Source organism: Lepidochelys kempii, chromosome 4 (genome assembly GCF_965140265.1).
Source record: "Lepidochelys kempii isolate rLepKem1 chromosome 4, rLepKem1.hap2, whole genome shotgun sequence".
Classification (NCBI taxonomy): Eukaryota; Metazoa; Chordata; order Testudines; family Cheloniidae; genus Lepidochelys; species Lepidochelys kempii.
The window spans coordinates 73,741,861-74,030,218 of record NC_133259.1 but is presented as its reverse complement, the minus strand read 5'-3'; the positions used below and the strand labels follow the sequence as shown (position 1 = coordinate 74,030,218).

The 288,358-nt window shown below is 41.8% G+C and overlaps 4 protein-coding genes and 1 long non-coding RNA gene across 17 annotated transcripts; 2 read left to right on the top strand and 3 right to left on the bottom strand.

The window, feature by feature from the left end:
• Positions 1–31,535: 31,535 nt before the first annotated feature.
• On the bottom strand, positions 31,536–41,707 carry SPCS3 (signal peptidase complex subunit 3). Its single transcript, XM_073341685.1, has 5 exons — positions 41,337–41,707; positions 39,447–39,520; positions 35,948–36,024; positions 34,670–34,785; positions 31,536–34,135 (listed from the first exon to the last, which is right to left on the bottom strand). Exons 1-5 carry the CDS (start codon positions 41,477–41,479, stop codon positions 34,003–34,005), a joined length of 543 nt encoding a protein of 180 aa, XP_073197786.1. The 5' UTR covers positions 41,480–41,707; the 3' UTR covers positions 31,536–34,002.
• Positions 41,708–57,484: 15,777 nt separating this feature from the next.
• On the bottom strand, positions 57,485–151,119 carry LOC140910539 (uncharacterized). Its single transcript, XR_012158638.1, has 3 exons — positions 150,823–151,119; positions 59,773–60,155; positions 57,485–58,032 (listed from the first exon to the last, which is right to left on the bottom strand). It is a non-coding gene; the product is annotated as an uncharacterized lncRNA (long non-coding RNA).
• ASB5 (ankyrin repeat and SOCS box containing 5) lies at positions 70,286–130,153 on the top strand. 3 transcript variants are annotated; one of them, XM_073341668.1, is made up of 7 exons: positions 70,286–70,515; positions 111,418–111,497; positions 113,347–113,454; positions 114,775–114,925; positions 115,060–115,194; positions 124,154–124,345; positions 126,463–130,153. In XM_073341668.1, exons 1-7 carry the CDS (start codon positions 70,320–70,322, stop codon positions 126,588–126,590), a joined length of 990 nt encoding a protein of 329 aa, XP_073197769.1. In that variant the 5' UTR covers positions 70,286–70,319; the 3' UTR covers positions 126,591–130,153. The 3 variants fall into 3 exon arrangements, with proteins under 3 accessions (XP_073197769.1, XP_073197770.1, XP_073197771.1); XM_073341669.1 differs by lacking the exon at positions 70,286–70,515 and adding an exon at positions 91,257–91,466; XM_073341670.1 differs by lacking the exon at positions 70,286–70,515 and adding an exon at positions 102,739–102,870.
• Positions 151,120–151,143: 24 nt separating the features above from the next.
• SPATA4 (spermatogenesis associated 4) lies at positions 151,144–161,274 on the top strand. The gene is made up of 6 exons (XM_073341684.1): positions 151,144–151,282; positions 151,377–151,875; positions 152,162–152,280; positions 154,865–155,082; positions 157,601–157,714; positions 159,436–161,274. Exons 1-6 carry the CDS (start codon positions 151,182–151,184, stop codon positions 159,531–159,533), a joined length of 1,149 nt encoding a protein of 382 aa, XP_073197785.1. The 5' UTR covers positions 151,144–151,181; the 3' UTR covers positions 159,534–161,274.
• Positions 160,186–283,052, bottom strand: WDR17 (WD repeat domain 17). 11 transcript variants are annotated; one of them, XM_073341676.1, is made up of 31 exons: positions 283,031–283,052; positions 281,106–281,254; positions 235,687–235,815; positions 227,309–227,492; positions 224,867–225,097; positions 213,974–214,225; positions 213,128–213,250; positions 211,214–211,401; positions 208,334–208,502; positions 206,404–206,495; positions 204,936–205,018; positions 203,694–203,780; positions 193,063–193,227; positions 190,150–190,352; positions 189,851–190,000; positions 189,627–189,757; positions 188,068–188,193; positions 184,388–184,543; positions 183,225–183,289; positions 182,365–182,497; positions 180,305–180,393; positions 177,543–177,642; positions 176,273–176,412; positions 172,875–172,895; positions 171,255–171,366; positions 170,029–170,170; positions 169,823–169,925; positions 164,993–165,094; positions 163,660–163,758; positions 163,255–163,438; positions 160,186–161,932 (listed from the first exon to the last, which is right to left on the bottom strand). In XM_073341676.1, the coding sequence occupies exons 2-31, from the start codon at positions 281,112–281,114 to the stop codon at positions 161,813–161,815; spliced, it is 3,888 nt and encodes a 1,295-aa protein (XP_073197777.1). In that variant the 5' UTR covers positions 281,115–281,254; positions 283,031–283,052; the 3' UTR covers positions 160,186–161,812. The 11 variants fall into 11 exon arrangements, with proteins under 11 accessions (XP_073197777.1, XP_073197776.1, XP_073197780.1 ...); XM_073341675.1 differs by lacking the exon at positions 283,031–283,052 and adding an exon at positions 282,829–282,922; XM_073341679.1 differs by lacking the exons at positions 235,687–235,815; positions 283,031–283,052 and adding an exon at positions 282,829–282,922.
• Between the last annotated feature and the right edge of the window lie 5,306 nt (positions 283,053–288,358).

Below are 288,358 nucleotides of genomic sequence, written 5' to 3'. Positions count from 1 at the left end.
TCATAAACAGCTTTGAACAGAACAATCTGATAATTAGGGTCTTTTTGCACAAACATTCTTAGCAGAGTTCAGCAGGTTTCTAACGGATACCACCATTCCTCCATACAACAATCAAATTCCGAGCAACCAAATTAGAGTACATTATCAATTGCTTGAGATAAATGAGAGAGTAAATTGATTCCCACTTTGACACCACAGTCTGTCAGTTGTGCACATATATATTAGACGTCATAATTTAGCTCTTGTATTTTGACCTTATTTGCCAGGATGAGGATACCACCTCAAAAGTTAGAAGACTTTTCAAAGTTTACTAGCATGGAAAAAATATCTTTCATTCAAAAGAAATTCTCTGGCACTGTTGAGTTGTTCAGAAGGGGACAAAGGGGACACCGGGGAGAATTTACCAAAATGTACATAAAACCTCACATTATTTCATATTTTACCTGAAGTCCTATGGCATTTGGGTCACCTAATGAGTTCTGAATACCAAACAACATACATATGAAGGTGATCAGCTGCAACATCAGTAATTAATAAAAAAGTTTAAAAGTTACTAAACTAAATACCACCATACGAATGTGATTCGGCCATAAGAGATCAAACACCTATAAAGACAGGTTTCAGAGTAGCAGCCGTGTTAGTCTGTATTCGCAAAAAGAAAAGGAGTACTAGTGGCACCTTAGAGACTAACCAATTTATTTGAGAATAAGCTTTCGTGCATCCGATGAAATGAGCTGTAGCTCACGAAAGCTTATGTTCAAATAAATTGGTTAGTCTCTAAGGTGCCACTAGTACTCCTTTTCTTTCTGTAAACACCTATAAAGGCATCAACAGAAATGGCACATCTATGATTTCCAACTGCAAAACCTGGATTTGCAAATGCAAATGATACGACAGACCTAAGCATACCCATTTTGCACACACAGATGGACATCTGGAGGAGAGAATACTGAGGCCCCATATCTGGCAGGGACAGGAATTGGGCAGGCCCTGTCTATACGCAGACAGACACATCAACTGATGCCGTGACAGCCTCTTCTGAATCTGTGAGCAGTGATAGCCAATGGACTGGAGTGGGGAGCTGGGGAAACAGGAGCTGTTGCTGCAGGGTGTGTGTGGGGCAGGATCAGCACTTCCTCCTCCCCCTCCCAAAAAAAAAACCCCACAATATTTTCGCCAGCTGCCCATGCTTCTATCCCTTTGGTGAGAAAGTTACAGCCGTTTACTCTGATTTACAACTTACATTTCCATCTACATCCTCTCTGAAATTTGGTCTTCGCTACAGATATATATTTCTTATCTTTTTCTAATCCTTCCCACCCAGAGAGACTGTACTTTTAAGTTGCCTCCACTGTATTTGCTTAGTCACTCCTTCAATATCTCTGTGAAGCTCCTTATTCTCCCCATTCCTGCTTTTTAGCATTACTCCTTGGGGCTTCATTTGTGCCTGTTCACCCTTGGCCTCAGTCACTGGGTGCTTCTCATCCCTTCCCTCCACGCAGTACTATCTCTGCAACTAGATCCAGACTTCACTTTTGAGTGAACATGCATGTGTGCAAAGTATATTTTCGCATCTTTAAACATTGAAAGCTACAGGTTTTAATTGTCAATTCAAGTGTAAATGCCACCTGCCCATTGTGACCACATCTCTATGTGCCAGGGTGGCATTCAGATCTGGAAAAGATTCCCTAGAGCACCCTCAAACATAACGGGAAGGGAAAAGGGGGAGAGTTTTCAAGCCACCGCCAGAATCCAGCTGCTGAAGAAATGGAGCCAGGTATCTGAGCAGGAGTCCCTGTGGTTGACCCACTAAGCAAAGTGTGAGTATATAACAGAACCAATCTCCAGGCAAACCAAGGAGCACAGCTGGACCTAACAGAAACGATCTAATTGGCTGCAGGACTCTGCAGTCAGATATTTAAGCTCAGTAGCATCAGCAGGCTAGTGCTCAACACATTCTAGCCTGTAGCTGCACTTGGTTCTATCCCTGCCTCTGACCTTGCTCCTCTCCTGCTCCCCGCTCCTTACTGATCTCTGACTCCCAGCTCAGGCCCCGGCTCCACCTGCTGACTAGGATTCCGGCTAACCCTTCAGCTTAGGCTTTGGTCTCGGACTCTCAGCTACGACCGTTGGTTCACACCTGGACCTCCACATCTGGATTCAGCTCCAACTGATGGGCCGGATTCTTGCTCCAAACAGTAGGCTACACTGCGCACGGCTTGGCTGAGCAGCCCAAAAGAATGAACAAGGGCAGGTAGTAGCTGGACTGCCCTTCAGACAGATTCCACAGAGGCAGTGGTGCTGGACACTGAGGGAATCCTCCAGACTCTACAGGCCCAACTTACATCCTTGCAAATACAAACTGCAGCCCTACAGGCTCAAGCCATCCCCTGACTGCAGCAGCCACCCCTGCTTCTAGGGAGCTGGGGATTCCAATGCTAGTTAAATTTGATGAGGACCATAACAAGTTCATGAAACCACAGAACAAGTGCTGGCGTGTGTTCATGCTTTGGCCCCAGTCATTCTCCACTGATCAGGGCCAAATAGGACTTACTAGTCTGCTAACTGGGGAGGCTGAGGGAACCAGGTCCTCGAGCAATACCTACATTGCTTTCTCAATTATAATCAAGATGACTGGGCCATCGTCCTACCATATGCAGAGTTTGCATACATACAGGCATCCCCACAACACAGCCCATTCTACGCAAACTACATTTTTCACCCTCTACTTTGTTTGGCTGCACCTCTAGACTCTCAAGTCCCTGACACAGCAGACCTAGGTGTCCACCTTCACTGGGTCTACCAAGAGCTTACCAAACACTTTGAAGCCTCTCAGGAGGCATATAAACATCATACTGACTGAAAGCGCCAAGCCACGCTGACCCTGTAGGAGATAAGACTTGGTTATCCTTCACACACTTCAAAATCCACGCCTCTGAGCCAAATTGGACTATCAGTATCTGGGCAGAACAAATTAGCCCTGTAACAAATTAGGCTTTACTTCCTGGAATCCTTGAAAGCCCACCCAGTTTTCCACATGTCCCTCTGAAAGCTTACATGGAGAACCACTTTCCCAGCTGCTCCATTCCACCACCACCCCCCGTAGATGTCCAGGGCCAAGAGTAGGAGGAGGTCCAGGAAATTCTAGACTTCAAGTTTGAGGCAACTATTATCTGGTGGAGTGGGAGGGCTACGGACTGGAAGAGCAACGAGAGTCAGTCGAAAACATCCATGACCCAGAACTCATATGGGCCTCCCATTAGAAATACCTCCTGAAACCAGGTCCTATGGCTTTCACGAGGTAGCCTTAAAGCGGGAGTACTGTCACAAACCAGCCTGCAGCACAGCCAGTCTCCTGGCCACCCAGCAAACACAGGGGCCCTTACAGAAGCTATCTGACTGTGCCACCTGATTGGCTGCAGGAGTCTTCAAGCTGATTCTTAAGCTCAGTAGCAGCAGCAGGCCAGTTGCTGTTCAACACATTCTAGCCTACAGCTGCATTTCTTCCTGTCCCTGCCTTCACTGTCTCTAGCCTTGCTCCAGCTCCAGCTCCTTCCTGATTGGATTAGGATTTTGGTTAACGCTTTGGCTTTGATTTCTGACTCCCAGCTGCAATCCTCAGCTTGATTCCTGGATCTGCCATATCTGGATTCAGCTTTTACTGGTAGGCCAATCTCTTGCTCCAACCTAGGGTGACCAGGTATCCAGTTTTCGACTGAAACACCCGGCCAAAAAGGGACCCTGGCAGCTCCAGTCAGCACCGCCAACTGGGCCCTTAAAAACCCAGTTGGCGGTGCTGTGGGGCTAAGGCAGGCTAATCCCTACCTGTCCTGGGGCACCGCGCTGTGCTGCGCCCCAGAAGCGGACAGGAGGTTTGGCTCCTAGGTGGGGGGCCCATGGGGCACCACACGCTGCCTGAGCACAGGCTCTGCACTCCCATTGGCTTCCAGTGGTGCCTGTGGCCAAGAGCAAGATGTGCCATGGAGACTCCTGTCTTGCCTTGGAGCCGGACCTGCTGGCCGCTTCCAGGGCATAGCACAGAGACAGGACAGGCAGGCAGCCTGCCTTAGCCCTGTGGCACCACAGACCAGGAGCCTCCCCAAGGTAAGCCCATGCCCCAATGCCAAACCCATGCCCATGCCCTGGCCCAGAGCCCCCTCCTGTACCCCAAATCTCTGACCTCAGAGCCCTTATCCCCCCTGCACCCCTGCCCCAGCCCAGAGCCCTCTCCCACACCTTGAACCCCTCATCCCTAGCCCCACCCCAGAATCCTCACCTCCTCCTGCACCCCAACCCCCTCATCCCCAGCCCCACCCCAGAGCCAGCATCCCAAGCCCAGAGCCCATACCCCCTCCTGCACCCCAACCCTGAGACTCCCCAAAAAATATGAGTTTGCTACTGCTTCCAGCAAAGGGACTGGGAATAAAGGCCTTTAGATTGAGAGAGCCTCCATTCCTGATAATCTATCCAGATGTTTATCATACTCAATCCATTAGAGTAAGGATACAAGGACACAGTGGAATTTATAAGTTTTTTAGATGGCAGAGTAGTATCATATACGCCAAGAGGAGGTGGAATTGCAAGCAGCAGTTGCATTAGAAAGGGATGATTTGGCAAGACATGGGCAAGATTTGATGACACCAGAACCATTTTGAACAAATCCTGTGTGAATTCCAGTCCCACATGAACCTGTGATCTCTGCCCAAGTGCCACATTCATTTTTCATTTCACAAGTTCAAATTTCCTGTCCTAAAATGGGAAAACAACAACAAAAAATCCAAAATTTCACACAAAAATCAAATTAAAAAAAAGTTTTAGGTTGAAACATTTTGATAATTCCAATTTTGACTTATTGAATAAAAATGAAACAGGTCATTTTGAAACAGAAAACCAAAGTGTTTCAAAAAAGGTTTTGGTATTATATTATCAAAATGTTTTTCCTCTTCCCGCCTCCCAAGTTTTCCCCTTTCAAAGCAAACTTTTGTTAAATTGGACACCTTTGCAAAACATTTGGCTTTAAACAAACCTGCATTTTCTGGCAGAAAAATATTCTATCAGAAAATTTCCCACCTCCTCCAATAAATCACACTGTAGATAGCAAGTGTTTACACACATGCACGCTTAGTTTCATTAGTTTCAAGGTGAAAACCATCACAACTCATTAATATGAAATGAACCCTTCTGAGACCAGAACTCATAATGCATATCAGCCAAGATTCCTGAACTAAACAAAGTGCCAAGAATCCAAATGCAGTCTGTGAGAAAGCAAGCATTACTCTACTCAGCTAAAGGGTCATTATACTGACACTAACCTTAGGAATTATTGGATGACCTAGTCATGGTTGCACTAATCCACTGTATCCTGCTGCAGTTATTTAATAAACAATGGATATGCATCTATATGTGGGGATGAGGAAGAGTAAAGGAACATGTGTAATAGCAAGAAGATCACAGAAGAAGAATCTAAAACCAAAAAACAAATTCAACATGAAGAATAGAAAAATGGATGCAAGTATGCAATATACCCATCCTTGTAAATACTGCAACATTTTCAGCAAGCAAATAAACTAGAAAATAATGGCAGCTATTTTGTATTATGTAGCTGTTACAGGGGATTCTTGGTATATGTTGGGGTTGCGTTCCTGAAAAGGGTGATGGATACTGAGGAATTTTCTCCCATAAGAAATAATTAATTGCCACTCTTCTTCCTGTCTCCCCTCCACCCCACCTCCTCCCACCCAGTTCTGCCCCCTCCTCCGAGTGCGCCCTATCCCCGCTCCTCTCCCTCCCTCCCAGTGCCTCCTGAACGCCAGCGGAAGCACCCAAAGAAAAGTTATGCAAAAGGTGAAGTGACGGATATGCGGATTGGGACCGCCGTGAATTGGAACATGTTCCCTATTGATGAGCGATGGGTATGTGAAACAACGGATAAGGGGGTGATATATACTGGGGACCCCCTGTATAGCTTTATGAATTTTTACGGTATAATATTCAGAAAGTAACAGCATTCATATCTAGTTATGGCTCTTCATGGGTTGAGTCTGATTTACAAAAGAAGTTAATCTAAAGTATGGTTCGGAGAACTTGAAAAGATTCTCAGTGGACTTGTATTAAAGTATTAGTTTGCATTGTTAAAAAACAACCAATCCTTAGTACATGGTGTCAAAAATTACTCTCTGCTGTAAAAAGCCAAGGATTGACCATACTTGAGGTTTGAACTTACTTTACTGGACTACAGCTTAAGGGCTTTGCTAGACATAGTTAAAAGAGCACCGATACACTCATTTTCACACTAATTTGTGGGGCTCTGTATGCTTCTCCTATTTAGTGGATTAACAGACAAGTTTGGCCTAGTAGTGCTCTCAGTGCATCATAAACACTAAATCACTACTGAAATTTAAAATATAGATTTTAAAAAAAAGTTTCAACTGCCAGATAAATGTTCCTTTAACATGATAGCTATCAATTTTATTGGAAAATAAAAAAGCCTCTGTACATTCATCTAACAAAAAGAAGGACCAGTAGCAGATAGGTGGTTCTTTTCACCCATTGAGATCATACATTTTCATTTTCCAGTACAAAGAATCTGTGTTCACTTCAGCATCTTTCTCACCGATGATGGAGTGAATACTTAGCTAGATTAGTTCCAGAGTGTAAGTACAAAGAAGAGCACTAGCAAACAGCGTGTGCAGCTGGTTATGCACCCTGCCTAGGAAAATTCATTTACCAGGATAGACTAGAGTTATATTGTTCCAAAACATCACTCTTATTACAAAAGTGCAGAAAAATTTAAAAACAAAAATTAATTAGTTTATCACTTCACAGAGAACACTGTTCTTTTAGCCATTATGTTCTAGTTGGATATCAGACTTTATGTTCAGAGTTGGACATTATACTGTGCAGTATCATCATGCTGAAGAGAGTTTAACCTTTTGAAGGCCTGAGCCTTAGAGGTACTGAGCACCTTCTGCAAGACACTGCTGAAGTCTCAACTCATGTTGAAGTCAATGGGAGGGAGATGAGGACACGTAGTGCTAAGCAGAAGGTGCTCAGCACTTAAAATCAGGCTCTGGAAAAAAATGTGAATTAGACTTTGAAGCAAATGGGAGTACAAAACTTAAGTGACATGGACATTGGTTTGTCTTAACGTAAAAACAAACCTTTGTTCTGGATACTATACTATTTCTTAAACAATTTGGCTCTTAAAACATTATTTTGGGTTTTCCTTCAGAAGGAAAGTCTGCTAAGGTAGGAAATCTATAAAATGCAGGCTCTAGTTATGACTCATTACTATTGTTTCCTCTAACTTTTCTCACCATCTCATCCTGCGCTATTTCCCCTGTTCTCATGAATGAAACGCACTAATGGAAATGTCAATGTTTTTAAAATATCTATTGGTAACATTCTGAGAAATATAATGAAATAATTTCAAACTGCACCGTCCAGCTAGAATGAAATGCAATTTTGTGTTCCTTCACCCCAACAATGTGGGAAGAGGGGAAGCTTGCTTTCTTGTATAACATAAGCTCAGTTAAACTGTGTGAGCATTTGATTTCAGTGGTGGTACATAAACAAATACACAGCATTCTGTAAAGTTAATTTGTCTCACAATACCATTACATTAAAAAGGAAATGACATTTAAATACTCTATTGTGCAATTTGTGGTCCTTCTTTCTTGAAATTCCAAGGCATCATTCCAGCCCTAATTTCTCCTGTTCTGTCTCTGTAGTTTAAGTTCAGTGGGGGAAAGTACGTGATCTTAAATACCATGGAGTCTCATCTTCAGGATTAGTGTGAGTTACAGTCTGTGTGTACATCTAGGGGACATTTGACCCCAGATTTTGTGCAATAGCCAGGCACTCTGGAAAAATGAAAACTGAAAGCTTATTTTTCCTCTACAGTCCACACTATGTTGTGTTCTTCACTTGTTATGTCTATGGAGCTCCTTTTGATATCAGTTAAAGTTCTGTGTGAAAACAAGTGCAGAAAGTATGCTACAGGACCTGAGCATCTCCTACAATTTGTTCCTTTATGGACTTTAACGAGAATGGACTCAGCACGTCATACCATAGCATCAGGCCCACAGATTCCTTCCTTTACTAAGTTTATGCCATAATTTTAAACAAACTCAGCACTGTCTTTCAACATAGCATCACTCCTCTACTGAGAGGTAGCAAGATGTTATGGCCGTGCTGGTTGGCTTTTCACTGGGAAAGAAATAGTGACAGAGTCTGGGTATAGTCTGAATGCAACTTGTTGTATACACCCAGTCCTTGAACGGAAGTGGTTACAAATAGCACACAGGCAAATCCCTCTTTCAGGAATTTCAGCCCAAACACCAGTTCCCAGGGAGTCACCCTGACTCAAGAATTCACTTGAGTCAGAAAGATTAAGGCAGAAAGCAAACTCCTCTGCTGTTCGTTACATGTGCACCAAAGAAAAATACATCAGAAAACCACCACCACAGCAGCATTTTCTTAATGAAATAATCTTGCTCACACACTAAGAAAGAGAACTTGTAAGACCATGAGTGTAACAGCACCATCTGGTGACATGACATAAGAACAGGTTATCAAGGGAAATATTCTAAAGCACAAACTTGTTTTTACCAAAGAAAATTACATGGTATGCTCAAAGTTTTAGGACTTTTTTTTCCTGAAGACAGATCATCTTAAATTATTCATGTAACTTAGTAGCGGTAAAGTGTTCCATTTTTTACTCTTGGATTAGATTAGTTTCAGAATTTGCCGTTGGTACTTTTTTTAAGTTACTGAGCAACTAGCATTTGGAACAGCATGGAACAGCTCCAGTTCTGCTACAGCAAGCACTCCCACATCAGACGAGCTGGGGGCAAGTATTTGGCAAGGGGCAAATCTAAGGCAGACTGAAAATACATGCATTCTTTTCCTCTTTTGTTTAACATTCCAGGAGTTGAGTTCAGAATTCTGTGTTGATAAACACCACTTAAACACTCAGAAGGCAACGTAAGGAAGTCAGTTAAGGTGAGGGAGGCTTCAGGGTCAGGTCTTTAATACATAAAACATTGTGTGCGCATACATTTATTTAATCTACTTTTCTGCTGTATGTATGACAGCTGCCATCTTGTCCAACACCTGGATTTAAAGCAGGGACTCCTAGAGTTGTGAGAGTTTCTACAGCTTGAGATAGAGAGCCAGCCTCTGCAGCTAAGAGTCATAACAGACCCACATCCTCTGTACATTCAAGACAACAACATTAACCATTGGGTTACATGCTTCCCTTGGACAGGAGCAGCTTATCCCAAACATCTGAGGCCCACATGCTCTGTGGATTGAGCAGAGAGGGGGTCACCTAACGCACAATGGCCAGTGGGTTATTCATTCAAATCTCCACGACTTCAGTGAGGCTATGGGATCCAAATGAGAGAAGGAGAGAGAAATGGTAAACATTTAATAATGTAAAAGGCTTGATGTTAATTTCTCAATGTTAAAGGTTTAACCAGAATAATTTGAGAATATTCACGAATGAAATCTGAAGTTTACTAGGATCTGAACAACACTATTGCAACACAAAACAAGATTAAAGCAGTGGTTCTCAAACTTTTGTACTGGTGACCCCTTTCACATAGCAAGCCTCTGAGTACGACCCCCCCCCTTAAAAATTAAAAACACTTGTGTATATATTTAACACCATTATAAATGCTGGAGGCAAAGTGGGGTTTGGGGTGGAGGCTGACAGCTCGTGACCCCCCATATAATAAACTTGCAACCCCGAGGGGTCCCGACCCCCAGTTTGAGAACCCCTAGCTTAAAGCTATTTGTCTGAAACAAAGTGAAAGATACTGTGATCCATCAGCACTGTATGAAACTGAAATGAATGTCAAGAGCAATTCCAGGCCTATTTTACTGTGTGTGCCTATAACAAACATTACCATAAATTAAGGTAGGGTCTTTCTGTACGGTCTATCACAGTTTACTTGAACTAATTGGTTTGCAGGGCTTCCATCATCTGGCTTGCCAACCATTCTTGACTGCAGGCAATCTTGAAATATTGTTCTGTTCCATGTGTACTCTTCTTTCTTGATACCCTGTGCACATTGCAAGCAGAGAAGAGTGTTAAATTTCAGTATTACTCTAGGGTTGCTTGCCTTGTCTTCAACCTTTGGCTCAAACCACAGAGAGTAACATTTTGGTCGAACTCCTTGCAATCTTCACTGCTGTGTGCGGTCTGGTTAAAGGGATGCATTCTATTTTTCAGAACATTCAGGACTCCCTTAAGATAATGCAGAGACATGTACAGACTAAGTTACTCTGTAGACTTGTCAAGCAAGTACCACTGACAGTTTTGCGATAGTCATAATCTGCTACATGCAGTTTTCAACAGACAGTAATTAGTCATGTCATTTTATATACTGTAAAAAGCCTCTCTATTTATTATAAGGAGGAAATGGTGCTTTATCAGTATGTTCTACTCTACTTCTCCTCCTCCCCATCACATACAGAACTCCGCCCTTGTAAGCATAAACTACCGAGCCAAGTTGTCATGTGTGTAAGGTCTCTTCCCAATTTGTCACATTTCTAGCATGTCATGCCCTTACATTGTACCTCTACTTAGCACATTTTCCAAACGTGAACTAATTAAGTTATTGGTTTTATGAGGCATCCAGTATGTTCAAGTGTTTTCTGATGTGTGGAACTAATCTTAGTCCGTCCCTGCAATTTTGACTAAAATTCAAGAATACTTCCTCAGTGGTTAAATGGGTCTGAAAAAGGTTGATGTAGCACTAATGTTAGCACCCTCTCCCCACTCCCAAACACACACAATGTTCTCATACTAGTTGTTTCGTGTTCGCTTACTTTTGTCCTTGATTATTTGTATTGTGCTATTTGAAGATTAAGTAGCAGCCGCTTGTATTCTATTTCACACATGCATTTAACCAGCAAGCTATGAATGGTTTTAAGGCAACCTTCAATACCCATTGGCCTATCCAAAGAGCAAAAGAGAGATTGGTGTTGGCCTAATAAAACTAAATAAGCCATTCTTGTTAGGAAAACTGCTCTCTCAAGAGACTGCCCCAAAGTTAGCAGTGAGTGATATTTTTCAGATGAATAGTTTATTCACTGAAAAATGTAGTTTCAGTCAACCTCAAGCTATTCTCATACTTGACACAAATTTGGTAAAAATAAATCAGGAGGTGTGGCAGGGGAAGTTAGGCACTATTTACAAAATGTTCAGAGGGGATGGTGGCAGGTCCCTTATAACCTTTAGCCTGTTGGTTAGGGCACTCACCAATTACGTGAGACACCTGGTTCAATTTCCCCCTCTGCCTGATGTGAGGAAGGGTGTAAAAACATTTTAATAGTCATTCATATACATATATATGTGTGCGTGCATATATATGAATGACTATTGAAGAAGTTTATATATATATATTTATATGAACGAAGACTTTCTAGGCCAGTTGCAAGGGTACTCACCTTCGAGGTGGGAAATCCAAGTTCCCGTCCCTGCTTGGATGACTATACAGTGGAACAGCTTCAACAGGACAAACTGAGACACCCACAGCAGAATATTCCAGAACATAGTGGCTAGGACACTCTGCAGCAACTCGGGAGACCTGCACTCAAATCCCATCTCCACATCAGGCAGAGGGTGAATTGAGCCCAGAGCTCCCTCAACCCAGGTGTGTGGCCTATCCACTGGGATAAAGGTTATACCGTCTATTCTGGCTGCTTTGTACACCTAGCCCTTCATTTACTTTGCTTTTTAAATATGGAAGTGCGCAGGAACTAAATGATTCCTTTTTTGGGCCAAACAAAATATTTCATTGGATTCAAAAAACTCTTTTCTGGTTGACTTTTCTTGATTCATTTAAATTTTTCAGAGTTTTCTAAGTCAATTTGGGTCAAGCTGTTTTTTTTTTAAACTGCCAGCAAACAAAACACACACAAAAAAAATCAGTTCCTTACCCAAAGTATCCTCAAACATCCTAGTATAACACTGTTTCACCTTTATTAGGAGACCACATCAGTAAAGCACTCAGTCTTTGCCAGTTCCTTGAGTGGTTGTTCAAGGAAAGTTTCATTGTAATACTTCACATTTGTATAACACCTTCCGTCCAAGAATCTCAAAGTCAAATAATTGAATTCATTAAAATTTGTAAATTAAAGTAAGTTTCAGAACACCTCTGCACTGTTGCTATATTATTTAAAATCTGTGCCTCAATTTCACCATCTGTAACTTGTTCAGAGGAAGTCTTGGTAGAGCCAGGAACAAAACCCCAGTCTCCTGACTTCAGCCCTGGGTTTTAGCCTTCCTTTAAGATCATCCTTCCTCTCATAAACAGATTTGTGGCAAAATTTTGGGATTAAAGTAAACTGTGCTCTTCTAAATATCACTCCAAGTTTACAGTATGACAAAGGCAAATGTGAGGATGTCACGGATTAAACCAAAATGCTTATGTCTATTTCTCACCAGCCACACAGGCACCATTTATCAAAAATCTCTTTGGTAAAAGTAATACCATGAATATGAATAGCAATGGAACCCAGCCACAAAGTTCAGTGCCAGGTCAGACCAAGCCCAAAATCTGGGGTTGTTTGGATCTAGGCTTTTGCTTTGGACCTCTCTGGGTGTTATTTTCACATTGCTGCATTTTAATGTCTTCCAGGTGTTCACATGTACTAGTCAGACAGTAAATCACCTTAGTGTAAAAAAAAAAAAAAAAAAAAAACTATGATGAGAAAACTTAATCAGTGTTTTAATCCAAATTCTCTCAGGTAAAGAGATTACTGATATTATAAAACTAACACTGTATTTGAATTTAAAATGAAGGCTTTCTCTGTTGTTTGTAAAGTGAAAAGGAACACTTCTTGAGCTCAATTGTTTTCTAAAGTGAAGGAGTGACACCTGCTGGTAATATTTATGTGAACTGGCAAAAAGGTCTCAAAACAAATTTTATGTAGTACATCAAACGGTTTCCACTGTCTTTTCAGGGCAAAACATAGGGTCTTTCATATTTATATGGCTCCCCAGCAACTTGTTTTAACAACGGACTTACATCAAAAATAGTTTCTTAGTTTAGGTATTAACCTCAAAATCCCCCACAAAATTGTTGTGCAGAGAAGGTTGAAACCAAACGATATTACATGAAAGCCAACCACCACCAAAAATGCTTACCACTTGTGCATTCTACATATGAAAAACAGATTAGTGCAAACAGCAGATATAAGCTATAAAAATGTGTGCCCTTTAACCTAAAGTTTTTAAAAACTGAGCTTTTTTCCCCCCCTTCTATTTTAAAGATTTTGTAGTCAGGCTAATAGAATATCATGAAAATATAATTGCTAATTGGAATAATACAATGACAGGAGGACCCTTCAAAAAAATTCTGAGCTGGCAAACCCAATTAGTGAACATATAAATGAATAGTTGGCTCCCTCTGAAGTGAGCCAATAATAGCTGCACCTGCTGATTCAAGTGCCAAATTTCAGTCCAATATCTTTATTATGAAGATAATTGTACAGCACCCCAATTTCCTGGATAAAGGGTACATCATTAATTATAAATTTTATTTATGAAACACTTTTTATCAAAGATCTCAGGGTGTATACAGATATCTCATAATAAAAACAGTAAGAGTCACCCTCAAATTACAGCAAGAAGAAAAGATATGCAGAAAAATGGGGGAATAGAAAGGATTCTGAACATGGCAGTAACAGATTAAAACACTACTAGATACTGTTCTAATCAGAAAACAGATGCACAGGCTTTAAAAATAAAACAAATTAAGTTTGTTAGCAATAAAGTTATTATTGGAATTAGTAATAAAGCATTATTAAAAGCCTAAGTGGATATTAAACTACAAAACAACATTTGCACAGCCCTCCAGCCATAGTCTGATCTTTAAATCCAAGCTAAAGTCATTAAATTGTTCCATTTTTTACATTTCCTCTACCATAGCAACATTGCTGGGAGCTTCACACTGAATTAAGATCATTATTTCAAGTGCTGATTTTTGGCTTCCTGATCAACTAAAGGAAAGAAATTATTTCTAACCCTCTATGGAATCCTTTCTGAGTACTAAGAAAGGTTGCTCTGCTGAATTTGATATAAAAAACTTGCAGCTCTGAAACAGCTGGAGCAGATCAGGAAGACATCCAAGATGGCAGAGTCATGCAGTCTGCAAAACTCAAAACTCTGGCTACTAAGGAATTTCCTTAAACTAGAGATAACTGGGAAAACATTTTTTAAATGAAATGGTGTTTGGGGGTTTTGGTTGTTACAAAATACAGATTAACCTTTTTCCTGCAAAATTTTGACAGTTTAGACAAACCTTTCTCAGGTCCTAGGATGGAATCTCTGGATTTGACCAGAGAGAGAGACCACAGAGTAGCCAATATCCCAGTGGTAACAGCACTCACCTGGAATGTGGGAGACAGGCTCAAGTCTCTGCTCTGAATCAGGAAAAGCAGGAATTTATTCAATATTGATTGGGCCAGAGAGAGAAAGGAAGAGAATGCTCTTCCTGATTCTCTCTCTAGCCCGGTGAGCAGAGACTTGAACCTGGGTCATCCACCTCCCAGATAAATGTCCTAGCCACTGGGCTATTGTTTATCCTGAGTTAGCACTCCCTTGTTTTTGTGAAAATATTTGAAAGGGCTCAGGTTTGGCCAAATGCAGAACAAAAATTAATTCTGAAAAACTGAAAAATTTTGTGATCCGGGATTCCTGGTTTCTGGACAGCCCAGTCTTAAAACTTGACTACAATTACAGATAAGACTTCAGAAGTCAAAATACCTCTCCAATCTTCCTTGGTCCCCATAACTGGAAGAGCAGATGGATTTCAAGATCACCTAACTGCTACAGACCAAGAGTGGCATCATACAAATCAGCTCAGACAGACAACAAGACATCCATTTGCAATTCCTGAAAACCAAGGTCTCTACAGTAGGGAATTTTAGCAAAATACTTCAACTGGTGATACCACCAGTACAGCTGAAGAAGCGATACCAGTGTAGAGAACATGAGCACTTTATGGCTCTGAGAAACCACCAAAAGTTGCCAAAGCCTTGTGCACACAGGAGTTCCCACCAGTGTATGAGGCAGTAGGAATTTCTTGCTAAAATTCTCTGGTGTTGACATCATTAGAAGATAAAGCTGATGGGAAAATATTGGAAACAGAAGTCACACATACAATATAGAACTCCAAGGACTCCTTGAAGGATAGCAAATCGTGAGCCAATAAGCTTGTTTCCCAAATGGATCCCAAAATGAAAAGGAAATGGGAATACATGAAAAACAGACCCCATCAGGAACCAAGTGCCAGTGTTAGAGCTCATCTTCACCCTCAGCTTTCAATCACCACATAACTTTAAAGACAAGCAATTCATTTTATGGGCTGCCATAAGAGTAGGTGTGTGCATGCACACTCTTACTTACTCAAATGGAGAAAAACAGCCATTTTTTTTCCACGACTTTCTTCACCTCTTATAGCATTTCCATCCAGCAAGAGAACTACTTAACGATCAGAGTACTAGATATATTACCTAAAGTCAGCAACCCTGAAGATTTTTAAAGGAACAAAGACCTTTGTTTGAAACCCCTGAAATCAGCAAAGACTCAAAGGCAACATTGACTGTTTAATTACATACTAGCAATAATTTAAGTGGCAATACTATTTAATAAGAAAAAAAAATAAATATCCTAGTTATTATCATAGCTTTAGCTTCAATGATAAATATATTAACAGGGAACATCTTTAATAATTTTATGATAACTTAACCTTTGGTGGGCCTAACTGTGAGCAGTCTAGGCTTTTCCATGTAGGCTGTGGGACTGTGCACGAATTAAAAAGGGCCTGTACAAAATACCACATCTTTTTCAGATGGATACAGTTCATGAACATTCTTAGTACCCGTTTTTCCTTATGTTCTCAATGTTCCCTATTCTTGACTCTTGTATGTGACAAAAGATGGCTAAATAGGATTAAACTCAGGTTCTACTCACACTCCAGGACACATCCTGCCTTAGGCTCTGATCCGCCAAGGTGAAGTGAATGAAGCTATGTGCAGGGGGAAGGATCTGCCCAAACACAACAGGTTGCAGGATAAGAACACTGCCAATTAATGAACACAGCCAGTTTAAAGTGTGTAAACATAAAATTGACCGTGCCACAGTTTGAATATTACAATATGCCGATTTCATACTGCTTGGGGAAAAAAATCCCTCACTGGTGAGTATAACAAGGATATAAAAGAGGAGAAGACAGGGTGAGAGTTTGATACATCCTCATTCTGAGTCAGCCTAGAAATAGTATAGACCAGATACAATGCCAATGGAAGTCAACAGAAAGACTCCCACTGATTTCGATGAACACTGGATCAGACCCTAAACTCCTATTTCTGTACAGTTACTGTAGGTCTTATGATGACAGTAAAACATTGGTCTAGTCATTAAAGTTAACTGTGGCTATTTAATAACCAGTCTTCTTCTTTTGCCCTCAACAGGATATTTCATACAGTTTTAATGTGTTTAAATTCAACTGTTCCAGTTACTTAGTCATTGAGAAAACGGATTGATTACTCAATAGCTTATCTGTTGAGAGTACCCTAGGAAGCAACAATATACATAAAAGAGCCTACTTAGAAGGGGCATTAACCAAACTGAAAATGCCCAGCTCATCTCCTTGGCATTCTTTAAAATTCTGTACACAGAATATTACAATTAACAACAGTGCATGAAAATGTATGAAAAGTGCTCTTTTCTTAAGAAAGAGAAAGTGGGCTTTGCACTAAGACAAGAAATAGCTAGAAGTATCAGAATCTACTAATTTAAAAAATAATTGAGTGGGCCAGTATCTGCTCCATCCTAAACAGAGAAGAGCTATATTATGTATATGTATATTATATTACACTGATCTTACAATAGGGGCTACTTTAGTCATTGTGGATAAAGAGAGATTAAACTACTAAATTTGCCAGGGGATGGAGACCTAAGTGGGATACTGGGAGGAAACACAAGGAGGAGGGTGCAACAGGGGAAGCCTCCTGAGTCATACTGAGAAAGTAGGGCAATCAGCTAGTTATCTTAGGTGCCTGTACATGAATGCAAGAAGCCTGGGAAACAAGAAGGAAGAATTGGAAGTCCTGCCACAGTCAAGAAACTATGATGTGATTGGAATAACAGACTTGGTGGGGTAACTCACATGACTGGAGCACTATCATGGATGGATATAAAAACTGTTCAGGAAGGACAGGCAGGAGAAAAAGGGTGGAGGAGTTTCACAGTATGTAAGAGAACAGTACTATTGCTCAGAGCTCCAGTATGAAACTGGAGAAAGGTCTGGAGAGTCTTTGGGTTAAGTTTAGAGGCAAGAGCAACAAGGGTGATGTTCTGGTGAGTGTCTGCTATATACCACCAGACCAGAAGGATAAGATAGACAAGGTGTTCTTTGGATAACTAACAGCAGTTTCCAGCTCACAGGCCTTGGTTTCTCATGGGGGACTTCGATAACCCTGACATCTGCTGGGAGAGCAATACAGCAGTGCACAGACAATCTAGGAAGTTTTTGAAGACAGTGTTGGGGACAACTTCCTGGTGCAAGTGCTGGAGGAACCAACTAAGAGCCCTGCTCCTCTTGACCTGCTGCTCACAAACAGGGAAGAATTGGTAGGGGAAGTAGAAGTGGGTGGCAACCTGGGCAGCAGTGATCACAAGATGGTAGAGTTCAGGATCCTGACAAAAGGAAGAAAGGAGAGCAGCAGAGTACGGACCCTGGACTTCAGAAAAGCATATTTTGGCTCCCTCAGAGAACTGATGGGCAGGATCCCCTGGGAGTCTAATATGAGGGGGAAAGGAGTCCAGGAGAGCTGGCTGTATTTTAAAGAAGCCTTACTGACGGCACAAGAACAAACCATCCCGATGTACAAAAAGAATAGAAAATATGGCAGGTGACAAGCTTGGTTTAACAGAGAACTCTTTAGTGAGCTTAAACACAAAAAGGTGGCTTACAAGAAGTGGAAACTTGGACAGATGACTAGGGAGGCATATAAAAAAGCAGAAGTACTCAATGGTTTTCTTGCCTTGGTCTTCACAGACAAGGTCAGCTCCCAGACTGCTGCACTGGGCAGCACAGTGTGGGGAGGTGGGGAGCAGGCCTCAGTGGTGAAAGTACAGGTTAAGGACTATTTAGAAAGCTGGACATGCACAAGTCCATGGGGCCAGATGCAATGCATCCGAGGGTGCTGAGGGAGTTGGCTGATGTGGTTGCAGAGCCATTGGCCATTATCTTTGAAAACTCTTGGCGATCGGGGGAGGTCCTGGACTATTGGAAAAAGGCAAATATAGTGCCTAACTTAAAAAAAAAAAAAGGAAAGAAGGAGAATCCAGGCAATTACACACCGGTCAGCCTCACCTCAGTCCCTGGAAAAAATCCTCAAGGAATCCATTTTGAAGCACTGGAGGAGAGGAAGTGATCAGGAACAGTCAACATGAATTCATCAAGGGCAAGTCATGCCTGACCATGATGAGATAACTGGCTCTTCTATGATGGGATCTTCTATGAAGAGATAACTGGCTCTGTGGATATGGGGACAGCAGTGCAAGTGATATACCTGGACTTTAGCAAAGCCTTTGATACAGTCTCCCACAGTATTCTTGCCAGCAGGTTAAACAAGTATGGATTGGATGAATGGACTACAAGGTGGATAGAAAACTGGCTAGATCATCAGGTAGCGATCAACGGCTCAATGTCTAGTTGGCAGCTGGTATCAAATGGAGTGCCCCAGGGGTCAGTCCTGGTGCCAGTTTTGTTCAACATATTCATTAATGATCTGGATGATGGGATGGATTGCACCCTCAGCAAGCTTGCAGATAACACCAAGATGGGTGGAGAGGTAGATACGTTGGAGGGTAGGAATAAGGTCCAGAGAGACCTAAACAAATTGGAGGATTGGGCCAAAAGAAAGCTGATGAGGTTCAAAAAGGACAAGTTCAGAGACCTGCACTTAGAACAGAAGAATCCCATGCAAAGCTACAGGCTGGGGAGCGACTGGCAAAGCAGCAATTTTGCAGAAAAGGACCTGGGGATTACAGTGGATGAGAAGCTGGATATGAGCCAGTGTGCCCTTGTTGCCAAGAAGGCTCAGGGCATATTGGGCTGCATTAGTAGGAGCATTGCCAGCAGATTGAGGGAAGCGATTATTCCCCTCTATTTGGCACTGGTGAGGCCACAACTGGAGTTTTGCATTCAGTTTTGGGGACCCCCCCACTACAGAAAGGATGTGGACAAATTGGAGAGAGTACAGCAGAGGGGCACATGACTTATGAGGAGGCTGAAGGAACTGGGCTTATTTAGTCTGAAAAGGGGGATTTGATAGCAGCCTTCAACTCCATGAAGCAGGGCTTTGGAGCTGTGCTTTGGTTCCGTTCCAGCTCCAGGCAAAAACCTGCAGGTCCACTGCTCTGGAGCTGCTCTGTGCAGGCTCCAGCTCTGTGCTCCGCTCCAAAGCCCTGCCATGAAGGGAGATTCCAAAGAGGATGGAGCCCGGCTGTTCTCAGTGGTGGCAGATGACAGAACAAGGAGTAATGGTCTCAAGTTGCAGTGGGGGAGGTCTAGGTTGGATATTAGGAAAAACTACAATATTTCACTAGGAGGGTTGTGAAGCACTGGAATGGGTTACCTAGGGAGGTGGTAGAATCTCCATCCATAGAGGTTTTTGAGGCCTGGCTTGACAAAGCCCTAGCTAGGATGATTTAGAATCATAGAATATCAGGGTTGGAAGGGACCTCAGGAGATCATCTAGTCCAACCCCCTGCTCAAAGCAGGGCCAATCCCCAATTAAATCATCCCAGCCAGGGCTTTGTCAAGCCTGACCTTAAAAACTTCTAAGGAAGGAGATTCTACCACCTCCCTAGCATTCCAGTGTTTCACCACCCTCCTAGTGAAAAAGTTTTTCCTAATATCCAACCTAAACCGCCCCCACTGCAACTTGAGACCATTACTCCTTGTCCTGTCCTCTTCTGCCGCTGAGAATAGTCTAGAACCATCCTCTCTGGAACCACCTCTCAGGTAGTTGAAAGCAGCTATCAGATCCCCCCTCATTCTTCTCTTCTGCAGACTAAACAATCCCAGTTCCCTCAGCCTCTCCTCGTAAGTCATGTGTTCCAGACCCCTAATCATTTTTGTTGCCCTTCGCTGGACTCTCTCCAATTTATCCACATCCTTCTTGTAGTGTGGGGCCCAAAACTGGACACAGTACTCCAGATGAGGCCTCACCAATGTCGAATAGAGGGGGACGATCACATCCCTCGATCTGCTCGCTATGCCCCTACTTATACATCCCAAAATGCCATTGGCCTTCTTGGCAACAAGGGCACACTGCTGACTCATATCCAGCTTCTCGTCCACTGTCACCCCAGGTCCTTTTCCGCAGAACTGCTGCCTAGCCAATCGGTCCCTAGTCTGTAGCTGTGCATTGGGTTCTTCCGTCCTAAGTGCAGGACCCTGCAGTTATCCTTACTGAACCTCACCAGATTTCTTTTGGCCCAATCCTCCAATTTGTCTAGGTCCCTCTGTATCCTATCCCTGCCCTCCAGCGTATCTACCACTCCTCCCAGTTTAGTATCATCTGCAAATTTGCTGAGAGTGCAATCCACACCATCCTCCAGATCTTTTATGAAGATATTGAACAAAACCGGCCCCAGGACCGACCCCTGGGGCACTCCACTTGACACCGGCTGCCAACTAGACATGGAGCCATTGATCACTAGTTGCGATTGGTCCTGCTTTGAGCAGGTTGTTGGACTAGATGACCTCCTGAGGTCTCTTCCAACTCTAATCTTCTATGATCTCTGGTTTTCTAGCACACTGTGTTAATATCTGGATATGGAGGCATCTCCTAATAAATCTGATGAGCAATTGAGATTTTAGTAATTACAGCCATTTTAAAAATTCTCTCTTTCTTGGAGGAAGACAGTATTGCTGTGTTAAAAAGAAATTAGATAAAATGCCTCCCAGTTTCCAGAAAAACATGCTTAAACCTTCAGTTCCATCCTTATGAAATAAAGGCTTCTCTGATGTCTAGCAGCTACTGAACACAGGTAGTAAAAGTCTTGACTTTCCATTCCAAAGTTCATGGCTTCTCATCCAGGATATATTTGATTTTCAAAAAAGTGGAAGAGCCTCCAAGTATTTAGCTTTAAAATATTTTATTACACACTAATGTGCTGTTGCCTAGAAGTCAGCAATTCCAAAGACCAGCACCTAGGCAGAGATTCCCTTCTTGCATGTTAAAAAATTTATCAGAGCTCATGTACAACAATATTTTGAAATAAACAACAATAGACAAATCTTCCCCTGGGATTTGTGAGAAGAATTTAAAGTTATACATTAGATGAATTACCATTATGTACATTTTTTTTGGTGCATCTTCAGTCAGAGCAGTTGATCTTGGAAACAACTAAAACCACTTCTTCTACACCAACAAGAAGTTTCAGCTTAAGTTCAACTGTAAGCTGACAACGTTATCTCATCTAGGGCCCAAGCCTGCCCCCACAAAACAGTATTTTGAGTTTTTAAAGTCAGACGTATGTTTTCAAAAATATGTAATGACACAAAAAGAGTAGTTTTCAGAGTAGCAGCTGTGTTAGTCTGTACTTGCAAAAAGAAAAGGAGTACTTGTGGCACCTTAGAGATCACGAAAGCTTATGCTCAAATAAATGTGTTAGTCTCTAAGGTACCACAAGTACTCCTTTTCTTTTTACGAAAAGAGTAGTGATCAAAACGCAATAAGACATTTGTAAATGGTAATGTATAGGAGGAAATTTCTACAACGCAAACACATTGTTTGCAGAGCCTAAAAATACCACAGTATTATGAAGAATATACAATTTGAAGCAGATATAACTGATGAACTACTTTTAAGGGACCTTCCAAAAATCTCCAGGGCTGAGAGGCTGATGACAAAAACCATTATCACTCTTTTCAAATCTTGCATCATTCCCTTGAGGGAAGAATATTGCTTATTAATAGTCAAAATGCATCATGACTGCATTCCTTAAAAGAATAATTCAGAGCAATGTAGCTCATATTGACCAATATAATCTATCTAGACAAAGAAATACTGTCACTAGTTTTAGCAAACCAGCTATCTCTGACTAGTGAAAATTAGCAGTGAGAAGACTAATCTATCTTTATTTCAGGGGAAGTCACACCTTCATATATTTTTCAGACACTAATTGTCAATCATATTAAACAAAGTCAGCCATATTTTAGTATTAGGAGAGAAAGCATTAGGGTTCTTTTAGAGGACATTTTTGTTGTACTAGAGAGCCTTACTTTTGGATATCAATTTGCAATCTCTATCTGCTGTGGTCACAGGCTGCTGCGGCAAGAGAGGACTGGGGGGAGTCCGCTCTCCCTCCTCAGCCCTGGGGCAGCCTGCACCCCAAACCCTTCATCCCTGGCTCCAACCTAGAGCTTGCACCCCCAACCAGAGCCCTCAACCCCCACACCCAAACTCTCTCACCTAGCCCTGAGCCCCCTCCCACACGCAGTGGCATGTCCCCCTTCTGGCTCCTACATATAGGGGCAGCCAAGGGGCTCCACACACTGCCCCCACCCCAAGCGCCACCCCCGCAGATCCCACTGGCAGGGAACCACGGCCAATGGGAGCTGCACGGGCAGTGCCTGTGGACAGGGCAGCATGCAGAGCTGCCTGGCTGCACCACCATGTAGGAGCAGGAACATGCTGCTGTTTCTGGGAGCTGCTTGAGGTAAGCATTGCCTGGAGCCTGCACCCCAACCCCCTGCCCCAGCCCTGATCCCCCCCCCGTGATCCCCCCGCCCTCCTAACCCCTCGGTCCCAGCCTGAAGCATCCTCCTGCACCCCAACCCCTCATCCCCAGCCCCACCCCAGAGCCCACACTCCCTGCTACACCCCAACCCCCAATTTCATGAGCATTTATGGCCTGCTGTACAATTTCTATATCCAGATGTGGCCCTTGCGCCAAAAAGTTTGCCCACCCGTTATAGACTGTATTTTCCTTCACTTGCTAACAAAAATTAATTCCGATCTATATTTAAGATAATGCATGAGGGACAGCAATCATGTTTGCAGTATGTATGGAGCTGCAATTATATATGCAAAATAAGGATGAACCTATCTACTGGAAGACAACATTGGATTAAAAAACAGAAGGAAGTTTATGGAAACTATGAGGTATATGTATATAGATTTCCTGGTTACTAAACAATAAAAATCAACCAACTATCACTTTAGGCTCTAAAAATACTGCAGTTATCAGTTGTCCAAGATGATATTAGTATTTATATTCATAGCAATTACATGGATATGAAGAAGAGTTTATTATACAGAATTTAACTACTCTTAAATATTAAGTTGTTAAAGACAGACAACACCAAATATGTTTATATAAATGTATAAAGTATAAAGTATTTATAAATGTATAAAGTAAGCTCTTCCTTTGTGTTATTGACATTATACTCTGTTCTCTACTGTTTGTAACATGCAGCTCTTTGTTTATCTGATGGCAATAAAATGATAAAAATTTGAAATATCTTCTTCCAAACAGTACAGAATGGTCAGTTCCTTCAGTTGAATTTGCCCTTATTGCGTTTCCCAAAAGTTTACCTGTCAATTCAGGTTTCCCAAATAAGCAAGTATTCACACCGAACCAAATCCAGAGAAAAGGAGATTTGTTTCAACTCTTGTTCATTTGAATACAATGTTCAGTGGCTGAAATTCTATTTACGAAGCATGTGCCACATGGAGGACAAAAAATTGTATTTCTATTGTATGTCAAGAGCTCAACCCTACAAATATTTATTAGTGGGTACAGTGATTACTAGGCTGCATAGTCTCATTGATTTCAAAACCCATAATGTTTTATTGGTCTGGTCCAAATCTCTGTGAACTGACCCAAAACTTTTGGTTTCCTAAAGCTTTTGGATACCAAGCACCTTTTCAACCCGTACAGGATAAATTTTCTATCTCAAAATCTCAGGGAATTTACATTCAGCTCTTCCGGCCTTCAATTAGCCCCACCAACTTAATGCTGTCAGGCTATGAACATTATCTGCAGATTCCAGCCTAGGGCTTCAATCCTTCAAGCACTTAATCCACATGCTTAAATCTAAGCATGTGACCACTCATTGAAGGCAGTGAAAACTATTCACATGCTTAAGATTAAGTATATGCATTAGCGACTGCAGGATCATGGCTTATAGTTGGTGCCTTGACTTCTTTTGTCAGTGCAACATTGCTTTTTAGGTGTAAGAAGCTTTTTCAGCAAAGCACCCAGAAGAGCAGTTTTGGTCTGTTCAAGTTTACTGATCCTGTAGTTTGTCTGTATAAATTTGGAGTCCACGGTGGCTATAGTTACCTGTAAATTATACAATTTGTGGTCCAAACAATCCTTCAATATTTGCAAAAAAATAAGGAATCCCATACAGAGGTTCCACATAAGATATAAAGTGTTATTCGGGGGGGCCGAGGGAGGGGGAGGGGTCTGGACTGTGCATTAGATTGGAGGATTTTGCTCTAACTGTATATTTGCATTCAGTTTATGGTATTCCAATAAAAGATATCAAGGGGAAGGCAATTATTCACATGTTGGCACTTCCATTTGTAATGATACCCTTAGATTCTGAGAGTCATCTACTTTTAAGAGCAACAAAAATGTTTTCAGGCCCAATTTCCAGAAATGATGAGCACCTGCAGTTCCAACTGATTTCAGTTAGAGATTTGAGTGCACAGCACTCTTGAAAGTTTTGCATTTAGCTTTCTAGTCCAAACCAAGTTTTAAAGCCATTTTATTAAAACACCACAATTCAAGGTGTGTTACCCTCACAAAACATATATAATCCAAGTCATGTGTATAGATTATGAAGAATACACACACACAGATAAATGTAAATTAGGAGTAACAAGCTCACAAAATGTACTATAGAATGTAATGAGCTCAAGATCAACTCAAATGACTTGATATGAATAGGTCATTCTTAACCATGCATACAAGTTCAAGCAATTTTACTTAATACACTGAGGAACATTCTAACCACTGAAATCAATACTAATAAAAAGGAAATGTCAGAAAACATCAACAATACAAGCACTAATAGTTGTTTACTCAGTGCTTTATCATTTTTATCCTCTACTTGTATAGTGCAACCTAGCTGCAAATAGTCACACATACATGAATCCAATGGAAGTGGGATTCACCCCTTAACATTTGCAAAGTTCTTTGAAGAAATTAACTGCAAGACTGGACCAATAAATCCTAACACCTTTCTTTCACGAGAAGAACAAGTCTATCCAAACTGAGACTAGCCTTTAAAAAGCAGCCCTAACAATCTCAGGACAGTTAGAGGAACTCTCTTCCCTAAAAACTCCTGGTGAGACAGTGGCTCAGGTCATCATCCCTCTCCTACTCCATTTGGGGTGACAGACCTGATTATTTAGAATGGCTGCAATGAAACAAAAATCACTTCTCGTCCTGAGACAGGGTAGAAATCCAGAAGCTAGGCAGTCCCACCAAGTAGCCAAAGCCCAGCAGGAAACGTGAAGGCAAGTTTGTCAGCCTATTTTATTGGAGTGCAGGGTTAGGCAAATCATTTAGTTTCCCCTTTGTAAAATGAGAATAGTCAGTGGTGGCTGATGCCCATAGGGCTTAGACTGCCAGTACCAGAGCCCTTCTGCAGTCCCCTGGAAAGTAACCAGCTCTTCAAAGCAACACACATACACAGGATACTAGTTGGAGAATGTCATGGGGCAGCAATTCTATATGGGATAAGGGAGGCTGGGGGGGAGGAAGGGGAAGGAGGGCTATGAAAAAACCAACAACCTCTCACCCACATTTTCCCCTCTCAGAATTAAAAACTGGAAACTTTTCTTCCATTCTGCCCTTACTGTAAATAGTATTCATCCCTTCGCAACCCCTTTGCTGTTTTTTCCTATTCCCAACCTCATCCTCTCCAAATTTACCTGTTGCTCCCTTCCCCAGTCTTCCACGCTGTCTTACACTCCCACCAGTTAATAGCATTCCCCCCCAGTAGTCAGCCATGACAGCCCAGCCCAACCCACCTTTCCCAGTTCCCTCCAACCCAACTCCTACCTAAACAGGAGTGCTTTCCCATTCAAACCCCCTATTTCCATTCATCTATCCTGGCAGGCTCAGAACCCCAACACACATCCCCTTTCCTAATCTATCCATAGCTCAGAAACACCTCACTCAGGTCCTAGACCCTCTCCTTTCTGACATACCTACATTCAGAGCCACCAACGCATCTAGGCTCACAACTCCCCCCTGTTGCTAGGCTTGAATAAGCAGATACCATAAGGAAGAAATGCGGCTGGCGTCCCTATGACCAACACCACTGGAACTAACCTGGGATTATCATCCTGTATCTGAGCCTCCTTCTTCCTGTGGAAACTACAGCCAACCCCTCTTCATGTAATAATCTGAGCGCACAGAGGACTACTTCCCGTTGCTTGCGGGGGACTGCCTGGTCCCTAGTGGCAGCAAGCGGTATTACACGCTGCAGTACAACAGCCACGCTGCAGATACTACTACAGTGATTCTTATTGCGGCCACCTGCGGAGGCGGCATTATTGGCAGAGTTTAGCACTTTCCACCTCTAGCAACCAGCCAGCCTCTGGAGATAACGAGAGTTACCTTTCCTTCTAAAGGCACGTGGAGATCCTTCCATGAAAAGTGTAATGTAAGTTCTAATTAGTATTAACCAAATCATTTTGGGTTTAATTTTATAAACCAGTCTTCGCTTTGCCCGACACAAAATACAAAGCATGCTCTCTCGTTGTCAAAGTTCCCTACTGGTGTAATATTAGGAGTTGTAATAACTGAGCCTGTTTTTACTTGGCTGCCTGCTTTCTTTTATCTACTTAGACCGATGCCACAAACACTTACACGGGTGCTTTAAATCAGGCGTGTAAAGTTAAGAATGCCTGTGTTTGCAGAATCAGAGTATTTATTACTATTTAGGCATGTTTGTTGTGTAAATAGTTGCAAATAAAATATCTCCTGATTCTTTAGTAAAACTAGAAGTGTACAAACAAGAGAGGAAACACTTTAATCATTTAATGGACTTTCTAAAAATCTCTTTCATAAACTGATTTTCAGTGATGTAGGGGAGCACTGTTACATGTGATGGAAGCTTGCTTCCTCCAAACCTGAATTTTGTGCCTAAATTGTTCTAACACCACTAGAAGTGCTTCCATGAAATTTATTTTTAGAACATTGCAACTGAGAATTATTTTTAAAGGAGTAACATTACTTTGCAGGGCTTCCAACCCAAATATTTTAGCAACCTGCTCAGATGAAGCTGGTTACAAACAAATGTAATATCAACAAATTTATTATCATGGTCTATAATGAATATTGTGAAAAGAGGAAACAGACAGAACAGTTAAAAGTAAAGTAGGTTTTTAAAGTGTTTTCAATTTCAATAACCCAGGGTGTTAATGAGATAATTAAAGTTGTTTGGGGCTTTTTCAGTACATGAATTTTAAGCTGATCTTGTCTTTCAGCCACATACCACTTTTCACCAGTTTGACCGCACACTTTTAATAGTAAACAGGAATAACAGTAAACAGCCTGCATTTCTCAGCTCCAACACAAGAGTGTATCTTCCAATTCTTCATAAAAATTATATTAAATACATCAGAGGTTTCTTGCATCAAATTTATTTGAAGACAAGTATTCAAAGTTTTTGTGGAATGTTAAGTATACCACAAATGTTAGAAAAAGTATCTTTATGTATAACATCAGTACCTAAAGGAGCAGATTAAAACCCAAAGGAAGCAATACATGTAGGGATCCAGTCATATGTTCAGATACTCAATGCTTACTTTTTCATGCATCAGTAGAGGTGGGAGGACTAGATGTATGTGTTCCCCTGAATTTTTTTTAAATAAATGGTTATTTCATAATACCACTAAAAACACCCAACTTTATGTAGAACTTTCCATTTTTAATATGCTTTAGTCACAATAACTAAGGAGTCTTGACCCTGACCCAGTGAGATAAGAAACAAGTAGATGACCTGATACAGTACTCTACCCTGCAGCAGAGGACCTATGAACATGCCACTTTAAACACGAGTGAGAAGTGTCCTTCTTCTAAAGGTATCCCGCACTTGCAGTGAGAATGAAACCAAACGCTCCATGCCATGTACTTCAGCATGACTGCAAAAACAAATTGGCTCTCTCTCTCTCTCTCCTCTTAAGGCTCTTCAGTCCCCTTCTCCTAAGGATATGGTGCTTTCATTAGAGAAATTCCAGGACCTTCTTACACTGGGCAAAACTTCTAGAGTTAAGATCTTTTCTTCATATTCGATGGATATTATTTGTCTTTATTAGAAGACTGGAATATCCAATTTTTTTGTAAGAAGTTATGTTTGTGTACATTTGTTTGATAGCAGCTCTTTTCCTGTTTAATAAAAGCACTTCACACAGAGGCTTTAATGAGCAACCTTCAATCTGATTGAGAGAGGCTCTGATTATCAAAGGCATCCTAACAAATGTAGGTGGTTCTCAGTTGAACGCCAAACCATGGGAAATAAACTGTAAGCAGGAATTCTGGGAAATAATCTATCCATAAAGGAGACCGCAAGCTCCAGCTGTAGTGCAAGTTTCATTACCCCAGAGAGCAGGTATAATCAGGAGCAAGAATTGCCATTGACTAGAGTTTATAGTTTAATTTTTCTCTTTTGCACGTAGTGCCCCCCCCCTTTTTTTTTAAAAATGTATTCTAATTTTTGTAATAAAAATTGACTATGCCAACCTCTCTGAAAAGTGCATGCAGCTGGAAAATTGAGAACACATTTGCACTGCACAAAATGGAAAATGGAGGAAAAGAATGACTAGTGTAAGGATTTAATTGTGGAAGTGTTTAGTTACCAAGTTATTGCCTAATTATTAAAAAATGGAATTTATTTATAAAAGGTTCATAAACGATTATTCAACATTATAGCTATGAGTTGTTTGCATCACTGATAGGTATAAGCACATCAGTAGAAAGTGTTACAGATTATGTTGCAACCTGGCCCAGTCCTATCTCTGGGCAAACACCAGTCTATTGTAAACAGCCCCAAATCCTGGGCCCCATGTTCTCCTAAACCCCTATGTCTGAGTAGTGACTGATCCCTGGGGCTAGCTCTGGGTCTCCCAGGCACATGCAGGTTCAGGCCCCATGTTTGAGCTCTTTCTTGGGCAATGGGACCCTGAAGTACAGCCACCTTACACCCTGCAAAAAGTGCCTCAGCCTTCCAAAGGCCCCACTTACTTAAGCATATTCCCCCAGAGCTGACCTGGCTGTGGGAGCTCTGGTACCTTGATTAAACTCTTCAGGGATGTGTGTTTGGGGCATGAGAATCCAAGCTCAGGCTTCCCCACCCTTTTGCTTCTATGTAAAGTCATTCAAAGTCAATGTTTCAGCAAGAAAGAGTAATTCAGAGTTAATTGCCCAGTCACATCTTCTCTGACAGTCTTTCCACCAGGTGTCAAATCACAGCCTCAAAATATCTGCTTTCACCCACAAGAGATCACACCCCATGAAGGTTACAATACAAAGCAGAGAGTGTGAAACCCATCGTTTCAGGTACTGACATGGAGTTGACAATGACAGACCGATCCCCAGTCTGTCAGATAATTATAAGCAACTTCTGACTTGCTGAAATCTGTAACTGATAACATAGTGACTTTTATACATGGTTAAGTATCTATTTATAAATAAACAGTGACCTGAGTGCTCATATAATAAAAAAAAAAAAAAAAGAGGAAGACTTGGTAGTTCCCAAAAAATTCACATTGTAAATTACATATACAATTAAGACTTGCAAAGCACTGTATCAGCAAAAGATGGTCAAGCCTCACAAGTTGTATATTTTCTACCACTCACCCTTCTTTAGTGCATGACCAGTAGGAGGCTTTGTGAAAAATGTGTATCAAGATAGTATCTGAACAGAGAAAACAGGTGCCTGGAGGACAAGTGGAGAAAGCAGTAGGGTAAATTTTTCAAAAGTGACTTAAGGCTCCTAAATCACTTAGATTTTTGCAAATTTTACCCTCAAGTCTATTCTCCAGGACCATATCACTTTAGGGAAAAGTCAGTGGAAGGTGATGAAAGGACATGGCATTCAATGGAAGAGCGGCAGTATGACACTAAGTAGCCACTGTGACAGTTTTCTGAATGTCCTTTTTGTATTACTTTAGTGCCTAGGAGCTCTAGTCATAGACCAGGATGCCATTGGGCTAGGCACTGTACAAACAGATCAAAGACCAATCCCTGCCCCAACGAGATTACAACCCTAATGTAAGACAAGACTTGCAATTTCTATTTTGTTTGTTTCAAGACGGATAGCGTAAAAAGTAATTTAAATTCTTATCTGTTCATTTGATTCTTGTGACCTGGTTGAAACAGCACAGACTGCTGGGTTTTCCTCTTCCTCAGTATATACCGGGCAAGCTATACCAAAGTAGAATGGATTCTTCTGGCTCCAGACTCATCTCTCTACTATATGTTCTGATGGAACCCAGGTGAGAATTTCTATACCCTGTAACTAGATCATGGCTGGGTCTCGACTGCAGTGCCTTCCTCCTGTATGGATACATGTGCTATTTCAACCAGGCCACAAATCAAGTTAACAGATAAAGGCATAAAATTTGCACCAGTCTCGACACCAATTAGTAGATTTGGTAAATCAGTCCCTGTAAAAATAATGGCATAATAGAGACCAAAGATAGAGGCTAGATAAAGTACTGGAGAAGAAAAGCCAGGAATATGCCAAAACTGGAGAGAATGGGAAAGAACAATTTCTGAGATGAGGCGCTTCAGTAACAGATCACTGGTCTGAGCATCCTGCAGCAGCTGCTGCCGTAACTTTCAAATGGTGTGCTTTATATACTTGTATAAAGTACTTCTAAATGGTAATCTTGTAGAGTTCCTCCAGAGGCACAACTCCACTCCAAACAAGAGACCTGGTAGAATATACTTTGATCCTTTTCAGGGAAGGAACTACAGCTAACTTGAAGCTTTCTGAATGCAAGCTCTTAACCACTTTGCCAGGAAGCCTTAAGTCTCTCCTTAACATCTTGGAAAATTATGACCTATATAGTAATCTAGATATGACAAGACTTTTCTTTCCTGCAATTCAAGTTAGGAAAGAAACTGAAATGGGAAGCTTCCTGTTTAAGCTGAAATTCTGAAGCCATTTTAGGAAAGAAGCTCAGATACATAGAAAGGACAGATTATCCTTTAGGAAGGCCAGGAGAATAGACCAATTTATCAATTTGATTTTTTTTGTTGTGTGTGTAAATGTTAATCTTAGTTAACAAATGGCAGAAGCAGAGACCAAGTGATATTCCTTTACCACCAAAAAAGGGCAAAATATTTTCATATAATTGAGACAACATAATTGAAATTCGTATACATTGCTTTAACTTCATTAACATCTATCAATTTTAGCAATTACAAGATTCTGTATCAACAAGGTAAGATTCTTTATACTTAGGAATACTGTTAAAACAGTTTATTAAGATGCATTTTTAAAAATGCTCACAGTACAAAATTTGTATTTTAGCGACCCAAACTGTGAGGTGTTTCTCTCTGCAGCAAAGCAGACAAGAGCAAACACATTAAGTGTACAGAAATCAGGCTGGTAGAACCCCACTAACAATCCCTCCAAAGAAACACGTGAATACAAAGATATATTGTATAGTTGAGCGCAGAGCTACAGATCAGCTGCTTTACACTGTATGGTCAAGCTTTTCAAGAGCAACAATTTTGTCAGTACCCAACCTAAGATATCTTGAAAAGGCCTGATGTTTGGAAATGGGAAGTGCTGAGCACCCACCCTCTGAAAAAACTGGGCTCTTTAAAGTGTCACAAGTTGAACACACAAAAAGGAGGAATCCAAAAATCAAGGCACTTTTAAATCTTGTCCTATGTAGATTCTTATGCAGATTTCTTTTATCACATAGTCCAGTGCCCTTTTAAATAATGCTATTAATTATATGCATTGAGGTGTGATCCACTTTCTACCCTTCTCACAAGAGGAAGAAGCCACACAACAGGAAAAGCCAGTAACAGCGCAGACACTAAGTTGCCATTTAGAGTGACCAGATAGCAAGTATGAAAAATCAGGACTGGGGGTGGGGAGGTAATAGGTGCCTATATAAGACAATGCCCTGAATATCAGGATTGTCCATACAAAAAATCAGAACACCTGGTCACCCTATTGCCACTCCACATGGATGACCTAGGATTCACAGAATTAGAGCAAGAATTTTCTGCACATACTAACGGTATGTGGGTGGCAGGCTATGCTGTTATCCCTCCTCACAAGGAACAGGATGCAGGGAGGAAAAGGTGGCCCCATACAAACAGTTTGAAAGCCTTTTTTAAAAAAAAGTTGGAGTCAACTCACAACATAGGTTTGCCATAGAGTATCTGATCAATGGCCAATCTACTGTCCTGTCTCTGATAATTACTGCTATCAGATACTTTAGGGGGAAGGAGAAATATATTTCATAGTGGACAATTATGGAATAATCTGCCCAAAAAATGATATTCCTTGCTGAACCCAAGTATCCCATGCAGTTTTATATTATCTTATCTAGTAAAATTGACTATGATTTTATATCTATATAAATGTTTAATCCTTTTAAAAATTCTGCTAAGCTGTTGACCTCAGCTCTTGGGATAATGAACTTCACAGACTTACTATGAATTGTACAAGATAATATTTCCTTTGATCAGGTTTTTAATTTGTAGCCTTCCAATTTCACTGAATGTCTCCTTGTGCTTGTACTGTGAAAAAGTGAAGGACAGTGGCCCCTTTACCTTCTGTACACAATTCATTTTGTATACTATTCTACATCCTATTTGTCTCATTGCTAAGTAGTCCCAATCTTTTTAATTTATTCCCATGAAAGTCTAATTTTTATTTTCACACTTTTACTATATTTTAATTTTATTTGTCTATAATACTGAAAGTCAAGAATTCCAAATATTTTACAAGAAAATCATATATTTTGTATATATTTTTTTTAAACACATTTTTATTTTGTATACTGCACAACACATCCTAAATGCTTTAAGATGATCTTCTGACTTTAATTAATCCAAAATTATTTATTTGTACAAGTGTGAAAAAAATGCACACTTGGTTAATATTAAGCTTTTTCAAATAAGCAAAAAAAATTCCAATTTATATGCGAGAGGTATTTTTCCACTGTTTTATCCTGCTTATGATTTCTACTGGTATCTATGTTGTAAACAGCTCTTAAAAGATGTGCGTGTTTTTTTTAAACACAAAACACATACTCTTGTTAAATCAATGGCACACTCTTGTTAAATCAATGAATATTACATAAATCTTTCAAATAAGGATTTCTATTCAACCAATATCAAATTTGAGCTGGAACAGTACTAAAATACTCCTGATTGATGGCTCATGGAAAATGAACAACAATTTCTACAGAGTGGCTTTTTATGCTACTACAAAGAAACAATCTACCCTAATTCAGCATTCAGCTGAAGAATACAATACAATAGCCACAGTGCCTATGAACCTGCAAGTACTACATTTTTGGCTACAACACTGAAATTTGTGCATGGCGCTTCAGAGGGATTACATAAAGAACTTTTATAATAAATTTTAAAATAATCAGACTATGTTCTGGGTTTAAATGTTTATTTATAAGAAACATATTTTTCTACCCACATGGCCAACAAAAAAAGTTAGTTTTACAAAAATTTTAAACCATCCGTTTACCTTTCCCGTAAGTTTCAGCATCAGTGTTTTATTTAAAATTAAAAAAAAAAAGTCTAAATTTCAGCTTTTTTTTCCTGCTCAATTAGAGCCAAAGAAATCAAGTACCTTTGACTGGAGAGCTGCAGGGGATAGGAGAAGAAAGTGATAAAATTTATTCATAATATACAAGTATAAAAATACGTTGCTTAGGATTCAGTATAATAATTTAATAACTTTTTGCTGTTTCATAAGTATCTGGGAATGGAACAGATACATGTCCTGATCCTGCCACAAGAGGTAGAATGCCAGCATTTGGTACAACGTTCCAGGAGAGAGTCAAAGTGACGTTTCTGTTTCCCCTGTAAAATCAAAATAGATCATCAGAAGAAATACTCAGCTTATAAAGACATAAGTTACCTTGAATATGAATACTTTTCTGTGAGCCAGAAATAATGGGCATTTTAAATTTACACAGTTTGCATTGGTTTACAGTATCTGCACAAACCTACTGCATGGAATATGACCTAGAGTCCAGATACCTTTCCTGCAAAGTATTTGAGGGTTCTCCACACCTTGCAGGACATGACCCTAGCTCTGCAGGCACAGGCTGAAACCTGGCAGCCAAGTGCTTCTGGCAGCCACTTGCTTTTCAGCCCAGTGAATTGGGGGGTAGACAGTGGAGGTCTGGATCTCTACCACATAGCACATCTCATCAGCTGATTTATGAAGATGTAATAGTCTTGAAACAATTATAAAATTTAAAAGAATAAATATTCTAAAATTGTTAAATATTCATATTCCCCCCACCTACCTCTCTCCCACTCCTACCTCAGCAACACACAAATATCCAGAGTACAGAAGAGCTACACTATAAAGAAATGTAATTTACTCACTTGAGACCATTTCCATCATCAAAGAAAAAGTATTTTGATTTCATGTCTTTTAGTAACAGCTTTGGACTATCTCCTCTCAAAATGATCTTGTCCCAAAGGACAACCTGGTTCAGGGCCTACAATTAAAATTAATCACTGAGTTAACACAATTAAGTATATCTGATCACTGGAAATTACAAAGCATTACCGATTCAGGAAACAAATTGCAGAGCATAAACTTTGTTTATGGATTCCAAGTGTAATAGAACTATGTCTCACAAGAACAGAGGTTTGCCACTAAAATATTTAAATATGGTAGAGATAACAGACCTGACAGAACCTTATTTTAAGGATAGCAGATTTTAAAGACATACCAGGAGAAAGTATGATGGATTCTAGTGTTTAATTGTAATTACAACTGCAAAAGTAAAAGTGATTTCAAACTATATAACTTTTATTTGGACATTGTCTCAAGAATGAAAGACTTGAGTTGTACTGAAGTCAAATCCTATCATTTTGTACAAATTTTTCAGTGTTTTTTATGAAATATTACTGTATTCAGATTTGTAAGTATAATTCCAAAAGAATAACTGCACCTCAGTAAGGTGTCCTGAATTCGTAAGAGGTTTTATGTATCTCTTCTGAATTACTTACTCAGTAATGATGATCTGCCATATTGGGGTTGACACCAGACAAAATTCCGAGTTTCTGATACAATTTGAACAAGGGACTAAAGTATATCATTATAATGTACCAATTTATAAGAGTTGGCTGTTTATAAACTGAACTTATGAAATATAAAACAATATAGACTCTTAAAGCCTAACTAATGAAACAGAGAATTCTAAAAATTGATTCAGAAGTGCAGTTGTGCTACCAGCATAGATGGAATATTATTTTATTTAAATAGTCATTAAAAACAGATTAGGTAGTGACGTAGTCTTGAGAATGAATTTTAAAAATCATTTTAGGAAAATTGTGACCTCTCTACAGTGGCAAAATAGCTGTACCAGTTGAAACAGTTGAGAACAGCAGTTTTAAGTGACAATGGCGCCAAAGGGCTATGTATCGAAAGTTGTATGGCATTTTAGCTACATCACTATTTCAGAAAGTCATGAGATGTAACATTTGCAATTCTTACTATTAAATATCAGCAAAAGCAAAAGTCAAAGATTGCAGGAATAAGTCAAAGTAATGTGAAATTTTTGTACCATAATCTTTCATAGGATGATTACAGCATGTTAAATAGCAGCTACACCAAATAATTTTAATTGTTTAAATTTTCTATTTCATACTTACATTGTTTTTTGTTGAATATTCTGCAGATAAATACAGAAATAACTGTTTAACATTCCAATCAAATATAGTTTGCAGATGTGAGCAAGTTAAGGAAAATGGTATACCAATTTTATTTTTAAACGATATTTCTACCATATTCCAACATAGATCATCTCATAATCCAAGTACAATATAATTATAATGTTTAAGATATTTTCCTACATTTCAACATAACTGACGTTATCTGATCTACACGGCATACTACTTAAAGGGTGTTCTAACAGGAACTAATTTTTCTTTTAGTCAATATGAAAAAAATTAAAGGTTATCAGTATCTCTTTAAAAGCATAAGAAATAGTTTTTTGAACGCATCTAAGAGTAAGGCTACATTTTAGTCATTGGTATTTTTAGTAAAAGTCATGAACAGGTCACAGGCAGTAAACCAAAATTCACGGCCCGTGACCAGCCCATGACTTGTACTATACTCCTGACTAAATCTTGGGAGTGCTGCGGGTGCTCATGGGGGGAGGCCCAGGCCCCCGCCCCAGGTGCTGGGGTGTGTGTGGGGGGGGAACAGACCGGAGGCACTGTGAGTGCTGCCGGGGGGGGGCGCAGGTGCTCTGGAGGGGTGATCCAGGGGGGCATGGTCAGTGCTCAGGCGGGAGCAGCCCAGGACTCCTGCTGGTACTGGTGGGAAGGGGTTTGGTGGAGCTGGTAGGCTCCCTACTTGGCTTCCCAGAAGCACCGACATGTCCCTCCTTAAACTCCTAGCTTCGCAGTTCCCATTGGCTGGGAACCACCACCAATGGGAGCTACAGGGGCAGTGCCTGCGTGAAGAGGCAGCACATGGAGCTAAGAGCCGAGGGAGGGATGCGTTGCCGTTCCAGGGAGCCCCCCAAAGGTAAGCACCTCCCAGAGCCCTCACCCCCTCCCACGCCCCAACCCCCAACCCTGAGACCCCCAACCCAGAAGTCTCCTGCTACTCCTGGGGGTTGAGTGGGTGGCTCAGACTGCCCCACCAGCAGCCAGTGCGACTGGCCCTGGGGCTGCCTCAGCTGCTCTGGCAGCCCGCTTCAAAAGTCATGGAAGCCTCCATGACAAACTTGCAGCCTTATCTAAGAGTGCTGTATTTGACACTGCAACTTAGTAACATCTCAGAATTTAAATATTACCCCACCCTAGTTGCCCCACTGAAAAACATTTCCTACATAGGAGAGGAAAGATTAAGAGTCCTTTACGAAATGATGTTCTTTAATATAGTATCACCTTGCTACTCTGTTGACAAGACCAATTTAAAGTATATGAATAACCAAAAGTAATTAAAAAAATACTAAGGATTGGTTTTAAATACACAAAGGAATCTCAGAACTGCAACTTAGTGGAGCCAAAACATAAATAAAATATCTGTTAGTTTCAAAGAAACATACCTTGTCTGCCCTGTCTTCCCAAGAGTTAAACATTTCAGAGGTGTTTGAATATCTTGGAAGTTGCTATATTTCAACTATAGTTTTAAATTATTTTATATTAAGGGTATTATTATAGATAGGTTTAGTAGCACCTCTTATTGTTAAGCTTGTTTGATACTTCCAATCATAATACCCTGTTTTCAGTTGCAAAGTCAGACTTTCCTTGTAATGACTGTTCCCAGCTGCTCTGGGCCAGGCACCAGAACTTAGAGCAGGGAACCTGTCTCTCCTGTGCCCCTCCTGCTGGCCCAAAGACAAGAAAGGAAGAGAAAACTGTCTGATTCAAATGCAGAAGGGACAAAAGCTAGACCAGGAGAAAGGGAAAGAAAGACTGGGACAAGGAGTCTGCTGAGACTAGTACTAGAAGGGATTGGGGGGAGAAACTGCGACTGGTTGGGCAAAACAACTGGGAGCTGGTCAGGGAAATGGAAGGGACTCAAACACTTGGCTTGGGGGTTGACAACTGAGATCAGATGAGAAGTTGGGGAAGAGAGTGGGACTAGGGGCGAGGTAGAGGGGAGACAGCTCTTGCAAGGAGCTGGGGCACAGAGGGAGAACTGGGATTGGCTGGGCAAAAAAAGAGTGGGATAAGGAGCCAGAAGGGGAGAGAGGAGAGGAGAGACTAGAAACCATTAAGAAAGTGAAGGGGAAAATAAAAGAAACACAAGAGACAGGCAATCAAAGATAGAGAGAAAGGGGAGAAAGTAAGATGGGGAGAAAAACAGAAGACAGAAGTTGATATAATTGTGTATACTGCTCAATAAATTATTTCCAGTGAGTGATGATAAATGCAACTGATATTTAATATTTTGGTCCTTTATTTACTATGTCTGCCCTTGATCTTTACTGCCACCCATATTATAGGTCCTTAACTTTGTAATCCAGGCTTTCCTAACAGAATGAATTTGAAACCCGTGTCATAGATCTTTAAGTATTCATAAAATATACATTACATAAGCAATCCCTATGATTAACTACTTCTCTCCTTACCGACCTACACCCATACCATGGCTCTCCATGTTAAGCAATATCACTCGCAACATTTGTCGTGACAATGCTACAGCAAGAATGATTGAGATCATCAGGGCTAACCCTGAGCCTACCACTATACACAGATGACTTCAACCACCTAAGAGCATCCTTGTCATTGAGGCAACCATTGTGGGCCTATCTGTCCTGCCCAGACTTCTCTGCGACATTGATGTTTGTGAAGAATGGGCTGCAGTTGATGTCAGATACCAGTCTCTTGACCCAACCACGTGCATACCCAGCTTTATTTGCCACGTTGCTCATGGGCCCTTCTGACCTGATTTCAAACAGGCCAGGGTAAATGGGCAGCCAGCCTTCACACCTGGGACCAACAGAGAATCCTAAATGCGGCTGTGGCTAAACACGTCACACATTATTGATGACTACACTCTGATTAGATTTAATGGTGGTTTGAGGACTCTGAACTTTGCTGATGAGGTTGCCACAAACCGTCTTGGCAATCTCCTCATCCGATAAGAACTACAGTAGAACCTCAGCGTTACGAACACCAGAGTTATGAACTGACCTGTCAATCACACACCTCATTTGGAACCAGAAGTACACAATCAGGCAGCAGCAGAGACCAAAAAAAAGCAAATCAGTACAGTACCGTTAAATGTAAACTACTTTAAATAAAAAAAGCAAAGCAGCATTTTTCTTCTGCATAGTAAAGTTTCAAAGCTGTGCTGAGTCAATGTTCAGTTGTAAACTTTTGAAAGAACAACCATAACATTTTGTTCAAAGTTATGAACATTTCAGAGTGACAAACACCTCAGGTTGTTCGAAATGTTTGTAACTCTGAGCTTCTGCCGTATTTCTCGCCTCACCCAATACATTCTCTAATTCCATTTACTTTAAAGCTGGGTATGCACGTGGCTTTCCTCAAACTTTTTACTTTCTTAAGGTCTTCTGGTTTAAATGTTGGAGGACTGGTTTCATACATTACAATCATAACAACTATGGAAGTGGTGTCAACAATATAGCAAAATTTATATTTTAAGCATTAGTGTTTTTATAAAGGATATCTGCAGTAACATCAAATGTAACAAATCCTAGATCACTTCTTTCTCTAGGCCCAGTGAAGTCTTCCACATTTTTTCTATAAATAAATAAATAAAAAGCAAGAACACAAAATTAGCATAGTTTGCATTACTTGTTTTAAGTCAATGAACATTCTTATTGGTTTTCTTTGTACACTTTCTACCATTTTGATTGATTGATACACCCATTTATTGTATCTTGTCTTAATCAGATGGTAAGCACTTCAGGTCAAGAACACTGTTTTACTGTTTGTACACTTCCTAGCACAATGGAGCCCGTATCCTGATTGGATCATTTAGGTACTACTAGAATTCAAACAATAAATAAGAGTAATAATTTATGGACTTTTTCCTGCCTACGGAGACATGGGAAGCTCAACTGTGCTTCATTTGATTTTAGTCAAGCATATGTAACCATCACCAACTAGTCAATACCAATTTGAACATCTGCAGCAGCAAAGTCAGTCATTCTGGTAGTAACTACTATTTTCAGTCATACCACCTGATTTGACATCACAAAGAGCCCCTCAGCCCATCTACATTAACCACCTGTTAACCCTGATTTCATATTTGTGCTGCACACACACATTGTAAAGTTCTCCCTTGGCACGTACAATCCTCAAACAAAAAAATACTACATTGGTTGAAAGTTTATGCTCTCTCCACAATATTAAGTCATCATGCCATAATTTAGTTGACAATGGATAAACCTCGCCACCAAAACTTCAGGAGCGTTGAACCTGACATTAACATGTGCTGCAGACTGAAACGGAGTTTACTCAAATCTCCAGGCATAAAAACAGAAAACTCAGGTCCCTGAGCTTTAAAAAACAAAAAATTAAGTCTGCCACATTGATTAGTGCCTTCCTTACTTCAAAAAGAAAGAAGCTAAGAAAGCCCAAAGTTTTGTTTTGAAGGCTGACTACAGACTGTTCCTTCCCTTCACACAAACTAACATCTTCACATTATATGCACCTATATGACAGGTGCATAGAGTCACTGTCAATCTGTTACAGGAAGAATCCACACATTAAACTGGGGTTTGGCTGAAAGAAACCATCAAAAAAAGATGCGAGTAGAGAGATCCTCATTATGCTGCTCCAATTCAATTCTGACTGGGTTACTAGTTCGGTTTTAAAAAATGTGGCTTACAGAGATGAAGGATGTTTAGAGACATTTAAAGTCAGTCAATACCTATTCTTATATAGCCAATCACACTTTTTTACAAGACACCAATTAAAGAAGGGAAGGTGGCATGTTGAAAAAGGTCTAGCATTAAGTCTGACAGAAGCCAATCAAGGAATCTGAATTCAAGAGAGAATATTCCCCCTTGTCAATATGTCTTGCCTTCATATAAAGCAGGAGTCTTGGTGTGTGTGATTGCGTGCAATTTATGCACTGCAACAGCCTTCACACAGAGAACTGGCAGAGAGGAGGAGGAGGAAGGACACCACTGCAGCAGAGTTGACTGTCGTGGGGTTCCCTCATTGGCCCAGCCAGGGGGGAGAGAGAGCGCAGGAAGGAAACGGAAGAGGCAGACACTGACTGTACTTATTCTAGGCCCAAGCTACAGAGAGGAGAAGGGGGGAGGTGCGGGGGGCACTGATGGCAAACGATCTGTTTAACGGCTCCCTAAAACAAATCAGGACAGGCAGCCCCCCTAGATTCCCATACCCCAGCCCCCTCGTGTACAGGTGCTGGGTGCGGCCACAGCCACCTGTCTATCGCCCCGGACAGGGGGCGCCGGCTGCTCCCCCTCCCCGCAGGGAGAGTTTGGCTCCGTGCCTCAGCAGCCCCGGGGCCCCGTGTGCGCGCAGACCCCGGCACCGGGCTCGGGACCGGCAGGGAAGGGGAGGTGCCCGGGGCCGCACTCACAGCATGACCCGGGAGACGGCGATGCGGACGGGCACGCTGCGCTCCTTGAAGGCGGTGGTGATGAAGCAGCCGAAGGTCAGCGCCGCCATGACGCTCAGGGAGAAGGCGAAGAGCGAGTTGGCCCGGGACAACACCGTGTTCATCTCTCCGCCCGGCCCCGCCGCTCAGCCACGCAGGCCCCGGCCGCTCGGCCCCTCCCTGCCGCAGCCCCTCGGGCGGACACCGCCGGCAACTGGGGCAGGCGGCGGCGGCGGGTTTCTGCGGGGCCAGGAGCAGCTGCAGCCACCGCCTCCGCGCGTGAGCCCCCGGCACCAGCAGAGAGGAGAGGCCGGGCCGGATGCGCCTGAGCCCGCCCAGCCAGTGGGGAGGAGCCGCGCGACCCGCGCCGGCGCCCTGCCGGGGAGGCGGGACATCCGGCTGCCCCTCACCCGGCCTCCCCTGCGCGTGCCCGCAACCGACAGCGCGCCCCGCTGCCCCCCGCCGCCTGGGAGCCCCGGGCTGGCACCCACCCTCCAGCTCCACGCCGTGCTCTGCTTTCGCTCGCCAGCCCTCGAGCTTTAGAGGCGAGCCTCCTTGAATATGTGTATTATTAATGACCAGCCTCTCAGTCCCTTGGGTTTGGGATTTTCTCTCTCTGTCAATCTCTCTTGTGTCACAGTGATGGCAGAGCCCTTTCTCTGTTCACTGCGCTTTGGGTGTCTGTTACCAACTCCAGTTACACATGCTGATTGTGTTCTGGAGAGTCTGCGAGCATTGCACGTTTCCTTGTGCTCCTAAGGAAGTCTGCTAGGCCTGGCTTGCAGTAGGAAAAAAATACTTGTAGCTGGCAGCAGGTGTCAGCACCAGTTCAGCAATATTTAAATCAAACTCCCTGGGTAGAGCAGGAAAAATGGGTCTTCAACACCCTAAGCCCTGGTCTACGCTAGGACTTTAGGTCGAATTTAGCAGCGTTAAATCGATGTAAACCTGCACCCGTCCACACGATGAAGCCCTTTATTTCAACTTAAAGGGCTCTTAAAATTGATATCCTTCCTCCACCCCCCTGACAAGTGGATTAGCGCTGAAATCGACCTTGCCGGGTCGAATTTGGGGTACTGTGGACACAATTCGACGGTATTGGCCTCTGGGAGCTATCCCAGAGTGCTCCATTGTGACCGCTCCGGACAGCACTCTCAACTCAGATGCACTGGCCAGGTAGACAGGAAAAGAACCGCGAACTTTTGAATCTCATTTCCTGTTTGGCCAGCGTGGCAACCTGCAGAGGTGACCATGATGGAGTCCCAGAATTGCAAAAGAGCTCCAGCATGGACTGAACAGGAGGTACGGGATCTGATCGCTGTATGAGGAGAGGAATCCGTGCTATCAGAACTCCGTTCCAGTTTTTGAAATGCCAAAACCTTTGTCAAAATCTCCCAGGGCATGAAGGACAGAGGCCATAACAGGGAGCCGAAGCAATGCCGCGTGAAACTTAAGGAGCTGAGGCAAACCTACCAGAGAGGCGAATGGCCGCTCCAGGTCAGAGCCCCAAACATGCTGCTTCTATGATGAGCTGCATGCCATTTTAGGGGGTTCAGCCACCACTACCCCAGCCGTGTTGTTTAACTCCTTCAATGGAGATGGAGGCAACACGGAAGCAGGTTTTGCGGACGAAGAAGAAGAGGAGGAGGAGGAGGAGGTTGTAGATAGCTCACAGCAAGCAAGGGGAGAAACCGGTTTTCCCAACAGCCAGAAACTGTTTCTCACCCTGGACCTGGAGCCAGTACCCCCCGAACCCATCCTGGACCCGGCAGGCGGAGAAGGGCCCTCTGGTGAATGTAGCTTTTAAAATACTATACATGGTTTAAAAGCAAGCATGTGAAAGGATTAATTTGCCCTGGCATTTGCAGCTCTCCTGGATTAACTCCCAAAGCCTTTGCAAAAGGTTTCTGGGAAGGGCAGCCTTATTGCGTCCTCCATGGTAGGACACTTTACCACTCCAGGCCAGTAACACGTACTCGGGAATCATTGTACAACAAAGCACTGCAGTGTATGTTTGCTGGCGTTCAAACAACATCTGTTCTTTATCTCTCTGTGTTATCCTCAGGAGAGTGAGATATCATTCATGGTCACCTAGTTGAAATAGGGTGCTTTTCTTCAGGGGACACTCAGAGGAGCCCGTTCCTGCTGGGCTGTTTGCCTGTGGCTGAACAGAAATGTTCCCCGCTGTAAGCCACGGGGAGGGGAGGGTTGAGGGGGTAGCCACGCGGTGGGGGGAGGCAAAATGCAACCTTGTAACGAAAGCACATGTGCTATGTATGTAATGTTAACAGCAAGGTTTACCCTGAAAGAGTGTAGCCACTGTTTTATAAAATGTGTCTTTTTAAATACCGCTGTCCTTTTTTTTTCTCCACCAGCTGCATGTGTTTCAATGATCACAGGATCTTCTCCTTCCCAGAGGCTAGTGAAGATTAGAGAGAAAAAAAAACGTTCTCTGAGCTCATGCTGTCCTCCCACACTGACAGAGCACAGACGAATGCGTGGAGGCAAATAATGTCAGAGTGCAGGAAAGCACAAAATGACCGGGAGGAGAGGTGGCGGGCTGAAGAGAGTAAGTGGCAGGCAGAAGACAGGGCTGAAGCTCAAATGTGGCGGCAGCGTGATGAGAGGAGGCAGAATTCAATGCTGAGGCTGCTGGAGGATCAAACCAGTATGCTCCAGTGTATGGTTGAGCTGCAGCAAAGGCAGCTGGAGCACAGACTGCCACTACAGCCCCTGTGTAACCAACCGCCCTCCTCCCCAAATTCCATAGCCTCCACACCCAGGGACGCCCAAGAACGCAGTGGGGGGGCCTCCGGCCAACCAGCCACTCCATCACAGAGGATTGCCCAAAAAACAGAAGGCTGGCATTCAATAAATTTTAAAATTGTAAACTTTTAAAGTGCTGTGTGGCATTTTCCTTCCCTCCTCCACCACCCCTCCTGGGCTACCTTGGTAGTCATCCCCCTATTTGTGTGATGAATGAATAAAGAATGCATGAATGTGAAGCAACAATGACTTTATTGCCTCTGCAAGCGGTGATCAAAGGGAGGAGGGGAGGGTGGTTAGCTTACAGGGAAGTAGAGTGAACCAAGGGGCGGGGGATTTCATCAAGGAGAAACAAACAAAACTTTCACGCCGTAGCCTGGCCAGTCATGAAACTGGTTTTCAAAGCTTCTCTGATGCGTACCGCGCCCTCCTGTGCTCTTCTAACCGCCCTGGTGTCTGGCTGCACGTAACCAGCAGCCAGGCGATTTGCCTCAACCTCCCACCCCGCCATAAACGTCTCCCCCTTACTCTCACAGATATTGTGGAGCACACAGCAAGCAGTAATAACAGTGGGAATATTGGTTTTGCTGAGGTCTAAGCGAGTCAGTAAACTGCGCCAGCGCGCCTTTAAACGTCCAAATGCACATTTACCACCATTCTGCACTTGTTCAGCCTGTAGTTGAACAGCTCCTGACTACTGTCCAGGCTGCCTGTGTACACCTTCATGAGCCATGGCATTAAGGGGTAGGCTGGGTCTCCAAGGATAACTATAGGCATTTCAACATCCCCAACAGTTATTTTCTGGTCTGGGAATAAAGTCCCTTCCTGCAGCTTTTGAAACAGATCAGAGTTCCTGAAGATGCGAGCGTCATGTACCTTTCCCGGCCATCCCACTTTGATATTGGTGAAACGTCCCTTGTGATCCACCAGAGCTTGCAGCACTACTGAAAATTACCCCTTGCAGTTTATGTACTCGCCGGCTTGGTGCTCCGGTGCCAAGATAGGGATATGGGTTCCGTCTATGGCCCCACCACAGTTAGGGAATCCCATTGCAGCAAAGCCATCCACTATGACCTGCACATTTCCCAGGGTCACTACCCTTGATATCAGCAGATCTTTGATTGCGTGGGCTACTTGCATCACAGCAGCCCCCACAGTAGATTTGCCCACTCCAAATTGATTCCCGACTGACCGGTAGCTGTCTGGCGTTGCAAGCTTCCACAGGGCTATCGCCACTCGCTTCTCAACTGTGAGGGCTGCTCTCATCTTGGTATTCATGCGCTTTAGGGCAGGGGAAAGCAAGTCACAAAGTTCCATGAAAGTGCTCTTACGCATGTGAAAGTTTCGCAGCCCCTGGGAATCGTCCCAGACCTGCAACACTATGCGGTTCCACCAGTCTGTGCTTGTTTTCCGAGCCCAGAATCGGTGTTCCACAGCATGAACCTGCCCCATTAGCACCATGATGCACTCATTGGCAGGGCCCATGCTTTCAGAGAAATCTGTGTCCATGTCCTGATCACTCTCATGACCGCGCTGACGTCGCCTCCTCGCCCGGTATCACTCTGCCAGGTTCTGGTGCTGCATATATTGCTGGGTAATGCGTGTGGTGTTTAATGTGCTCCTAACTGCCAAAGTGAGCTGAGCGGCCTCCATGCTTGCCTTGGTATGGGGTCCGCACAGAAAAAAGGTGCGGAACGATTGTCTGCCATTGCTCTGACGGAGGGAGGGGCGACTGACGACATGGCTTACAGGGTTGGCTTACAGGGAATTAAAATCAACAAAGGGGGTGGCTTTACATCAATGAGTATTTCAGGCAGGACTTCACGGAGGGTTCCAATAAGAAATGGTGCACCTAAGTAATTGTTCTTATTGGAACAAGCAGGTTGGTCTGGCCTCTGATTGATACATGGCTAGATTTACCTCGCTGCAACTTCTCTGTGAGTGACTGCAGTGTGACCTAGAGGAATGAGTCCCCTAGACGGGGGATGGGGGGGGAGTAAATGAATACAAAACAAATCTGGTCTATTTCTTGTTTTGATCCACTCCATCTATCTTTTACATCTTTGGCTGGCAGCAGACGGTGCAGAAGGACTGCAAGCCATCCACATCTCATGGCTGCTCGGCAGAAGACGGTGCAGTAGGACTGCTAGCCATCCTCATCTCTTGCCTGCCTGGCAGAAGATAGTACAGTAGGTCTGGTAGCAATCCGTATCGCCTGCCTGCTCACCATAAGATGGTTCAATAGGACTGACTGCAGGATTAAAGAGAATGATCTGGTCAAGTCACTCCAGATTTAGTCCCTGCGCGCATGTCTGCCCAGGCGTGGACATGACGGACATGACGATGACAGCTACCAGTCCTATTGTACCATCTGCTGCCACAAGGCAATGGGTTGATGCTGCTGTGTAGCAATGCAGTACCACGTCTGCCAGCACCCAGGAGACATACGGTGACGGTTACCTGAGCGGGCTCCATGCTTGTCGTGGTATGGCGTCTGCATGGGTAACTCAAGAAAAAAGGCACGAAACGATTGTCTGCTGCTGGTTTCACGGAGGGAGGGAGGAAACGGGGGCCTGACGATATGTACCCAGAACCACCCGCGACAATGTTTTAGCCCCATCAGGCATTGGGATCTCAACCCAGAATTCCAATGGGGAGCAGAGACTGTGGGAACTGTGGGATAGCTACCCACAGTGCAACACTCCGGAAGTCGACTCTAGCCTCGGTACTGTGGAAGCACTCCGCCGAGTTAATGCACTTAATGCACTTAGAGCATTTTCTGTGGGGACACAAACACTCGAATATATAAAACTGATTTCTAAAAAAACGACTTCTATAAATTTGACCTAATTTCGTAGTGTAGACATACCCTAAGAATACAAGTTAAGACTTTGTGTAGGTCGGCTTCTAGTGTGGTGGCTCTGTAGCAGTCAGGCTTGCTGGTTTTGATTTGTCCTTTGATTTGCTATTGTTTTGGTCTATTGTCCTGAGCACAGTTTGATTTGGGTGAGTATTTGTGCCATACTGACAGGTTTCAGAGTAAAATGAAAAGGAGTACTTGTGGTACCTTAGAGATGAACAAATTTATTTGAGCATAAGCATTCGTGAGCTACAGCTCACTTCAGAGTGGTAGCCATGTTAATCTGTATCAGCAAAAAAAAACGAGGAGTACTTATGGCACTTTAGAGACTAACAAATTTATTTGGACATAAGCTTTCGTGAGCTAAAACCGACTTCATCGGATGCATGCAGTGGGAAATACAGTAGGAAGATATATATACCCAGAGAACATGAAAAAATGGGGGTTGCCATACCAACTGTAACAAGACTAATCAATTAAGGTGGGCTATTATCAACAGGAGGAAAAAAAACTTTTGTAGTGATAATCAGGATGGTCCATTTCAAACAGTTGACAAGAAGGTGTGAGTAACAGTAGGGGAAAAATAGCATGGGGAAATAGTTTTTACTTTGTGTAATGACCCATCCACTCCCAGTCTTTATTCAAGCCTAATTTAATGGTGTCCAGTTTGCAAATTAGTTCCAATTCTGCAGTTTCTCGTTGGAGTCTGTTTTTGATTTTTTTTTTTTGTTGGAGAATTGCGACTTTTAGGTCTGAAATTGAGTGACCAGGGAGGCCGGCAGTGCCCCTCTGCCATATACATTGGCCAAACTGGACAATCTCTACGCAAAAGAATAAATGGACATGTCATAAATATAAAGGGAAGGGTAAACCCCTTTGAAATCCCTCCTGGCCAGGGGAAAGCTCCTCTCACCTGTAAAGGGTTAAGAAGCTAAAGGTAACCTCGCTGGCACCTGACCAAAATGACCAATGAGGAGACAAGATACTTTCAAAAGCTGGGAGGAGGGAGAGAAACAAAGGGTCTGTGTCTGTCTGTATGCTGCTCTTGCCAGGGACAGAACAGGAATGGAGTCTCAGAACTTTTAGTAAGTAATCTAGCTAGGTATGTGTTAGATTATGATTTCTTTAAATGGCTGAGAAAAGAATTGTGCTGAATAGAATAACTATTTCTGTCTGTGTATCTTTTTTGTAACTTAAGGTTTTGCCTAGAGGGGTTCTCTATGTTTTTGAATCTAATTACCCTGTAAGATATCTACCATCCTGATTGTACAGGGGGGATTTCTTTATTTCTATTTACTTCTATTTTTATTAAAAGTCTTCTTGTAAAAACTGAATGCTTTTTCATTGTTCTCAGATCCAAGGGTTTGGGTCTGTGGTCACCTATGCAAATTGGTGAGGCTTTTTATCCAACATTTCCCAGGAAAGCGGGAGGTGCAAGTGTTGGGAGGATTGTTCATTGTTCTTAAGATCCAAGGGTCTGGGTCTGTAGTCACCTAGGCAAATTGGTGAGGCTTTTTACCAAACCTTGTCCAGGAAGTGGGGTAAAGGGTTTTGGGAAGTATTTTGGGGGGAAAGACGCGTCCAAACAGCTCTTCCCCAGTAACCAGTATTAGTTTGGTGGTGGTAGCGGCCACTCCAAGGACAACGGGTGTAATATTTTGTACCTTGGGGAAGTTTTGACCTAAGCTGGTAAAGATAAGCTGAGGAGGTTTTTTCATGCAGGTCCCCACATCTGTACCCTAGAGTTCAGAGTGGGGGAGGAACCTTGACAGGACACAAATCAGATGTCAAGAATTATAACATTCAAAAACCAGTCAGAGAACACTTCAATCTCTCTGGTCAACTGTTTGAAAGATGACCTTCCAAATGTGAACAGAAGCAATGCTGTCCTGTGTGTGTAGACAGACAGCTTCAGTGGCTCTGCTGCTGCTTATAGCTAAGGTTACGATTTAATCTCGCATATTTTTAATAAAAGTCATGGGCGATAAACAAAAATTCACATGTGATCTGTCCATGACTTTTACTAAAAATACCCCTGACTAAATCTTGGGGCAGCTGCTGCTGCAGCAGGCTGCTGCTGCGGAGGAAGGGGCAGAGCCAGCGGCACCAGCTGCCCAAGGCCACCGGAGCAGCAGCTGCCGGGGGCCGCCTCAGGGGCCACTAAAGCTCTGGCTACTCCAGCCCCCCCAGGTACCACTGCCGGGAGCCACCGGGGCCAGCCGCACCAGCCGGTGGATGCTGGGGCCAGCTGCTTGGGCGGCCGGTGCGGCTGGCTGCAGAGCCGCCCAAGTGGCTGGCTGCAGAGCCACTCCAGCAGCAGCTTGAGTGGCCCTGGGGTCAGCCACACTGGTCGCTGCAGAAGTCACGGAAAGTCACAGAATCCGTGACTTCTGCGACCTCCGTGACAAACAGGAAGCCCTACTTATAGCTTTCACACTAAACATCAGTGAAACCAACAAGACAATGGTCAAATTCACTGCTGCTATTTAGAACCCTATGGGTAGAAATGAAATAGTCAAGTATAATATCACATTTTCCTTTGCTGTTGTTTAGGAATACTATGAGCAGCTGGAGAAAAGGACTCCAGAACAGAAGCTGTGGAAAGGGTAAAGTACAGTAGAACCTCAAAGTTAGGAAATCAGGATTACAAACTGACCTATCAACTACACACCTCATTTAGAACCAGAAGTACTCAATCAGCAGTAGAGACAGATTACAAAAAATCAAATAGAGTACACTACTAAAAAATAAAGGGAAAGTTTTAAAAAATTGACAAGCTTCGGAAACTGTTTCTGTGCTTGTTTTATTTAAATTAAGATGGTTAGCTAAGCATTTTTCTTCTGCCTAGTGAAGTTTCAAATCTGTATTAAGTCAATGTTCAATTGTAAACTTTTGAAAGAACAGCCATAACGTTTTGTTCAGAGTTATGAACAACCTCCATTCTGAAGTGTTCGTAATTCTGAGGTTCTACTGTAGTGAAATCATTCCTAGCAGCAGTTAAGCTACTGCTGGGCAGGCAGATGGCCATGTGGAGTCCTCTCTGTGGGCTGAATAGGGAATTCTCTGCTTCCTACCTCCTTCTCAGCCCCACTTTGTTACTCAGTGTGGAGCTGGAGAATGTAGGAAATAATAGGAGAGCACCTATTTAGCTGGAAGGGAAATTGTGGCAGTGGTCGGCCTCCCTATCCTTATGAAGAAAAGCTCAATCTACTCAAAGGAGGGAGGCAGAGCAGGCAGCTGGTGACATATTCAGAGGTAAAGAAGATACTCTGGAAAGAGATACTGGGTATGGGAGAACTGATCTATTTGGGAGGGGAGCATGGGAGCACAGGTTTTCACCAGGGCTAATATGCTTAGTCCTGTGGCCAGTAAGTGTTGGGAATTTTTTTTTAAATTCCTGATTTACAATGTATATAAAATTAACTTGACCAAAATTGGTTCTAAATATGCTTTGGAGCCAAAGACAGCACATTTTTAGCATCAAGCTAATTTGCTTTTGCCCACTACATGGCATACAAAGCCTTATAAGGTAAAGTGCTTTTGTACGTCACTGGTTTAGCTGAGACCTTCACACTTCATTGTGCTTTGCATTCCATGGCAAGAAGCCTGACTCACTGATCTACCTCGCTGTGGTTGTATCTCAGTCTCTGAGTCAATTCTTTGTTCTCTGTCACAGTGTATTTTTAGGTCTCTTGTCAAAGTACCAATAGCTTTTAACTAGAGATTGTCATTCCTTTTCTCAAGCCAGGATATGTTTTGCTGAGTCTGTCATCACTTAACTGATACTTCTTAGGGGAGGGATTTTAAAGAAAAACATTAATAGTAGGATAGCTACCCTGCCATGTGACTGTGGTATAATCTTTTAAGTCTAACTCATGTCATGTAATTAAGGCCAGGAAATAAAAATGAGCCGATTACCAGCACCAATCATAACTTCTGACACCACACAATAAAGGTAACTAAATATTTGGCAAAAATGGGTAAATGTAGTCACCTTTTCCTCTGTCACTCTGGAAGATAACATGACTGAGAATTGGAAGATAGCTCCATACTTTCCTGCAAGCACGTGGTATTGAAGAGTGTCAAGGTTCCTTCCCCACTCTGAACTCTAGGGTACAGATGTGGGGACCTGCATGAAAAAAACCCCTAAGCTTATTTTTACCAGCTTAGGTTAAAACTTCCCCAAGGTACAAACTATTTTACCTTTTGCCCTTGGACTTTATTGCTGCCACCACCAAGAGTCTAACAAATATAGAACAGGGAAAGAGTCTGCTTGGAAACGTCTTTCCCCCCCAAACCCTACACCCCCTTTCCTGGGGAAGGCTTGATAAAAATCCTCACCAATTTACATAAGTGAACACAGACCCAAATGCTTGGATCTTAAGAACAATGAAAAAGCATTCAGTTTCTGAAAAGAAGGATTTTAATAGAAGTAAAAAGTAAAAAAGAATCACCTCTGTAAAATCAGGAGGGTAAATACCTTACAGGGTAATTAGATTCAAAACATAGAGAATCTCTCTAGGCAAAACCTTCAGCCATTTAAACAAAACAGAATCTAACGCATATCTAGCTAGATTACTTACTAAGTTCTAAGACTCCATTCCTTTCTGTTCCCGGCAAAAGCATCACACAGACAGACAGAGAGAGACTTTGTTTCTCCCCACCTCCAGCTTTGAAAGTATCTTGTCTCCTCATTGGTCATTTTGGTCAGGTGCCAGCGAGGTTATCCTAGCTTCTTAACCCTTTACAGGTGAAAGGGTTTTTCCTCTGGCCAGGAGGAATTTTAAAGATGTTTACCCTTCCCTTTATATTTATGACAAAGAGAAATCAGAGAGATTGAAATCCTGCCCTCTCCTACATGTGGTAGATCTAACAGAATTATTGGAAATGTACAATAAATTCCAATAGGATCATGAAGGACTGCAAATTACTAGACAAAGTTATTTAAAAAGTTAAAAATAATTTGAACCAAGCAAAAATGTTACTTTACATTAAACCATATACAAGATGATACCATTGTCAATTATCTAAAGACCTACTAAGTAAAACTGGATAAGTTAAGGATTGATGGAGGTCCAAAAGATTTTAATAAGGCCAGCAAATGTGAGAAAATAGTTGTGGAGGTCATGGCTTGGCTTCAAAATGCCAGAGTAGTTAGTATCAGTTTGGGTTGCACGCCAAAGTTTTTGGCAGCCCTGACTTGAAACAGAAAATATAAAACTCTTCACCTTCAACTCTCCTTTTGGTAGATTGATATACCTCATGCAAAAGCAAAGCAACATATCCTTAATCTTCCAGAATCTGGAAAGGGTGGAAGTAATAGTTGACAATCTGTTGATTTTTGGGAAGAAAATAATTAACACAATGAGAATATGTAATGTTCTGTAGTTTGACAAAGAAAATAACCTTAAATTGAACAGTAACAAATGTCAGATAGAGCTGCATAAATTTAGATCACAAGGATGGACTAAGTGACAGAGGAGTTTGAAAGGACCCATGAAAGGTGGAGGCAATTGCATAAACGGAAAGACCTGCAAAACAAGGAGAGCTTACAGAGATTTATGGACATGATAACCAAAATAAGCAAATTCACCCCTAATTTGTCACAATTCATGGCTTCACTCAAAATAATGCTTGACAGGATAGAATGTCACCAGGATGATTAGCAAGCATTAAGACATTTTAAAAAGTTGACATAGGTGTACAAGTATCAAAATATTTAGAGATTCAGAATGATCTGAAGATCTAGGTAGGTTAGGAATTGTCCCTCTGCAGATGGAATTGCAAGTACTCAAATATAAAACAATACCCCTGTATGGAGCTCCTTATTGTGGACATTGTTCCAAGACCATCTATAAATAGTGAACACAAGTACCTGTAGGAAGAGGAGTTTAAAGTAAATAGGATGTCATTTATTTTATGTTTATACAGTGTCCAGCACAATAGGGTCCCAAATTTGATTGGGATCGCTTGGCAGTACGGTAATACAGTACAAATATGAGACTCAAATATTACTCATTTTTTTTTAAAACAAATTAACAGGTTCAAGTGAGAAACAAATTACTTAACCTTATAACAGTTTAAAAGAACAGTCCTGATGGATGAGCCGCAGAAAAAAATCCACATACTTTTGAGCTTAAAAATGTACAATTTGAAAATCAGACCATGAAGGGTTTAATCTCAAGTTAAATCTACTCTAGAGAAATGTACTTTATTCAATACTATTTGCTCCCTCTAAAACAAGTGATCAAACACAACGTGTTCCAAAATTTAACAGGTGTACTAATACCACTTGGCTAAGACTGCGTTAGTGGATTTAGGTACTGTTTTAGTCTGAACTGTTTGTTTTAGTTCTAGTGTTGATGCACACTAGCTGAAACCATTCTAGTCTTTTCACTACTATCTCAGTACACTGGTAGCTTTTTAAAAATCTCCTAGAATATATTACTTTTGGGAGTTGTGCTGCAATAACTATCCAGAGAGCGATGGTTTAGTTGAGTGCCTGGGCCATACCTGCAAAGGTTCTTAACATAACTGAGAATGGTTGGTGTGGATACACTTAACCATTTGCTTAACCTGTTTAAATACAAACAGTTCAATTTAACGAATCCAGTTTTCTAGCACAGATAAAAGTTCAGTGCCTATGTTATACGATCTTATTGTAAATGAGTAGATAGAGTTGTTAAGTAGACCAAACACATTCATGTGATGACGTTGCTGATAGCAGGGACTGTTTGATATTAGACAAACAGTTATGATGGAATCTGTCACCATGTGACTGGCAGTTATCCATTGCGTATAGTGTGAAGTGGTGGTACTTTAAAAATACTGTAAAGTGGTATATAAGAACTGGAGAAGTATGAAATCTAGAACTTGATGCCTGCAAATGTATTTCAGTTAATTTTTATTATTTTGAAAGTTCATTAAATGAGAGAACATTTTAATAACTCTTAGAAATGCCATAGGATATCTAAATCCTCTATGACAGTAACACTATTGTCTGGGAATATAGTTATTTAAGTCAGAACTATGTTGTTTTTATCTTCAGGGATGAGCATCTACATCTTAAAGCTAAGAAAATTAGCAAAAGTATTTTTAACAACAAGCAGGAACTGCATAAAAAGTCAAGTGACTTAAACTGACTGAAATTCAATTTGATCTGTAAGTGAAAAAGTAATTTTAAATTATTTCTCACAAATGAAAACTGGGTTGGACAAAGACTTACTACTGAGGGAATTCTGCACCAAAAAATAAAAATTCTGAGCACATTTTAAAATTCTGCAAGTTTTATTTGTCAATAAATGAATGTGGAGGTTCCAGCATGGCAGTGGGGAGCACAGGCCACTGGCTGCACAGAGATGGGAGATCACCCTGCTGCTTCCCCGCTCCCACCGGGACAGGGACTTTGGCAGGGAGGCTGCACCTAACGCTGACACAGCGCAAGGGCGGGCCTGCCCCAGAAACACCTCTCCTGCTCCTCCGTGCCAGGTGCACCAAATTTGGGTGGGCAGGCAGACTCAGCCAAGCAGAATCCAAGAGTGGAGGGACTTAATGAGGGGGGATCCAGGTGTGAGGGTTCTGTGTGGGGCAGTCTGGGTGCAGGCAGCTCAGTGGGAGATCTGTATGCACAGGGCTCTTTGGTGGATTCCAGGTGCAGGTGAAGTGGTTGGGGCTCAGTGCGGGAGTCTGGGTGTGGGGGAATAAGGCTCAGCAGAGAGGGTCTGGGTATGGGGGCTCATCAGGGTGGGCCAGGTGCAGAGGTAATGGGACTCTGCAGGGGGGTCAAAATGAAGTGGTTGGAGCTCTGGGTGTGGGGGGATGGGGCTCAGCAGAGAGGGTTTGGGTGTGGGGAGCTCAGCTGGGGGGTTCTGGGTGCAGCTGTCTGGGTCTTAGTGGGGTGGGAGGTCTGGATGCAGGGAGCTCGTCGGGGTGGTCCAGGTGCAGGGGGCTCTCATCAGGCCTGCTTAATGGGGAAGTCCCTGCTGCTGCTGCCACTGAAGGGATGCCAGCTGCAGAGCTAGTGAGCTGAGCGGCACCCTCCCTCATCCGAGCAGCTCTGCGTTCACACAAATGGGGGTGGGAGGGCAGTGGTACTTCACCTCTCTTTGTTTGGGGGGCAATATCCTCCCTGTCTCCTCAAACTATGCCCATGGGTGTCCCCAGCATTAGGTTGTCAGGTGTCCTGTTTTCAACTGGAACGTCTGGTCAAAAAGGGACCCTGGCAGCTCTGGGCTGTTAAACATCCAGTTGGCAATGGAGGGATGAAGAGGGGACCTGCAGGAGCTCTCTCTGTGGAGCTCAGGGGCGGTGCGAACCCCGGTGGATCCCAGCGGAGGAGCTGGGAAAGGCATTCGGCTGCAGGCTCAGGCCAGCAGGGTTAACCCTGGGCAACTGCTGCCCTGATGGCCTGGGGCTCCCTGCAGAGCTGGCATTGTGGCCTTTAGAAAGTGCCTTCAGCCCTCTTCCGTGTCTGGCCTGCTGCTTCCCGGCCAGTGGGAGCAGAAAGAGGGGGTGGCCAAGCTCCTCCCAGGCTGCATGCAGCCTGCGTCAGAGGAGGGGGCCAGGGCAGGCTTGTCTCTGGACCTTGTGACCAGCAGGTAAGGGGCTGTGGGGTTGTCAGTCTCCTCCTGGGGATGAATGGGCTGTGTAGAAGCATGGGGCTAAAGTTGGGCTGCTGTCCCCGGGAATGGGTCCGAGCAGAGTCGGAGGGAGGCCCCAGCCAACAGCTGGGCTGGGGGGGACGAAGGAGAGGGGCTGGGGGTCACTACAAATGGCAGGAGGAGTAGAAGGGGGTCTGCAGCAGCTCTCTCCCTGGAGTTGCTGTGATATGGAATACACTGGGGGTGCAGCGAGCCAGGGGCATATGTGTGTGTGTCACTTGCGTGGAATTCTCTCCCTCTCCCCCACCCCTTGCATTCCAGAGAACAGGAAAAACTTTTGTCCTCAGTGTTCTGGCCCAGCCATGTATCCAGGATTCATGGCAGATAGAGCAGCATTTGAGGCCAGAAAATACCAGGGCAGCGCTGGTGTGACTTCTATTTAAGGGTCCGCCTGACATCAGTGCCTCCTGGAGCCCCCGCAAACCCACCAACAAGAGCTGCCCAGAGCCTGCACCCCAAGCCCATTTCTGTGCCCCCATCCCCTGTCTCAGCTCAGAACCCACTCCTGCACCCGAACTCCCTCCCGGAGTCCACACCCCCTTCCACATCCCAACGCCCTCCCAAGCCCGGTGAAAATGAGTGAGTGAGCGGGGAGTGAGGGGAGAGCGAGCGATGGAGGGAGGGGGGATGGAGTGAGCAGAGGCAGGCAAACAAGCACAGACTGGTGGGACCGCATTGTGTTGCAGGTATGGGATGATTCCCAGTGGCTGTGAAACTTTCTCATGCGTTAAGGCCACTTTCCTGGAACTCTGTGAGTTGCTTTCCCCCACCCTGAAGCACAGGAATACCAAGATGAGAGCCACCCTGACAGTTGAGAAGCGAGTGGTGATAGCCCTGTAGAAGCTTGCAACACCTGACTGCTACCGCTCAGTCAGGAATCAATTTGGAGTGGGCAAGTCTACTGTGGGGGCTGCTATGATCCAAGTAGCCAATGCAGTCATTGACGTTCTGTTATCAAGGCCAGTGACTCTTGGAAATGTGCAGGTCATACTGGATGGCTTTGCTGCAATGGGGTTCCCTAACTGTGGCGGGGCGATAAACAGAACGCATATCCCCATCTTGGCACCGGACCACCTTGCCAACCAGTACGTGAACCGCAAGGGGTACTTCTCAATGGTGCTGCAAGCAATGGTGGATCACAAGAGATGTTTCACTGACATCAACATGGGATGGATGGGAAAGGTGCATGACGCTCACATATTTAGGAACTCTGGGCTGTTTGAACAGCTGCAAGAAGGGACTTACTTTCCAGACCAGAAAATTACCGTTGGGGATGTTGAAATGCCAATAGTTATCCTTGGGGACCCAGCCTACCCCTTGCTCCCATGGCTCATGAAGCCTTACACAGGCAGCCTGGACAGTAGTAAGGAGCAGTTCAACTATAGGCTGAGCAAGTGCAGAACGGTGGTAGAATGTGCCTTTGGACATTTAAAAGCTCGCTGGCGCTGTTTGTTGACTAGGTCACAGCTCAGCGCAAGCAACATTCCCATTGTTATTGCTGCTTGCTGTGTGCTCCATAATATCTGTGAGAGTAAAGAGGAGACGTTTATGGCGGGGTGGGAGGTTGAGGCAAATTGCTTGGCATCCGATTTTGAGCAGCCAGACACCAGGGTGATTAGAAGAGCACAGCAAGGCGCGCTGCGCATCAGAGAGTCTTTGAAAACCAGTTTCATGACTGGCCGGGCTTTGGTGGGATAGTTGTGTGTGTTTCTCCTTTATGCAAACCCGCCCCCTTTTTTAATTTTAATTCCCTGTAAGCTGACCCCCTCCCCACTTCGAAATAAAGTAACTATTGTTTTGAAACCATGCATTTTTTCTTTATTAATTTTTTAAAAAAAGAGAGAATGGACAAGGTAGACTGGGTGCGGTGGGGGAGGAGGGAAGGACAAGACCACATTGTTTATTGCAGCCACACTAAAAATCAAACTGTTTGAATGGGAGTTTTCTGTTGCTTGGGCCATCCTCTGGAGTGGAGTGGCTGGGTGCCCAGAGCCTCCCCTCCCCGCGTTCTTGGGCGTCTGGGTGAGGCGGATATGGAACTTGGGGAGGAGGGCATGCGGTTATACAGTGGATGCAGCGGGAGTCTGTGTTCTTGTTGGCTTTCCTGCAGCTCCAACAGATGCTTCATCATGTCAGTTTGCTCCCACAATAGCTGCTTTATCATGTCTGTTTGCTCCCCCATTAGCCTCAGCATCGCATGTTTCCTCCACTCTTTGCACTCACTTAATTCATTCCTGGCCTCTGCCACTGAATGCATGAAGCTGTGCTCTATCAGTGTGGGAGGACTGCATGAGCTTGGAAAACATGTCATCGCGAGTGCATTTTTTTTGCCTTCTAATCTGTGATAACCTCAGGGAGAGAGATGATAGGGGGAGCGTAGAAACATTTGCACCTGAGGGGAGATAAAAAGGGAGAGTAAAATTTAAGATGATACATTTCTGAGAACAAAAGGGAGACTCTTTCACAGTGAATCAAGCAATTCACAGCACATGTGCTTTAGGTACAAGGTCGCATTTTGCCTTTTATATTGAGCGCCTGCTGCTATGGTGACACATCACACATGGCTGGGCAACAGAATTCGGTTTCCAGGCAGCCATGGTAAGCCTTTTGGTACATAGGGTTGGCTTCTTACACCTTCATAACATGTGGGAATGTTCTCAAACTGCAGCACCCTCCTTTCCCAGAACAAGCAAAAAACCTTTCCCAAAACCGCAGCCCCTCCTTTTAAATGTGAAACCCAACCCATCTGGGTTTCACATTTAAAAGGAGGGGCTGCGGTTTTCGGGTGGATATGCAGCACACACCTACCCCCACCCCACCGCGTGGCTATTCTCTGGGATGATCCCTTTTAGCCAACCGCAAACAGCCCAGCATGAATGGGGTCCTTTCACTGTTCCCTTACAAACATTTCCCCATTTCAACCAGGTGACCATGAATGATATCACTCTACTGAGGCTAACACAGAAAGATATAGACCAAATGTTGCTTGAATGTGACCAAAACTGAGGACCATTCACTGCCATGCTTTGTGCTGCAATGATTCCAGAATACTTGCTACTGGCTTGGCGTGGTAAAGTGTCCTACCGTGGAGGATGAAATAAGGCAGCCCTCCCCAGAAACCTTCTGCAAAGGCTTTCAGAGTACCGCCATATCAAGGTTCCTTCTCCACTCTGAACTCTAGGGTACAGACGTGGGGACCTACATGAAAACCTCCTAAGCTTACTTTTACCAACTTAGGTTAAAACTTCCCCAAGGTACAAACTATTTAACCCTTTGCCCTTGGACTTCCACTGCCACCACCAAACGTTTATCTGGGTTTATTTATTAGGAAAGCGTTGTTTGGAAACCTCTTTCCCCTCCAAATCCTCCCAACCCTTGCACCCCACTTCCTAGGGAAAGTTTGGTAAAAATCCTCACCAATTTGCATAGGTGACCACAGACCCAAACCCTTGGATCTTAAGAACAATGAAAAAGCATTCAGTTTCTGAAAAGAAGGATTTTAATAGAAGTAAAAAGTAAAAAAGAATCACCTCTGTAAAATCAGGAGGGTAAATACCTTACAGGGTAATTAGATTCAAAATACAGAAAATCCCTCTAGGCAAAACCTTAAGTTACAAAAAGATACACAGACAGGAATATCCATTCTATTCAGCACATCTTATTTTCTCAGCCATTTAAAGAAAACATAATCTAACACATATCTAGCTAGATTACTTACTAAATTCTAAGACTCCATTCCTGTTCTGTCCCCGGCAAAAGCATCACACAGACAGACACAGACCCTTTGTTTTTCTCCCTCCTTCCAGCTTTTGAAAGTATCTTGTCTCCTCATTGGTCATTTTGGTCAGGTGCCAGTGAGGTTATCCTATCTTCTTAACCCTTTACAGGTGAAAGAATTTTCCTCTGGCCAGGAGAGATTTTAAAGGTGTTTACCCTTCCCTTTGTATTTATGACATGCCAGGAGAGCTTCATGGAGATGTCCCTGGAGGATTCCCATTCCATCCCCAGACATATGAACAGAATTTTCCAGTAGCTGTACTGGCCGTGAATGCATCTCAATTCTTCAGGGCAAATCAAACATTAAACCCTATTGCTTTTAAACCTTGTACTATAGTTACAAATGTGCACTCACCAGAGGTGCCTTCTCCAGCTTCAGAGTCGGGGATCCCACCTTAGGAGGGTATTGGCTCCAGCGTGACGAAAAGGTCCTGGCTGTCAGGGAGAATGGATTCACCGCTTGCCTGCTGAGCATTCTCCTCCCCCTCCTCTTCCTCATCCACAAAATCCTCCTCCCTGTTGCATGAGACTCCCCCCTTGCAGGTGTCCATAGACAGTGGTGGGTAGTGGTAGGGTCCCCCACAGAGTGCCATGCAGCTGATCATAGAAGTGGCATGTATGGGGCTCTGACCCAGAGCGACCGTTTACCTCCTTTGTCTTTTGGTAGGCTTGCCTGAGCTCCTTAACTTTCAGGTGGTACTGCTGTGTGTCCCTGTTGTAGCTTCTGTCCAACATGCCCTGTGAGATTTTGAAAAATATATTTGTATTTTTTCTTTTTGATCAAAGTTTGGCCTGCACAGATGCTTCTCCCCATACAGCAATCAGATCCAGTGTCTCCCTTTTGGTTCATGCTGGAGCTCATTTGCAATTCTGAGGGACTGCATGGTCACCTGTGCTGCTGAGTTTGCCGCACTGACCAAATAGGAAATGAAATTCAAAAGTTCCCGGGGCTTTTCCTGTGTACCTGGCTAGTGCATCGGAGTTCATAGTGCTGTCCAGAGCGGTCACAATGGAGCACTCTGGGATAGCTCTTGGAGGCCAATTTCGTTGATTTGCATCTGCACTACCCCAAATTCAACCCAGCAAGGTCGATTTTAGCGCTACTCCCCTCATTGGGGAGGAGTACAGAAGTCGATTTTAAGAGCCCTTTAGGTCGACGGAACGGGGTTGGTTGCGTGGACTCAGTCATTTTTAAATCGACCTAACGCGGCTAAATTCGACTTAACCCCATAGTGTAGACCAGACCTTCATGAGTGGGGAGAGCAATCAACAAAGTCTTTTATTCACTGATGTTCCACAGTGGCTTGTCTGGTGTCTATGGGCCTTCTTTTGTTAGAGAGGAGAGGACACTAATTGTGATAAGCTAGTATTTCATACTTGGTAATGCTTCTCTCCTAGGGTTGCCAACTTTCTAATGGCCCAAAATCAAACACCCCTGCCCTGTGGCTCTGCCCCTGCCCTGCCCCTTCTCCAAGGCCCTGCTCTCGCTTGCTCCATCCCCCCTCCCTCCATCACTTGCTCTCCCCCACCCTCACTCATTTTCACCGGGCTGGGGCAAGCGGTTGGGGTTCGAGCTCCAACTGGGAGTGTGGGGTCAGGGATGAGGGGTTCAGGGTGCGTCAGAGGGCTCCGGGCTGGGTCAGAGGGTTGGGGTGTGGGGGGTGAGTACTCCTGCTGGGGGTGCAGGCTCTGGGGTGGGGCCAGAGTGAGGAGTTTGGAGTGCAAGATGGGGCTCTGGGCTGGGTCTGAGGGGTTTGGAGTGCGAGAGGGGGTGCGGACTCCAGATGGGGGTGTGGGCTCTGGGGTGGGGCCTGGGATGAGGGGTTTAGGGAGAAGGAGGGGACTCTGGGCTGGAGGTTGGGTTGAGGGGAGGGCTCCAGCTGGGGGCTCTGGGGTGGGGGTGGGGATGAAGGGTTTGGGGTGCATGAGGGGACTCCAGGCTGGGGCAGGATTGGGGTGCAGGGGGGGTGAGGGTTCTGGATGGGGCTGTGGGCTCTGGGGTGGGGCCAGGGATGTTGGATTTGGGGTGTAGGAGGAGGCTCAGGGTTGGGACAGGAGGTTGCATTTGTGGGGTTCCATCAGTGCTTACTGTGACTTCCGGGAAATGGCCGCCAGGTCCTGGAAGCCCCTAGACTCAGGGCAGCCAGGGAGGCTCCGTGCGCTGCCCTTGTGCCTGCAGGTGCTGCCCCCGTAGCTCCCATTGGTCGCAGTTCCCGGCCAATGTGAGCTGTGGAGCTGGCACTGGGGTGGGGGCAGTGCGCGGAGCCCCCCTGGCCGCCCATGCGCTTTGGGGCCGCAAGGATCGGGTAGCTGCTTCCGGGAGCTGCGTGGAGCCAGGGCAGGCAGGGAGCTTGCCTTAGCCCCAGGCCTCTGCTGTGCTGCCAAATGGATTTTGAACAGAAACCATACGTCTGGCAACCCTATTCTCTCCTGATTGTGAGGTTTACAGTTTTAGAGCAAACACTTCTATAGGTACAGAGCAAACACTTAAACACTAGCTTATAACATAGGGAACAGATGTTATAAATAAGAGTAATACATGCAGCAACCTACAAGCATTTCACAAAGTCTGCAGACATTTTTATAAATCTAATACCTATTTTAACAATACTAACACATAGGTGAGCCAAACTGGTTTCCAGATACGTATTTGTCAGTTTCAGAGTAACAGCCGTGTTAGTTTGTATTCGCAAAAAGAACAGGAGTACTTGTGGCACTCTGAAGTGAGCTGTAGCTCACGAAAGCTTATGCTCAAATAAATTGGTTAGTCTCTAAGGTGCCACAGGTACTCCTGTATTTGTCAGTGTTCAATGAAGCCGACAGGCCTTGGCATGAGCTGGCAACTGGTCTGGCCCAGGGAACAAGAAGAGGTGACTGTTTAAGAGAGAGAGAAAAAAAAACTTATTATGGAAAATGGCAATATATTCAACTCATGTTGTTGTTCTTCACTTAAATTTAGTATCAACTGGAAAAAAGACATTTTAAAGCAATAGAGGATGATGGAAGTTATTTTCTCAAAGCTGTAATACATAGGTGCAAATGCAATTTTTAAAAGAATGTATCTAAAAGTAATATATTCAAGAGAAGAAAAGGAGTACTTGTGGCACCTTAGAGACTAACCAATTTATTTGAGCATGAGCTTTCGTGAGCTACAGCTCACTTCATCGGATGCGTACTGTGGAAACTGCAGAAGACATTATATACACAGAGACCATGAAACAATACCTCCTCCCACCCCACTCTCCTGCTGGTAATAGCTTATCTAAAGTGATCACTCTCCTTACAATGTGTATGATAATCAAGTTGGGCCATTTCCAGCACAAATCCAGGTCTTCTCACCCCCCCCCCCCCCACACAAACTCACTCTTCTGCTGGTAATAGCTCATCCAAAGTGACCACTCTCTTTACTATGTGTATGAAAATCAAGGTGGGCCATTTCCAGCACAAATCCAGGTTTTCTCACCCCCCCCACAAAACACACACACACAAACTCACTCTCCTGCTGGTACTAGCTTATCCAAAGTGACCACTCTCCCTACAATAAGAAAAGGAGTACTTGTGGCACCTTAGAGACTAACCGATTTATTTGAGCATGAGCTTTCGTGAGCTACAGCTCACTTCATCGGATGCATGCCGTGGAAACACATGAAGTGAGCTGTAGCTCACGAAAGCTCATGCTCAAATAAATTGGTTAGTCTCTAAGGTGCCACAAGTACTCCTTTTCTTTTTGCGAATATCTCCCTACAATGTGCACGATAATCAAGGTGGGTCATTTCCAGCACAAATCCAGGTCTTCTCACCCCCCCCCCCACACACACAAACTCACTCTTCTGCTCGTAATAGCTCATCCAAACTGACCACTCTCCTTACAATGTGTAGGATAATCAAGGTGGGCCATTCCCAGCATAAATCCAAGTTTAACAAGAACGTCTGGGGAGGGGAGGAGGGTAGGAAAAAACAAGGGGAAATAGGCTACCTTGCATAATGACTTAGCCACTCCCAGTCTCTATTTAAGCCTAAATTAATAGTATCCAATTTGCAAATGAATTCCAATCCAGCAGTTTCTCGCTGGAGTCTGGATTTGAAGTTTTTTTGTTGTAAGATAGCGACCTTCATGTCTGTAATTGCGTGACCAGAGAGATTGAAGTGTTCTCCGACTGGTTTATGAATGTTATAATTCTTGACACCTGATTTGTGTCCATTTATTCTTTTACATAGAGACTGTCCAGTTTGACCAATGTAAATGGCAGAGGGGCATTGCTGGCACCTGATGGCATATATCACATTGGTGGATGTGAAGGTGAACGAGCCTCTGATAGTGTGGCTGATGTTATTAGGCCCTGTGATGGTGTCCCCTGAATAGATATGTGGGCACAGTTGGCAACGGGCTTTGTTGCAAGGATAGTTCCTGGGTTAGTGGTTCTGTTGTGTGGTATGTGGTTGTTGGTGAGTATTTGCTTCAGGTTGGGGGGCTGTCTGTAGGCAAGGACTGGCCCGTCTCCCAAGATTTGTGAGGGTGTTGGGTCATCCTTCAGGATAGGTTGTAGATCCTTAATAATGCGTTGGAGGGCTTTTAGTTGGGGGCTGAATGTGACGGCTAGTGGCGTTCTGTTATTTTCTTTGTTAGGCCTGTCCTGTAGTAGGTGACTTCTGGAAACTCTTCTGGCTCTATCAATCTGTTTCTTCACTTCCGCAGGTGATACATATCTTGTAGGTGTTTGTCTCTGTCTGAGGGGTTGGAGCAAATGCGGTTGTATCGCAGAGCTTGGCTGTAGACGATGGATCGTGTGGTGTGGTCAGGGTGAAAGCTGGAGGCATGTAGGTAGGAATAGCGGTCAGTAGGTTTCCGGTATAGGGTGGTGTTTATGTGACCATTGTTTATTAGCACTGTAGTGTCCAGGAAGTGGATCTCTTGTGTGGACTGGACCAGGCTGAGGTTGATGGTGGGATGGAAATTGTTGAAATCATGGTGGAATTCCTCAAGGGCTTCTTTTCCATGTGTCCAGATGATGAAGATGTCATCAATATAGCGCAAGTAGAGTAGGGGTGTTAGGGGACGAGAGCTGAGGAAGCGTTGTTCTAAGTCAGCCATAAAAATGTTGGCATACTGTGGGGCCATGCGGGTACCCATAGCAGTGCCGCTGTTCTGAAGGTATACATTGTCCCCAAATGTAAAATAGTTATGGGTGAGGACAAAGTCACAAAGTTCAGCCACCAGGTTAGCCGTGACATTATCGGGGATACTGTTCTTGATGGCTTGTAGTCCATCTTTGTGTGGAATGTTGGTGTAGAGGGCTTCTACATCCATAGTGGCCAGGATGGTGTCATCAGGAAGATCACCGATGGATTGTAGTTTCCTCAGGAAGTCAGTGGTGTCTCGAAGGTAGCTGGGAGTGCTGGTAGCGTAGGGCCTGAGGAGGGAGTCTACATAGCCAGACAATCCTGCTGTCAGGGTGCCAATGCCTGAGATGATGGGGTGCCCAGGATTTCCAGGTTTATGGATCTTGGGTAGTAGATAGAATATCCCAGGTCGGGGTTTCAGGGGTGTGTCTGTGCGGATTTGATCTTGTGCTTTTTCAGGAAGTTTCTTGAGCAAATGCTGTAGTTGCTTTTGGTAACTCTCAGAAGAATCAGAGGGTAATGGCTTGTAGAAAGTGGTGTTGGAGAGCTGCCAAGCAGGTTCATATTCCAACCAATTCATGATGACAACAGCACCTCCTTTGTCAGCCTTTTTGATTATGATGTCAGAGTTGTTTCTGAGGCTGTGGATGGCATTGTGTGAGAAAACCTGGATTTGTGCTGGAAATGGCCCACCTTGATTATCATACACATTGTAAAGAGAGTGGTCACTTTGGATGGGCTATTACCAGCAGAAGAGTGAGTTTGTGGGGGGGGGGGTGAGAAGACCTGGATTTGTGCTGGAAATGGCCCAACTTGATTATCATACACATTGTAAGGAGAGTGATCACTTTAGATAAGCTATTACCAGCAGGAGAGTGGGGTGGGAGGAGGTATTGTTTCATGGTCTCTGTGTATATAATGTCTTCTGCAGTTTCCACAGTATGCATCCGATGAAATGAGCTGTAGCTCACGAAAGCTTATGCTCAAATAAATTGGTTAGTCTCTGAGGTGCCACAAGTACTCCTTTTCTTTTTGCGAATTCAGACTAACACGGCTGTTACTCTGAAACCTGTCAATATTCAATAGAAACACTTAAAAACAAAATATAGCAAAAGAGGAAATAGCTGCAAGAAAAATTCTTGCAATGAGCTAAGCTGCTTTTGCTGAGACTTTCACAAAAAATTCAGTCTGAGGCAGCATGGAAAATTCCAGCATGGAAAATTCCAAGCCAACAGTTTAAATTTGGAAAAGTTACAAACACCTGTAAACAGGGTGTTATAATGGAAAGTGTTAGGCAACTTTAACTATAGATGTCACTACTAGCTCCATCTATAGTTAATAGCTATTGTGGTTGGATTTTTGCTTATTAACAGAATACTCTGGTTTTTTGTAGAGCTTGAAATTAGGGAGAAGCTGGGATGATAGAGAGTACACCTGGGGTGCAACTGTATAGAGTAAACTGAAAAGCTCCACCAGGAGGAAAACAATCCTCTTCATCAGCAAATTGTGCTTCTTCGTTGTTCTGAATGGAGAATTGGAAAAACAGAAGTGCTTCAGACCATTGAACTGTGTAAGTACTGATAAGTAAGGCTACGTTTTAGTCATGGGTATTTTTAGTAAAAGTCATGGACAGGTCACGGCTGTAAACAAAAATTCATGGGCCCGTGACCTGTCCATGACTTTTACCAAAAATACCTTCCCTGACTAAAACTTGGGTGGGGGACTGCAGGTGCTCAGGGGGTGGGGTGGGGGGAGGGTTTGGTGGTGGCGCGGGTGCTGGGGGAGATGACCCAGGACCCTCACTGGTGCTGGGGGAGAGGGGGTGTTTGATGTGGTTGGCGGGGCTTCCTACCTGGCTTTGCATCCCTACAGCTCCTAGGCAGCGGAGGCAGGGGTCAGGGCTGGGGCTCTGCTGCTCCCGCCACAAGTGCCAGCTGCCGCAGCTCCCATTAAATAGTAACCACAGCCAATGGGAGCTGTGGGGGCGGGGCCTGCAGATGCAGGCAGCATGGGGCACGGAGAACCCCCCCGGCCCCTCCACCGCCTAGGAGCTGCAGGGGGGCCATGCCAGTGGGCGCTGGGGAGCCCCCCACCCCAAGTTAAGTGCCCCCAACCTCTTGCCCCTAGCACTGAGCCCCCTCCCACTCACCCAAGCTGCTGAGCCAGCACCAGCCACTGCAGAAGTCATGGAGGTCATGGAAAGTCACGGAATCCATGACTTCCATGATAGACTCGCAGCCTTACTGATAAGTACTGATTATCTGATTGAATACATTCTTTATAACACCATGAAAAGGTGAGGAAGAGAGTATGAAACATCAAACACTGGATGTATGATTAAGGAAAATATAATTTCTGTTTCTTAATGATTGAAGCGGAAATTGGCAGCTGTGGTTAGGAACATAGTGCACATTTATCCCTATGGAAAACATGTCACTTCAATTCAGTGTCAGATAACAATATGCCAAATATAAAGAGGGATTTTCATCTGGCAGTTTCCCAAATACTCACCGACACTTCTCACTATACTATTAGGAAAGCAATATTTATGCTAGCTGGTTGCTGAAATATTTATGAACAAACTTTAAGAAGAAACTGAAGTATATTTTCAGAGTATAATTTTCTAGATAAAATGCATTATTTGTACATTGCTTTCTCTAATTATTCCTGTGATTTTGCATACATTCAAATTTCTTCAGAAAAAAACATAAAACTTTGCTCTCTTTAAGATAAAATTAAAAGCCCAAGCAGAGAAAGGGCTTGACATTTATTCTCAAACAGACATTCTCCTCCCGCCCCTCTTCCCACAGAGGTTTCTTCACACATTAGATTTCAGAACAGGGTTGCCAGGTGTCTGGTTTTCAACCAGAAAACCCGGTCAAAAAGGGACCCTGGCAGCTCTGGTCAGAACCGCTGACCGGGCCATTAAAAGTCTGGTTAGCGGCACAGCACGGCTAGCAGGCTCCCTGCCTGGCTCTGCACAGCTCCCGGGAAGTGGCCGGCATGTCCCTCTGGCTTGGGGGCAGCCACTGGGGCTCCATGTGCTGCCCCCACCCAGAGCGCTGGCTCCATAGATCCCATTGGCTGGGAACTGTGGCGCTTAAACTGTGGCCAATGGGAGCTATGGGTGGTGGCGCCTGGGGGCAGCACACGGAACCTCCTGGCCATGCCTCCGCCTAGGAGCCGGAGAGACATGTTGCCACTTCCCAGGAGCTGCCTGAGGTCTGTGATGCCTGGAGCCTGCACCCAGAAACCCCTCCCTTGTCCCAACCTCCTGCCTCAGCCCTGAGCCCCCTGCCGCACCCAAACTCCCTCCCGGAGTCTGCACCCCACACCCGCTCCCATGCCCCAACCCCTTTCCCCAGCTCAGAACCTCCTCCCACACCCTAATCCCCTGCCCCAGGCCTGAGCCCCCTCCCGCAGTCTGAATCCCTTGGCCTCAGCCTGGAGCCCCTCTCACATACCCTGAACCCGTAATTTCTGGCCCCATCCCAGAGCCCGGACCCCAGCCCAGAGCCCATATCCCTTCCATTCCCCAACCCCCTGCCTCAACCTGGAGCCCCCTCCTGCACCCCACTCCCCTCATCCCAGGCCCCACAACTGAGCCCACACCCCCAGCTGAAGCCCTTGCCCCCTTCCAAGCCCCAAACCCCTGCCCCAGCCTGGAGCCCCCTCCCAGGCTCTGAACCCCTCGGCCACAACCTACAGCCCCCTCCTGCACCTCAAACTCCTCATCCCTGACCCCACCCCAGAGCCCGCACCCCCAAATGGAGCCCTCACTTCCTCCCACACCCCAACACCCTGCCCCAGCCCCAGTGAAAATGAGCAAGTGAGCGAGGGTGGGGGAGAGCGAGCAATGGTGGCGGGGGATGGAGTGAGCATGGGTGGGGCCTCCGAGAAGGAGCAGGACATGGGCAGGGCCTTGGGAAAGGGGCTGGGCAAATGCATTTGGTTTTCTGCCATTAGAAAGTTGGCAACCCTTTTTCAGAAGCCATTGCACTTTTCACTTTAACAACTTAGTCCGGCAGCTAGGTGGTATGGTAGATACATTATTTTGCCATTTTTCCTCTGGAAATATGCATTGACATTCTATTTTGAGTTTCATCTGAAAATGTGTTTGGTGGTTCTGCCTAAGAGCCTGATCCAAAGGTCACTGAAGTCAGTGGGCATCTTTACATTGAATTGAGTGGGCTATGGATTACGCCATTAGTCTCTCCTCCACATTTGCCACCATTCTAAAATTCATATAGAATTCTGTATGATTTTTAATTGTTGTGCAAAAGAGCCAGGAATGGAATAGAAAGGTGTTTCAGTTTTAAGATTAATATAGCTTGGCAGATCATATGGGGAAGTTCACACGTACTACAGTGTGACAGATTCCAGTCAGTGGTATTAGTCTCTCCATATTATGTGCATCAAATTAGAGCAAATTAAAGGAGTAACCTGACCTGATATATTTAACAAAAGGCCTCTGTTAAAATTTCTGAAAGAGTAGGAAGTTACAGTATATATTTGGGTTGATAATTTCATACCACATTTAAAGATATTAATTCATTTTTTTATTAAAAAATTTACAAAGAGAAAGTAGGGTGAGATCCTCAGCTGTTCTGTCCTCGTATGTTATTTTTGCATTGTGTCTCTTATAGAAGAATCTTGAGCTATCCTGCTGATCTTCAGTTTGTCTCACATTGTGAAGTCATTGCTTCCTCGTGAGCAGTTACTCACAGTAATGGAACTGCTGATCAGTGTGAGTAATGGGTTTACAGTATATGAGCAAATCAGTTATCTTTGAAGAATGTAAGGAATGTGTTCAAAATAGGTCAAGATGTAAGTCTGCCACATCACAGATATAAAATAACATGGCACAGCATAATAAAAATGTGTATCGTAGACATCAGAGATAGAAGAGACTTATTAGCTCATCTAGTTTCTCTCTTTGCCAGTGCAGGATCATTCCCTATAGTATATTTACTGGGTTTTTTTCCTGTGAATTTTTAAATATTCTGTGCAACAGATCTAACTGTAAAAGCAATATAGAATTTGTTTCTCCTGTCAGCTGTTTATTATTTCAGTTAAATTATGTAAACCATACATACTAGATGCATAGCAGGTACTTTGGAGCAGCATGTCACTATTCCTGACATTCCTGAATTAAAGAGCCACTAAACTGGTATGGCCCAAATTTATTCTACTTTTCATTTTCTTATCTGTTTGCAAAGCCCATATATTTCAGAAAAAATGCTTTACTGATAGGATATTAGAAAAACTTATGGCAGCAGTCCTATATCCTAGAAACCTAACAATAACAAATAAATGTACATTAGGAACAGAGAGAACATATCTGGAGGAAAATTGATTTCATATTCAAGGTTACAAAGAGCTTTTGTTGGCAACACTGAGTAACAAACGAGTCTTAAAATAATGCTTTTGACAGTGTTTTTTAAGTAAAAATAGAAAAAACTAGACAAATAAAAATGCAAAATCTGGAATGAAATAGACCTTTTAAATGGAAGAATCTTGGAAACTGTCACTGTCAGAAACTCTGTGGATATTCCGCTCCAGTTGAATACCATCAGGTCAGCACGAGCTGTAGTGAACTTAATACTATGTACAGTATAAATAATCCTCATATTTTGAGCAGCAAGCATCATGACCAGCTGATATTTTCTTTCCTCAGGACCAGCTGTTCCTGGCACTGAGGAGTGCCTGACTGGAGCCACATGATCTTATCAACACATTTGAGAATTGTACCGAAACACTGACAAACACTCTGGTGCAGCAATGACTGTCATAGAGGAAAGTCGCCCTTTTGCCCAGCAACTATCCAATGTCTACTTTACTATACTTTCACTTTTTTGTTTTAAACTTTTTGTGAAAATCAGCCTTGCCATCCTCAGTCACTTCTACATTGTAAAAGGGAACCGTAAAGAGGCAGCAAGGATAGCTGATGAATTTTATGGAATTCCTCAAGGGCAAGGTATGTGTGTACTTATTACTGTATCTTAGTTTATTGCCATTGGTTTATTCTTGTTGTAGTTAATCATTTAACTGCTCATGTGATTTTAAAAAATATTTCCATTAAGCCAAGTTGTGTGTGATTTTTCCCCCCAATATAAGATAGCTCGTATTACAACAGTGTTAGTTTGTTTATATTGGGCCATATTCTTCCATCCTTACCTTAACTAGAATTTTTCTCTGTGAAAAGCTCCACACGTTATGAGTATGGGTAGCAGAATCTGTTCTACTATGGTCAGAAAATCTAATTGTTAGCTCTCTTTATATGTTTGATATAGTTTATAACAAAAAATGTATAAGAAGGAAAACTCCAGAGCAATGACTTTCTAATATCTATTAGAAAACATAGTTTATAAATTGTAGATTAATGTGAGGTACTGTATAAATCTGAATTATTATAGGCAGCTCTGCTAGTGACTCCTATAGTTAAGGTTGCCTAACACTTCCCATTACAAGACCCTACTTTCAGTTGCATACATACTCCTAAACTTTAACTATTGAGCTGAAATTTCCTATGCCAGGTATCTGACCCAGGAAGTTTTTTAGAACAATTCAACAAAATCAGTTCATACATTTCTGAGAACAAAAATATGTTGCTTTGCCCATGTTAAAATTATTACAACCATTTCTTTGAGACACTCTAGAATCTTCATGCTTTAGAATACAGACTTGAAATTTGGCAGGAAGGTCACCCAGGTGTCAGAGATGGGCTTTTTAGCATCCTCATAGAAATCCACCCACATTTGGCCAAGTTGTAAGCCTCTGAAAATTGCAGTGTGAATGTGCTCAAGCAAACATTTGTTAGTTTGGCAGCATTATTCTCCAAAGAGTCCATCTGTACTAAGCAGGTTCTATCTCCACAGTCTATGTGCCCACCAGACTGCATCTGCAGCATCCCCACAGAGTGAATGACCATGCTCCTGCTCAGCTCAGGACTTCAGAGATGATGTGTCCCTGCAATTGCTCCTATATCTGTCTGGGGTCACTCCAAGCACTCATGTAGCATGGAGGGAAAGGAAGTATGCTGAATTGAATGCAGTGGGGTGAGGAGCTTGTGAGGGACTGAAACAGGAGCTGGGTGAGAGAGGAGGACTGGGTCAGGCTGGAGTGAATAGGGGTAGAAGGAATCAGGCTTGGAGGAATAGGGTAAGAATAGTTAACTGTCATAGCAGACTCCCCTACAGAATCTGGAATTGAACTCAAGAGTCCTGAGTCTTATTGTTCCTTTGCTATCAGCAAACATCTGTGAAATCCACTGCCAAAATACGGGTTGCATCTTCCTATATGGCTGGTCCATATAGGATAATGATTTACTATTGCTGAAAGTGACTGTTAGCTCAAATGGCAAAGAGGTCTGTGCTGATCTAAAGGTCCCAATTCTGCAAGTGACCCATTGGGCGGGGTGTGGGGGGGTGTCAGTATGGTTCCACGTGATGGACTTTCTATTTTTCAGTTTATTTTTTTATATGTCACTAGTTGATGGACCCAAAAAAAGGCCTCAAAGAACATGTATATTTAAGGTGAAGGGTAATGATGTCCTTAATTCACATTGTTGCACTGAGCAGTTATTTTATATAACATTGTTTTTTGTTCAGAACAATATGTCGTCCTTAACTTTGGATTTCTTAGCTCTTGTCTGCAACACAACTTTAACGGTGATTTTGGGTTAATTTAAAAAAATAATTATTCCCAGGAGGTTAGTGGGGGAGAATGTGACTGAATTCTGTAATTTAAGTTTAGTGATGTTAAATTTGGTGAAAGTGGATTTGTTTTAATGAAAGGAGATAGATAGTGAGGGGCTGTGGTAAACAGAGCAGGTCTCTTGTTAAAAAAATGGAAGGTAGTCTCTGAGTTAAAAATAACAAATGTGTAACATATGTTGCTTTGGGACTTCTGAGCTTCATCTGGGTGCTCAGCATCAGAGTTTCAAAAATATAAACATGCATGTATAAATTACAGTAGTCACAGACTGAACAAATTTCTATTTCTAGAAGTCAAATGTGAATAAGAAATTAAAAATACTTTTTCTTTTCTGAGTCATCCATTTCAAATAGCAAAGTTAATGTCCTAAAATAAGATTTAAGTTCTGTTCCCAGTGAAGTCAATGGTAAAACTCTCATTTCAAAAAATGGCTTCAATGAGAGAAGGATCAGGTCTATTATAAAGTTCCCATTAACTGGATTATTCTTTAACTTTGGCCCTGATCTTCCAAACATTCACATGCTTATTTTGTTCTCATAGTTGTCCCATTGAATTCAATGGGACTGCTCAGGTATGTAGCACTAACTAGTTAAGTGTTTGCAGGGCCAAGGCCTATAAGTTTAGATGATTATGCCTAGTTTTCCCCTTCTTCATGGTGAAGTGTACCCAAGGTTGGTTATTTTTCAGGGCAAAAATGTGTAAAGTCATGATTCTAGTTACAAAAGAAAATGAAAAGTCATAGCACACAAAGTTTTATCCCATTTTAAAATCTCATATTCCACCAAATTGACATAATTGAGCCACTTTTGTATGAAAATAATCATGGAAAAAGTATTGCTCATTAGTGGACTGCCATGACTTTTTTCAGGAAAGACATGGGTGTCACTAATATGCAACCTTGGTTATCGTGTGTGTAGATATTGTTGCTCCTTTGGCCTCAGCAGTTGCCAGTATTTGGGACCTTGCAGGATTACTTCTAAGAGCAGAAATGATGATAGAAGTCACGTATATTCTTGGTGAAATCCTGTTTATTTACAAAGAATATATATACAGTCCTGTTTTCCTGAACACAGTACAAGCAAACAGCAGCAACAGCAGTCAGCCTCTCCAGTCAGTTTTGTGCCCTGAGGAGTTCTGTCTCTCTGCATCTTCTCAGGGCCATACTTAGGCCTAGTCTACACTAGAAAGTTAGGTAGAAGGAAGCCGCCTCATGTCGACTTGTTAATGTATGTGTCTACACTACCAGGTCCTTTACACCGACCTAAATTGCCTCTAATGTCGACTTCTATAATCCACCTCTGCAAGAGACATAGTGCTTAATTCGATTTTCATGGGTCAACTGCAAGGTAGTGCAGATGCAGTGTTGTGTAATTCAACTTAATTGGTCTCCAGGTGATGTCCCATGATGCTCATCTGTGAAAGCCCTGGAGGTCATTCTCAACTCTGCTGCACTGCAGCCAGGTACACAGGAAACAGTTCTTAAAGTATAGGCCTATACAGGCAGGCCTGCATATCTATATCCTAACACCAGTTTGAGCACAGCTGATCCTGGAGACTACATGCCCCAAACTCGCTCCAGCCTGGTCTGCACAGGAGGTGGTGGATCTCATCACTGTGTGCGGATAGAGCTCTGATCCCGCAGAAGAAACGCTGACATCTATGTAAAGATTGCTCGTGGAATGGAGGAGAAGGGCTACACGAGGGACACACAGCAGTGCCGTGTGAAAATAAAAGAACTTTGCCAAGAGTACCAGAAGGCAAGGGAGGCGAACAGTCATTCTGGTGACTGAACCCCCCACATGCTGGTTCTACAATGAGCTGCATGCAATTCTTGAGGATGACCCTACCAGCAACCCCCAGAAGCAAAGTGGACACCTCACAGGTGTTTCAGTCTAGGGACAACAAGGAGGACATTATGGTGGATGAGGAGGAGAATCGGAGACGGGTGAGCGATGGATCCATTCTCCCCGAGAGCAAGGAAATATTTTTAACCCTGGAGCCCTGTGGGTCACAGGACATCATGGTGGCCGACCGTGATGCTGGGGAAGGCACCTCTGGTGAGAAAACAGTTACAATCAAAGTCCAGTTAAACTTTAGCAGGCACACACATTCGGTGGTATTGCATGTTTACTGCAGAAAAAGCAAGGTGCTGTGGTTCTTTGCTTACAAGAGGCTGCTCCAGCTATGCAGAGGGTGGCCCCTGGAAAAGACTGTTTTTGTGGACTGGGATAGCCCAGGAATCCTCCATGGCTATCTCTAGGAAACTTTCATAGAGATACTCTGCAATCCTTTGCAGATGGTTTCTGGGCAGGGCAGTCTTATTTCTTCCACCATGGTAGGACACTTTCCCACACAACTCCTGAATTAATTCTGCGGGCATTCTTGTGGTACACAGCATAGCATCGTAAGTGTCTATACCCAGACACTTGCAGCATCTCCTTCCTTTCCGCCTCTGTTACCCTCAGGAGACTGATATCACATAAGGTCGCCAAGGGGAAATAAGGGAAGTTCTCATTAAAAGTGCTCTTAAAAGAAAAAAAGGACATGTAGACCCACCCCACACCCACACATTCCGGATCACCAAACCACGCGGCTACTTATGTGCCTTTACTGTGCTCTGCATGGGTTGGCAAGTAGTTTAAAATGGATGATAGGGAACTGGGGCCCCACATGAGAGATTCCACAATTTGGGAGTGAAAACGTTCCCCCCAGCCCTGTTCATAAACAACTTCCCGTGGTGCTGTGGGGAAGGGCCATTGTTTGACTAGCTACCTCTACTCCCGACATGAGCCTGCCGTAAACTTCATTAAAAGTGTGCTCACCCAGGACCCGGGGGGGCTTATTCACCAGGGCCGGAGCAGCAAAACGGCACAGTGAACAGTTATGGACTCTGATTATGTTATGGCTTGCACCTAGAGTAATAAGGGATTTTTTTTTTATGAAAATGGCCTTGCTATGGAAACATTTTATTCATGTACAATGGCACCTTTATTTTTTCCCATGACTGACAGCTGGAAATGTGTCCTTCGGCATGTCATCAACACCTGAAAGCAGACTTTCGCTGATTAGAAGGAGGAGAAAAAGAAAGCGGGAGGACATGTTCACCGAGCTAATGAATGTCTCCAGGATAGCTGACACAGAGCTGAGAGCATGGAGGATTTCACTGTCCGAGAAGTTAGACATGGACATGGAGAGCAGGAAAGCTTCCAATGAGCAAAAGCATGTGGCACAGGATAAGATGCTTAGGATTATGAAGGACCAAGAAGACATGTTGAGGCGTCTGGTTGAACTGCAGGAACAGAAGCAGGCAGTAGAGTCCCTCTGCAGATCCTGGTGGACAGCCAGCCAGTTTTCTTGCTAGTGGTGGGAATTTAGATTGTGTGTCCAAGATAGGTTCCTTCTTTTTGGAACATATCACATTTCTTTGGGTTCTGTTTTAGATTGGCAGTCTTAAACTTATCACTAAGACTATGATTTTTACTCTGAGGTCATGGAAATCATAGAATCCGTGACTTCCAGTGACCTCCGTGACTTCAGCCTGCCTTGGCCAGGAGCTGCGGGGTACCCTAGCTGCCTGGTGGGGGTACCCTGGAGCTCACAGGTGGGAGGGGAACCTTGGAGCTCCGAGCGGGTCCCCACAACTGCCTGGCTGCGCTCCCATTTTCTCATGGATATTTTTAGTAAAAGTCACAGACAGGTTACAGGCTTCAGTGAATTTTTCTTTATTGCCTGTGACCTGTCCATGACTTTTACTAAAAATATCTGTGACAAAATCTTAGCCTTATCACAGATCGTTTGTAAATGTATCCATTCCTGTTCAAAGGTTTTAGCATGCACCACGATATTATATAGGTCAGCGTTTCTCAAACTGGGGTCCACGGGCGCTGCTGATCAACTCTTCCCCCTCCCTCCCAGCGCCTCCTTCACGCTAAGGAACAGCTGTTCCCCAGGGTAAAGGAGGCACTGGGAGGGAGGGGGAGGCGCGGAGACCCTGGGTCCATGCCACTCCCGGAAGCGATCACCATGTCCCTACGGCCCTGCGGGGGGATGGGGTGGGACAGGGGGTCTCCGTGTGCTGCCCCCCTCCTGAGTGCCGACTCCGCAGTGCCCATTGGCCGGGAACTGCAACCAATGGGAGCTGCAGGGGCCGTGCCTGTGGGCAGGGGCAGCGCGTGGAGACGCCTTGGCCCCCCCGCCCAGGAGCCAGTGCCAGAAGGATGTGCCCGTCACTTTTGGGAGCTGCCCAAGGTAAGCACAGCCTCCCTCACCCCCTCCCGCATCCCAACCCCCTGTCCCAGCCTGGTGAAAGTGAGGGTGGGGGAGAGGGAGCGATGGAGGGAGGGGGAATGGAGTGAGCAGGGACATGGCCTTGGGGAAGGGGGTGGGCCAAGGGCTGAGGCTGGGGGTTGGGAGTCCCCAATTTTTTTTTAATCAAAATGGGGGTCCTCAGGTTGCTAAAGTTTGAGAACTGCTGATCTAGGTACAGGGCGCTGGAACAGGAGGGCCAGTTGGGGCCATGGACCTCCCACTTTTGAAAGTTATAGAGCCTGGCCTGTCCACATTTCAGGGCAGGCGCCAGACCCTTTCCCCTCCTCTTCCACCCAAGCTGAAAGCTGGAGCCAGGCCAAGGTAAGAGCCGCCTGGGGAGCCTGGGCAGCTGTGCGGAGCTCTAGACCTTCCAGCCCATCTGGGCAGGGGGTGGGGGGTCCAAGAGCAACCCCTGGCTTGTGTTCCTGCCCACTGGGGTGCGCTGCCCAGGACAGGTGTAAGGTCCGGGGCTCCCCACAGTGGCCCAGGCCCCCTGGGCAGCTCTTACCTCGGCCCAGCTGCTGCTCTTCAGCCCCCTGAGTCCCTGCCACCGCCGGAGCTAGGCTGAGGTGAGAGCTGCCCCGGACCCTTCACCTACCATGGGCGGGGACATGGGTCAGGGGCTGCTCTTGGGCCTCCCACCCAGGGCAGGTGGAGGGTCTGAGGCTCCCCACAGCAGGCTGGGTGTGTGTTACTCCAGCCAGGCTCTGGCTTCTTGCCTGGCTAGGGGGCAGGGGGAGCTGGGGTGGGGTCACAGAGGGGCTGGGCCTCATGCCCCTCCCCTGTTTATGAAGGGTCCGGCGCCCTTGGCTAAGTATAATAATATACAATGCAATACCTTAGCCAAAAGCCTCTCAAATGTGTCTGCTGCATGACACAAGTCAAAAGCCATAATTTTAAGTGGTCACAGGCCTTGTCCTTGTGCGAAAGCAGTATTTTCCCTGTGCTTTGGATCCACTTCCACTTACTAGTATCACTTTTAAGATCCAGTGTGGAAAACCAGACTGAACCTACTACAGCATCCAAGGTATCATCCATTCACTGTAATGGATAAAGAATACTTCATTTAGTTTTCTATAGTCCATACAGAATCTAGTGCTGCCATCTCTTTCTTAACCAGAACTATGGGTAAGGCCCAAGGACTAGTTGAAGGGTCAATTATGCCTTCCTGATAAATTTCTACAGTGGCTGGTAAAGCCCTTTCCCTTTTTGCAGTTGGTTAACAATGAGGTGGCTGTTTAATGGGCTCGTTTCCCGAAGCAGCAGTCTTACGTTGGACCAGTGCAGTACACCCTATATCTCTGCTGGATAGGGAGAACAACTCCTGATTCCTATCCAGAAAGTCTCTTACACAGTTTTGCTGCAACCAGGGAACCCCTGATCCTAGACAACTGAACTTCTCATCAGACTTTGTCATGTGGACCATTACCTTAGGCAGTGGCTTCTATTGTTTTCAGCTGTGTCATTAGTTAAAGGGGCTCAACTGTTCCTTTATTTAGCCAGAACAAAGGGTAGCTAGCACACCCACTGACTTTAACCAGGTCTGTGATTTGTAGATCAAAGACCTGCTCCATGGCAGCCATTAGCACCTTCCTGCATTACACTATGTTTTCATTTAACTATTTGCTAATATTGTTCTTGAAATTATCCCAGAATATACATTCTTTATTTTTCTGTACTCAAAAACATTTTAATAGTTTGTGTTTTCTTATGATTCCTTCATCAGTTATATAAGATGTTGACAAAGTACTTTGTCAATTTAATTGTTAAATATCCCACTGCTCGTTAGCAAATAAAATGATAAGGCTTTGCATCACAATCATTTAGACTACATTTTAAAGATGTAACCAGAAAAACAAAGCAATTTATGGCAGCATGCAAATGAACTAAAGTTTGCTGAATGCTGACTAGCCTGGTCATCTACAAAAAAAAAAAGTATTAAACCCCAATCCTGAAAGTGACTGTCTGAGGGCACATTGTTGCATTCTTGTAGATCCCTGTTGACTTCACTGAAGTACATAAGAGCTCAGGTGCTCAGTACCTATGAAAATTTAGCTAACAGTTATTTCTATTATTGTAGCGTGTTACGAATTATACCTGATAGGACACGCACACAACTGCTGCGAATTACACCTGGTAGGACACACACACAAATGCTATGAATTACACCTGGTAGGACACGCACACAAATGCTACGAATTATACCTGATAGGTCACGCACAGTTCGAATCTAGGCTGAGGCACATAAACAAAGTCCACAACTGCAGAGTTCCCAAAGATACTAAGTTTATGACGATCGATCCTGGTGCCCTGCTGCTAGCCAGGAGGGGACCCCGAATACAGATTATACAAAGGTTATATACCTTTTAGCAAAGCATGTTGCCCTCGTGCATCGGAAGCCTTAGCCAATAGACAAACCCTTCCCTTATCTACCACCTATCCCTGCTTGGTGCATTCCTCGTGCTAAACTAGTATGTTAATTTACACAGCATGGTCCTAAAGCGATGCATCAGTAACTTTTATTATAAGGATGGGAGGCCTCACATCAAAGGCCAGGAGACAGGGAGTTAGGGACAGACAAAGAACAGATACCGGGAGTCAAGGCAGGCTGGAGACAAGGAGGAGGATTTTCACAGGAATGCAGTATCTAAGGAACACTCCTCCTGGTGCATGATGTGCTTGCTTTTAGACAATGGTGGGCCCCAAACCAAAATGGAGTCACATGTGCTAACTTTTCCTTAACAAGTGCCTACAGTGCAGTGCTAGAAACTGTCTGGATATAAAGTAACAGAATGTCCTTCCTTTAAGAGCTCATAAGCTAAGAATAAAGCAAGAAATGACAACTGGGGAAAGAGAAATAAATTATGCGATTGATGTAGAGCTGAGCATAATTTTTGGACAAACAGTTTGCAAAAAATACAAATTCGGGTTGACAAAATATTTGCAAATAGTTGAATTTGGAAAATAGTTTCAGCTGAAAAATCAAAAGAAATTCTAAAATTTTGAAATGTAGCTAGATTTAATGATTTTTAAAGGGATAAAAAACACCATATTTCATTTTAGGTTAAACAAAATGTTTCATTTTATTTGTGTTTTTCATTTTGCCAAGAAAAACAAACAAATAAACAAAATCCATTCTGGGTCAACCCAAAACATTTCCCCCCCAATTTTTTGGTTAAGGTTGGGTTTGATAACTATAGCTGAAGTTAGAAGCAGCATAGCTATCTGTTAAGGGAAAACTGAAGCCATATTTTTACTATTTCCTTAGACTACTACAGAAGAGGTCACTTAATTAGAATATATAAGCAATATTAATAGCTGTAAATGTTTGAAAACTCACCAGTGAATATAAATTCAGCAGCTGTGAACTGTGTGGTGGGACGGGGAGAGGCTTCTACTTTTATAATGATTGCATCAGGAAATAGGCTCATGATTACAGCTGATTGAACTTGGAATTTCTGTTTCATGGGAAATTTCAAAATATCAAAATTTGTTTTCATCCCAGATCTGAACAAAACCATAATATTTTCAAGTTACTAACAAAATGGAAATTCCAAAAATGCTAGGTTAGGAAAACTTCATTTCAGAAACATTTTGAAAATTATTGTATTTTATTTTTTACATTTCACAACATGCCATTAGTAGTGTATATTATGACCTGACATCATTTCATAATGTCATGATATGACATGTACTACTACTGATGACATGGAATAATGTAAAGATAATAAGACTAAATACAAGTTTAAATAAATTTCAAAATGAAATTTTATTTTGAAACAAGATTTTGAAATTTTTCTGAAATGAAATTTTCCTAAATTAAAAGTTATTTTTTTGTCTCATCAGAAATTTTTTGCCAAAATTGATGAGTTTTGTGAAAAAATTGTATTGATTCAAAATAGCATTTTCTGAGGCAAAACCGCTTTGATGAAAAATCTCTTACCATCTGTACTCATGACATACTGGGGCAGAAAGGAATCAGTAACTTGTATCAGTTGCAGATACAAGTTATAGTAGGTTTCAGAGTAACAGCCATGTTAGTCTGTATCCACAAAAAGAACAGGAGTACTTGTGGCACCTTAGAGACTAACAAATTTATTTGAGCATAAGCTTTCGTGGGCTAAAACCCACTTCATCTCTAAGGTGCCACAAGTACTTGTGTTCTTTTTAAGTTAAAGTAGGAGATTTCCACAGTTATTTTTCGGTTCACGCTATATTTTTTCTGGCTGTGGGTTCTTTGATTTCTCTTTTGGAGTTCTTTGCAGGTTAGTTTTTACATTAAACTAGGTGCCCCTAAAATGTTAATGCACTGCAGAATTTTGGGTTGAAAATGTATGACTATCTTGTGAAAGCGGATTAATTGAAGGGTGCTGTTCACATGTAATCTCCAAGAGATTTGTGATCCAAGCACTCACCAGTACCTCTCTGCATAACAGAAGCCTAACAATGAAAATTTAAAAGTTGACATTCTACTGAGATGAATGGAGTTTATTCATACATTTCAGAGCGATTGCATCAGGCTCTGCATAATCAGGTAGACTAGGCTGAATCAGTTTACACTCAGTTCACGTTTTTAAGGTTTTCTTCGTAAACCTAAGTGCCAAGGAGGCAAAGTTAGAACATCCTTGAGACTGCTCTGATTTAAACTGGGAGCCGCCCCCCCCCAGCTCTTCTCAGGATCATAAGAATGCAAAAGTAGTTTTAAGGTATGTTCGCACCTTTCCTTCCCCTATGGTCATAAATCAGAAATAATGTTGTTCATTTTTGGAGATGCACTGTCTGGAAAGGTTGACTGCTTTTAAACCATAGTGAATGATTAAACAGAGTAATGTTTTCCTACTACCCTATTCTAACAATTTGCAACTGATAACATCATTTAGCAACAGATGGTAGGGGAGAAAAATAAGCACAAGGCATCTTCTCAACTCACATTCCACACAGATCATAATTCTATTAATAAAAGCCATATAACACCTTTACTAGCTTCCTAGATACAATAGTCATTTGGTAATGAAAGGAATGTTGTATGGAATACCTATTTATCACACTGCTCAGTGTAAGGCACCAACATTTGGCATTTTGTTTTTCTTTGATTATATATAGTTAGTAGTGTCAAAGTATTTAATGTAGATTAGGAATCGATAATTTGCTGAACAATGAGGCTCTTAGGGGCTGCTCCCTTTTACAAATCTGATACCAGATTGAGTAAAACATTGAAATAGAGATATTTCATAATGGAGTTCATCGCCCTCTCTGGACACTGCTAAATCACTCCTGCCAGAGAAGACTGGCACTCAAAAACACTTCTTAAGAGAGCAATCTGGTTCTGGAGTGAACCAGATTGCGCCAAGTATCAAACATTTAACAAAACAAAACTTTCCTGGGGAAGATACTCCAGACCACCCTAAAAGGGCTTCCCACACCACAATCCATTTCAAAGTATATAAGTTCAACACTCTGCTATATGATCAATATTCTCTTTATATAATGAGAACAAAGTACAAACCTTTCTATGGATTTAGGTCTTATCTTCACTACACTACTGAGTTGACCTATGTTAGGTCGACTTACAGATACCGCAGTAATTACTGCAGTTTTTCATGTCCACACTGCCTTCCTTCTGTCAGTAATACATGTAGGGTTGCCAGGTGTCTGGTTTTCAACTGGAAAGCTGGGTTGAAAAGGGACCCTAGCGGCTCCAGTCAGCATGGCTGACCAGGTCATTAAAAATCCAGTTGGCGGGGCTGGCAGGCTCCCTACCTGCCTCTGCATGGCTCCTGGAAGCAGCGATATGTCCATCAGCTCCTAGGTGGAGGGACAGCCAGGGGGGCTCCACGCGCTGTCCCCACTATGAGCACCAGCTCTGCAGCTCCCAATGGCTGGGAACTGCAGCCATTGACATTGAGCTGTGGAGGCAGTATGCACTGTGCAGCGCTGCCTGGTCCCTCTGCCTAGGAGCTGAGGGACATGTCATCGCTTCCAGGGAGCCTCCCGAGGTAAGTGCTGCCCAGAGCCCGTTTCCAGCACCCTCTCCCGCATTCCAACCCTCTGCCCGAGCCCGGAGCCCCCTCCCACACCCAAACTCCCTCCTGATGCCCGCACCCCCTCCAGCACTGCCACCTTGCCCCAGCTCTGAGCCCTCTCCCCCACCCTGCACCCCAACTCCCTGCCCCAGTCCTGAGGCTCCTCCTGCAGCCCGCACCCAAACCTCTTGCCCCAGCCCGGAGCCCCCTCCAGCACCCAAACTTTCTCCCAGAGCCCACAGACCACACCTCCCCTGTATCCCCAACCCTCTGCCTCAGCCCAGAGCCCCCTCCCACACTTCAAACCCCTCGGCTCTATCCCCCCTTTCCGAAGCCCCCTCCAACACCCCAAAACCCTCATCCCCAGACCTGCCCCAGAGACTGCACCCCAACCTCCTGCCCCAGCCTGGAGCCCCCTCCTGCACCCTAAACCCCTAATTTCTGGCCTCAACCCAGATGATGGTGGGGATGGACAAGGCAGGGGTGGGGCCTCAGAGAAGGGGTGGGAAGGTGTGGGGCCTTGGGACAGGAGTGGGGCAGTGATGTTCATTTAGTGCAATTAGAAAGTTGGCAACCCTAAGTGCATGTACTCACCAGGAGAGTTTGCTGACAGCTTTCAGTGCCTGGCAGCCAGGCTCCCAGCTGGGAGCTCCATGAGGAGCTGAGAGCCCGGGTGCTCAGAACCAGGCAGGTGGGAGCTCTGTGCCAAGATGAGAGCCAAGGCTCTCAGCGCCAGGCAGGACGCAGAGCTGACAGGCGATGTAAATAGTGCTGTGTCTATACAGACACTGTGTCACCCTACCTACATTGACCTAGGTGCTACACCTCTCGTGGAGGTGGAGTTATTAGGTTGGTGTAGTGGGGGAATTACAGCGGTGGGAGCAATATAGTGTCAACACTTACAGAGTAAGTAAGTAAGTGACGTAAGCTGCCTTACATCGACCTAACTCCGTAGTGTAGACCTCTTATATGGACAATTAAAATCAATGTATGCAGCAGCTCCTATGGGAGCACATGAATAACCCCATTATTTCAAATGGTTTACTTGCATGCTTAAGTGCTTTGCTGGATCTGGGTGTAAGGGAGAAAGTTTCTGAGAGACCACCTTGATAAAACATTGGTAGCACATTACTGTGAAGATGAGATTTTTAAACAGTTGTTGCATATATTTAGAAGCCTTGTGATTGAGGCCCATATGTCCAGGATTTACTGTACAGTTGAAAGGATTTCTGATTTTACCCCTTTTAATCTGAATATGATACTTAAAGAAAGAATATCACTTTTCTGACAGCAGAACATTTTTATTTATAGGAATTTTCAGTTTGTCCTGAGAAGCTACTGCTACCTTATTTAGCCACTTTTAGCATCCGACATCCATGTAAATAATCTAGTGCTAAATAAGATTTTTTAAAATTAAACTATATCAAACACTCACAGATTTGTCTTGTCTTTTCCGATTCTTACTCATTTGATTCAGTACTGGGAGAGAACAGTAAATGCAATCTGTATGGTACTAGGAATTTAGGAATGATATTTTCAAATAAGCCATCGTATACCATATATGTTTAAATGTGTAACAGTCAAAGCAAAGCTTTTTTTTTTCTCTGAAAACCCTGCTCCTTGCAGGTTACGATTTTTAATGTAAAATGCATAGTTAGTTAGTTTCTTGTTTTACTACAATTTGGAAGTAATTCACTAATTCATTGACAGATTTGATCACTGGGTTATTTCTATACATACAACCCAGCCTGACAGCATTTGCGTCAAACTGTGATGCATTCATGTATTGGGATTTTAATTTTCTCCCATACAATAAAAAGTTTAAATGTATGCCAATTGTCCAAACTTTAAATCTCATGTATTACTACATGCTTAAAAGAAAATTTCAGAAATTTTCTAAATTACAGAACCCACACTCTTGCTTTACCAACAATGACAAAGGCCTGTTAAAATAAAACATTCCAGTTATATACTGGAAAAACCCACTTGTTCTACAGAAACAACCATGTATTTGTCATTATGAAAGGAGTTACAGAAAGCAAAAGAGAAAAAAAATTCTTTACCATTGATTTCACTAGGAAAAGCTCATGTTGTGTGTTTATTTAAATATATGGTGTAGTTTTTACAAAATCTATTTTTGCTAATTTTCTAGGCAGATGGGGTGTCAGAAATTTTTATAAAATATTTATAATCAGCATTTTAATTTTTGGGCTTTAATGAAATTCTTCCCTCTAAGCAGCAGACTGAGGCCCTAGTCACTTTGTCTTCATCCAGTATCACAAAGGGGCCCTAAACTAACTGATCTGAACACTTGAGCTTTCCCCTGTTTCAACTAGAGAGATCTTTGGCTTCTATGTTATCCCTTTCCTGGACAGTCTTGTAGTTAAGGTACTTGGAGATCTAAGTTTAATTTCTAGACTTCCTTCCCATAGACTTCCTTTGTTGCCCTGGAAATATCACTTACTTTCTTTGTGCCTTGGTTATCCATATGCAAAGTAGAAATAACAATACTTCCCTACCTCACCAGGATGTTGTGAGGATAAAATCACTAATATACCTAGGCTTAGTGTAATGCCATTGAGGTCACCCCAGCACAGCACGAGTGGTCAGGCATGGCACTGCAGGTGAGCAACTGGCTCAGTTTCCCCTCACCCATGGTATAAATGAGTCCAAGCAAGCTTTTCTACTATTAAAGAGCGCCCTCTTTGGAGGGTCTCATTTATTTGTCAGAAAAGTATAATATGAAAACAAATAAAATCTTCAGTAAGCCACTCCATCGCAAATTCTCTGCCCTGGATTAATCAATCTTAGGACTTGCCCTGAAGCACCGTCAGGCTGAATTCCCTGCCTGGAGCTTGGGCCTCTGTGGGGCATTTGGTTGTATGCCACTCTTCCCTTGACAGTGCATTCCTCTTTGCTCTGCCAGTCCGTCATACATCCCTAGGAGGTCCCATGCTCAGTTCTCCTGAGCTGCTCTGGTCCCTTGCCTGGGAACGCTTTCTCTCTGGGCCCATTCCTTCTCCCTATGAGCCTCTCTTCTCCAGGGAGACACCAATGGGAGTAACTTCCTCTCTCTCCTCAGGAGCTTCCTCTGTTCTGGGGCTTCCTGACTGAAGGTGCTCCTTACTGCATGAAGTATCGCTCAGCTATAGGTGGATCTGAATTGGCTCATTCTCCTTAGCAGAGCCTGCCACAGGTAGACTGGGTGCTTGATTCCCTCAGGGGTCAGCCCACAAGATACTCAGACACAATGGTCATGAAGGCCATATAAATACCTAGATAAATAAGTTTGGGAAAAGAGGGCATAGCCGGTACACCCTATGTCCAATAGATCCCCAAAAGCCTGAAGGCTGTCTGTCATGTACTAGCCACATGGGCCAGTGCCCAATGACCCCAGGATCAGGGGATCTCACTCCTTCGCTAGGCACAATGCTGGTGGTATGTAAATTCAATGCGTCATTGCTATTAAGAAGGAAAAATGATCTTTTGGGAGTTGAGAAATCTAGGTTCCATTCCCAACTGTGCCTCAAATTTTCTGTGTGACCACAGGCAAGACTCAGTGTCTCCTTGCCTCAGTTTTTCTACTAAAATTGGGTTAATACTTACCTTGCATGGATGCTATGAGGCATAATTCTTGAATATCTATAAAGCACTCAGATTTTGCAAGGAGTATACCATAAATGTTCAAAGTATTTTAAATTATATGTGCATTGATCTTAATAGCTTGTCTAAAGGATTCTATTTAGAAAGCTCACTTTATTTCAATGTCATTTGTTCATTTGGAGTTAGAATAAGGCAACAATTAGCATGCTAGAAACTTACTTTTTTCCAGCATGTACCAAGGCACAAAACTTTACAGAATTCATCCTTTGTTATTTTTATTAAAAACAGTAAAAAATCCCATTTTCCTAGAAAGTTATACCCAAACAAAATTTCAGTTTTTAAACACTTGTTGAAGCTTGTCTTAAATACTTCTTTCAAACTGGAATGCTTTCCCAACTGAAATGGATGGGAAATAATTTCTTTACAACTTCACAGCTGTTGACAGGAACACAGCTGCATCCATAAAATAAACATATGAGTTTTCTGCTTCCATGGAAATGTTTAAACTTGCACTGGCATTTCTTTTCCATAACAATCTATATAAAAAAAAAAAGCTTGATATAAGAAGCCTTCATTTTTTTCTAATAGTTTCACGTTTGGGTTAAGAAAATGAAATGAAGCCAACATTTTGAGAGGAATATGAGCCAGGGAATTATATCATGTTTACAAGTTAGATAAGGAAAATCAATACTGTCAAAATTCCACACCTATGAATAACATCCTCTAGTCAATTTCCATACTGACATGTTTCAGTCTCTGTCCCTTCCCCTAGATTCTTTTGCTCTGATGGTTACAGCATCACTGTCATAGACAACCCTGCCATAAAAATAATTAGTTAATTGCTTGTCCATCACAACAGCTGAATATATAGTACTCATAAATGGATTTTTAATTAAATACTTTTGTTAAAGGATTTCAAAGATGTTTAAGGGTCTTTTATATGGCATTCTTCAGAGTAGTATATAAGCACCTCACAAACATTAATGAATTAATCTTCACAACTGCCCTATGAGAAAGGGAAATATTATTCCTGTTTTAAAGATAGAGAAACTGAGAAGGGATTGCACAAGATCACACAAGAAGTGTGTGCAGAGTTGGAAATGAAACCCAGGTGGCCTGGGTCCCAGTGATTAACCACAATTTCATCTCTCCTCTATACACGTACCACCTGTGTGCTTTTCTTTTATGTTTCCAACTGAAAACTTTAGACTACTAGTCATTTCCCCTTTTTTAATTTTATTTTTGAAAAGAGTTTGATGCCAGTCTCGAAAGATCCATTTCAGAACTTCAATATGGCTGTTGCCCATAAGCAAAACAGTTATATGCTAACCCATTTGGTCTTGTGTCAAGTTTCGTCAAGGATACTGTGTGAGATGAACTCTGTATCCTATAAAGCAATAAGGAGAATATTTGCATCTCTTTGTGTGTTATATTCTTATGTCCTCCAGAGGATCTAAAATATGTGGATAAAGTTGGTAGAAAATAATGACAGTCATATCAATTAACTAATCAATTATCTATGGGAAAGGAGATATCCCTCTCAGCATCCCTGCTTTTTGAGCCATCCTGCCTCCCTTCCAACATAATTTCTTCCTGCTTCTTTGCCCAAATTCTTTGGGAGGGAGAGCAGGTGCTTCTCTGACTTCCCCTAAGTCAACTCCTCTGAAGCAGCAGCAGCTGCCTGCCATGTTCTATCTGTAGACAGTGTCTGTGGACTTCCTTGCCGCTGCTACTGCTAGCCACACCCTCTGCTGCTGATGACATAGATAACATAGCAGAGGGTTAGAACATCTATGGAAAACAAGCTAACCTGAATTCCTTCTAAGCTACCAAATCTACTTGCTCAACCACCCTGAGAAGCTAGCCAACCTCATTCTCAGCTGATAAATGCACTCAATACTTCCCCAAAAGCACATAAGACAGGACTTCCTTCCTAACCAACAGCCCCCCTCAACAACAGCCTCCCATCCCAGATGACAAATTCACCTGCAGGTCCCCTCTTCCTCCCAAAAGCACCTGTCAAAAGTGATTGTGAAAGCGAGAAAAGCCCCGAAGTCATGAAATATGGGGAAATTATTGACTTTCTTTCTCGTGTATAATTCAGTTAGTTGTTGAAGAATATTGACAATTTAACAAGAAACTTTATGAATATTAAAATTAAATTTATAATGCACCCACCCTCCATCAAGTGTAGGGCTTTGTTCTGGCTTTTATAGTCAAAGCCCTGGTCTGTGGGATGTGGAGGTATGTCCTTCTTTGTGTGCGGTCCCTTAGGCACTCTGGCTCATTCAGTCAGAGCACCTTTAGGGGAAAACACCTGTGCAGAGGCTGCAACATCTTTGAGAGAATGAAGCACCTACACTCCTCTGCACTACCTTTGTTCTGCTGGCTAGCATGGGAGGAATAGTCCCTCTCACTTCCAGTTCCTTTGGGGTCCTTGTGTACTAAGAATGCGAGGCTCAAGGTTGCGCATACCTCTAGTGCAAATGTGCAAGGCCCCTTGGGTAGATCCATTAAGGGATTTAGGCATTTACTCACTTCAGGGACCTAATTCAAAAATGTAGGTCCTCAAAATCTCTGCTTGGCTGGTGCATAAATTCTCCAAGTGCCTATGTTTCTGTCAGTACAATCCCTTAGATGCCTAAATATCTACTCGTAGACATGCGTGAAGCTGCCTGAGTCCTGGTGCCTGATCTCTAACCCACGGCTAACCCCTGGTTGGATCCACAAACTAAACATTCCCCCTGTACCTTGCCAGTGGGATGGGTGTGCTCAGAGGCCACATGCTGGATTGGGCCTCATACAAAATAATGATAATGCTGCCCCTTTTTACCGAATAGTCCAGTGGTTAGAGCAGTCACCCAGGATGATGTGGGAGACGTGCACTCAAATCCCTCCTCTGCTTGATGAGGAACAGGGCATTAAACCTTGGTATCTCCCCTCACTAGTGAGTGCCCTAACCACCAGACTATAGTCAGTCTTATTCCACGCTCTCTTGGCCAATGACTATTTAAATATTTTATACAAAACAGAACAACTTCATCGGGGGGGAAGAGAAAGAGAGACACCTACCACAGAATGTTCTATAATCCCATGATTAGGACATTTTCCTAGGAGGTGAGAGACCTGGGTTCAAATCCCCGCTCCTCATCAGGCAAAAGAGAGATTTGAACCCACACCTCCCATATTGGAGGTCAGGGCTGTAACCACAGGGCTATGGGCGGAGAGGATTACCCCCACCTTGGTCTTTTGTGAAAATGGCTGATCTGGCTTAGGCACCTTAGACCAGGAGAAGGTTCACAGCTTTGAATCCCAAACAGAGGGAGGCATCTCTAGTACATGCGTAACTCCTTTTGGGAGGTAGGACTTTGGCTCCCCCCCTTTGCATTTCCTATTAGGGTTGCCAATTTTGGTTGGATGTATTCATCACATGACATAATTTTAAATTAAAGGTTAATCTTTAATTCTGGGAGTCCTGAACGGTTAGCAATCCAATTTCCTGTTGGGTGACTAAGGCAGCCAGGGATGTGCTAGGGGGAGGCTTGCGGGGGCCACCCCAAAATTTTCTTTAGCTCTCCCATAGCAGCCACTGCTCACCAGCAGCCCAGCTCTGAAGGCAGTGCCGCCACCAGCAACAGTGTAGGAGTAAGCCTGGGTGGGGACTGGGTGCCCAAATCAGGTGGAGGGTCCGGGGCTCCGCACAGCGGTCCAAACTGACCCACTCCTCAGTCCCCTTTGTGGATCTATCCCTTGTGCCCTCTGCCATATCTAGCCCTTACTCTCTTGTACCAACTACCTTTAATCTAGCCCTTAATTTTTATTTTTTTTAGAAGTTCTGTTTGAGGTGAATATAGGGAAAAGAGGCAAAAATTAAATTTGATTTCTAAACTCAATTTAATTTCAAGACAGATAAGAACAGCTCATTGAGTGGTGGGACAGTCGCATAAACTTTAATTTACACACATCTTATGTTTCTACATTTGATATAGAACTCTGATGTGCTAACTTGCTTATTTTTATTTCTGTGAATTTATGTGTGAACTGGGTATAATTCCAACATCTCAGCAGTGTTTTGAGGCTTAATTGATTAATATTTGTAAAGTACCTTGAGAATCACAAATAAAAGACAGAATATTAATGCAAAGTAGTAGTGTTATTTTAAAAGTGTTGATGAATGGGCTAGTCTGTACATTAATAAAACAAGACCGTGAGAAAAGTTGGGTTTTTTTAAACAGTATGTCAACATATTACTACTGTAATAAGATCACTGCTCTGGTTAATCCACACTGTTATTTTATCAGGGATCAGTTGCGTCCTTTTCCTTGTCCATGCAGATTTGTTTCCAGCATTACAAGCCAGTACGCATAAAGAAGTCTTTATCCAAGTTTGTTGTCCTTGTTACTATTTATACTGTTGTCAAAAACTAGTGACTCAGGACTCCTTGAAATGATTATAACCTTACTTTCATATCTGGATACAACCTGCAAAGTAATCAATTACATCGTTTCTGTTGCCATATGAAAGCATTTGTTTATTCAGGAAGTGTTTTCTAGTTTATGGCTGCACAATACTGTGCTCTACATACACAATTAGTGTTGCATTTGTTGGATAATTCCCAAGTTCTACGTAAATTCTTTACCAACTGCAGAGCTGTAGGTGACAGAAGCCAGTCATGAGGCAGTATTTATTACTGAGGGGGGTGGGTTCACTGTTTAAGGCTGTCATTTATCAGAACCATAATTCTTTTATTAACATACTCATAATTTTTTTCTAATTTGAGCTGCTTAGTATGCAAACCTCATATTAAAGCATGAACTGTGTTGTGTTTTAAGAATCAGTTGCTTTTCTGGTCTAATAAAAAAAAACACCACCTTTCCATTTAAATCATGTAAATAGTTAAGGTTCATGTTGTAGCTAAGCTGATTCTTTTTCCATTTTAAAAATAGAAAATGCTAGAGCTTTCCTTCCCTTCCCCCACTGTGCACTCACTGTGGATTTCAGTGTTGTAGCCTTCTACAGTAAGTACAACAAGATCCTCTGTGAAAATCTGAAAGGGGAAAAAAAGTAGCTACAAATCCATCCGTGGATGTTCCTCTGACTAGAGCATCTGCACTAATGATACACAGACTTTGCAGGAGAAAAAAATAACAAATTATGATCACAAGTACTGCTATTCAGAGGAGCTGCACTAACCAGAATCTCCTAAAAAGAAGCCTAGAAAGTATAGGGGAGTGTCCTGCAAAACGAAAAGCTTGCTGGGGTATTCTGACCAGCCAAGGTTAGTATAGCAGCCATTTCACAAGCTGACAGTGCATTAGAATATACCAAGTTGACCCAGTTTTGCAGTGTACTAACTTTAAACTGAATTTTTTTAGTAATCAGATTTGTAATGTAAAGGCATGCTTATATTAATTACCAGTAGTGTATTACACTTGCATGAGTTTCTACAGAGATAATGCAGCTATAATTTTTGATTGTACATTTTGTAATGTAAACTCATCCACTGTACGTTTTCTTGTTTATATGCCTTAGTTGTGGCGCAAGTGTTCAAGGCTTAATGCAAATTGTTGCGGGGAAGCAAAAGTCAATGTAACTAAATACTGAGGGCTGACTGTTTACAAGAGATCAGATAATGGAAAGGGATAAGTAACTACATGTAAAGAGAGGCTTGGAGTAACTAAAAGATAGGAAATTTTGGAGATTAAAGATACCGAAGAGAGTATGTTAATTTTAGGAATTTACCACAGATTGTCTGTTCAAATGTAACAAGATGCTGAATACTAAAATTAAAAGAAAAATTGTGAAAAGAAAAAAATAGAATGCAGAGGCACTTAAAATTACCTGGACATACATTGGGACATTTTGAGAAAGGATATTTTAATCAATAAGCTTGAGGGCATGATGGGAATATTATCGAACTGCTTTGTTACATGATAGTTAAAGCAGATATTAGAAAAATAAAACACTTATCAGAGCCTGAACTAACATATATGATTGGAGGCATAAACATGGTAGAGTATTTTTTTAAAATACTAATAATACTCTAATTAGGATCAAAGTGAGGGAAAAAAGGAGACTAAGGACATCAAAATTTAGCAGCGTTGATTTTAGAAAAAAAAATCAGCAAGTGTTTGATAGAACAAAATATGTTAAAAAAACAGAGAAAAAAGACATAAAGGGAAAATGGAAAGTATTGACAGTTAATTTACACCTTGAAGGGGATGTCAACTACATTTGGCATTATATATATATAACACATATATATATATCTATAACACAGTTGTGAAGTGGAGCAAAAGGTAAGAAGAATACTTAAAATAGTGTTATGGTGATAACTTTCACTACTGTCAATATTGAGAATTAAGATATATTCAAGAATACAAGTAGCAGCTACTATACTTTCCCTAAATCCTAAAGAAAGCTTTCTAATTTATTTAAGGGCAACAGTATACTAATAAATAAATAAAATAAATAATAATTATTAACAATAAGCATTTACTAATAATATACCCATTGGTGGTACATATGTAGAAACCTGGAAAAGGGAATTCAATGCTCCTGATAGATATTTTGGACTAAGGTATATAAACACTGTCAGGGCAGTTCAGGGCAAATGTACCTGTATTCCCCCTCTGTGGTTCAACAAGGGCACCCATTCTAGTCTCCTCAGCCATCACCTCTCTGGAGTAGAGTCAGAGATCTGCGACTCTCTGCCTCCTGACCAGAGTGTTTTCAGGTTGCACTGGCCTCTGACTATATCATGACATCCTCCAGCAAGGCACGCTGCCTGCATCTGCATTATGCTTTCTCTTCAGAGACTAATAATGTATAATTCCCAACAGTTATAAGTTACCACACAGTCTTCCTAAGTGAACACTTTTATTCTTAAAGGTAAAAGAATTAGACAGAAAACAGTAAAAACAATAAAAGAACCTACTCACATGTGAATAACCTAACCAGAGACCAGACCCTAACTCCAAGAAGGGCTCTGGTTGGTGATTAGGGATTTTTCCTGTGGTCCCCAGTTCATAACAGCTTTCTCTCAGGACTAGCTCCCCCATGAGTTACTGTATCCCTCCTTTATCAGGTTTGCGCCTTTGAAGAGATCATGAATAGGTAATCAGCCAGACCATTAGGTTTCTCTTCAAGGAGCAGCTTCAAAAGGATGGCTCCGGAAGTGAGTAATTTCCATTCCCTTCTTCCGAAGTATTTCTTAGGAACCCCACTCAACTGAAAGTTCCGTCTTCTCTGCTCCACTATTTTAAAGAGTCCTTTGAAGCACATAATACTTCCTAGTGTTTACATTTGTCCTGTCTCTCCCTTAAAAGAAGTTACATACCATCGTAAGAACATAACATAAGAACAGCCATACTGGGTCAGACCAAAGGTCTAGCTCAGTATCTTGTCTCTCGACAGTGGCCTATGCCAGGTGCCCCAGACCTAATGAACAGAACAAGAAATCATCAAGTGATTCATTCCCTGTCTCCCAATCTCAGTTTCTGGCAAACAGAGATTAGGGACACCATCTCTGCCCCATCCTGGCTAATAGCCATTGATGGTACTATCCTCCATTAATTTATCATCTAGTTCTTTTTGGCCTTCACAACATCCTCTGGCAAAGAGTTCCACAGGTTGACTGTGCGTTGTGTGAAGAAATACTTACTTTGTTTGTTTTAAACCTGCTGCCTATTAATTTCATTTGGTGACCCCTAGTTCTTGTGTTATGAGAAAATGTAAAAAAACACACTTCCTTATTTACTTTCTCCACACCAGTCATGATTTTATAGACCTCTTTCATATCCCCACTTAGTTGTCTGTTTTCAAAGCTGAAAAGTCCCAGTTTTATTAATCTCTCTTCATACAGAAGCCGTTCCATACCCCTAATAATTTTTGTTGCCCTTTTCTGAACCCTTTCCAATTCCAATGTATCTTTTTTCAGATGGGGCGACCACATCTGCACGCAGTATTCAAGATGTGGGCATACCATGGATTTTCATAGAGGCAATATAATATTTTCTGTTTATTATCTATCCCTTTCTTAATGATTCCCAACATTCTGTTCACTTTTTTGACTGCCACTGCACACTGAGTGGATGTTTTCAGAGAACTATCCACAATGACTCCATCTTTTTCTTGAGTGGTAACAGCTAATTCAGACCCCATCATTTTATACGTATAGTTGGGATTATGTTTTCCAATGTGTATTACTTTGCATTTACATTGAATTTATCTACATTGAATTTCATCTGCCATTTTGTTGCCCAGTCACCCAGTTTTGAGAGATCCTTTTGTAGCTCTTCGCAGTCTGCCTGGGACTTAACTATCTTGAGTAGTTCTGTATCATCTGCAAATTTTGCCACCTGTTTACCCCTTTTTCCAGATCATTGATGAATATGTTGAATAGGACTGGTCCCAGTACAGATCCCTGGGGGACACCACTGTTTACCTCTCTCCATTCTGAAAACTGACCATTTATTCCTACCTTTTGTTTCATATCTTTTAACCAGTTACCAATCCATGAGAGGATCTTCCTCTTATCCCATGACAGCTTACTTTGCTTAAGAGCCTTTGGTGAGGGACCTTGTCAAAGGCTTTCTGAAAATCTAAGTACACTATGTCCACTGGATCCCCCTTGTCTACATGCTTGTTGACCCCCTCAAAGAATTCTAGTAGATTGGTGAGGCATGACTTCCCTTTACAAAAACCAAGTTGACTCTTCCCCAGCAAATTACCTTCATCTATGTGTCTGACAGTTGTGTTCTTTATAATAGTTTCAACCACTTTGCCCGGTACTGAAGTCAGGCTTACCGGACTGTAATTGCCAGGATCACTTCTGGAACCATTTTTAAAAATTGGTGTCACATTACCTATTCTCCAGTCATTTGGTACAGAAGCGGATTTAAATGATAGGTTAGAGACTACAGTTAATTGTTCTGCAATTTCACATTTGAGTTTCTTCAGAAGTCTTGGGTGAATGCCATCTGATCCTGGTGACTTATTACTGTTCAGTTTATCAATTTGTTCCAAAACCTCCTCTAATGACACCTCAATCTGGGACAGTTCCTCAGATTTGTCACCTAAAAAGAATGTCTCAGGTTTGGGAATCTCCCTCACATCCTCAGTCATGAAGACCGATGCTAAGAATTCATTTAGTTTCTCCGCAATGGTCTTATCGTCCTTGAGTGTTCCTTTAGCATCTTGATCGTCCAGTGGCCTCACTCGTTGTTTAGCAGGCTTCCTGCTTCTGATGTACTTAAAAAATTTTTTTGCTATTACTTTTTGAATCTTTGGCTCGCTGTTCTTCAAATTCTTTCTTGGCCTTCCTAATTATATTTTTACACTTCATTTGCCAGAGTTTATGCTCCTCTCTATTTTCCACACTAGGATTTAACTTCCACTTTTTAAAGGATGTTTTTCTGTGTCTCATTGCTTCTTTTACTTTGTTGTTTAGCCACGGTGGCACTTTCTGGGTTCTCTTACTATGTTTTTTTATTTGGGGTATACATTTAAATTGAGCCTCTATTATGGTGTCTTTAAAAAGTTTCCATGTAGCTTGCAGGGATTTCACTTTTGGTGCAGTACCTTTTAATTTCTGTTTAAAAGTAACCCCATTTTTGTGTAGTTCCCCTTTCTGAAATTAATTGCTACAGTGTTGGGCTGCTGTGGTGTTTTCCCCACCATAGGGATGTTAAATTTAATTATATTATAGTCACTATTACCAAGCGGTCCAGCTATATCACCTCTTGGTACAGTTTGGTTAATTTAAGATTTTTACTTCATTTGATTCTATGTTTTTTTTCCACATATAGTGCCCCCACCAGCATGACCTGTTCTGTCCTTCCAATATATTTTGTACCCTGGTATTACTGTGTCCCATTGATTATCCTCATTGCACCAAGTTTCTGTGATGCCTACTATATCAATATTCTCATTTAATATGAGGAACTCTACTTCATCCATCTTATTATTTAGACTTCTAGCATTGGTATATAAGCACTTTAAAAACTTGTCACTTTTTAGCTATCTGCCATTATATAGCATTGAATTATCCCATGATAATATTTAAACACTTGCATTTTAATACAATGATGTCCTAAGAGTTTTATGATGCTGACAGACCAGCTCAGGCCAGAGCCATAGGCCAATTCACTTGTGTGTGAATATCAAAGAAGTTAAATGTATTAGTATATGTTCAGGCGAATTCACTTGTGTGTTAATAGAGATCAAAGGAGATGTTAATTGTATTGTTTTTACTTATCTATTCCTATTATAATGGCAGACATTTACATTATGTATATCCCTGTGACTAACTAACTCATCGAATGCAAATAAAGAAGAGTGCTAAATTCAAAGCAATTGGCATTGTGTCGGTACAGACACTTGTCAGATTGTTGTCTATGAAAAGAAGCTACAAGTACTGATTCAAAGAGAGATCATTTATCTCTGGACTGTTTGGATTCTAATGGGTAGAATAACTGAACAAGAAAACTGAGATCCCCAGTTATTCTTGGTAGCCCTGAGAAGACTTTTGGGAAACTTGCAAATTACTACATCTCTGCTATCATTTTGGACTTACAAACTTTGACTCACCTGTTATTATATTTTACCTTCTTTAATCTCTCAATAACTCTCATTCTTTTTTCTTAGCTAATAAACTTATACTATAAATTTACCATAGAATTGGCTGCCAGCATTGACACTGGTGTAAGATCTGGAGTATCAGTTGATCGGGGTAAGTTACTGGTGTCTTGAGACTGGGAGAAACCTGATCTGCGTGATTTTTTGGTTTATGTGACCATTATCACTAAGTTCAGTTTGTCTGGGTGGCAAGATACGCTGGAGAGGCTATGGGGACTGTCTGTGACTCCATGGTAAGACTGGTATAGGGATCTAGGTTTTCACATTTGTTACTGGCTTGGTGAAATCTAATATTAGAATTTACCATCAGTTTGGGGTGGCTGCTCTTGTTTTCTGACAGTCTGCCCTGAGATAGGCACTCACAGTTATGAGCCACTCCAGACAGCGTGACATCTTTAACTTAATTCAATAAGATTTGTCCAGGATATTTCCATACCTGTCACAAACACATCAGAAAAAGCATCTATTTATTTATTACATCTGATAATGCTGCAACAGATTATACACAGATTTATCTCCCACCAAGTAGATGATTATAGGAGGAACTGGTAAGGCTGCTTTTACATAAGGTTGTCTGACACTTGCCATTATGAAACCCTGTTTCAGTTGCTCATAACTTTGCCAAACTTTAACCATTTGGGCTGAAATTTCCCATGTTGGGCATCTGCCTCAAGGTGTCTTATTTATGAAAATTTCAGCAAAAATGGTTCAGCAGATTAAGAATGAGGTTAGCAAAAATATATTTTATAAAAATTTTTTGCAACAATTTAGTTACCCACATGGTTTGGAGCGGGGACTTAAAATTTTGCAAGGGGGGGGGTGTATCTTTTGCAATCACTGTGAAAATTCACCCAAACTTGGCCAAGTTATGGCTTTGAAAAATTGCAGTTTGCACATAGCCAGTAGACACTAGTTATAGTTTGGCAGCTAAATATTCTGAAGATTTCATTTACACTGAGCATGATCCATACCCTCACAGTTTATATGAGGGACTGTGCATGTGCCATCCCCATAGAGTGAATGCTCCAACCTAGGGTTACAGGGACCGATCATGACTTTCCCAACAATTGCTTCTCCAGGCCACTGTAGAATGGACACTGGAACTGAGAGCAGGACCACTGCCCTTTGTTACTCTTTTGCTGGTGCCCAGGTAGTGAGGGAAAAGAAGGAAGATGCAAGCACAGTGGAATTCATAGGGGTGAGGAACTGGGAAGAAGGAGAGTTTGCAAGAGCCAGAGGTTGGGTGGAAGCAGAGGAGGAGGGTGCAGGACCCAGTGGAGTTGTTTGGATAGGAGCAGAGACCAGGGGGTTGGGGGCTGGGTAGTATATAGCTGCAGGGGGGGAGATGGCCAGGATCCAGGAGATGTGGAGTATATAGGAACAGAAGGGGAGGGAGCCAGAGTGGGGATTGGATAAGAGCAAAGTGGCAAGGGGGCAGGAACCACAATGGGAGAGTGGATAGGAGGAGAGGGAGACAGAGACAGATAGGTGGCTGGGGCCGAAGGGTCTATAACCATGAGTACACACTCCCTTCCAGAACCTGAAATTGAACCTAGGAGTCTTCAGTCTCAACTTGCCTCTGCTATCAGCAAATAGCTTTGAAACTCACAGGCAAAGTGTGTTTCTCTTCCCCCTCCAATGACTGGTCCGCATAGAAGATAACAGCCTACTACTACTACTACCATATTGCTAGCAGTGATTCCATTAGCTTAAGGTCTGTAATGTGGATCTAAAGGTCCCAATCCTACTGATGACGCAAGTTGGGGGTCAGTATGCTTCCAGAAGATGGAATTTCTTTATTTTCCAGGTTTTTAAAAATAGATGACATTAAAAAAATCTACTGTTAAAAATATGTTAAGGTTGCAAAGCCAAGCACTCAAAAGTTAGGAATGCCAGTATTAAGGTTGCCTGTATAACATTAATTTGACCCCTTTGTGCATGTACACTCTAACACAGTGTTTAATTGCATGATCACATATTTTCCCCACAGGATGCCTACCTCATTCAGTGCATAGGATGGATGGTGCTCTAGGAACAAATCAGGACAGTGTAGTAAAAGAGGCTGTAGTCTGTAGTCTTGCCTCATTTGTTGAAGAATTTGGAACGTTCATAAAGAATGAAGAAGGGCTTTGTAGGAAGAGAAAGGATGGTTAAGGATGTTGAATGCCATCCTGCCGAATTGGATTCTATCCCTGCCTCTGCCACAGTAATCCTAGGCAAGTCACTTAAAGCAGTATTTTCACAGCTGGCCACTAACTGTGTGTTCCTCATTTTCTGGGTGCCCAATAAGCTATACCTGGGTCCAGATTTGCCAAAGTGCTATTGAAACTGGTTTGAGCTGTGTGATGAATATATAAAGTGCAATATAATACTAAGTACTCTGAAAAAAATCAGACCATAGGTATCTCAGGTGGGGCTCTTAAAATTAGTGGACACTTTTGGCAATTTTGGCCTTAATCTCTCTCTGCCTCACTTCCCCACCTGTAAAATAGGGAAAATAATACCATCGATTCTCTCAGGGTTATTAAATTTGTTAATGATTGCGAAGGATTTGGATATTATGGAGAGAGCACCATAGAAACACCAGGGGGAAAATAAATATTTCTGTATTCAGTGAAGGTGTGTATTAAATAAAACCTGGGCCACAGATGGAATGTGGAGGATTGAAAAAAACAACGACCTATTCACTGAATGAAGCAGGGTTCTTGTGGAAAAAATAGTACAGTATGTGATGATGCAATTAAAGACTGTATCTCAATGCACATGCACAGTAGAACCGCATTAAGAAATGCACTGGCATTTTCTAACTTTTGGTTGTTAGCATTGGCCTAACAGTTTGGATCCAAAAGCGGAAGGGCTTTTTTCTCTTGTTCAGTTTGGATAGGCGTGGTGTCTTGAAAAAACAGTAGTTCTAGGGAGATTTCATACTAAAATAGCAGAAGTCTTACAAGAATAACTAATCTCATGAGAATTCCACCATTCTAGATTATCTGATCTTGTGAGATTTCCACCATTCAGTGCCAACATCTTGTATGAACAGCACAGTCAGATCCATACTTGAAACAGCCCTAATTTGGTCTTCATCCTGAACCCCAAACATTAGCTCAAACTAACTGAGAGCGAAATACTACTTCTTTGGCCCATCTTTAGATAAGGATTGTGAAGGAATCCTTAGTGTTTGGGTGCTGGATGGTCTTGGTGGCCTGTGATATACAGGAGGTCAGACCAGATGACCTGCCGGTCCCTTCTGGCCTTAAACACTTGGCTATGGCTAAGACGGACTACTTTTTAGATTGTAAGCTCTCTGGAGCAGAGATTGCTGTTTACTATATTTGTACTGAACCTAGCACCATGGGGCTGCGACCTGATCCTTTAGTAATGACATCACTACAAATTATAATAATGGTAAAGCAAAGTGTTTTACTTGGAAGATGTCCCTGTGACTTTCCTTTGAACCTCTGTTTCCCCCTGTACTTTCTCAATCCATTCTGCCCTTCCCCCAACAAATCCCCTGGATTGCCCCACAATGCTCAGCTAATGGAGTCCAGCAGACATGAGCCCCAAAGACATTTCATATCTTACGAGCTCTGATCACAGACAGTAAACTTTGAAATCAACCAAATCAAAACCCTGTACACCAACATCCTTTAAGTTTGGGGAAGTTCAGACACAGATTTTGATACTTCAACCCATCTCTGTGATGGAATATTGCATTCTCCAGGTTAGGTATGGCCTTTGAGGAATGGGCAAGAAGCAGAGAAAGTTGCAGGCTGTCTATCCAGTCTTAATCTCTTAAGGGCAAAACACAGAAACATGGTTTGGTTTGGATGAGGAAATTTTATCTGGAGTGTGTGGATAGTCTACATCAGGATTAAGAGTAATCCATTGTATTGCCAGCACTAGGAAGGACCAGCAGGTACTGGTGGGGAAGAAAGGGTAGTCTTGGTGGTTTAGGCACAGAGTTGGAGGTCAGGAGATCTATATTCTATTTTTGGCTTTGACACAGTCCTCTGGTTTGATTTTGGACAAACTGGTTAATCTCTCTATGCCTATCTCTTTAACTGTTGTTTAAAAATGTGTATAATAATGCAGGTTATTGTGAGTTTTGTGGTCCATGCTTGTAAATGACTGAGATACTCTAACAGATGGCACTAAGGGCCGAATCATGGCCTGGGATTGGTGCCGCCTTATGTCCTATCTGGGCTGCTCACACCACAGGGAGGAGCAAAGCCTCAGTGATGAGACTACTCCCCCTCCCATTCATGTGGGCAGGCAGACGTGGGGAGTGGAAAGAACCTTGCTGCCTCTTACCCAGGGATTGTGGTAAATTCATGATCTAGCCCAATGGTTTTCAACTTGTGGGCTACGGATGGCTCTGTCTAAGAGGTCTGCAAAGGTTGTCATTACCATAGAACAGTGATTTTCAACCTGTGATCTGTGGAACCTTGGGGTTCCGCAGTCTATGTCTAAGATTTCCAAAGGGGTCTGCACTTCCATTTGAATTTTTTAGGGGTCCACAAATGAAAAAAGGTTTAAAACCACGTGGCTAGCCCTACCATGAAAATATTTTTATGAGGAATCCAACAAATATTTTGAAGAAAATCATAGGTGGTGACTTTCCTGGTCTCATGCTAAAATTTTGCCATGTGCATTAAAGCAGCATCCTGTTTAACATGAGAACCCTGCATACGGGAACCCATAAGCCAAATATGAAAATTTTAGATATCACATTTTAATAAACCATAAAACAGAATAATAGAATATATTTAACTGCAATGACTGGAAGTGAGAGCCTGACACAAAGCCTGTTGAAGTCAACTGAAAGGCTTCCATTGATTTCAGTGGGCTTTGGATCAGGCCTTACATTAGAGTAAGTTGTGATGATTTATTTCACAGTGCTTCTGCCATTAGCTTTTGAATGGCTTCAGAACTGCCACTTTTTTCATAAAACCAAATCCCATTTTTCCTCCAACTACCTTTTGTTCACTAACATTTTAGACCAAGATTGCTTGCTACAGCAGAATCCACTGAAAAAATACATTTGTTTCTCCTTACATTCATTATTAGATTATAAATGCTCCTTGGCAAAAATGTGTCTTCTGGTGTGTCTGGACAGTGCCTCGCACATTGTAGGTACCACCTGATTGCTGATAATCATAATGATAATTTTTGAAAAATGCCACACTGGGTAACCTGAATATTTTTCAAGCTTTGGTATGTGAAAAAGAAAAGGTTCAAATCAGTTTCCTTAAAAAGTCAACCTGCTTTGTTCATTCAAAGTTGGAAAAAAAATACTAAATGTAGCTCTACATTCAATTTAACAACCTAATAATTAAGAACCTCTACCAGTCAGTAGTGAGCTGCAAGAAGATAGCCAGAAAGAGGGGCATGAGTGGGGAGAGACAAAATCCTGTTTTTCTTACTGATGAGAACAACATTTGCTTGTGCTAGCTCACAAACTAGCAGCAATTTTCTTATTTGCTTTTAAAAGTATTAATTCAATATAACAAAGTAGCCTGTGTGATCACTGCCTTTATCTTCACTCACTAGGCTATATATTTATAATGATTTGAGTGGATATCTGTAAAATAATTTATTATTCATAAGTTCATCTCATTCCACAAGGTAAAAGATGGGTAATTAAGGCTTGATCCTACAGTCCTTATTCAGGCAAAGTTTCCACTGATTTCATTCGAAGTTTCACTGGTGTAGAGGTTGCAGGATCAGGGCCAATAGAAACAATTAATATTCCCAATATGTTAACATTTTTATATAGTTATATTAAATGGCAGTTGCTGCTTTTTAGTAAGAAAAAAAGTTGGTGGCCGCATAAGCTGATGCCTTCAGAACTGTGTTTACGCCATAGGTTTTAGAGGTGAAAGTTCATATTACAAGGAGCTGCTGATCTCCTTGCAAACATGGCTGACGTGTATTAAGAATAGGCCCCAGCTAGGGGGGACGGATTTTTATTTTCACACTGAAAGAAATGAGTAGAATTTATAATTGCAACTGGCTGGAAGTGCCATGGGGAGATGGAGATTTAGGTACTGTATGAAATTTTTAAATAATTCTTTGTTCTTGTCTGTTAATAATATGAATTCTTTTTTACTCTATTTCTCTCTCATGTTTACAGAACAGTGTAGACTGCTGTTCCCTGTAAATTATATACCAGATGGCTTGGAACTAGTGCTGTTTCTAAATATAGAGAGAGGTAGCTTGTGTTTAGCATCAAAAAAAGACCACAACAGTAGAGACCTGATAGATCAACAGGTTTTGAATAGGATCTATTTGCTAATATTGCTCTTAGACAGCATTATGAATTAGTACATTTATTCGTGTTCTTAACACTTTCGAGATAACAGAAATTGCAAAACTGGAAATCAGCAGAAAGCAATGAGTTAAATAAGTTAGAATGTTGCTTTTTAAAGACATCTTTTTATATTTTATTTGGAAGGCCCAATTTTACTGGGCTGATAGTGATTTGGAGGTTGATTCTGTCCCCATTGTACTTAAAGACAAAACTCCTATTGACTTCAATGGAAGCAGAAGCAAATTCTTGAAAAGTGGAAACATTTTTCTAAACTTAATTTGCACAGAATATTTCTGCAGTAATTTTAATATCTGTACACTGTTTATAATGCAAGCAATCACATAACTAAGCACTCTATATTTAATGGGTTTAGCAGAAGCCATCAGCTGCTGGATTTCACTGTTCTTGTGGGCAGCAACCGAGGGAAGGTCTAGGTGCAAAATAGAACTTGGAATGCAATCTAGTATCATTTGATTCTCACATGTCACTGAAGTAATGACATTAGCAGGCATTCTGCTGAGCAATCCAAGAGGGCACATGTGAAGGAGGGAGGTGAGGGAAACAAAGATGGGGTAAACATGGATTGCAGAAAGAGATTCTGCCTGCATATCCATATTCTGCTTTTTGTCCAGCTGTAAATATAAAATATCCATAGCACCAGCAGTCAATCTGAAATCTCTTAGAAGATTTTTAATCTGTTTCTATGTTTTGGGCAACGTACAGTTTTGTCTGATTTTTTTCTACAGTACTGCAGTACTTCTTACTTCATTCTTTCATCTTATATTGGCAATGGAATAGGCCACCCAAAGAGAGCAGAGAATTTTCTTAAATGAAAATATAAGCCCAGACTTTTGAAAGCAGCCTCTAAATGCGGGCTTCTGATTTTTCTTGCACAATCATTTGCAGCCACAAGAAGAGAACTTTTACTTACTACCTCATTTGTGGGTGTAACCGTTGTTTGAGATCTTGACTCACTTTAGTGTTAGTTATTTATTCTACAAAAGATAAATATTGGCCAAAGATTTTCAAAAGTGATGGTAATTTTGTGTACCCTGTTTTAAATACCTTATAAGAGCTTGAGTTTGAGGGGGTGAACAGTGAGCACTTTCTGAAAATCAGAACTCTTCAAGATGTCTCCAGTTGGTTACTGAAACGTTAAAGCACCTAAAATCACTAGTCATCTTTTTTAACTCTTGGCTATTGTCACTAAAAATAAGAATTGCAAAATGTGTTTAACCTTCAATTAAATTATACAGAGAAAGGATATGTATCACCAATTATAGCAAATCATCCAAAATGAATAACAGATTATGGCTGTCTTAATAGGAAAATAGGAACTGCCATAGTGGCTCAGACCTGTGGTCCATCTGATCCAACATCCTGTCTCAGGCAGTGGCTAGCACCACATACTCCAAAAGAAGGTGCAAGAAGCTTCATAGTATGTTGACGTTGGATAGGGAAGTCCCCTCCTAATTCCTGTGAGTTCAAGATAGGTTTAAGACCTGAAGCATGAGGTTTTATATCACTTGTAAAACTTTGTTTTTTAGTATTTATTAATATAACTCAATATTCTTGCTATCCATTTAAAAATTCAATTTCTTTTTGAATCTTGCTGAATTCTTGGTCTCAGTGATATCATTCAGCAGAGAGTTCCACAGTCTAATCATGTGTTGGATGAAAAAATATTTCCTTTTATCAGTTGTGAATTATCCACCCTTCAGTTTCATTGGATGTTCCCTTGCTCTTATGTTATGAGAGGAAAACAGCAACTCCGGATCTGCCTTCTCTATACCACTCATTTCATATGATTCTGTCATGTCTCCTCTTATTTACCTTCTTTCTAAAATAAGCAATCTCAGTCTTTTCAATCTCTCTTCATAGGAGCTTTTCCAGGGCTGTAATCATTCTCATCACACATCACTAAACTCCCTCTAAGCTGCAATATCCTTTTGAGATGAGGTGTTTCCAAGTATTGCACACCACTGATTTATATAGAATCATAGAATATCAGGGTTGGAAGGGACCTCAGGAGGTCATCTAGTCCAACCCCCTGCTCAGAGCAGGACCAATCCCCAATTAAATCATCCCAGCCAGGGCTTTGTCAAGCCTGACCTTAAAAACCTCTAAGGAAGGAGATTCCACCACCTCCCTAGGTAACGCATTCCAGTGTTTCACCACCCTCTTAGTGAAAAAGTTTTTCCTAATGTCCAACCTAAACCTCCCCCACTGCAACTTGAGACCATTACTCCTCGTTCTGTCATCTGCTACCATTGAGAACAGTCTAGAGCCATCCTCTTTGGAACCCCCTTTCAGGTAGTTGAAAGCAGCTATCAAATCCCCCCTCATTCTTCTCTTCTGCAGACTAAACATCCCAAGTTCCCTCAGCCTCTCCTCATAACTATTGTGTTCCAGTCCCCTAATCATTTTTGTTGCCCTCCGTGGGACTCTTTCCAATTTTTCCACATCCTTCTTATAGTGTGGGGCCCAAAACTGGACACAGTACTCCAGATAAGGCCTCACCAATGTCCAATAGAAGGGAACGATCATGTCCCTCGATCTGCTGGCAATGCCTCTACTTATACATCCCAAAATGCCATTGGCCTTCTTGGCAACAAGGGCACACTGTTGACTCCTATCCAGCTTCTCGTCCACTGTCACCCCTAGGTCCTTTTCCGCAGAACTGCTGCCGAGCCATTCGGTCCCTAGTCTGTAGCGGGGCATGGGACTCTTCCATCCTAAGTGCAGGACTCTGAACTTGTCCTTGTTGAACCTCATCAGATTTCTTTTGGCCCAATCCTCTCATTTGTCTAGGGCCCTCTGTATCCTATCCCTGCCCTCCAGCGTATCTACCACTCCTCCCAGTTTAGTGTCGTCTGCAAATGTGCTGAGGGTACAATCCACACCATCCTCCAGATCATTTATGAAGATATTGAACAAAACCGGCCCCAGGACCGAACCTTGGGACACTCCGCTTGATACCGGCTGCCGACTAGACATGGAGCCATTGATCACTACCCGTTGAGCCCGACAATCTAGCCAGCTTTCTACCCACCTTATAGTGCATTCATCCAGCCCATACTTCTTTAACTTGCTGGCAAGAATACTGGGGGAGAAAAAGAAAAGGAGTACCCGTGGCACCCCAGAGACCAACCAACCCACTTGAGCACAAGGTCTCGTGAGCTACAGCTGAAGCTCACGAAAGCCTACGCTCAAATAAACTGGCCAGTCTCCAAGGTGCCACAAGTACTCCTTTTCTTTTTGCGAATACAGACTAACATGGCTGTTACTCTGAAACCTGTCATTATGTGGGAGACAGTGTCAAAAGCTTTGCTAAAGTCAAGGAACAACATGTCCACTGTTTTCCCTTCATCCACAGAACCAGTTATCTCGTCATAGAAGGCAATTAGATTAGTCAGACATGACTTGCCCTTGGTGAATCCATGCTGACTGTTCCTGATCACTTTCCTCTCCTCTAAGTGCTTCACAATTGATTCCTTGAGGACCTGCTCCATGATTTTTCCGGGGACTGAGGCGAGACCAAATAGCATCATATTTTTCATATTATTCTCCATTCCCATTCCTGATGTATCCTCATACTTTGTTGGCTTTTCCCCCCACTACAACTGCAGATATGTCTACACTATGGACCTTACAGCAACATAGCTGTACTGCTGCAGTTGTGCTGCTGTAAGGTCTCCTGTATAGCCACTCTATGACAGTGGGAGAGAGCTCTCCCACCAGCATAATTAAACCACTCCCAACGAGCGGCGGTAGCTATGTCAGCATCTTCCACTGACACAGCACTGTCCAAACTCATGTTGGTCGGGGGAGGGGGAGGTGTCACATCCCTGACTGACGAAAGTTTTGCCAACAAAAGTGCTAGTGTAGACAAAGCCCAGTCTTAATTGAGCAGTCCACACTAATACCCAAGTGTTTTCCTGAGTTGATACAGTTAACTTAGAACCCAGTAAGATATATCAGCAGCTTGTATTTTTTCCTCTAATGGGTATTACTTTGCATATTATCAACATTCAATTTCATATGTTATCATGTTGCCAATTCACTAAGCTTGGGTAAAGCCCTCTGAAATTTCTCAAAGTCCTTTCTGGACTTGACTTTGTTAAAGCTTGATCTACACTAGAAAATTAGTTCAGTTTAACTACATCCATCAGAAGTCTGAAAAATCCACACCTCTGAGCGGTGTAGTTAAGTCCCTGTGTAGACAGTGATAGGTCAACAGAAGAATTTGTTTGTTGACCTAGCTATTGCCTCTCAGGGAGGTGGATTACCTATGCTGACAGAAGAATCCCTTGTGTTAGCATAGGTAGTGTCTACACTGAAGCGGTACAGTGGCACAGCTGTGCTACTGTAGCGTTTTAAGTGTAGACAAGCCCAAAGTAATTTTGTTAATGCTAATTTTTCCAGATCTCTGCTCATGCCTTTTTACAGATCATTAATGTATATATTAAACACCAATCCTAGAACAGAATCTTGAGACACCCCTGCTGTTAACCTTTTGCCATGTTGAAAGTTGACAATTTATTTCTACTTTTTTTTTCCCTCTCTCTTAGCCAGTTCTTGATCCACGGTAATGCATTTCCTCTTACCCCATGACTACACTGTTTCTTAATAACCTCCTTTGAGGGACCTTGTCAAAGGTCAATTGAAAGCCTAAATACATTATGTCAACAGCTTCACTTTTATCCACTACGTTATTGACACATTCAAAGAATCCTAACAGACTGGTAAGGCAACATATTCCTTTGCAACTGTTAAGTAGTTACATAAAAAGTAAAAATGGGCAGATAATTTGTAGAAGCTTCCCATTTTAAGACAGACAACATTAACTATTCAGCTTGATGAAAAGTATGTCTGCAATATATCTGATGCTGTACAATAATATTACAAAACCTTGTGTCTAGAACTTCTTGTTCTCCTTTCTCATACAATTAATTCCAATAACAAGTTTACCACTTAGAAACAAGATGATCAGAGGGAGAATAAAAAAGGAAAAAGTGTTTTGGGGGAGAGGCTGTAAACTTTTTCTACAGGCTGTAAACTTTCTATGGTTTCAACACAATATAACAACAATCACCAAACAAATCAATAGCATAGTTCAACAGGTTGAACTGAAGTTCCATTGCAATTCACATTGATTGCAATACTCTCTGGGTAGTCACAGCATCTACTCAATAAAAATCAATCAATCAAGGGATTGTTATTAAATGACAAAGACATGGTGGTCTATCTGACCCCATGTGCTGAACATACTGCTTTTGTGGTATTCCTGCATCAGTGAGTCTAGGCAGTAAGAAAATGGGACTGAGAATCAAACCTAAATTTCCTGCAAAATGTTGCAAATTATGACCAAATCCTAAATCCTGCACCCACCCCACACAATTAGGCAGACACTTACAACTCCCCATGTTGTAAGTGTCTGCAGTGTTGCTGCAGGCCAGTAGGAACATGAGCATTCTGCGGCTCTCCTAAGCTGAGGCATTCTCATAGAAAGAACAGGAGTACTTGTGGCACCTTAGAGACTAACAAATTTATTTGACCATAAGTTTTTAGCTCAAAATAAATTTGTTAGTCTCTAAGGTGCCACAAGTACTCCTGTCCTTTTTGCGGATACAGACTAACATGGCTGCTATTCTGAAACTCTCACAGAAGTGAGCTGCAGAGGATCCACAAAAAGGCGTAGGAGGATTTCTACAGAGCCCCTCAAATCTTGACTCCCTACATTGGGGTAGCCAACCTAAGCCTGAGAAGGAGCCAAAATTTACTAATGTACATTGCCAAAGAGCCACAGTAATATGTCAGTAGCCCCCCATCAGCTCCCCCTTCCCGCTCCCAGTGCCTCCCGCCCACCGGCGGCCCCACCAATCAGCACCTCCCCCTCCCTCCCCGCACCTCCGATCAGCTGTTTCATGGCATGCAGGAGGCGAGGGAGAGAGGGGAGAAGAGGAGGAGTGAAGGCATGGCAGGCTCAGCGGAGGGAGCGGGAAGGGGTGGAGTGGGGTCAGGGCCTGTGGCAGAGCCAGGGGTTGAGCAGTGAGCATCCCCCGGCACATTGGAAAGTTGGCGCCTGTAGCTCCAGCCCCGGAGTCGGTGTCTATTGTTATACCAATAAAATAAAACCCAGCAGGATCTTATTAAAGGGGAAAAGGCAAAATGCCACATTTATTGTGAATACAGAAAGAATCATAGTAAGCAGCTAGTTATAGCTATAACATTCCATTCAATTTCATATTTATTCACACATTCATTCATGCATACACACACACAGGTTCTGCAAGGTTGTTATCATAGTTACCAGGCTTAGAGTTGCTCATGCCAAGTCACTGACCAGGTGGCCTGGACATGAGGAGGGAGCAGGACCTTGTCAGATGCTCATCTGATGCTCCTGGAAGTTGGTTTGCAGAATCAGACCCCAAAGTTCTCACTTTCTAGAGTCCACTTTTATAGGAATTTCTTCCTATGCCAGTCTATGGGAATTGCTTCATCATGCTGTTGCAGAATCAATCAGCAGATGGCACATTCCTGACAGCTCCGTGCTGCCAGATGTTATCTTGTTCTTTGGTTCTCCCATCCTTGAGACTGTTGGGTGGATTCCAGTCTGCCCTCTGGTGGGAGAGGGGGGTCCTCTGGTTGTTTCCACTTGACGCCTTCTTCAGCCAATGGACACTGGATTCTTAGGCTGGCACCTCCCTGATCATTCAGTTATTATCCACACCAAGCATCCATTCACATACATCCTCTATCTCTATTTTAATCACAATTGTTAATAAAGCGAGATGAACACAACAAAAGGGCAGGGAGTCTCTGGGTGCTTTTTCTGTTGTTACAGAGTATTGCTTTGAGTCTCTCTCTGTGTGAGTAGTTGTTGCTTTGAGAACAGACTCTGTCTTAGAATGTACTAACATAATTAGCAGCTTGCAAGTTTCACACAGAGAGGGAGAGAAACAGTACCAAAAACCAAGAGATCTCTTAATTAGTAATACCCTGGAATTTAAACTATGGGGAATCAAATTCATTTGTGATTTTAATACAGAACTTCTTTAATATGATCCAACACTATACAAGGAGCCGCATATTAACTTCTGAAGAGCTGCATGTGGCTCCGGAGCCACAGGTTGGCTACCCCTGCCCTACACAAAGAAACAGAACTGAACCAGTTCTGCTGCTAGGGCCCTCTGTGGCTGTGGAAGTGAGGGCTGGATTTACCCCTAAATCAGTGGTCTGCCTTTCTTCAATAAGAATATGAGCACCATTTTCACAGAACCCTCAAACTGTGCATCATCTCCAAGTTACACATAAAAAAGGTAAAGTGAGTTCTCAATTACTCCTTCCCATTTAGAAACCAAGAGGCAAATGCCACCTCTTTCTCTTCAGCCACAAAAGGCATAAGATACAGTGGAACTGGTTTACTTGTGCTGGATGAGGAAAACGAGTAGTTTTGAGAAGGGATTCTCATTGCCTGTATACTGGAGAGCCCATGCAGTAGAGTTGAACCCTGTAGAACAGGGTCACAACAGCACTGGGCACACTCTGGGCTTCAGTAGAAGAAACAAAGGGGTTCTGTGTCCTGGAGCGGAAGCTAGGATTTTCTTTCCAAGCCCCGTAAAATATCCTTGCATCAAGAAGCACATCTGCTTGGATTTGTTCCATGGGGAAGGATTTAGCCCTAAAAATCTATTTCTACCATGGGAATTCTCTGTAAGGGACTTACATGTAGATTTCACGTGGGAAGTGGGGGTTAGATGCTTCAGATTGGTCTTATCAACCATAGACATTTTAATGTTAATTTTTGTTTTAAAACAGCGTTTCCTTCTTTTCAGGACTGTTTCAGAAGGTGTGTGTGGTCCCCATTTTAACTTCAAATATTCAATCCAATATGTCTATGTTTCCTGTTGAAGCTGGTAGATTTTGATATGCCTATACAACATTTTGTAGAAAATATAAAAGGCTCTGGTAGACAAATACCATGAATATTGCTGAAATTGTTAAAATGCATTAATAAAAAATACCACGTAGAACGCTTTCTCTTTCATACTGCAGAATTACTCAGCCTAGATGTTTACAATTAGCAATGTAGCATGTTTGCTCTTTTTAGTGTCCAGGAAAGAATACATGTATTTAAGACACTTCATCCAAAAAGAGAATAATTCATTTCATAGAACCTTTGACTTTATTTTCAGCATAACCACTTCTGCTTTGTTCTGTGCATTCTAAGATCAGTCTAATTCCTGTAATTTTTTCAATAAATATTATTATTCTGTAGGTTCTTGGGCAGATCGTTCACCACTGCATGAGGCAGCTAGTCAAGGACGTCTCCTTTCTCTAAAAACTTTACTGTCACAGGTAATACCCAAGTGGTTCTTAAAACAATTTTCCTTTTTTATCTTATTTAATGACAACCTAACAAAAGGTAAATTTAACATGATTATTTTGTTACCCTCTCCATGTGAATAATGCAGAAGTATTTTCATTTGGGAGCTTTTGATGCTGTAAAATTTAAAGACATTTCAAGATATTTTCCCACTGGTTTTAAAAGCATTTTCTAAAATATATTTGTTGTGAAGCCTTGGTAGATTAAACCTATGAAAACTGTTTCCTTGCAAATGTTGCTTGTTTATGGTTGCTATTTATTTGTTTTTGTAAAAAAGAGCAGTAAAGCACTTGTTTCGGAGAATTAAGGAAGAATAGTGCCTTAGAGGCACATTGCATCCTGGGGTTACTCCTTATGTGGCACAATTTATACACCAGCCTTTACTCTCTGCTGTGCCTACAGGCACGTAACCCTTATCCTCAGCTCATGTAAATCAGCATAGTTGCACAGACTTCCCTCCTCAGCTCATATAAACTGATGTTGATCCATTGACTTCAATACAGCTATGCCAATTTACACCAGCTGAATATCTAGCCCTTCTGTGGGAGAAAGGATTAGTATATTCTAAACAAAGAAATCATCCTGTCTACTGATCAGGAGAAGGACTTGGGAGTTCTTCAGAAAAATTCATTGAAAATAGCCCAGTGCACAGCAGCAATAAAAAAAAAAAAAAAAAAAAAAAGACACACTGAATATTATTTTGTAACAGCAGAGGGATAAAGTAAAATCAGGAGTTTTACTGTTAGTGTAACAGCAAACCTGCTACTTGGCAGTTAAGTACTATAATATGGTATCAAATAAGAGCCCTTTCTGGAACACTGGTAAACGGTATTACAGAAAGTATATTGTGTAAGCCAATGTAATAATTTGCTGATGATGCAAAGCTGGCCTCAGTGTAGCATTGTCAACACAAGAGTGGATTGGAATATTATACAGGAAGATCCAAATGACTTTGAAGACTGGAGTAAAAGAAATGGGATGAAATTCAATAGTACAAAGTGCAAGATCATGCACCTAAGATCTAATCATAAGAATTTCTGCCTCTAATTGGGGGGCTTATCATTTGGAAGTAATGCAGGAGAGAGACCTGGGTGTGGGAGTCGACCACAGGATGACTATGAGCCACCAAGGTGATGCAGCTATGAAAAAGACAAATGCAATTCTTGGATGTATCAGATGAGGCATTTCTAGTAGAAACAGAGAAGTTTTAATGCTATTGTACAAGGCACTGTAAGATCTCATTGTACAATTCTGGTCACCCATATTCAAGAAAGATAAATTCACACTGTAACAGGTGCAGAGAAGAACTACTAGGATGATCAAGGGACTAGGGGGGCTATTTTATGTCAGGAGACTGGAAGCGCTTGGTTTGCTAAGCCTAGCAAAAAGAAGAGGCAATATAATTGCTTTCTATAAACGTAACAGGCGGGCGAATAATTTAAGCTAAAGGACACTAGCACCTTCTCCTCTCCCCGTTTTGTAAATAGTTCTCCTTTCTTTTTCTTTTATCAAAATGCCTGAAAATTGAAACAAAAATTTTCAGGGTGAAACAAAACAAAACATTTTGTTTCAACATTACTGAAATGAAACATTTTTGAGTCAAAACTAAATTACTTTTTGATTCACTGAAAAATTTTAAAAATGTCATTTTTGGTTCAACCTGAAGCTAAACATTTTTTTTTAAAATTGCCAGTGAACTGAAAAAATCCATTATTCACCCAGCTCGAATAAACTGTGGTGCTTACAACTAACAATGATGAAGACTTAACATCTTTGAATAGCTTTTGTCTTACCTTTGTGTGTTGTTCCTATCCTGTTTAGGGTTACAATGTGGATACTCTGACAATTGACCAAGTCACTCCACTGCATGAAGCCTGCCTGGGAGATCATGTAGGGTGTGCAAGAATCCTTCTTGAAGCAGGGGCAAATGTAAGTATCTTTTTCATATGTAAAGTACTGCAGTAACCTTGTCTAATTGAAAGGGATTTATTCCTTGATTTTTCATCCAAAGGTCTCCACATTCTCCCTGCTCTGCACTATATTGGTTTCCTTTGTTAACAACAGTAGGTTTGCCTTTTATGTTTTTTTTAAGTAACAGTTGATTATTTTAAAAGTCTTTGCTGACTGACAGCAAAGGAGACTGATGGGATCGTTGCATAATGGAGGAGAGAGAAGACAGCAGAAGTAGAGGGAAGAGAGAAAAGATCACATAAAATGTGTGGGTAAGATTAGACACCACACAGAAGATGGGCAGAAGAGAGAACAGAAAATAGATGAGAAAAAGGAGAAAAACAGGGGAGAAAGCAAGAGTGAAATTGGACATAAAATTGAGGAACTGTGGCCAACGTAAGCATTATAAATTGAATGTATATTTATTATTTCTATAGAACCCACAAATTTATTGTTTCTACAGAACCCATACATGTTTCTCCAAAAATTGAGAAAAAGACATGTTTAGAGATCTTATATTCTAATTATGAGACAAGACACAACAAGGGAGAGCAACAAACAAACAAACAAACAAACAGTGAGGGGAACAGGGAAAAGGGAGCACAAGATTTACAAATAAAAGCGTATGCAATTACAGTATTTAGGTATGCTTCTGCATTTCTCAAAAGTACCATGCTATTTCTACACACACACACAACTATACAGTAGTAAAGCTTCCAGAGAAATTCCCTCTCCTTAAAATGGGGACTAGCACATGAGGAACATTTTAAAGAGAGTCCCCTATACCTAAACATTTTAAAAAATACTTATCAATTTAATTTTTTTAAATTGAGTTTTTTGGGAGTGGAGTAGAACGCTAGTTCTTCATGGTTATAGGCTAATTTTAGAGCTTGTGGAGCGCCAAGAAAGAATCATATGATCATAGAGATTGGGGAGTGCTAATGGAAATTTCCATAATGAAAAGAAAACTTTAGAACTTAGAAGTCAATGAGAACTGCTGAGTACTCAGCACTTTTGAAAATCAGGCCACTTATTTAGATTTAGTATTATGGTCAGTTATGTTTTCTAGGATATAGTTTAGCATGTATAATGGTACGTTTATTTCAACAAATAACAAGGGGTGGGGTTGGAAGATAAGAACTGTACAGAAGTTGAGTGCAATAAAGCAATGTTATGGTAAATAGTGTAAATTTGTTGATGCATCACGCATATTTCAACTATACCTTATTCTAAAACACTATCAGTTAAGAATGCATCCCTTACTTCATTGCCATCTTAGACATATCTTTTCTATTCTAGGTAAATGCTACAACAATTGATGGAGTGACCCCGTTATTTAATGCATGTTCAAGAGGTAGTGCGTCTTGTGCAGAGCTTTTGTTGGAGTATGGTGCCAAAGCTCAGTGGGAGTCATGTCTCCCTTCACCGACTCATGAAGCAGCCAGTAGAGGTAAAAAACTAGCTTCTGAGCATACATAAAACAGTTGACAAATTATATTACATAGTGTTAAGAAATGTATCAGGTTTCGTAAATGGAACGTCTAACTGAAGAGGCAAGCAAACTATTTCATACTCCGTTGGCAGGTCACAGCGAATGTCTGGAAGTGCTGATCTCCTGGGGCATAGATGTTGACCAAGACATTCCTCATCTGGGAACATCTCTATATGTAGCTTGTGTTTCACAGCAGATCCATTGCATTCGAAAACTCCTTTATGCAGGTACAAGTTTATTTACTTAAAATATTAATATATTCTTATACTGCCCACTTTTACAATAAGATGTACTCAGCTAAACAAAACTAGGCTTTTGTCAAGGCTAATTCCCAACTGTGGCACTTCGAGTGCAGAAGGTGAGGACCTGCAAGAATCTAAAAGTTAATACTGGCCACTCCAGGCTTGTATTAAACTTCCAAGGTTACAGCTTTTCTCTGACCTTGGATTGTTAGATGCTGTCACCACCCAAGTGCAAAACCCCTTTGAGAACTCAGGAAGGCACGCTTGGGTATTCCTTCCTATGGGGTACCCTCAAGCCCTTTTACCCTGCCCTCTGGGGAAGAGCTCAGAAGAAAAACAAAGGAAATCAGCTGTTGCCACCAGCTAAATAAATAATATGTGCATAAACCTCTTAGGACACAAAAATCCAATTCTGTTCTTAAAAAAGATCAATTTTATTAATAAAAAAAGAAGAAAATACATCTGGGACTTAGACTTTTCCTAGATTTAAAAAACAACAACTACAAGCATCACAAATAGTCTTCTTGAGGTCCAGCTTAAAGGTTACGAGCAAAACAAAAATACCTGGGGTTAGCACAAAGGAGTCCACAAGCCATAAAGAAATAAAAGGAATAAACCTAATTGCGTCTTCCTAGACATTTCCTGATCTACTTAATATCTGGAGTTTTAGATGAGGACAGTTTCTAGGTATGATACTGATACATTTTCATACCTGGCCCAAGGTTTTCACAGCGTAACTGCTCCCTTTCTGTCTCATAGCAGTGAGACTTTTTAACCCTTTACAGGTAAAGCAAGTAAAGAGCAGCTATAAGCTGCTAACTGGCTATAAACTTAGTTTATAGCTAACTGGCTGGCTGGGTGTCCTTAAAAGGGAACTACCCTCTTTCCCCTTCATTTATTACAGCTTCTTGTTACAGGACTCTAATTTTAACTTTATGCTCAGACATATTTTTTGTTAGGGGAAACCTTTTGGTTGTTGATTTACAGTATGTGGGGTTGTCAAGGTTCCTCCCCCACTCTGAACTCTAGGGTACAGATGTGGGGACCTGCATGAAAAACCTCCTAAGCTTATCTTTACCAGCTTAGGTCAAAACTTCCCCAAGGTACAAAATATTCCACCCGTTGTCCTTGGACTGGCCGCTACCACCACCAAACTAATACTGGTTACTGGGGAAGAGCTGTTTGGACGCGTCCTTCCCCCCAAAATACTTCCCAAAACCTTGCACCCCACTTCCTGGACAAGGTTTGGTAAAAAGCCTCACCAATTTGCCTAGGTGACTACAGACCCAGACCCTTGGATCTTAAGAACAATGAACAATCCTCCCAACACTTGCACCCCCCCTTTCCTGGGAAATGTTGGATAAAAAGCCTCACCAATTTGCATAGGTGACCACAAACCCAAACCCTTGGATCTGAGAACAATGAAAAAGCATTCAGTGTTTTACAAGAAGACTTTTAATAAAAAATAGAAGTAAATAGAAATAAAGAAATCCCCCCTGTAAAATCAGGATGGTATATATCTTACAGGGTAATTAGATTCAAAAACATAGAGAACCCCTCTAGGCAAAACCTTAAGTTACAAAAAAGATACACAGACAGAAATAGTTATTCTATTCAGCACAATTCTTTTCTCAGCCATTTAAAGAAATCATAATCTAACACATACCTAGCTAGATTACTTACTAAAAGTTCTAAGACTCCATTCCTGTTCTGTCCCCGGCCAAGACGACTACAGACAGACCCTTTGTTCCTCTCCCTCCTCCCAGCTTTTGAAAGTATCTTGTCTCCTCATTGGTCATTTTGGTCAGGTGCCAGCGAGGTTACCTTTAGCTTCTTAACCCTTTACAGGTGAGAGGAGCTTTCCCCTGGCCAGGAGGGATTTCAAAGGGGTTTACCCTTCCCTTTATATTTATGACACGCCCCCCAAATCTCAGCTAGGGTGAAACACTGGCTGGGATTTCTTCCTGGAGCTCTAGGAAAAACAGAGTTAATAAGACACATGCATCTCTAAATATACTACCAAGTACATAAAGACTAACAATATTTTCCACATCTCAAGGACGATTTTAACCAGTTGATTCTGGGAAACTTTCACGGGAGAGTGCATCAGCCACTTTGTTAGAAGCTCCTGAGATGTGTTGGATGTCGAAATCAAAATCTTGGAGAGCTAAACTCCACCGAAGAAGTTTTTTGTTAGTTTCTTTGACGGTGTGAAGCCACTTTAGTGCAGCATGGTCGGTTTGCAGGTGGAAACGCCGTCCCCAAACATATGGGCGTAGCTTTTCCAGAGCGTAGACAATGGCATAACATTCTTTTTCAGTGACTGACCAGTTGCTTTCCCTCTCAGACAGTTTTTTGCTGAGAAACACTACAGGGTGGAATTCTTGATCAGGTCCTTTCTGCATTAAAACTGCTCCCACACCACGCTCGGATGCATCTGTGGTTACTAGGAACGGTTTGTCAAAGTCTGGGGCCCTTAGTACAGGGTCAGACATGAGTGTCGCTTTAAGCTTGTTAAAGGCCTTCTGACACTTTCCGGTCCACTGAACAGCATTTGGCTGTTTCTTTTTGGTTAGGTCTGTCAGTGGGGCAGCGATTTGGCTGTAGTGCGGTACAAATCGTCTGTAATAACCGGCCAAGCCTAAGAAGGATTGAACCTGTTTCTTTGACTTTGGGACAGGCCACTTTTGGATAGCATCCACTTTGGCCTGTAGGGGGCTGATAGTTCCTTGACCCACCTGGTGTCCAAGGTAAGTCACTCTGTTTAGGCCTATTTGACACTTCTTAGCCTTAACAGTTAGTCCTGCCTCCCTTATGCGCTCAAGGACTTTTTGTAGATGTTCCAGGTGGTCTGCCCAGGAATCCGAAAATATGGCCACATCGTCAAGGTAGGCGACTGCATATTCTCCTAATCCCGCTAGGAGACCATCTACAAGTCTTTGGAAAGTGGCGGGTGCATTTCGCAGCCCGAAAGGGAGTACATTAAATTCATACAGCCCGAGATGTGTGATGAAGGCTGACCTTTCCTTGGCAGATTCATCTAGCGGTACCTGCCAGTACCCCTTGGTTAAGTCCAAGGTAGAGATGAACTGGGCCCTTCCCAGTTTCTCTAATAGTTCATCTGTGCGTGGCATGGGATAGTTGTCTGGGCGAGTTACAGCATTTAGCTTACGGTAGTCCACGCAAAAACGTATTTCCCCATCTGGTTTGGGAACTAGAACCACTGGAGATGCCCATGCACTTTCAGAGGGGCGGATTACACCCATCTGTAACATATCCTGGATCTCCCGTTCTATAGCAGTTTTAGCTTGAGGAGACACCCGGTAAGGTTGGACCCTAATTGGGTGAGCATTACCTGTGTCAATGGAGTGGTATGCCCGTTCAGTCAGTCCTGGGGTGGCTGAGAACGTTGGCGCGTAGCTAGTGCACAGCTCCTGGATCTGCTGTCGCTGCATACGCCCAAGGGTCATGGAGAGGTTCACCTCTTCCACACCACCAGCACATTTCCCTTCGTAGTAGACACCTTCAGGCCACTCAGCGTCGTCTCCTCCCTGGGCTGTAAACTGACAAACCTTTAATTCTCTGGAATAAAAGGGCTTTAGAGAATTAATATGATACACCTTAGGCTTTCGGTTGGAGGTGGGGAATGCTATGAGATAATTAACAGCTCCCAGGCGCTCCTGGACCACGAATGGCCCTTCCCACGATGCTTCCATTTTATGGGCCTGGAGCGCCTTTAAGACCATGACCTGGTCTCCTACTTTGAAGGAACGCTCTCTGGCATGTTTATCATACCAGGCTTTTTGCTCTTTTTGAGCATCCTGTAAGTTTTCTCTAGCAAGGGCTAAAGAGGTTCGGAGGGTGTTTTGTAGGTTGGTTACAAAGTCCAGAATGTTAGTTCCTGGAGAAGATGTAAATCCCTCCCATTGCTGCTTCACCAACTGCAATGGCCCCTTAACCTCACGGCCATATACAAGTTCAAATGGGGAAAACCCTAAACTGGGATGTGGTACAGCTCTGTAGGCAAAGAGCAACTGCTGCAATACTAGGTCCCAATCATTGGAGTGCTCATTTACAAATTTACGTATCATGGCCCCCAAAGTTCCATTAAACTTCTCCACCATGCCATTTGTTTGATGATGGTAAGGAGTGGCAACCAAGTGATTTACCCCATGAGCTTCCCAAAGGTTTTTCATAGTTCCTGCCAGGAAATTAGTCCCTGCACCTGTGAGGATGTCGGAGGGCCAACCTACCCTGGCAAAAATGTCTGCTAGTGCCTGGCACACACTTTTAGCCCTGGTGTTGCTTAGAGCTACTGCTTCCGGCCATCGGGTGGCAAAATCCATGAAAGTCAGTATGTACTGCTTTCCTCTGGGTGTCTTTTTCGGAAAAGGACCCAGAATATCCACAGCTACTCGCTGAAATGGAACTTCAATGATGGGGAGTGGCTGGAGAGGAGCTTTGACCTGGTCTTGGGGTTTTCCCACTCTTTGGCACACCTCACAAGACTGGACATAGGTAGAAACATCCTTGCCCATTCCCTCCCAGTGGAATGACCCCCCCAAACGGTCTTTGGTCCTGTTCACCCCAGCATGGCCACTAGGGTGATCATGGGCTAAGCTCAAGAGCTTGGCCCGGTATTTAGTTGGAACTACCAACTGTCTCTGAGGATGCCAGTCTTCCTGGTGTCCCCCAGAAAGAGTTTCCTTGTATAAAAGTCCTCTTTCTACAACAAACCTGGATCGATTAGAAGAGCTGAGAGGCGGTGGGTTGCTCCGTGCCGCCGTCCAAGCTCTCTGGAGGCTTTCATCTGCTTCCTGTTCGGTCTGGAACTGTTCCCTTGATGCTGGAGACATCAGTTCCTCATGGGATTGTGGACCTAGGCTTGGTCCCTCTGGAAGCGATATAGGGGATGGAGCTGTTTCTGTTGACTGTGAACCGCTCTCCGCTGGTGTACTATGTTGGGATTCAGGCTCCGGCTGAGCCTCTTGTGTAGGGTTATCGGCTGCTGCCAGTTCAGGTTCGGTGGGGCCCTCTGGTGTTGAGGTTGCAAGTACTGGATTCAGTGCTGACACGGGGTCTGGTGTTGGTTGTTCGGCTGGTTCCGGTTCTGGGACTGGTTCCGTCTGGGTCTCTGGGACTGGATCCACTACTGCTGTTGCAGACATTGGCCTGGGGTCCAGGTCCATCACCTCTGACTGGGTCCTGATAGAAGTTTCCGGAACAGAGCTAGGCCTCACGGCTTGTTTAGCCTGGTTGCGGGTGACCATTCCCACCCTCTTGGCCTGCTTCACATGATTGGCCAAGTCTTCCCCCAACAGCATGGGGATGGGATAATCATCATAGACTGCAAAAGTCCACATTCCTGACCAGCCCTTGTACTGGACAGGCAACTTGGCTGTAGGCAAATTGAAAGAGTTGGACTTGAAGGGTTGAATCGTCACTTGGATCTCCGGGTTGATTAAATTGGGGTCCACTAAGGAAGCATGGATAGCTGACACTTGTGCTCCGGTGTCCCTCCACGCGGTGACCTTCTTCCCACCCACACTCACAGTTTCCCTCCGCTCCAAGGGTATCTGGGAGGTATCTGGGCCTGTGGACCTCTGGTGTGATTCCGGTGCAATGAACTGTAATCTGTTGGGGTTCTTGGGGCAGTTGGCCTTTACATGCCCCAGCTCGTTACACTTAAAACATCGTCCAGCTGACGGGTCACTGGGGCGAGGAGGGTTGCTGGAGAACGGGGTGGTGGGACGATAAGGGGTCTGGAGGGTTCTTTGGGAGGTAGGTGGGGCTTTGGGCGGCCCCCGGTAATAGGGTGTGGTCTGGGGTGGTCCCTTCTGGTCTCCGCTCCAACTGCGACCAGTTTTCTTCTTCTCTGCCACCTCCACCCATCTGGCTCCAATCTCTCCTGCCTCAATTACAGTTTTGGGTTTCCCATCTAGGATGTATCTTTCTATTTCCTCAGGAACACCCTCTAAGAATTGTTCCATTTGCATTAGGAAGGGCAAATTTACTGGAGATTCAACACTTGCTCCTGATATCCAGGCATCCCAATGTTTTACAATGTGGTAGGCATGTCGGGTAAATGACATGTCTGGTTTCCACCTTAGGGCTCTGAACCTCCGACGAGACTGCTCGGGTGTTATCCCCATTCTGACTCTCGCCTTGGATTTAAACAGTTCATACTTGTTCATGTGTTCTTTAGGCATTTCAGCTGCCACCTCAGCTAAGGGTCCACTGAGCTGTGGCCTCAGCTCTACCATGTATTGGTCAGTAGAGATGTTGTACCCAAGGCAGGCCCTTTCGAAGTTTTCTAAGAAGGCCTCAGTATCATCACCTGCCTTGTAGGTGGGGAACTTTCTGGGATGGGAAGTGGTACCTGGAGAAGGATTGCTAGGGTTTGTTGGTATATTCTGCTGGGCCTTTATCCTCTCCATCTCCTCCACATGCTTCCTCTCTTTTTCCCTCTCCTCCTCCACATGCTTCCTTGCCTCCATTTCCCTCTTGTGGGCAGCCTCTTGGTGTTGTTCTGCCTCCCTTTCTTGTTCCTTCTTCAGCTGCATGAGTTCTATCTGTCTTTCATGTTCCCTTTGTTTTTCCTCAGCCTGAAATTTGGCTAATTCCAGCTGTAGTCGAGCTGAGGATTTGGCCATTCTAACCTCTCTGTTTTTAACTAACTTTACACCCGAGGTTTAGAAATAAACAAACAAAACTTGGCTGTAAAATTTTGCTGTGCTGGAATAGAATACCTATTCTCTGATAGTGATTGTCAGCCTACAGAAAAAGACAATTCCCTTGTCTCTGCTCTGGGCCCAAATTAAAGCAAAAACCCTCCAACTACTTGGAAACCTGCTTACCCAGCCCAAAGAAGAAAAAAATTTCTTTTCAAACCTGTGCTCCTTGTAAAACAAAAAAAAAAAAAATCAAAATCCTAAAAAAAACCCTGCCACTTTTGTCTCCAGGCAAATGGGTAGAGCACACACCCCCTATTTACTTTTAGGAAGAAAAGAAAAAAAAAAAAAACCTCTGGGTTGGAAGACTGTGAATTTCCCTGCAGGAGTTAAGTACCCTGCCTCCAGGCAAAGAAAACCTGCAATTCACAAGATAATCCCCTTTTGTCTCTGCTTGGCCACAAAGCAGAGAGAAACCAAGCTGCTTTCAGTTTCAAAGCTGCCTTCTGGACTTCCTAAAAATTCCTTTTTAAAATCTGTATTTCTAGTTCAAAAAATCTCAACTGGATCTGAAAATGATTTCAGGTTAATCCCACCACTGTGCCACCATGTCAAGGTTCCTCCCCCACTCTGAACTCTAGGGTACAGATGTGGGGACCTGCATGAAAAACCTCCTAAGCTTATCTTTACCAGCTTAGGTAAAAACTTCCCCAAGGTACAAAATATTACCCCCGTTATCCTTGGAATGGCCGCTACCACCACCAAACTAATACTGGTTACTGGGGAAGAGCTGTTTGGACGCGTCCTTCCCCCCAAAATACTTCCCAAAACCTTGCACCCCACTTCCTGGACAAGGTTTGGTAAAAAGCCTCACCAATTTGCCTAGGTGACTACAGACCCAGACCCTTGGATCTTAAGAACAATGAACAATCCTCCCAACACTTGCACCCCCCCTTTCCTGGGAAATGTTGGATAAAAAGCCTCACCAATTTGCATAGGTGACCACAAACCCAAACCCTTGGATCTGAGAACAATGAAAAAGCATTCAGTGTTTTACAAGAAGACTTTTAATAAAAAATAGAAGTAAATAGAAATAAAGAAATCCCCCCTGTAAAATCAGGATGGTATATATCTTACAGGGTAATTAGATTCAAAAACATAGAGAACCCCTCTAGGCAAAACCTTAAGTTACAAAAAAGATACACAGACAGAAATAGTTATTCTATTCAGCACAATTCTTTTCTCAGCCATTTAAAGAAATCATAATCTAACACATACCTAGCTAGATTACTTACTAAAAGTTCTAAGACTCCATTCCTGTTCTGTCCCCGGCCAAGACGACTACAGACAGACCCTTTGTTCCTCTCCCTCCTCCCAGCTTTTGAAAGTATCTTGTCTCCTCATTGGTCATTTTGGTCAGGTGCCAGCGAGGTTACCTTTAGCTTCTTAACCCTTTACAGGTGAGAGGAGCTTTCCCCTGGCCAGGAGGGATTTCAAAGGGGTTTACCCTTCCCTTTATATTTATGACAGGGGTTGAAGAAAGAAAACATCCACCTTGAGTGGTCTGATATCAAGCATTTTCAGCACCACTAGCCACTTTCTTCTTTTCACTCAATAGTAAAAATAAAGTTAGTAAAGTTAAATAGCTCCCAAATTAGCTTGGATAAAAGTAATCCCCGCCACTGGAGGTTTTAAAGAACAGGTTAGACAAACACCTATCAGGGATAGTCTAAGTATACTTGGTCCTGCCTCAGATTAGGGAGCTGGACTAAATGATCTCTCAATGTCCCTTTGAGCTCTACATGTCTTATGATTCTATGAAAGTGAGAGTTTAAAGTGGGTATAGAGCCATAAGATGCCATTGCCCTTTCAGCAATGTTTTTCAGCAGTTTGTGTACCTCTCTTTTTATCCTTAAAGCCCCTTCTCTATACCAGTATATCTGCTTACAAAGCACAGAGGCTGAGCTCGAGAGGGAAGAGGAGAGTTAAAAGGAATTTGATTCTAAAAGCCATAGAATGTTTTTTAAACCAGTTAAATATAAGGGGTTGTGTGACCCATCCTGGACCCAACCCAGCAGCTCACGTTGACCACTGAGTGCTTAGAACTTTTGAAATTCTGACCATTTGTTTAGATATATATATTTATAAATTTAGGAATGTAACTTCAGACGCTTATTTTTAAAAACCTTGTTCCAGATTTTAAAGCATTACCTTTTATAACTGACAACATTAATTCATCTATTTGTCTCTGTCTCTCCAATATATGTATATAGGAGCTAATGTACAGAAAGGAAAGTATTTGGACACTCCACTACATGCAGCGGCTCAGCAACCCAGTACAGAGATAGTAAATTTGCTTCTTGAATTTGGGGCAGACATTAATGCCAAGAATACAGATTTTGAACGGCCCATAGATTTAGCTGCCCCAAGCAGTTTGGTGGAGAGAATGTTGCTTCTGCATGAAGGTAAGTGGGACAAATATACTTTTGTTCATCATTCTATACATAGTTTTTGTTTTTGGACAAACTTGAATCAGTAAAAGCTGTCTGATAATGGGTTTAAAAATGATTGTTTACACTCAGTTAAAAATTCTACCTGCAGCTTTGTAAAGTATCGAAAAGATTTTTAAATAGGACAGTTTTTCAGATGGTGACATAAGTGGACAGAGCACTATTGAATTTATATCAGCTGAAGATGTGGCCTCCTCGGTTTAACAGGTGATAACAGAAACCAACAAAAACTAGTAGCTTCAACGTATGGCTAACATGCAGCTTATTTTAAAGAAAAACTTGGATTTTTTAAATTTCCTTTTTAAAAAATAGTTCATGGAAATGGAAAGATGTGTCGCATTCAATTGTTTAGAGAATGGGAAGAGGAACAATTCTATTACTGAGTAAGCAGTACTGCGTTAGATTTTTTTTTAAAATCAGAATAATTTTTGAGTCATACAGTCACAAAAATATTACTTTAATAAATTGTTATGTAGCTTTAAAACCACCGAATTATTACTCTTAAAGACTATGCATCTGAGAGAGACTTTCTGGAATCAGGCCCTATATTTTTTTCTTCAAAACTGTCCTGTGGGAAATATTTTTTAGATTAAAGTCTTGTACTCTAACTTTCTTTATGGAGTAAATATTTATAGTTGAATTTAACTGCCTGAGAAAGAAGAGTTGATATATACAACCTTGTCTTTATTTAAGCTGTTAAGTAAAACATAATCACCAAAAATACTACTTTAAATAGATGTTAAAGGTCTGCTTTGGAACCACAAAACTGAGGGAAGACATCAGTGATAATCTAACATGAGCCTCCAGCTCTGACACATCATCATAATAATAATGTCTCAGAGCCAGATTCTGCCTGGCCTTTATATGTGGAGAACAGTGGAAAAGAGGGTAGAAGTAGCCTCACCTTTCCTCCCCACGTAGCCTGTGTGATGGCCAGGTAGAATTCCTATCCTTGCACATAGGGTTGCTCCCCTTATGCTCTGTCATAGATACATAGATTCCAACTCCAGAAGGAACCACTGATCAGCTAGTCTGACAGGCAATAGAACTTCCCCAAAATAATTCTTTTGAACTGGAGCATATCTTATTTTTAAAAAAATCTAATCTTGATTTAAAAATTTATTAGTGATGAGGAATCCACCGTAACCCTTGGTAAATTGTGTCATTGGTTAATTACCCTCACTGTAAAACAAAACAAAACGAAACAAAAAAGCCTTTCTTCCAGTCTGGATTTGTTTAGCTTCAACTTCCAGCCATTGGATCTTGTTATGTCTTTCTCTGCTGGACTGAAGAGCCCATTACCAACTATTTGTTCCCCATGTAGATACTTAGACTGTGAGCAAATCAACCCCTCAACCTTTTTTTCATAACACAGTACTCTAAAGGAGTAGCTAGCTCTATAAGCGAAAACTGATACATTTTTAATGGTGACCATTGAGGGAGCTGTGCGTCCCTGGCACTAATTCAATCCAGTATCACCATCTGAAGGCTGTTGGTCTAGTTTTTAGTAGTCAGATGTCCTTAACACACACTAATCACAGCCAGCAGCATTTCCGGAAACCTCAGCAAAGAGGCCAAAACTGAATGGGCATGAAAGGTGAACTTCCCTTTAACTCCTGAAAGTGGTCCCTACAGGGAAGGACTGAAATATATTGATGGTGAAACTTGCATTTGTGTAGCATATATTGTACCTATACTATAAATAAAAAGAATTTCAATCTCTGGAGTTGTCAGCAGAGGATCTTTCATGAACACAATTTTTTAAAATTAAAAATTATTAGCTATATAAACACAACAACATGAGTTAATTACTATGTATTCTTCTGGATATTTAGTTTAAATATAAGTTTCCTTGCCCTTTCTGTTTCTTTGATCATTAATAAAATTTGAGTAGCATAATTTTTATTGTTGTATATCTTTGAGAGACTATACTGTATAAGGTCAACTGATATATAGAATTTTTAAAATTAACGTTTATTTAGGTACTCCCTAACAATATTAAATATACCCCATGTTGTAAACTCCTAAGGATACTCAACATTTACTTAATTAAATCTCTTATCTGTTTGTAGCTACTCCATGCTCTCTTTGCCAGCTCTGCCGACTATGTATCCGAAATTGCATCGGAAGAGCAAGACTGCATCTTATCCCCCAACTTCAGTTGCCAACAATATTGAAGGATTTTTTACAGTATAGATAAAATTTAGAAACTTGAACAAGTACTGTTTTGTCTGTATACCGAATGTTCCACAGGAAGAACTTCTGGGGAAATAGTCTTTTACATATTACCATACTAAGTCTTTGACACCAGGAGTCATGATGTAACAATATTTGGGAGCCCTTGAACGACTCGGTGCCAACATGCTAATACAACTGAGTAAAATGAAGTGTGCTAATACTCTGGGAAATGATTGTATAGCTAGCTTTAGCTTAACACTTACTAATTAGCTATTTTGCTGATAAAGTTAATTAATTGTATTTGTACGTTATAATCTGTTTGATACATCTGAAACCCCAACAGAGTTCCTTTACAAGTATTGTTGAGTTTGTCAGTTTGGATTTATTATTGTATATTTGTAAATGTCTGTTATTTGTGCCTAGAAATACATGGCAATAGGTGCACTCTATAAGTTGGAAAAATAAATAGGTCTCTCAATTTTTCTCTCTTGCTTTTCCTATATAGGCAATTCATAAATGACAACTGATGAGAACTCATTTCAACCCCTCCTTCCCTTTCCCCCGCACACAGTTCTAGAGTTGCTTTACACAATATTCAAAAATATGGACAGGTGAGGTGGTTTCCCCCTTCCTCTCCAACACCACTTCCACAGTTAATTGGAGACTCAGAAGCCATATTTTTTGGCATATCCCTGAAAAGGAAACATAAAATGTCTTCACATCAGCACCACTGTTGCCTGACCTTGATTCTACCATTGGCTCCCCTGCTAATACCTTGAACCCTTACTCATATAAAGGGCACCCTAAACCAGCAGTGTGCCCTGCCTCTTGCAGGAGATGGTGAGCAATCTGACTTTTCTGCATGTACCATTTCCAGTATGTCATAAGAGCCATCTATTCTGGACAGCGGGCAAACTCATCTCCTTCATAATCACTTGTTTCAGTCAATGTTTCAGTCACTGGCTTCATCATGGCATTGAACTTCTAAGAAGCTGGTTTGATGCCAATGGTCCTCTGTGAGGACCCAGTGGCTAGTATGCCCAAGGTTGTGGTGACCTTGATAATAAAACTTCTGTACGTCATCTTCACTAATCACAAAAGTGTATAATGGTTTGGGGTTGAGCCTGCATTTCAGTCAGGTAATTGTAAGTTTTCCTGGGTTCAGAGGGAACATGGATGGTATTGGAAACTTTGGGGCAAGCTTGGCTCTCCTCCTCCTCCTCCTCAAGATATGCCATCCTAGCATGGTCAGGTGTTGTGTTCCCTCATTTGTCTCAAGATATGCCATCTCCCTTATCTCCCCACTCTCCCTGCTAGTCTCCTATTTCCTCTGTCCCAACCCTTCTCCCCAGTGCCCTTATAACAGCTGTTGCTTAGTCGCTATCTTGCGGGCTTGCTCTCTAATAGTGCATCCGATGAAGTGAGCTGTAGCTCACGAAAGCTTATGCTCAAATAAATTTGTTAGTCTCTAAGGTGCCACAAATACTCCTTTTCTTTTTGTGAATACAGACTAACACGGCTGCCAATAGAAACCAATAGAATCACTCTCACTCATACTCTCCTGCGTGTTTGGTTTTTTAATCAGAATGGACTGATGATCCCAGGTTTGCAGAACAAAGGAATGGCTAGACTACTGAATGGTAACAACTGCACCTGCTAACTTAGTCAAACCTGTGGCTTTTGAAAATCTTGACTGAGCAGCTGGCTCCTTAACTGTGTCCTGATACTATCCTCTTGTATTAATCAGGGCATTTGGGCCTGACTAGAAAGCTGTTCTGAAAATCCAAGTCCTGACTAGGCAACAGTCACTTGCCCTATGCAACCTATTGAAAATTTTGGCATAAATCTTTATAGAAAGTGAAAACACCTAATCTTAATGCAAAATATTGATATTACATTGTAATAATGAAACAAAAGCACCACACAAAGTTTTCTCTAAATCTCTTGGATTAATCCTACTTTAGTATTTTAAATTTAATAAATTATACAGAGATGGGCCCCATTTGTAAAGGAGAAACAAAATGATTCCTTCTACAAAAAGTCATTTTTCAATTTGGATGCCTGTTTGTTTGAATATCTCTTTGCTCTTCATGGTGTCAAGTATCAGGGGGTAGCTGTGTTAGTCTGTATCCACAAAAACAACAAGGTGCCACCTTTAACACCTTTAAGGTGTTAACCTTAAGGTGTAACACCTTTAAGGTGCCACCGGACTCCTTGTTGTCTTTGCTCTTCGACATTCAGACTGTGTCTACAGTACACGGAATGAATCACAGAAAAACATCATAACACATTAATTCATAAGATGGTAAAACATTTTTGTTTTATGTATTATATTAAAATTAATCAGTGAGAGGGGTAAAATTTTTGAAAGCAGCCAAGAGAAATAGGCTCCTTGCTACATGTGAAAGTTTTATCCTAGGACACTTTAAAATGTTTTAATTTCATTGTTTCTACTAACCTAAACCAAAGCACTTAACCTCATGCAATTAATACAAAATTCCAATTCTGAGGAAGATTCAAAGGCAGGCTAGCCACAAGAATAAACTATGTTTTGGTAAAAATTCGAAAGCCATTCCACATAGGGTTCATCTCCACTGAGGCTTTTCCTTCTCACCCATGAAGCGGTCTGATTATCTGTGCCTTGTCCCTGTAACCTGACATGATAGCATATTTGATACATATGGTTTGAAAGGGAAAAAAACCCACCATCCCCAACATCTGTTCTGAATTTATATTTTTTGAATTGCCATTTATGCTCTCTTATCACATCATCTCTTTTGGAATGAAAATACAGCTGTTCCTCAAAGGAACACCATAGTCTGGATCCCAAAAAAGAAAAACATGATGAGTGCTGTACCCTCTTCCTATTGTCTTTTTGAAGTTTCTGTTTGGATTAAATAGACAAGAGGAATGTTGCTTTCCTCTTTTCAAAAGCTTCTGCCCATTCAGTTCTGAAGTTGTTCCCAATCATAGTGTTATTTTTAATCTGTATTCCTTTATAGGGAAATTCTTTGCTATGGGCTTCTGGAATCCATCCCCTATATCGGCACTGCTTTTCTCTTCAAAACTAGATAAACTAGCTTCTTAGGCTTCAAATCTGCCATGGATTACATGGAATATAATTCAGATTTTCATGTAATTTAAAAAAGTGACAGTAAACATGCATTGTTCTGTGCAGATTGCTATGTGCAACTCATGTCAGGTTACATTTAGACAAAGAACCATCCCATCCTTGAAAAGAAGTGAAAACAGTTAAATAAGCATGTTGTACATGTCAGTAGCTCTGGATTTACAAGATTTTTCTCCCTTGGTTTACACAATGCCAGAGGTGTCCTATTTTCTCAGAAAAAAAGCAAGCAAACAATTCAAAACATAGCTTATCATGCTGAGCACTATTGCCTCATTGTTTCCTTGTTCTCCAGCACTTGTGGTCTGTAGCCATCTGTTGTCTCTTGTCTTAAATTTAGATTGTAATTCTTGAGGCAGAGATTGTCATTTTTGTTTTGTGTTTGTACAGCCTCTAGCCCAGTGGAGTCCTAGTCAATAGCTAGGGCTCAGAGGCACTATAAAAATACAAATAAATAATAATAATAATCATGATCATATATTGTATACAATTCATTACCTGATTACAACCACAGCAACTCATATTCAATACATTTTGATAGTTACATATAACATTTACATTTCTAACAAAAAAATTAACGAGAGCTGGTCAAAAACTTCCCAGCAAGATCTTTTTCAATGGAAAATGCCTTTTCAATCGCAATGAACATTTTTACCTGCCCCCTCCAAAAAATGTTATCATTTGGCTGAAATTTGTCAAAAAACTCACTTCACAACATCTTTAAAAGTTTTCAAAAAGTTTAATTCTATTTTAGTGAGAAAAAAATTCGATTTTTTACTCTTTTCTTTTGGAAAAAGGGTGGGTAAGTAAAAAATGTAAGAGTGAGTGAGAGGTTCTTCTTCCCCTCTCCCCCCCTCTAAAAGTAAATAGCTTTGTTGATGAAAAAGCAAAAAGTTTCATGGAACATTTCAAGCAAATCAATTTTTTAATTTTTTTTCCCCAGAAACAATAATGGAAACATTTAGACATGTGCGAATATATGATTTTCTCAGTAGAAGAGAAGGAAAAAACCACAACAGGAATTTTGAATACTTACCCACTGAAAAGTGGAAGATGCAATAACAGCCAGTTACAGAATAGCCACTTTAGGGCTACAGCTGCTGGACTTTGCCAAATTTAAAGGGATACCTATCCCCACCCCACACCGGGAATGCTGGGATAAAGTTCTTGTACGAGGGCAACTCTCCACAAGGGAGACTCCGTAGGTATTAGCAATTGCAAAGGAAGGGATACCTGGAGATAGGACTACATTTGTAGAACAAAATATATGTAAAAAGTATTAGGGGATTCATCTGTGGGAGTCCAACACAAACAGAGCTGAGCTCTTTTCCACTAAAGCTCTGTAAAACTCAACATAGAAAGTCATAAAAAAAAGAGTGTACATGGCTTAGGGAAATGAGATATGGAGTCTTCTACGCTGTTTGTTTGAATCCAGTCTAGATCAGTAATAACCAAAAGGTTTTATCTTACAGGAACATAAGAACGGCCATACTGGGTCAGACCAAAGGTCCATGAAGCCCAGTATCCTGTCCTCTGACAGTGGCGAATGGCAGGTGCCCCAAAAGGGAATGAACAGACAGGTTATTATCAAGTGATCCATGCCCTGTCACCCAGTCCCAGCTTCTGGCAAACAGAGGCTAGGGACACCATTCCTGCCCATCCTGGCTAATAGCCATTGATGGACCTATCTTCCGTGAATCTATCTAGCTCCCTTTTGAACACCGTTATAGTATTGGCCTTCACAACACCCTCTGGCAAGGGGTTCCAGAGTTGACAGTGCATTGCATGAAAAGCAGCAGGGAACAAAGAACAGGGAAATGAATTGGTTGTCACAGCCCAGTTTCTAGAAAACATGTCTACATCACAAACTCACAATCACCACCATGTTTGGAACTGTTACCTCTGTTGGCAACTGTTTGTAGCCCCCTCCCCCCCCGAATAAGACCAGAGACTGAGTAGGTCTGGAAATAAAGCTAGAAGCAAGACACATGTTGGAGCAGCGTGAGGATGCTTGCAGTTCTGTTGCCCATGCTGAACCTGTTTTATGGATACACAGTAATCTGCAGGTCTGTCAATCTGACATCTTTTACAAGCATGAAATTAATTTAAGTAGGGGAGAAACAGCAATTATACATATCAATAGATATTTTAAAAGCAATGTAGCTGTATACCTATTGTAGAACTTTATATGGTGCTTATCCTTGTAGCATGTGGGCATGTATGGAAGTCATAGTGTTTATTATCCTGAAAGAAAATGTGGGTGAAATCCTGGTCCCACTGAAGTCAATGACAATTACTATTGACTTTAGTTTGGACAGGATTTCACTCCTGGTGTTTAAATAACCACTTTTGGGTTCTGGATTAGAGCTGTGCACTTGGATTCTGCAGGAAGATAGATCCTGAATGAAGAAGCATTTGGATTTATTATTCCCTGGCTTTTTGAATGCTTCAAAAAGACATTTAGGGACCAAATAAAGCAAGATCTAATCTCTCATTTCCATTCACTGAAATATATGTGAGAAGATTTGATTGTGCATTTTCACAATTAATAGAATTGGAGGACTGGAAGGGACCTCAAGAGGATTTTTAGTCCAGTCCCCTGCACTCAAGGCAGGATTAAGTATTATCTAGACCATCCCTGATAGGTGTTTCTCTAACCTGCTCTTGAAAACCTTCAATGACAGAGATTCGACAACATCCCTAGAAAATTTATTCCAGTGCTTAACTACCTTGACAATTAGGAATTTAATGTCCACCCTAAACTGCTCTTGCTGCAATTTAAGCTCATTGCTTCTTTTCATATCCTCAAAAGTTAAAGAGAACAACGTTTCTCCCTCCTCCTTGTAACAACCTTTTATGTACTTGAAAACTGTTATCATGTCCCCTTTCAGTCTTCTCTTCTCCAGACTAAACAAACCCAATTTTTTCAATCTTCCCTCAAAGGTCATGTTTTCTAGATCTTTAATCATTTTTGTTGCTCTTCTCTGGACTCTATCCAATTCATCCACATCCTTCCTGAAATGTGGTGCCCAGAACTGGACACAATACTCCAGTTAAGGTCTAATCAGTGCGGAGTAGAGCAGAAGAATTACTTCTTGTGTCTTTCTTACAACACTCCTGCTAATACATCCCAGAATGATGTTTGCTTTTTTTGCAACAGCATTACACTGTTGACTCGTATTGAGCTTGTGATCCACTATGACCCGCCCCCCTCCCCGATCCCTTTCCCCAGTACTCTTTTCTAGGCACTCATTTCCCATTTTGTATGTATGCAATTGATTGTTCCTTCCTAAGTGGAGTACTATGCATTTGTCCTTATTGAATTTCATCCTATTTACTTCACACCATTTCTCCAGTTTGTCCAGATCATTTTGAATTTTAATCCTATCCTCCAAAGCACTTGCAACCCCTCTCAGCTTGGTATTGTCTGTAAAATTATGCGTGTACTCTCTATACCATTATCTAAATCACTGATGAAGATATTGAACAGAACCAGAACCGATCCCCATGGGACCCCACTTGATATGCCCTTCCAACTTGACTGTGAACTACTGATAACTGCTCCCTGGGAACAGTTTTCCAACCAGTTATGCATCCACCTTATAGCAGCTCCATCTAGGTCGTATTTCCATAGGTTTTTTATGAGAAGGTCATGTGAGACAGTATCAAAAGCCAAGTCAAGGTATACCATATTTACTGCTTCCCCCCATACCCTGTTAAAGAAAGCTATTAGGTTGGTTTGACATGATTTGTTCTTGACAAATCCATGCTGTTACTTATCACCTTATTATCGTCTAGGTGTTTGCAAATTGGTTGCTTAATTATTTGCTCCATTGTCTTTCCCGGAACTGAAGTTAAGCTGACTGGTCTGTAATTCCCCTGTTGTTCTTACTCCCCTTTTTATAAATTGGCACTATATTTTCCCTTTTCCAGTCCTCTGGAATCTCCCATCTTCCATGACTTTTCGAAGATAATCACGAATGGCTCTGATAGCTCCTCAGTCAGCTCCTTGAGTATTTTATGATGTATTTAATCAGGGCCTGGTTGACTTGAGGTTTTGAGATATTATAATGCCTGTACAAAATTCCATGATTTTTCTATTTTTGTTTTAAAATGATTTAATAATGTAGGCATTGTTACATTCAAGTGTACATGCCATATGGCACTGTCTAGAGTGAATTACAGCATTTAAAGCAAGAGTTGCAATAACACAAACCAAACAGATTGAAGATTATATAAAGGTCTCAGCATAAACAAAATGCTACTATACATTCATAGCCAATGACAAATAGTGCCCACAATATATTGTAGGGTGGGACATTTCTGAACCTCCATACCTTCTGCACAAATCAGTTATCCCAAATAAAACCAAATAATAAATGTGGAGGCGTGTTCTTCCCTGCTCCCTAACAGCTCCTCTGCAGTAAATCCCACTACAGCTCCTCTATTCCTCTTGAAGATGATCTAGCAGCCACTTTCTGCTCAGCTCCTTGCCTCCATTCCTGTTTGAAAAACAGCCAGCTGCCCATACTTCCATCTCCCAGTATCTGAGTCAAAAGCCTGCCTTTTTCCCCTTGCATCCACCGTTTCCAGGTCAAAGGCTCCTACCTGCTACCTCCTTGAAATAACAAGTTGGCCAGCAATTCATTCTGCTTCAATTTCCTCCCACTAGGACCCACTCAAGCTTCCTGAGTTGGGAGTGGAGCTATGCACTAGGGCTGTGCCTGATGAATCATTCTATGAACTCTGGGGCTTCTCTGAATTTGTCCCAAATACGACTAGAAAGACAGCCTGTGAGCATGATTTGATCTCTGTACTGCTCTATATGTTTAATAGAAAGATGAACTCTATTAGGATCTAAAAGCCAGTAGGCTCACCAACTCTCCCTCTGTTGATTGCACTCTGTGGTGCTGCTGAATGGAAGGTGTTGGAAGCTGCCAGCCTCTCCTTCCATCCAGCCAGTCTCCTGCCCTCCTTTGCACCCTGCCCTCCATTGTTTTGCTGGAGAGGCTGGGAAAAGAAAAAGAAGAGGGAAACACAACTTTCATTTGTTTAAAGAAAAAGAGGGGATTTATTAATTGATAAGGCTTAGCCCTATTAGCCCCTCATTACCTGCCCCATTGTTCAAAACTACTTCAAAAGGCCCATCTTCAGTTTGTGGAGGAACACACCATCCAGATCCACCAAACATTTATTCAGGTGAATGATTTAATGCTTGTGAGCAGCTCTGTTGAACTGAATGTGATTATAAGTGTGCATAATTATTTGCAGGATCAGACCCTTATTAAGTACTATCAGCAAACAAAGTAAATGAATGATCAGTGATACTGGAACTACTACACTCTAGAAACTGTAATATAAAGGTTTCAGAGTAGCAGCCATGTTAGTCTGTATCCGCAAAAAGAACAGGAGTACTTGTGGCACCTTAGAGACTAACCAATTTATTTGGGCATAAGCTTTCATGGGCTACAGCTCACTTCATCGGATGTATAGAATGGAACATATAGTAAGAAGATTATATATATATATATATATATATACACACACACACACATATAGAGAAGGTGGAAGTTGCCATACAAACTGTAAGAGGCTAATTAATTAAGATGAGCTATTATCAGCAAGAGAAAAAACCCTTTTGTAGTGATAATCAAGATGGCCCATTTAGAGAGTTGACAAGAAGGTTTGAGGATACTTAACACAGGGAAATAGATTCAATTTGTGTAATGACCCAGCCACTCCCAGTCTCTCCATCAGGGGCTCGTTCACCTGCACATCTACCAATGTGATATATGCCATCATGTGCCAGCAATGCCCCTCTGCCATGTACATTGGCCGAACCGGACAGTCTCTACGCAAAAGAATAAATGGACACAAAGCAGACATCAAGAATTACAACATTCAAAAACCAGTCGGAGAACACTTCAATCTCTCTGGTTACTCGATTACAGACCTAAAAGTCTCAATATTACAACAAAAAAACTTCAAAAACAGACTCCAATGAGAGAGACTGCTGAATTGGAATTAATTTGCAAACTGGACACCATTAAATTAGGCTTGAATAAAGACTGGGAGTGGATGTGTCATTACACAAAGTAAAACTATTTCTCCACGTTTATTCCCCGCCCCCACCCACGGTTCCTCACACATTTTTGTCAACTGCTGGAAATGGCCCATCTTGATTATCAGGTTTCAGAGTAGCAGCCGTGTTAGTCTGTATTCACAAAAAGAAAAGGAGTACTTGTGGCACCTTAGAGACTAACAAATTTATTTGAGCATGAGCTTTCGTGAGCTACAGCTCACTTCACTACAAAAGGTTTTTTTTCTCTCCTGCTGGTAATAGCTCACCTTACCGGATTACTCTTGTTACAGTGTGTATGGTAACACCCATTGTTTCATGTTCTCTGTGTATATAAAATCTCCCCACTGCATTTTCCACTGCATGCATCTGATGAAATGAGCTGTAGCTCATGAAAGCTTATGCTCAAATAAATTTGTTAGTCTACAAGGTGCCACAAATACTCCTGTTCTTTTTGCCCCCCACTGTTCCCCTTGGTTTAATCTGAGTGGAGAACACTTCAATCTCTCTGGCCACTCAGTAAAAGATTTAAGGGTGGCAACTTTGCAACAGAAAAGCTTCAAAAACAGACTCCAACGAGAAACTGCTGAGCTTGAATTAATATGCAAACTAGATATCATTAACTTGGGTTTGAATAGAGACTGGGATATTACACATATTGAATCTATTTCCCTAAGTTAAGTATTCTCATACCTTCTTGTCAACTGTCTAAATGGGCCATCTTGATTATCACTACAAAAAGCTTTTTCTCCTGCTGATAATAGCTCATCTTAATTAATTAGTCTCTTACAGTTTGTATGGCAACTTTCACCCTCTCTGTATGTATTGTGACAAAGTTCCTCCTCTACCTTGGTGGGCCTTGCACTTTTTGGCGGATTTGCTCACCTTGGAGCTTCACGGTAGCCCTCAGTTTGGCCGTTTTCGTGAACCCACAGTCCAGGTCAACTCCTCCTGTGTCTGACCAGGAGTTGGGAGGTTTGGGGGGAACCCAGGCCCGCCTTCTACTCCGGGTTCCAGCCCAGGGCCCTGTGGAATGCAGCTGTCTAGTGTGCCTCCTGGAACAGCTGTGCGACAGCTACAACTCCCTGGGCTACTTCCCCATGGCCTCCTCCCAACACCTTCTTTATCCTCACCATAGGACCTTCCTCCTGGTGTCTGATAATGCTCGTACTCCTCAGTCCTCCAACAGTATGCATTCTCACTCTCAGCTCCTAGCGCCTCTTGCTCCCAGCTCCTTACGTGCGCACCACAAACTGAAGTGAGCTCCTTTTTAAACCCAGGTGCCCTGATTAGCCTGCCTTAATTGATTCTAGCAGCTTCTCGATTGGCTGCAGGTGTTCTAATCAGCCTGTCTTAATTGTCTCCAGAAGGTTCCTGATTGTTCTGGAACCTTCCCTGTTACCTTACCCAGGGAAAAGGGACCTACTTAACCTGGGGCTAATATATCTGCGTCCTATTACTCTCCTGTAGCCATCTGGCCTGACCCTGTCACAGTATATATATATATATATATATATATTTTCTTACTATATGGTCCATTCTATGCATCCGATGAAGTGGGCTGTAACCCACGAAAGCTTATGCTCTAATAAATTTGTTAGTCTCTACGGTGCCACAAGTACTCCTGTTCTTTTTGTAATATAAAGAATGATTACATAGGTGTAGCTCAGGTGAAACAACTGAACACTTAAGCTTAATTTAGTATATAGATAAAAAAAGACAAGCTCTAAAATGAAAAGAGAACAATGATCCAGGGTTAGAATTAACATTTACCTAACTAACCAATAGTAAAATTAGAGTCTCACAAAGGAAGGAAAAGAAGTCTAAACATTTTCCAGGGACTCAGGATCAGACATCAAAAGTAAACTGCACTTTGTATTTTTTACAGTTTTCTATTTAGCTTTCTTGCTTGTTTTTCTTTTTTAACAGCCTGGCTGTAAGGGCAAGAAAGATTTAAATCTGAAGGATTTGGATATATGACAAAAAGGTGGTCTGGATTCTGATCTCATTTACATCGGTGTAAATCCAGAGTAACATCACTGACTTGGTAGAGTTATTCAAGATTTACACTGGTATAAATGAGATCAGAATTTGATCCAGTAACTTCATATGCTGATTCTCTTGTTCGTAGAATATAGTCATCACAAGAAACATGAAGGATTGTGATGAGTGAGCAGAGATACCTCTTGTCCCCCATTAAATGTAGCACATGAAATTACAGCAAACTATTTTCTCCCTTTTTGAGTGGGGTACCGTACCTAGGATTTAAACAGTAGAAGTACAGATTATTGTGGGAACTACCTTGGAGTTTAAGAATGCACAGATTATTCTCATTAATTATTGTTTATATTTCAGTATTGCACAGGGGAAAAGGATTGGGTTCCCATTGTTTTAGGCAGTCTACAAAATCATTTATTATGTTAATTTCATCTCCAGCAGAATTGTGTCTTCAACAGAACTAACAACATGAAACTAGTGAGATAATTCGGAAACAATCCAAACACCGCAGTAAAAAAATTCAGAACTTGCAAAATAGATTCTCTTTACATAGCAATGGTTGTGGAAGGAAGCCACAGTAAACTATGGAATCTATCCTAAATGTCAGTTAGAACCATTGTTCCACAGTTATTTATAGCAGGTGTCAGCTGGACTGCTCTGCCCTTATTATTCTTTCAAAACCTTTATATTTAGGCTTGGCAGAATTAGATTTTTTTTATTTTGACTGATAATAGTGATGTTTATTTTTATCAATTTAAATTTTCACTGTTATGGGAAATTGTGGGGAGGGTCAGACATTAATTATTTAATGACAGTAGACTTAAGATTCAGAAAGTTAAAGCTTTATAGCTGTTAAAAAACAAAGTCAACATCACATGTCAAAATATAGAAAGTAAATATCCATAAATCAAACTCTAATAAGTTGTCAAAGAGCATCTTTCTTACTCTTCTATTTGTAAATTTTGATTATTATGAATCAAAATATTTTGAGGGGTTCTCTGTGTGTATGGTGAAATTGACATTTACTGATAAAAAGCTAATCTTTCCAAGCCTATTTATATTGCACTATAATCATACATGGGTACAAATATACTTTATGATGAAATTCTGACATCCTTAGTCAGGCCTGTTTTCTCTGTTCACTGTGCTGCCTAAGTGGCTGCATTCTGGGCAGAGTCAGACAGACAAGAATTCCCCCAGTGAAGGGAAACTCTTAGCTGGCTTAAAACTGGCAGAAGTGTCACTAGCATAGGAGAAGAAACTGTTCTAACTTATACTGGGGCCAGATGACGTAGATCAGAGAGCTCCAACAAGTGCCTTACCAGCTGTCCCTCTCCACTGAGCCACCAGGTCTCTGGAACAGGGAGAAATCATCCCTCAGTTTTGCACTAGCCTTTACTTTACCCATTGATTGCAAAAAGAAAAGGAGTACTTGTGGCACCTTAGAGACTAACCAATTTATTTGAGCATGAGCTTTCGTGAGCTACAGCTCACTTCATCGGATGCTGTAGCTCACAAAAGCTCATGCTCAAATAAATTGGTTAGTCTCTAAGGTGCCACAAGTACTCCTTTTCTTTTTGCGAATACAGACTAACACGGCTGTTACTCTGAAACCTCCCATTGATTGGTTTTCCTGAGAAAGGAACAATCAGAAAAGAAGGAAGGACTTTAGGATTTGTCCCCTGGATAAAGACACATTTCTTGTTGTAAAGATTATCGCTCATTTCTTTTAACTTGTCTTTGATTTGAAAATATCACTTCCTTTTCTGGGGTGGAGAATTAGGACACACATGGTGCAAATATTTCACAAAATGTCTGACTGAAAGAGCAACCTTTGTAGAAGGGAAATCTTTAAAGAATTGTATATCATTCCTTGGCTTTTCTCTGCCTCTGTTGCTAACATGCTCCCATTCTACTTAAGAGACAAACTGCAGTGTTCTTGAATCTTCACTAACTTCAGTTTCTGAGAGATCTCAATGCGGAGTTCCATGTAGAGTGCATTACAACAGTGTTGAGGTGACCAAAGCAGAGATAATTATGGCAAGGTCCACAAGAGTTAGGGCACTTCTCTCAACAAGCACAACTGGACAAAATTCTGTTGGCCACAGATGCTACCTGTGCATCCAGGAGTAGTCTTGAGTCTCAGAGTACCCTGCCAATTGCACTACTGTGTTAAAAATGGCAGTTACCTTTCTGAAATAAGATAAGAGGTACTCATATAAATTCCACCAACTCTTCCATTTGCTTCGCAGAATTCATGTACAGTTAACAACTGCACTTCTTTCTGAAATGCACTGTTAATGAAAATATCTCTTTTTCAGAGTCTGTGGTTTGAGGAATACATGAAAATCTAATAAGTGGAGAAAAATTCCAAAGGCACACAGGTGGCAAGCTAATAAACTTAGTTGAAATAAATTTGTATTATCCAAACTATTACATATTTAATATTTTAATATTAAAATATTAGATAATAAAGAATCACTTCTGTTAAGTTTACCACCTGTATGCCTTGGAAATTCTTCTCCCTTTACTAGGACTTCATTTCTTCCTCTCACCTCAGATTCTGAAACAGATATTTTCAATAATCATGGCTTTGGGAGACCAGATGGCTAATATGATGGAGAGCCTTTGACCTGTGGATAATCAGTTTAAATTCCGCCTACGTCACAAAAGAAGCAAACATTTTCTTATTACTGGATATGTATCCAATTATCTTCGTGACCTGAGCATGGTTGTCTCAGTAATGTTTCTACTGGGTATTCACATGACAAAATATACCACATTCCATTAGTACTCTTGTTGGCAATCTCAGTGGATAGGCCAATGAGTTAATGGGCTGAGGTAACTGTTTGCTGCCCATGCTGTACCTGTCAAGTGGATAAGGAGAAGATTTCAGTTTCTGGGGCTGTACAGTACAGTACCTTTCTCAAGCATTGTATTAGGGCATCAAATCCGTAAGTCATCTCATATGACTCCTTTACATGTCTCAAATTGATACTCTACACAAACAGATAAGATCATTTTGATGTAATATCCGTCCAACATACACACTCCCCTAACATATTCAAATTACAAGCATAAACAGGTAATATATATATAGGTTTGAAAGTATCACATTTCAAACTATCAAAAAGCAATTTTGCCCCAATACTTGAATTAATTATGGACACAGAAGCTAATTTTGCCTGAGCTAAAGTAATTTAATTAAAAATAATTAATAATAATGAGATGTAAATAATAAGGAGGACAGGTTACTGTTACAGAGTGATCTGAATCACTTGGTTAAATGGTCACAAGTCAACAAGTGTTTTAATACAGCCAAAGGACAAGTTATATATCAGGGAACTAAGAACACAGGTTATACCTACAGGATGGGAGACCATCTTGGAAAGCAGTAACTCAAAAAAGATGTTGGGGTCAATATAGATAACATGAGCTCTCAATGTAATGCTGTGGCAAAAAGGGCTAATGCAATGATTGGATGTATAAAAAAGAACTATGAAGTAGAAATAGGGAAGTGATCTTGCCCCTGTACACAGCATTGGTAAGAAAGTTACTAAAATACTATGGTCAGTTGTGGTGTCTGAACTTCATGAAAATGGGGAAATACTGGAGAGTGTTCAAGAGGGCCACAACAGTGATCAAGGGGCTGGAAAACAAGCATTACAACGTCAGATTGCTTTAGGCAGCGGTTCTCAAACTTTAGCAATCCGAGGACCCCACTTTTCATTTAAAATTATTTGGGGACCCCCAATCCCCTTGCTCACCGTTGCCCTGCCCCCTGCTCCACCCCTTCCAAGGCCACACCCCTGCCCCACCTCTGCTCACTCCACCCCCCTTCCCTCCGTCAATCACTCTCCCCCACTCTCACTCACTTTCACCAGGCTGGGGCAACGGATTGGGGTGCGGGAAGGAGTGTGGGGTGCAGGCTCTGGGAGGGAGTGTGGGGTGGAGGAGGGGGTGCAGGCTCTGGGAGGGAGTTTGGGTGTGGGAGGGGGTGAGGGCTCTGGCTGTGCAATGCTTACCTCAGGCGGCTCCTGAAAGCAACTGGAAAATCCTCTGACAGCGGCTCATAAGCGGGAGGGCCAGGGGGATCTCTGCAGGATGCCGCTGCGCACAGTCACCACCCCTGCAACTCCCATTGGTTGCAGTTCCTGGCCAATGGGAGCTGTGGAATCGACACTCGGGGCGGAGGCAGCGCGCAGAGCCCCCCTGCCCCTCCACACCTCAAGGGGTTGCAGAGATGTGCTAGCCACTTCTGGGAGCAGCACGGGGCCAGGGCAGGTAGGTAGCCTGTTCCCTGGCATGCTGGGAGGGATGGGAAGGAGTTGAGGGAGGGAGGAAGAGAGGGGGAGAAGTTTCTCAGCGGGGCCCGTGGACCCCCTGAAGTACCCTGGGGGACCCCCAGAGGTCCGTGGACCCCAATTTGAGAAACGCTGGCTTATGGAATTCAGTTTATTGATGAGAAGGCAACAAATTATTTAAGCATTGTCATAGGTACTTCATGGAAAAGAAATCTGATAGGGAGGGGCTTTTCAATCTTGCTGACAAAGGCATAACAAGATCCAATGGCTGGAACTTGAAGTTAGATCAATTCAACCTTGAAATAAGATGTAATTTCCTAGCTGTGAAGGTAATTAAACATTGAAACAATTTACAAGTGGAGGGAGTGAATTTGTCATCATTTTAAATCTTTATAATGATATTAGATATTTTTAAAAAGACATGCTTTAATCCATTTTGGGGAGAAATTCTATGGCCTGTGTGGAGGGGAGAGAGGGTCAGGCTGGAAGGTTGTAATTCCTTCTGGCCTTGGAATCTGAGAGTCTGAGTTCCACTGTTCATCCTATTCCTTCATAGGCCACGAGAATGAGATTATCTGCATTACCCTCAAAATGCTTATAACACTTGCAATTCTTATTAAGACTATAACTGTAATCAAATTCCATGCTACAAGAATCAGGAAGGAATTTGTCCCCTCCACCCCATACAATTTTTTATTTTTAAGTATTCTGGGTTTTTTTCCACCTTCCCCTGAAGTATCAAAGATTGGTCACAGCTGGAGATGGGACAGCAGCCGGTGTGGAACAGTGGTCAGAGGTGTTTAGAGAATCCTCTTTCTATATGCCTGGTCTATGTCAGGTGTGTCTTGCTCACATGTTCAGGGTCAAACAGATTGCCAGGGGTCAGGAAGAAATTTTCTCCCAGGTCACATTGGCTACAACCTTGGGTGGGATTTCCCTTCCTTTGCAGCATGGGGCATAGATTGCTGCTGGAATGGGCATATCTCATCTCATCAATTCTCTGCCATGGTGGGGGCTTCAGGCATTGGTGGCAACTTGGTCTCTCCTGCTCTCTGCCTGTGACACACACTCCTGAGGACTGAAATGCTTTAGTTTAACAAAAGTCTTTGGGCTTTATGTAGAAGTACCTAGACATGGGCAGCGGTCAGGGGAGGCTGGGGGAGACTGTGCCTCCCCAAACAGCCAGGTGTGTCCCCACCCACACTTCACCAGTGCTGCTGAGCTCCAAGGGCTGGGGCCATGCTGCCCGCCTTCCTGGGGCTGCGGGGGCGGCTGTGGCACCACGGGCTCTCCTTTTCTGGGAGGGGGAGACTGCAGAGGTGCTATGGCGCGCTCTCCCTTCCGGAGCTCTGGGGAGGCTGCAGCAATGACAGTGCACGCTCTTGCTTCCAGGGCTTGCGGGCTGCTGACACTAGCCAGCCTGGGGCAGGGGCCAGCGACCGTGGGTGGGAGTTAACTTCTGGGGTGCGTGGAAGGGGCGGGTCCACAGGTGGAAGGGGCAGAGCTGGGGGCTAGCCTTCCCCAGCCAGTGGTTCATGCGTTGCCCATGTACCTAGATGAAAATGAATGGACTGTGATATACAGGTGGTGAGACTAGATGATCTAATGGTCCATTCTGGCCTTAAACTCTATAAAACAATGATAATGTGTTTCAGAATGAAGTTCAGGGAATATATGATTTATTTTCCAGAGAAAACTGAGCTGAAATGAATGTAACATATTTTAGCAAATTCCAGCTATGAAGTCTGACTGAAAAAAGTTCTCTTTTCAGTTTCCTGTGATTTTTATTTACTAAAATGCAGAGTACTTCCTTCATAGCTATTGTTATTTCCACTAGACAACTGGACGGTGGCAGTCCTGTGGTATTGACCTGTAACCTCTGCACATGCTGCCACAGCTTCAGCATCTTCACTCTTCAGTAATTTTAAGTGGTTAATGCCTTAGGAGACTGTCAATAAAATGTGTATCAAAATGAGCAAAGAAAGACTCTTCTTAGACTCTCTATTTTTTTATTTAATTACTCAAACAGAAAAAATCACTGAGTTATAATAAGCGCTTGAGAGTGAGCCGGTGCCTGAAATAATTTATCTCTAAATGCTACTGTGGCACTCAAAGCAGCACCCTAAAACCCCCATAATCATCCATCACATAATTATGATATATTTCATACAATACATGCCATATAAGTTATCATATGAAAGGTCATGATCTGCTGAAGTCCACTGTTTTGTCAAAATATGTATATTTGATAGTGTGTACGAACTTATGAGATTTTGCTGTATGATTGTTACTGAAATATGTTGTAAGTTTATGAGTTTTCCATTGACAACAAAGGAAGTGACCAACACCCAGGTGGGCCATCACCAGCAGCGGAATAGTAAACAAGGGATTTACAATTCAGTGACAGTTTCACAAGACCACACCAGAGCGATTGCTCAACCTTGTGAGTCGGCAGCAGGACATGTCTGGGCTAGTATTTCCCAGGCACATGGACTGGGGTTATAAAAAAAGGGACAGTGGCATCAGGCCTTGGTGTTGGATCATATTGAAGAAGTTCTGTATTAAAATCACAAATGAGTTTGATTCCCCATAGTTTAAATTCCAGAATATTACTAATTAAGAGGTCTCTTGGTTTTTGGTACTGTTTCTCTCCCTCTTTGTGTGAAACTTGCAAGCTGCTAATTGTGTTAGTACATTCTAAGACGGAGTCTGTTCTCAAAGCAATTCACACAGAGAGAGACTCAAAGCAATACTCTGTAACAACAGAAACAGCACCCCGAGACTCCCCGCCCTTTTGTTGTATTAACAATTGTGATTAAAATAGAGATAGAGGATGTATGTGGATGGATGCTTGGTGTGGATAATAACTGAATGATCAGGGAGGTGCCAGCCTAAGAATCCAGTGTCCATCGGCTGAAGAAGGCGTCAAGTGGAAATAACCAGAGGACCCCCGGAGGGCAGACTGGAATCCACCCAACAGCCTCAAGAATGGGAGAACCAAAGAACAAGATAACATCTGGCAGCACGGAGCCATCAGGAATGTGCCATCTGCTGATTGATTCAGCAACAGCATGATGAAGCATTTCCCATAGACTGGCATATGAAGAAATTCCTATAAAAATGGACTCTAGAAAGTGAGAACTTTGGGCGTCTGATTCTGCAAACCAACTTCCAGGAGTATCAGATGTGCATCTGACAAGGCCCTGCTCCCTCCTCATGTCCAGGCCACCTGGCCAGTGGCTTGGCATGAGCAACTCTAAGCCTGGTAACTATGATAACAACCTTGCAGAACCTGTGTGCATATGTTTGTGTGTGTATATGAATGAATGTGTGAATAAATATGAAATTGAATGGAATGTTATAGCTATAACTAACTGCTTACTATGATTCTTTCTGTATTCACAATAAATGTGGTATTTTGCCTTTTTCTCTTTAATAAGATCCTGCTAGTTTTTATTTTATTGGTATAACATTGGCCTTTCTCCTCAGTCACCTACGCTGGAAGCAACAAAAATGCTGGAAAGACGGAAGACTTCAACTGAGGAGACTGGTCTCAGGCTGGAGAGAGAGGCCTCTGTATTATGAACTGTAACATCCAGTGGGGTGAGAAAATTGCTTGATCTAAATATTGCCTAGTCTAATAAGGTTTAAAATTTAGACTGTGCGCTTACCTTTTATTTTCTTTGGTAACTATCTCCGACCTTTTATGCCTACCACTTACAATCACTTAAAATCTATCTTTCTGTAGTTAATAAACCTGTTTTATATTTTACCTAAAACAGTGTATTTTGCTGGAAGTGCTTGGGAAATCTCAGCTCAGGTTACAAGGGCTAGTGTAGGTCCTCTCCACATTGAGGGAGGGGTGGGCTGGGCAATAAACTTACACTGGTCAGGCTTCTGATCAGGGCAAGATGGTACAGCTCTGAGGTGCAAGGCTGAAGAGCTGCAGGGGGACTGGCTGACACCTTTCTCTGTGTGATTCGTGAGTGGCTCTGGAAGCATTCATGCCATTTAGCTGGGTGTGGGGCTCCACATGCTGTTGTGCTGAGTGATAACAGTGCTTGGAGGGACTTGCTGCTTGGCGCTAGCAAAGCATTGTGAGAGACAGCTCAGGCTGGAGAGTTAAGAGGGCACAGCGGTACCCGAGTTTCAGGTTGCACCCCAGAGATCCCATCACAGCTACTAACTACCCTTTCTACTTGTATAATGAGCCCCCTCTTCCATTCAAATAAGCTGCCACCCAGTTTTCCAAAGGTCTGATCCAAAACCCACTGAAGTTCCTAGAAAGACACCCATTAACTTCAATAAGCTTTGGATCAGGCTAAGGCCCAGATGCTCAAAGGTACTTAAGAATCACTGTGCTAAGTGTTGCAACACCTAACCCCTTAGGCGCCTTGCCACCTGGTAGAATAGTCAGCCCCAAGCTAGGTACTCCGTAGAGTGCATGGGGAGAATTAGGCACCTACGAAAGGGAGCCTCAGAAGCCAGCAAGCTGCATGGGGAGCTGCCTATATTAACCAGGAGTAAAATATGGAGAGGAGGGGCAGGGAATGGAGAGCGGCTTAGTTGTCAACTAAGTTGTCAACTAAGTGGTTGACCTGGTGTGCCTCACTGTCAAGCAACAGATAGGCACTTTCTTCCACTAGGAATCCTCAGCAAGGAACCCTCCCCTGGAGTTGGGTAACAAAGCCAGGTCACCTGCTCATGAAGTCCATGCCCTAGCAGCCAAAATCCTCTCTTTCTCTCTCCTGATCACTCTCGATACTTCTTTCCCTGTGTCCCTGGCTGTCGTCTGTGTGGGTGCTGTGACCCGCTACTGGTGGTTGGGGTCTGACAGGTATCAAGTTTTAGGCGAGCTCACAGCAACAATACAGGATTGGGCCCTGCTGATGATATAGGAGTTCCCCTGCCTAGACTGAGAATCCTACTTCAGGGTCTCCTGTGCTTCAGCTTAAGCTAGAGCTCTGAGTTGCTCGTTAGCTGTGGGGAGGCATCAGGGATTAGGAGTCTTTGTGAATGCCAACTGGCAGGATTTTAGGCATGAAGGGGAATTAGGATCCTATGTGGTAAATGGCAGTTGAGCAGCAGTTTTGAAAATGTTAGTGGAGTCTAAATCATGAACTTAAGTGCCTAAGAGACAGATAGGTGCCTAAAAACCTTTGAGGATCTGGGACTAAGTCCTACTTGGATTCCTAGAGATCCTGACACTGCTTATTTTTCTTGCATGTCTGCAACTGTCCTGATCCACCAGCTGACTTTTTGGATGCTTCTCTCACTGACAAAAAATAAAAACCTGCTGAGATACATTAGTCCTTCTTCAAGTGAGAAGACAGTGAATAGAAAACTCAATGGGTTCAATAGTTCAATGCAGTACAGCTAAACAATATGTAAAAGAGATTTTCTTTTGCTACTTTAACACTTGCATGGAAGAATAAATTCAAGAATGAGAAAGCATCAATCCAAATCTATGTGGAGTAATTTTCCCCTGCAAATGACAGCCTTGATGGGATACACAAATTACAGGAAATCAGACAGAACATATATTCCACCAAACAAGCACGAACTGCAATAGGGACCAATGTCTGCTACGTGTACCAGGAAAAGTCTTTCCAAGAGACCTTAAAAACAGAATAGTGAAAATAACTCAGTCTCCCGAAAGGAAAATAAGAATAACTTCCGAAAAGCAAGTAAATATGCAGATGAGCAATGCATATCCACGCCAACAGGATGTAACTATGATTTTTAAAAAAAACTCAAACCCTCCTCTACATACACATCTTGCTTTGAAGAATTCAGATTGTTCCATGATTTCATGATGAGAGAGAAGTAACTGCAGGAAGATAAAATGACTGATACAAGCAAGTACAAGCGTATGTTTGGGATTAAGAAAATTTAATTGTTCCAGCAGCAAGGACAGTCAGCTTATTGACCAATTCTAAACAGTTCAGTGTTGCTTCCTTTATCTTTATATGAGGACTTCACTTATTTTGCATTTAATGGAGCAGATTTCAGCTGCCCTGGCAGTCACAGGCCATGGATTTCAGGATATGCAATGCTTCCTCTGGATCCAACCAGCATGACTACATTTTACTTCCATCGGCTACATTTGCGTAGCTGAGACAGGAGCAACTGCAATCTGCTCCATTTTCTGCAAAGTAGGCACAGCCCTTCCATTTAAGCAAAGATTGGGTGACCCAGGCTAATCATAGCTTCTCAAAATTTACACCTTTCAACTGAGCAGAATTTATTGTAATATGACATTAGTAAAGACATATTTAGGATGACTATAATTATCACGCAGAAACTGCTCCCTGTGTCAGTGCCACTGACTTCAATGGCAGCAGAGGAGGTGCTCAAGATCTCTCAGAATCAGGCCCTGGCAGGCGCTGGCTTCCTCCGGGCCCCAGGGGTGCTCAACCCCCTGCTCCGCCCATGGCTCCACCCCCAAGCCTCAACTCCGCCTCTTCGCACCCCCACCCTGCCTCTTCCTGCCCAGTTCCGCCCCATGCCCACTCCTCCACCTCCCGCCAGCACCTCCTGCTTGCTGGAAACAGCTGATCATGGCGAGTGGGAGGTGCTGAGAGGGGGGAGGAGGAGGAGTTGGTCGGTGGGGCTTGGGGGAAGCTGGCTGCCAGTGGGTGCAGGCCCTTATGTAGGGTTGCCAACTTTCTAAACGCACAAAACCAAACACCCTAGCCCCACCCCTTCCCCGAGGCCCTGCCCTCTGCTTACTACATTCCCCCTCCCTCGGTGGCTCGCTCTTCCCCATCCTCATTCACTTGCACTAGGATGGGGTAGGGAGCTGGGGTGCAGGAGGGGGTGAGGGCTCCAGCTGGGGTTGCAGGCTCTGGGGTGGGACTGGGGATGAGGAGTTTGGGATGCAGGAGAGGGCTCCAGACTGGGAGGGTGCGGCTGAGGGATTCAGAATGTGGGAGGGGGCTGTGGGTTGAGGCAGTGGGGTGGAGTGTGGGAGGCGGTATGGCTCTGAGGTGGGGGTATGGGCTCTGGGGTGGGGCCAGGGATGAGGGGTTTGGGGTGTAGGAGGGGGCTCAGGGGGTGGGGATGAGGGATTCGGAATGTGAGAGAGGGCTGCAGGTTGAGGCAGGGGGTTGGGGTGAGGGAGAGGGTGAGGACTCTGGGGTGGGGCCAGGGATGAGGGTTTCAGAGTGTGGGAGGGGCCTCTGGCCTGCGGCACTAGGGTTGGGGGGTAGGGGCGCTGAGGGCTCTAGGCTGGGGGTGCAGGCTCAGAGCTGGGGCCGGGAATGAGGGTTTTGGGGTTCATGAAGGGGCTCTGGGTTTGGGGGGTCAGGGCTGGGGGTTTAGGGCTCAGGGTGGGGTGCGGGCTTACTATGGGCAGCTCCTGGTCAGCAGTGCAGCGGGGGGGCTAAGGCAAGCTTCCTGCCTGTCCTGGGACACTGCACTGTGCCCTGGAAGTGGCTAGCAGGTCCAGGTCCTAGGCGGTGGGGGGGCCCAGCAAGCTTCGTGCACTGTTCTCGCCCACAGGCACCGCCCCCCTCCCGCCCCCCAAACACCCATTGACTGGAACCAGCCAATGGAAGTGTGGAGCTGGTGCTCAGGGAGGGGGCAGCGTGCGGAGCTTCCTGGACCTGCTGGCCGCTTCCAGGGTGTAGCATCGTGCCCCAGGACAGGTAGGGATTAGACTGCCTTAGCCAGGCAGCACCGTTGACCAGATTTTTAATGGCTCGGTTGGCGATGCTGACCAGAACTACCAGGGTCCCTTTTCAATCAGATGTTCCGGTCGAAAACCAGATACCCGGTCACCTACCCTTATGCAGAATTTCCCATTTTCGAAGTTCTGTGCAATCTGCAAACATTAAGCCTGATAATGGAATGACTGATCAATACTGCTGTTATAGCCAGTTAAATATCTAGAAGTAAAAATCAGACAGTGGTCAAGTGTGAGGGGGGAAAATAAATGTAATAGTAGAATCAGAAAGTTAGGAGGAACCGCAAGGGTAATCTAGTCTAACCCCATGCCAAAATGCAGGATTTGTTGTGTCTGAACCATACAAGACATTTTGGACAGAACATAACACCACAGTTGTACAATCAATACACTTTCAAGCCCATTGGCTTTAGTGGGTTTTTTGCTTGTAAAACAATTCAGGATATGGCCTAATTACAAAAAAATCTTGGAATAAGATTGCAAGATCTAAGAAATAAGAAAGGAGATAGTGCAGTAAGACGGCAGAATGTACGTGACTAAGGTGGACAAACACATGGTGAATGGATCCTTAAAAGTGACTAAGTGTCCTTTTCAAAGTCATGATTGTTGGCAGTCAACACGATGCATGTCTTGAGACGAGCCAAAAGGCTAATACTCAGATAAATTGAGTGGGTTAGAGAGAAGAGGTGGATGCACAGATATAATTTCACTAATGGCTGTAAAATCATTAGCTCTTAACCTAGATAGTATTAAAAAAAATCAACTTTTTAATGTTTTTGGATATCTAGCAAAATAAGGGAGAACACTGCAAAGAGACTAAATAGATAGAATCAGATCTCTAGACAGCCGGCATGTGCTTTTGTACCACATCTCAGATGAATTAATTCTGCTGTTTCTAGACGCGTAAACACAGTAGCAACTGATCAAGACTAAAACACCCAGAGGAGCTGTAACTGATGTGCATGACGCTGGTCTGTACAGGGGGGTGCTGTTGGTGCGTACGGGGAGCTCACAGCTAACACCTGGGGCACGGGCACATGACGGTCCGCAGGCGCCTACCTGGGGACCTGTGTGGTAGGATGGCGCCCCCTGGCACGGCCAGTAGAGCGCTAGCCGCCGACTCCGAATAACGTGCTGGTAGCTCAGAGTTTCGTGCAGCCGCTACTGCCGGCCGTCCATTGGCTTCCAGCTACGACCACGGCGCGTGCGCACTCAGGCAAAACTGCTCACGGGTTGCCTGGCGCACGTGCGCGCCCTAGTCATCCTGGGAGAATCTGTGGGCAGTGGGCGGAGTCGAATGAGTCCCCGCCTACTTCCATAGTTTGTGGCGGTTGCTTGGTAACTGGTCAGCAGCTAGAGGACACTGGGAAAGGGGGCCCTATTGCGGCTCGCGGGCAGTCCCAGCCTCTCGCGCCCCTATGTCGTACTCGCACGCCCCCAAGCGCACGGGGCTGCCCCGCGCCGTGCTGAGGTGGCTGCAGAGCCTGGACCTGAGCTTCTTCCCCAGGAACTTCCGACGGTGAGAGGGGGCGGGGCGGGGCAGCTCCGAGCCGGGCGCGGCGCCGCGCGCGCCACCCGCCCTCCGCCTTACCGTTATTGTCGTTATTCTCTAGGGACTTCTCTAACGGCTACCTCATCGCCGAGATCTTCTCCTGGTATTACCCCGAGGACATCCACAGCCACAGCTACGAGAACGGCGCCTCGCTGGCCACCAAGCTCAGCAACTGGTCCCAGCTCGGCCAGGTGAGGGGGCCGCCCCGCCGTGGGGCACGAGCCCGGGCAGCGGCTCGGAGCGGGGACGGTGCGCCTGGTAACGAGCACCCAGCGCTCGAGGTTCCCTTCCGTGCGAACCCTGCCCCGCCATGGCCCCGGGCGCGTCGGGCTCGGAAAGTTGGTGCAGCGATGGCGGCCCCTTGGCGCTCCGCCCCCCTCCCCCAGGTATTGATTGGCCGCGGGAGGAGCCCGGCTGAGCCCGGCACGCTCCGCGGGTCCCTGCGGACAGTCCCGGGGGCCGCTGCCGAGCTCCGCGGGGATGGCGCTGGAGGAACGGACGACACGTCACGCACCTGGCCAGCCCCGGTGACTTGTTCCCGGCGCCGGGCCGTGCGCATGGTGAGGCACCCAAGGTTAAATCTTGGCCTTGCGGTTTTTGTATTGAATTTTTGGTTGAATTTTTGCTCAGTTTAGATTCCAGTTCTCACCCATAATATTGCATATTTTCTTTAATTGCTGTTCCTTTTTGGTTAAGGGGTGAGGGTTTGAGTGGGATTGGATTGGAAGGGGGCTGAGAGAAAACAAAGTGAGTGATCACACGTCAAGTAAATAGCATGGAAGGATAGACCTGTGCCTCTCAACTAATAGGAACTGAAATGCTCTCTGTTTTTATTTTTTGCTATAGTTTTTTTCCAGAAGAAAATTGAAGCCTGTCCAAGAACTAATAGATGGGACAATTCACTGTAAACCGGGAGCAGCAGAAATTTTGGTACAAGACATCTACTCAATGCTGACAAACGGACGGTGGGTGCTATTGTTTACAGAAGCATATTATGTATCAGGTTTTCTGTAAAGGATTCATTTTAGTAGCATATTAATGAGTAGTATCTAAATATTACTCAAAACCTTCAGATTTCTGAAGCCTTGGCGAGAAGTCTACGGGAGTTTTGCCATTGACTTCAGTAGGGCCAGGATCTGATGCCTGCTTCACGAGAGAAATAACATTTAAATTCCTAGTAAACCTTTGCCCACATCACAAAAATCACCACAGTCCTGCTCTGGTTCATTCATTGAAAAAGCAAAGTTTTTTAATTGACAGTGAGGTAATTAGTGTTGTGTGTGAAAGCTTACAGAGCACATAGTATTACCTAGGATCTCTTTAAAGTGGTTATCAGCATGCTTCTTAGCAGCCCTGAAATTCACTAAATAAGAATAGTATAAAGAGCAAACCCATTAATAAAACAGATGGTGTTTATAAGTATAAAACCATAAATCCATATGCTCTCCTCCAGTTCTGTGAGCGTAAAGGAGCTTATGCCCACTGAGCTAAACGGGGGGATGTGCAAGAGGGAGTGCTGCTTCTTCAGAACATGCTTAATTTTCCCCAACCCAGCAGAACCCCAATTCTGTGAATGGAGTTGACGATGATCTAGTTCTGCTAGATTCTTAACCCCTCAGCATACCGTGGAACCTTGTGTATGTTACTGTAGACAAAATGTGTAGCACCTTGTCAAGGTTCCTCCCCCACTCTGAACTCTAGGGTACAGATGTGGGGACCTGCATGAAAAACCTCCTAAGCTTATCTTTACCAGCTTAGGTCAAAACTTCCCCAAGGTACAAAATATTCCACCCGTTGTCCTTGGACTGGCCGCTACCACCACCAAACTAATACTGGTTACTGGGGAAGAGCTGTTTGGACGCGTCCTTCCCCCCAAAATACTTCCCAAAACCTTGCACCCCACTTCCTGGACAAGGTTTGGTAAAAAGCCTCACCAATTTGCCTAGGTGACTACAGACCCAGACCCTTGGATCTTAAGAACAATGAACAATCCTCCCAACACTTGCACCCCCCCTTTCCTGGGAAATGTTGGATAAAAAGCCTCACCAATTTGCATAGGTGACCACAGACCCAAACCCTTGGATCTGAGAACAATGAAAAAGCATTCAGTTTTCTTACAAGAAGACTTTTAATAAAAAATAGAAGTAAATAGAAATAAAGAAATCCCCCCTGTAAAATCAGGATGGTAGATATCTTACAGGGTAATTAGATTCAAAAACATAGAGAACCCCTCTAGGCAAAACCTTAAGTTACAAAAAAGATACACAGACAGAAATAGTTATTCTATTCAGCACAATTCTTTTCTCAGCCATTTAAAGAAATCATAATCTAACACATACCTAGCTAGATTACTTACTAAAAGTTCTAAGACTCCATTCCTGGTCTATCCCCGACAAAGACAGACTATAGACAGACACACAGACCCTTTGTTTCTCTCCCTCCTCCCAGCTTTTGAAAGTATCTTGTCTCCTCATTGGTCATTTTGGTCAGGTGCCAGCGAGGTTACCTTTAGCTTCTTAACCCTTTACAGGTGAGAGGAGCTTTCCCCTGGCCAGGAAGGATTTCAAAGGGGTTTACCCTTCCCTTTATATTTATGACACACCGACTTACTGCTCTGCAATTTAGAGCTCCGCTGATGAGGGCTACAGCGGCAGCCATAATCAGGGAAGCCACTGTCAGTGTGGTTTCTGGGGCCAGGCAGCAAAATGGTGTTAAGGGAGATTTGTATGGATGCCCCTGATCCCTTCAGTGGATTTCAGAGATATGTGAGTTAAGTGTTACCGTCCACCAAGAGAATTACAAGACAACACAATGAGTTTCTAATAATCAAGCTTTATAAGTTCATATGGCCAAATTCTGCTCTCCACTTTGGCCCCATGACTCACCCTGGTGGCATATAGAGGGCATAAGTGAGCTGCAAGAGAATTTCCCCAGCACGGGAGTGGCATAGGGCTGACATAAGTAGCCTTACATTAGCCTCCCTTGTAGTCCACACCATAGGGGGTTAGCCTGAAGTGCCGATTGCTGTGCAATCTTTAGGCAGATGTGGAGAGTCCTATGCATGTGAACAGCTTTAGTCACATGATTACTTGAGTGAAGTAACTTGCATCAGCAAGTGTCTGCATGTTCGGCTTCCAGGTTAGACAGCTGTAGAAAGCTCTTGGTGCTCTCTGGCTTCAGCTGTGACTTATATGTGTTTTATCATGAATCGGAATGTGAGTGGAGATGGCTCACAGAAGACTTTCTCTTAAGAATGGTCCATACTTTGGAAAAATGTTTGAGAGTTTTGGTTTAGTGGACTGAGCACTAGGAGTTCCTGTGTTCTTTTCCCGGCCGGGACACTGACTTGTCTCTGTGGGTTTGGGCAAATCGCTTATCTCTGTGTCAAGGTTTCCCCATTTATAAATTCCACACAATGGAATTGTAAGAATTCTTTAGTAATATGTAACCAGTATCTTGAAAAGTGTTGAGTATAATAATGTGTTCAGTATTTATTAGTAGTAACGTAACTGACTCATTAACATTTTGCTTTTTTTTTCTCCCCCCCAGAATTAAAAATATTCAGGATGAGGTTGACTTTACAGACCACTATTATCAGGAGCAGTTACCGATGGTTGCCAGGTCAACAGCTTCAAAGGCTATCAAGAACAACATTAAGCTAACAGAAATAATGATAGAGCCCAACATTAACAAAAATAGACAAAAGGTTAATGCTATCATCAATATGCATATGCAACAGAGACTGGTAGAGAGGGAAGAGAACCCAAGTGAGTGGTTTTTCAAAGCAAGTATAAAAAACTGATGTACATAGTGCAACTGATTGTTTCCCATGTTCACTGTCCTACTTTGTTAGTCTGATGATTGAAAATGGAAAACAGGCAAATATTTGAATGATCTTTGGGCCAAGTCATGCTTGCTTTAACTACAACTTGTCACCCCACTGAAGGTAGTGGAACTATTGGTGTGAGTAACATGAAGAGGATTAGCAACTGCTTAGGAAATTATAAAGAAAACATCATACCACTTTCTGATTACATCATTTGAGGAAACATTTTCAGCCAGTTGCATTCAAAGTGAACAGTGATACTTAGATGATATATTAATATTAGTGATATAATGATGGAATATAGCTGAAATAACAGATAAAGTTTCCACCATTGCCATATTACTTACAAGTGATTCATTCACTTTTTGCCATTCCTTTGCATTAAAAGCTGCTGCTGCCATGATCACTTCTTTAGCTGGCTTAACTCTAAATAGTTTAAGTGTTTCTGGAGCAGAGAGATTTTCCTTGGTACTCCATTGATTTCCTGCTAGTAAAAACATACAAACAGGGAACTATTGAACCTAAGTTTTTCACTTATCAGGTTAATTTAACTTAATTGGACAGTGGGCCTGGGGAATGCGGTGAGTTGGCCCATATTTCAAATGTTCTCAGTAAGCCTTCAAGAGTGGAAGGTGAAATACATACTTTGAGCTTGCTTAACTATTCTGTTTAATTCTTTTTCACTTTTTATGATCTTAGGTGAATTTGCTAAAACGCAGCTGATCTTTACTCTTTGAGGCCCTGATCCTGCAAACACTGACACGTGTTTAACTTTACTACCATAGATCCATAGAGTTTAAGACCAAAAGAAACCATAAGACATCAAGTCTGACCCCCGTGTGTCAAGGGCTGTTAAATTTCTCCCAGTTACCTGTGTATGAAGTGCCATAACTTCTTTGACTAAAGGATATCTTCCAGAAAGGTATCCAGTCGTGATCTGAAGACATCAAGGGATGGAGAATGTACCACTTCCGTTCGTAGTTTGTTCTAATGGTTAACCATCCTTTACTGTTCTAAATATGGCACAAATATTTTTTAATTTGAACTTGGTTGGTTTCAGCTTCCTGGTTCTTATGCCATTTTCCACTACATTAATATCCCTTTTAGTACCTGGTAGTTTCATCTCCTAAAGGTGCTTATACACTGTAACAAGTCACCTCTCAAATCTTCTTTTTGATAAGCTAAACTGCTTGAGCTCTTTATATCACACTGTAAGGCATTTTTTCCATCCCTCAAGTGATTTTTGTGCCTTTTTTCTGCACCCTTTTCAGTTTTTCAACATCTTTTTTAAAATGTGGACAACAGAACTGGTTACAGTATGCCAGAATCAGTCTAACCAAAGCCATATACAGAGGTAACATCACCTCCTTATTCCTACTCTCCACTTTATACATCTGAGGAACACAGTTACTCCCACAGCATCCCACTGGGGCACGGTGACCATGGCACCATGTGGGGGTAGCCTAAGCCCTCTTCCCCTCTCCCCCGGTCACAAGTAAGTGTTTACATGTTCAGTGCCTTAAGCTCTAAGTTAGCTGCTCTAAGCAACATTTTCTAGGAGTATACAGCTAAAGTTTGAAAGTATTACAGGACTCAGATTGATATGGCACAAATGGGAACATCAGTCCGGATTGTCAGTAGAAAAGACACATGGTCAAAATCTGTCTAAATTTAAACTTGTGGGTCAAAAAGTTTGGATTTCTATAATGACAGCAGATATTCTGTGTCAAGTAATAAATGAGAACAAAAAAATAATACTGCTTTTGTTCTTCAAAGTGTTTTATTTAGTTGGCCAAACTCAGCACTAATACACCTGGCTATTCAGAGAAGCACGTTGTAATCTGTTGCAAAACAGCTTCTTATGCTTATTTAAGGATAAGACCTATCTCGGATTAAGGGCTGGTCTACACTGGGAATTTCACACCCCTGACGTTGGTCAGGGGTGTGAAAAATGTACACCCCTGAAAGACATAGCTATGCCAACCAAAACCTGAGTGTACACAGCACTGGATCAAAGGAAGAATTCTTCCATTTACCTAGAAGCTGCCTCTTGGGAAGACAAATTACCCTTGTCAATGGGAGAACCATTCCCATCAGTGTAATGTCTACAGTGGAGCAGATGCAGTTTTGCTGCTGTAGCAGTTTAAGTGTAGACATATCCTTACTCTTCCCACAATGTGATTGCTAAAACATATCATAGCCTCTTAAACAAACAAACAACCCACCACCACATAAACTTATTTTGTGTGTCCCCTTGTGTATAGCTTTTGCAGAATAAAATTACGGTATTTTTTGCCAGAGCACTTTTTTCTTTTGCTAGAGTTTGTGATGATCTTGGTTTCTTTATTTAGATTTTATAGTTGGGAGTGTCTTTTAAATAAAAAAAATCACTGAAGAATTGTATGAAGGCTATGACTGTGGACTGTAATGAATGAATGAATTGTAATTGTGTTTTGAAGAGCGGTTTAACATTAAACCAAGCTTGGCAGAGCGTGCAGTTCGTCATCCAGCTGCTGTAGACCCCTCTGGGAGTGTGGTTAACATCAAGAGAGAGAAACTTTCTTTTATATCAAGTAAGCTTTCATTTCAGTCTCTTCCACTGGAGTGTGTTTTTTTTTAAATTTTATTTTACATTGATTACATGGATAAGTGGTCTTTTTACTAAAACTGTTGGACCTTATTAGAAACTAACTACATTGCTTCCACAAAGTTCTTCTGAGCCTCAGTGGCAGCATCTACAGATGCTGCTTATATTTCAGGAGTCGAAATTGCTTTTCTTCCACACTATAGTGTTTTGGCTTATGATTCAGAACTTCCACCATACTTAGTAGCACAGTCTGAAGGCAGTTCCTTCTCCAGTGTAATGGTAACAGATGTTCTTTACTTGCTCCCCAATGGACAAATCCTGCAGTCCTTACTCAAACAGAACTCCCAACGAAGTCAATGGGTATTTTGCCTGAGTAAGAACAGTAGGCCGTGGCCCTGATTGCATAGATAGCCTTTGTATTTATATCTTGAAGGCAGACAGTGAACCTTTGAGAATATTAGTTGAAGCTTTTCCTCACCAAGAAAAAAGTAGTGGATATGTAAAACCCCTAAGAAATTGTAACTAGTTAAATGGAAAAGGTTCCAAGACAGTTTGTATGTTCGAAGGCCACAGTGGACCAGTGTTTAAACTGGTCAGAGCTGTGCAAGTGTGGATACGAGTTGGAAGGAGGTCCAGCAGTTAGAACTCTATTCTAGTACTTAGGAGACAACAGTTCAATTCCCCAATGGTTCAGTTCCAACAAACTTTGTGTGTGATTTTTGGCAGGTCTCTATGTCTGTGGTCCCTGTTTGTGAGGGGAAAAAAACGGGGGTAGTAATGTTATGGTTACAGGACTAGCACCACTTTCTTCCCCTCCATTGTCTGAATGCACCCCTTCAGGTGCAGTGTCTTGTGGGATGAAACTGTGCAGTTCTCCCACTGCCAGATCAGATCCTGGACTCCAGTACCCTGGATCAACCGTGCTTACCCTAACAGGCCCCTTAAGTGGTGGTAGCTTATTCTTGAATTGACCCTTTGAATTCATCTAGTAAACCTCTATCAGACACACATGTAAAGTATAATTGATAAATTATTACAGCTCACCCTCACTTCTGTCACCTAGTACTTTCTGCCTCACAGGGATGTCGTGAGGATAAATATATTGGAGTGATGCCCTCAGATACTATGATAATGGTATTAAATAGTCTAAATGACTTTTGTATCACAGTTCAGCTGTTCTTTGCAATCTCCAATAGAAATGGGAAGTGGATTAGCAGAGTCTCCTAGTGAGTGATTTCATGTGGAATCTTGATCATGGTATTATAGAAGAGTCCAGTAACAAATCTCCTATGATAGTTTGAGGTATACTGTGGTCTGGTCTGCAGTTTTTGTTGAGATTTAACTGTTTTGGTTAGAGGTGTGATTTTTTTTTTCTATCAGGATAGCTAAATTTGTCCAGCTCCTAGGATGGCTGCAGTTCTATCAGTCTAAAGGTGCTTATATCAATGGAAATAAGCTATATTGGTATAAGCAACTTTATACCAATTTAACTGCATCCATACTAAGGGGATTGTACAACCAACCGGTTTAACTATATACCAGTATAGCTAAATGGGTACACTCCTTATGTGTAAACAAGACTTGTGGTTGGCAGTTTGAGATAAATTTCATTGTATTGCAAAGGACATGTTTTTATAGTTAAATTGTATGATAATAAATCAGCAGCAAAAGTACATGGGTGCATTATTCAATTGCTTCTTTTCTTAGACCGAGGACGTCCAGAAATCAGAGGCAAAAGTGGCGTTCATTTCAAAGAAATCCAGGTGAAACAAGCTGACAGATGCTCTTTTACTGTGGATGTATAAATGCGGCAGCTCCAGGCACCTAGCCAAAAGGATTCTAACTGAACACTGAAAAAAAGTGTTGAAGAGACCTCAACTTTGAAAACGTACAAGATCAACTTTATCTCTATAATTCTTTGACCATATCCATTGGGAGCGAATTGCCTGATTGGTTTCAGTGTCTGTTAAATTAGAGCATTATTTTCTTCTAGTAAATGCCAAAACAAAGTACATATTGGAAATCTGATGTTTGTGGAAGTGTGACAAGCGAAATCATCACTAAACAAAACAGTATCTAAAATATACATCTCTGTAGTTTCCCCATTGTTAGACAGCTTCCTTCAGTGACTTGCTACCATAGTTGCTTTTACAGGTCAGCCTCCTCCTAGACTTGATTACTTACTAGATTGAATTGTTTTTAATATTTCAAGTTCTTTGTCAGTGAAATTTTCCAATTTACAGATTGCATTGGTGCAAGATGGGTAATGACGATGTGGTCAAACTTTTTGCACATTGTGATGTGATGAGTTGAATAAATTAGACAGTTATACTTGGTGTCCTTTTGTATCTTGAACTATTGTACATTGATTTTTACAATCTTTGATATTAATTTTTAGTAACATATCAAGTAGTTGACATGTTTTTCGTCATTTTGACAAACATGTGACTTTGGTAGAGACATTTTATTAGTTTAACACTTATTACAAGAACATTAAGATTACAAGAGATTTTTTCAGAGCACCTGTTACAGAGTATAAAAGTTGTATGGCTTGAAATATTTTTGCCTGGAAAGCTATAGAGAAATTCAGACACGGTACAGAACAAAACACAATTATTTGAAGGTGAAGACATCAGAAATGTTTTTTTTAATTTAAAGGGGAAATAACTATAGTTGAGCAGTTCTGCTTGACAATGAAATCACATTTTAGCAAACAACCTGAAATTATTTTGGGAAACATTGATGCAGCTATGTTTTGACAGTTGCGACTACATATTGTAACAGTAAATGCACACTTTACAATATTTTGTCTTATGTTTTTTCCCCCACATAGGGTAAGGACTACGTTAAAGCAAAAACAACATAATTTTTGTTCACAAAGACTATTAGCAGACATATTTCTAATGTAAAAAGTGCCCTTTGACTCAATTTTTATACTCTAAACCTAACAATGAAAAAATAATTTATCTTCCTCAGTGTCTAAAGAGGGAATAGATTTGTCTGAGGTTCCACATTAAGGCACAACTTCCACAAATTGATGCAGTTATACTACATATTTATAATTATTTAAAAGATTTAAGTACAGCAGTATAAACCTTCAGTATATTACCAAAGATTTAAAGGATAGAGTGGCAGTTGAGTCAATCCTTCAGATTTCAATTCATTCATGGACATTTGTGTACATAATACTAGACATGAATTAACCATCTAACTAAATAAAGCAATGCCCACATATTTATGTATCAGTTCCTCAATACCATACAATTTTTTACAATCTATACAAAATTAAAAAACAAGAATTTTAATTTACATAATGTATTTCAATAATTTTCATTAAATAAGCTGTTTATTACTTACAAGCTATTTATTAAAAAAATAAGGTTCATAAAACACATTTTAGTGCTCATTTAAAATATAATGGGGGAATGTTAAAGATGGACTTAGAAAATATAATAATTTATCCTAATCTAGATATTCATCAAAATGACTTCTCTTTTCCTGTTAAAGCTTAAATATTTGTTGTATGGAAAGATTTTTTTAATTAAAAATTGAAGTATTTTGACTATGTTGTCATTTAATTTACACTATCACTCTTTAGAATCACATTTTACTAAGTATTAGATACAAATAAAAGGGAATACAGAATGTATGAAACTCAGCTGTATCTCAGTGGCAATTCATAAAAGCATAAATAAATGCGTACTGATGTATTAAAAATGTCTTATGAATTTCAGTTTCAGCTACCCTAGTATTTTGGTAATGTTCAGATATTTCTTTACTTGCTTTACAATTTGTTCACCAAAATTTACTGAAATATTTTTATGTTGTGTGACATCAGTATTATTGTCTTAAAAAAAAACAACAACCATGGCTGTCAATTATGTAAGGACATTTTTTCTTTGGATTATTATATAACTTTATAAAAATCCATTTTTCATTTTCTCACTTACATTTTGCAAAATTCAAATAACTGTCCTTCAGGAAGAATCAACTGCCATCTTTCTGTCCTTCAACAATCAAGGTTAAATTAATGTTAACCTGCTGGATGTTACTTGTTTTAAGCACTACAGAGGAAAAAGTCTTATCAGAATGGGTTGAGTCGTATTCCTGTTCCTAATGGTGAGAAGGGATTCACTTTGGCCCACATCAAAGCATCATTCAGTGAAATAGCTGATTTTCCATCTTCAAGGAAAAACACTGGACCCTGTGAATGTTCGAGGGGAGGAAAAAGATACACATCATGTCCCCATACTTCCAGAAGAGATGCAGTCTAGCAAATGCACATTTTTACTTCATCTGATATGAAAATGAATCGAGAATACAATGCTAATTTATGTGATAGCTACAGCCACATTAAAAAGTTATACCTGTTGTAATCAAGTCTGATTAAAACTGTCATACTCAATTTATAATGCTATACTTATCAGGTAAACAGATGTGTCCTAAAAATCTGCAAGCCCAAATTTCATATTTCCTAAATTCCTGAGTTAGATACATTTTAAAATAATAATTCTGTCATATTTACAAACTATCTTATCATTAATGAATTCTTCCTGTGTGGCTATTGAGTATGTATACTCTCCTGTTGTCATAATTACTTCACCTCTCTGAGCAGCAGTAGCTATGTCAGTGGGAGAGCTTGTCACTCGGGGGGGGAGGGGTAGCTTTTTCACACCCCTGAGTGACTTATGTTATACCAAAGTAAGCGCTGGAGTGTACAAGCCCAGAGTGTCTTCAAATTGCAGCATGGTCTGGAGAAACATGCCTGGCAGAATTGAGAGTCTCTGTTTCCCTATCTGTAAAAATGGCAATAATAATGATACGTACCTCACAGGGATGTAGTGAGGATTAAAATACGTTAACTACTTTGATCACAAAGCACTGTATATGTGATAAATGTAATTGAAAGCTGATTGTCATGTTTGAAAGTGTATCCGTTATATTATTAAATTATGGGGAGACGACGAGAACTGTCCTCTGAAGGATCACTGATGTATGTTTTTAATTCATGTAATGGCTCCTGGGTACTATAGTGGTTGGCATTCTAGAAATGCACATTATAACACAACACATTAAGGACAGTGTGAAGTCTAAAATAAAACTTTAATTGTTTTCAAGTCAAACCACGGTAAGGTTGGCAATAGGTCACATACATTAAAAATGAGAGAGCATGTGCTAAGAGAAATTTCTATTCCTTATACAGACTAAAAACTTTTGACTGCTCCAATTGGGGATTTCAAACATTTTTTCCTCCTGAATTTTTTCTTTTCTCTCTGTATAGCCTACTGTAGTTAAGACAGTGTCCTTCAAGACAAAATGGCAGCTTTTGCCAGTGCAGGGTACTCGAGCAATATTCCAACAATATTCCCCTTCCTCAGAGGTTTTCTTTTGAGAATGCTGCAAGCCTCAACAATTTTCAATTTTTATTCCACCTCTTCACTTGAAAACAATTGGTTTGACTCTTTAAAGTAATTGTTATTTTATTAAGTGTTCCAAAAAAAGCACTCAGGCTCCATAAAATGGTACCTGTATCCTTAACCCTGTCAAACAAGAGATGTGAACATCTGAGTGACTAGGAAGATTAGACCCAGTGACGTAATCCAGTCCAATAATTCCTTTAAGAGGTTCTTCTTTTATTCGTGATACCAATGTTGAATAAACCATTCTCTGTGATTCGGATGGAAGGGTATATGACAATTCATCAGTAGATCTGTGAGTAAAATATATTTCATTTTAAGCTATGCATTTCATTTGCAGTATACCTCAAGATGAACAAAAACAATATTATTTCAAAATGAAGTATCTTAATTTTTATATAAATTGACATATTCATACTCTACAAAGAAAAAATGGGATAAAACATTTTATTTACAATGAGCATATTTAAATCATAGTAATTTCTATTATGATAACTTTACATTTCACACATACTTGTTGACTAACTGAGTACAAGCTCTCCAAGCATCTAGTTCCTCAGAAAGCTGTTCAATTTTCAGGGGTACAGATACCTCCCTTCGTTTTAAAAGCTGACTAAAAAAAGAAATAAAAATGAATTAAGATATCTTCCTACAGAAAAAATTTAAATCAAGAAAATATACATTGTTAGAATTGAAGGGAAAATAAACTAGAAATTAGCAGTATCAATCTGTCTGAGTAAATGTTGAATTGACCATAAAATTGGATATTTTTGCTATACCACTAGAGTTAAATTTATGAATGATTAGTTTTTATATTTTCACATATAATTATCTTAATTTAATGGCAGAGTTTTCCTTTGAGGCCTATATTTTAAGGCTGTATATGCTTTTTTTAAAATGACATTTACTGAATCTTATAGGAATTGTGTGTCTTGGTACTGACTGATGTATGCTGAAATGATAAATACAATATCTGAGGATGTTGGACGGCTAAGTGGGTCAGAGTAATGTGATTTTCCACAATATCTGAAACAACCTTGTCTTGACTGAGTACATGTGGACATAGGAATTTTCAGAAAACTAACACTGGACCTAATTTTACATATACCAGAGCAAGAAAAGAGGGACAGCTTTTCAATTTACTCAGTCCCTGATTCTACAAGCATGCATGTACTTATGTTTAAGCATATATCCAGGGCCATTTGACTTTACTGGGACATCTCGTGCTTATGTGTTTTGTTGGATTGGAGCATAAAAAGCTATGAGGTCAGATTATGGTGGATTTTATAGGTCTTGCAGGGTCAGGCTAAAGAAATACAGCTTTAGATGGTCCTTGTTCTTCTGAAACCTATATGGCTTCTGTGAGTCCCAGGACGCCTCAGAGCTTGATGTCTGAATTGCCACAAATAGGTTATTACCTACCTATTTTTCCTTAGCTTCTTGTTTCTATTATAAAAGAGAATATCTTATCCTGTTATTATTTCTCAAATCAATTTCAGTCAAATAAAATTACAAAGTATAATTGATAACTTATGATAAAGCAAGGACAAGATCTAGAATATCTATCTACTTATAAAAACAATCTTTTCTTTCAGGACAATCTTTTCTTTCACACAGTTTGACTGAGGCCCAAATTCTGCTTTCAGGCTGACCCTTGTGCCTGTGTGATGCAAGAAGCCAATAGAGCTCTGGGTGAGCACAGGAGTAAATCCACATGAGCTCATTGCAAGAATGGGACTTTAGATTGATAAGCTTCTGGGGATAGGGGCTCTCTTACTATGTACCATAATCCTGACCAAGGCTTCTGGGTGCTACTGCAGTGCAAGTAGGTAAATAATTAATATTACCTTGTGTATTCATAAAGTGCAGGTACAATGCTAGCATACTGTCTTCTAATAGCAAGTAAAGCACCAATGTAACCAGACAATATCAGCAGCTCATTCCGAACTCTAAAAACAGAAAAGGATCAGAAGTAATCAGAGTTTTTCAATCATCTGTAGAAACTTTAAACAGACTATTACTCTACTAAATAATTTAAAATATTGCTTGATCTGTGTATTTCTGTAGGGAATGTGTGTGCTGCCTGGTTGATTACATTTAAGTTCTAAACCAGATAACTGTAAACTACATTTCATGTGCTAAACACCGATTCCATTTATTGATTTTTATTTTTTTCTCATACTTCAGAATAAAAGGCGCCACACATGGACTCTGAGCATTTTCAGTTGTTTAAAATAACAAACTCAAGTAAAAATTTCAGACAGCTCACTCCTTTCAGTAGGCTGCAGCTCCACATACAAACAGTATCATCCTCACATATTAGTTAGTACTTCAGTCCTCTCCTCAAAAGCAGGGGCCATGGTTACCGGGCAAGTTGCACTTTAGATCCCTTTTAGTTCCTCTTGGTGCATCCCTTCCTGACAGGCCTGGCTCCCCTGCACCCGTCTCCAGGGTGGAATCCAGTGTTCCAGTCACTTTGGAACTGGATCTCTAGGTTGCAACATCTCTTTCTCAAGAGTGTTAATATGACAGGGTCAACTGGGTTTGGCACCTGTACACTCTTTACCTCCAGGAGCCTGCAACAGCAGTCACTAAAAGTGACAAAAACAGCTTCTTCGAAAGAAATCATAACATATTCATTCACTCAAAAGGTACAGATTATGCAGAGCAAAGGGTAAAAACGAAGGTCTATATGTATATTTCCCCTTACCTAACTCTTAACATTTCCTTACAAGCTTTGATAAATTCATTAATCTTGGGGTTAGGAGAAACAGCCTGCTTGCTGCAGAGTCTCCCTCTATCAGAGACTCTCCACCAGGCAGCCTTTGATATTTCACACCTCCCCTTCTTTGTTCCACCAGGGTCTTTTAGACCAGCGTTGCTCAATGACCAGTCAGTCTGTGGAGTGGCGCCAGTCCCTAAAATCTCCCTGACACAGTTTAGAAAGGCAGCAAGATGGTCCCTGGTATCAAAAAGGTTGAGAAACACTGTTTTAGACTATGTCTACACTACAGTAAAACACCAGTGGCTCGCCTGGGTCAGCTCACTTGGGCTCACAGGGCTCAGGCTGCAAGGCTATAAAATTGCAGTGTAGATGTCCAGGCTCAGGTTGCAGTTCAGGCTGTGGTGTCACACCCCAAGGGCCCCCACCCCCCCAGGGGGTCCCCTGGGGGAGGCAGATCAGCATTGTATATTGCTAACACTGTTGCAAGCATCGTAGGGCAATTTGGGAAGGGTCAAAGGTGTGAGTGGGGAGTGAAAGATTCTTTTGCAGGCTGCGAGAGGCCAAAGGGGGAAGGAGAAAGAGAGCAGAGAACAAGTTAACTCAACACTTCGGCTAGCTCAGTCCAAAAATAAAACGCTGGCTCCAGCTCAAGGCCACAGCACACAACCAACGCTCGGCGGCCTGCCAAGAAAGACGGGGAGGGAGCCTAAATTCCAACTCCAACCAGCCACAAAAAAAGAAAAATTCAACTGCATAAACCTGCAGTGGCTGCAAAACCAAGCAAAACAGTGAAGGCCAACAAAAAATAAAACTAATGTAGTGTCCCTAAAGCTAGGATGTTTTTAAAAAACCAAAAAAGCCACCAAAGGCTGTCTCGGACTGGTACGAAAAGCTCAGGGGAGCAAAAGTCCTGAACCAAAATGCCCCAAAAAATCCTAAGGTTTAAAACCCTCCTAAGAGCTGAAGCAAGTTGAAGATTGGCAGCGAACCCTAAACAACCTGTGCGCACAGGCCAGAACTCCTGTCCATCCTTCCCCCTCTTCTTCTAACGTTACATCCAGGCCTGGCCAGCCTCGGGTAGTGAGGGTGTGAGTATGAAAGTGGGTTGGGGCACTAACGCTTTCTTCCTTCCTCTAAGTGACGTGGGGAGCACCCATCACTCTCCGCTGTTATTTTATTATTTTATCAATAAAACTTTAAAACTCAGTTGCTTAATGTGCTCGGTCATCTTCCCCCCCGCCCCCAACAATCCTGTGGCCTCAGCCTAATCACCTGATGCCTCAGGCAGATTGGTAACAAAAATCTGTCACAGTGGGTCCCTCCCCCGTTGCAGGGTCCCAGACCCCATGGTCCAGTCTGAGCCTGAACATCTACAATTTGCTGCAATTTTATAGCCCTGCAACAAGCTGCAATTTTATAGCCCTGCAGCCTGAGCCCTGCAAGCCCAAGTTAGCTGCCACAGGCCAGCTGTGGGTGTCTGACTGCAGCATAGACAAACTCTTAAAGGTTTAGTATTCCCTTTGATTGTAGGGTTAGGTCTGGGAAATGTAATCCTGGTTAGCCTGGATGGAGGCATGCAGGGGCATTCCCCAATTAATAGCTTGCCCTGTTATTCCCTGAAGGAGCCTTTTCTCTATCATTGTTTTGTTTCCTATTTGCTTCCCCCCACAAAAGCCTCCTCTGATTTTATGCAGTCAGGCAGGATAATGTCAATTAGGCAAACTGAATGCATTATATCATATTTATAACCAATAATAAAACTCCCTTATTCTCTAAACCAGGCAAAACATTTAGGCTTTGTCTACACAACACAGCTACACGGCCATGTCGTTAAAAGTTGGGCAGTGTAAACACTGTTTGTCAGCACTTTGCTGACAAAATACTTCCACCCCCTAGGAGCGGAGTTCACGGTGTTGACAGGAGAGCGCTTCTGCCGACAACGAGCTGTTTGCACTGCCACTTGCCGCTGCAACTTTTGTCTTTCATGGGGGCTTTTTTAAGCACCTGTGAACGGCAAAAGTTTTGTCATTCAATTGGCAGTGTAGACAGAGCGTTAGGCACTGCAGGGTACTCCTTAAGTTCTTAAATCCAGGCAGTTCAGACCAGCAGCAGGAGGGCATACCAGATCCCTGGGGCTCTTATGGAAAATGCTCTCTCTGTTACGCAGATTTACCATCAGTGTCTCTGGTGATCCTGCTTGCAACAGTGGCTTTGTCTACACTGGCAAGTGAATGACAAAACTTTTGTCGTTCAGACGTGTTAAGAAAACACTCCTCCCCCCCCACCTCCCCTCCAAAAGACAAAAGTTTTGTCAAGGAAAAGCGCCAACGTGAAGAGCGCTTTGTTGGCAAGAGCGCTCTCCTGCCAACAAAGCTACTGCCGCTCGTTGGGGGTGGAAGATTTGTGTTGGCAGGAAAGCTCTCTCTTGCTGACAAAAAACAGCTACACTGCGTGCGCGCCTTTTAACAGCTCAGCTTCTAACAGCACAGCTGTGTCGCTAAAAGCTGCGTAGTGCAGACAAAGCCAGTGTATCCTGGAAACAGAGGTGCTCAGCTACACTCTGACCATTTAAGGCTTTATAAGTTCAAGCCAACACCTTAAAATCTATCTGCAGAGCCACGTGCTCTCTACAGAATGGTCTAGTTATCAACCAGACAGCTACCTTCTGCACCAGTTCCAGCTGCCTATTAAATTTAAGATGTATCCCCCACAGACTGCACTGGGATAGTCTAACCTTGCAGTGACACAGGCATGAATGATAGTAGCTATATCTGAATCTGAAAGAGTATGTCGTACTCATCTGGCCAGACGTAGATAGTAAAACACCTTTTTGATCATGACAGTCACTTCTAAATGCAATCTTTGGTCTAGCCAGACTCTAGTTATTTAACAATGGCAGCTGAACACCCACCTCTTTGGTGCAAATCAAATCTCCACTAACTCTTTGGGTTGTTTCTCTCAACCTACCAGCATCAACTGTCTTGTCTGGATTGAGCCTCAGCCAGCTTGCTCTCATCCATTCCCCAATTTCACCTGAACCCTGCATTAGTCTCAACAGCTCCAGCTTGATCATTTGAGTTGGAGACAAACTTTAAGGTCATTAGCCTGAAAATAATACCATCTGCTTCTCTTCACTAACTCCTTCAATAGACCAAATATACACATTGATACAAGAGGGGCAATAAGATGGAATCCTGCAGGACCCAACAAGAGAGTGCCCTTACAGTTGACAAATAATTGCCTATTACAACTCTTTGGGTCTTCTCAGCCAAGAAAAAGCAATCTCCACCCCAGCAATTCCTGCCTCAGACCAAAGATGGGTCAGCAACACTTCATGATCAGCAGTTTTAAAGGCAGCTGACAGATCTAGAAGTTAGCAAGAATACCTGATCATTGTTACCACAAAGGGAAAATTAAATGCAAGAAGTGCAGCCTGTGTACTAAACCTAGGTTTATACCCATTTTGACTAGAGTGTCAATGAGTTCTGAGGAAGCTAGATATTGTGATAGTGGTCTCACCACAACCTTCTCGATAACTACCCAAAATAGGGAATGCACAGGTTGTGGCCTGAAGTTCTCCCAACACCTTTGTCAATTCAGTGAAACTCAACCAGAGAAGATCTTGCATTTGTCCCTTCAAGATCCTGCTCTGCTACTACAGATGCAGATAGGTTGGCCTGAATCTGAATTTAGGACCTAACCTTCAGTCCCAACATTTGCAGAACACCCATTGGCTCAAAGGAAGTTTGCCCATGTTAAGGCTGATGGATTAGATCATATGGTTGTATTTGTTATTTTTATTCAGGTGTCTAAGCTGAGAGCTATGTTGTAAAGATATCCAAGTGATTGCTAGCTGTAGGAAAGAAGCAGAACACGACTGTAAACAAGGAGAAAGAGTAATCTTTAAAAAAGAGGGAAGCTTCAGTTTTATAATTACGGGAAACATACTCACTCACTACATTTATGCAGCACTAATCTTTCAGTGCGTATACAGCTTAGAAGATCAAGAAAGGGACACACTGAATCCAAAGTCCAATCTGAGCTACTAATTTGTTCTGTTGAAAAATACAAACAAAAAATGAAAATGGTAAATACCAAGCAGAAAGAAGCCAAACAAATGACTACATTGAGATCAGGTTCTTCCATTCATAAGCCTACCTTTAATATACTGAATGCCAACAGGAAGGGCTTCTTCTGGTTCTGTACTTAACAAATAGTATTTTATGGTTTCAAATATGTCTCCATTTGCCTGAGCAGTCTCTGCTAGCTGCATACATTCTTCTACACCTGGTAGATTACACTAGAAAACAAAGGTTTTACACAAGAAATAAATAGTTTTGTTTGAACATGGTAAGGTTCAAGAAACTATGGAAGTTCCCATAAAGCATAACAAAAACAGATTTTCTCTGATATGAAGAAAAGATCATTCTCTTTATTTAAATGTAATAAAGATTGTTTTCACGGACATGTAACTCACCACTAGGAGAGTACACTTTGATCCCGTGTACAGGGATGCATACTGGTAGAGTCAGTATGCCAAATGCCTGGTGAATGTCAGCCTCAGTGTCTCAGAACTTTGTGAGGTCTTTCTGTGACAAACCTTTTGTCTAAGAAGTGACTAGATGAGTAGTCTGAGTCAAAAGTAAAGTAGTCAGAGGAAGCAGACTCTTCCAGGCTGCAGAGGAAGTCTGACAGGCAAAGGAGCCAGTGGGCACCAGACGCAGTACCACAGAGATCAGGGTAGTGGGGGAAGGAGGCATTCTTTAATATGACTTCAGAGACAAGGAGACTATAAGCCCTATTTACAGATGACTCTTATGACCATGAGCAATTGGAAACATTCTGCACTGGGGGGAATCCGGATTCTTATAGAGTTGGCCTTAGTCTGCTACTGCACACATAATAAGAACAGCCACCACCAAGCTCTAATCATCAGCAGATTTCCAAATGCTTAATAGAGAAGGAAAATCCCATTATTCTCATTTTATAAATGTGGAAACTGAGACACGGAGAAGTGAACGTGAATTACCCACAGTCACCCAGCAGGCCAGCAGCAAAGCTGGGAATAGAACCTACGTCTCCTGAGTCCCAGTCCAGTCTGATGGTCACTACATCAAATTGCCTTTATAGCATACCAGAAACCAAATACACATTTCTTATTGTGCATAAACTGATGGTAAAAGTATTATGCAGATTAAACAGAACAAAAATGGATATGAGAGATGATAATACAACATATTATTGGGGCCAAATTCATGCTAGGAATGAATTTGTCCTTAAGTGTTATGAATTTATCTACATATTAAGAAACAAATCAATACAAACGTTTACTTGAATAGTAAAATGAGGGGTTTTTTTTATTAATAAAAGCCCCTTAAATGTACCTTTTCATGTAGGTCATTTATCTCTGCTGTGGATCCAGGATAGAAGGCACATAGCTTTACTAACTGCAGTTCATTATTGGGAATCATCATGAGAAGATCTGCTGCCAAGTCCCTGTGCAAACAGAAAATGTGGCAGTTACTCTCAATGACATGTAATGGTGGAGATGCAGTGTCAGAGGTAGGACTGTTTTCTTTATACTCGCCTTTCCTCTTACACTGAAGAAATATGTGTTGTTGCTAGGGAAATGGAAAAGGGTGATCTGTCCAGTAAGCCTACATTATTAGTGTGATACATGAGGCTTATAAAGAGAGTACTGCCTCTTTTTGCCCTAGTTCAACTCCAGGAAGTTGGTAAGGTGCAAAGCTCCCAGAACTTCATGAAATCAACATTAGTCAGCACTAAAGCTCACTGAAAAGTGTCTTGTAATTACAAGATGGGATTTTAAAACAGGAAACAGGGACACATTTTCAGCCCAGTGCACATGGATTTGCCGTTTACAAGAATCTCACTGCTGAAAATACACCCTCTATTATTTTTACTTCATCTTACATAAAATAGCTTATAGGGAATATTTATTTATAAAATAATTAACACAGCAAAATTTTTAAATAGTTATTTTATGTGCCCAATACTTCCTTATCCTGGCTCCTGCTCTTTCCCCAGTTTTCTGTGCCTGTTCCTTGCACCAATACAAGCACCAAATAGGCACTCCTCCAGGTCTGAACAACACTTCACTTGTTACCCAGGGAATAGGAGCTGTTAGCCATAAAATTTAGCTCTCTTCATCAGCAGAGCTATCTCTGACTGATGTTCCTGAGTCTACGATCCCCACATTTGTTTTGCCAGTAATTGTAAATATTCATTAATTAGGCCAGAATCGAATACACAGGAACTGAAACAGGAGTGACACCTTTGGGAAATATGGGGAAATGCACAATTTAGCCTCAAGCAAATGCAGATTGAGGCCGTTCTCCACACATACACATTTCCACAGAGTATCAAGTATATGTCTGTATAAGGACAGTTACCATCTGCCAAAGAGCATAATGCACCTGGAGGTGAAGCAAGGGTGCCATTCATTCCCTGCACTCTAACTCATATTGGAGAAAAGGACCATTTAGGTTCAAATGCTCCTCAAATAGGGTGCAATGTCTTCTTGTTGAATTTTCGCACTATATACTTTGATGGGGCCAGGGAAGCTGGCATGTCCTAGTCATTATTCTGCCATTTTCTTATCACTCCCTTCCATTGAGGGGTGCGTTTTCATTTTCCAGCTCTACCTGATTTAGAATAGTTCTAATACCTTTAAGATATGACCCTAAATGTACATTCAGTTAAAAACAGAGAGACAGAGTGATACAAATCCCTATATTTTTATTCTTCTAATGTGTTTACTCTTCACTTGCAGAGTTATGTGGTCACTTGAAAATGTTAGTGAATTGTTGCTTTACAAACAACTTCTACCCATCTACCGTTTTACAAAACATTTATATACATATTTTATCAACACTAGAAAAAAACAAAGAAACTTATACTTTAAGATTATTTTTAGCCTATGCCAAAATCATAGCGCTTCAATGGATTTTTTAGAATCTCTCTCTTTAGAAACAACAAAGTACCTGTATCCAAGAGATGGAAAGCTAAAAGGAAGATATTGAAACAGTAATGAGCAAAAAAAAAAAAGTTTTTGTTTACTAAATAGGGGACAAATTACTGAACAAACAGCACAACCATTCCAACAACCAGATAAATTTGGCTTTGTGAAACAGCAGCATCAAATTACACCAATGGCTTGATTCTAACCCCCGCTGCAAAATTGAATCAACAAGCTATTTGGAATATCAGCTTGTGTCATTCAACATATAACAGCTAATTTTCCAAGATATACAGAAGCCATACCCAGAATGCAATCTTTGTGGAATCCTGAAATGGCTTTCAAGATCAGTTCCTAAAAACTATTTCCATAACATAGTTTTGCTGGCATGTGCTGGCCTAAGCAGGGAAAAACTGTTTCCGAATACAGACTAACACGGCTGCTACTCTGAAACCTGTTTTTAAAAAAGTTGGTAGAAGTCAGTTGAGACCATACATTGAAAACAACTGTTTAATACAAAGGTCTCTGTCATCCAAAACTGTGTTACCTGAAATGTTTTTCAAGAACCAATCTTGAAAAGAAATTCAGGATCTAGCAAAAATAGTGCAACTGAGGCCAGTGAAGTAGGAGTTAAGCTTTCAATAAATAAATATTATTAGGATTCATCTACGGGAAAGAAGTGCCATTTTAGGAGTGGTAGGAGGTGATGGGCACAAACCAAAACTAAGCTGACATTATCAAACATTCAAAATAATTTTCCCAATATATTTTGTGTTTGTTTTTGAGAGAATACCACTGGACGAATGTATAGTAAAATGTTCCATCAATAACCTATTCTGTGGCCTGCGTAGTGCAGGAGGTCAGACTAGATGACCATAATGGTCCCTTCTGACCTAAATATCTATGAATCTATGAATTATAAGTTAATCAGGGATCTTCCAGTATTCTGAGAAATGCACTATAGCAAAAGAAGAGTGCTTCAGAAGAACAGTGGGTATTTCTAAATTTAGACTGAGTTATGGAAAAGTAAAGATTTCTAATGGTAAAGGGAGTTCCATATATGTTCGAGCAGCCAGGATTTCTGCTTCTCACTATAATGAGATATAGGTATAGCATAGGTATTTACTATTGCTATTTTGTACTATCTGAAAGGGGTGGTGAACTGTGTTGCAGCAATCTCTGTCTAAAAATTTGTGCAACAACTGTAATTCTGAACACTGAGTTTACAAAGACTGTATAATGTATACACAACTGTTGTCCCGGTAATATTGACAAGCGTTGGTTGTATTAACTGGGATGAGGTCTTTAGCTCAATGCAATGGTTTCTTCTAAGGGCTTGTCTATATGAACAATTAGATGTGGCAACATGGGGTGTGAATCTACCCTGGTACCCTTCTGTGGTCTAACTGCTCCTGTGAACCCTGCTGACATGCATTAAGAGTTTGTTAGAGTGCTTTCAGCTAGTCCCATTTCAAAGCAGACTAGATCAAAGTGCTCTAATGAACTGCTAATGTGAATCTTAGTCTCTAAAGTGCCACAAGTACTCCTTTTCTTTTTGCGAATACAGACTAACACGGCTGTTACTCTGAAACAGGGTACATACAGTTAGACCTCAGCAGGCGAGTGCAGAATAGATTCAGAGACTCAGCTTTTAGTAGTCTAATTGTTTGTGTAGACAACCCCTAAGTGTGCATGGGAAAGTTACAAAGTGTTACAATTGTACCATTTCATCTATCTTCCTAATTCTATCTGCAGTGTTTCCTGTTCAGAAGTTACACAAAAGCAACTGTGCCCAAAATGATGGTGTGTCCTACAGAATAAGAATAATCAGGAATCTCAGGCCTGGTCTACTCTAAGGGTGGGGGGAAGATCGATCAAAGTTACACAACTTCAGCTACATGAATAACATAGCTGAAGTCGACGTACTTAGATCTACTTACCGCGGTGTCTTCACTGCGGTAAGTCAACTGCTTACACTCCCCCGTCGACTCTGCCTGCGCCTCTGGCTCCGGTGGAGCACCAGAGTCGACAGGAGAGCGCTCAGCGGTCAATTTATCGCATCTTCACTAGATGCGATAAATCGACCCCTGCTGGATCGATTGCTCCGGAGGTAAGTGTAGACATGCCCTTAGAATGCAGGGATTCAACTACTATTGTAAGATGTGTTGTATGTGGACATGCCAGAACAGTTTTGTCAAAATTTTTGCTGTGCTGACATGCCAAACCATTGTAAAGACAAGAGCCATAAACCAATCATTTTATGCAATCAATGTTCCTGCAACGGTTTCTTTGATTAAACTAGACCTACTCTCCTGTGGAAAGGAGGTCAACTAGGCTACTCTTGGTGTATCTCTAACTGCGTGATCAAATACCAACTTTGACAACAAAACGAAAACTTAGTTGTTAGATCCTTTTAAAAACAGACTGACTGTCCCACATTAATTCCTATTTCTCTAAACAAAATACAAGTCCTAAAACCATGCCTAAGGCTGATCCTGCATATGGCATCATCTTTTTCTCCCATTATATGTTGTGCTGTCTATCACAGAATGATAAGGCAAAACTGTACCCTGCCACAGCAAAACCAGTGCATGGAGGACATTGTAATACAGGACCTTGTGAAATTTCCTTGGATGACACAAAGGCATGGCCTCCTTCTCCCGGAGAAAGTCAAACAGCAATTCTGTGGGATCTTAATAACTTCTCAACTCTCCCAGCTATATTTGCAGTGCCATATTAAATTACCCCTCTCCCTCCTGGGTGTTTATGCCTTGCAATCCTTTTAAATACCACATCACAAATTTTTATCTAAGCTGCTGTTCACTCTTCACCTATGGATCACTTTTGGCCTTACTTCTTCCAAGTGACTTTTGTTAAGTTTCTTTCTCCAAGTGACTATTTTTATTCACTTTTATTAAATTAGTTTTAAAAACTTGATTTGGGGCAAGTGAAGGAGCTTTACCTGTTCAAATACAAGTTAAGAGTTTGGTAATCATTGAGGAAACACTGCACCTGCTTACTTATTTACAATATGTACGCATGCGTCTGTTTTCTGAGATTAATGAGGAATTGAGGAACATTTGGGTTCTTTATGCATTACAGGTCTGATACTGCTATTCTTGCTTAAGCAAAACACTAACTGCCTTTAATAGTTTGCCTGAATAAAGACTTCAGTATAAGGGCCTATATCTCATTTGGCATACTATTTCTCTGCATTATATATTCCAGATTTCACCATCTCGACCTGGTATATATTAAATGATATCTCAATTTGTATCTCATTTCTGTCTGCGTCTGTCTTATAGAACTACAGAGGATTCCAAATGATAGCTTTATTCATATCATCCTATGGACTTCTGTCAGTTATAACAACTTTGTGTTTTGTTAGAAAAAAAAATCTTCTTTGGAGTAAGAAATTCTTACCATGTTGTTACTGTCATACATTTTCTTGCTAGTAACTCTAGAGCATAATGTGTTGCTTGCGCTGCACTTTCTCCTAAGACAGTACCCACACTGACTGCCAACTCCAGTTCATTTCCACGAATCAGGTTTGCCATGGCAAGCTTGCTCAATAAGAAAATCATATCAGTAAGTGACACAAGCACTTTTTAGGATTCACTGTGACTAGCATGTTACATTCATTTGTGAGATTGTGCTTTCTACAGAGTGACAAAACATGCATTAATTACATCAACTAAAACTTAAAAGTTCTGCTTCTGAGAGGACTCAATAATTGTCTACCACATATCTGTGATCTTTTTACGAACAGAACTGCTTTCCTTTGGCCCAAACTCTAACATCATCCTTTGTCCTGTCAAACAGTCTAGAAAACAAATATAAATGAATATTGTTTCAATGGAATCTATGATTCTCAGTTCCCAGCATAGACTGCAGGGGTGAGAGAAACCAGGCTGCCCCCCTGCTCCTGAGTCCAGGAGACTTCAGAGTGGAGGTAGGAGCTTCCCCATCCTCATCCCACCCTCTCCTTGGGGTAAAGAGCAACTAAGGTGCCAGCAAGGACTGCAGAGGATAGGAGAGGCCACAAGACTTTTAAACACTTCTAGTTATGCTATAACATAGCCACCAACTGATTGTCTGCTTTCTCTCCTCATCACCCACTATTTTGCAATATATCTCTGTGGGGAGGCCAGAGTGGAAAAAGGACACAATGGGACAGTAATGGTGGAGCACTGGGACCGAGTGAGAGAGAGATGATAGTGATGGTTCGAAGTAAGGTGAATTAAAAAATAAATTAACCAACAAGAAATGTATTTTTAACATTACTGTTTGCCTGTCTTGCCTATTTAGAGTGCAAGTCTTGTATTTTCCTGTGTGTTTTCATGTAGCACAATAAGATCCCTATTCAACACAAACAGTAAACACTAATATTTCTATTTCCCTATATTTAGAACTTATATTTATTCATATAATATTACATAAAATAATTTCTCTCTTTGCCTAAAAGTGATATCCTGGCCCCACTGAAGTCAATGGGAGTTTTGTCATTGACTTTCATGGAACCAGGATTTCAATCTATCAATGTGAATGAATAAAAAGTCATACTAAATGCAAATAATGTATTTTAAAAATTACATAAATGTAGTCTGTTTTTGAAAATATGCTACAGCTGGCAATATAAAAAATAACCTATTATTGGTCTTTTCCTTTGTACAGAATAAAGAAAAAATATTACCTCAATATTCTCAACAGCTAGATGGCAACAAGCTGCAAGCACCGCACGGCCATCCTGGAAATACCACTCTGCCAATTCTTTACTGACCCTGTGAAGAAGTCTGTAACAACAAAACAGGAATTCTGCAAGAACACTTCTAAAGGTAATAACGAAAACACCTGCAATCTTTATAAGTAAGGGAACCGAATACAGTTGAGCACACTAACAACTAAACCAGAGGAGTTACTGACCCACTCTATTCTGATTATTCATTGTATCAACAGCACTAGACTTCAGCAACATAATCAGACCAAGCTATTTTTTGGGTCCTGAATTTTGACTGCATCGAAGTGGAGGACTAGAAACACAAATGTCTAGTCCCATTATATTGTAAGCTCCTTGGGGCTGAGACCGTCTTTTTGTATTGTGCTTGTACAGAACCTAGCACGGTCCTGGTCCATGATTAGGGCTCCTAAAGTTATACAGATCCTAGGGCTATCAATTAATCACAGTTAACTCACGCAATTAACTCAAAAAATGAATTGCGGTTAATCGCAATATATCATTAAACAATAGAATACCAATTGAAATGTATTAAATATTTTTGGATGTTTTTCTACATTTTCAAATATATTGATCTCTACTACAACACAGAATACAAAGTGTCCAGTGCTCACTTTATATTATTTTTTATTACAAATATTTGCACTGTAAAAATGAGAAACAAAAGAAATAGTATTTTTCAATTCACCTCATACAAGTACTGTAGTGCAATCTCTTAATGGTGAAAGTGCAACTTACAAATATAGATTTTTTTGTTACATAATTGTACTCAAAACCAAAACAATGTAAAACTTTAGAGCCTGTGAGTCCACCTCAGTCCTACTTCTTGTTCAGCCAACCGCCCAGACAAACAAGTTTGTTTACATTTGCAGGAAATCATGCTGCCCGCTTCTCATTTACAATGTCACCTGAAAGTGAGAACAGGCATTCGCATGGCACTTTTGTAGCCAGCATTGCAAAGTATTTATGTGCCAAATATGCTAAACAATCATATGTCCCTTCACGATTTGGCCACCATTCCAGAGGACATGCTTCCATGCTGATGATGCTTGTTAAAAAAATAATGTGTGAATTAAATTTTTGACTGAACTCCTTCGGGGAGACCTGTATGTCTCCTGTTTTACATTGTTTTATTTTTGAATGCAGTTCTTTTTTTGTATTAATTTCACATTTGTAAGTTCAACTTTTATGAAAAAGAGATGGCACTACTGTACTTGTATTAAATGAATTGAAAAATACTATTTCTTTGTTTATCATTTTTACAGTGCAAATACTTGTAACCAAAAATAAATATAAAGTGAGCACTATGCACTTTGTATTCTGTGTCGTAACTGAAATCAATACATTTGAAAATGTAGAAAACACCCAAAAACATTTAAACAAATGGTATTCTATTATTGTTTAACAGCGTGATTAATCGTGATAAATATTTTGAATGATATGATTAATCACAATTCATTTTTTCAATCGCTTGAGAGCTCTAACAAATACTAAGCGCTACTTCGAATAAGCACCTGTGCATTTACAGGATGCTGATTTTACTACGTGCGCATCAATCCATGTCTGTCCATTTGTCCTCAGAACTGGAGCAACAGCACTACATTTTCAGAAGGTCACTCACTGTGTACATTCAAATTTACCTCAGCATCCACCTGCTTGCTCAAAAGCCTGACTATGAAAATCAGATAACTGCACAAGCAGATACTCGTGCTTGCACTTGCACATGCCCAGCTGTGCAAATATTACATGATTTATGTTTTTCAGTGTAGGTGCAAACACGGGTATGTTCACGGGTTTTATTGTGGGCACGTTTGATGGGGAGTCCACCCGACACTCTCCCTGTAGGGGTTAATGGAGGCCAGATAGGTCAATTCACCTATTAGGTGGCAGACTGGGAGAATTAAGGCTGAAAGGACAGCCCTAATTAGGGGAAGCTCACCTGTGCAGGAACAGGTAGGGCTTCTATAAAGCCAGGGGGCTGATAGCAGAGAGGAGTGCAGGGAAGTAGTCTGTAGTCACTTTCCAGTGAATGGAGGTTATCTGGGGCTATTGAGGGTAGTGCACAGTTCACTCCTTGGGAGGAGGGAGTTTGGTCTAGCACACCCACACATGAGAAAGAGTAGCGGCGGGGCATGCAGCGAGCAGGCAGAAGGGAGCCTTAAACCTGGAAAGAGCTGATTCTCCAGAATGGCTAGGAGCAGGCACCACCAGCAGTGAGTGGACCCTGTGACAGCTTGTCAGCCTTCACTATTTGAAAATTTGGCCAATAGTGTTCACTATGTGGCATATTCCTCTTTGGTGAAATGCAGTGTTGCCTTCTGGAGCAGGGGAGGGGTTATGTGCCATTAACCTGATGATACTTACTAAAACATATTTTAGTAAAGTTTTAAGTGTCATGAAAATTAAGACAGTTCTGTTGGTATTAAATAAGTCTAAAAAGTAGTCATAAGAAGCATTTCAAGCCTAATTTATCTGGAAAAATCTATTTGGAGCCAGGAGCTAACATTCACTGATGGGATCTGTTAATGCAGTAGCAGTTAATTATTAGCAGACTCTGCATTAACTAAGTATGGGAGCATACAAATGTCTGTTTCCTAGACTCCACACTACTGGTGTCAAATCCAAGTACCAAGACTTCCAGTGTAGTAATTGTGCTTTATACTCTGCACTAAAAAATTTACTGAAAAACTTAAAAAGAAGTGACTTCTCTATAGACTCACTCATTGTAATCTTCCAAATTTCCTTCAGGATTTGAAGATCCATTTGATGCTGAAAGCTGTAAGATTTGCATATTTCCCTCACAAGCTGCCTAGAAACCAACAAATTAATCCATCAACCATAAAATACTTTTTCAACCAGATAATTTGACAAAGAATCCCTTTTGAAACCTGAGGGCTGTAAAGGAAATATTCTAACTAATAAACTAGTTTAGAACAACTCTGTTCCCAGGACCTTCTCAGCCATGCAGGGGCATAAGAGGAAGCAAGATACCCCCACATCCCTAATGCAGTTGAAGTAGGTCTTCCCAGATTTCAGGCCCAAGGAAATGGTGGAGATCAGGGGTTACATGACAGATACTCCCTTTTCTAGAAGCAAATGGAAAGAATGAAGAATAAGCAGAGTCGTGGCTCTGCTCCTCAATATGCCTGCCAGCAGAGATGGATGCCTGTGAAAATTCAGGGCTGCAGAAAATTACTTCCCACCTGGAGTAAGACAGGAGCAGCCCAGGACTCAGTGACAATTCCTCCTGGACTCCACCTGGGGCAATGCAGCTATATGCCACTAAACAGTCACGGCTGAATCAAAATGCTCAATATAGCCTTTAGTGATTTTATTGCTTAAAACTGTTATTTGATTAAGCCTTCAAAACAAGAAAGGCCAACAATGCTATGAACTACAGCAAAAGCATCATGGTGATGTTTCCCAGTGCCAAACAACTAAAAAGATCAATCCTAGCTGTATTGCTTTAAGGTTCAAGGAAAATAATTAGGCTGTGCATAAGTATACATCTAAGCTTTTTCCTCAGAGTATAACAACTATTGAACAAAAGCAATGTGAACACATGGGATTTAAAAAACAAAACAAAACATGCATCAATAGTTCACAATGATTTAAGCTAAGATCACAAAAGCATTCTAGGGTAGTCAGGCCCAAGATAAAGCCTTAGGGCCATCTTACTTATTTATGCATGTAAGCTCTTTAAAATCAATGGAAACCACTTGCAATGAATAAAGCAAGAGAGAGCTGACATTCAGCGGAAAAAATAGGTAAAATATTCTGTCTTCTAAACATCATCTTACAGACATGATCCTATATCCCTTCTGCACCATGAGCTCAAATACGAATTTGGGGTGGCACAAAGAAGGCAAAAATGGGGAACAAATATTTTCAGAGCTGGCCTAATAGTCACACTGAACACATTAACAAAGTCAGGTATTTAAAACTGTACATTTTCTGCAATATTCTGAATTTTAGGAGCACATTTTTAGCACTTGGCTGCATAGTTTCATTGAATACATTCACTATCCTGCTTTTTTTTTTTGTATTTATATTAATCAAACTATTTGTTGTGAAGATCCTCTGAAAGATAGGATAGCATTTAGAACAGTGCAGAATCATCCTAACAGTGGCCCAATCCTGTACCCATTAAAATCAATGGCAATTTTGTCAATTACTTCCATGTAACAGAATGAGGTATAAAATCTCCAAGTATGAGACCCCTTTCATGGTTTCCAAGTCAGAGTTGGCCAGCTGAATACACGAGTGACATGTGGGGTTGGGATTTTTGGCCATTTAACAGAAGTGCATGTGTCTGACCTATTAAATATACTCTTCATTTCAGATTTAATGCGGAAAGGTCAGCAACGAATCACTAAATTAACCCCCTCTCCAAAAGTATTTACTCACTAGCTCTGGGGTTCTCAAACTTTTTTTGCTGGACCTGCCTCTGAAAATACTTCAGGCTGGGATGACCTCCGGCCCCGCCCCAGAAGTGATCGTAAATTACTGTACATACCCCTAGGAGCATACTCGTGATACTGTCAGCTTTACTTCTGTGCTGCTGCTGCTGGTGGCGCTATCTTCAGAGCTGGGTGGTCAGAGAGTAGCGACTGCTGTACCCCTCTCCTCCCCCAGCTTGCTCTCCTCCCAAAAACATTTGTTTATCTCGTGACCCCCTTACAATAGCTTGTGACCCCTTTTTGGATTGGAACCCCCAGTTTGAGCAATGACGCATTAGCCCGTGATAAATATGGACCAAGAGCCGTGTCAGCAATAATACCTGTGCGACAAGCAGAGCCTCTTTAAGTTGGCCTCTTGAAGTAAAAAAAGTGACTAGTTTCTCCACATCACCAGTAGCTATGCAGTATGGGATGACATCATCATTTTCCTCCTGAATTAACTGGTCAGCTCTCCTAAATGAAATTAAAAATGACCTGGCTGTTTAGTTTTATTTGGTGTTAAATATATTTATAGCACACCAGTGGTATATTTAGCAGTAGATGTACCCATCTGCCTTTCCAGACTCCAAGACACGGTGGGTATGTCTACATAGCTCATAGCAGCGAGCCTCCCAGCCTGGTCAACAGCTTTGGGATCATTGCTAAAAACTGCTGTGTAAACAGCACTTTGAAGTTGTGGCTATGGCTGGAGCTCAGGCTGTGAAGCACCTCCCCTCCCATGCTCTAGGCTTCAGAACCTGAGCTCCAACCCAAACTGCTGTATCTACACAGCTATTTTTAGCATGGTAGCACAAAGCCAAGTCTGTCAACACAGGCTCGGAAGCTTGCTGTCCCAGGCTGTGTAGACATATCTTTACAAGCTATACAAGATTCTCCCATGAAGACACCACATGAAAAGATTTCAAGCCTCATCACCGATTCTACACCCAACCCTTAAACTTACTGAATAATATTGTTTTAAAATGTTCCAAGCTCTCTCTCTCTCTCTCTCTGGAATCCCTATTGAAATCCTCGCTCATTCCATCACAAATTTTAACGAACAATAAAAGCAACATCACTGGAATGTTGAAAAAGATGCCAGATACAGTTTACTTTACTAGTATTGATTATTTATATTTGTCTTGGTCCTTTGCTCAATTGTAACTTACAATATGCATAAAATAATGTGTTTTAGCCTTACCTTTGCATGAGCTTCTTCCAGTATTTCATAGATACACCTGGTGCAATTGAGAGTGCTTTGTCCCACTGAAATACAACATGTTATACATGAAAATTTTACATTTAGAAATAGTTTCAATCAATTACATGTCTTTTCCATTAAAAATAAAATTGTCATGAGGTAAAAAAAGAACAAAAAATTCTGTGCTACTTTTTACTTGTAAATTGGATACTCCAGAATGAATGTAACTAATGCCCAGATTTAAAAAGGTATTGAGGTACGTTCCTAAATATACAGATGGGCACTTCTGCAGATCCCACTTAAGTGAGTTAGGGCTTTTGTAAATCTAGTTAGGTACCTATGTGCTTTGTTAGAGCATAAATACCCCTGTTTAAAATGTCATGTTCGGTTCCATGTTTTCCATCTTTTGGGGCCAGATTTACAGAGTTATTTTTTCAGAACATCAAAACGCTTTAAATTCTGTGTCAGTCTTATGGACCATAAAGAGCATCACAATTAAGGGGTGTTGTGTACATTATTTCTCAATAAGATTGTTTTAGGAGTTATTTTAAGCAAATCTATTATTGCACCCATCATCATAATGTTGAAATGCAAACAAACTGTTTTTATAATTTATTTATTTCTGTTAGTTTATTTATTTATCCAATTTTCTCTTTATCGTTTGCAAAGTTTTTTCTGCAAGATCAGCATTGGAATACACACACACACACACACACGCGCAATTAGCTTTGTTTTAAGCAGATGTATTTCTTACTAGTTACTGAAACTAAGTGACTATTTCATTAAATGCAAAAATGACACAATAGATAAGGAATACCTGAAATGCTATCACGAAGTGCCAACCTTAGATATAGCAACAGCATTTTAACAGAGAACAAATAACCATGGTTTAGTCTTCACTGATGCTATGACACAAAAACCCGAAAATATACCATTTTAGTTTGTACTTCAGTTAAAAGTCATCTGTTCTGAGCAACCAATTTTGTTAACCCCTTGTGTGTTTACTTTAGCCAAGTTTCATGGTATATGTTAAAAACATCAAAATTGCAGGAAGATCAATCTTTGCTAGATTTATAACTCTTTTGTTTTCTCTCATGCAGAGGTAGTATTTACTAGACTTTTATACTGTATTTAGTTCTTCATTAGTTGGTTTAGTACTTTACCTCTCCAAGCTCCACCATAAGTTCACAGTATCTCTGAATTTGTCCTAATCTTAAGTGTATTTCCGCGGCTTCCTTTAGCCTTTCCTCCTTGCTAGGTGCACCAATACCTCCTCCAAATTTGGACATTTTTACTGTTGTTAGTTCTTGGGCTTTGGACTAGTAAAGAAAGAAAGCACTATGCTTATTTTCTTTCTGATTAATACAATTATTGCTAAGACAAGTAAGTATTAAAATCAAACATTTTAAAGGTAATATTAAAAGTGCCATTTGAGAAGCTAAACAACAGCTTTTTCACTAAAGACCTTAAACATTGAAGAGATTACACCGAGCTATTACATTGCTACACCCATTGCATTATGGCTAATTAGTTGTACTCATATATTTCTTTCATTCCATTATCCTGATTCATATTTGTCTGGATTATATATATTTTCATTTAATTCCATTCTTAGAACTTGTTGATATCTTATACATACCCATATGCCACCCCATAAAAATCATTACCTTGTATTTTTTTGAAAACTCATTAAACACACATTTTGTGTAAACACACAAATGGGGGGAGGGGGAGTGGTGATGGTAACTAAGGCCCTTAGTTCTGATGGGAATATGGAGCTGAATCTAAGTGAGGCTAGGATTATGGTAGGTGGGTTTTGTTTCTGCCCTTGAATCCTCATAACCTGCCATGTCCCATTCCCTCCATGACTATTTATATTTTTAACCATAATGGAGGTAAAGATTTCAGTTATGACTAATAAAAGGAGAAGAGGAATTTTCCCATGTGCTAACTGTATACAAGAGAAATTATTTATATAGAGGTAAAATACAAAAATCACATTGTCTTAACTAAGTAAGAGAAATAAGGCAAAAGTGAATTTTTCTAACCCTCCTCCCATGTAAAGGGCTCTAATTTTATCTCAACTATCTCCCAGTCATAGCTGCACGTGTGACAATTTTTGCATTCGTGACTTCACAGCACCACCTACTAAAGATGGAGATTGAATCAGACCTTTACAGAAGTGGGTAATGCAGGGATCAGTTCTTGGCCATACGTTATTTAACACTGATTAATGACCTGAAAGAGACCCTTTCAGAGAACAGTTCCATTGCCTGCATCTACAGGTGCTTACATGTTTCTCAAGAAGCAACAGAATAAAACTGACCTAACTCTTGCCAGTTTCATTGTTCTCTACAATATTCTGAAATAGCAGCAGTGAAAAAAGCAACAACACTCTAGACAGTTTTTACTTTGCAGTAGTTTCAGGAAACCTAAGAGCAAACAGCATAGGTGTTAGAGCGCATTGTCTGCAGACTTAGGAAACCAATACTGAGGATGAGTTAATCCTGAAAATGTGAACTGAGTGTATCTACACAACCATAAGGGCTGGATTTTTTAAAGTTTTTAGGGGAAAGTTTAGAGTTTTGCAGAATTTGATGGCATTTGCACAGAAAAAACCCTACATGCCATGTTAGTGGAGGTTTCAAGCCCTACTCTCAATGTTTTGTCTTTTTTTCTAAAGCTGTGATTTGAATGTGCCTAATTCAAATGTAATTATGGAAGTTTGATCCTGAGGGGTATTATGAAGACAAAGAGATTTTCTGTTTGCTTTTGCTTTTTCAGTAACATATTATCAGAGTAAGATGTGTGCTCAATTATAAACATCATGGTTACATAATCAAGTTATCTGACACATTGAATATCAAAGTGCATAATAACAAGAGTTAGTAGTCTGACTCCACAGCGCAGGCTGCTAGAATGTTTTCATTTTTCCATTGTTTTGAAACGCTCTCTCTGTTTTTAACAGACCATAATCTAGCATTTTACCACTCAACATAAGGGGTAATCACAGGTGCTTCTAATACAGGGCAGAACAGTACAGAGAACTGCAAGTAAAATGTTTATCATGAGTTCTCCTTTGCATAGCAACTAAATCAACAGAGTAGCTGTGTGTTCAAACCTTTGCTTTCATTTACTCCTGTTGTTCCTATTAATGTGTGAGAAGAGAGACAGGCGGAGTCCGGGACAAGGCAGAAATAACAGCTTTTTACAAAAGAAAAAAGGAAAAAATGGGAGATGGGAGAAATTTGTATTATTTGTATTACCGTAGCAGTAGCAACTAGATGTCTCAGTCATGGCGAGGATCCCATTGTGCTGGGTGCTACACAAACAAAGTAAAAGATGGTTCCTGCCCTATAATCCAGACACAGTAAGTGGATTTAACAAACAATTGGACACCCCTACTGGCAGTTTCCCTTAGGCATCATTGTAGACTGGATCCTAAGAGGGATTTGAAGGAAATCAAAGGATCAAATTTACAGACTGCCTTTGGGGTGGGTGGGGAATGAGAAGGTTGTTCCATGAGTAAGAATAGCATGAAAGGAAGTGTGTGGTTAGTTGTGGGAGAAGTGGACAAATGGGCTATGCATCATTGGTAGAGCCAAGAGTGGGAGATAATGTCATAAAATACAAGAACCTAACAGGGGCTAAGCTGTTGAAAGGTCTTAAAGATAAGGACCAAAGGCAGTGCAATACATCCTTGTGACAGGGTAGTCTGCCCCTAAAGAATAAGGTACCTAGGGGTCAGTCCATCCCCATCATGTAACATGGCCCTTCAAGATTTTGAAAGGTCAGATGTATATAAAAGGACCTAAGATATCGAAAGAAAGGAAACGGTCCTGGAAATAATTGGGCTTTTTGGGGCAATCCAATCACTGTGTCTTTATGGGCACTGGCCAGGAGCCTTGCAGAGAGGGCAGGACAAGGCTCCCGTCTCACCCAACCAACTGGGGATGAGGTGAGGGAAATGGACCAGCTTAAATACTGCCTCCTCTGTCATTGCAGAGCAGACGCTAGCAGAAGAAGTCTGGATGCTGAACCCTCTGAGCCTGAGAGTTAACTGAGGAAAAGAGGCCAGCTAAAGGAGAAGGAGGCTAATGCCTCTGGTTGGCTAAATTACAACCCAGCTCCAGAGAGGAGAACGGGAAACTCCTATCTTAAGGAGAGAAGTAATAATTATCTGAATTACCCAGGTCCAGGAGGAGGGGTGTGGCTCCTGGCTTAAAGAGAAACAGGGTGACTGTTTCATTGACCTGTCCCAGAAGGAAAGCTGGGGACTCCTATTTTGAGAAAGCGATGATGTAAAGTGCTACCCCAACTCCAGGAAGGGGGCCTAAGAGGTCTCCTGAACAGGCAGGGAGCTGACCAGGACTCTTATACAGACTGAGTGTGGGGTGAAGTGAGATGACTATCAAAAGTGAGTTACACTTTCGAGAAAGATTTAGTAAATCAGACCCCATGAAGGGGGTACATGTTTTGAATTAATCTAGTCTGGGTAACTGATTGAAAGAACCCAAGGGGGTGCTGCATGCAAAGCATTTGCAGGGCCATGAAGGGGTGTGCTGGAGGGCAGTGCCCCATGAGAGTCCACAAGGAAAGAAGAGCCGTACTGGAGATGTGATCCAATGCCTCTGTCAATAATCCATGTTTCACTTGTGTCCATGAGCTTTATCCTCACATCTGATCTTTTGCAAAAAGAAGAAATGTCTACCTTTTTTCTAAAATGTGACTGCTTTTCATTGTAAGTGTTCAGCTTTGTAAAGCAGTGGATTTTCATATTTTTATAACTAAAAATAAAAACTACTGATGTACAAGTTTCACATAGTCTGCATACTCCACTTACCATTCTAAATCTAACCAGATGTTTCATATGCATAATTCCTTTGCAGTAGTTTTGTGGAAGCAAGCTATCATCCTGTCCTTTTATTACAGCAACGAGGTCCCATAAATTTTTACTGCCTCCTGGAGGCTGAAAAAATTTAAAAAAAAGAAACAGATTACAATAATGTGCTAGAGATATTAAAATGAAACCTGCAAAGGATATGGTATGAATTTATTAGTCAGTTCAAAGGTAAACATTTTCGGGTCTATCAGGTTAGACACACACTACAGTCTTTCAAATAAGAACTATTAGTGCAGTTAAGTGTATCAAGATGAGACCTGTGTCAGTTATATATCCACAAAGCACAACATACTTATACACATACAGAACACACACATACCACATGTGTGGAGAGGATATCTGTAGAAAACTGAAGAAGCATATGAAAAATTGCAGAAGTGTCATAAATAAAGAACACATGATGGTGTCATATGGAGGTTTTACTGCCATGAGTTAGAAGTGGTTGCACTACTCATATGTGGCAAACTAACAAATGATATGCATCATCCTAAAAGAACGCTGATAAAACCTTTGTTCATCACTATACCATCATTCATTTACTATATGCCATATGTATTACAGAAAGGCTATTTTGGGAATGTTTTAGTGAAGTTTTAAAAGTTTTAATGGGTCTAATTCTTGCATCCCTCTGCCTGTAAAGCCAGGTACCTAGGTTACCATGAGTCTAGGGCTCAGAGATAGATTAAATTAAAACTAAAAAAATATTAAAACACCATTAAAGTAATCTGAAAAGCCTTTTTAGAGATAAAAGTATCATAAGTTTAATGTCTGAACTGGGAGCAAGCACTGGGTCCCAATTCTAGTCCTAAGAGTTTAGGAATAGGACTTCAAGTTGGACAGACTTTACTAGTAGTGACGAGAGCTTATGAAAAAAATTCCAGAGACTTTCTGATGCATGAGAAATTATGATATATTTACATTTCTTTTAATCCCAAATCAAAAGGAAACACCAAAATATTGATATTTTTTGCAGAACAAATTTCCATAACATTCTGATTCAGAATTTTTTGTTTCTATGTTTTTGACTAAAACAAATGGGGCCAGTAGGTGAGAAGGGGGGGTTGGGTGACCCGGAATTACAACTGCCCTGAAGCAGCTCAGACAACCGTAGAGCTTAATGCAGACTCAACCCAACCTGAAACACTTCACTTTGACAAACAAACAATATGTTTAATTTTGGGTGGACAAATTAAAGCAATTTTATTGATTTTCTCAATGGAAAATTCTACTGAAATTTATCTACTGCAGTGGAAAATTAGGATTCTGATTACACAATTTTTTCTGATGGGGAAATATATCATTTGAAATTTTTAAATCAGCTCTAGGAGGGACATTTTTCCATCTACAAACTATCACAAAGCAGAAGTCCTCCTTGCATATTCTGAACCTATATTGAGGGAAATAGTACATGGGGAGGGGAGAAGAAAGAAGAAACTTTTCTTTTGCAGTTTAATTTAAGGACTATATGCACGCGCAACATGTTGATGTGGAATACTTACTGACAAACATTCTGAAAACCACCTTAGTTTTTTCCCTCGAGGATTACCAATCAGCTTGTCCACCTCCTGTTTAACATCCCTGGATACTTTACCACATAGCAAGGGAGGAGCACCTGGTTCCACAGCACGATCTAATCAACACAAATGTTTTTGCACACAAACATTTTATTAAAGGTAGTCTAACACAAATCAAATGAAAGTAACAGAATTTATAATTTACCTACCAGTATTGCCAATGATCTCATCCCAAGATCTGTCTGCCAGGATATTTATTTGGAGAGGGTTTATCAGAGGTGTTAAAGACCAAAGTCTCACAGTGGAGTCACGAGAACAAGAGGCCATAGTGAATGGACGACTAGGATGACATGTTAATCCTAATAGAGAGACCATTTTAAACATTATTCAGACAATTAAATTTATCTGCTAATTAGTTTTAAGGAAAATATATTATGGACTTTTAAGGTATCACAAATACATTTTAGCAAAATAAGAATGGAAACATTAACATTTAAAACTATATTACCATATACATCTGCACCATGATCATAAACTGTGTCTAGACAGGTTCCATTTCTTGTGTCCCACACCCGAATTGTATAGTCCCAGCTGCCCGATATTAATAGGTAAGGGATTTCAGTATTCCACATTAGTCCCCGTACTGGTGCTGTATGTCCACTAAGAACATTTATACAAGCATCTTGTGTATAATCCCATATTCGAACAGTGCTGAAAACAAGACACAAAAAGCATATATCCATCAATATACCAAAACATGAACACACCTGTACATTCAGCAAAATTCTGAAGTTCATATTTCACATGGAGTATTTACTTACCTAGATTTACACACACTGTAATACAAGAGCTTTTATCCAATGCTTTGGGCACCCTATACACTTTGTTAAAAGAACACTAAAATAAAGAGACCCATCAGTTCAATTCAAATATACCATGACAGCAAAAATATAACTGAAATTCATAGATTAAAAGATTCCAAAGCCAGAAGGGATCATTGTGATAATCCAGTCTGGGCTCCTGTGTAACACAGGTATAGAACTTCCCCAAAATAATTGCTCGACATCCCCAAACTGTGGGGTGCACCTCTCTAGGGGGGGCACAGAGGAACATTCTGGGGAGGGTGGGTGGCGGGGCTCGGGCCAGCCCTCCCGGGGAGTGTGGAGGGAGCATCATCCAGCCCCACTCCACCCCCAGATCCATTCCTGGCCCCGGCCCCACCCATGGCCCTGGCTTCCAGCCCCGCTCCTGGCCCCAAGCCCAGCCCCAGCCCCAGCTCCACACCTGGATGCAGCAGCTAGCCCCTGCCACAGCCTGGCCATGGCTCCCCTCCCAGCCACAGGTCCCAGTCCCAGCCCCATCCCCACCACCACCCCTAGCCTCAGCCACTAGCTGGGCTCTGTTCCCGCCCTGGTCCCAGACCCGCCCCCAGCTGTGGCCCCAGCCTTGGCCCTCTTACCCCATCTGCCACCCCCGATCCTCCGGAGCCACGGCCCCACTCCCAGCCCCAGTTTGGGCGGGGAGGGGGGTTGCAGACAGGAGTAAGAGGAGGGGCGCAACACTGAAAAGTTTGGGGACCACTGTTCTCGAGCATATCTTTAAGAAAAACATCCAGTCTTGATTTTAAAATTATCAGTGATTGAGAATCCGCCACAACCCTTGGTTAGTTGTTCCAATGGTTAATTACTCTCACTGTTAAAAAAAACTACACCTGATTAACAGTCTGAATTTGTCTAGCTTCAACTTCTAGCCATTGGGTCATATTACACCTTTCTCTGCTAATCAGCAGTTCTCAATGAGTGGTCCGCGGCCCTCTGGGGGGCCGCAGGCAGGTTTCAGGGGGTCCACCAAAATAAATCAGAGAGCAGGACCAGCGCTAGACTTGCTGGGTTCCAGGGCAGAAAGCCGAAGCCTGAGCCCTGCTCCATGGGGCTGAAAGCTAAAGCCCAAGTAACTTAGCTTTGCAGGGTCCCCTGTGGTGTGGGGCCCTGGCCAATCGCCCTGCTTGCTACCCCTTAACACTGGCCCTGGCTTTTAACCTACTGGATATGCAGAAAATCCAGTTGAGACACAGGTGGGCCGTGGAATTTTTATAGCATATTGGGGGGGGACTCAGAAAGAAAGAGGTTGAGAATCCCTGTGCTAGATTGCAGAGCCCATTATTAAATATATGTTCCCCATGTACGTACTTACAGACTGTCAATCAAGTCACCCTTTAACTAAACTTGTTAAACTGAACAGATTGAGCTCTTGAGTCTATCACTATAAATAATGTATTAAATTAAATCAAGTCAGCCCTCCTTTCCTGCCCTGCACAATCTCAGGCCTACACCTAGGCCTGCTCTACACTCCTTACAAACTATGGAAAGAAAGAGGGTCTTGCAGTGCACCTTGAAGGCTACCAAACTCAGGCTGTTATGGACTGAGGGAGGAAGTCAGTTCCGAAGTCCCAAGCCCCCTAATGGGGAATATCCTGCCAGTTGCCCCTTCTCTCTTATATTGAATGGGTTTCATCTCAGATGCCTCTGCTGACAACAACTATGGCAGTTTGCCACAAAAGAGAGGCATACTCCTCGATAAAAAAGGTCCCAGGCCATTTAGAGTTTTATAGGTCAAAATCAACATCTTAAAATTAATATGGAAAAGAACATGCTCAGAGCACAAATTGTGGAGTACAGGTTTAATACGCTCAAAAAATGCTGCCAAATTCTGTCAATATAAGTATTTGGGCAGACAATACCTTTGTTTAAAATATACGTCATGACAGGTACTTGTATTTTATAGCCTTATGCTTATTACCATATTTATTTGCCTTTGTAAAATGAAAGATCCTACTGTGTGTTTATGTATAATTTCTATGGTATGCTTCTCACTAATAAACTCAAATTGTTCTGAGTAAGCCTTATAGGAGCATAACAATATTCAGAATGACTTCCAAGCAGAAATTCAAAGGGAAAGGTCTTGCCACATAACTTTGAAGTGTCCTCTCCTACATACTGCCCTTTTTACCACCCACCTACAATGGCCATCCACAGATGCTATTCAGTCTATCATACTCTAGATAGTCACACAAGGGAATCTTATTCCCTCCACTCACAGGGTCTTGGATGCAATGTGAGTATTTAGTATCATCCCAATATAATTTTTAAGTGGTAGGTGGCAGTCACTGACTCCATTATCTGGGTAGAGTATAGAGCGTTGTAGTCATGTATCTGTCACATGGCTTCCTCAGGACACTAGCACTGCTCCTCAGGCATGGAGCCAAGCCAGGATCTGTAATGTGGAGGAGGCAGGGCTACAGTTTGGACCTGAAATGTTATTCACAGACACAATGATAGTAATGTTGGGGTTTTTTTTAAATAGTGTCAGCACCAGTGCAACTTGAGACCTTAAGTCTCTCTCAGAATCTAAGAATACACACCCATCATCAGAACCACTGCAGAGGATTCCTTCTCTCAGAGGAGACCACCTTACATGAAACACCTTTGCGGTATGCCCCGTAAAAACCTTCAGTGGCTGATCAGAGCTAGTTGCTAGGTAATAAACACGAACATTTTTATCTTCACATCCAGTGGCTATCATATCTCTGCAAAATGACAACAGTACAATCATCAGCTATTGGAGTCAGTAGAAATATATTGTTTTTAATTCGAAAAAATACAAATGTAGCACGCCTTTTAATGTATATCTCAGAAAATTTGACTTGTATTTGCTTTTTTCATTTAATCTCTAACAGTTAAAATTATGCTTTAGTATATGATATACAACTACAAACAGTGGGATAGACCCTCAGCTAGTGTAAATAGGCAAAGTTCCACGAATTTCAATGGAGCTATAAAATTTACACCAGAATCTAGCCCATTATTTGTCAGTAAATCTACTGAGTACACAGTAACAACAGAATAATTTTTTGCACCTATCACTAACTCTGCCTAAAGGAAAAATTTACAAAATAAATGAACTGATCTATTTCCTGTTGTTCTTTTCTCTGCTATTCCTTAAAGCCTGGTTGCCATATTTACAAAACAAGGTTTTAAATAATAATACTGTCTGTATGTGTTGTGCTCAGGATTAGGCTATGTATATAATTACAGAATTTTAAAAAAAAGGAATAAATTGAAACGGTACTTGAAAAAACAGAATAAATGGAAATGGTATTTGAAATGAAGGTCAAATAGTGACAGAAAAATAAGTGATAAAGTCACATATCCATCACTATGTATTTTATTTTTAACCATTTCCTTATGGAAAAGTTATCCAGCTGTGTCCAGTTCTCCCATTATTTCACTGCACCCAATCTGACCTCCTAGTTGCTGAACCCATGAACCTTCCCTTTCCACCCACATCCAGCAGCTATGACAATCTCATTTGCAACTGCCAAACTCCCCTGCAGTTTTCTCTCCCCCAGCATTCACTCAGATTGCTGCAAGATTAGTATTAAAAATTCAACATTACAATTTAAGTCAACCTCATAACCTCACAAACACAACAGATCAGATATAATTTTTGCTTTTATATATTGTTAATAAGGTGCTATCATCAGCATAGTATGAGCAAGCACTGCAGAGAGAACATAAACGTTTGATTCAGCAGATGTAAAGAAATTTCAGTCCACTCCTTTTTAAAAAAGCAATTCAACTGTTATCTCCGTTTCCTACAGATATTCTGGCAATTAACTGTGTTCTGCAAATGATTACTTTTAAAAAAGCTGTTTAGTATTCTTATTTTGAAAAAATGAAGTGCTTTCTGGAAAGTTTAAAGATCACACTCTAAATTATCTTTTTCTTATATTATCAGTTAAAATAAGTTAGCCTACATGATGATATTCATGTTTGCCTTTTCTAAGCAAATATTTTTGATCATATTAAAATACTAGCAAAGACTAGGAGGGAGAAAATTATCCACCACAGACTGTAGACACCTTTTAAAACTGAAGTCTTCCAGGGTTCTTAAAATCACCTCTTTGTGTAAGATGAGGTCTGTCCCATGGTTTGACAGGGGAGTTTGACGTGAATGGACCACAAGGAGGAAAGGAAACAAAGTGGCTTGCTATTGCCACATGAAAGGGCCAGAAAGAAGCAGACACTTCTGTTTCCCCGCTAAGACAAGCTGGACCACCATCAGAACAAGCTATAGGAAACTGGGGAGAAGCCACAGCCAAATTAGCCACACTGAAGTTTCTATGGGGAAGGGGCCCCTCTGCTTCCTATCTATTTGCAGCTTCTCACAAATATCTGAAAAATTATTCCCCCAAAGCCAAACATTAAAATTTTGACCAATATTTATGGGAACACTTGCTCATAGTCTATATTTGTATAGAAAATATACAAACTTGGTTTTCCAAATAGATTTTTTTTTAGTTGTATGCACTCAGGAAAGATTATGCAGACTTTGTGTTTTTTGTTCCTTTTGTAACCAATTTACACCGTTCTTGGATTTACGCACTACAAATGCTCTAACTTTTTGTAATTATTCCAATGGAATATATTTTATTATATATATTTTTATAGAATCATAGAATATCTGTTGGAAGGAACCTCAGGAGGTCATCTAGTCCAACCCCCTGCTCAAAGCAGGACCAATCCCCAATTTTTGGCCCAGATCCCTAAATGGCTCCCTCAAGGATTGAACTCAAAACCCTGGGTTTAGCAGGCCAATGCTCAAACCACTGAGCTACCTCTGCCCCTATCAGTGTTGCTAAATTAAACATAATCATTTATGTTTCTCCAAGTCAGTTGCATCACTGACACAATGCATCTTTTTTTTAAGTTTAGCTATACTGAGGGTATGTCTATGCAGAAACTGGGAGGGTGCTTCCCATTGTGGGTAGAAAGACTTGCACTAGCTCAAGCAGAGCTAGCGTGTGTCTACCCTCCTGTGCTGGGAAGCATCCCCCCCAGCTGCTGTGTGGATATACCATCAAGGTTTCCCATTTATTCCTCACCTTCTTTCTGATGATCTCAAATGGGAAACCTGTTGAATCTTTATTAGTTTGAAGAACTGGAACTCTCCTGTTTAGAGGTACAATTGTGTGTTCTGATTTATGGATGTTAAATACTAACATGACCCATTTCTAAATTATTTGTTCACAAGTGGGACATCAATCAAGGTTTTATTTTAAAATGAAGCATATGAAAATACATGATGTAAATTTTAAATAATGCTTTTTTTTCAGCCATGAGAAGAAGCCAAATCTGCTAAGCTTCAGTGGCACATGATTCCATACGTCAGCATACAGTTTTTCCTATGAAGCACATGACCAAATGGTTAATGTGAGCTGTCATAAATATGAAGGGAAGGGTAAACCCCTTTGAAATCCCTCCTGGCCAGGGGAAAGCTCCTCTCACCTGTAAAGGGTTAAGAAGCTAAAGGTAACCTCGCTGGCACCTGACCAAAATGACCAATGAGGAGACAAGATACTTTCAAAAGCTGGGAGGAGGGAGAGAAACAAAGGGTCTGTGTCTGTCTGTAGTCGTCTTGGCCGGGGACAGAACAGGAATGGAGTCTTAGAACTTTTAGTAAGTAATCTAGCTAGGTATGTGTTAGATTATGATTTCTTTAAATGGCTGAGAAAAGAATTGTGCTGAATAGAATAACTATTTCTGTCTGTGTATCTTTTTTGTAACTTAAGGTTTTGCCTAGAGGGGTTCTCTATGTTTTTGAATCTAATTACCCTGTAAGATATCTACCATCCTGATTTTACAGGGGGGATTTCTTTATTTCTATTTACTTCTATTTTTTATTAAAAGTCTTCTTGTAAAACACTGAATGCTTTTTCATTGTTCTCAGATCCAAGGGTTTGGGTCTGTGGTCACCTATGCAAATTGGTGAGGCTTTTTATCCAACATTTCCCAGGAAAAGGGGGGTGCAAGTGTTGGGAGGATTGTTCAGTGTTCTTAAGATCCAAGGGTCTGGATCTGTAGTCACCTAAGCAAATTGGTGAGGCTTTTTACCAAACCTTGTCCAGGAAGTGGGGTGCAAGGTTTTGGGAAGTATTTTGGGGGGAAGGACGCGTCCAAACAGCTCTTCCCCAGTAACCAGTATTAGTTTGGTGGTGGTAGCGGCCAGTCCAAGGTGTAATATTTTGTACCTTGGGGAAGTTTTGACCTAAGCTGGTAAAGATAAGCTTAGGAGGTTTTTCATGCAGGTCCCCACATCTGTACCCTAGAGTTCAGAGTGGGGGAGGAACCGTGACATGGTGGCACAGTGGTGGGATTAACCTGAAATCATTTTGAGATCCAGTTGAGATTTTTTGAACTAGAAATACAGATTTTAAAAAGGAATTTTTAGGAAGTCCAGGAAGCAGCTTTGAAACTGAAAGCAGCTTGGTTTCTCTCTGCTTTGTGGCCAAGCAGAGACAAAAGGGGATTATCTTGTGAATTGCAGGTTTTCTTTGCCTGGAGGCAGGGTACTTAACTCCTGCAGGGAAATTCACAGTCTTCCAACCCAGAGGTTTTTTTTTTCTTTTCTTCCTAAAAGTAAATAGGGGGTGTGTGCTCTACCCATTTGCCTGGAGACAAAAGTGGCAGGGTTTTTTTTAGGATTTTGATTTTTTTTTGTTTTACAAGGAGCACAGGTTTGAAAAGAAATTTTTTTTTTCTTTGGGCTGGGTAAGCAGGTTTCCAAGTAGTTGGAGGTTTTTTGCTTTAATTTGGGCCCAGAGCAGAGACAAGGGAATTGTCTTTTTCTGTAGGCTGACAATCACTATCAGAGAATAGGTATTCTATTCCAGCACAGCAAAATTTTACAGCCACGTTTTGTTTGTTTATTTCTAAACCTCGGGTGTAAAGTTAGTTAAAAACAGAGAGGTTAGAATGACCAAATCCTCAGCTCGACTACAGCTGGAATTAGCCAAATTTCAGGCTGAGGAAAAACAAAGGGAACATGAAAGACAGATAGAACTCATGCGGCTGAAGAAGGAGGTACAGGAGGCTGCCCACAAGAGGGAAATGGAGGCAAGGAAGCATGTGGAGGAGATGGCGAGGATAAAGGCCCAGCAGAATATACCAACAAACCCTAGCAATCCTTCTCCAGGTACCACTTCCCATCCCAGAAAGTTCCCCACCTACAAGGCAGGTGATGATACTGAGGCCTTCTTAGAAAACTTCGAAAGGGCCTGCCTTGGGTACAGCATCTCTACTGACCAATACATGGTAGAGCTGAGGCCGCAGCTCAGTGGACCCTTAGCTGAGGTGGCAGCTGAAATGCCTAAAGAACATATGAACAAGTATGAACTGTTTAAATCCAAGGCGAGAGTCAGAATGGGGATAACACCCGAGCAGTCTTGTCGGAGGTTCCGAGCCCTAAGGTGGAAACCAGACGTGTCATTTACCCGACATGCCTACCACATTGTGAAACATTGGGATGCCTGGATATCAGGAGCAAGTGTTGAATCTCCAGTAAATTTGCCCTTCCTAATGCAAATGGAACAATTCTTAGAGGGTGTTCCTGAGGAAATAGAAAGATACATCCTAGATGGGAAACCCAAAACTGTAATTGAGGCAGGAGAGATTGGAGCCAGATGGGTGGAGGTGGCAGAGAAGAAGAAAACTGGTCGCAGTTGGAGCGGAGACCAGAAGGGACCACCCCAGACCACACCCTATTACCGGGGGCCGCCCAAAGCCCCACCTACCTCCCAAAGAACCCTCCAGACCCCTTATCGTCCCACCACCCTGTTCTCCAGCAACCCTCCTCGCCCCAGTGACCCGTCAGCTGGACGATGTTTTAAGTGTAATGAGCTGGGGCATGTAAAGGCCAACTGCCCCAAGAACCCCAACAGATTACAGTTCATTGCACCGGAATCACACCAGAGGTCCACAGGCCCAGATACCTCCCAGATACCCTTGGAGCGGAGGGAAACTGTGAGTGTGGGCGGGAAGAAGGTCACCGCGTGGAGGGACACCGGAGCACAAGTGTCAGCTATCCATGCTTCCTTAGTGGACCCCAATTTAATCAACCCAGAGATCCAAGTGACGATTCAACCCTTCAAGTCCAACTCTTTCAATTTGCCTACAGCCAAGTTGCCTGTCCAGTACAAGGGCTGGTCAGGAATGTGGACTTTTGCAGTCTATGATGATTATCCCATCCCCATGCTGTTGGGGGAAGACTTGGCCAATCACGTAAAGCAGGCCAAGAGGGTGGGAACGGTCACCCGCAGCCAGGCTAAACAAGCCGTGGGGCCTAGCTCTGTTCCGGAAACTTCTATCAGGGCCCGGTCAGAGGTGATGGACCCGGACCCCAGGCCAATGTCTGCAACAGCAGTAGTGGATCCAGTCCCAGAGACCCAGACGGAACCAGTCCCAGAACCAGAACCAGCCAAACAACCAACACCAGACCCCGTGCCAGCACTGAATCCAGTACTTGCAACCTCAACACCAGAGGGCCCCACCGAACCTGAACTGGCAGCAGCCGATAACCCTACACAAGAGGCTCAGCCGGAGCCTGAATCCCAACATAGTGCACCAGCGGAGCGCGGTTCACAGTCAACAGAAACAGCTCCATCCCCTATATCGCTTCCAGAGGGACCAAGCCTAGGTCCACAATCCCATGAGGAACTGATGTCTCCAGCATCAAGGGAACAGTTCCAGACCGAACAGGAAGCAGATGAAAGCCTCCAGAGAGCTTGGACGGCGGCACGGAGCAACCCACCGCCTCTCAGCTCTTCTAATCGATCCAGGTTTGTTGTAGAAAGAGGACTTTTATACAAGGAAACTCTTTCTGGTGGACACCAGGAAGACTGGCATCCTCAGAGACAGTTGGTAGTTCCAACTAAATACCGGGCCAAGCTCTTGAGCTTAGCCCATGATCACCCTAGTGGCCATGCTGGGATGAACAGGACCAAAGACCGTTTGGGGGGGTCATTCCACTGGGAGGGAATGGGCAAGGATGTTTCTACCTATGTCCAGTCTTGTGAGGTGTGCCAAAGAGTGGGAAAACCCCAAGACCAGGTCAAAGCCCCTCTCCAGCCACTCCCCATCATTGAAGTTCCATTTCAGCGAGTAGCTGTGGGTATTCTGGGTCCTTTTCCGAAAAAGACACCCAGAGGAAAGCAGTACATACTGACTTTCATGGATTTTGCCACCCGATGGCCGGAAGCAGTAGCTCTAAGCAACACCAGGGCTAAAAGTGTGTGCCAGGCACTAGCAGACATTTTTGCCAGGGTAGGTTGGCCCTCCGACATCCTCACAGATGCAGGGACTAATTTCCTGGCAGGAACTATGGAAAACCTTTGGGAAGCTCATGGGGTAAATCACTTGGTTGCCACTCCTTACCATCATCAAACAAATGGCATGGTGGAGAAGTTTAATGGAACTTTGGGGGCCATGATACGTAAATTCGTAAATGAGCACTCCAATGATTGGGACCTAGTATTACAGCAGTTGCTCTTTGCCTACAGAGCTGTACCACATCCCAGTTTAGGGTTTTCCCCATTTGAACTTGTATATGGCCGTGAGGTTAAGGGGCCATTGCAGTTGGTGAAGCAGCAATGGGAGGGATTTACACCTTCTCCAGGAACTAACATTCTGGACTTTGTAACCAACCTACAAAACACCCTCCGAACCTCTTTAGCCCTTGCTAGAGAAAACTTACAGGATGCTCAAAAAGAGCAAAAAGCCTGGTATGATAAACATGCCAGAGAGCGTTCCTTCAAAGTAGGAGACCAGGTCATGGTCTTAAAGGCGCTCCAGGCCCATAAAATGGAAGCATCGTGGGAAGGGCCATTCGTGGTCCAGGAGCGCCTGGGAGCTGTTAATTATCTCATAGCATTCCCCACCTCCAACCGAAAGCCTAAGGTGTACCATATTAATTCTCTAAAGCCCTTTTATTCCAGAGAATTAAAGGTTTGTCAGTTTACAGCCCAGGGAGGAGACGACGCTGAGTGGCCTGAAGGTGTCTATTATGAAGGGAAATGTGCTGGTGGTGTGGAAGAGGTGAACCTCTCCATGACCCTTGGGCGTATGCAGCGACAGCAGATCCAGGAGCTGTGCACTAGCTACGCGCCAACGTTCTCAGCCACCCCAGGACTGACTGAACGGGCATACCACTCCATTGACACAGGTAATGCTCACCCAATTAGGGTCCACCCTTACCGGGTGTCTCCTCAAGCTAAAACTGCTATAGAACGGGAGATCCAGGATATGTTACAGATGGGTGTAATCCGCCCCTCTGAAAGTGCATGGGCATCTCCAGTGGTTCTAGTTCCCAAACCAGATGGGGAAATACGTTTTTGCGTGGACTACCGTAAGCTAAATGCTGTAACTCGCCCAGACAACTATCCAATGCCACGCACTGATGAACTATTAGAGAAACTGGGACGGGCCCAGTTCATCTCTACCTTGGACTTAACCAAGGGGTACTGGCAGGTACCGCTAGATGAATCTGCCAAGGAAAGGTCAGCCTTCATCACACATCTCGGGCTGTATGAATTTAATGTACTCCCTTTCTGGCTGCGAAATGCACCCGCCACTTTCCAAAGACTTGTAGATGGTCTCCTAGCGGGATTAGGAGAATATGCAGTCGCCTACCTTGACGATGTGGCCATATTTTCGGATTCCTGGGCAGACCACCTGGAACATCTACAAAAAGTCCTTGAGCGCATAAGGGAGGCAGGACTGTTAAGGCTAAGAAGTGTCAAATAGGCCTAAACAGAGTGACTTACCTTGGACACCAGGTGGGTCAAGGAACTATCAGCCCCCTACAGGCCAAAGTGGATGCTATCCAAAAGTGGCCTGTCCCAAAGTCAAAGAAACAGGTTCAATCCTTCTTAGGCTTGGCCGGTTATTACAGACGATTTGTACCGCACTACAGCCAAATCGCTGCCCCACTGACAGACCTAACCAAAAAGAAACAGCCAAATGCTGTTCAGTGGACCGGAAAGTGTCAGAAGGCCTTTAACAAGCTTAAAGCGACACTCATGTCTGACCCTGTACTAAGGGCCCCAGACTTTGACAAACCGTTCCTAGTAACCACAGATGCATCCGAGCGTGGTGTGGGAGCAGTTTTAATGCAGAAAGGACCTGATCAAGAATTCCACCTTGTAGTGTTTCTCAGCAAAAAACTATCTGAGAGGGAAAGCAACTGGTCAGTCACTGAAAAAGAATGTTATGCCATTGTCTACGCTCTGGAAAAGCTACGCCCATATGTTTGGGGACGGCGTTTCCACCTGCAAACCGACCATGCTGCACTAAAGTGGCTTCACACCGTCAAAGAAACTAACAAAAAACTTCTTCGGTGGAGTTTAGCTCTCCAAGATTTTGATTTCGACATCCAACACATCTCAGGAGCTTCTAACAAAGTGGCTGATGCACTCTCCCGTAAAAGTTTCCCAGAATCAACTGGTTAAAATTGTCCTTGAGATGTGGAAAATATTGTTAGTCTTTATGTACTTGGTAGTATATTTAGAGATGCATGTGTCGTATTAACTCTGTTTTCCTAGAGCTCCAGGAAGAAATCCCAGCCAGTGTTTCACCCTAGCTGAGATTTGGGGAGCGTGTCATAAATATGAAGGGAAGGGTAAACCCCTTTGAAATCCCTCCTGGCCAGGGGAAAGCTCCTCTCACCTGTAAAGGGTTAAGAAGCTAAAGGTAACCTCGCTGGCACCTGACCAAAATGACCAATGAGGAGACAAGATACTTTCAAAAGCTGGGAGGAGGGAGAGAAACAAAGGGTCTGTGTCTGTCTGTAGTCGTCTTGGCCGGGGACAGAACAGGAATGGAGTCTTAGAACTTTTAGTAAGTAATCTAGCTAGGTATGTGTTAGATTATGATTTCTTTAAATGGCTGAGAAAAGAATTGTGCTGAATAGAATAACTATTTCTGTCTGTGTATCTTTTTTGTAACTTAAGGTTTTGCCTAGAGGGGTTCTCTATGTTTTTGAATCTAATTACCCTGTAAGATATCTACCATCCTGATTTTACAGGGGGGATTTCTTTATTTCTATTTACTTCTATTTTTTATTAAAAGTCTTCTTGTAAAACACTGAATGCTTTTTTATTGTTCTCAGATCCAAGGGTTTGGGTCTGTGGTCACCTATGCAAATTGGTGAGGCTTTTTATCCAACATTTCCCAGGAAAGGGGGGGTGCAAGTGTTGGGAGGATTGTTCAGTGTTCTTAAGATCCAAGGGTCTGGATCTGTAGTCACCTAAGCAAATTGGTGAGGCTTTTTACCAAACCTTGTCCAGGAAGTGGGGTGCAAGGTTTTGGGAAGTATTTTGGGGGGAAGGACGCGTCCAAACAGCTCTTCCCCAGTAACCAGTATTAGTTTGGTGGTGGTAGCGGCCAGTCCAAGGTGTAATATTTTGTACCTTGGGGAAGTTTTGACCTAAGCTGGTAAAGATAAGCTTAGGAGGTTTTTCATGCAGGTCCCCACATCTGTACCCTAGAGTTCAGAGTGGGGGAGGAACCGTGACATGAGCTTTTTCAAAAAACTCACAGTCTTGAAGACTCTCCTCTTCTGGAAGCCAAGCCACTGGTTCCTGTCCCACTCTGCCTCCCGTTGCACCCCAAAGTAGACTTGCAGTGCAGGTCTACTCTGAAAAATGGCTCATAAGCATGGCATTGGGTCTCTCACTGACTTCCATGCTCCTAGCCCTGCAGATTTCAGAGCGAAGTGGAGTTCTTTTCTTCTCATACATCATCACCAGTAACACAAGATCTAAAGGCCAAACATGTCTTTTATACCTGTATCCCCACTGCCTTCAATGAGGGCAGAATATTTGGTCTGCAGATTTTATATTACTGGCGATGCTGCATAAGGAAAAGAATTTGAAGTGATCCTCAGCACCCAGATTGACATTTAATGATATTTTTACAGTCCTATTATTGAGACAGAACTGCACATCAAGGATGGCAGTGTAGCTCATGTTAAATAATAATGTCTATAAATAAGAAAGAGTAAATTGGCCTTTTACAGTATGGTCCCAGGATTCTTTGCCTTTACAAAACTAGGTCAATACACTGATATCACATTTTAAATACCTTTGCATTATCTTGATGGTCATTCATGTAAGCTGTAAATGTTGTTAATTAATTAATTCAATTAACTATTACTCACTTGTTGTTTTGGCTCCAATCACAACCAAAAACTGCAGCTGGATGTTTGTACTTGTGAAGAACTTTGCCATCAATAGTTCGAATAATACTGAAATCAATTACAATATGGTAATAAGAAAAAAAACCCAACATACTCAGTAGGACAACCCAGGTCAAAATTGATTTTATGTGCATCTATAATCAACATAAGGAGTCAGATTGCAGAAGTGCACAAGTGAAGGAAGAACAGAAGAAGGCTTCCCATCTTTGCAGCCCCCACAAAGGCCACAGTTATAGTCCTTGTGCTTCCCCAAATACAAGGGCTGGTTAGAGGTAGTATACCTTTCCTTAGAGACATAAGATCATAGAACCGTAGGATTAGAAGGAACCACAAGGGCAGGGGTGAAAGTAAAATTGAACTCTTACCAGTACGGGGGCCAGCTCCAGCCCTCCCAGAAGGGGTGGGGCACCAGGCAGGGCGCGGCTGGGCAGTAGCGGCAGCTGTGGCTGGAGCCCCAGGCCCTTTTAAATCGCCGGCCCCGGGGCAGCTGCTCCTTTTGGCCCCCTCCTGTCAGCAGCCCGGGGGGTGGCAAAAGGGGCAATGATGTTCAAGTGCTGCAGCAGCAGCGCTTTAAGCAAGGTCCTTAAAGCGCTGCCATGGCAGTGCTTTAAAGTTAGTGGTACGGGCTGGTACCACCGACCACTTTTTACCAGTACCAACCCGTACCGCCTTACTTTCACCCCTGCACAAGGGTCATCTAATCTAACACCCTGCCAACATGCAGGATTTGTTGTGTCCAAACCATCCAAGACAGATGGCTATCCAGCCTCTTTTGGAAACCTCCAGTGAAGGAGCTTCCATAACTTCCCTAGGCAAGTGTGACACCAACCAACAAACATTAAGGAAATGGTTCCACTGTGCCTGAACATTCTCATGTTCTCCTTGGCCACACCTCCTTTTGTCTCTTCACAGCTAGGGGGAACTAGAGTTCCATACCTACGCCTGCTTGATCATAATGCAAGCCGTAGTGCACATACCATTAACATGAAACAATACTGCATTTTTGTTAGCAAGTGGCATGATATATGCATCTGTTGCTACTGTGTTGTCTGCTGTTGATGTAGTGCTATGTAACTTTATATTAATATATATAAGCAGAACACATCCAATAGTTATTTATGCCAAGATCTTAAACATTAAATATACGGTGCTATCAAAGTTCACCTGCCCAAATACCGGATTGCTTTTCAACATGACACTCACCAGAATCCGTCACCACTGCAGGTCGCTATTCTTTTGGAATCTTTATGACTCCAGGCAATGCAGAAGATTCCATTCTTTCCATGCTTCAAAAAATGCAAAATACCTATCAATAAGAAATAATTCACCCCCTTTTCTCTTAGTTACTGACTTCTCTGTGGTTTTGCAAGTAGGATTCAGCTCCATTTCCCTAAGTACCGTATATACACTGCACTTTTACACAGTAATGAGGCCCTAGCCTTGTTGGGCCATGAAGGCTATGTGACCAGGAAAAAGGGAGTGCGGCTGGAGTCCCACTGTGCTCTAGTGATCCCCAGATACTCTAAACTATGCTGTGGGTAGGCCTGCTCCAGAACCTTCTACAGGATCAGAGAGTCACAACTGCAGAGTGAGCACTTTGTGTCCATATGAACTTGGCTGGGGGTTAGCTGGCTGCTGGGTACTTAACTTGGACAAGATTGAGAAAGTTAGTGGTCTGTGTGAAGCAGCTAGAAAAGTTGGTGGAATATATATCAACACCACTCACTGAGGAAAGGTAACTTGTAACACAGGTGTGCACACTAGGCGTGTTTTTAGATCTTGGGCTACTTCTGGATGCCTAAGTGGCATCTGTGGTCAAGAACTTTATTTTTCCATCTGTGTCTGCTGAGAAGAAGACAACTTTTTTCTTTCTCTGATGCTGAGTTTACCACAGTTATCCATGTCTTTGTCACCTCCAGATTAGATTGCTGTAAGGCGGTCTACATGGGGCTACACATTGAGACCACTTGGAAAATGAAGTTAATGCAAAATGATGCAACCAGTTTATTAAACAGAGCTTTATCCCAGGAGCAAATTACATCAGTGCTGTACTGACCACCACTAAGATTCCAAGTAATGCAAGCCCATAAGAGGGGCACTTATTACAGCTTTTTATAAGTCTAACTCAGTGTTTCCCAAACTGGGGACGCCGCTTGTTCAGGTAAAGCCTGCCAGGCATCCCCAGTTTGGGAAACATTGGTCTAAATCAATAATTAATTCACAGTGCACTGCTAACGCAGCATTGTCATTCTGGAGTGAGGCCTTAGGACTAAAAATTAAACCTCAGTTTTATATCTGTTAGCAATCATCACTACCACATTATATTTTGATATATTTTTGAGTCCAAAGATTAATAAAATAGACTAGAATAAAATAGAATGTGTGCGCTTTTGAGAGGAAATATTCCTCTTTGCTTTTGGATCCTCTGTAAGTCACTAGTAAAGCAATGATATTGAAGTGATGGATCCTAGCATGTCACAAAACCAATTTAAGGAAGTGAGTTGTACCTGTTCCAGAGCTCAGACTGGGTGTAATAAACTTGGCTATATTTTTAAGTTAAGTTAAATACCTCTTTAAAACATACAAACACTGATCCAGCTTTATCTAGATGAGCACTAGATGGAGCCACTAGCTTACATTTAAGAAACCAAGCAAAATAAACGCATCTCACCTCACTGAACCGGGTTACCATTTTGCCTCTAGGGACATCCCAGATAAAACCACCATTCCTGGAGGTTGCACCAGCTATGCAGTTCAAATCCCCTTTGAGGAACAGACATGAGAGACACATTATAATGAGTACAGGGTCAGTGTTATTTTTACATATATAATTTTTCATTTTAATTAAAGAAATACATAACCATATGATAGCAACAGCAGATTAGCAACGTACCCTCACAATTTGAGCCCAGCATTTGCAGGGGATTTGACACTAGTTCAGAAGCAGCAGTTCCAACAAAAGCCTTGTGTGTTCTACCCTCCTACTGTAAGCACCGCTGTGCAAGGTAGACGCTGACTGGTTGCAAACACGAGCTCAACTCCCATCCCAACCCCCTGCATTGAATGCAGAGAGAGGACAAGATGTAGCACCTGACAGCAGTTAGTTGTCCACAGGCTTTCTTTGAAACTGTAAATGCCCCACAATGTCTAGTGCTTAAAGCATCTGCATAAAATTATGTAGTTTCACTTTAAACCTGTCTGAACAGCAGAACACAGCAGAAAAAGTGCTCTCTCTCTCTCATAGTTGGGCACACATAGGACAGATGTGAGGACACTTGAGCAATCACTTTTCTTTTTAAATTACTTCCAGTCTTGGACCATCAGATTCCACTACTATCTATCCTTATAGGTCCCCATCACTGTAATACCTGAGTACTTCAAACACATTTGTGAATTCATCTTCACAGTACTCCTACGATGTAGGGAATCATTACTGTACATATTCTACAATGGGGAATTAAGGCACAGAACCACAAGACTCCACTTCCTCACCATTGTGACTCAATCCCAGAACAGAAACTGCTGCTGTTAACCATGCATGTCTCATATAGAAAACACCCATACGATGTAGAAACAATAAATTTTGGATTATACTTAAGGGGCTAAGAGGAGAAAATCTGGAGAGGGACCCCGGGGAGCAGAAAAGATATTCAAGTAGGTGGAGTTATGGAGGAGGCAAAAGAGAAATCAGTATGTTCAAAGTTCTTTCTCCAGATCAAATCCAAATGTTGGCAAATATTGTACATGTGGGAGCTAATGAATTTGGGGGATGATGCAAGCCAAAAAGTGGAAAGGGATCAACATTTTCTCTTTCAGATAAAGTTATTTCTTTCCCACAAATCAAATTACAAATACGTTTCTATTGTATGTTATTTGTTTTTGATAATGACCTATCTCCTAGTACTACTAATGCAGGGCATAAAGAAAAGAATGGGGGATTCCAGTCACCCTGTGTAAGGGTGAAGGAGTGGTTGGCAGGACCTAAGCAGTAACTGCTGCAGATTTGAGGCTGTTGTCGTAATTACAGAAGAGCTCTGCTGTTGCTCTGTTGGATAGGGAAAGATTCATCCTCCTGTTCCCGGAAGACTCTCTAGCAGCAAGCATAGCTATGTGGACATGATATTTTGAGGAAGATTCCCCCAAAGGGCCCTTTTCAGCAGTTTGGCAAAACTGACACTGTAGTCAATGGGAGTTTTGCCTAAGTTAAAAGCACTGAACAGCACCCTTAGATGGGCTTGGGGACACATCTCCCAGAGGATCACTAAGATCAACTGTTGTTGGTAGGTAGCCTCTCCCCTTCAGATCCACAATGAACACATGAAGAAAGCCCTTGCACAGGTTTCTCAAATCCTGCCTCCACTCCAGTGAAGCAAAAATGCCCTGGTTGTGGTGCAGTCAGGGCATTTTACAAATAGATGCTGAGGAGAGGGAAGGATTCTTCCTTACAGATGGACAGCTCCACAGAATAGCATGTACATTCCAGCTTGCCAACTTGAGAATTACATGAACATTTACTTGAATTCATCAGATCAACTGCATTTTGTGCAGGAAATTTCAATCATCATATAACAATATTTATGCCTAAAATCAAATACTCTTACCTGGAGCCCAAGAAAGAGAATAAATGACCCCTTCATTCCCAGGTGAGGTGTAGACTGCTGTTAAAGTGTTTATATCCCAAACTTTTATTGTTCCATCAAATGATGCTGTAGCTAGAAGATCAGGGTTATTGGGTTTGAATTTACAGTCAAAGATGGTTTCAACATGTCCCTAAAATGAGAGAATAAAAACAATGAGTACTAGTACATTAAAGATTTATTTCTTACATGAACACAGTTGATTTAATTGATAAACTAACCCTATTTTCTGTAGTTTTAACTCCTCTTTACTGTAGTTCTCTAACATCTTTATGTCTATATTAACATTTTATATTAATATTTTAGCATGCAATTTAGAGATTTACATAGTCCCTTAAACCAGTCATTCTCAACGTGAGGTACATATACCCCATAGAGTACGCAGCGGTCTTCCAGAGGATACACCAGCTCATCTAGATATTTGCCTGGTTTTACAACAAGTTACATAAAAAGCAATAGTGAAGCCAGTACAAACTAAAATTTCATAGAGACAATGACTTGTTCATACTGTTCTATATACTACACACTAGAATGTACGTACAATATTTATATTCCAATTGATTTATTTTATAATTCTATGGTAAAAATGAGAAAGTAAGCAATTTCTCAGTAACAGTGTTCTGTGACACTTTTGTATTTTTACATCTGATTTTGTAAGCAAGCAGTTTTTAAGTGAGGTGAAATTTCGGGTACACAAGACAAACCAGACTCCTGAAAAGGGTACAGTGGTCTTGAAAGGTTGAGAGCTAATTCCTTAAATTGCCAAAAACACTTTTTTTATTTCTAGATTTTAAAAAAAATGTTTAACCTATTTTCACCATTATATTTTCTTTAGAAGTCTTACTACAAAGCAAATGAATTGCTGAGTTTTAAGTAACTGAAAACTATGTGAGTGAAAAATATAACAGAAAAAGCTAATGATCCTTCACTTGAATGCAAGACACTAAAATAAAACCTACCAAACCAACTACAGGCTCCAACAGAGCCATACTTTTCAGCTAATCAGTTAATAGTAAAAGGTATAATAAGCATCTGGATCTCTCCTCTCTCTCTCTCTCTCATTCCAAAGGATTAAAAAAAACCCAGCAAAATAGAATATGCCACAGGTCAAATTCTGCTCCAAGCAGCACCTGTGCACACTGGGGAAATTAACACTGCCAACCCCCTGTAGAATTGCACAGGTGTAAATGAGCAGAATTTGGCTTTGTGCATCAGTCATTATGACTGAAGTGTTATTAATTGGGCTGTACCTAAATGCGAAGTCATTTCTATTTTAAAATTCAATTTTCTGATGTTATGTTCTTTTTCTTCCAAATGTGTTTGTTTTATGACCTTTTTGGAAAACAAGTATGTGAAATTGACATGAAAGTTCTAAGGTACTATTCTCAGTAGCTGGACACCTTTTGCTCTTGCGAAAATGGACTTGTGAAAAAATAAGTTGTAGAGAAAGTTCCAAAGCATTCTTTTCAAACCCTTATTTTGTTTTCAGACATAATGTCTGTTTCCATAAAAATGGAAATAAACAAACTGGCTGCTTACAGATTAAATCAGCAAGAATTCTAACAGTTTCTTTTCTGGTTTCCCATTTCTGCTTCCATTTTCATGGACATGGATGGATGCTGGAATCATACTTACAGTAATCGTCTGTATATTTAAACAAGCTTTTGTTTAATAAACTATATTTCGTTTTCTTAATTTAAAAATATTAAAACCATTTTTAACAAAATCACTAACACTAAGTGGTGAAGTTCCACCAAACTCCTGGAATATCTCCAGTGGTGGATGAGCTAAGGTATACACAGTTAATGTCTGTTTACACTTCTAATATCCCAGACCTGTAATTCTCCACCAGTGGCGTACCATAATCCAGGATTAGATGACCTGGTAGTAAAAATGCCTGTGCCTTATCTATCCTACAGCTTCCAAGGTTGTTACCAAAGGAGCTGTAATTCTGCAGTAGAGAATTACATTTCTGAATTTTCCCATTGCAAACACACCCACAGTGTGACCCAACATTTTGCTGCATGAAACTGCTTTGCTAATTCTAATTCTTACCTGATCATTGAAAAAAGACATTATGAAGTAATGTTAGTAGTTTTACATTTTTGTTTTACTTTCTATTTCTCTATGACATTTTCATAGGTTCTCTCACGGTGCTTACTCAGACATAACTCACTGGTTTCACTAGATGCTTTGCTTGCATATGGACTGCAGGATCACACTATGAGATGTTTGAAAACAATATTTATTTGCCTGCTTTGCTAAGAGTTTTTCATTTGAGTAGACTGTTTTTTCCTCAATACTCCTTTTTAGTTTTTTACTTAAATCCAACATGACACTGCATTTTTTATCTCCTTGTTTATTAAGAGCATCATCAGTGAACTCATCAGCACTATTTTCAGCATGTGCTAGCTGGATAATTGACATGCAGCATAAAAAGGGTCACATAACTATTATACTCCTTTTCTTCATCCATTATTGAAGGAGTAATACTTCTTTTTTTTTTGTGAGGTGAGAGAGGAGGGGAGATGGGAAGAGTTAAACTGATACTTAAAATATGAAGTATTTCCCTCACTAAATAATATTAGTTTTAAGGTAGTTCAAAGTTGGGCCCTACATTATTTGGCAGTCTTCCTTTGTAGTGAAGAATTAAGTTCAACATTCTAGAGCTGTTATTATAAGGTTTCTAAATCTTCAGCTCCTTTTTATTTATGGAAGCTGATTTGCCTGCACACTACACTATAGGCTCTATGCTCAGTCCTTGATTATTGTGCATAAAAATGCTGTATGTATATTAATAATTATTATTTCATTCAAAACATTGGACAGGCAAAGGAGACATACCAAATCTCTAAGGAAATCCCATTTCTTGGCTCCCATGTCATAAAGTCCCACTCCACCATCCATAAAACAGCAGACAGCATGGCCAGGAGGAAGAGAGAATGCTTGGTTTTGGGTTAGAGTTGGGGGTGGAACGGCCTCACTGGTAGATGATGTATGATGATTTTTAGTAGGAGAATGTGATGAAAGTGCTTAATACAAAGATATAAACATATTAACATATTTTGTTTTTTTTTCATATTTAAAAACAAGTAGCAATTACATCACTTCACATCAGGGCTTGTAAAATTCATTTGCCTATTTAACGTTGACAAGTAGGAAGGTTTCCATGGTGAGAGGGTGGGCCTGAGTATATCTGATATTGTGCGTCTCCCAATAAACCCTTCTAAACATCAACAGGGGAGAAGAGAAATCCCTTAGAAAAATATTCAAGAAACTTTTAAAAAATAACAGGTTATACCATTTAAAGGGTGCTGTGTCAGAATCCACAATTTTTGAAAATTAGTCTTCTTCAAAAAATTTAAGTTGATAGCGTCCCTCAAAATATCAAGGTAACAGTAACAAAAGTGACAGGAATTGGTACTGGTGGTAGAAAAATGGTGGCTGACATAAAACAGAAGAACAGGAGTTAAATAAGGCTAATATTAGCATCTTTATTATTTGTTTTTGGAAATGCCCAAGATGTGCTAGGTGCTGTACAGACATTCAAGAAGGGATTTCATAGTCTAAGGAAAAACAAACAGCTAGGAAGAGGTTAGAGGAACCAGGAACAACAAGATAATTAGACTCATTCTCTGTAGTAGGGCAGAAGTGGGTCTCTAAAAGGAACTTAAATATGGGTCTATGCCTTGGTAACTTGGAAGCTGTACAATGCATAGAGGTTGCATAGAAGAAGGCAGGGAGATGAGTATGGGACAAATTGATAAACAGGCAGATGAGAGTGGGAAAGTCAACAGTGTGGAGAGGACAGGAACAATGTGTGCTGAACAAGGGAGGATAAGTATATGGAGCTTTGAAGGTGGAGGTAAGAAGCTTAAATTTGATGCAACAGCAATCTAGTTACATTCTCAAAACACTGTCTCTAGGCTGATGAAAGAGTGCAAAAACATGTTCTAGGACGTTTGAAGAATTCATAGAATAAAAGGGAGAAAGTGGATGACATGCTAATAGGTAACCTTCCCTTTCAGTCTCTCTCTTTCATGGTAAGAGATTATGTGTTCAACAAAATGTCTTTTCTGATTTTTGTACTATTAATCTATTAAGGCTAGAGAACTGGAATCAATACACAACTTGCATTACACATCTTTACATGTATGCAATGTTGTTGTACCCATGTTGGTCCCAGGATATTAGACAGACAAGGTGGGTGAGGTAATATCTTTTATTAGACCAACTTCTGTTGGTGTGAGTGACAAGATTTGAAGCTTCCAGACAGCGTCAAGTGTAACCAGACAAAGATCTCTGTATAAGCTCAAAAGCTTGCCTCTCTCACCAACAGAAGTTGGTCCAATAAAAGATATTATCTCACCAACCTTGCCTCACCTTGTTTACTGTGTTCCTTCTCTATAAAGCTATTCTAAGGGGCTACAAACTTTGCATATTGTTATGAGGTATCTGTTATAAACAGAGAACGTATATCGTACTTCACCAGGGTTGGGAGCAAGACTGTAGTATTCCTACATGAGGGACTGCCTGTGCCTAATAAGAAAGAATTTAACAAAAGGTTTGATTTGATAGCACTTAGTCTGCCCAAAAATGCATTGGTGTAAATGGCTGTTTTGATTAAGGACTGCAGAAGTAGATCCAAAGGCAGGGAGTTTTGCTTAGGGTGTACAGGATCAGACACAAAGAGAAAGGACTATATTATTTTAACTTGCACCCATTGCAATGAATTACAATAATAAAATGTATACTTACACTTTTTCTTTGGAGGAGAATTGAGCACATGTAAACCATGGAATCCCGTTTTCTTCAATTTAAAATTATCTATAGGTGTTGTGCGTGAAACATTCCAAATACGTAACACTCCAACCTGAGAATCTGAGATTTAAAAAAAAAGCTCCATTTATTAATGTTTTTTCTGCATAAACAATGTACATAATTTAAGCACCCAATTAATCAAAAAGTGAAACATTATTTTAAGATTATACATTTAATTCAATGTTACAAGCAGGCTCTCTCATCTTCACAATAATATTACTTTAAATTAGAGATGTTCATTCTTTGAGTACAGTGGGTAAACCTATCAAAACAGCATAAAATATTCTCTCATTCACTCTTCCTCTCTCTCTACTACTACAACAATTCTCCCACAATTCAGCCACATTTTCCCCTTTGCTCTCAGGTTCAGAAAGGAGAAAGGATTGGAACAAGTGAGCTCCAAAAACAACAGAAATGGAAGCGGGGGAGTGGGGAAGGCCCATCCCCCAGCCAATTGTAATCCATGCTGATAAACTCATGGCAAAGCTGCTTGCATCAAGAAAACATTATAGGGATTAAAATAAAAAACAGGAAAGTTTCTGGCCATAAACCCTCTGTCATTTGTTCTCATGGAAAAAAGAGATACAAAATATGGAAAACTGTTTGGAGTCATTTTCTTTGCTTCGTTTTTATGCATTCATTTTTTCTAGAATATGTTAAAATATTTCTGTTTCTATTGACATTAAAGTCAGAGGTATAAAAAAGATTAAACATGAGTACTTATTTTGGAGATTCAATGCTATATTTATAACCATTCAACAATAAACAATAAGAAAAGATTACCTCCAGTAATAAACATTCCAGGAGCACTAGGAACCCAAGCTAAGCACTGAACTGATGCTGCTGCACTAGGAAAATTAAATGCTGTGATACAGCAGAGAGACTCAGAATCAACTAGTCGAATGCCATTATGTAAATTAGCAACAAGAAGATAGTCAGTCGACAGAGGGTCCCATTCCAGGGCTGTCACTGGATCTTCCTCGTCTGTCCCTTCAAGAGACTCTGGTCTTAGGACATGTTTCTGACTCTTAGAACCTTTAAAAGCAAAAGGCAACAGACCACCTTAAATTAGATATAATGTTTCTCAATCACAGTGATTTATGCATAGTTTTGTTGTGTCTGCTTAGGCTGGCAAACCATCCATATTTTTCCCCAACACACTCTGTAGGTTCTTCCACAGGCTGTACTACGGAAGCTAGTAGTACATCCTCTGCTGCACTTACTAACAAATATCGTTCTGACGCCAGCAGACATTTCCACTGCTTCCTTTTTATCTTAATAATGGAAAAAATAGAGTGAAATGGCTGTTCGTGTTTACAGGTTTAGATCCTGCAAACCCTCATTCATGGGTTTGCAGCATCAGGCCCCAGATGCAAGCTAGTTTTAGGTAAATACATCTGCATAAACAAAATAAAATATGAGCGAAGAAAAGAAGAGTGATATAAACCCAGAGAAAGACAGTGATAATGAATCAGAGTAATAATCTTTTTTTCAAATGTAAATGGTCAATTATATTTGTTACATCATTTGTTCAAATTCAAGAGTGGATAAATAACAAATAAAGTCTGAGTATGATACCAGAAGGGACCCTTACATCATCTAGACTGACATCCAGTATATATCAGTTCATCAAATATCACTCATCTACCCCAGCAGTGAGCCCAGTAACTTGTGTTATGATAGTCATTATCCATATTATGGAAAGCTGGCGCTGATTTTTGATATTACAAAAAACAATCCCACTCACAGATAATACAAATCTTTTTTTTTTCAAAGTGATGGTATCCTAGTCAAAATAAACAAACAAACAAACAAACAAACATGCTGTGCTACTTCCCTAGAAACAATGAATTAATTAATTATCTCTAAAGTTATTCAGCTTTTATCTACCTTTGAATTTTGACAACTAAGAATGCCATTAATTTGTCACATTTTGACAAACACTAAAAGCTATCTGTTATCCCTCTGATGGATTTCATTTAATGACTGATGTAGAACAAAAACTACTTCAATTAGCATTAAAAAACTGAATCAAAACGTCTGTTCACTGGGGAACATTTTTCTCTGAGTATTAAAATAATTCACACTATAACTTAGAAGTGTATGGTACTTATGTGGTAGAATTAAACACCACCTGTTGCTGCTGCTGCCGGGGCAAATAATACACGTCAGACTGGATAACAGTGACTAGGTGCATAAATTGATATACATTTCTGTTAGTTCATCTCAGGCCCATAGCTAGCATGTTGACATGGGGTAGAGGACTACGTGACAAGAGGTGCTGTTGTGCTTGCCTTCAAAAGTTCATGTACTTAGTGAAAACCATAGTCTCAGTCAGAGGATTATTTTTTTTTTATTTTCTTTGTATGAAATAAGGAAAAATAAGATACATATTTATGTGATTGTTCAGTATAACAAATATTCCAACATTCAAAGATTCAGAAATATAAAAATATAGATCTTAACATGAAAGTGAGGTGTACCTAAAAGACTGTTCATGAAACTAAAGTTGAAATCTCCTTGGATAATGGCATCTAAATTCTTCCACAAAGGCATTCAGATTCAGTTCTTAACTCAAATCACTTTCCTACGACAGGAGAATTAGGTTTCTCTTTCTGTCATGGGTGATGCTCATCCTTTGGTGTGATAAAATTCTTTTCAAACAAGAAAAGGAATTCTCACAAACTGCAGCTGATGCTCCTAACAACACCACTATAGACATTTCAAAAATAGACAGGAAAGCCTCCTTTAATCTCTTGGCAGCACCAAGAACTTCTTAAAATCCCTTAAAAAGAAAAGGAGTACTAGTGGCACCTTAGAGACTAACCAATTTGTTTGAGCATAAGCTTTTGTGAGCTACAGCTCACTTCATCGGATGCATTCAGTGGAAAATACAGTAAGGAGATTTATATACACACAGAACATGAAAAAAATGGGTGTTATCATACATACTGTAAGGAGAGTGATCACTTAAGATGAGCTATTACCAGCAGGAGAGCGGGGGGGGGGGGGAGAAAACCTTTTGTAGTGATAATCAAGGTGGGCCATTTCCAGCAGTTAACAGGAACGTCCGAGGAGCAGTGGGGGGGCGGGGTGGTGGTGAAATAAAAATGGGGAAATAGTTTTACTTTGTGTAATGACACATCCACTCCCAGTTTCTATTCAAGCCTAAGATAATTGTATCCAATTTGCAAATGAATTCCAATTCAGCAGTCTCTCGCTGGAGTCTGGATTTGAAGTTTTTTTGTTGTAATATCGCAACTTTCATGTCTGTAATCGCGTGACCAGAGAGATTGAAGTGTTCTCCGACTGGTTTATGAATGTTATAATTCTTGACATCTGATTTGTGTCCATTTATTCTTTTACGTAGAGACTGTCCAGTTTGACCAATGTAGATGGCAGAGGGGCATTGCTGGCACATGATGGCATATATCACATTGGTAGATGTGCAGGTGAACGAGCCTCTGATAGTGTGGCTGACGTGATTAGGCCCTATGATGGCGTCCCCTGAATAGATATGCGGACACAGTTGGCAACGGGCTTTGTTGCAAGGATAGGTTCCTGGGTTAGTTGTTCTGTTGTGTGGTTGCTGGTGAGTATTTGCTTCAGGTTGGGGGGCTGTCTGTAGGCAAGGACTGGCCTGTCTCCCAAGATTTGTGAGAGTGATGGGTCGTCCTTCAGGATAGGTTGTAGATCCTTGATGATGTGTTGGAGAGATTTTAGTTGGGGGCTGAAGGTGATGTCTAGTGGCGTTCTGTTATTATCTTTGTTGGGCCTGTCCTGTAGTAGGTGACTTCTGGGTACTCTTCTGGCTCTGTCAATTTGTTTCTTCACTTCCGCAGGTAGGTATTGTAGTTGTACGAATGTTTGATAGAGATCTTGTAGGTGTTTGTCTCTGTCTGAGGGGTTGGAGCAAATGTGGTTGTATCGTACAGCTTGGCTGTAGACGATGGATCGTGTGCTGTGGTCTGGGTGAAAGCTGGAGGCATGTAGGTAGGAATAGCGGTCAGTAGGTTTCCGGTATAGGGTGGTGTTTATGTGACCATCGCTTATTAGCACCATAGTGTCCAGGAAGTGGATCTCTTGTGTGGACTGGTCCAGGCTGAGGTTGATGGTGGGATGGAAATTGTTGAAATCATGGTGGAATTCCTCAAGGGCTTCTTTTCCATCGGTTCAGATGATGAAGATGTCATCAATGTAGCGCAAGTAGAGTAGGGTCATTAGGGGACGAGAGCTGAGGAAGCATTGTTCTAAGTCAGCCATAAAAATGTTGGCATACTGTGGGGCCATGTAGGTACCCATAGCAGTGCCACTAATTTGACTTTGTCCCCAAATGTGAAATAGTTATGGGTGAGGACAAAGTCACAAAGTTCAGCCACCAGGTTTGCCGTGACGTTATCGGGGATACTGTTCCTGATGGCTTGTAGTCCATCTTTGTGTGGAATGTTGGTGTAGAGTGCTTCTATATCCATAGTGGCCAGGATGGTGTTTTCAGGAAGATCACCGATGGATTGTAGTTTCCTCAGGAAGTCAGTGGTGTCTCGAAGATAGCTTGGAGTGCTGGTAGCGTAGGGCCTGAAGAGGGAGTCTACATAGCCAGACAATCCTGCTGTCAGGGTGCCAATGCCTGAGATGATGGGGCGCCCAGGATTTCCAGGCTTATGGATCTTGGGTAGCAGATAGAATGCCCCAGGTCGGGCTTCCAGGGGTGTGTCTGTGCGGATTTCTTCTTGTGCTTTTTCAGGGAGCTTCTTGTGCAAATGCTGTAGTTTCTTTTGGTAACCCTCAGAGGGATCAGAGGGTAATGGCTTGTAGAAAGTGGTGTTGGAGAGCTGCCGAGCAGCCTCTTGTTCATATTCCGACCTATTCATGATGATGACAATTCCTGCTTTTTCAGCCTTTTAGATTATGACGTCAGAGTTGTTTCTGAGGCTGTGGATGGCATGGTGTTCTGCACGGCTGAGGTTATGGGACAAGTGATGCTGCTTTTCCACAATTTCAGCCCGTGCACGTCAGTGGAAGCACTCTATGTAGAAGTCCAGTCTGGTGTCTCGACCTTCAGGAGGAGTCCACCTAGAATCCTTCTTTTTGTAGTGGTGGTAGGAAGATCTCTGTGCATTAGTATGTTGTTAAGAGGCGTGTTGGAAATATTCCTTGAGTCGGAGACGTCAAAATAGGATTCTAGGTCACCACAGAACTGTATCATGTTCGTGGGGGTGGAGGGGCAGAAGGAGAGGCCCTGAGATAGGACAGATTCTTCTGCTGGGCTAAGAGTACAGTTGGATAGATTGACAGTATTGCTGGGTGGGTTAAGGGAACCATTGCTGTGGCCTCTTGTGGCATGTAGTAGTTTAGATAGTTTAGTGTCCTTTTTCTTTTATAGAGAAGCAAAGTATGTGTTGTAAATGGCTTATCTAGCTTTAGTAAGTCCAGCCACGAGGAAGTTTGTGTGGAAGGTTGTTTTTTTATGAGAGTATCCAGTTTTGAGAGCTCATTTTTAATCTTTCCCCGTTTGCTGTAGAGGATGTTGATCAGGTGGTTCCGCAGTTTCTTTGAGAGCATGTAGCACAAGCTGTCAGCATACTCTGTGTGGTATGTAGATGGTAATGGATTTTTTACCTTCAGTCCTTTTGGTACGATGTCCATCTGTTCGCATTTGGAAAGGAAGATGATGTCTGTCTGTATCTGTACAAGTTTTTTCATGAAGTTGATAGATTTCCACTCCATACGGCTAAATGCAGTGCCTTGCATAATGACAGGTTTCAGATTAGCAGCCGTGTTAGTCTGTATTCGCAAAAAGAAAAGGAGTACTAGTGGCACATTAGAGACTAACCAATTTATTTGAGCATTCCCCCCTGCCACCCCCCACTGCTCCTCGGACATTCCTGTTAACTGCTGGAAATAGCCCACCTTGATTATCACTATCTCCTCCTCCCCCCCCCCCCCCGCTCTCCTGCTGGTAGTAGCTCATCTTAAGTGATCACTCTCCTTACAGTGTGCATGATAACACCCATTTTTTCATGTTCTGGGTGTATATTAATCTCCTCACTCTATTTTCCACTGACTGCATCCGATGAAGTGAGCTGTAGCTCACGAAAGCTTATGCTCAAATAAATTGTTTAGTCTCTAAGCTGCCACTTGTACTCCTTTTCTTTTTGAGAATACAGACTAACACGGCTGCTACTCTGAAACTTAACATCCCTTGTTTCAGAGTAGCAGCCGTGTTAGTCTCACGAAAGCTTATGCTCAAATAAATTTGTTAGTCTCGAAGGTGCCACAAGTACTCCTTTTCTTTTTTAAAATCCCTTGCAATTTCTCTCTTCTACCAGTGCATTAAATACAGCCATTTCAACTGTCACCTTCTCAGTATCTAATCCAAGCAAGTAAATCAAAGCACACAGTGATTCCAATTTCAAGATATCTGGAGAGCTGGTGAAATAGACTGCTGGCAACCTTTTGTATAACTTGGAATTCTTCTCAGAAAATCTCCTTTGCAATTCACTGGTTTCATCAATCAATTTTTGTCAAATTTGGGACCTCTGATGCTCATTTACACTTTGGAATTCTGGTAAGTGCTCAGTGACCATGGACTCTTGAAATTTTGCGGGCAATACCATGGCTCTTCTGGGGCACATCTTAATGTTGATGCTTCATCACACACATCTTTCACAACATGGTACTTTGATCAAATGTCTGGGAAAAAGTCAACAAGACAGAGACGTTTGAAGAAGTTCTTCACGGGCAATAGTAATCAATTAAACTCCTTTAGCAGGGTGCATTACTTCCTTCTGAAACTAATTGTTCACATGAGCAAAAACCTTCAAAATCATTCTCATAACCTCAGCTAAGAACAAGAATTTGAGTGATTGTGTAACTTCCAACATCCCTCTTGCACCATATTCATTCACAAAGTCCGACGAATACTCTGAATCTCTTCCAAATTATTGTGAATTATTTCTATGGTTTTCAGGTGACCAGTCCAACTTGCTTCTATGAGTCTTTGCAGGTGCTAGCCTTTATACAGAATACTCATTTCATGCCTGTGAAAAAAAAACTATATAGAAAATTACAGTTTGAGAACAAGCCAGCCACTGTTGAGTTCCTGTCAGACACATGAGAGACCACCAGATGTAGCTGGTGGTTCAACCAGTGCGTGTATTTGCTTGTTTAATCTTTCTTGTAAAAGGATTTGTAACACCTCCTTTGCACACCGATATAACTTTGACATCATCAAAGCAAGAACAAAGTATTTTGAGGGTCAAGACAGTTCATGAAGGTCTTTCAAAATGTATTGTGTAATATCTTCAGCAGTGAGGCCATGTTATCGGGCCACTCCAATAAATCTCTTTTTGGCTTTGAACTCAACAGAGTAGTGTAAAACAGTGGACACATTTTCTACATTAACAGCAGCCTTTGTAGTGTCACATTTCAGGCAGAAGAACTTAACATTGCTATTTTTTCTGAATAGCTTCAACAATATCTTTCAAAACCTTCTTCATTATATCAGTTATTTCATGCTGAATTTCAGCAGAAGTGTACTTCACAGTTTTCTGAATGGTTTTCAGAGCATCCTTGAATGTTGAATCTTGTCCTACAGTAAACTTAAGTAGGTTGATGAAAATTCCTAATGAGTTGTTCAGAGTAAGATCTACGTCCTTGAAGTTTATTATATCTTGATCTCCTGTCAGAAGCAACTCATTTATCACAGCAAACTGATTAATTTTTGGAAGGTTTTAATTAGTACATTTTTCTTTTGATTTGTGAGGATGACACCAAAGCAGCAATTGTGGCATCTGAAAAAGGAAGTTATGATGAAATAAATATAATCAAATTCATAATTCATTAATGATATTGAGCAAATTAATAAACTGAAATCATAAAAACAGTAAAAAAAATTGTATGCTGGATCTACCACATCAAGTTTTGGAGTTTTCCTCAAGATAAGGGATTTAAAGTTTATAGGTGCTAAACAGAAGGCTTTAAGATAGGTTAAGGATTTGGAGTTATACACATGATTTTGTGCAGGACTCGGGTCTAGACCCCTGATTTGACACTAGAAGGTGAATCTCAGCAAAAGGACATGAAAATATAAATGTGAAATGTAAAAATAGCAAAAAATTACCTGTAGCTTCTCTTTTCCTTGTTGCAGTCCAATCTGCCATTGTATTCAAGTGGACTAAGCATTTTTCATGTTTGATTAAACCTTTGCCTTGATAGAGTGCATTTTTCTAATTGCAGAATCCAGATTTGATAAAAACCATATCAGTTCCCATTCCACCAGCATTGCCAGGGTGTGCATACACCCACCAAGGAAAATAAAATGGACTTATCAGTTTTAACAGAATAGTCCAACCATGCAGAGGTGACGTGTGGGGGAAGCACGGTGGGGAACATGCCCCCTCCCTGATTTTTTGATTTTGCCCCCAAACCCAGACTGGGTGGCCCACTGTGATGAGTCAGGGGGTGAAGGTGGCGCTCCCTCCCCAAGCCCACTGCATAGGGCTTGGGGCCTGAGTCACCTAGCGTCACCACTTGCCCCCTTCCCCAAATGTTCCTCTGCCCCCCCCCCCCGAGGGGACACACCTCACAGTTTGAAAACCTCTGTGGGGAGGTCACATACCCCACAGAACCTATAAATTATGCCCCCCCCCCATTATCAACAGTTATGTATCGCCTCTACAGTCATGGCCGGGTTATGCACCACTTTTCATTAAAACAACTCAGCACACCTCCAATATTTATTTTAGGAAAATTAATTTCAGTTGCACTGGTTTCAGAATTCCAAGATCTCAGGGTATCAATGAACCATTCTTGTATATAACCTTATTATGTTTTGTATTATCTTCTACAGTAGATGGTGAGCTTGGTCAAGTCTATTTCTTTATGAGATGGATGGATCATAAAATTTGTCCATTTTGGAAACTATTTATAGCTATTCCACCATGTACAGGAAAAGCCTGGATCTGTAGGTCAGTGTGGTGTTGACCTGGGGAGGCTGTGTTTGTGGCATCAATAGAAGGGTAAAAATCAGCTATTGGCTCTATGCTACATTTTTAGACAACAAAACAAACCAACCCATTTCTCTCTTTTCAAAGTCATAATAGTAATACAATGGTAGCCATCACAGTTGCCAATCCAAGAAATCCTGTGAATTCAAATATTCAGATTTATTATTGTAAGCAAATTTTTCAAATCAGAGCAATCCTCAGTGAGAGCTAAACTATCTTCTGGCTCAGACTGTCTTAATTAGGGTTTCCTAGCAACTATTTGGTATTTACCTTCTTATTTAGGGTTTGATCCACTTATGCACAGCCTAACTCTCCTCTTGTGAGTAGTCCTATTTGCTATAATGGGACTATTCCAGTAAGTAAAGTTACTCACATGCTAAACTGTTTGCAGGGTACGAGACTTAACTAATTATATTCTCTGCTTGAATGCAAAAGTGTGGAATTTATATTTTAGATATAGCAGAGTGATGTAAAATTGCTAGATTTTACTCTATAGAAAAAGGTTCCAGTGAATGAGTCCAAGTTGTAATAATGATCTCACTCAAACCAAAACAATCCTAATCAGAAAACTGTAGGTTGTACCTCTGTGTTTACACGCACAAACTTTAAGGCCAGAAGGGACCATCATGATCATCTAGTCTGACCTGCACATTGCAGGACACAGAACTTCAGCTATCCCCTCCTGTAATAGCCCCATCACCTGTGGCTGAGATACTGTAGTCCTCAAATAACGATTTAAAGACATCAGGTTAGAGAGAATCCATCATTTACTCTAGTTTAAATCAGTAAATGACCCATGCTGCAAAGGAAGGCGAAAAACCCACAGGGTCTCTGCCAATCTGACCTGGCTGAAAATTCCTTCCTACCCTCAGATATGGCAACCTGTTGAACCCTGAGCATCCCGGTAAGACCCTCCAGCCAGATGCCTGGGAAAGAATTATCTGTAGTAACTCAGAGCCCTCCACATCTAGGGCCCAATTTCCAGTCTTTGGGGATTTTTGCTACTAGCAGTCACAGATGGGACACTTGTCATTGTAGGCAATCTCCTGATACTATTCCCTCCAAATACTTATCAAGATCAGTCTTGAAACAAGTTAGGATTTTTGCCCCCCACTGTTCCCCTTGGTTTAATCTGAAGTCAATTCTATGCTGCTGGGAACTGAGATTTCCCCAAGAGTAATGAATAATGCTGACATTGTAAAAGTAGAATGAATTATATTGAAATTATAATTCATTAAAGAAATGCTACTTGAAGGGTTTGTTGAAATATAGTTGTCAGGAAGAGAAACATTAAGGAGTGTGAGACAATGGGTCCTCAAACTAATTAACTTAGAGCTCCTACTGAGCTAGGAGATTGGTAAACGTTAGTATGCATATAAGATATGTATGTATATTTGTCAGTTTCTGCTTCCTTTTGTCTCTTATGTTAAATTGGCTTTGGCTTATTTGTATAAATAAGTTAGCTTGAGCCTAAGAGAGATGCTCACATATATCTGGGTGCATTGGCAAAGCGCTTTGCTAATAAACAGAGTGGTCTGACAAATTCAGTGAGTCTTGAATCTGACTTTGACAACATCAAGTGGTAAAAACTCACATTATTGTTCGCCATGTTAGCCAGAGTTCTACTTACCTTTGCAAGTTTCTTACATTCTTGAAATATCTAATTCCCAAATCTACTACTCCTATTTTCACCTTCAAATCATTTTGGCCAAACCCACATGTGTGTACATGGCCCAACAGTAAATCATATATTTTCATTTTATTGATGCTTTCCATTAGGCTGAGACAGCACTCCTGGAAGTAACACATAGTATCAGAGAAAGTATAGCCTTTGGAAGTGCTAATTTGGTACAAAGAGCAGCAGCAGGAGAAATACAAGAATTCTAGCATGGTTCTTAGCATTGTCCGAAAACTAACATCTGGTTTAGAGGAGATTCTTCCTCCCCTAATATTCAAAGTCAGTTGTCAGAGCAAGAGAAAAATACATACCCCGGGACACAAAACTGGTCATCACAGAGGGTCATCTTTCCTCACCAAGCAGTGAGGCACATATGAAAAAGAGAATTAACTACTTAACTCCCAAGGATATCTCCACATATTCCTTTAAGGAATGTGCATTTAATACAACACTGTGCTATTTATAAAGCATCCAAAAATGTGCTAGGTGCATTACAGATAAATTAAAAGGACAGTTCTTTGCCCTACTATGCTTTAATGGGATACAGAATCTTAGATCTGGGTTCACAATTGCTGATTTGTTTAGCAAAAAAAAAGGTAAGAGGATTGAACATTCAAACAGTTAGAACATTCAACAAATAACAATCCAAATGAATAAAATTAGGAGATCAGAACTTCCTGGCGAACATCAGTATAGTGGCAGATCAAAAGTTTAGAGTAGAGGGTTGTTATCATACCCTCAGAATCAGCTTATTATACACATTTCAAAGATGCAGTGTTGATTTGATAACCAAATAGGATTAAATATAAAGACAAAAGATTCTCAATTTTCTTGAGCTAATCAGATGTATTTCCGTCATATGCAGTGAGCAGGAACACTACTATACTCTAAACAAATTTTATATAAAAGTTTTTATAAAATCTAAACTAGAGAATATAACAACAAAAATCGTTCAGTGGTCAATAATTATTTTATCAAGTACAGTTTTACCTGGTTGAAAAATAGAAAGACTTCCATCAGTGTGTCCAAATACTATTTTTCCTTTCTTCTTTGGATGCCATCTAAATAGACAAATGTCTGACAAGAAACTATGTGCTTCTTTATGTACAGCTACCCCACTGTCTGGTCCTGAGATAGTCCAAATATACAATGGGCCTCTATGGGAAACAAATGCAACTGCATCACCTGCATTCCAGCACCAACTAAGTGAGGCAGGAACCCCTGAAACATTTAAAGAAAAAGTGTAAGAACTAGCATTTGAAATTTAGAATGCTATCTATCAAATATTCTTAGCCCATTACTGACACTGGTCTTGAAAAGCTACGGATCTTAAATTACTAGTAAAGTAATATGTTAAAAATATTTAACAGACTTCAGTCTAAGCATAGGCAATTGTGTGTACTTGGTATGGCATAAAAGTAAACTCTACTTACGCATTTTCAAAGAGTGAAAATTTTATATACTACATGGCAGCAGACTATACTGTGATAAACATGCTTACCTTCCACTAGTGCCAAAGGGCATTATGTATATGACTGGAGATTAGCCTGCTCCTATATGCTATATGTTCATCCTTACATAATTACTTACCTTACAGTAAGAGTAATGAACTGTTATTAATCAGTTAAAAAACAAAACTACATGCAAACTTTTACAAAATGTATTTACATTTTGAAAAAAAACCAGGAATTCTAATCACAGTGGGCTAGTCTACACTAGAAGCGATATATCGGCACAGCTACACCGATGCAGCTGCACCCCTGTAGCGAATCTGGTGAAGACACTCTATGCTGACGGGAGGAGAGCTCTCCCGTTGGCATAATAAACCTACCTCTGCAAAAAGCAGTAGCTATGTCAGCAGAAGTTCTCCTGATGACATAGTGCTGTTCACATCAGCACTTAGGTCAGAGTAACTTATGTCGCTCAGGGAGTGGCTTATTCACACCGAAACAAGTTGTAGTGTACACCTGGTCTAAGACTACAGGAGCAGATAATTGCACCTAAACTTTAAAGTTTTGTAATCAGTGGGAGCTGTAGGCGCTCAGCACTTCTGAAAATCAGATTACTTTTATTTAGATGCTTAAATATGGACATAGGCACCTAACTTCAAGTATCCCAAGTTGTAGGTTTGACCTCAGCATTTCACACACTGCAATACTCCACATAATCATAAAAATTAGATTGAAAGGTGTGATCAAAGAACAATCTCGATAATCTACATTTCCCCAAGCCTCTCATGCACATTTTATTTAGGTACATTTTAGTAACAGTAGCATCAGAGATATCTGATATGAGTGTAAAGTTAATAAACTGTTTGTGTTAAAACCCTTTACGTCTGAAAATAGAAGTGTTGAGCAACACAGGAGGTACATAAATGGGATATGAAAACCATCTCTTTCAAAGTCAGTCATGGAATCCAGTAATTATTTAGGATTGATAAACTGGTCCTTAAAAAATAAGTACCAGTAGTGATTTTAACCCATATCCTGAGCAAAAGTAAAATTTTTATCAGGGTTGAATCAATTCAGATTTCCCTGCCCACTACTTGTGCTTTCATGTGACCTTTAGATCTCACAGTGCGTAAGGTTTTCAAAGGCATGCCATATATTCTAGAAAATAACAAAATGGGAAGCCTCAGAGCACCAGAAAGTTTGAGAAACCCAAGAGAGGCTGCCAGACCTTCTGGACCTAACAGAACTTGAAAAGGTATAGGATCGTAGAAGGTACATGTTGGAGAAACTGCTTGCAGAAAAGCACCTGGGGTGCACTAGCTGGTTGCAGGGAAGGAACTCAGGCTTGTTGCAGGGGAAGTTATTACACTCAGCCTGTTGGAAAACACATTTGGAAGAGAATAGGATGAACAGTTTCATACTTTTGAGAAGAGCTAGCTGCACATTAGGATGTTTATCTAAACTGAACCAAAACCTACCATTTAGAATTGAAGTGTGATCATTATTAGTAAATGGCCTCATCTGAACAGCAGCCTTTGTTGTAGACCAGATTTTACTTGTGTTCAGCCTTGCAAAACTGCCATGAAAATTCACATCCAAGTCATAAATCGTAACTGCCTACATTTCACTATGATGACTGGTGATAATTGATACTATTTTACTTGCCAATAAAAAACAAACAAGTAAATGTGCCCTGAGTATAAGGCATTTTGAAAGGCTGCTTTTGCTGTAAGAAGAGTGGAAAAGTTCAGTTTTTCAGCAATTACTATATAGTTCAGAACAATGTACAAAAACACTGTGTTTTATCATATTCTACAATGAACTACAGTAGAAGGGAGGCTAAAGAATTTTGTGCTCCATGTATAACTGTTCAACTTCTAAAACCTTCTCTACCAACCATTCAACATTTAGTACATTGCGAGTATTTCTGCTATTTCAAAGATGAAGAGGTATAAGAAATAAACCTCTGAGTCTCAGATACCTTTTGTACTGTCCAGTTTTGCAACAGCTTTTTGTTCAGCCACATTCCAAATGATCACTAAGTTATCTGCACTGGCACTTGCAAACATGTCAGGGTTGTGGGGACACCAAGCTATTGCTGTGATTGTCTTCTTATGCTCAGACATAATTGCCCGGAGTTTGAATTCATTGTATCGGTGATCCAACTGAAAAAAAATACACAAATTTATTTTAGATACTCAAATTTCAGTAAACTCACTTAATATCTATGGCATTTATTGCTAAGTTGCATAGTATAGCAGCTCAAGTCACTAATGGACAAGAATATGAAGCTTACCATACTTAAAAGACTACAACTTGATTTCCACTGCATTTAACAAGTCTGAGTATTTGCAACTTTAATAAGCTAGATCCATATAAATTTTAATTGCAGGGAAAAGATGTCAATATTCAGTTAAGCCCCTCCTCTCCCCCCTAAAAATATTTCAATGTGTTTCATATAGTAACTTCTTTTATTTCATTTCTATAGCACTGTTCATATCAGAATTTTAAAGTACTTTACAGGTATTATACCTGTTTTACAGATGGCTAAACTGGAGCGCAAAGATATTTGACCTACGTAACACGGCCAATCAGTGGCAGAGCTGGAACAGAATTTATGATGCCTGGAACCTTTCTCTAATCATAGACAAATAACAATTTGACACTGGAATTAATGGAAAGCTATTGAAGCAACCTAAAACATTTACTCATGATATAGTGATTTATAAAATACAGTGGGTCTGATCTTGCTTTGAATGAACTCAGTGGATGTTTGCAATATTGAGCAATCAACATAATCTCCAGGAACCTTTATTTAGTGCCACTAATGTGTATCCAACCCTTCAAATCCAGAAGCTCCAGCATTTATAGTGTGTAAGATCAACCAACGTTTGTCTCATATTAACAGAACATGATTGATTAAAGACTTCGTAAAGATTTAACTCTGATTTTTTCACCTTAAGTCAAACTATTAATATTACTTTCATGTATATTTTGTGGTTCAGTTTCCTTAGCTGGCTTTTTTGGTTTAGTATAGCAAAGAAGGGGAAATGACCCAGGGAGAATCTCTGATATACAAGGCTTCGTTGGACTACATATTGTATTCATGGATTCTATAATTTTAACTATATATTGTATGTCATTTTTAATACTCATTTTTTTGGCAGTAGAAGCAATGGTTAGTACTCCACAGCCCAGAGGCAGTGGGCAAAGCTTCAGTTTATCCCCTCACTTCCGCTCCATAATATGCACCTCACGTACTCTATTTGCTGCAGAGATGTTTTATCCTATTATGAACAATTGTTACACTCCCAAGCCAGAGATGGATTTAAAACTGGGGTTTTATTAAAGTTAATATAAAAAACAAACAAATGCAGCTTGCACTCACTCCACACCAGCTCAGTCTCATCAGAATACACCAGGAACCCTCCGGGGCCCACTTCCTGTTTCCCCACTATGTTTCATTTAAGGGAGAGCATGCAAGTAAATCTAATCCTGACATTTCCTTATCAGTTAGGGTGACCAGATCGCAAGAGTGAAATATCAGGACACATTGATTGGGCGAAGGGGGTGGTGTGTGTGGGGGGGGGGGGGAAGAGAGCCACGGGTGCACAGCCCCAACTGGAGCCATGAGAGGGGGCGCACAGCCCTAGGAAGCTGCAAGAGGGGTGTATGGCCCCTGCTGCAGCCCGCACCACAAGTCACGGGGCAAGGACTCAAGGCCCCAGCTCCAGTCCCCAGCAGAAGCCACGGGGCCAAGGGCACAGGTTTCCTCCCTCCCTCCCAGTGCCTTTCCCCACAGCCCCACCACCACAACTAAACAATGCCCCACACAGACCCCCACTGCCCAGTGCCCTAACACACAAAGATCTCCCCCACTGCCCAGCACCCCCAACAGGCCCCCACTGCCTAGTACCCCAAAACACACAAACCTCCCCCACTGCCCAGCGCCCTCCACACCCTCAAAGCCCAGCACCCCACACACATCTCCCAGACACTCACTCTATCACATCCTGCCCCCTTCCCTGGCTGCAGTCACCAGCCCTGCTGGGAGGTCTCTGACTCCTAGGGTCAGAGTGGCATGGGGGGTCTCCAGACTCTCCACGTGCTGCACCCACCACAAGTGCGAGCTCTGTGGCTCCCACTGGCCAGGAAAAATACCAATGGGAGCTGACGGAGCTGTAGAGTGGGGCTTGAAGGCGCCAGCAGCGCGCAGAGAGCCGCCTGCCCCCTCGCCCCGACTCTAAGAGCCAGAGGGACCTGCCCGGGAGCGAGGTGGGGAGTCCCAGCAGTGCTTACCTGGGGCAGCTCCCAGGAAGCACCCAGCAGGTCCCTCTGGCTCCTAGGATTGGGTTGGGTTGGGTGGGGGGGGAGGGCTCTCTGCTCACTGCCGGTGTAGTGTATTAAACTGCTCCATGTAATAATCTCCAACAGTTACTGATATGTTATAGATTGTAAGAAACTGCTATTGTAGTAAACGGCTACCTGATGTGGCAAATGCCTACAGTAGTAGTTTCTTGCACTATAGTGTATGTGAAATTGGTGTGTGTAGAAATGTGCTATCTGTAGTAGTTATTTATACGTACAGATTGTAAGAAACAGCTTTTGTAAAAAGATGCTACTTCCCTCATAGGTCATGTTTTCTAGACCTTACTTTTTTCCTCTCTCTCTTCTCTGGACTCTCTCCAATTTGTCCACATCTTTCCTGAAATGTGGTGCCCAGAACTGGACACAATACACCAGCTGAGGCCTAATCAGCGCGGAGTAGAGCGGACATCCCAGAGTGATCTGTTTTTTTGCAGCAGCTTTACACTGTTCACTCATATTCTGCTTGTGGTCCACTAGGACCCCTAGATCCCTTTCCACAGTACTCGTATTCAGCTTGTGGTCCACTAGGACCCCTAGATCCCTTTCCACAGTACTCGTATTCAGCTTGTGGTCCACTAGGACCCCCAGATCCCTTTCCATAGTACTCCTTCCTAGGAAGTCATTTCCCATTTTGTATGCATCCAGCTTGTTATCATTCACAAATTTTATAATTGTACTCTCTATGCCATTATCTCAATCATTGATTAAGATTTTGAATAGAAACTTATCCAGAACTGATCCCTGGAGAACACCACTCGTTATGCCCTTTCCACCTGTGAATCACTGATAACTACTATTGGAACTGTTTTCCGACTAGTTTTGCACCCATCTTATTTTAGCTCCATCTAGGTTGCATTTCCATAGTTTGTTTATGAGAAGGTCATGGGAGACCGTATGAAAAGCCTTACTAAAGGCAAGATAGACCATGTCAACCACTTCCCTCCCCATCCACAAGGCTTGTTACACTGTTAAAGAAAGCTATCAGTTTGGTTTTACATGTGAGACTGCTTGAATTAGCTACAGCAGATGTCCTTTTTTAGCAAAGTAGTACCTAACACTGCTGCAGGTAGCCTGGTCCTACAGATAGCATTTACAGACACACACACACAAGAAACTGCCATCTGCAGGGATGTGCTACCTGTAACACTGCAATCGGACGAAGCTAATTCCTACAGACAGCAGTTTCTCACACCACACGTACCTGAGGCTGCTATCTGTAGCAATTAGCTACATCAGATGTCCCTTTTTTAGCAAAGTAGGACCTGTCGCTGTTGCATATGTTTCTGGATGGTACAAGGCCCTGGAATCTAATTGTAGAATCATAAAATATCAAGGTTGGAAGGGACCTCAGGAGGTCATCTAGTCCAACCCCCTGCTCAAAGCAGGACCAATCCCCAACTAAATCATCCCAGCCAGGGCTTTCTCAAGCCTGACCTTAAAAACCTCTAAGGAAGGAGATTCCACCACCTCCCTAGGTAACCCATTCCAGTACTTCACCACCCTCCTAGTGAAAAAGTTTTTCCTAATATCCAACCTAAACCTCCCGCACTGCAACTTGAGACCATTAGTCCTCGTTCTGTCATCTGCTACCACTGAGAACAGTCTAGAGCCATCCTCTTTGGAATCCCCTTTCAGGTAGTTGAAAGCAGCTATCAAATCCCCCCTCATTCTTCTCTACTGCAGACTAAACAATCCCACTTCCCTCAGCCTCTCCTCATAAGTCATGTGTTCCAGTTCCCTAATCATTTTTGTTGCCCTCCGCTGGACGCTTTCCAATTTTTCCACATCCTTCTTGTAGTGTGGGGCCCAAAACTGGACACAGTACTCCAGATGAAGTCTCACCAATGTTGAATAGAGGGGAATGATCACGTCCCTTGGTCTGCTGGCAATGCCCCTACTTATACAGCCCAAAATGCTGTTAGCCTTCTTGGCAACAAGGGCACACTGTTGACTCATATCCAGCTTCTCGTTCACTGTAACCCCTAGGTCCTTTTCTGCAGAACTGCTGCTGAGCCATTCGGTCCCTAGTCTGTAGCAGTGCATGGGATTCTTCCATCCTAAGTGCAGGACTCTGCACTTATCCTTGTTGAACCTCATCAGATTTCTTTTGGCCCAATCCTCTAATTTGTCTAGGGCCCTCTATATCCCATCCCTACCCTCCAGCGTATCTACCACTCCTTCCAGTTTAGTGTCATCTGCAAACTTGCTGAGGGTGCAGTCCACACCATCCTCCAGATCATTAATGAAGATATTGAACAAAACCAGCCCCAGGACCGACCCTTGGGGCACTCCGCTTGATACCAGCTGCCAAATAGACATGGAGCCATTGATCACTATCCATTGAGCCTGACGATCTAGCCAGCTTTCTATCCACCTTATAGTCCATTCATCCAGCCCATACTTCTGTAACTTGCTGGCAAGAATACTGTGGTAGACCATGTCAAAAGCTTTGCTAAAGTCAAGGAATAACACGTGCACTTCTTTCCCCTCATCCACAGAGCCAGTGATCTCGTCATAGAAGGCAATTAGGTTAGTCAGGCATGACTTTCCCTTGGTAAATCCATGCTGACTGTTCCTGATCACTTTCCTCTCCTCTAAGTGCTTCAGAATTGATTCCTTGAGGACCTGCTCCATGATTTTTCCAGGGATTGAGGTGAGGCTGACTGACCAGTAGTTCCCCGGATCCTCCTCCTTCCCTTTTTTAAAGGCTGGCACTACATTAGCCTTTTTCTAGTCATCCAGGACCTCCCCCAGTCACCATGAGTTTTCAAAGATAATGGCCAATGGCTCTTCAATCACATCCGCCAACTCCTTTAGCGCCCTCGGAAGCAGTGCATCCGGCCCCGTGGACTTGTGCTCGTCCAGCTTTTCTAAATAGTTCTGAACCACTTCTTTCTCCACAGAGGGCTGGTCACCTCCTCCCCAGGCTGTGCTGCCCAGTGCAGTAGTCTGGGAGCTGACCTTGTTCGTGAAGACAGAGGCAAAAAAAGCATTGAGTACATTAGCTTTTTCCACATCCTCTGTCACTAAGTTGCCTCCCTCGTTCAGTAAGGGGCCCACACTTTCCTTGACTTTCTTCTTGTTGCCAACATACCTAATTTATACACATTAACCCTCACGGGGCATATCACTATAAGTTGTGTCTGTGCCTGTAGTGGGGTGGCTTCCCCACTCCAATAAGCACGGGTTAAAAGCAGCCAAGCTAGGCTGATTGGGGGAAGCAGCCACAGCTGTGGCCAGCTCAATTAGGGCCCAGCTGGCCCTGATAAGAGGGCTGTGGGCCAGAAGCTGGAGAAGTCTCACTCTAGCCCTGGAGTGGGAAGGGGAGGAAGGTACCTGAAGTGGAGCAGTGCTGGGGAAGGGCAAGGGGAGCTCCAGCCTGGTAAACCCCCAGGCTGCAGGTCTTGATGAAGGCCTATGAAAAAGTACTGCGGCTGCAGAGGGGCAGCCTGGGGATAGGCAAAGGCAGCAGGTCCTAACCCCTTGCTAATGACGAGTGGCCGTTACAGACTGCAGTCTGCCCCAGTAAGCAGGGGCTAGATGATGATTGGCAGTAGCCACTGAGGCAAGGTGGGTTTAGAGGGTTGGGGGTAGACATAGTAACCGTAGTGACTCTATGCTGACATAACTTGAGTTAACACACACTTAAAGTGTAGATATGGCCTTAGGTATATTAAATGTTTGGGAGAGGTAACAGGAACAGTATGAGGGTAGACTAAGATTCATACAGGTGTTTAGGCTCAAGGCATTGGAACTGGCCTTACTGCACCCTACAGGCTCAGGAACAAAGAGGCACATAAAAAAAAAAGATATCATGTATTTATTAAAATTTCTTGACTCGAGGGTGTATAACTCATGATTTTAGAATTCTTGTTGTTGTAAAGGCATCTTAGGGTTGTAGATGTGTGTTCATTATATTCTGAAAGGCAAAACTATGAATGGGTTGAACAAAGAATTAGATCAGTCCCTCGGGATAAGTACATTGGCTATTAGCCAAGATAATCAGGGATGCAGGCCCAAGCTCTACATGTCCCTAAACCATCCTTTGACTGCCAGATGCTGGGACTGGACAATTGGATGGTTCAGTGAGTCGTTGCCTGGTCTGATCATTCCCTTAGAAGCACCTGGCATTGGCCACAGTCACAAGACAGGATACTAGATTAGGCGGACTATTGGTCTGACCCACGATGGCAGTTCTAATTTTCTGCAAAAATTACAAAAATATTTTTTTTTCCAGGAAGAAAGACATTATAGGAGATAGTATACTGCCTTTATTGAATATTTGAGAATCAAGTTGTACACAATGGCATGAGGAAAAACACTAAGGGCTAAACTGAAAGGCAAAATAACAGTTGCAAAACTGCAATCCCCATTGGTGGATTGACTTAGAACAAAGTTTTGACACTAGGCCAGAAATTCAGTCAGCTCTAAAATGAGAAGAAAAAGTTAAATTTAAAAATTCAGGGAATTCAGGGAATCCCAGCAGCAGATAAAAACTTGGGAAACTGCTAGGAGACTCTGCAATCATACAGTGATAAGGGATTCTTTGTTTCTGAGGGGATATATGTTAAATGTTTCACTGAATTAAATCTCAGGGATTAGCTACACTGGCAAGGTAAAGCACTCTAACTTGCTGCCTCAGGGGTGTGAAAAATCACCCCCCCCCCCAGCCCAGCAAGTTTGAGCGCTTTAAAGCGCTAGTGTGGATAGGCTCGGCTCCCAGTGCTCAGAGCTAATCCCCTCATTGAGGTGGATTACCAGGAGCACTGGCACCTGCGGCAACGCTTTGAACTTTGTTGTGTAGACATAGCCTCAGTAGGTTAGATAAGACAAAGAGGAGTTGCATTGACTAGGCATTGGGATGTCTGTGCCTTTAAGAACCCAGCCCTGGGAAGCCAATGTTGAGAGGGGAAATAAAAAAAGCCCCTTTGCCCCCCATCATTTTTGCAAAGCACTGGTGTCTCAGTCCCACTGGGGTAAATGCTACCCCCTGTGCCCCTGCCTGTGCTGGGTTTTGCCCTCTGACACCCTCTGCCAGAGCCTCACTCCTGGGCTTAACTCTTCCTCCTCCCCCCCTCATTCCTGATTTTGCCCTTTAGCCCCTCTCCTAATGCTGCCTCCAGCTGCTTGACCCCCCTGACCAGTAAATTTCCACCCCCCCGCTCAGACCCTGGCCACCCCCCTGCTCCGATTCGCCTTCTTTGCCACTTTTTAACCCCTGTCAAAAGCAGTCCGCAGAATCCTACAGCTAATAAGGGCAGGGTGAAGGGCAGTGGCTTCAGCAGATGTACTGAGCATGCTCAGATGAACTGAGCATGCTCAGTACACCGTAAGTAGCACATTACGACAGAGAGCACTTTACTACACTACACCTGCGCCTGCAAGCCCGGCCCCCGCAGCTCTGATTGGGCAGGAGGGAGCTGATGCAGCACACGGAGACCCCCTCCGCCTCTGTGCCCAGGAGCCGCCCGCTCTGCAGACTCCTGTTGGTGGGCAGGAGGGCGTGCGAGTCGCCGGGAGCTTCCCCAGGAAGCGCCGCCATGCCAGCCCTGGGACTTTGGCGGTGATGGTGAGCAGTCCTCCCTGATAGCGGGACAAAGGGTGTTCTGACTGATGTGCAGTCAGAAAGTGGGACAAATGGGTTAAAATCGGGACTGTCCTGATAATACTGGGATGTCTGGTCACCCTATTATCAGTGCTACACAATTCTGATGGTGATGCACAAGCCAGCATGGAATCTTGCTCCGTCTCTCATACCTACACTGGCTCTGCAAAGCTGACCTGAGTAACAAATTGTAACAATATTGTTTTTAAGTGTTTTGAAGTAGATCTGTTGAGTAAAAAGATGCCAGTTCTACACAGTCACTTTTCTGACTATAATCACACTTCAAAACTAAAACAAGAACATTTTTTGAAAGGGATGAACGTGAAGGAGAAAGCAAAGAACAATGTTCTAAAGTAAGTAGTCTTTTGAGAAAAAAGTAATCTTACCTGGTAAATATAAATAGCAAGTGTGGCACAATAAGCAAATCTGTCCCCACTAGCAGCACATACATCTTTATTCCAAGGCTGACATCCAGCAGCTAAAAGGCCCACTTGCTTAACCTGTGACATCTTTGCCTATAAAAAATAAATTTATGGAACTGAGAAATAGAGACAGGACACTTTTTTAATGAGCTAACAATGCACTTTCGTTCAACAGTATGTTTAAAAATATATCCTTTAATTTTATAAATCAAGGTCATATGTTTTCTAAGATACAATGAATATACCAGGAATAAAACCACACAGATAGTCATACTATGCAAGGAAAGGGGTTTAAGGTCATTGGCAAACATACATGCAGGAAGAGACAACTGAAGACAATAGAGCTATGCTGATTTAGAACAGCTGAGGATCTGTCCCAGTATTTCTTTTTATCTTCTGTAGTAAAATTCAACATTTTCTATTCTTAAATCTAATTCCCCACAAAAATGTGCAGGTAAAATACATCGTGTGCCAAACATCTCAATGTAAAATAAATTAAGCAACATATATTTCTTCTTGAATTTTTAAACCACTACGGGCTAATTATTTAATTCCTACTCTTTCCCTCTGGAGCCATGAAAAGGTAATTTTTCATATCTTCTCAGTATTCTACATCTACAATAAAAGATTTTAAAATGCATCAGGAAAAATAAATAGGAAGACAACTGACATATGTTAACGTATCATTAAACATCTTTGTGGACACAGTCTTACGTTTTGTAACAAGACTCTCCTGTTGACCCACCTTGTTAGTAGGTATTAGACACATGAATAAAGCTGCAGAAGTACTGCTGAACCATTATGGGAATGGCTCTGTGGAGAGAATAGGTCGCACAGGGAAAACCAAGTTCAGGAAAGAAGTTTGAGATGAGATTTATGCTTTGTTATTGTGTCTGAGTTACTAGTTTTGTCAGGGATGAGATAGTGACTAAGCCCATTCATACCCTTCATATAGTGCCCCATGACCAAGACAGCACACATCTGCACATAAATCATCTTTGCTATACTGAGAGCAATTGCAAAAAACAAACCACTTAACCTCTATTCCTCCGCACAAATTAATTACTGCAGCGTAAAACAAACGAGGGTATGATATCTCAATCACACTCTCATTGGAAGATACAGTTTACTAATGAAGTGTAGTGATGCCTTAAAAATTCCCAAACAATTTTCATTTCTATTAATACATAGAACTTATATTTAATATGAAGATTAAAATATTTTGACAGTTCTTTAAGAACAGTGAAGTATATTCTCAACTCAACACATGGTGCATTAGCTGTGCAATTCCCATCCACAGGCACTTTTCATGAGTTGACCATGTGCCCCCATTTAATTTTTTAAATGAGAAATAGTAGGTTTTGTAAAAATATGAATTAATCAATGGTCCAAGTGATGGGGGAGGGGAGGGAGGTGAGACAGAGAGAGAAATCCTTTGCACTCTAGATCAGTGGCGTTTCACAGCCACCATTAGTCCACAGAGCACTTCCAAGTGCTTCCATTTCGGTCTTAGTATGAAGCATCTGTCATTTTCCAAGCTTGCCTGAAGAAGAGCTCTTTGTAGCTCAAAAACTTGTCTCTTTCACCATCAGAAGTTGGTCCAATAAAAGACAGTACTTCACCCATCTTGTCTCTCTAGTTTCCAAGCAGTGAAAATTCCTACTAGTGTAGGACTAATCCAGACTAGGACACTTTAGGGATTCCAAAACACACAACTTCATTGCTTCATGCCTTTCTTTTTGTGCGTTTCTCTGGCATAATTTCAACCAGGATTAAATTTGCAGAGGATACCAAAACTGGAGGGATAGCAAACACACATGATGACAGATCCAAACTCCAAAGTGACTTAGGGCTTATCTACACTTGCAAGTGTTTTCAATGAAACTAATGTCACCAAGGAAAAATCGACAAAAACGAAGTTGCCAAAGTGTGTCTACATTTGCTCCCTCTGTCAACAGATCATGTCCACATTTTGGGCACCTTTGTCGACAGCAAGAGGAATGGACTGTGGATATGTATCCCACAGTGCCTGGCGACACCATCCGTCACCATCTGGGAATGCGGAAACGGAGCGCGGTGCATCCTGGGATGTGCAAAATGTACCGTCCTGCACCGCTTTGTGTCCCACCCCTCCAAAGGTCTCTGTCTTCCTTTCGCACCATTTTTCCAACGGTCATTCTTTTGTAGTGCACGCCAAAATCTGCAGTGAGAGAGGATGGATCCTGCACTTCTCTCCTATGCACTGTTAGCTGTCGTGAGGACATTGCACATGGCAGCACAGTTACTCGCAGAGTTACAAAGTTAGCAAAGGATGAATCACAGGCACCCGAGCGTGATATGGATGGCAGCAACTTATCAGTGCTTTGTGTATTCACAGAGCAGCTGTATACAGTAGACTGTCACTTTTGGGATAGGGAAATATTGGTTTGGTGGGATCGCATTGTCACGCAGGTGTGGGATGACGACCAGTGGGTACAGAACTTTAGGATGCATAAAGCAACCTTCATGCAGCTATGTGCTGAGCTGTCCCCCGACCTGTGGTGCAAGGACACCAGATTGATATCTGCCCTTCCGGTAGAGAAGCGTGTTGCAATCGGTGTGTAGAAGCTGGCGAATCCAGACTGCTACCACTCAGTTGCAAATCAATTTGAGTAGGAAAATCCACTTTTGGGGCTATATTACTCCAAGTGTGCAGGGCAACAAATCGCATCCTGCTGCAAAGGACCGTGACTCTGGAAAACGTGCATGAAATAGTGGATGGCTTTGCAGAGATGGGTTTCCCTAACTGGCAGGGCGATAGATGGCACACACATTCCAATTTTAGCACCAGACCACCTTGTCTCTGAATACATCAATAGGAAGGGATACTTCTCCATGGTGTTGCAGGTGCTTGTGGATCACCTTACAGCCCTGGCTCATGAAACCTTACACAGGGCACCTGGACAGCAGCAAGGAGCGTTTTAACAACAGGCTGAGCAGGTGCCGCATGGTAGTCAAATGTGCCTTTGGCCGTTTGAAAGCTCGCTGGAGGTGTTTAAATGGCAGACTAGACCTTACTGAGGATAATATTCCCATGGTCATAGCCGCATGCTGCACACAGAATAAAAATTCTGTACCATTAAATACCTTAGCCTTTATCTATTGTTAAAAAGGGTAAAACCTCACAACTGTGTGTTGCTCCAGTGATCATTGTGCAAGCTGTGAGAGGGGGTGGAGTGATGGGGAAACTCAGGAGTGCTGTGAAGTGAAAAGGGATGTGTGGGCATAGAGGAGGGTGGGGCTGGCAAAGAATTGTGAATCTCCTGCAGTGGCGCTCTAACTCAGATCTGCTCAGTCTGCAGCTGTATCAATGACTTGAGCATCTCTGTCCGATCCTCCATAACTTTTATCGTCCGCGCTGTCTCTTGCCTAGCAAAAGCAGCACTCTCTTTTCTGTCCTGCCTTTCAGTTTCCCAGCACTCTCTCTGTTCCCATGTCTGACTCATCACGCTGTAGAACCTCGCGGAACACGTCTTCTTTGCTGTGCCTAGGTTTTTTTCTTATCTGCCGCAGCCAGTCCGCAGGGGTGCGTGATGTGTTCTTCAAGGTCTGTGCTGAACAGAAGAGGGATTGTTACATTCCAGCAAACGAATGAAACGTTTTAGTAAAAAGTGACAGGTTTCAGAGTAGCAGCCGTGTTTGAGCATATAGATTTGTTAGTCTCTAAGGTGCCACAAGTACTCCTTTTGTTTTTAGTAAAAAGGGCATTTTGCTAGTAGAAATCACTTTCTCTCTGAGACTCTAGGCAAACACACAGCTCTGCGAGCACTCCAATCATGGTGAGTCAGCTCCAGTGATTGCTAAATGGCATAGTAGTTTCCTACAATGGGGGAGCTAACAAGGCTGCAATCCATTGGAATCTGTGGCAGAGGATTAACAAGTACCTCTTGGAAACTTTCCAGAGCTTCTCTCTGGAGGATTCCCTGCAGGTCTCGATGTCCATTGACACCCTGGTTGGCCATGCAGATTAGCTACACAAGGCAATGTCCAGCTCACAGAAAACACTACCTGCCTCACACTTTTCGATTCCCAACACAAGCCACAGCAACTTACCCAAAGACTCATCTGCTTCCTGTTCCCCACTGAGCTCTTCCGGAGTGGAGAAAAGTTCCTAACTGTCTGCCCCACTGGGCAACCCCGCTGGGAGCACCGCATCCTCTTCTAGCTTGACTTCTTCATCCACGATTTCAGCCTCCAGGTTACCCCCTCTTTCAGCTGCATGCGAAGTATCCACACGGCAATCAGCAGTGGGGTCACCACTGAAGATAGCATTCAGCTCCTTATAGAAGCGGCAGGTCTTAGATGCATCACTGGAGTGATGGTTCGCCTCCCGTGCCTTATGGTACGCCTGCCTCAGTTCCTTTATCTTCGCTCTGCACTGCTGCGTGTCCCGATCATAGCCCTTTTAGTACAAGCCTTGAGAAATTTGCCCATATGTGTCCTGATTCCTATGGGTCACTCGCAGCTGCGACTGAACAGACTCCTCTCCCCATACACTGATCAGATCCAACTCAGCGGTGGTCCAAGCAGGAGTGCGTTTGGTGCGATAGTCAGCCATGCTGACCTGGGAAGACACCTGGGAAGCTCCTCTGGGAAGCCAGCAAACAGAAAATGAGATTTAAAAGTCCTGGGGCTTGCAAGGGGGAGGGGTGGGTTGGCTGCAGGGCAGTGGAGTTCAAACCACTGACCAGAGTGACAGCATGGGAATTAGGGGATACTTTCTGGAGGCCAATAAAATTGAAAAAAAACCCTGCGGTTTCTATACTGGCTGTTTGTCGACAATAAAGGGAGGGGAAAAGACAAAAGTCTCTCGCAGGGGTGTAAGTTTTTTGTTGCCAAAACTAGGGTTTGTTTTTTTTTAAAGAAGTGACCTTGCAGTATTGTACGCTATTGCTGTTTTGTCGCCAAAATCCAGTTTTTGGCAACAAAACTTGCAAGTGTAGACAAGCCCTTAGAGAGATTACAGTAGTGGGGGCTTCAGGTATTTAAGGGGAGATTGAGTACTAATTACTATTAGTTAAGCATTGACAGGGTAAAGTCAAAGCAAAGGAAATAAATAGCACTGATACAAAATAAGGGTGTAACACATTACAGTGAGTTTATTGTTTATTTTCCACATTAAGACTGTCCTAATATTACTTTAACATGCAACCAAGTACAATAGGGAAAGTGTGAAATCAGACTGGAAAGCTCGGAGAAAAGATTCCTAAAGAAGTGGTTCACCCTGTGGCTTGCAAAATTCACTCACGTAGGGCAAGGAGGACTCTTTCCTGAAGTGTGGGCCATCAGCTTCTGCAGGACCTAAGCTTTCATTAAAAAATAAGTTAAAGTCTCTAGCTCTTACACAAAGATAACCTCTCAAATACAAACTAAGTGTCAACTGATGCAACGTCAACTGCTTAAGTCTGCAGAGCCAACATCATTATTACGGAAAGGGGAGGCCTGGTAGCTACAGCTGCATGGGGTTGGGAGCAAAGAGGACTGGCTGCCGCTGCTAGGAGTAGAGTGCTCTAGGGTGGTGTAACCCTTTGGGCTAGCGGCCTGTCAGATAAAGTTAGATGGAATAAATGAGCCAAAGGAGTTAAATAACCTAGTCACTGTCGAACATTAAACAGTGTTAAACAAGGTCCAGGGTTTGATATAAAGATATCTCAGCCTGCTTAGTACTATGGCAAACACACCATTAAAAATCCTTGTAACCTTTTATTTAAGATCCAGAAAAGATGGAAAAACAGTTAAAGCATTTGAAATGTAAAGTATTAAGTAAAGGTTTCATTTTAACAACATTTCTTGTTCCCTTTCCCTTTAGCTGGATTATACCCTGGCTCACTGAAATTCAGTCAGCAGGAAAATATAAATTTAAAGGCCTAAAGACAGGGAGACTTCCAAGGCTTAAAGCTCCATTCCAGAGCTCATGCAGGGAAAGGAAGGGGTTCTCACACTGGGCTGAAGATTACCCTCATCAACCACAAGAAAACAGCAATTATGCATTAGAGACAGCCCCACTCTTTCCTTCAATGTGCTTGCATGGTGTATTGTACATAGAACTTTGTATTTTTAAATGATACAAAGAAGAAGTCTGGGTAGCTGAATGTATCATTAACAGATGCAAAGCCTTTAGGTTGCTGGCGTGCATGAAGGCCAGATTAATGGTGACCAAGAGTCATTGCCATCTGATGGCTGTGAAATGAGTTTTATTTTCAGTCTAGTTCACAATTTATGTGTGTCCATATCACAAAATATATATCACATTAACTACTGTGCTTCTATTTGCAATATGAATCTGGCTGTACTTTCTCTTTCTTTCTGAATATGTTTATAAAAAGGCAAACAGTAACTTTACAAAAAGATAGAAATATACATTTTAGAGAGACTTAGCAACAGGTGACTCAGCAACAAGATGAGCCAGGTCATCTGAAAATATTATATTTTTTGACTTTGCTAAGTCAGTGATTTTCTTAAAATATGTTCTCAAAATGAAATTATGCTCTTAACAGCATATTTAAAAGGAAAACATTTGATTTTAAGATTTATTACAATTTTGTTAAGACAATCGCACACGCTTAAACAGCATCATTCCTGTATTAAATCATTACACAGTTGTTTTTACTATTTTTGTTTTGCATTTACATTGAAATCCATGTTTTCAGAATATTTTAGTATTTACTCTGAGCTATAATGTATAAAGTACTTCAAAACTTTACTCTCTAGGATCTCTTGTAAACTTGCTGACTTTTTTTTTTTGGTTGTTTTTTGTTATTTATAAAGAGTTTCGATGACACTGTCTGTTTGCAAAATACTTCAGTTTTATTTCATTATAAAGGAAGTATTTGGTCTGAAATCCATTACAGCTAATAAGAAATTAAATCATATTTTACAAGGATTATTATGTCTCTTATCAACACCACACATCAAGCCAGTATCCTGCAGATTTCCTCAGACATTGCAGGTTTCAGTCAAACATGCTCATAGAATGAGACAGAAAGCAGCATTCATCAGAACATCAGTGTGAACAAAATGGCAGCAAATTAGAAAAATATATCCAAACTGTTACGTTACATCTTTAGCAATGTTGATTTTTCAGTCATCCTCTGTTAAACTCATCATTTCTATTCAAAATATAAATGATTATTTTATATTTATATATAGCATGTAAATTATGCAGAAAAAATTTGCTTTCTCAAAAATTATGTAAAATGTACACAGTACTAAGGAAGCTATTATTAAAGAATGTCTACAGTTTCCTAGGAGATAGAGAAAAGCCGAAGCCTTTTCTCTTTTTAATTGACATGAGCTGAAACATAATAAGTCCTTCCTAGTTACTAAATATAGAAACTAGCATTAAACTGAAAGTCTGTTTACTTAGAGATACTATTATTAAATAACATAAACACATATGACAAAATTGATTGGACGAATGGCTACAGCTATATAGTTATTTATAGATACATGCCTATATTATCTGTAGCTTAGAATAGGTATAATTTTTTGTGAACCACTTAAGAATTTCCATGTCCATTACAAAACCTTGTGGCTCTCGAAATACACCATCTCTTGATATGGATGTAGAAAGAAATCACTTTACTCAACAGATAAAGGAACTAAACCCTGATGTTCAAAGAATAATGCAGACTTACTAAAGGATGCAGAAGAAAAGCCTGAGCATTGTGTCGCACCACACACACAAAACGGCAGTGTCAGTAGCCTGGCAACTGCAGCTCTTTAAGAGGTACCATTTTAATTTTAATCTAACTCTTTTTCCTCTATTTCATGTACTCTGTGTATTTCATTTATTTGCTGTTTTTCAAGATTGTACTACACCGTTATTTGCAAAACAGTAGCCTTTTAAGTCCAGTGAAGAGGCATGAATGGCACAGTACAACATCCTTTATTTATCAGGGTGTATATGTGTGTGCATGTGTGTATGTGTCTATCTAGAGAGAGAGAGAGACACAGACACACACACACACACGCACAAATACATAAAGCATGCTGTACTGTGCCAGTCATGCCTCTTTACTGGACTTGAAAAGGCTACTTTTTTGCAAAGATAGATAGATAGATATCACGAGAGAGAGGGAGCAAGAGAGTGCACAATTAATATAGTTGCACATCCTCAATCTACCAGTGATTTTGACCCATGAGGAATCTATATCTTGTTCATACTGATATATACATTATTGTGTGAGTGCATGAATGTGAATATACTATATCTTTATGATACACTTATACAAAGGGATACTGATTATCCAAAGCCCCATTTTCTGAATCTCCATATAGAATGCATCTCCCCTTCTATTGACTCCCTTGTCACTGACTCCCAATTACACAAACAAATTATTCCCAGCTGTTGGGAAACTTAAAAATACTAAACGAGAATTATTGTGTTGACCATATAGGAAATGTTTGCTTTTAATAATTTACATTTGGCATACATATAGATACTCAAAAATAAACTTCTGAATCCAAACAGTTGGCTCTTGGTGCTACAAATATTAATTTTTGGCAGCATGTCAATGACAACATAACAGTTAAAAGATCTAGTTCATACTTCTGATAGAGATATAGGATGATATCTGCTTAAAGACAGAGGGCCTTGATACCCACCTCTGTGAACAAAGTAATGGGAGAGTAAAACATGCATTGTGAACCACGCAGTTTCAGGTGCATCATCTCTTGCAAGGGAGGAGTCAGTTGACACATAGAAGAGATACAGGGGTCTGCCTCTTTAGCAACATGGATGTCCTAAAATTACTGGGAAATCCAGGGGTCTCTGACAGGATGACTGATTTAAATCATAATTAAAATCAACAAGCAGGAAATGTTAATTAAAATAATCGATTTTAATCTTGTTTTGCATTTTTTCAGTTATTTTCTTAAAGAAAGGTTGATTCTCATTGGTTGGTAACCATTAAAACATGTTGATTTGTAACTACCATATAAACTTTACATTAAATTTTATGCCTTTCTTTTTCTTTCTGTCTAATCAGAGGGATACATTATAACTATACAAGTTTATTTAAGCAACGCTAGAGATTAACTTACATTTATTCAGATTCTGAAATTTTACACTTTTCTTATGTTAGAAAATGATGACTCATGCATTTCTTATTTACCAGATGATAATTTGTTATTTTTGATTCTGTCAGTCTCTTTTCTGATGGAAGTTTGTGTTCAGTTAAAAATGCTCAAAAACAATTTAAAGTTTTTTTTTATTAGTTAAATAAAACTACATTAAACATGCTAGATACGTAGGAAAAATGATTATCAGAAAGTTTATCAAAACATGATTTGCATTTAAACCTATCTGATTTATTAAACAAAGAAATAGAGCTAAGTCAATAAGTGACTTTTGGGTTAATGGGCTGAATCAAAACATTCAAAACAAAAAAGTCAAAATAATTTGTTTCAAAATGGCTGAGTGTAACTGTTCTGACCCCGACCCCCCCCGAAAAAAAAGACTTTTTACCCCCTCAGCTGAAACTATGAGTGGAATTTGACCAAAATTTGTGAAATTTGGTGCCCTGAAAAATGCATTTTCTAGCAAATTTACTATTTGCTAAAAAAATTCACCCATCTCTACCAAGGAAGTATTGTCTGTTGTTAGAAAATTGAACTGACTGTTTACGGGGGAGGGATAGCTCAGTGGTTTGAGTGTTGGCCTGCTAAACCCAGGGTTGTGAGTTCAATCCTTGAGGGGGCCATTTAGGGATCTGGGGCAAAAATTGGGGATTGGCCCTGCTTTGAGCAGGGGGTTGGACTAGATGACCTCCTGAGCTCCCTTCCAACCCTGATATTCTAAGGTCACACTATCCTTCAGGATTTTAAAACTAGTAGATGTCATCCTCACACACCTAATTTTTACTCACAGATTGGGAGAGGAAAACAATGTTTCCTGAATTTTCAATTCCTAATCAGTTTCTTAACTTTGAATGAACTAGTCACTGAACTAGCTGAATAAACTGAAATGAAGAAAATATTCTTTCTTCACCTGCAGAAGGGACTGCTGACATCAAAAGCTGGTTGAGCACTCCAACTCCAGTTGCAGATGCTTAGCTTGTGACCTCCACCACTTCAGTGGTTTGACTTACAATGAAACTTGGCAGCAAACATGTATTGCTTAATATTATTTTTATCTAATTTAAATTATTTTAATAGATTATAGTTAGTTTAAGCCTTAACGTAAGTTGTCATAATTTCAAATTAAATTTTAAGATAGGTTTATTATTAAATTGAATCTAAATTTAATAAGTGATTTTTAAAAATCATTTTATTATTATTTGTATTAGCACAGTGCCTAGGAGCCCCACTGTGCTAGTACATCTGTACAAACACCAAACAAAAGGTTTTATCCATCCTGGTGTTGGATCATATTAAAGAAGTTCTGTATTAAAATCACAAATGAGTTTGATTCCCCATAGTTTCAATTCCAGGGTATTACTAATTAAGAGGTCTCTTGATTTTTGGTACTGTTTCTCTCCCTCTATGTGTGAAACTTGCAAGCTGCTAATTGTGTTAGTACATTCTAAGACAGAGTCTGTTCTCAAAGCAATTCACAGAGAGAGAGACTCAAAGCAATACTCGAACAACAGAAACAGCACCCAGAGACTCCCCACCCTTTTGTTGTATTAACCATTGTGATTAAAATAGAGATAGAGGATGTATGTGGATGGATGCTTGGTGTGGATAATAACTGAATGATCAGGGAGGTGCCAGCCTAAGAATCCAGTGTCCATCGGCTGAAGAAGGCGTCAAGTGGAAATAACCAGAGGACCCCCCAGAGGGCAGACTGGAATCCACCCAACAGCCTCAAGAATGGGAGAACCAAAGAACAAGATAACATCTTGGAGCCGTCAGGAATGTGCTATCTGCTGATTGATTCAGCAACAGCATGATGAAGCAATTCCCATAGACTGGCATAGGAAGAAATTCCTATAAAAATAGACTCTAAAAAGTGAGAACTTTGGGGTCTGATTCTGCAAACCAACTTCCAGGAGCATCAGATGAGCATCTGACAAGGCCCTGCTCCCTCCTCATGTCCAGGCCACCTGGCCAGTGGCTTGGCATGAGCAACTCTAAGGCTGGTAACTATGATAACAATCTTGCAGAACCTGTGTGTGTGTATGTGTGTGTGTGTGTGTTTGTATGAATGAATGTGAGAATAAATATGAGATTGAATGGAATGTTATAGCTATAACTAACTGCTTACTATGATTCTTTCTGTATTCACAATAAATGTGGTATTTTGCCTTTTTCCCTTTAATAAGATCCTGCTGGTTTTTATTTTATTGGTACAACACTGGTGTCTGGGTAACCGTCCAGTCAGCCTTTCCACACACTTCCACTCTCCCCCATCCTCAGTGGGAGTAAGCTTCACATAGGAATAACGGTGCAGTTGGTATACTACCCCTCTTCCAAAGGAACTGGAGGATGCAAAGAAAAATTAAGACCCAACTGATTTTCAGATGTTAAATGTACCGGTTCTAGAAGGGATAATGCAGGGTACCAGGGGCTCAACACTGAAATATTCAGGACAAGTATAATCTGAAAGCCAATAAATTAATTTAATCTCTTAAATCAGTCTTTCCCAAACTTGGGATGCCACTTGTTGAGGGAAAGGTTTGTTTACCTGCCACGTCAGCAGGTTTGGCCAATCGTGGCTCCCAGTGGCTGCGGTTTGCTGTGCCCGGCCAATGGGGGCTGCGGGAAGCGGTGCGGGCTGAGGGACATACTGCAGATGTGGCAGGTAAACAAATTGGCCTGACCCGCCAGGGGCTTTCCCTGAACAAGCAGCATGCCAAGTTTGGGAAACACTGTCTTAAATCATAGCATCATAGGACTGGAAGTGACCTCAAGGCGTCATCTAGTCTAGACCCCTGCACTCAAGGCAGGACTAAGTATTACCTAGACCATTCCTGACAGGTGTTTGTCTAAACTGCAGTTAAAAACCTCCAGTGATGGAGATCCCATAACCTTCTTACACAATTTATTCCAGTGTTTAATCACCCTGACAGCTAGAACATTTTTCCTAATGTCCAACCTAAACTGGCCTTGCTGCAATTTAAGCTCATTTATTCTTGTCCTCACAGGTTAAGGAGAACAACATATCTCCCTCCTCCTTGTAACAACCTTGTATGTACTTGACAACTGTTATGTCACCCCTCAGTTTTCTCTTCTCCAGACTAAACAAACCCAATCTTTTCAATCTTCCCTCTTGGGTCCTGTTTTCTAGACCTTTAATCATTTTTGTTGCTCTTCTCTGGGCTTGCTCCAATTTGTCCACATTCTTCCTGAAATGTGGTGCCCAGAACTGGACACAATACACCAGTTGAGGACTAATCAGCACGGAGCAGAGCGGAAGAATTACTTCTCGTGTCTTCCTTACAACACTCCTTCTAATACATCCCAGAATGATGTTTACTTTTTTTGCACCAGTGTTACACTGTTCACTCATATTTAGCTTGTGATCCACTATGACCCCCAGATCTCTTTCCGCAGTACTCCTTCCTAAGCAGTCATTTCCCATTTTGTATGTGTGCAACTGATTGTTCCTTCCTAAGTGGAGTACTTTGCATTTGTCCTTATTGAATTTCATCCTATTTACTTCAGACCATTTCTCCTATTTGTCCAGATCATTCTGAATTTCTTCTAGAGTTGAACAGAACAATTAATTGTCTAAAGAAGTCAATATTTTTAATTCTAAAGGGATGGTCCATTTAGGTTGAAGTTTGCATACTTTTCTAAATTCTATACTAAAGTTTGCATTAGCAAACTAAAAACTGCACACGTAAAATATTGACTGATATAGCAGAATCTTTGTGAGCTGCATTTCACTATTCCATATACTTCATAATTCTCACAGACCTTGGAAAGACAGGCCAGTCCTCGCTTACAGACAGCCCCCCAACTTGAAGCAAATACTCACCAGCAACTACATACCACACAACAAAAACACCAACCCAGGGACCAAACCCTGCTACAAACCCTGGTGCCAACACTGTCGACACGTCTATTCAAGGGACACCATCACAGGACCTAACCACATCAATCACACCATTCAGGGCTCATTCACCTGCACATCTACCAATGTGATATATGCCATCATACGCCAGCAATGCCTCCCTGCCATATACATTGGCCAAACCAGACAGTCTCTACGCAAAAGAATAAATGGACACAAATCTGACATCAGGAATCATAACATTCAAAAACCAGTAGGAGAACACTTCAATTTCTCTGGTCACTCAATAACAGACCTCAAAGTGGCAATTCCTCAACAACAAAATTCAAAACCAGACTCCAACGTGAAGCTGCAGAACTGGAATTAATTTGCAAACTAGGTACCATCAGATTAGGCCTGAATAAAGACTGGGAGTGGTTGGGTCATTACAAAACCTAAACTTAATTTCCCCAGTACTAATTTCTCCCCACTGTTACTCACACCTTCTTGTCAACTGTCTATAATGGGCCACTCTTGTACCACTTCAAAAGTTATTTCTCCTCCCTTGGTATCCTGCTGTTAATTGATTTATCTCATTAGACTGACCTAACACTTGGTAAAGCAACCCACATCCTTTCATGTATTTATACCTGCTCCTGTATCTTTTATTTCATACATCTGATGAAATGGGTTCTAGCCCACGAAAGCTTATGCCCAAATTAATTTGTTAGTCTCTAAGGTGCCACAAGGACTCCTCGTTTTTTTTTTTTCATATTAAAATATATCCAGTCTACTAAATTCTCAGCACAGAGCTTAAGAGTAAAGTGCTGTAGTGAGATCTCATTAAGTCTTCACATTTACAGTAGTACATTTTGTAAAATAATGTATACTATGAAGTATTATAAAGTAAAACTAAAATACATTTGTCAAAAAAATGAACAATGTACACTTTATTATGTCACCTTTGCCTTCATCCCCCACCAACTGTACTTGTTCACTCACTACAGTCACAAAATTCATTAATTTGCTATGGGTTTCTGAATACTAAAGGGAACTTGTGAGATTCTAAATGTAATTGCAAAGCATGGAGATTATTTAAAATACTTACAGAGATGCAGTTGAGTCGAGCTTTTAGTTATCAGACTGATTGTAAATACTTCCTCCTGACATTCAACATGGCACATTTCATATAATATTAGAGTTTGTTTTAATTTTTGACCCCAAACTTCCCTGAAAAGAGAGTTTTGAAGCTATGGTGTTTCAAAAATTTCCATAATATTCAGTTTGAAATAGAGGCAAAGCATTAAGGAACCATTTTTTAAAGTAGGGTAAAGAGGACCTATCTAGTGTGTTCAACAGAAAATAAAACAATTGCTTCATAATGTAAACCTCACAGAAAATAAAACACAAAACTTCCATAGCACTCACTTTCAAGTGATTATGCCTGGCTCTACTGAGAAGGAGGAAGACCGCACAAGGAGCTCTCTCTCACACACACACACACACACACACTTTCCTCTTGTTTTTCCTCAGCAAATCACTAGAGAGCATTCCATAGGTGGAAAGAGCTTGAGATGAGACTAAGGTTAAAGGCCACCACAGATGATCAGCATCAAGAGAAGATTGCATCAGAGTCTCTTTACTGGCAAAATGTTCAGAAAAGGCTCATTGCCATTGTGAGAATGCTTGCTACCCAAAACCTAGCACTGTGTGGCACTTCAGATCAGCTGTATGTGCCAAACAATGGAAACCTCCTTGAAACTGTGGAGCTGATGGCTGAGTTTGATGATGTACTCCAGGAGCATCTCAGAAGAGTCACCACCCAAGAAATGTACAAACACCACTACCTTGGAAAAACAATTCAAAATGAGATCATACAGTTACTGGCAACAAAAGTCAAACACAAGATTGTGGCAGATCTGAAGTCAGCAAGATATTACTCTGTTATTCTGGACTGCACACCTGACATCAGCCATATGGAACAAATGACTTTAATGGCGTGTTTTGAAACAACAACAAAACCTAGTGAAAATGTCCCTGCAAAGGTGACTGTTAGAGAGCACTTTCTAGAATTTATTGACATTGATGATACTACAGGAGCTGGTATGACAAATGTGCTTCTTAAAATGCTGGAAGATACAGGAATTGCGATAGCTGACATGAGAGGTCAGGGCTACGATAATGGTGCCAACATGAGAGGAAAGAACAGAGGAGTGTAGACCAGATCAGAGAGTTAAATCCTCAAGCTTTTTTTGTCCCATGCACTTCTCATTCATTGAACTTGGTAGTCAGTGATGCAGCATCAGCTTCTAGTGAGGCGCTGTATTTTTAAAACGTAATTCAAAGCATCTATGTATTTTTCTCTGCATCAACTCTCCGATTGCAAATTTTGAAGCAACATCTGAGAACATTCTCTCTGACACTGAAACCACTGACTGCTACACGATGGGAAAGTTGAGTGGAGGCGATAAAGCCTATCAAACACCAAATTGGGAAGATAGATGATGCCATAGTTGCCATTATGGAGGATAACGCTATGACAGGAACTGTTCATGGGAGAACAGTGGCAGAGGGAAATGGAATTACCAGAAACATACATAACTTTAAATTTCTGTGTGGCTTAGTGTGGTGGCATGACATACCGTTTGAAATAAATGTTGTAATTTATTTATCGGCCTTGCAACCATCTCAATAGAGCATGAGCTGGCCCAGACTGTGGACCTTCAGGAAGCAGTTCAAATCTTTGCAATCAACAAGGCAGGGAAAGAACCACTTTGATTATTCAAACAGATAAAAATGCCAGTGTTTACTATGCAGACAAGGAAAGTTAACTTTCAAACGCCTGAACAGCAAATGTGTTACTTAAAAATGTTGAACAAGGCATTTTAAGTTGTTAGTTCTCCTTTATTGGGGTAGGTAGCAGAGCAGTACCATGAGAGGAGTAGAACAGGAAGAAGGCAGAATTGAGACCTTTCAAAGTTTTGGCCCAAGCGAGGGGGCATAGGAGCGTCATTTGAGCTCCCCGCCTCAGGTGCCAAAATGTTGTGGGCCGGCCCTGTAGGCAACTCTAACAGTGCTATCTATAATTATTATATCTTCTCAGCCCTACAGCACAAAATTTTATTCTTTTCCTTCTTCAAATTCTTTCTTCTAGAACTACAATAAAATGAAAAGCCAAATGTTAATACCAGAGCTTCTGAATATACGCTAATATTCCTAACAGCACACTGCCAGACGTGTTGAATCATACAAGTAGTTATGTCAACTTGAGTCAACACATTGCACAGGTTTCAAACTAACACCTTTTTAGAGCTGGCTGGTCACATGATACTAGGATTAATAGTTTTCAGATGTTAAATGCAATTAAAGAGATAGCTAAATATATTAAATACTTTCTATTGCCATGCTAACAATTGCTATGGCCAGCACAGTCACAGTAGATGATAAAAAAGAGAGGTAGGTAGTCCACAAGATTATCAAGATGTGTCCCATACTACGAAAATATTTGAGAACCCTGATGTAGGGAATCTGTTTTAGTCTCCCAGGAGACGGTTACCAGCCACACCGTAGCATAGCCTCCTTCCTGCTGTCTGCTTGCCGTTAGAGCATTACTGGTCTGAGATATGGCTACCACTAATCTCACAACTGCTTACCTCATGAGTGGCTGCTTGAGAATGAGGCTGTATCAAAAGCAACTATGTGACGAAAACGATACAATAGATGAGAATGAGAAAACATTAAAATCTTCTAGCTCTATATTGCAGCAGCGAGCACATAATTCGCACTTAACAAATCACACATATAGTTGACTAATAAGGATCTACTGAAAAACAGAGAAGCCAGCAACTCCTGCTGCAACATGATGTAATGACTGAGAAATATACCATTAAAAGAAGAATATGAAAAAGACACCAAGCAATTACATTAAAAGAGGCCATAACATACAGAAAGGTATGTGCCTTTCATTATTTTCCTATCTTAAACCTATGAAAAACAGAAATAGACCAAGCTTGCCCGAAGCATATGGTTATCAAAACACATTTAAACATTTTTTCCAGGACATCTTGCAAAGGTTGCCATAGCAACCACTCTTCTTATTTTGAAATAATGTCACTCGCTCCATAAAGTCCTATACAAATGTCCAGAGTACAACATGGAGATGACCCTAGGTAAAGTTCTATGCTCTATTTCTTAAATATTGTCTTATTCAGATTTTCCCCCACTCTTCTGTTCTCTGCTGTAGTTAGTTAATTAGAACCCTAAGTATTACATTCATTCCTTCTAATAGACTAAAATGGAACATTTAATTTAATCTTTCAACATTTACTACACATTAAAGTATGCAACCAAAAAATAAAAATGCAGCTATCTGCCAACTAAAGTTCCAAGACTGAAAAATTTTATTCATATTACATTATACTGAAATCTTCAAAATATGACATTATATACTTATGCCAGGGTTAAGACCATATAAATAAATATTAATGATCCATTCTCAGTACTGCAGTACAAATAATGCTAATGGTATATGTAACACAGAGAAACAGCAGTGCAATGAAGAAAAATGTAAGACAGTAAAATAGAAAATGGTAATTTTAACGAAGAATTCTTACTCTTTGGTGTCCTTCATACCAATCATCTTCATCAAACCAGTGAGAAATATAAGTCATCCAAGCCATGATACAAAATTGTTTTAAATTTCAAACAATCATAAGACTATATCTCAGCGTCTGAACACATGTAAGGACAACGTGGGTTCTGTGCTAAAATTTACCCAAACTAAACCAAGCTACACAGAGATCAGTTCTGAGCTTAGTGAAATGATTCCCTTACAATAATAAGCTGTAAATTCATGAACATGTGAAAGACTTTTAATGAGAATACAAATACGATCCATTTAAGAAATTCTAAATGTGAAAATTGAAAACAACAAATAAACAAAATCATTACTATATCATATATTTCAGTATTTTAAGATAAAAGCTGATTAATGTTTCAAGCTGGGTTATAAAACACTGCTGAGCTGTGAAAAACAACCGAGCTAGACTGTTAAGTGGTTCTTATTTATTTTCCAAAACATATTTTCTGTTTTCAGTTTTAGACTATAAAATTGGTCTGTAAGAGGTAGTTTCCAGAACACAAAACCGAAGTGTTAAAATGTAAAGTAACTTTAGCTTTATGGGGCTAGATAAATTAGGCAATATCAATTTCAATATCTGTGCTTTGGTTGTGTTGAGAGTGGTTTACAGTGGTACAAATAATACTACATAGAAATGGTCGCAACTCCGACATATAGGTTGCCTAGCAACTTCTAGCAGAAAAATAAATCTGTTTTTGAAGAGCTCTAAAATATCCATTGTTTGCCACAGAGATCTCTAGGGCTCTGCCACAGCCATCCGCGCTGATGAGGAGCTCAAAGTACAGTCATCACCATAACTTTACATGTAAGTGCAGTGTTTGTTTTCTCCCTCTCGCTCTCCTCCCCCTTGGTATCAAGCAGATTTAAAGAGATAGTTCCACCTATGTGCTACCCACTCCTTTGATTTATCTACTGGGCCATGAGGTGCAACACTCAGTTCCATATTCTCCACAGCACGTCACAGGAGTATGAAGTGCTGTTAACAAAGAGGGAGAAGGAGGAAGGAAGAAATGCCCCCTTCCATCTACACCACAATCCATTACTTCAACACCACCCTCTGTCAGCTGCACTTATTTAGGGACTATCATGAAAATTTTTCTAGGGACTACAGCAAAGCACAGAACAATACTGTCAGACCCTAAAAATCTGGAAAACTGGAATATCGGCATCTTCAAAGATGTGGGACCCAATTATCCTGTACACTCCCAAATAACACTGGGTTAAGGAAACTTTCCTCCAAACCACCATATTGGGATAAATCCAAAAGCTGGACACCTGAAGCCAACTGTTCAATCAGTAAAATCATTAAAGAGAGGAGGAAAACAAAAACAACAATCTGAAAATCCTGCGGCTGAATGCACAGTTGGCCATCAACAAAACCAGCATCATTCATAATCTCTTGGATGAAACACCAGCGCTTGCTTGCATCACTGGTACATAGTTTAATGCCAATCTCCAACCTTACCCTAGTACAGACGGTCCCCACAGGATACTCTCTCTATATATATATCAAGCCAAGACAGACCCGAGAACATAGCTGGGGAACTTTTAAAGAAGTCACACACCCTGGCTTACCAGTTTCACCTCAGTTCACAATTCCCCATGACACACTTGATTTAGTTATGTTTACAGTACAAACAAGTAAAAGTTTCTTAAAGTACAGAGATTCAAGTGACAGGAAGTAAAAGTATTGGAAACAAATGGTTACACATAAAATGAAACCATAAGATGCATTCTAGAACCTAGACTTATTTAACTAGACACTTGCACATCTTAAAAAGCAATGCTCACCCAAAGTCCTTTCAGCATTTTCAGCCAGACTTGGCTGTGATCTTCTTTTCATGAGACACTCTCAGCTTGCCTCCTTGATGAACGATCCAGGTTGTCTGTTTGCATCTCCATTGTGCTCATTCATAACCAGGGCACTCCCCCACATACTGGTTGTTTTTTTCTGTATACTCCTTTCTTATAGATTTTGCAATTGGCAGCTGGCTCAGTGTGTGAACAGGCATAGATTGTGAGGCACACACTACACAATGACCATACATGGAGATAAGTGTCTGCTAGCCCCTACCTGAAAGGAACCTGTCCAAGACATGTCATCTCCTGGTTACCTGCCTTAAGAGCATAATTTTTAGTATAGACACAGCTCCCTAAATATTATCTGTACATATTTCACAATGATTATGATGACCAGTGGGTTACTGGCTCTCGGTAGAGGCTTCACATACCATATTTTAGTGAATTATTATGCATATATCTGACCCATGGGATCCCTGTAAAACCCTGTGCACCCTCTGTGCCCTCTGCTAGTTGGCAAGAGGAGGTCCCTGAGTCACAGTATCCATAAGATACATGATGAAAAGGACAAGAAAAACATAGGCCTTCTAGTGGTGTACAGACCTCCAAGTCGAAACCCTGTCAAGTTGTTGGAAGGAATTGACAGAGCTACTGCCCAGCGTAGTACTGGATTTGACCAGATTCCTTGTCGTGGGTGGCTTCAGCCTCCACATTCACCATGTAAATGAGGCAATGGTACTTGATCTCATGGCCTACACAGAAACCATGGGATTCTCTGGCCATCTGTGCACGTACATATGCAGTTGGATATACGTTGGACCCTATCTTCAGCTTAGGAGTGGATACTAGAGATGTCACCAATACACCACTCTCTTGGTCTGACCACTCCCTTGTGCAGATGAAGATCAGAGTCCTCCCTCTTTCCCAGCAAGGTAGCGAATAACCAATGCTAGTCCACTCCCAAAGATTCCTGAATCCTCTAGATTTTCAACTCACTCCAGAAGAACAAGCCACATAAATAAAGTGCCAAGGTCACAACAGTGAGACCCATCTTATTCAATAATCCTCTTGCAATGTAAAACAAAAACAAAACAAAAACCCTACCCCAAGCAGATTATTACCCAAAAAGGTAGAAGCGAGAAAGACTCCAGGAAGTCCACTTCACTACTGCTATTGATTTTATGTGGAAGGCACTCATATACTACAGTGATGGGCAACAGTATAAAGCCATTAGATGGGTAATTAACAGATACATTTGGCAGGGGATCATCAGGGAGATGCCTTTTCTTGTTCCCATAGAAATCCACTCAGATTTGGCTAAATTATAATTGTTAAACACTTCAGTTTGTTTTTGCTCAGTTAACCCTGCTGAAGGGTTGCCTCTAACATCCCTGAATGTTCTATTGTCACTGAGCATGCTTTCCCACATTCCATTTCGGGATCCTGGGTCCAGAACTGAACCTTTGGACAGGATGCAGAGATAATGAATCCCCATCCTTTTACTACTATTTAAAACACCTTATGGTTTAGGAGAAAGGTGCACTGAGCTGCAAATCAGAATTAATCCAAGTGTCATGTCTTATACCAACTGATGTTAATAATTTTGTGCCTTTCATGATCCTTATTACTGAACAATGCCTGTCATATTGAATGCACACATGAGGGCTGAATTAGAATTGTATGGGCAACCTTAATTCTACAATTTCTTAACTTTTGAATGCTGGATTTTGCAACCTTAACATTCTTTTAATATAGTCTTTCTATATGCAATTTGAACTATGCCGTATATTTTTCAAGATGATCAATTTAGACTATCTAGTGGACGTGTGTGCTGAAGGGACTGCAAAGTTGGAGACTGTTCTGAAGTGACAGTTCTAGAGATGTATCTGATGTAGTTGTATTAAAGTTTTTCAACCATTTAAGTTTAGCAACATTTATTTGACAAGGAGAGCTGCCATTTTCCTCTCATAAATGAGAGACAGTTTTTAGATTCTCTTTTTTAGCTTCTAAGAATATACAAGATTCATAAGTCAACCACTAAGTGTGGAGTCCACAACTGATTATTATATCATTCTGTTACCTTTTTATCATTTTCTTTCCTTTTATCAGTTAGATAGAGGAGTAAGGACTGACTTCTAGTTGAAAAATAATACTGGATCTCCTCTCTGGTCTCAAAAAAATATTTGAAAACAAAACCTGACAACCCCCCACCCCCTTTCCCCAAAACAGAACTGGTTTCCAGGTTAGTCACAAGCTTGAAACAATGCAGATTGCACAAAAAGTTCCCTTACTAAGAAACACAGAAACCAAAATCTGTTGAAACTCCTAGATTAATTTGGTTTCTATGTGAACCAAGACAAAACTCAATAATCAGGAGTGAATTCTGCTTCATGTTTTAGGAGCAATACAAACCGGACACTCCAAACAAAACTCTAGATGTATGAACACAAAGATGCTCATTCACACTAACTTTTGCAAACCAAAACCAATTGGGTTGAATACAAATCTACTTGGAGCCAGATGTGATTAACACATATTTGTACTGATTCCAAAAATTCTTGAGGGGGTATGTAACTAATATCAGATTCCAGGATGCTACGTAACTATTTCCTAGACTCATTTAGTCACACAGAGCAGGCTGGTTCTTTTTGGATATGTCTACACTACAATTAAACACCCAGGGCTGGCCCATACCAGCTGACTTGGGCTCAAGGGGCTCGGGCTAAGGCACAGTTTAATTGCTGTGCAGACATTCAGGTTTGGGCTGGAGCCCAGGCTCTGGGACCCCAGAAGTGGGGAGGGTTCCTGAGCTTAGGCTCCAGCCTGAGCCTGAACATCTACACTCCAATTAAACAGGCCCTTATCTGACGTAGGGCATGGCTACACTTGCAGATGTAGAGCGCTTTGAGTTAAACCTGCATTGGGAGAGCGCAGTAGGAAAAGCGCTGCAGTCTGTCCACACTGACAGCTGCAAGCGCACTGGCGTGGCCACATTTACGGCACTTGCAGCGGCATTGGGAGTGGTGCATTATGGGCAGCTATCCCACAGAGCACCTCTTCCCATTCTGGTGCTGTGGCTTGTGGGAAGAGGGTAGGGGGTGCCGGGCATTCTGGGTCCTGTCCCAAAACCCCGTGATGCATCGGTTCACATCCCAGCAATCCCTGTGTTTCCGTCCACATTTGGTGCCGTCTTTCAACGTTTTTTGTACTGCGTGCTCTGTCTTCCCTTTCGGTCTGCGGGAATAGAGCCCGAACAGCTGAGGAGTATGCTGATGAGTCTCGCCAGCATGTCACATGTGGCAGTCCAGTTATTCCTTATGATCCAAAGTGACAGTGCGGGCTCCGACGATGATATCGACTCGAGTAACGCATATGACACGAGTTTGCTTGTGGCATTCACAGACATGCTCACCACCACAGAACGCCGCTTTCAGGCTAGGGAAACAAGCACTGAGTGGTGGGATCACATCATCATGCAAGTCTGGGATAATGAGCAGTGGCTGCAGAACTTTCGGGTGAGAAAAGCCACTTTCATGGGACTGCGTGATGAGCTTGCCCCCACCCTGCGGTGCAAGGACACAAGATTGAGAGCAGAGATGGCAGAGAAGCAGGTGGCTATTGCAATCTGGAAACTCCAGATAGCTACCGATCGGTCACTAACCAGTTTGGAGTGGGAAAGTCGACCATTGGAATCATGTTGATGCAAGTTTGCAGGGCCATTAATTGCATCCTGCTCACAAGAACCGTGACTCTGGGTAACGTGCATGATATTGTGGATGGCTTTGCACAAATGGGTTTCCCTAACTGCAGAGGGGCGACAGATGGCACGCATATTCCAATTCTGGCACCAGCCCACCTAGCCTCCGAGTACGTTAGTCAGAAGGGGTATTTCTCTATAGTTCTCCAGGTGCTTGTGGATCACCATGGTCGTTTCATTGACATTAACGCAGGCTGGCCCGGAAAGGTGCATGACGCAGGCATCTTTTGGAACACGGGGCTGTTCAGGAAGCTGCAAGATGGGACTTTTTTCCCAGACCAGAAGATCACCGTAGGGGAAGTCAAAATGCCCATTGTGATCCTTGGAGACCAAGCTTACCCTTTAATGCCATGGCTCATGAAATCCTATACAGGGGGCCTTGACAGCAGCAAGGAGCAGTCCTTTTACTTAGGGAGGTGGTAGAATCTCCTTCCTTAGAGGTTTTCAAGGTCAGGCTTGACAAAGCCCTGGCTGGGATGATTTAGTTGGGGATGGGTCCTGCTTTGAGCAGGGGGTTGGACTAGATGACCTCCCTTCCAACCCTGATATTCTATGATTCTATGAACAACAGGCTGAGCCGGTGCAGGATGACTGTGGAGTGTGCTTCTGGCCATTTGAAGGGCCGCAGGCGCTCTCTGTATGGGAAGCTGGACCTGGCCGATGACAGCATCCCCCCAGTTATATCTGCATGCTGTACGCTCCATAACATTTGTGAAGGGAAGGGTGAACAATTCACTCAGGCATGGAACTTGGAGGTTCAACACCTGGAGGCTGAATTTGAACATCCAGAGAGCAGGACTATTAGAGGGGCCCAGTGTGGGGCTGCAAGGATTAGGGATGCCTTGAGGGAGCAATTTGAGGCTGAAAGCCACCAGTAACGGCTGGTGCCCTGAAAGGGAGTGAAGTGCAGTGGTTCCAATGTTAGTAGGAATCTGTGTTTGCTATGCTGACTGGCAGTACCTGTTTCTTTCTTGGGCTAAGGTATCTTTTACTTTATGCAATAATAAATAATGTTTTCAAAGCCAAAAAATCCATTTATTGAAAAGAAAATTCATTTATTGAAAAGAAACACAACTGTTTGGGAAACAGAAAGGGCAAGGAGATGGGGTGGGGAACGGTAAAATCACAGATTTGCGTATGTCCTGTTATCATATTCAGCCTTCCTGTCTGGAGTGCTGTGTAATGAGTGCTGCACTTCAGGGTGGCTATACTGCTTGGTGATGGGGGTTGAGTGCAGTGGGTAAGGGTCATAGTTTTCAGGGCTGGGTAGCGAAGCTACAGGTGTTGGAGGCAGCTGGTGGCGATAAGAACCCGGATGTTGGGGAAAGTGGATTGGAGGTGACATGGGTGTAGGAGGAGGATTTTATAATTGTATTATAAGAATAGAGGTACTAATGTATGTCTTGATTTCATTTTATCAGCCACCCTTTTTGAATAGCAGAAAGGAATGACCCTCTGGGACATTGGTAGGAATGCACCTGAGGGACTGCTAGTGTCTTTACTGATGTTAAGGCAGGGACAGACCAAAACAGTCCTTATGACTGATTATGGTCACCCTTTTGTTTTACGATAAGCTATGTCTACTATGGTTTCCTATATGTATTACAAATTAGGCACTCTAGTTAAATATACATTTCTTTGTTTTAAGGTTTAGTAAGTAAAAGATAGGATCTTGTATTGTGTCTATGTTAAGGAGATTCAAAATAAACAGACACTGTTTGTATTCTCAAAGGTCTCTGTAAAAAGATTGTGTGAATGAGGAATGCATGCATCAGGAAAAGATAAGGTGTGAAAGCAATTGTTATAACCAGATGGTCAAGGAAAAAGGAGTAAAGAGACCTAATGACACCAGAAAATCATCAACGCGCATCCATAATGAAGGAAAGGCAAATTGACGACCCCGAAGTGAAGGCTGGCACCCCTAAAGACAGGACAATTGATTAAATCGGAACCAGGACAGGATAACCCTCTCGGAGGTGTTTTGGAATGTTTACATCAAAAAATACACTAATTAAGGAGTAACCTGTCACAGACTGACACAGCAAAATCCATAGACTTCAGCACAGAAAAAGAACTATAAGAACAGGGTGCTTTGCCATGGGATTTTGGGTTCGTCTTGCCACTACTCCAAAAGCATCGGATCGCGCCCAACAAAGCCCGGCTCCCCTCTGCGCCCAGTCTGGCTGGCCACACTCCAGACTGGTAACTATAAAAACATCAGCTGGCAGGACTGTGTGCATGATACGTATATGCGTGTGTGACTGAAAAGCATATGCTGTTGTATTTTCAAGAAATATGGCGTATTTGCCTTCTCTCTTATAAAAGATCCTGTGTGCTTTGTATAGCATAACATGGGGGCACAAGGGAAAGAGTTTTGGGACAAGGGCTGCCGGGGTCGGGGGGCACGGTAGTGCTCCACCTGCATGGCTACGAGCGCCTGGATAGAGTCTGCTTGGCTCTCCATTATGCTTATCAGCCGATCCGTGCTTTGCTGCTGGAGCACCGCGCTTTTGTGCCAGCGCTCCTCATTCTGCAGGCAGATCCTCCTTTCGCTGTCCCGCCACTCCTGCACTTTTTGATTTTCAGTACTTGAATGCTGCATTATTTCATGCAACATGTCTTCCTTGCTCCTGCGTGGCCTCTTTCTGATTCTTTGGAGTCTTTCGGCTGGTGATAATACAGACAGCTGAGATCTCAAGGTTGCATCTGTAAAGGCAAAATGCAACCAACACTTAACAGAGGCAGCATTGTTCACACCAGGCAGAGCAATGATTCCCCAGTACTTAAGGGCAAGCACAGTCTAAACAACAGCATAATTTGCCCATCCCAAAGCGAGCGCACATAACCCACCGGAGCCCCAAAATGGTGAGTAAGCACAGGGTCAAGCGTGACTGATTGTTTCATGGCTGTACTGTCTTCTGGGTTTCTGTGCCTTGGAGAGAGCCAACAGTGGCAGGGGGCCCCTATACTGAACACTGTCCCCATATTTTCCACAGGAGTTGGTCCTGGAAGATATCTCACTGCTGAGGGTGACCTGGGAAGCAAGGGAGGGTCTTCTACTGCAGTGCGGCTTCCGCCCTGGCCCATATGCAGCTTGCCTGTGTGCAGCAATAGTCCCCGCCCCCATGGCACAGTGGCACCAACAAGTTAGCCTTACTGGGACAAGGACCACAGTGGCTCTCCCGAGAAACCTGCGCAAGCGTATTGCCCAAGTTCTGGATGAGACCTTTGAAGAGATCACTGAGGCCGATTACCGCGATCTGAGAGAGCACATTAACGCCCTATTCCGCATCTAGGCATGCATGCAGCCCTAACCCTCCTTGCCCACAAGAGCCCGCACTGAATAACTTCCTTCCCAAAATAAAAGCGGCTTACCAGAAACCTCCTCTGGTGTTTGTCCTTCCCCAAGCACCAGCTGCCGTGACTGGCTACCTTCCTCCTGGCTTGAGAACAGCTCCTCGCTACATGCATCTAGGAATTCCAGGGTGTCTTCCTCTGCCTCAGCACCCTTGCTCCCACTTTGCTCCTCCTCCTCCTACCTTGTTAAACTCGGCTCTGAAGTGTCCATGGTGGTCCTCGGAATGGAGGTGGGGTCACCCCCAAGTATCGTGTCCAGCTCTTTGTAGAAATGGCAGGTCGCAGGGACAGCACCAGAGTAGCTGTTTGCCTTGTGGGCTTTGCAGTAAGCATTCTGCAGCTCCTTCACTTTAATCCTGCACTGCAGTGCATCCTGGTCATGGCCCCTTTCCATCATGTCCCTTGATATCTGCCCGAAGGTATCTTAATTCCTACGGCTGGAACGCAGCTGCGACTGGACAGCTTCCTCCCCCCGAACACTGATGAGGTCCAGCACCTCGCCATTGCTCCATACTAGGGCCCGCCTGGCGCATGGAGGCATGGTCACCTGGAAAGATTTGCTGAGAGCACTCCACACCTGGCTGAGCAAACAGGAAGGGGATTTTCAAAACTCCCAGAGAATTTAAAGGGCGGGTCTGACAGTTGGTCACCTGAGGACAGGACATTAGACTTCAAAGTGATGACCAGAGTGGCCACAACAGGCATTGTGGGATACTTCTGGAAGCTGATCACAGAGCAACAACAGACCAGGGCGTCCACACTGGCGCCACGGCACTCCAGCGTGGGCGCACCAAACGTTATTCCACTCGCCGAGGTGGAGTACCAGGAGCGCTCTAGCCACGGAGTCGGAGCGCTCTACGTGCCTTGCCAGTGTGGACGGGTAGTGAGCTAGGGCGCCCGGGGCTCCTTTAATGCACTCTCACTCGCAAGTGTAGCCAAGCCCTTAGTCTTTCAGGGCTTGGGCTGACACAGGCCAGCTGTGGGGTTTTAACTGCAGTGTAGACATACCCTTAGATTCAAACCTGTAGCATAAACAAGTTCTGTGTCTTCTTGAGGCAGAAAGAACTGAGAGGGGGCAGACAGGTCCTACATTGGGGGAAAAACCTTAGAACCAGCTCAGCAGAAAGATTAACCTAAGATTTATGTATTTTATTTAAGTCACTCCAGGTACTCTTGAGGTATAAAGGTGCTTCCAAGAAAGTGAGCAAATTTGAGGCATAGTCACAATGTGTGAACTTTGTTAGCAACAAGGCAAGAGCTCTCTCACAGCAGGAATGCAACCTTTTCAGATTTATTTCTAAAGACAGTGGGGGAGCTATTCCCTACCGCCCTCATCCTGAGCTAAGAAGAGAAAAAGGAAGCAGAGCTATACCTCCATTCTATTCAGCCGGGAGGGATGAAATCTTGAGAGGGGTTCACTGGAGCCTTTATGGATATGTCTGGAAAAGAATATGCTGGAAAAGCAGCACAACCCAAACATCTTGGACTGAGGGAGAGGTAGGTATCTAGAAACAGGGTATATCTATGCTACAAGCACTGCAGCTGTAGCATACACACTTACGACAGTGACAGTCAAGGTTTTTCCATTGCTCTAGTAAATCTACCCCCTCAAGAGGCCACAGAATTAACATCAACCTACAATTCTTCCTTCAATCTAGCTGCGTCTACAGTGGTGTTAGTAAATATTAACTTTACTATTTTTAAGTTAAATTCTCATAATTCTTTTATGTGCCAACCAAAAGCCTTTTATGTTGTGTATTGATATATTTAGTACCCTATATATAGGGCCCTACCAATTTCACAGCCATGAAAAACGCAACACGGACCATGAGTGAAATCTGATGTCCCCTTGTTCCTAGGAGCGCCCTAGCAAAAGGGGCTCCTAGCTCTGGTTAGGCTGGGGAGGGACAGGACTTATCCATTCCCTGCACAGCTACTGGAGGTGGGGAGGGGGGATGGACGAGACCAGACCCAACTCAAGGTGCCTCCCCCTGCTGCAGAACGCTCTGGGCCTGTGCAGCAGACCCAGAGGTTCCTGAAGCTGGAGGAGGCTCATGGAGTTGAATCTGATCTTCCCTGTGATGCTGGGAGCACCCCAGCAAAGGGGGCTCCTAGCTGCTAGTCCAGGCAGGGCTGGGGCAGGGCAGGACTTGCTCTTTTCCTGCAGGGCTGCTCTTGGGTATCTTCCTGGCTGCAGACAGCTCTGCACGCCTTCCTCCCCACTCTGTCCAGCTCTGAAGGCAGCACAGATGTGAGGGTGGCAATCACATGACCTCCCTACAACAGGTTTGTGACACCCCCGCTCCCCCAATCCCCTTTTGGGTCGCGAGCCCCAAGGTTACAACACTGAAAGTTCAGATTTAAACATCTGAAAATGTGAACTTTATCAATTTTCAAATCCTATGACTGTGAAATTGACCATAATGGACCGTGAATTTGGTAGGCCCCTACCTATATATATTGAAACTAAAAAGTTCTTTGTCCTTCAATTGAACCTAATGGATGGAAGGAAAATGAACTTAATAATGGACTGTGTATAAACTTTTAACCCTACTTTTTATGTTAACTTCACTAATATAGTCCAGGTGTCCAAGGAAGAGAACCCTCAAACTAATGAAAAGTGTCTACACAAGTACATTATATACAAAACTGGGTGACTGATAAGGAATAGTTGTTATTTCAGATGGATGAAATAATGCAAATGGATGAAATAATGACTCACTGAAAGATGTTTTTAATTCATTAAGCACATTGGCTCTCACAGATGCTTGTAATAATGACCAGATTAGAGATTCCTTTTTGCTTATCAACCAGGTAAACTGAGGTGCATAAAAGAAATGTCATTAGTAATTAGGAAAACAGAACACAGGGTAAAATTAATTGTGGAAAAGTATATTTTCCTCCAAAAATAAGTTTCATTGTCTCACCCTATAAAAGGACACAGGTTTGGAAGTTAGTTTGGAGAGTGCAGACTGCCAACATCCCACCAGTTACAGAGGAGAGAGAGACAGAGACCAGCTCTTTAGGATTAATAATAATAATCTTTTAGTAAGTAATTCCATCTGAGCCTGTTACTGATAATCTTGAATCATTCTTAAATTCAAATAAGCAACAGGGGACTAAGACAACCTTACTACGTCATACAGGGCATGACATTTTTCACAGCCCTGAGCAATGTAGCTAGGTCAAACTAGTTTTAGGTGTAGAGCAAACCACAGTCCCTAACATGGAAATGAGCACTAGGTCTTTTAAATGAGAGCTGTAATATATTCCTTAGAACAAAGATTTAGAATGTGAACGAAACACAACATATCCATATTTACATATTGCTAATGCTTGCTACTCCCCTCCCCTTCTAGTTATTCATACTTTGAAGTAATACTGGTATGTTTAGAAAAGATTGTTTTTGCAGACTGTCAGCTTTGCCCTTTCAAATGGATTTTGGGTTCCCGATGATTCTGGGGTTTTTAAGCTGGAACCAGAACCTGTCTCATGTAAATCATTGGTTCAGTTCTGAATTAGTTCAGTAGTGACCACAAGTTGTTACCACTTATGCCTGTTACTACACAATGCCCTGGTGACCTATGCAAAATGAGTTTTCTGATCTCAATCCAGTCCTTGTTTGGCAAATGCATCTCTTCACAAAAGGCACCATTACAAAAGCCCACTTTTCATTAGAGTCTCAGCAGGGAGACAAGGACTGAATGAACACAGAAATTGAATTATCATTTCAACACAACTAGTGGTGATATCTTCAGCTCAAGTTAAAATAGGGGGCAGGATATTGTGTGGAAGTTCTAACTGCTGATGACTTCTTGTACCCATATGCAGCTAAATACAGTAGAAGGCTTCAGACTAAATTAAATAAATATAAAAAATAATAAAGGGAAAAATAGCCTGAACTGCTCTCCTTCTCAGACAATACATCAAGGGTACATTAGAAATACTGATAAACATATTCATTCACTCATTGACCTGCTGTCAAAACTAATTTTTACAAAAACTTTTTGTAATCAAATGGCATGCAATGTTCTCATTTAAGGTGAATATAACCTAATTAATAAATAAAAATATGAAGATGGGTTAATGTAAGTCCAAAAACAAAACAAAAAACTCTTTAAATTAGCCTAAAGAAGGTTAACTTCTTTTAGTATTTTAGATACATAGTTTATAAAATACTTAATTCAAAAAAGAATTTGATACTATTCTTACATTTCTTTTAATCATCATTTTTTCCCCCTCTCTCTAAGAACAGGCTTTAGAACTGTTGGTATAATAGTTCTTGTAATATACCAAACTGGAAAAACTTAATTCATTTCCATTTTAGTTGGTTAACATAATGTTAATAAACTATCATCATACACACCTCTGAGCAAATTAAAAACTCATATTCAGTCTTAAAATACACAATCTTTTGAATGTACTCCTGACATTCTAAAAGGAATACAAAACATACAAATCATGTTCACTTAAATACTGAAGTAATTGCTTAATTCTGGAATTAGTGTCACCATAGTGATAAACCCTGTGATCAAACAGACATTCCACATGCCTATGTTTATGTCTCAGATCCTATTAGATTCTAAGCACCCTAAATTCTCTTTGAAATCAGTGGGGTAAGACACACTGCACCTTACAGGATCGTGACCTTAATTCATACAGAAAACAATTCTGATGAACCAATTACAGTTTAGAAGCTAAACAAACACTTCACATTACTCTTACTATTTATATAGTATATACCTTACATTACTGATATTCTGATTGCCTCTTTTCAATCAATTAGAAAGGGTATGTTTATTATTAATCGTCAAAACCACATGTCAGGAATGGAGAATTATTACTCTGAGGTCACAGACACTGCAATATGAGTTTATAAAACTGCCTGTGTAACATAGGAAAAAAAGACATTTTAAAGACCATTTTAGAAAGTTAAACTCAGGGGCATATTCTATGCTTACTTATGGGCCAGCTACTTTGACTTTTCCCTTTTTACGTGACTGAGCTATGTAAAATAACTCAATTAAAGTATATATAAAGGGATGATCTAGCTTTGAACTTGCTTCACTGAAATCAATTTCAAAACTCCATTGTCTTCAGTGGGATTAGGTTTAGGCTCTATGTCATTCAAGAAATAAACTCTCTCATCTTGGAGACTTCTTGAGGTAAGCTGAGTGGATGGGTATCCTATACAAAACATTTGGAACAATGCAATGTGAACAAATTACTGTATACACATTACATACTAACCTAGTAGTGTATTTATACAAATGTTCATTGTTTCTTTCTTTCTTTTTTTTTTCATTTTTGATGAAAGAGCTATGTAAATTCAAAGTATTATTTGTGGATAGAAGAAATAAAATGCAAAGAACTATGGTTAAACCCATCATTTTGGTGGGGATTTATATGTACAAAGTTTAAGAAATCCAAAGTTATAGCTCCACAACCACCACAATTACGTCACAGAGCATTTGTGCCTAGCATATCAGATATCATTTAAGGCAAAGTTGCCACCTTATTCAGGAATACAAATTACCACACATATGCAAGGGTGTTGAATTATGGCTGGTTTGGAAAAATAAGTTTGATTTTCTTGTCTTTTGTACAGCTGTAAACTTTGCATTAACATAGGCCCTGAATAACCACTCTGTGTTCACAAGAGATGGGACTCTTATGGCTTGAAGTCTCGAGGAGGACACTGACACTGAAGGGGAGCATCACCTTCACAGCACTGTCCTTCCCACATCCAGAGATCCACCTCCATTGGATTCTAGGGGAATGTGGTTCTGTCTACAGGCCCAATCACACAAACATCTGTTAGGGGCACAGTGCTTGTACAAAGTTGTGCTAATACAGTGAGTAGTCCCATTTTATGTCAATTTGTGGGATCACACCCATAGTTAGTGAAACAGAGGATGACACTGTGTCATAATGAGCCCTATACTTAGTTCAATCCTAGATTTTTAAAGAACCTAGATGTGGTGTTATTGATTGGATCAAGGTGAATTTCATTTTACAAATTTAATAATAATTTGATTATGTCCCTTTTTATATATAATTGTTTCATTAATTTTTTTCAACTTTAACAAATATATCAAAACAGAAAATTCATCATAATATACAAATTAAGTAAAGAGGGTTAGGATAAAGAGAAGAGAGGGGAAGTGACATATCTATCTTCAGGGACTGCATTAATCACAGACCTCTAACAAGTCAGCCCAAATTGCTTTGAATTTATTGGGCATTCCTTCTGCAGAATGTCACTCATTCTATTTAGCTGCAAGTTCAGCCAGGTATCAATGTTTGATGGGGTTCAGGGATACCAGGTATCACTGAATCAAGTATCAATATTTGATGGGGAATGACTTTTGCATTTTTATGGAATTAATTTTTTAGCAAACCAAGTTACAGGTTAGAACCACATCACCTTGTTACTAGGGAACCTCCAGATATCAGGAATATGTCCAAGAATGAAAGTAAGGAGGGAGAGCTCCAATTTTGTGTCCAATATCAAACTGGTCATTTGCAGAGCCATCCCTTGGGTAGGGCGAATCGGGGTGACCTCTCTAGGCCCCATGCTTTGGGGGCCCCTGCAGGCCAGTGCAATTGGCCAGCGTGGTTGGTCCCAGGAAGAGACAAATCCGTCACTTCCGTCCCAGGCCCCCCGGGCCCTACGGGCTGGTGCGATTGACCAGCACAGTCAGTCCCGGAAGAGACAAATCTGTCACTTCTGCCCAGGGCACTGCATCCTGCTAGGGATGGCCCTGGTCATTTGACCCATCTCATACAAGAAATTCTTGATACAGGGGCACTCCCAAAACATATGAGGTAGTGTAGCATCAAGGGAGTTACATTTCAACAGCGGTCAGCATTTATGAGGCCCATTACCATTAACTTATATGGGAACAAGTATATTTGAAAAAACGTCATTTGGTGAATAAGCTGTAGTCTCAGGTCTACAGTTGCTTTTGTAAAATTAGACACAATTGTTTTCCACTGGGTTGGAGATAGTGGTCTATCCAAATCTCTATTCCTAGCAACATTCCTAGCAACTTGAACAATTTTCAATCTTTGGTAGTGTTTTTTGGATCAGAAATTGTCAAAGGATATGGCTGGCCACGTAAATCCAGAAAGTTACTTCCATAATAAAAGTCCTGGAAGTTCTGGAGGTCCAAATGCATTTGTAAGTAAATGTTTAATTGGAGATATTTCCCTGCTCCAAAGAAGGGCAAGTCAAATTGTTGAGGAAGATCTACAAATGGTTTAAATTTATCATTCTCAATCAGCAGCAACACAGTTAATTCCTCTCTCCATCAAATCCCTGCACATCAACATCTGCCACCAATTTTAAAGCTAGGATTCCTCCATAGGAACTCCTCTACATGAAAGAATGGACGAAAGCAGAACTTTCCAGCCAAGTCTGACCAAGCTTACCTCACAGCTATTATTGTGGAACCACTGGAGCCATTAAATCTATAATAATTTGATCCCTATAATGCCTGAAAGTGGGAAAGGTACACCAATTCTCAGTCAACCCGAACCCAAGGTAGGGTCTGTGCCTATCTCTCACGCTTCTCTGACCCAGATGGAGCAGTTGAGTACCTGGCCCCCAAGTCTGAGAATGACTAGTGCATGAATAAGAGAGAGTAGATTGAAACTCAAAATAAAACTGAGGTGAAGTTGGTAGACTGGGGAAAGCAGTTGGAAACCATGGTAAGAATTATATCTGCTGTTTAGAATTAAAATATATGCCCATCATTTGTTAGTAAAGTTCACACAATCTGAATTTCACTGTTGAATTTATTTATTACATAATTATATAGAAACAGTGGAGAGGACAACTTCTCCAATATACATCTAGCCTGGAAGTTGCAACCATTTCTTTTGTTTGGACACTTTAATACCATCAACTATGCCGTTCTCAATCTGAGATTAGATTGCTGCACTGCACTCTACATAGACCCACACTTTAAATCAGTGTGGAAACCGAAGCTGATAAAGAATACTAAGATCTACCCAATTCTTATTTACTACAAATTCTCACCACAAGCACATTATACAAGTGCTCCATGATCTTCATCAGTTGCCTATTGTTTTCTGTATGTAGTTTAATTTACAGTTTATTTTGAGCTATAAAGACAAATTGCAAGGGACCTACGTACTTGAGAGATGGCCTCTCTCTCCACGTGACACAGTAACACCTGGATACACAAAGGCATTTCAAGTTGGAGCGGCTTTGTATATGAAAGCAGGACCTGTCAATAGAATGTTTTCTGATAGGGCCCCCTCACCTCTGGAATTCACCCTCACTCCTTGATCCAAAATAACCATGTTGACTTTGGACACACTGGAAAACCCATCTATTATCCTCATGCTTTTGGAAAAGTTGGGTTGGTATTTTTGGAAGAGAGATAGAAGAGAGTATTAGATCATTTATTATTGGTTGATTAATTATGTTGCTAAATCTGTTATTCATTTATTATTACAAACTTTATAATTTGTCAAAGATATCTACTGCTACTGTCTATGTTTTAGAAAAATGAAGCAAAATAATTAATTTCTCTAGAGAAAATTAGCTATTTAGTTTCTTAAAATAATTCCAACATGATGTGTAGTGTCTGTAATTTAATGACACTGGACTCAATCCAGCTTTCCACTTCTGAGAGTTAGGAATACCGCCAATAAATTCAATGTATTTATACCAGTGAAAAATTGGTGAGAGTTCAAACTTAGCCTCATCTTGTCTAATTCTATTTCAACACAGTTAAACAGTATTTTAAAATATGCCCAATTCTAGCTGTGATCCTACACACCCCTGTATTTACACCATACACACTTCTGCAATATTTGTACAAAATATGCCTTGTGAGGTATCAGATGAAAGCTAATAAGATGCTGGTTATTAATATCATTGTAAAATGCACGTATTAACCTTACATATGAAGTTATGAATTTCCTTTGTATAATGTTACTAGAAAACATGTTTAACACAAAAACAGCCTAACCTGGATGAACAGGACTGTCCTACACAAAGGAATGTGGATTTACCTCAATTTACATATTAGCCATAAACAAAGCTATACACACTAAACCAGCGGGAGTTATCCTGAGCCTGTAGTCGAGAGACAGAGAATTAACATGGCTCCTATACCCCAGAGAGACACAGGAGACTGCATCTCTAGGAGGTCTTTCTGAATTTTAAGACAAAGAAATCCCGTTGGAAATATAAGGCACACAGAGAGATTCCATCTTTTGCCTACACCTGACGAGACAAAAGACCCAAGCACTTTTTGCTCTGTGCCTTGGGTCCTGGCCAGAGGGTCTGGTCAGCCAAGTTGCCAGAATGACTGGTGAGAAAACTACCTTGAGCAAAGTCTGTAGCTTATGTTAGATCTTAACCATTAGAAAGCATATGTTTATGCTTCAATCCCTTCTAACTGGTATCACCTAACCTATTTTTGTTGTTTTTAACACACTTCTTGGCTTTTTACTATAATCCAGCTCAATGCTATGTTTAAACTGAAAGGATTGTCACTACAGTTAAACTGATAAACTGTACATTTGTCCCTTTAAAGGAACTATAGTCCATATTGTTTCCCTAAGTGTGCCAGGAGAGGACCAGACACTTCAGGACAGATGGCATGGGGGAAATTCAGGACGGGGGGGGGGGAAATGTACTGGGGTCACCCTGCAAGCATTAACCCAAGCTGCTGTGTTGTAGGCAGGCTCCTCGGGGGTCACAGCACTTGAACTAGGGCTACACAGCACACAGACACTCAGGGAACTACATGCTCCTCTGCTGGCTTTTGGTGCCTAGGCAGTGAGACATAGGTACAGAGCATTTAAGACACCCACCTTTACAGGGCAGGCTGTCACACAATCTCTCGCTCATCCGGGTTGAACCCCGAAACATTACAATAGCACAAAATACTATCCTCAGATTAATGACCTCATATCAAAGCATAGCATCTTACAGAAGGTTTTTGATATCTCTGTTGAGACATTTTGAAATCAACAAGTGCAAATTAGAGATTAACTGTTTCTTGATGAAGAACATAACAAAATACATTCATAAATCCTAACATTGCTTTGAGGGTTAAAAAATGCTTTTCTACCCTAAAAATCATCTGTGATCCTTCTTTACCCATAATATTGTGCTAAAGAAATTCAGAATGTCAATATTTAAAAAGCAGGATACTGAAAAAAGTAAACACAAAAACTTGTTTTGAATGCATTGAAATTAGAATGTATACACCCATGATAAATTCCAGCAATTGCAAAAGTCTAGAAGATAGATGTGTACAATTCCTGGAATGTATTATTAATTAGTATTATTACACATAATATTGTATTAAATAAATACAATACCTTAAAAGCATCATTTAAAGTGAAGTTCTATTCTGAAAAGCAACTCTGTGATAATGGCACCATAGCGTTCCATGTAATTTTCTCAATAATTACAGATCAAATGCACTCAGTTTACAGTTCAACATTTTTTCCTAACTGCCAACTGTGCCCACCCAACCAGGACTCAGAGCCAACCAGTCTCCTTTATTCTTGCACCTTTGTAAGAAGTTTTAAAGGTTCCACAGGCGATACTGACCTTTAATTACATTTGAGGCACCCCACTGTCTTCTGATTAAGTCCTCAGCAACACCCATCCAACACCACTGCCATCAATGAATTTGCACAGGTGTAATTTATTGCCTGTACTGGAAGCTTATTCATATTATTGTTTATGCAGGATATCACCAGACATTATTAACTTAACCATAATTAAGGCTACATTTTAGTTACAGGTATTTTTAGTAAAAGTCATGGCCAGATCACGGGCAGTAAACAACAATTCATGGCCCGTGACCTGGCCATGACTTTTACTATACACCCCAGACTAAATCTTGGGGGCGGGGCAGCCTGGGACCCCTGCTGGTACTCCTGCTGGTACTGGGGGGTGGGTGGGTGGGGCTGGCACCTCACAACTTCCTGGAAGTAGGGACATGTCCGTCCCTCCCTCAGCTCCTAGCTCCATGCGCTGCCCCTGCCCCAAGCACCAGCTCCGCAGCTCCCATTGGCTGGGAACCATGGCCAATGGGTGCTGCAGGCTTGGTGCCTGTGTGCAGAGGCAGGATGCAGAGCTAGGAGCTGAGGAAGGGAGGGACATGTCACCAATTCCGGGCCCCCCCCCAAGGTAAATGCTGCCCAGGGCCTTCACCCCCTCCCATCCTAGCTGCTCAGGCGGCCCCCAGGCTAGCCACAACAGCCGCTGCAGAAGTCACAGAGGTCCTGGAAAGTCATGGAATCTGTGACCTCCATGTCAAACTCGCAGCCTTAATCATAATTCCTTTATTAAATTCGAAGGCCAAATTGTATTTATCCAGTTGCATCAAATGTGCCTTCCGTGCCTAAGCAATCATCACAGCCATAACAACATACAGTTATAAATAAAGATCTGGTACTTACAGCATGATTAGGCCATGGGTGCTCAAACCCATGTTGGACTCGTTGGCTCCAACCTAATAATGAATCTTTTAAGAGTTATTCTTTAACAGACAAGTTATGCCATTGCTAATTGCTAACTTTAGCAAAGATCCAGTTTTGGGAAGTTTGGGGTTGACCCCTTTCCCTTCCTTGAGTAGACAAGACATTTATGACTTGGGTCTCCTACTTTAAGGTAACACTGATACACTAAAGGTAACTGTTTACATTACTTGGAACAATTCCTGATAAGAAAAAGAGAAGCCTCTAATTATCAGTCACATTTTCAGCTCAGCATTTTTCCAAAACTTGTCTTGTCACATTCCTTTTAACTTTTTAATCTATTATTTTCAAGGCCTTGTTACATTTTCCCCTATATTTTCAATGTCTTTCCATGTTGCTAAAACCCCATTATTTCACTTCAACTATGAAAAATGTATTTTTATTCATTCCTACATCCTGGTACATATTTTTGGTTGTGGCTTTTGTATAAGTCTATGTGTTATTTTTTCCATATTAAATACCTGGGAAGAAAGTAAAATATATATGTTTGTGTATATGTATGCATACTCATACAATGTAATTGCAACTCCTGCTTAACAGTAATTTTCATTCAAACTCTCTGAAGGGTATTGTGACAGGTAGACTAGGCCCAGAAGCCCTCTGCTGAAGGTCTCAGGATCCTGCCCCATCCCATCCCAGAGAGGAGCAGAAGAGAGATGCTCCAAGCAGCTTAGAGTGGCTGCAGGGGAAACAGCCAATCGGGGCCAGGAGGCCCATATAAAAAGGAGCAGCAGAAACGGAGTCAGTCAGTTGCTGCCTGGAGCTGGGAGAGGATTGTGTTCCTGGCTGACTGAAAGAGCAGCAGTGTGGACAGGGACCAGGGGAGCTAAGAAGGTGCTCCTGGCTAGCTGCTGGGATTCAGTAAGGACTGAGCCCAGGGAAGGCTGCAGGTAGACAGTGTCTCCAGGGAGGAAGTTCTGGGGCAGGGGTGGCCAACCTGTGGCTCCAGAGCCACATGCAGCTCTTCAGAAGTTAATATGCAGCTCCTTGTATAGGCACCGACTCTGGGGCTGGAGCTACAGGCACCAACTTTCCAATGTGCCGGGGGATGCTCACTGCTCAACCCCTGGCTCTGTCACAGGCCCTGTCCCCACTCCACCCCTTCCCTCCCCTGAGCCTGTGACACCCTCACTCCTTCCCCTCCCCCGCCGAGCCTCCCGCACGCCACAAAACAGCTGATGGGGAGGGAGGGAGAGACGCTGATCAGTGGGGCTGCCGGGGGTGGGAGGCACTGGGAGTGGGGAGGGGGAGCTGATGTGGGGCTGCTGACATATTACTGTGGCTCTCTGGCAACGTATATTAGTAAATTCTGGCTTCTTCTCAGGCTCAAGTTGGCCACACCTGCTCTGAGGGTACACCACATATCAGGCTGGGAGAGGTAAAGACTGTATACCCCAGAAGGGATTTGTTCTGATCCATGTGCAGATAGTGTGTGAGACTTGGATGGAGGGCTAAGTCACTGAAGACCCACCAAAGAAACCATCAACCACCGGGGTGCTCACGAGAGGTGGGTGCCACCCCACTCCACAAACGGAGAGACTGCTGGCACACAAGGAGGCACTTGTGAGAGGTGGGTGCTGACCCTATTATGGTTATACAGAATATTTAAGAATCAGGAAAGTTTATTATAAAATAGTTAAACCCATTATGTACAAGACTGCATGTTATATATGGAGCAAAATTATTCATTTAGTGTATACTAGATCTGAAATGCTGGTCCTAGCTTGGGGCTGTTTAAATAACTATCTCCTCTGTATACAACTGAATGCTGGACTGTCCTGGTTTCTGTAGAATGAGTACTGATCCAGTCTAGTCCACAAAGATAAGTTTGTCTCAGTAAGTTCGTCATGTTGCATACATTATGTTGTGCTGTCCTTACAGGGTTTGTCTATGACCTTTTCCTGTATCATAAATTGCACCATTTTAACAAATGGTTAATTTTGGTTAAATTAAAACAGATTTAGTTAAATTGGTACAAATTCCTATGTGCAAAATTAACTAACATCCTTTAGTTAATGCTTTTTTTAAGCACCACATAACTATCCTTGTCTACACTAGGTGCTGTGTTTAAATATGTTATCTCGTGTGGTTAACCCTAGAAAGAACTACTGTGTTCTGCATGTATGACCTTTATTTGGCGTATGCAGTCTGGTCAAGCCAAGCCACAGCATTCTTAATAATGTTCAAAGCATGTTATATGTATGACATATAAAGATAAAGAAGAAACACTAAAAGCATATCTTAAGTATAATACTATGTCTTTCTTGAAGGGGAAAATGTCCAGTATCTGACACTGATTTAAGAAGATAATGTTCAGATGAGAATATGTGGCCTGATACTATTCCCACTTATTTAACTGGGAACAGGAATGAGCCCCCAGAGAACAGCATATCTTGCAAATATCTAAAGAAAGAAAAAAAACTTTGATAAAAAGGAAAAAATAACTTTAAATACTATCTTCAGCTACAAAACACTCACATGCAGAGTCCCACAAGGCTCAGTCATCTCCCCCATGTTATTCCACATCTTTATGAAATTGTTGGGAGAGCTGATGAGACAAAATGGACTGAAGTGCCAACAGTATATAGATTATATCCAGCTTTACATCTCCTTTATACAAAAATAAAGTGCACCATCTCCCAGATTTCTTATTGCAAGATTCGGGTGATCCTATTAGGAAGACAGAAGATCCTTGAAGAACCTGTTTCCCACATAACATACCAAATTACAGAAGGCATCTCTTCTCAGAATAGGAATGTAGTGTTCAGCATCTTTAAGGGGTCCTTTTAAACTCTTCAGTGCCACTGGATGCTCAAACAACCATGACACCAAAAATCATCCACTTCCATCTGCTATTCGCTAGAAGACAGTACTCCAATCCCATGAAACTCTGAACTGGACACTGCGATTCGTGCATTCATGACCTCCAGAGTAACTACAAATTCAGCAGCCCATGTGCATAGCAACACAGGTCATCCTGAAGCTCCTCTCTGCACTAGAATCTTCCACTAAATACAAAATCCAACTCAAATTCTCTGCCCTGATACTAAAGTCTCTCCATGGGATTGGCTCCAGCAACCTGAGAGATCCTCTCTTCCTCTACGATCATCATCATCTTCCACTACAGCTATGTTCAATTCACTGTCAACCAATAGGGGGAGACTTATGAGCACAGAATACCAAATTTTCACAGGTGCTAGACAGAGTATGGAATACATTCCTTCAAAAAAAAATATAACCCTGGGTATCGCTTCTAGAACCAATCGCAAAACTCATTTCTTGGATGGAGCCTTTATTCAATAATGTCTTCACACATGTGGACAACACACCCATTTAGTCACAAACAAATATCATAGAAACTAGACAAGTTATTTCTCCTATAGGTTGGGAAGGTAGAAAGAGATATTATTATTGAAGCTCCTACTTTTAAATATTTGGGAAGTGCTCAGTGGTGGGGACACACAAAACAAATAACATAGCTTTTGCTTTTTCCTATAACAATTTTCAGGGAGAATAGACTTTTCAGTATTTCTCTCTGTTTCTTAGTTGCTTTCTACAGCACTCGGCAAACAGATGACCAGGGATTTGTTTGTACTCCTTGTACGTTGGCACATACCTTTTCTTTCCAGTCACATACCATCTGAGAAAGTAATGGTAAAAGTCACATCTTATCCTTAGCTCATGCTAAATTTTTTTTTTTTAAAAAAGGGGGAGTTGGTCTCTTGAAAACTGGGCACATAAAGCAAGTGTCGTGGGTACAAGACTTTTGTGACTGAGTTTCTCTCCTCCCATCTCCTCCTCAGATGCTACCTGTATTATAGAAACATTTTTAGAAGGGATTTCACTTCATTATATAAATTGCACTTTACTACAAAGAAAGATTTTGCTGGGAGAAGAGGTTTGGAAAGTGAGAACGTGGCACTGGCAGTGTTCTTTACTAACAAACTAAAGAAAAATGGCCCAATTTATCCTTGATATCTAACTAGGGACCATATAATAGGACCACTTCAGATATAACAGTTCTTCTGGAGTTATTTGGGGCCAGTTGCCTTTTTGATTGAGGATTTAATTTCACTACATCACCAGCCACCAAAATAGCTGTGTGATTTCAAATCTCCATATGTTCCATTGTGTGTCTGTGTGTGTTTACGAACATACGTGTGTACACACACACACACTTCTATATCTTGACTAGCCTGTATCTTGAAAGCTGGGAGGCAAAGCAGTTAACACTTTTCCCCTCAGGACACCCTACTCAAATCCTATTAGGCTACAAGTGAAAGTGAGTGATGACCGCATCCTACTCCCCCAGTTGTGAACACTACAAAACCACCTCAGTCTGGTAAGACTGACAGTCCCTCTTCAAGAGAGGTCCAAAACTAGAATAGATAAAGGGAAATAGAATTAAGTGATTTGGCAGCAGCAAGAAAAAATTTGTAGTTGCTTGACAGTCCTCTTAGATCCTCCTTTACTTAAATAAACTCAAAACACTACCCCCCCTAAAAAAAAAAACCTCTCTTTCATATTGAAATAAAAGCCAGTATGCTTGAGCTAAATTAAGTTTCAATTTCCCACATAAAAAGAGAATGATAACCATAAGAGAAGAAATTTAATGTCCACAGTGACTACTGTAAGTTCCACTCTGAGTATGGTTTGTAACATCAATCAAACCAAAGTTAGGAAGACATGGTACTTCAATAACCCCAAATAATTCATATGACACTTTGTGATAAATTCATCCCATTGACTTCAGAAGAGTTGCATCTGAAATGAATTTGGCCAGGTAAATCTCAAACACTGTCCAGCAAAAGAACACCTCATGAAAATCCATACGTTATCAGCAGTAACTAAAAACCCCTCCCCCTCAAATAAAAAAAAGCAATGTTATTCAACAACTTCTCAATCTCTAAAAATGTTGGTCAACACATACTTTGTAGACTAACAAATATTTTAAACATTTTTCCACCACCGTCAGCCCACAAGTGGTCAGAAGACACTATAATTAGGACCCTACTTAACTTGCGATATTGCAGAATCCTCAATATCAGGCTTCTTTCCCCCACACCTCCGCCGGAGCCAGGAAGCCACCAGTGGAAAATCTCAGAAAAGTAATAATGTACTTCATTACCACAAATAATAAGGTCCATTATTACTTTTCCATAATTTTCCATAGCTTATCTGCAACTTAGCTGCAATTTTTTGATGATGATCCTGCAATTTCAGCAGGGACTTAACTATAATACAATTAGATGTATCCTCAGACTTTTTATATTTTCAAGTACTGTTTTTGATCACACTCCTTTCATATCTTGATACAGATTTATGTGCAGAACTCCCAGTAAAGTCAGTTGACATTTTGTGCAAAAATCAACAATAGGATATGGTTTTCAGAAATATAACATGCAAATAATAGAAATATTATCAAAGAATGTTACCTTTAAATTTCCACAATGGGAATGGAAATTCTGCCTGGATCAGTGCCACTTGATACTACTCTATAAATTTTAATAATAAAATAGGGTCTACACCAGTACTATCCTTCCCATATGTAAATATGAATATTTCTAAAAGAAAACATGCAGTGTTGTTGTAGCCACATTGGTCTCAGGATATTAGAGAGAAAAAATGGGCGAGGTAGTATCTTTTATTGGACCAACTTCTGCTGGTGAGAGACAAACTTTTGAGCTTACACTCCTGAAGACACCAGAAGAAGAGCAATGCGTAAGCTCAAAAGCTTCTCTTTCACTGACAAAAGTTGGTCCAATTAAAAACAGACTTTCACCTACCTTGTTTCTCAAGGAAAATATGTAATACTATGAAGTCTGATACATTTCATATGGCAAAGCAATGTGTTCTCTACTGCACAAAAATATTTGTATGCAGTGCTGAGCTAACCACTTCCCACGCATCTTTCAAATTGTGTATTAAATATTTTTACTTTTTCAAAACTAAAAACAAGACTCTATTGGCCATTTTGTTTTGCTAAATTCTGTGTTCTCAAGTGAGTCGAGAAATGTCAGCACACCCAAAACCCTCTAGCATAGATGTATAACTCCTATCTGTCAAACCCTGTATAATCTCTTGCATACAAATCACATATCTTTATCTAGAGAAGGGTAAATTTCAGCCTTGCTAAATTTTGAATAATAAATACCTCCAACTATATGAATGTTTACTATATAAATGTTTTCATAACTCCTTTGTTTCCCCTCCCTTCTGCAATAAACAGGATGTTTTTATTTTGTGGCTCAGTCATTAGAATGTACCTTTTTTAAACAGAAAAATGTGCTTAATGCATGAATAGAAATGTAGAACCCTGAGTTACTGATTCTTATACATGCTACAGTTTCTTGTCAAGGGGTATGTAACATGTACCAATTTAAAATTCTTTTTTGTCTAAAAAGCAGAAATACCTTCTGGAATTCCACATTAAATATTGCCCAAGTGCAAAAGCAAGGTAGCATACGGTTAATCCATTCCCTTTTCTCCACAAATATAACTAAATGAAAAAGTGTTCATGCAATAGTAATACTATATAGTTTGGACTCCAAAAAAGAAGAAGCTGTGCTGGCTTCCGACATTGAAAGGCAGCCCCACAGAGTGGAGGTAAAAGCCTTTCCACCCTGTTCCCTGCACAGTATAGAAGGCCGCTGGAGCAGCCATCAAAAAATGCAGGAGGAGGTTTGATGTCTGTAGACACTTTCAGTAACTGAACCAGAGACACCAGCTCACAGGCATTTTTCCCTTATCCTTCCACACTTAGTCTGAATTTATGACAGGGAAAGGCGAAGGAGGATACATTGGCCCTGATCCTTTGGCCCAGCTAAGGAGTGTTTTAGTACAGAACCCAAGTGGGGGGAAAAAGGTGGCTGTACACCACCTCTGCCTTCTTCCTAATGCTGGAGCACAGCTCAGCTACTGGCACAAATCAGGGCCTGTCTAACTTATGCTAACTTGTAACAGTGGGGTTGTTACATCAGCCATTCTTTGCTGGAACGAAGCTCACTTTAGCCACATTCAGTCTGAACTCCTACTTGGGGTAGAGGGACCATACCTGTTGAAAATTTCCTCATGCCAGGGGAATCCTCTCTTACTAGTTTGTTTCAGTTTTATGCCCCCTTTGCATAGGCAGACCAGTGCAAATGGGCCACACTGGGGTCAGGATCTGGACCACTGGATCAACATGATCCAGAAACTGAAACAGAAGGATGGAGAAGGAAAGGCAAAAGAGGAGGGAGATGGCATTCAGGTGAAAATGTAAAAAAAAAAACAAAAAAAAACCACAACCATACACCATAGAACTAGACATGTACCTTTGACATTTTGCTTATATGATCTCTATTACTAGGTTTATATCTTGTCTGTTTAATTGTAAATTCTTCAAGGCACCATGGCTCCTTGTGTGTTTGTTCAGCAAGTAGCACTAGGAGACTGAGATCCTGAGTGGAGCCTTTGGTCACTACTGCAATACAAATATAAAATAATAATACAAAAATTAAATTCACCAATTTCCCCAAAGTATACATTTTACAGTACACAATTTAAAATACAGAATAATACATCATGCTGAAACAAATAGGAACAGTTGTTCTGCATAAGCAAACAGCAACTGAGTTATGACTGGTTTTGCATTTCTTGACTTTTTGCAACTTGAGTTATGAGGACTGGAAAGTCTGCCTTACAGTGACAGAAAAACAATTTATTTATCTTCTCAAATAAAAGATTAACAGATCACTTGATTATAATCCATGTACCTAGTCTGGGAGAAGATTCACTTTAAATAGAGGGCTCTTCAGTCTACCAGACAAAGGCGTAAAAACGAGCCAATGGCTAGAAGTCTAAACGAGACAAATTCAAACAGATTTTAAACAGTGAGAAGAATTTACTGTTTGCACTACATCCCTTCATGGATTGTTCATTCTCCATCACTGCATTCAATCTTAATATCAAAACTGGACATCTTTCCAGAAGATATCTGGACTCGTAGAAACAATCCTCAAATCATGCAAAGGGCCAGCTTCCTCCAAGACAAAACTGACTCCACAAACTTTGCAACATTAACAATCTTCCACAGAACATCATCCTTGTCACCTTGGACCTCATTTTCCTATACAGTAACATCCTTCACAATGGTAGCATAGCTGCCTGCCTCAAATATTTACAAGACAATGGACAGCCCTCAGATATCCACTCCAAATTCATCCACTGCATCCTTACCCATAACAATTTTACATTCCACAACGAACACTTTGTCCAAACCATGGGAACTGCCATGGGTACTGGGATGGCTCCCCAGTATGCCAAGCTCTTCATGGGCCATCTTGAAGAAGAAATTCTAGACAAGCACACCACAAAACCAAGGATATACCTGAGCTACATCAATGCTATTTTCATCCTCTAGACAGGTGACTTAAATTCCCTCAGATTTTCACCACAAATTTCAACCACCATCTGTCCATTAAATTCTCTCTCAAACACTCCCATGCTAGCGTCAACTTCCTGGAGACCACGATCAGCTTCAACAATGGAACCCAACAGACAACAATATACAAGACACTCACAGATTACCACACCTATCTTCATAGATCCAGTAACCTCCCCAAATACATCACAAAATTTATCCCTCCCTCTTTTCCCTGCAAACCCAGCAAGTATCTCTGAAGCCAGGCACTCCTCCCGGCCACCCTCTCGCCCTGCGACTCCCACGGGGGGGGGGGGGGGGCGGAACACAAAGTCCCCCAAAGAAAGTTTATTGATGATCAGAAAATAATTCGGGGGGGGGGTGCGACAGGCTGCCAATCAGAGACCCTTCCCCCGGGCCGCCCTCCCCCGGCACCCGGCGCCGCCGAGCGGAGGCGAAGGAAGCGCTTCCAGGCTGGCCGGAGGCGGCTGATGTGAAACACAAACCCCCGACGGGCACGGACACCCCGAGCCGCCGCCCCGGCCCCGGCCCCGGCCCGTGCATCTGCCCACGGCAAGTGCGAGCCCCCCCAGCGGTCACCCAGCAGCCGCCCCCCAACCGGCCCCAGCTCCTACCTGGCCGCTCCCGCACCGCCACTGTCCCCTGGGCCGGGGGCTGAAACCAACAAAACCCGTCACCCAGGCAACGAGCGGGGCCCGCCTCCTCCGCCCGGACCCACGCTGATTGGAGAGAGCCGCTTGACCGTCCCGGGGGTGGGGGGGGGGCAGGAGGAGGCGGTGCCCGAATCTGAGCACGTGGTGAGCGGGGGTTAGTTACCGTAGCAACGGAGCAGCTGGGGAGGCGGACGAAGAAGAGCTGTGCGTGAAGGGGCGGGGGAACCAGGGGGAGCTTGGGGCGGTCTTGGGGCGCATGCCCAGCATTCCCGTACGATTAAGCCCTTTACGTCATGGCGCTAGTGAAACGAGCCTTGCGCTGTGCATTGTGGGAAGGGCTGCGGGTCCCGCAGGAGCAGAGAGCCCCTGCCCCGGAGCGCTTCCAAGCTAAGCGTGGGGCTCGCTGCGGCAGGGCGGGGAGGCGGTCACACGGTGACAGCGCCAGCCGGAGGGCGGTGTACTAGGCAAGGGCAGCAGGTGTCCAGGAGTGAGTGTCTGGAGGGTGGCCTGCTGTCTTCATGCAGTTTTACAGTACGTGAGTGTGATGCAAATGAAAGTGTGAAAATACTTGCGGGAATACTAGACTAATGGGAAACAGACGTTGGGGGCGGGAGCTGGCCCTGCATTAATGCATATGTGTAAGAGATGATCAGTAGGGGAAAAGTCCTTCCTGAACCCAAATGTGGTGGTCAGCTCCACCCTGAGCATGTAGGCAAGACCTAGCAGACAAATATGTGAGAGAGAATTCCTTGTAGTAAGGTTTCATGGTAATCATTCACCTTTCCCCATAAACACTGTACTGAGTTGGTTTACAATAAAAATAATTTATTAAAAATAGGACATAAGTTAAGTGATGCCAAATAAAGGAATAAAGTTAGATAGTGTTACAAAAAAGTAAGTTTAAAACATGAATCTAAAATATAATCTTGCAAGGCACAGACTTTGTTCAAGATAGTTTCTTAGACCGGTCATTCTTCTTCCTAGCCATGGTTAACTTTCGCTCAGTCAGGACCTTCCACAGAAGTATAGGAGACTGGTTCCCTTGTCTTACAAGGTGGAAGATCTTTGCCTAATCAGGTTTCTCACCTGTATCAGTTTCCAGAGACTTCAACTCCTGCCACCTTGTTTGAAGGACTTACCTTGCTCAGATTGCAAAAGCTTTGTTCCCTTCTGCCCAATTCAGAGGTTCTGAAACTGTGGTCCGTGGACCACCAGTGGTCCGCAAGCTCCATTCAGGTGGTTCACGAATAGTTCCCTCTAAGGTGCGCACCTGGGCAGCTGCACATGAGAGAATGAAGGGCCACCCACCTTATTAGTGGATCCATGCCTGCATGGCTCCACTAATTAGGTGCCTGGACCCTGGAGAAGATGTACATGTAAGGTGAGGTGGTGGCCTTGGGGGGAATAGGGGGTAGGTGGGAGAGGTTAGTAGGGTGAAAAGAGGGGGTGGGGGGGAATTTGGGACATGCAGGGCTGCGGCGACCAGAGAAAGAGGTAACTTTCCCCAGGTCCTGGGCTGCAGCTGCTGGGTAGAGTTGGCCCTCTTTCCCAGACTCAGATCTGTGACTGCTGTGGCAGGAGAGACGACAACCCCCCCCCCCCCTCCGGCTCCTTCCCAACCCCAGCTCGGGGGCTGCTGTGTGTGTGGGGGAGAGAGAGCACATCCATTGCATTATAAAGGTAGAACAAAAGAAGTTAATTATTAAGAGGTTTTTTTATATAGTGCTTTTATCCAAAGCACTTTACAATAGTTGGCTAATGGTACAAACAACATTTGGAAAGATCATTAAGTGGGCCGCCGAGACCCTCAGCAATTTTCAAGTGGTCCACAAAAAAAAAAAAGTTTGAGAACCACTGGTCTAATGGATGCCAAAGATGGCTTCTGTCTTTGCATATATCTTCCAAAGTTCAATGACTTCCCCCACCCTCCCAAAGAAGCAGAATGACCTCATGCTGTTCTTACCTTCTTTTGGACTTTCCATCCCCTTGAAGCTTCATTTATGTAGAACTCAGCCATTGGTTTTGGTCACACAGATACAATGGATTTTGTTTTAGCTGCTCTGAAAAAACTCTTGCAGCAGCTTAGATAGAGATCTGCAGGAAAACTGAAAAGGGGGTTTTAAAACATTGTGAAAATCACCTCTCCAGAGTTGAATAATAATGGTGGGTGACAGTATCATAATGTCTTAGCTTGCATAAAAATATAGTTAGTTTTAGAAGTAGGGCTTTAAATAAGTAATGATCATTTATAGTTAAAAATCCAAAATGGCCACCACAATAATTCTCTATTAGAAAACATCAAAATGGAGGATCACACTATATTAACGAATAGCTGATGCCCTGTGTGGATCGGTAAAAGGGAGGTGAGAATAGGATCGGTGGCATAAGAGGCAGCGAGGATTGTAGCCAGTGTAAAGGATTGGTACATAAAGGGCAAAGCTAGCTTTGCCTCTTCTGCACCAACACCCTTATCACGAGGCACTTGTAACCCCAACCCAATCCCCGCACAGGAAGAAGGGTTAGAACTAGAGTTATAGCCCATGTTCTGTCAATAATTTAGTTTTATTAAAGGAATTTGTAAGTCCGGAGTGATCAGGGTTATAACCCTGGCCACACCCAAGTCCCAACTTCCTTAAAAAAACATAGGTGGTTATACCTGAGACCAGTGCCTAGCTAAGCAAGGAATAAATTAGAATGACAGCAAAAGGGAAACTGAGGCACAATATAATACTTTAGAAATAATGTTGGGAAACAACTTAGAAGATTGTTAGAAAGGTAGGATGCGGTCCTTGGAAAGAAAAATGCGTTCACTGGACCTGGTGCTTACCAGCAACTGTGTGAGCAATGGGTTCAGCCTGAGAAAAAAAGAATTCTCAGGAGAGCCTAGTGAAAAGGAGAAAAAGTGAGCTGCTTTACAGAGTTTGCAAATGGTGGCTGGAGTTTTATGTAAGGAAATAAATAGTTTAAGGCTGAGGAAACGAGTTAGTTTACTAATTCCTCTTTTTCTATTTTAGAACAGAGATAAATGAATGGAAGATGAAAGCAGAAAAGTTATCTGAGGCATAAGAAAAGCTAAAGGGAGAATTAGCTAATTCACAGAAGGAATTAGTTAATTCAAAGGTAGAGGCTGAAGTTTTGAGAGCCAGTGTGATGGCACATACTGCTCAGATGACTGCCTCACAGGAGGAATTGACTAGCATAAAAACAGAGGCGGATATGTTAAAAGCCACTATACTAACTCAAAACGTTCAGATTATAGCCATGCAAAAAGAAGCCAGTAAGGCACAAATAGAATGGGGTCTCAACTGTGGTTGTGAAATAACTAAATAGCCCCTGTGTGTCTGAGATAGATGAATCCAAAAGGTTGAAAGACCAGAGTCAGCTGCTTCAGCAGCAACTGAAACTTTGTTGTTACGAGATGGTTCAGCTTAATATAGGAGTTCACAGACTGAAAAGCTGCAGTGCATTTGTGATGAGTGAGGGCTTGAAGTGTTAGGGAAGCAGGAGTGCTGCTCAAGGGGAAAATGTATGGCCACACAGGCAATGGTAGATATGGTTCTGAGGTCATAGAACCAGCAGATTAAAACTAACCAGACATATGGCTAGCATGAAGTGGCTTGCATGTAGAAAAAATGGCAGGCTATGCAGGTAGTTAATAGCATGGCTCAGAAAAGTGGTGCTGTGGTGAACATCAAAGAAGTTAAACTCATGGGATTAAAAGAAAAGAACAAGGTCAGCCCTGGTACTAGTTCAGAAATCTTTTCTTAATTCCCCTATGGAAGTAATATTAATAGTTGGAAGACAAAAGAAGAAATCTTTTTTTCCGGAAGGGGATTCTGATTCTCTAAGAAGTTTTCCTAAGAAGGAACAATGGGTAAAAGAAAACCCAAATTCATGTATGACTTTGGAATTAATGCATAAACAGAAAGGTACTATAGTAGGTAATGTATTACACTCTGAAGAAGCCTTAGTTTCACAATTTGGTGTAACAGTAAAAACAGCAGTAACATTTAGTAATTCAGACACTACTTTAAACAATGTAGGAAAAGGTAAAATACAAAAGGGATTGCCACTCCCAAGAAAAAAGCCGAAAGGGTTATCAGTGGTGAGCTTTTCCAATAACAATCCTAAGGGAAAAGAAAACCAGCAACATAAACAAGATGGATAATAACTGAGAAAATAAAATAAAAACAAAATCTGGTTCCTTATGAACAAAGAAAAGGTGATGCAGGAAGAAATTAGCTTTGGAGAAAAATTATTACACTATGAACCCAGAGACCAGATTAATGGTTTACCTACAGAAGAACTACTTAAAAAGATTAATCATGAAAGGAGTATGCCTATGGCTCCACCACACCCCGAAGATCAGATATAGGGAAGCGGAGTGCCCCCCCATCTCCCCGATGTCATGAAAAGATCATGCTGATCTAGTGGCACATTTAAAACCAGATGATTGGGAACAACCCACTGGATATGTGGAATTTAATAGTGGAGCATCCAGATAAGATATGCTAATAGATACAGTTGCCTTTTTTTTTAAAGTTAGTACAAAGCATAGGAATTTTTGGGACCCTCAGTGGCAATAAAAATTAAGGACTTTATGAAGTAGAAATAAAATACTAATTACCCCTCCACTTTGTTTTGATTAAGAACAAAACAAGGAAAGGAGAACCAAAATAATAATAATACTTATTGTAGGGACATTAAAAAGATTATAAAAATGCAAAGAGAAGGGATGTAGAATGAAATATGAGATGAAGAAGCTTGGTATATATCTTCAGATTGGACTGAGCAAGATTTAGATGAGTTCTTGGAAAGTCTACCAGTGATAGAAACAACTAATTTAAATTCAACAGCAGACCAAGCAACCCAAAACATTAACACCAGTCCATCAATGGGAGAAGCATCCGCTTCAAATGATAGTTCCTTTGTGGAAGGTTTATAATGGAAGACTAGTGATCACAATTAGCATAGCTAAAGAGAAAATATAACACTTATGCTACCTAGACACTGGATCTACTTAATCTGTGTTAAATAACAGATACAGTCCAGCAGACCTCCCACAACACAGTAGTAGTACAAGGAGTATTAGGAATAAAAAGTGAAATTCCATTAACACATCCACTAATAGTTAATATAGGACAGGAAAAGTATTCGGAGTGTGTGTCACGATTATGAACCTAAGAGACAATGGACTTGGAATAGTGGGAATGGAAATTCTCACAGCACTCCAATGCTCAATAGATTTAGAAAGAAATATCTTTTGAGCAATAGTATAGAAAATAAGTAAAATAATGTGTATATAAATGGATTTTTTTTATTTGATAGAGAAAGACAAGGGAAGAATAAAATAGATAAATGAGATAGCAGCATGGTTTGGGGAAATGCCAGATATGAATGGAGAAGAAATGGAAAATCTGATGGATAATGAAGAAATGAGAGATTTACTAGATCTAGATATGCCAAAAGATGAATTTATAAGATTATCTGA

Excerpts from the sequence above, each read along its gene's own strand:
- SPCS3 (XM_073341685.1), bottom strand. The coding sequence starts at position 41,479 with ATGAACACGGTGTTGTCCCGGGCCAACTCGCTCTTCGCCTTCTCCCTG. Across the intron at positions 34,786-35,947 it reads AATATTCAACAAAAAACAAT|GCCCTGAACCAGGTTGTCCT; the intron begins GTAAGTATGAAA and ends TTTTAATTGTAG. Across the intron at positions 34,136-34,669 it reads GATGATGGAAATGGTCTCAA|GGGAAACAGAAACGTCACTT; the intron begins GTGAGTAAATTA and ends TTGATTTTACAG.
- ASB5 (XM_073341668.1), top strand. The coding sequence starts at position 70,320 with ATGACTGTCATAGAGGAAAGTCGCCCTTTTGCCCAGCAACTATCCAAT. Across the intron at positions 70,516-111,417 it reads TGGAATTCCTCAAGGGCAAG|GTTCTTGGGCAGATCGTTCA; the intron begins GTATGTGTGTAC and ends ATTATTCTGTAG. Across the intron at positions 113,455-114,774 it reads TTCTTGAAGCAGGGGCAAAT|GTAAATGCTACAACAATTGA; the intron begins GTAAGTATCTTT and ends TTTCTATTCTAG.
- SPATA4 (XM_073341684.1), top strand. The coding sequence starts at position 151,182 with ATGTCGTACTCGCACGCCCCCAAGCGCACGGGGCTGCCCCGCGCCGTG. Across the intron at positions 151,876-152,161 it reads GGCGCCGGGCCGTGCGCATG|TTTTTTTCCAGAAGAAAATT; the intron begins GTGAGGCACCCA and ends TTTTTGCTATAG. Across the intron at positions 157,715-159,435 it reads GAAACTTTCTTTTATATCAA|ACCGAGGACGTCCAGAAATC; the intron begins GTAAGCTTTCAT and ends TTCTTTTCTTAG.
- WDR17 (XM_073341683.1), bottom strand. The coding sequence starts at position 253,380 with ATGGCTTGGATGACTTATATTTCTCACTGGTTTGATGAAGATGATTGG. Across the intron at positions 213,251-213,973 it reads TGGAATGTTTATTACTGGAG|ATTCTCAGGTTGGAGTGTTA; the intron begins GTAATCTTTTCT and ends TTTAAATCTCAG. Across the intron at positions 165,095-169,822 it reads GTGCTGCATAAATGTAGTGA|AGTTCGGAATGAGCTGCTGA; the intron begins GTGAGTATGTTT and ends TTCTGTTTTTAG.